At 34.9% G+C, this 203979-nt stretch overlaps 1 protein-coding gene and 1 long non-coding RNA gene across 2 annotated transcripts; one reads left to right on the plus strand and one right to left on the minus strand.

The window, feature by feature from the left end:
- Positions 1-33174: 33174 nt before the first annotated feature.
- On the minus strand, positions 33175-39810 carry LOC149788529 (uncharacterized). The gene is made up of 3 exons (XR_016424163.1): positions 39660-39810; positions 39126-39317; positions 33175-33963 (listed from the first exon to the last, which is right to left on the minus strand). It is a non-coding gene; the product is annotated as an uncharacterized LOC149788529 (long non-coding RNA).
- Positions 39811-39917: 107 nt separating this feature from the next.
- LOC149788530 (DDB1- and CUL4-associated factor 1-like) lies at positions 39918-200920 on the plus strand. Its single transcript, XM_089974544.1, has 37 exons — positions 39918-40281; positions 48911-48987; positions 49534-49607; positions 57595-57711; positions 58872-59009; positions 73213-74293; positions 74958-75094; positions 83777-83878; positions 92855-93013; positions 94806-94846; positions 102259-102397; positions 104498-104710; positions 105335-105504; positions 108051-108170; positions 114761-114863; positions 115616-115735; positions 116429-116500; positions 122018-122099; positions 129959-130096; positions 130630-130707; positions 133110-133234; positions 147862-148053; positions 150006-150202; positions 154705-154780; positions 161838-161899; positions 164227-164290; positions 164898-164969; positions 166586-166642; positions 168160-168242; positions 168644-168725; positions 172725-172958; positions 174156-174246; positions 174953-175054; positions 177874-177950; positions 178952-179038; positions 182305-182428; positions 196159-200920. Exons 1-37 carry the CDS (start codon positions 40181-40183, stop codon positions 196320-196322), a joined length of 5151 nt encoding a protein of 1716 aa, XP_089830670.1. The 5' UTR covers positions 39918-40180; the 3' UTR covers positions 196323-200920.
- The last annotated feature ends 3059 nt before the right edge of the window (positions 200921-203979 follow it).

Raw genomic sequence — 203979 nt, forward strand, 5'->3', positions numbered from 1 at the left:
TCCAAAATGTCTTTGAATTAATTCACAATAATCTTCAAGTGCTGGTTAGTCTAGACAGTCATATCACCACTTTTCAATTCCATTAAATAATTTAAATAAACTATTCCTCTCAAATTAAATTTAAACACAACATTAAAATACATCTTCAGACTGAAAATAAAATTAGCACAATAATAAAATTTGGACTTTCCTAATTAAATTTTAGAGGTTTTAGCTTGAATTTGTTAAACATCAGGATCATTCTAGAAGGTTATTTTTCATGAGGTAATGTTTTTGTTTTTAGACAATGCTTATTGTCACCTGAGCTGAAGTGAAGAACTATATAATCTTGTAATTGTGATGACTTGTTCATTCGTGCTTTAACATCTAGCACTTTTAAGTTTTATTATATGTTGTGACCAGCAGTTTTGGACTGGAATATTTTTAGTTCAAATTATTAAATTCAAGCGATTATTTTCTCTGGAAATACAAAAGTGCTCTGATAAAATTTTTGGATAGAGACGTTCACTGGAATTTATAATATATTCAAACATGGAACTATATGTGATTCAACAAAAGACTGCTGACACATCAACACCTCGATAACTACCATAGACACGTCATCGACTTCAGTTTTTTGGGTGGTTTTCTGGACTTTTACCGAATTTTATTCAGGACTTTAAGTTACTAGGACTTGTGTCTGTAATTCTTGGGCTATTTTTGGATTTAATTCGCAATACGATAAGTTTTTTTTCTAATTTTCACTTTGTATTATAGGGGAATAATTTAATTTATTAAATTTTACAAAACTTGGTGTCTTTCATTCTTTTCTGTTACTTATTTTAAGATCATATACTCGTAACAGTACATTATTAAGGCTGCAATCAATCTATTGATGGTATCACTATCTCAGAATAGAATCTATAATCATGAACAAAAAATTTATATATATATACAACAGTTATACACACACACAACACACACACTACAGAAGTCTTGAAGAAGTCTCGTTTCCAAGTGATACTTCTTTAGTACTTTTTTTGGGGTGGGGTCGGGTGGGGTGGGTTGGGGGGTAATCATACAGGTCTTTATCCTCTGAAAGAGTTACTTGCAATATGCAATTTTCTAGGAATCTAGGTAGAAGTCGTAGCATCGACATTCTTCGAAGTCGTGGGTAGTCGATAATATCTGACCTTTCTATTACTTTCACTGTGTAAAGGATGTAGATGTGTAGATGTTCTGAGTTTCACTCTACAAGGTATTTGTAAGTGCGTTCTCGTAGCTCACGATGAAACTACAAACACAACTGACATAAGGATCATATTGTCTTGAACCGACCAAACGAATGAGGTGACAGCGCGGAGAACATCTGACATGTTCCAGGTAAGCCGAGTCTTTATACTCCCATTCATGAAAAAAGTCAGACCACAACCGAAACATTGTACTTTATCTCATTCCCCCAAGTAGAGAACTGCGACTCTGCATAAAGGCTAGGGAGTAGGTACTTCTGGATATTTAGGCTTTTTTTCTTTTGAACGTTTGGAATCGACTCAGAAATCGAGGCAAAACTACTGGAATCGTGCGTTCTTTCTTTGTTGGTGCATTTCGATGAATTGATGGTGTTATGCTGACTGGTTTATGAGTGTACGGATGAGATCCACAGGAAGTTAGTTACTCGCGGTCCTGCAGCGTCCCTTTCTCTAGTAGAACAGTTAGGTACACGAACGGCAACACATTGCTGTAAACGAGCGGCAAGGTTGTGCTGAAACGCGTTTGCCGATGAGTACATCGTCACTCCGGTCGCAATGCACAGCATTGCACTCGAGTTCATTATCAAACTTGAAGTCTGTAGTGACTCTCTAACTCGGTTGCCGTGTTGAATTCGTCAGTATCGGTGAAAGTGTACTGGTCTCAAAACTCTGCAGGGGGTTCATAGCGTGTCCCTCATTAAGTTGTGTCGAATTTGTCAGTATCGGTGAAAGTGTACTGGCCTCAAAATTGAACTTGTATTTTATAATGTGTCTCTCACTCGGTTGGTGTGTCATATTATTCATCATCTTTTCTCAATCCGCATTTGCATTCATAATTAACTGTTGGTATTTGAACTTTCGCCTTTTTTCGTGCTGGTGCTCATCGTGTCCTTACGGTAAAGTACTATTATCTGGAAATTTCACTCGTTTCTGGTACACAATTCGATAGACTTTTCTGAAGGTCGAATGAGGATTTCATACTTTTGCAAAGCTAAACTTTTGCGTGGATCCAGTCTTTTCACGCAAAAGTCCTAATCTTGTTCGGCCTGTAAAGATTTGTTTTCTCAATACATCAGAGTTCACCACTTGACTCTCAGTCGTTTGACCCTGCATTTGGTATAACCTGTTCTATATCATTCTTGTTGGTCTCTGTATTGGTATAGGTCATTATCAAGGTCGGAAATAGCAAAACTGACGATAGTGTCTCCAGGGTGCCCGTCCGTCCATGCACATAAACGATCGTCTTCTAGTTTTGGGCAAAGAATATGAGGGCGGTATATATATCCAGCTGTCGGTGTCAAAGAAGAGGACTCGGTCTCCTAAAAGTTCTAGCATGGAACGCAATTTTAAACGGACATTGGCTGTCACGTATGCTGCAATGATATTTCCAAACTAGTCAGAATGTTCAAACTGTTGCTTCTTCATACTTGACAAAGATCAATTTTTCACTGATGATCTCAACGTTTCTTTTGAGTTTTCGTTTCTTACACACCAGTATCGATTTGGATTATTCAAGTATTCCGCCTTGGGTATTATCGGACGTTGCGCCAGTTTTCTTGACAAACAATTTAACATGACATTGGCAAACGATCGTCCTCTTTCATTCTTTTACAAGTGTTCCAAAGCAATGCCTTCTAAGGACTTGTACCGTTCTTTGAATTCATCTTTATTTTTTCAGGGTCTCACATGAAGACTGATGCCAACTAACATCTTAATTCAGTGTGAGAACTCAGTGACGTAGCCGGAAAAATGCCTTTGTTGAATTCATCATTCTTACGGTATTGTTCTGTGGAAGGAATGTGCGAAACTTCCTGTATGTTTAACTGTTAGTATGTACGACCCGGGAACGTATGGCTTAGCACTAAACAATCCTGACATCTCTCCGCATTGAACGAGCTGCTTCCGACTGGTAAATCCATGGTAACATTTCTTGCCATAGTAATATTTATTAAAAAAAATCAGTGTTGATAGCAAAGGCAGCCAGTAATCCCTGTAATGATACTCCTGAATGTATGTTCCATCTGGAAAATCGGCTTCACATAACGCTAGATGTCCTAGTTGCTCCAAGTGTCGATAAGCGCGGGGTCTCCGAAAGATTTTTTCACAGCCTAATCAAATCTTACAACAAGACCATTTGTAAGTAAATATTTTGCATTATGCAATATTACACAATATAATAGTGTATATTAGTAGTTTTCGATGATAAAAACTATCTAAATCATTGTTGAAATGTTGAAATAATAAAGAAATTTTAAAACAGCAGCTGCTAGATGATAAACGTAGGTAAAATTAAATTTCATGAATTTGTAGCCAAACCCTTTGCACAACCAGACACAGAAAGACACGAAAACTACAGGAAAATATAAACAAAGAACACATTCATCTGACAGATTAATTAGAAGAAAACACAAAACCTATTTCCGCACATTACCGCATGCTAGCCTACATTACAAGTAATAATGTAACAAACTATACAAGATACACTAGTTATTTCGCGAGCCTGAGTGTGACACGTGACGTTGTGTAAGACAATTTGCTAACAGTTCCTTACTCGTGTTTAAAAATGACTTCTGATAGAATTAGCAATTCAAAGTATTTTGGGTAATGTCAATATATGTCATCTAATTTTACGACTTTAGACCGATTCTAAAACAAGTAAACTACCTTAGCCATTGCGTTGCATCAAATTCACGGTTGCTTCAAAGAGAACCTTGTCACCGGCATCCAATCAGAACTAAAATAGTCAAATTTAGGGTCGGTTTCTCACACAACCAGACATTATTCTATTACATTCATTGTGAAAGAATCAGTGCAGTTTGGTCATTGGCGGGAGCAGATCATACGGAAGTTGGAGACGCTAGGCTGCCTGCTGAGTGTCGAAGTTGTGCGCTCGTTATAAGGACGGGAAGGGAGTTCGTTCTTGGAACTTTGGACGAGATTCGGAAGCAGTTGCTTTGATAAATTGTTCAGTAATTGTCGAATGATGAGATATAGTTTATTAAATTGTTATATCTTTCACCTAATTATTTTTTACATTTTATACACCTAGACCGTCGGCTGTGCTGACTGGGGGCTCGGAGCAATTTAACCTTTTAATTGTCCATCCTTCTCCGTGGTTAGCAATAATTCCGCAGAGGAGCACGTGACAAAGCGCAACCTCTGTTCCTTCGAATAAAGAGCGAGAAACTATTACGACTGGTGTTGCGGAATATTATATTAAACTTCATGATATTAAAAAATTACCAAAATTTAACTGGCCTTTTAAAAACACAAAGAGGAAAATATGTATGGCTTTACATTATGCAAAACAAAGTCTACAAGAACACAAATAACAATAGTGAACGAGGCTTAGGTAGACAAACACACACACACACACACACACACACACATATATATATATATATATATATATATATATATATATATATATATATATATATATATATATATATATATATATATAAAAGGATCAGAATAAAATATTATCATGATCCAGGAATAAAAATGCCCAGATCATGTTAACTAATATCCACTAATATTTTGGTGAACTTGAATATTGACGCACATTGATGTGTATCATGTTTAAAAAACAGTATTCTCGCGAAGGATTGGTTACAATCAGATGGATTTGATAACGAAATGATTTAATATTAGGAAAAAATTAGAAACAAAATCATTTACTATTTTTACAAAATTAAAAGAGTGAACTGGATATCTGCGTTTTGAAAGTCGAAAAAGTATTAAAGGTTTGTGGCAATATTAAACATTATCCATATCGCGGTGATTTAGTGAAAAAATACTTCAGTTTCCTTTAGCAAGCATAAAGGATCTGATTTTGTTTTAATTGACTGTGAGACTGTAGAAATAGGTAGCAAATTGTATAATATAAAAGTTAATTAACAACATCTGGATGCAAAACATTATTTGAAAATAATATATAATGATATATTATAGAGATGGTTTTTGAAGCAACGTTTTTCTTTGGTTTTGCAAATGCAACTTATAGAAAGAAAATTACAGTTGAATTTTCAGCCAGAATTGTTTTAGATATTATGAACAAGTATGAAAAGAGCATTGGTCGGTGTTACTTTCAGTCTCGGATATTTTCATTTTATGTTCCAGATTTCTTATATAGACTACCCAAAATTCCGTCCTAGCTTTGTAATTTCAGTTTACAATTTAGTCACGGTCATTTATGAGTTGATTCCTTTGAGTATGGTCATTTATCACATCAGTACAATATATGCCCATTTGCCGACATCGCCAACGTAACCTGTTTATAAATATTTAAAATATGCATGCAGCCAGCAGGTTGCATTCTGTCCTAGGTACATGCCTTCCTCTGTTTGGTATGTACAAGGCTGAGTGTCTGATAGTGATATTGAGTGAATGTCTGTCTAAAATTATGTATTAGTCCTCGTTTCCTTGCCCCCTAGTGTAGAGAATATTACTACACATCTGTTTGCAGGTGTGACTGCTTTTTACTTGACGTGCGTGCTGATCAGTAAGATATCATTTTGGTCGGTATACGTGATGTTATTAGGTAAGACTGTGTATTGTCGTTAGGCGTGGGTGCTGGTGATTAGGCATGGGTGATAGTCAGTAGCACTGTGTGCTGACCAGTAGGTTTGGGTATTGGTTAGTAAGTGTGGGTGCTGTTCAGTAGGTATGACTGTTAGGTAGCAGCAATGTGTGTTGGTAAGCAGGTTTGGGTGTTGCTAAGGAATTGTGGGTGCTGGTATTTAATACTGTGTTAGTAGGTGTGGGAACTGCTTAGCAAGAACTTGTGTTAGTAGGTGTGGGTGATGGTCAGCAGGTGCATCTACTGGTCGGTAAATATGAGTGCTGGTCAGTACGACCGTTAATTTGTCAGTAGGTGTTAGAGTTGGTCAGTTAGGATTGGTATTGATTATTCAAGCCAATGTCAAATTCCCTTTGACCCAGACAGTCACATACTTTTATAAAGCTATTTAAGATTTAATTCACATCACTGTAAGTTCTTTTTAAATTTTCGCTTTGCAGTCTAGGAAAATTAACTATTTGTTGATTTTTTACAAAACTTGTTCGTTTTCGCTCTTTTCTATTCCTTAATTTAAGACCATATAATCGTAAGAACTTTCAGTTGTAGTGTTGAGATAGACTTGTTTGTTAATGAAACCGTCTATCAAACTAATCTTGCTTTGCAAGAACAGCACCGATCATTTTACAAGGAAAAATCAGAAGAGTACCTGCACAGCCTATATTTTAAGTTTTCTTTTACAAACTTGTTTCATTTTCTATAAGTTTTTTGAAGATCTTATTCACTTTCATTTTAATATCTTCACTGACGTAATTTGTTGTTTTATCTGACCTGACTAGGATTTAAAAAAAAAAAAGAACAACAACAAAACAACAACAACAAAACAAACTCTCTTTTGTACATGTTAATAAAAAAAGGTAACTTTATGAATGATTTGATTTCCAGGAATCGCTTTACTTGGCATGCTATCGATACTGCTGAATATAGTGATATTTAATGTTAATAATATAGTGATATTTAATACTAAACGCTTTACAAGGCATGTCATCTTTGCTGTTGAACATAGTGAGTGTTATTGATCATCGCTTTACTTAGCATGCCAAAGTAAATGTTGAATATAGATATTTATCGTTAATATTCATAATGTTTTGACATTTTATTTCAAATCCATATTCTGCTTCAGTAACTACCACAATTCTACTAACACCAGCAATTCTACTAACACCAGCAAATGCTTTTGAAGAAATACGACGAAAACTATTTCTGCCTATGCGAGCTACAGAAACAACTATGCGAGCCGAAACTAGTTCCCTACCTGCCTCTATGCAATTAAAAATTTTGAAAGTTGCTGTTGAACGTAGTGATATTTGATGTTAATCGCTTTACTTGGCATGCCATAGTTGCTGTTGAACATAGTGATTATTGTTGTTGATAATCACTTTACTTAACTATGCGAGCTACAGAAACAGCTGAAACTAGTTCCCTACCTGCCTCTATACAATTCAAAATTTTGAATGTCATTTTTCATTTCTTTCTGACTCTTTAAATGTGTTCTGCATATGATGAAAAGCATTTCTAACACCAATTATGATGCTAATGTTAATTGGATAAAATCAAGCATACACAATATAAAAATTGTACGTTCTAGAAAAGACTTGTTAGATTTGTCTTTTTTTGTATGAATATCATAATTGTAATATTCCAGTGCACTATGTATAAGATCGTACAGTTGTGTTCCTGTTGCATCTAAGCTTCCAGTTTACTTAGACCCATTTTCCATTCAATAAACGAATTTCCCAGAAGAAGAAGAAAAAAAAAGAAGAAAAAACAAGGAGCTTTTAGTTTTATACAAAAGCTCTTGCATACCAATTTATGAGTGTCTTTTTAGAAAGGACGTTGTATCTCGGTACTGAAATAGCATTGGATTTAGATGATGTGCCTGGATGAGACCAGGGAACTGTACAGTTTATAAGGAATGGACGTTTGATCTCAGTCTATGTATGTGCTGCAAGGTTTCCAACTTTAAGACGATGAATCGCGACAACAAAACCCATGCAGTTGAAACTCCACCGTCAGATGTTTGATAGCGTGCGGTAATCATAATGATGCGCAGGTGTTGTATGAGTTACCATGGGACAAATGCGACATGTTCCCGTTTTACTTGTAGCATAGTTTAGTGAGTTTGTGCCATGTGGAGTTCTGTGTAGATAAAATGACCTAAAGCTTATCATCTTATTTTCTAAGCTTATTGTGCACTGCATAAAACGCTGTTTTTTGGATGGTTACTCAGCGTTGGAACACTATTTATTTATTCATTTGTTTATTGTTCGTTCGTTCATTCATTCATACAGTTATATATTTATATATTTATTTACATTTTTTTTTACCTCTCCGGTAGCCTAGTGGTTAGAACGTCTGCCTCGGATGAGGGAGGTCGCGGATTCGAACCCCGACCGAGTCATTCCAAAGACTTTTTAAAAATGGTACAAACAGCTGCCTCGCTTTGCGCTCAGCATTAAAAATTCAAGTGATTATTATTCTCTGGTAATACAAAAGTACTCTGAAAAATTCTTGGGATAGAGACATTCACTGGAATTGATAGTATATTCAAACCTGGAATTACATTTATGTCTTTGAAAGATGAATTTCCTCATCGAAAACCTAAAGACGTTTAAATCTACGTCAACCACATGAACGAGTCATCCACCAGGAATTCATTGGGTAGCCGTCTTCATTCCCATGAACACAGAGAAAAAATACTTTGGTTCTCATGAATTACCTCCTCTGGGAGAGGACTTCATCCACCTTACGAGAAGAAACGAGGTATCTATTTAATTTAATCATGTGAGATTACAATGATCCGATTCCATTGTGTGTCCACAATATTGTGCGTATTTTCTTCATCAACGCAATCTTGGATTTCACTTAGAACATTTAGTAGCTTGTTTGACCAAAAGTTATCTAGAAAAGATGATAAAACAGAAATGTCGTTTGTGAAAATTGTGGATATTTTCTTTAGCAAAGAAATGTAGTGTGCATCGATGGCAAGTTAGATAAATGGAAGTCTAGTTTGACTCCACATCGTTGTTAACCTTGTAAATATGTTCGTGTTTAATGCTTTTGATATTTGTAAATGAACTTGCTCTATTCTGTAGATTAGGAAAACTGAGGTTGTCTTGATCTTTTAATACCCTCCAAAAAATCATTTTTGAGCACGGCAAGAGTTGTGATGCCAACACTATAAATATGAGAAGCACGGACGTAAAAGAAAACATTATCAATGTAAAGATCGACAGAAAAAACGTGAAAGAGCATGCTCAAAAAGGATTTTGTTGGTATTATAAAATACAACACAATGCAACAAAAGACTGGATAGTATCCAGCACAGGGCGCTAAATATCTGCGCCGGTACCTCACTGAAGAACTACACATCTTAGTAGGTGAATAACAACTTGACGTAATAAGACAAGAGTTGCCCCTTAGATATGCGGCCAGAATATCGATACATGATAATACACACCCAATAGACTTATTAATCAGATATGCACCAAACCATTCAGCCAAAAAGTCTTACCGAGCACACTTGGAGGAAAAAAGAACACGGATTAGGAAGGATTCAAGCCGAACAGGCAAAGTACCCAGACCCAGCCCCCATGGAAATGTAAAATACCAACAATTAACATGGAGACCACTACTTACGGAAAAAAAAGATAAGAGCCTCTGGAAATCAGGTTTAAAAAATTATATCGGGAACAGACAGAAGATATCATACATACAAAAAAAAATGTAGACAGACAGATCGAAATCAACGGAAACCTAAGAAACCGCCGCTGCAGTGGTTGATTGATTAGTTGGATTGTACCACTGTTAATGGTCGCACAGCGACCTGATAATTGATCCTGGGGGAAGGAAAAAGAGCCCCATCCCCCAGGCGTTTGTGTGTACAAGTTACACTGGTAATTATAGCCTTCAGCAGCGGGTCTTTTAGGTTTCCAATGCGGTCGGATTGGAGGGCTGTTTCATGAGTGGAAATGGACCCACGAAATCATGATACTACAAAAAATTTCTGTTTACCAATCACTGTGGTGTCAACCAATGCAGTTGTAACGTCAGTCGCGATTGGTTGGTGACAATGACGTCACACTGGGACACCAATTTTAGGCGGGTGGAAATCGTTCCACATCTCCGCCCTTTGTACGAATGTCCGGACGTATGAAGTATAGGGGAGTTTCGGCATCAGACAACCCGCCAGTACTTAGCCAAATTATATCCAGTTGTTTGTAAATGGACCCTAACAACCAATATTGTGTGAGCCACCTGTGCAATTGAGTTAAATTCAAACGAGTCTGATAATGTTCCTAACTCCTAACAATTGAAATAGCACTAGTACATAGTATACATAGTGAGATGCCCTAACAATTTTGCTTTTCTAATTGTCTAAGCGACAAATAAAAGTTTAGTCACTGTTAGGTAATTGGGTTTAAATTTTGATGCAGGCAACCGAAACGATCAAGTCAGTTTTGTGTGGTTTTATCGAATTGGGAAACCAAGCCAAACTGGTCTCCTTAGATAAATGGCAATTTATAGCCCTAAGAAGGGATGTTATTTCTCTCCAGGCGGGAAGATGCCTTAGCTAACTACTTCCTCGCATATTGCTTCCGCTGTCCCTGTTTCCCTTCGCTTTCAGTGGTGATTCAGGATGAGGAAACGGTGCTGGAAGCTAGAATGAATAATCAACAGAATTAAAACTAGAGTTATATTACTAGTGGAAAGTTTTGGAAAATATCGCCCTAACACCACAATAAGATGTTTAAATTGCCCATTCTGCCCAATACCGGAAAGCCTTGAACACACTTTCAACAGTTGCCCCAGATATCAGATACCTAAGAGACAATTAGGATCTGACCTTACAATTTAAGTTTCAATCTACCAACCTTCGATTTTACTACCTATATCATATTATTTCCTTAAGGAATTGGTATGGTCCCTTAAATAAAAGTTAGTGATTTAATAACTAAGGATAATTTTATAGGCCCCCAAATAGTCCTAATATAAGGTGTTCCAAAGTCCAAGACCGTCAGGCACAGCGTCACAATACGGCAACTAAAATTAGTTAATAAATATTAGACCCACAAATTAATATATTATAAGGTGGTAAATCCCAACACATCAGATCCCCAGATTAGTATATATTAACCTGGTAAATCCCAATACCATCAGATCCCCAAATTAATATATAATATGGTAAAGCCCAATACATCAGATCCCTAAATTAATATATAATATGGTAAAGCCCAATACATCAGATCCCTAAATTAATGTATAATAAGTTGGTAAAGCCCAATACCATCAGATCCCCAAATTAATATATAATATGGTAAAGCCCAATACATCAGATCCCTAAATTAATATATAATATGGTAAAGCCCAACACATCAGATCCCCAGATTAGTATATAATAAGTTGGTAAAGCCCAATACCATCAGATCCCCAAATTAATATATAATATGGCAAAGCCCAATACATCAGATCCCGAAATTAATATATAATATGGTAAAGCCCAACACATCAGATCCCAAGATTAGTATATAATAACCTGGTAAAGCCCAATACATCAGATCCCCAAATTAATATATAATATGGTAAAGCCCAATACATCAGATCCCTAAATTAATGTATAATAAGTTGGTAAATCCCAATACCATCAGATCCCCAAATTAATATATAACATGGTAAAGCCCAATACATCAGATCCCCAAATTAATATATAATATGGTAAAGCCCAACACATCAGATCCCCAGATTAGTATATAATAAGCTGGTAAAGCCCAATACCATCAGATCCCCAAATTAATATATAATATGGTAAAGCCCAGTACATCAGATCCCTAAATTAATATATAATATGGTAAAGCCCAACACATCAGATCCCCAAATTAATATATAATATGGCAAAGCCCAATACATCAGATCCCTAAATTAATATATAATATGGTAAAGCCCAACACATCAGATCCCTAAATTAATGTATAATAAGTTGGTAAAGCCCAATACCATCAGATCCCCAAATTAATATATAATATGGTAAAACCCAATACCATCAGATCCCCAAATTAATATATAATATGGTAAAGCCCAACACATCAGATCCCCAAATTAATATATAATATGTTGTTGAGCCCAATACCATCAGATCCCCAAATTAATATATAATATGTTGTTGAGCCCAATACCATCAGATCCCCAAATTAATATATAATATGTTGTTGAGCCCAATACCATCAGATCCCCAAATTATTATATAATAAGGTGGTAAAGCCCAATACCATCAGATCCCCCACTCAAGTCAGCATTTTAAACCAGATTTAACTTAAATAACACAATTATAAACCCGAATGTTTGACACCAATCAAACGGCAAAAAATTAAACTTATTATGAGGTAGTTAAAACCCTAAACCATCAGTCTTAGCCACTTATACGGCAATGTTTGATCCAATTAAAACACATAACTAAAAGGAGCGTCTGATGTGGCTTTGGAGCCCAACACGGGAGTGGCAGTCATTGCTGCACTTGAAGGTTGAGTCTGGTGTAGGTTGGAGCTGCTTCTTCTTCCTCTGAGATCGCTTTTCATCAGCTAGCAAGCGTAGTTTGTCCTCGCCGGCTTTCAGACCAGTGATCAGAGCATGTCGCCAGCTGGACCAATCTAGAGCAAGGTCTTCCCAGGTGTTGACATCGATGCCAAGGACTATCATGTCGCACTTGCAGATATCCTTGAAGCGGAGATGTGGCTGTCCGATCGACATTTTGCCAGAAAAAAAGTTTCGAATAAAGAAGGTCTTTGGGGATCCGTCCGTCATCCATCTGACCTATATGGCTCAGCCATCTGATGAGACGTTGGCAGAGGAGTGTGACTATGCTGGGAATCTTGGCAGGTTCAACCACCTCGTTATTGTTACTCGGTCGCTCCAGGTGATCCCGAGTAAGCGTCAGAGGCATCATATGTGAAAGGCGCCCAGTCGTTTCTCTTGTGAGGCGTACAGAGGCCAGATTTGACTGGCGTTCAGGAGAGTGCTTAGCGCGCAGGTACGGTACATGGAAATCTTAGAGTTTAGTGTCAGCATTCTGTTGTTCCACACTCTCTGCAACAACCTGGAGAGAGTTGTTGATACTCTTCCCTTGCCAGAAGAACGTGTAGTTCTTTTCTCTGAGGGACGCGGAATCTGGTAGCCTGTCTCCTGTAGTGAGGCGATGTCGACCTGGAATCTCTCAAGTTCGTCGTTGATGACCGAACTCTTTCGAACATCGCTGATTGGCTGGAGGATATCTGAGAGCCCAGCCACCATGGTCCGGATATTCCTGGTACCTAACTTAAGGATTGTAGGTTTTCAGATTGGTTTTCTTTTGTTATTTCTTGGTGCAGAAGTTCCAGTCCGCATGTCGCTTACCTTAACCCCTACGCACCAAGCAAGCCAGGCGAACTCTGGCGGGACGGCATTTTATTGAATGGGGGCTGCCCAGCTTGAGGCGGGAGGTAGATGTCCAGTGAGACCTTTTGGTCTCTCTCACGGTCGGAAGAACCCCCCTGGTGTCTGACTCAACGCCAATCGAGGGGTGATTTATAACCGGTAAACTGCTGATTCCCATGAAGTTGATGTGTTCTCTCAAGGGTCAGGGTGATATGGAGAATCAGCTGTTGCTCATGCAGCTGATTCCCCGTCTCCACGCAGCTGATGGATGCAAGAGAAAGGATAAGCCGATACGGTAGCTCAACAGACACGAGAAGTGCCGGTTAGTTTATAAAATATACACCGATGTGTGCAGACAAAGATTTTTGCAGTTTTTACTGAATAGGCGATATCATCTCCTCAACCGCCAGTCAATATCATTGCAGGTGTGGGGCTGATTTATTGGTCTCATCTTTCCGCCTCATAGAGTCTAGGCGAACTGGTCACATTTTATAAATATGAGAGACATTTACCTTAGCGTGTCTGTTATCTACGGTATTAAACTAGCTTTTCTCCCGATGTGCGGCCCAATAATCGCACTGTTTGCGTTTGTGTTATTTCAGAATTAATATAAATGGTAGACTTACACTAGGTCTACTGTTGATACCAATACTGAGAATATTGATAATTGGATGTAATGCAGCATATAGAAGATAATCATGTGCACTATATAGAACACCCGTTAGCTGATATTTAAAGCACATTATTGTGCTGAATGAATTGTGTAAGGGAGATAAACCACTGTATACTGTACAATAGATGCTTCTGCAGTTGTGATCCTGTTGCATCTCAGACCCATGTGAAGAAGGATGTCAAAATGATAAAAGTAGCAGTATGCATACAATCTCAGTGAGTGCCCCATTGCATGATGGCATACATATAATTGATATGAAACTAAATACAAAAGGTTATAACATAGGTCATTTACACGTATAAATTGGTAGTCTCTAAACATGCACCACTGAAAGTGCATTGGGTAAAGTATGGAATCCAACCTAATCGGCTTACTACTGAAATCCTAGATGCCATGAAATATGGAGACCAATTCAAGGCTATATGAAACCATGCACATAATAAAGTATGGATAAATAAAATAACAAGTGTGATTAAAAAACATTTCTGTGCAAATAAATCAAATAAAGAGTTCAGTGAAACATTTCTCTTCAACTCAATCGAATCAAAAGTTCAGTGAAATAAAGATAATGCAACTTTTCTCAGCAGAGCTAGTGGCCTAAGAGTTCAGTGAAATGCAAATAATACAACATTTCAGTACAGTTAGATCAAGTAACTAAAGAGTCCATTGCAATGCAGATGATACAACAGTTCAGTATAGTTAGATCAAGTAACTAAAGAGTTCAGTGAAATGCAGATGATACAACAGTTCAGTACAGTTAGATCAAGTAACTAAAGAGTTCATTGCAATGCAGATGATACAACAGTTCAAGACATTTAGATCAAGTAACTAAAGAGTTCAGTGCAATGCAGATGATACAACAGTTCAGTATAGTTAGATCAAGTAACTTGTTGTTGTTGTTGTAGGGTTTAACGCCATTTTTCAGCACAAGATAGGCTATACATGGCGGCCAGTATTAATGGTGGAGGAAGAACCCGGAAAACCCCCGGAAAGAACCACCGACCCACGAGAAGCTACTGGCAAGCTTTCTCACATAACCACATTAGCCGAATCTGAGACTCGAACCGAGGAAGACAGAGGTGAGATGGCAGTGATCCGTAACGGTGAGCGCTTTAGACCACTCGGCCACTCGGGGCCCCAGATCAAGTAACTAAAGAGTTCATTGCAATGCAGATGATACAACAGTTCAGTACAGTTAGATCAAGTAACTAAAGAGTTCATTGCTGTTGTTGTTGTTGTTATAGGGTTTAACGCCATTTTTCAGCACAAGATAGGCTATACATGGCGGCCAGTATTAATGGTGGAGGAAGAACCCGGGAAAACCCCAGAAAGAACCACCGACCCACGAGAAGCTACCGGCAAACTTTCTCACATGTCCACACTGGCCGAGCCCGAGACTCGAACCCAGATGATACAACAGTTCAGTACAGTTAGATCAAGTAACTAACGAGTTCATTGCAATGCAGATGATACAACAGTTCAGTATAGTTAGATCAAGTAACTAAAGAGTTCATTGCAATGCAGATGATACAACAGTTCAGTACAGTTAGATCAAGTAACTCAAGAGTTCAGTGCAATGCAGATGATACAACAGTTCAGTACAGTTAGATCAAGTAACTAAAAAGTTCAGTGCAATGCAGATGATATAACAGTTCAGTACAGTTAGATCAAGTAATTAAAGAGTTCATTGCTGTTGTTGTTGTTGTTATAGGGTTTAACGCCATTTTTCAACACAAGATAAGCTATACATGGCGGCCAGTATTAATGGTGGAGGAAGAACCCGGGAAAACCCCAGAAAGAACCACCGACCCACGAGAAGCTACCGGCAAGCTTTCTCAAATATCCACACTGGCCGAGCCCGAGACTCGAACCCAGATGATACAACAGTTCAGTACAGTTAGATCAAGTAACTAAAGAGTTCATTGCAATGTAGATGATACAACAGTTCAGTATAGTTAGATCAAGTAACTAAAGAGTTCATTGCAATGCAGATGATACAACAGTTCAAGACATTTAGATCAAGTAACTAAAGAGTTCATTGCAATGCAGATGATACAACAGTTCAGTACAGTTAGATCAAGTAACTAAAGAGTTCAGTGCTGTTGTTGTTGTTGTTGTTATTGGGTTTAACGCCATTTTTCAGCACAAGATAGGCTATACATGGCGGCCAGTATTAATGGTGGAGGAAGAACCCGGGAAAACCCCAGAAAGAACCACCGACCCACGAGAAGCTACCGGCAAGCTTTCTCACATATCCACATTGGCCGAGCCCGAAACTCGAACCCAGATGATACAACAGTTCAGTACAGTTAATCAAGTAACTAATGAGTTCATTGCAATGCAGTTGATACAACAGTTCAGTATAGTTAGATCAAGTAACTAAAGAGTTCATTGCAATGCAGATGATACAACAGTTCAGTACATTTAGATCAAGTAACTCAAGAGTTCAGTGCAATGCAGATGATACAACAGTTCAGTACAGTTAGATCAAGTAACTCAAGAGTTCAGTGCAATGCAGATGATACAACAGTTCAGTACAGTTAGATCAAGTAACTAAAGAGTTCAGTGCAATGCAGATGATATAACAGTCCAGTACAGTTAGAACAATCAACAGAAGACTTCAGTTAAATGCAAATAATACAGCATTTCTCTACAATCAGATCAGTTAACTGATGTTTTCAGTTAAATGCAAATAATAAAGCATTTCTCTAAATCAGATCAGTTAACTGATGATTTCAGTTAAATGAAAATAATACAGCATTTCTCTACAATCAGATCAGTTAACTGATGATTTCAGTTAAATGAAAATAATACAGCATTTCTCTACAATCAGATTAATTAACTGATGATTTCAGTTAAATGCAAATAATACAACAGTTCTCTACAATCAGATCAGTTAACTGATGATTTCAGTTAAATGCAAATAATACAGCATTTCTCTACAATCAGATCAGTTAACTGATGATTTCAGTTAAATGCAAATAATACAGTATTTCTCTACAATCAGATCAGTTAACTGATGATTTCAGTTAAATGCAAATAATACAGTATTTCTCTACAATCAGATCAGTTAACTGATGATTTCAGTTAAATGCAAATAATAAAGCATTTCTCTACAATCAGATCAATTAACTGATGATTTCAGTTAAATGCAAATAATACAGTATATCTCTACAATCAGATCAGTTAACTGATGATTTCAGTTAAATGCAAATAATATAGTATTTCTCTACAATCAGATCAGTTAACTGATGATTTCAGTTAAATGCAAATAATACAGTATTTCTCTACAATCAGATCAGTTAACTGATGATTTCAGTTAAATGCAAATAATACAACAGTTCTCTACAATCAGATCAATTAACTGATGATTTCAGTTAAATGCAAATAATACAGTATTTCTCTACAATCAGATCAATTAACTGATGATTTCAGTTAAATGCAAATAATACAACAGTTCTCTACAATCAGATCAGTTAACTGATGATTTCAGTTAAATGCAAATAATAAAGCATTTCTCTACAATCAGATCAATTAACTGATGATTTCAGTTAAATGCAAATAATACAGTATTTATCTACAATCAGATCAGTTAACTGATGATTTCAGTTAAATGCAAATAATACAGTATTTATCTACAATCAGATCAATTAACTGATGATTTCAGTTAAATGCAAATAATACAGTATTTATCTACAATCAGATCAGTTAACTGATGATTTCAGTTAAATGCAAATAATACAACAGTTCTCTACAATCAGATCAGTTAACTGATGATTTCAGTTAAATGCAAATAATACAGTATTTATCTACAATCAGATCAGTTAACTGATGATTTCAGTTAAATGCAAATAATAAAGCATTTCTCTACAATCAGATCAATTAACTGATGATTTCAGTTAAATGCAAATAATACAGTATTTATCTACAATCAGATCAGTTAACTGATGATTTCAGTTAAATGCAAATAATACAGTATTTATCTACAATCAGATCAATTAACTGATGATTTCAGTTAAATGCAAATAATACAGTATTTATCTACAATCAGATCAGTTAACTGATGATTTCAGTTAAATGCAAATAATACAACAGTTCTCTACAATCAGATCAGTTAACTGATGATTTCAGTTAAATGCAAATAATACAGTATTTATCTACAATCAGATCAGTTAACTGATGATTTCAGTTAAATGCAAATAATAAAGCATTTCTCTACAATCAGATCAATTAACTGATGATTTCAGTTAAATGCAAATAATACAGTATTTATCTACAATCAGATCAGTTAACTGATGATTTCAGTTAAATGCAAATAATAAAGCATTTCTCTACAATCAGATCAATTAACTGATGATTTCAGTTAAATGCAAATAATACAGTATTTATCTACAATCAGATCAGTTAACTGATGATTTCAGTTAAATGCAAATAATAAAGCATTTCTCTACAATCAGATCAGTTAACTGATGATTTCAGTTAAATGCAAATAATACAGTATTTATCTACAATCAGATCAGTTAACTGATGATTTCAGTTAAATGCAAATAATAAAGCATTTCTCTACAATCAGATCAGTTAACTGATGATTTCAGTTAAATGCAAATAATACAACAGTTCTCTACAATCAGATCAATTAACTGATGATTTCAGTTAAATGCAAATAATACAACAGTTCTCTACAATCAGATCAATTAACTGATGATTTCAGTTAAATGCAAATAATACAACAGTTCTCTACAATCAGATCAATTAACTGATGATTTCAGTTAAATGCAAATAATACAGTATTTATCTACAATCAGATCAGTTAACTGATGATTTCAGTTAAATGCAAATAATAAAGCATTTCTCTACAATCAGATCAGTTAACTGATGATTTCAGTTAAATGCAAATAATACAGTATTTATCTACAATCAGATCAGTTAACTGATGATTTCAGTTAAATGCAAATAATACAACAGTTCTCTACAATCAGATCAATTAACTGATGATTTCAGTTAAATGCAAATAATACAACAGTTCTCTACAATCAGATCAGTTAACTGATGATTTCAGTTAAATGCAAATAATACAGTATTTATCTACAATCAGATCAGTTAACTGATGATTTCAGTTAAATGCAAATAATAAAGCATTTGTCTACAATCAGATCAGTTAACTGATGATTTCAGTTAAATGCAAATAATACAACAGTTCTCTACAATCAGATAAATTAACTGATGATTTCAGTTAAATGCAAATAATACAGTATTTCTCTACAATCAGATCAATTAACTGATGATTTCAGTTAAATGCAAATAATACAACAGTTCACTACAATCAGATCAGTTAACTGATGATTTCAGTTAAATGCAAATAATAAAGCATTTCTCTACAATCAGATCAATTAACTGATGATTTCAGTTAAATGCAAATAATACAGTATTTATCTACAATCAGATCAGTTAACTGATGATTTCAGTTAAATGCAAATAATACAGTATTTATCTACAATCAGATCAATTAACTGATGATTTCAGTTAAATGCAAATAATACAGTATTTATCTACAATCAGATCAGTTAACTGATGATTTCAGTTAAATGCAAATAATACAACAGTTCTCTACAATCAGATCAGTTAACTGATGATTTCAGTTAAATGCAAATAATACAGTATTTATCTACAATCAGATCAGTTAACTGATGATTTCAGTTAAATGCAAATAATAAAGCATTTCTCTACAATCAGATCAATTAACTGATGATTTCAGTTAAATGCAAATAATACAGTATTTATCTACAATCAGATCAGTTAACTGATGATTTCAGTTAAATGCAAATAATACAACAGTTCTCTACAATCAGATCAGTTAACTGATGATTTCAGTTAAATGCAAATAATACAGTATTTATCTACAATCAGATCAGTTAACTGATGATTTCAGTTAAATGCAAATAATAAAGCATTTGTCTACAATCAGATCAATTAACTGATGATTTCAGTTAAATGCAAATAATACAGTATTTATCTACAATCAGATCAGTTAACTGATGATTTCAGTTAAATGCAAATAATAAAGCATTTCTCTACAATCAGATCAATTAACTGATGATTTCAGTTAAATGCAAATAATACAGTATTTATCTACAATCAGATCAGTTAACTGATGATTTCAGTTAAATGCAAATAATAAAGCATTTCTCTACAATCAGATCAGTTAACTGATGATTTCAGTTAAATGCAAATAATACAGTATTTATCTACAATCAGATCAGTTAACTGATGATTTCAGTTAAATGCAAATAATAAAGCATTTCTCTACAATCAGATCAGTTAACTGATGATTTCAGTTAAATGCAAATAATACAACAGTTCTCTACAATCAGATCAGTTAACTGATGATTTCAGTTAAATGCAAATAATACAGTATTTATCTACAATCAGATCAGTTAACTGATGATTTCAGTTAAATGCAAATAATAAAGCATTTCTCTACAATCAGATCAGTTAACTGATGATTTCAGTTAAATGCAAATAATACAACAGTTCTCTACAATCAGATCAATTAACTGATGATTTCAGTTAAATGCAAATAATACAACAGTTCTCTACAATCAGATCAGTTAACTGATGATTTCAGTTAAATGCAAATAATACAACATTTCTCTACAATCAGATCAATTAAATGATGATTTCAGTTAAATGCAAATAATACAGTATTTCTCTACAATCAGATCAGTTAACTGATGATTTCAGTTAAATGCAAATAATAAAGCATTTCTCTACAATCAGATCAATTAACTGATGATTTCAGTTAAATGCAAATAATACAACATTTCTCTTCACAATCAATCAAATCAAAAGTTCAGGGAAATGCAGATAATGCAAAAATTCTCTGCAGATATAGTAAGTGAAGAGTTCAGTGAAATGCAAATAATACTACATTTCACTACAATGAGATCAATCAACTGAAGAGTTTGTGCAATGCAAATAATACAATATTTCACTACATTGAGATCAATCAACCGAAGTGTTCAGTGCAATGCAAATAATACTACATTTCTCTGTAGATCTAGCACTAATCATGTGAGAGTTATTTATATAATATATATATATATATATATATATATATATATATATATATATATATATATATATATATATATATATATATATATATATATATATATATATATATATATATGTATATATATTGGAGGATGTAAAATATGTTGTAATTACCGTTTTTTTTAAAAAAAAAGAAGGAATTAAACCATCATGACAAGCTGGTTCAATTTCTTGATTAAGAAAGTAAAAAAAAAACAAATGTGCGTGAAAAGATATGTTGCGAAATGAATTAGACAAGTCAGTCAAAAGTTGAAGGATATATCGTAAATTTTTGAAGATATTTACAAATTCAACATGGATCAGCCACATTAAAACTGAGTGGATGTTAATAGAGAGTGTCAACTTTACTTTTCCATGACTTTTTAAAAATACTTTTTGAACCCTCATATAATAAAGATTCTTTAGGTTTTTGCTTTTCTCCACTTTCTGCATATTATTATTATTATTATTATTATTATTATTATTATTATTATTTTACGATTGTCTTTCATATGTCTTATCATTTTCTGCACAAAGCTGTTCTCTTTTATAGGCTTTCCGCAAACTACAGCTGTTAGAACCTTGTCCGGTAATAAACTCTCCTTGAAATAAGCAAGCAGCTCGACTGCTTGGACTTTAGAAAAAGAACCTACCGCCTTTTTCCTCATTGGGTAGAAAGCACTCATTAGTTTATGGAGAGATGGCACGATTGGCGGCTGTAGTTTTGTTGGAATAAGAGTCGTTGCTTTGATCGTGGACTACTGTAGCTGGTGTAAAAGATGCGTTTAGATTTCACATTTTGAAAAAGATGCTCGAAGATCTGTACCAGACACTGTAGTTTCTGCACGCTATCTCACATTTGGCGTGCTTAGGAACAGACGAGTATGTAATTTCTGACATGAATTTCGCCATTTTATTGTTGTATGTCTTTTGAAACGGTCAGAAACATACGACGTCGAGTGATTGCAGGACATGACTAATTGCTATAGATATATGTGATGTGTGCCCGTCATACGACAGAAGCAGTGGCTGCAAAGGATCATGTCCATGTACAAAGCTAATGAAATGTTCCTCGAGATATTTCCTGAATACCTGACCATTGTACCATCCAGTCTCACTAATAAGTACCCGAATACCGGACCACTGGACCAATCAGTCTCACCTACAAGTACCTGAAACTCCAGTTGTTAACATTCAGTAATTCATTTCTCATTCGCTCTCCCATAAATACAACTTAATTCGGAATAGAATGTCTAAAGCTTTTCCAGCCGATATAACAGTTACATACCGCTCTGGTGGCCTAGTGGTTAGAGCATCCGCCTCTGATGTGGGAGGTCGCGGTTTCGATCCCCGGCCGAGTCATTCCAACGACTTATAAAATGATACTAACAGCTGCCTCGCTAGGCGCTCAGCATTAAGAGGTTATTGTTAGGACTGGTCGGCCTGGTGTCAGGATAATGTGACTGGGTGGGTCATCGTGCTACGTGTCTGCGGCATGATGCACCAGTGCTAAACATTACTATAAACTAAAACACTGCAGACATCGTAGCGATATGACGGAAAAATTGTTATGACTAGGTTAAAAATCAAAATCACCCACCCACGCACGCACGCGCGCGCGCGCACACACACACACACACACACACACACACACCAGTTACATTATAAGACATTCCATTGGTAATAAGTTGCGATACCACTGCAGTGATAGCTGATTATCCTTCTGACGAAGTCCAATGTCAAAGGCATAGTCAGTGGACAAAAGGCATAGTCAGTGGACAAATTACAAACGTCCGAACGGCTATAATCATAACCTACTTTCGCCAAAAGCAAAATGTGGTCTACAGGCCTGGCTTTCATTTCCAAGGAAAATAGTGGCCCTGGCATGTTGACATGTTGGAGTAAAGTTGTTTCTGGAACACTATGCAAACTTGCCACCTATTTAATTAGCATTTTCTTCTCTTTAACATCTATGTAAGCTTTTTTTTTAAAGCATATTCATAACAATGATATTGTCAATGTAGTTTTCCACCATTCTGAAAATCATGCAAACTGCGTGTAAAGCGTTTATGACAGGTTTAGAAAGTTTAATACTTTTTTTCTGTCTAAAATTATGTAAATGTTAATGTACCAAAATATAAATATTTATCTTTCAAAATTTTGTTGTATTGATTTCCATAAATTAGATTACGTATTCTTTTATTTATTCGAAACTGCAAACCTGGAAAGAAAGATAAAAAAAGAAAAATATTAAATTCAACATCGAAATTGGTAATTATTTCATAAATGGGCTTATATAGGGAAAACAGAATGCGAAGTAAGCGGAGCTAGGAAGTCGCCTAATATTATTCATTTGACGGACGACAACAGGCATGCTGCATCAAGGATTTAAATTCATTTTACATTATGAAAAATAAAGGTATTTTAAATGGGTATGACAGTGTTTTAGGAAGTTTGGGGTTTTTGGTCGTTGTTATCCATAATGTGTATTCTTACGGGATTCAGACGAACTCCATGCATTTTCTTTACTTGCATCAAAGCGGGAAACTATTGTTTATTCTGGACTTTATATACAAGTATAAGAGGTGCTCGCTATTAACAATACACCGGTTTACGGCGTTGTTTGTTTCCCGGTGGAACGTACCACGCTACTTTTTCATGGCACGTCAGCAAGGAATGAACGGAAACCCCCCGAGCAATACTGTTACGAGTTTAGTGATATTTACATCTTTTTATTTTTCATCACAAAATTATGTTGAAAATAATTGTTGTTGTTGTTGGGTTTCTTTTTTTTTTTTTTTACGGAACAGTTGCATTTGTCACATATTGAATATTATAAGCATAATTATATTTATGATCCTTTATTAACATGTTTGACACGTCATTTATGACAACATGATGGTGGCGAAATGGGTTGATGTAAAGGATGTTCGAGCCAAATCCAACTTTAAGAAAATTGGTATGTTTAACAAAAATGTAACTTTTTATTTATTCACTAGCGTCTGTTAATGTGCTAAATGCATATATCCCTTTCTTAAGAATGTGAATCATCCTAAGATTTTCAGGAGAGCAGTTATTTTTTTTTTTGTTTAGAATTTTACGTAATTTCCTATGTCACAAAGATATTTTCTCGCTTGCTGAGTAATTGTGTTTTATGTTTACTGAATCTTTTCTGGCCATCTCCGATAAATATCTCGCCCGGGTGTTGGCATCCCACTACAGTGTCAAAACATCCTGTTTTTTTTATCAACAAGCTCTCTCTCTAATGTCAGCATAATGTCCGTTCATGGGGTGGCACATACAGTGTAAGCTTAATCATGCCAGTTTAGTTTTAGTTTTTCGATTACAATTTATACAATAATTATCATACACATGAGGTATTGTCATTTAATGGGTGCTGTTATGTATTTCTATATTTTTTGTAACCCTTGGAACATAATTTTATTTAATTGTCGTAATTTTTATTCATTACGACAATTAAATAAAATCGTGTATGTTGTATAGAATATCTTTTGTTATAAATTGTACGTGACCTGGTTGTGTTAAGAATGCAAATTGCTTAAGATCTATAAATAGATGTTTACGTACGTGCTGACAATTAGTAATAATAATCGTAGTAATAAGACTTCAAATTGCGCCTAAGGCGTAATTTCTCAGTGACTGATGGGATATGGAAGTTTCGAGAATAATTCTATGGCTTTTCCATTGTTTGCACGAGGTCACGCGAATATGCTTTGTTCATCAAAATCAATAGGGTATGCTGTCAAATGGAGTCTATTGCGAAGTACAGTCAAAATATAATGTGTATATCAAGAGAAAATTAAGCATTAAATTTTATTCCGATTTTTGGAGTCATTCATACTTATTATGTTCCTGATGTAAGTCTGCAGGCGTATTTTACGTTGCACTTGGAAACTTTTTTAGAGGAAAAATATTTGCTTGCACTGTTCAGTGTAAATAGAAAGTGATCATTAATTGGACTATACTACTGTTCTGGAACTGTTATAAATTATTCGAAGTAGTTCTGGACAACGCCATATTGACGCATCACGGTTCTTGGAGGACCAGTACATTTCCGGTTTTGAAATTCATAAGGGACTTTTCATTCATTTAAGACTTTTATAAACCTTATAAGGACTAGATTGGATTCACTTCATAATACCGTAAGTTTCACTCACGCTTTTATTTATAACTTTGATAATTAAATTGTTTGTTAAGTTTTACAAAACTGGTTGGTTTTGCTTCTTTTCTGTTGCTTAGGTTTGTGACCATAGAGCCGTAATGGGGGGGGGGGGGGCTGCTATTTTTTTTTATACAAATTTCATCTCTTGATGATTAATATTTTTCAAATAACATAACGGATATAATATGGCATTACTTAACTACAAACCTGAAGCAAGGTGTTTTCTCAAATATCTGACAGACGGAAATTTCAAATAAAGTGTCCGGCCTACGTTCCCAGAACATACGATTCTTAGTCCATAATATATATGCGCCATACCGTGGTACGCATCGCGATATGTTCAGAAATACCGCGGTACAATATTTTTCGTGGTAAGTAATAAGTATATTACTTTTCTACCGTTAAGTTGCTATTTCACCGTCTCTCTTCACCCTTACTGGAAGGCTAACTAGCATTGCGCCTTCATTTTACGATACTCGCCACCTGCAGCACCTTCACCTAATTCACCTCTTCGACATAAGCAACCCATGTTTTGGACTTCCATAACTTAAATTCTAAATACTATAAATCACTTTAATTCACAGAGAGAGAGAGAGAGGCAATTATCTTTGAATCAACCTAGCACCTTCCACCACGAGAGTCGTTCACCTTTGTCGCCGATAATAATCTGGTTTTACACAAGTCTGGTGCTACATCTTTAAACCTTTATGTCTATGTAATTGTATGAAATTTCAATGATTTAATGTTAATCTGTTCTTGAACTTAATGTACTTATCACATAACTAATATTAGTGTTTGTTCTATACAGTCTTGTATTATTCTTTCTAACCAAAACCTAGATTGAATTGACCCAAAAATCTGGTAGCGCGGATGCGAAGTTACAATACCATTCCCGTGTTAAATCTATTGACAATTGTAACACGTGATTTCCCCATGTCTTGCCTACTGGGCTAGTATTAATCGCCCATTGTCTCCCAAGAGCCACGCAGACTAATCGAGCGTTGGCCTAGTGTTACTTGCAAAATAAGAACAACAGAAAGCATACCTATATACGTCTGGTTTTTGGGGCATCCTCTGGTCTTGGTGAGACAGGGTGTTTTTGACAAATAAAAATGTGATTAGTCAACTTCTGGTCATGGCGAGCTAGGTTTTTTCTTTTCTTCTTTATTATAGATGACTGCTTTTCGAACGCCTTTCAAAAACGATCAGAAGTAACATGTTGCTATCTAACACCGCTTGATTCGAGAAATTAAATTGTGCAGTTCGTTCTTGATGAGCTGGTAAAAAAAGCTTGGCTGCGTGTTTCAAAAGCTGTGTGAATTGAGGAATGTTTAGTTCATTGCAAACCCGTTGTTTGAGACAGAAGAACTCTGGGTTCGCCGGTGCGTCTCCTTTGTCTTTGTCAGTTGTTCCAGGACTTGTGAACCAGTGAAATCAAAGTGGTTAACGCACCTACTGAGAAGACAACTCTCTCTTTCATTTGTAATATATCGCCAAATGCCCTCATATGAAGACATCTGGATCGGGGTTCATCTGAGGACGTCTGGACCGGTGGTTTCTGCTGATTACAACAGACGGCTTGTATTTGATGTTCACTGTCACAGCAACCCCGGCCATAATGTCATTTTACTTGTCTGCCATTTTCACATCTACTATAGCTGTTTCACTAACAATTGATAACTAGCTTATTTCGTTATGTCAAATGGGAATCACTCTGATTCATTTGTGACATACCCAACAAATTGTTTCACTGAAGTCAAATCCTGAATCCATAATGTTTTACCACTGATAGTCTTTCTTTGGAGATACAGCGTATTAATTTGGGGTACCTCGGTACCCAACACTAGAAACATTTCAATTAGTAATTTCATCTCACCCAATCGCTGATCTGAGCACCATTTAAAGAACAGTTGTCAGGTAATTTGTAATGACAGACGTCTTGAACTCATGGAAACCTGTTTTATTCCTATGAATTAATCAAGTTAGGTTGTATTCTGTTGTAAATACAAATTGTACACTAACTCATTAATGTACGTGCCTGTCACTTGCGTGTGGAAATTGATGCTTTCCATATTCTCGCAATCAATTTGCCAATCGCCCACTTCATCCTGCGATTTTAATATCAAGTCATACTTTATCACTAAATCTCGGAGAGCTGTAATAAATTTCGACATGTTGCCTGCTTGGCAAAAGAAGAGGTTCTGGATTATCATCCAGTTCAACCTTCATCAATGTTACCTCAGGTGTAACACTATGATCATTTTGGGTAACACTAAACATTCTCAGTTTAACCTTCATCAATGTTATCTCAGGGGTAACACTAAGCATTCTCAGTTTAACCTTCATCAATGTTACCTCAGGGGTAACACTATGGGCATTTTCAGTACAAACATCATCAATGTTCCCTCAGGGGTAACACTGAACATTTTCAGGCTTATGTCTTATTAGTTCCTCTTGCAGCAATTCACATGGTAGTTGCCAACTTCACGTACACCTAGTTATTACAATACTCAAACCCCCTATGTCGAGTATACGACTTGTTGTTGTTTTTGTTGTTGAGTTTAACTATAGTGGCGTGCGCACAACTGTGCATGTGCCACTTTTTTTCTGACTGCACCGCAGCCTGCTAGTTGTTCCTGGGGAAGGGAATGGTGCCACCTCCCCCAGGCTTTTATGGATTCAAGGAACCCTGATAGTTTGGCCTCAATCGGTGGGTCCATAAAGGAATAACAACCATCGTTTCCTTACGTATAACAGCTGTTTTACAAATTACACCTACACCAGACACCATCTATTCTAAAGCTTGCCTTCAGTGCCGTTGACTCGTGTAATAAATTGCATCTGACTTCATAGGATACACAGTTTAAAGCCAATTATTGCCATTGTACTAGCATCGCCACTGCCATGAAAGAATACCATGTACATAGTACTCAATTGTTCTGTCAAATCGTGTTTCAAACGCCGGTTTCATCCCCTCCTGTTTAGATCCTAATTAAGAAACATAATTGCTTTGAATTACAAGCAGATTCATATTAGCTGATGAGCTGAACTTAATAATTCGTTAAACCCACTTTCTAACATGCGTTTGGCTGATTGACTGTCCTGCTGTAGGATCTTTTGGTACTGCATCTCGTCACTTAGGCAGTTACTATGGAGGCATAATTGTAAGTAATGCAAATATGTACATGAATCGTAACTTATATATATATATATATATATATATATATATATATATATATATATATATATAGAGAGAGAGAGAGAGAGAGAGAGAGAGAGAGAGAGAGAGAGGCATACTCGGCTGTCAGCTCTGTCCGTCAGTAGTGTACCTTGTTCCACAAGGTTCAAGCACCCTTTAGAATTGAGCACTATGTACAATCGCAAGGCGACTTGAATAGCTCATGCCGAAAGCAGCTGAAGATGCAAGCTCCTTATTACTTGAAGGTAAAGATGTTTACATATGTTGAATTCAACTAGCACTGGCCTTAGCAAACGCGGCGCATGATTTGGTTCATGTTTACGGATGCTCCTGGATTTACGCGCGCGACCCACTGTGAGCACTGCATTTGGGAATAAACTTTTAAACAAGTTTTATATGATATTGAATTAAAAAAATTCTTCCATCACCTCAAATTACTTTCTCTTGACAGATATATTTGTAAAAGATACTAACGCATTGGGCACGTGTGAGCGCTGATAATGCATTATCATTTGATCCTTCTGATAGCCAATTAATAATTACTCCAGAAAGATCATCTACTATACCTCGTAGTCGATATTTCCATCTTGCTACAGCCTCTGGATACTATATTTTGATCCGAAAATCGTATTTTTCTCTGTTTGTGGTCCACTTTTCGCCAGGTATAGGGGCTGTTAAACATAAACACATGATGTGGCTTATTTTCCTGATAATAACTTGACGCTGTGGCAACAAAACCTCAACGATTATTTGTAGCATCTGCGAGATGAGGAATGTGACTAACACTATTTTAGCTCGTTTTGTAATACCACGAACTGTAATCGATTTGGTAACACTATTCGCGTACTGTTTATTGGTGAGATCGGATGTAGAAACATGGCACATGCGTGGAAGTTATCTTATTATCGACCATATCGATTGCACCTGTTATCGTACCACCGGATGTTTTAAGATAATTGGCATCTGTAGAAGTAATTTACCGATTCTGTACTTATTTCAGCGTCCACGTACTGTTTATTTGTTAGATCAAATAGGGCGACTGGATTATAAGTAGTTGTTATTTTATTCGAGCCCACGTTTAACATTCCTGTCATCGTATCACCGGATTATGCTACTCATGATGTAATATTCATTGCTATCATATCGTCAAATTATTTGTATTTGTCAAATATGATACCGCTGCTGAAATTGCCGTACTTGTTATTTTATTAGATCCCATGTCCATATTCCCCACCGTAGCATCACCGGATTTTATTACAAAGTTATCATTGACAAACCTTACATTTGTTACGGAATCGTTATTGGTCCAAATTGTATTATCAAGTTGGGTATTAAATATTAATTTCCCAACCATATCTAACGCGCCATTCATCGTCCCACCAGATAATGACAACTTAGAATTATCTACCGAGCAAAGTTGTGCATAGCTTATCGCCTGTGAATTATATAAGTTGGGGGTATTCGGTCTCAAGATTTACAATTTGTGCGTGTGTGTGTTCATGTTGACATTATCAGTCATCTTTCCACCTGATGAAAATAACTTACCATTACTGACCATCCTATACTGGGCAAGATTTAATGCCAGCGAGTTATCTGGGTAGATTGGTGGGTATGTTGTTTCAAGGTCTAGCACTCGCTGACCTGACATACTTAAGTCACCTGTCAGTGTATCCCCAGATTTTAAAAACAATATAACTTGTTAAATCTACACCAGCCCTGGTGGTCGTAGCTGAAGCTGTTTTGTCTTTTGAGCTGTCAATTAACGAACCCAATTTTATGTAATTGTTCATTCTTATTTCTAACTGCAAGATAAAAATTCAGCTTTCACCGCCTGATGAAATTTAACCTTGATCGCGAGATAACATTTTGTGAATACCTGGTATAGAATGAGCATAATCAGCTTTGACATGGAGCGATTAATCAAACATCAGCATAACGACGACCTACTGTATTGCCATTATCTGATAGTAGGACGAACTGGATCGGACAAACCTAATGTTCTGATGAATTTATTACTTAACGACCTCTTCAGCTACGATCGAGTTTTTATCTATACAATTAATCCACATCAAGATAAATACGATCTGCTTAGCGACTATAACGAAAAGCTGAAAAATGAACTTGGCGTAGGTAGTGATATGATTATCATAAAACAACCCGAAGATCTAATTCCTATTGCCGAACTAGATTCTGACGAACATAAAATAATTGCCTTTGATGACATTCTGCTCAGCAATGGAGAAATGAACAAGAAAAAATAATGTTTCCGTGTCCAGCAAAAGAAAATGTAATATACCTTGCTCAAGAATTTAAAATATTGATCGATTCATCAGGTGAAATACTGGCTGCTTCATAATATTTGACGGACTAGACAATACCGACGCACAAAATCGCGATGACACTGACTGATCAATCCGGCTGGCAGCTAAATTTAAATGACGAAATTGTAACATATTATCTACACTTGAGGTCAATGAGCTCTTCTCACCAGAGTTAACTGATCACAATACATTTTATCGGACAGTTTTGTATTACAAAATGAAGCAGCGAAACTTTTATCACAGGAATGTCGTGGGCGGTTTCTTTGAAAGTATGTGCACTAAAATAATTGAAAATGTACCTGGAATTGCAACAAAATGTTTGCGTCTATCGCGTTAGACGCATCTAAAGCTTTTGCCATTGGAGCATCCTCTGCACCAGGTTCAGCCGTTGGACAGAAGATTGCTGATACAATGTTGTATGGACCTCCGAGTACAGCAGATATAAAACCAGCAATTTCTGAAATATCACCAACATCAGGAACTACAGCGGCGTAAAGTAAAATGACCAAAAACTGCTTTATCCGCCCGGTGAAGAGATTATTAGAAAGTTAGTGACTAAAACTAGACCTGCTCAACCAGAAAATGCGGAGTCATAAGTTTTGTCTAATAATAACAAATAAAAAAATGTCTGTCAAAATTACCTTGACCTGACCGAGGAAATACTAACAAACGACTCAACAAAAGATTTTGAGTATGTTGAATATTTCGATGAAAATTCAAACGAACATGAAAAACCAGGAATTTGAACTTGAAATACAAGAAACGAGGACATGTATCTGCTACCACACAAAGCCGTACTTGAAGTACGAGGAAATGTAAGAACAGCAGCTCGTGCAGTACTACCTGTTGGTAAACTTGTTACTATCGGTTGGAGTTTATTTAGAAGCGCTAGATATCAACAAGCTAATCAAACAGTAGAAGATATTTAAATGGACTTACCAATTGCAAGTACTATTCTTGTCATAGATTTGTTCAGTGATGATTACTCGAGATCTGTTGCAACAAATATGATGTGGTTAAAAGATACTGGAGCTGGAGATGTTTCATCTGAATTTAGCCCCAAAAAAATTTCATAAAATTTTCAGGTAGAGCTGCTGCTGATGCTGATCTAATTGTAGTGGGAAATTTTCTTATTAGTAATGTTGTAGATCTTGGAATTGTTGCACCAGCCGCAGATACAAATGTTGATGTTGTACGAACTTTGCCGACAACCGTGTGTACTATTCTTGGAATTCCTGCACAAGATGCGGCAGCTGCATCAACACAAATGATACCTTTCGTAAACAGAATAACACATACACGTATCAGAAATAGAGCGTACAACGAAGGTTTCGCTAAACGAAGAGCGTTTACAAATAATTCTTACCAGATCACAATGATGCTTCCGCTTAGCACAATATTCGGTTTTTTGCAGAGACTATAAGAAGGTATTTCGTGGTATCAAAAATATAGTTATACTTAACCGAGCTCATCAAAGCGATTGTTTGATGCGAGCTGGTTGTAATGATGCTCAGTTTGTAATTTCCCGAATAGTCTTGTGGATGCCACATGTGGTTCCGTCGATCGATAAATCATTAGAGCTTGAGACGATGCTAACTGCATTTACAAAAACATGCTTTTTATGCAACAGAAAGTGTCTCAAACCGCAATTCCAAATTCGATCAGTAACACATGGACAATAACTGCACCAAGTGGACAATTACCAAGGTATGTATTTATTGTTTCAACGACATAATAGACGCGGAAATCAACTTCAAAAAACAATGTTGTATTTGATAGTCCAGATGTCAGACGAATATTTATCAGAATAAGTTCTGAACAGTATCCAGAACGAGCAATCGAATGTAACTTTGCAGCTAATGCTGCAGCACTAGCTGACAGAGACGTATCTCGAGCCTATATGTACCTTATGGAAGCTATGCAAAACTATCAAAATGCTGAAAATGGATCTCAAATTTCAATCAAAGAGTTTAGAACAATTTATCCGATATTTCATTTTTCATTTTAATGTCAGTAAGCATGGCGAACGAGCTATCGGTTCAAATTCTGATACTGAAGTCACGTGGTCACTTGGACAGACTCCAGTTGCTCCAGACAATATGTATTATGCTTACGCGCTAATTGTATCTGATAGATTATTAACAATAGATTCTACCAAGGGCAGGTTGACCGTCCAAGTCCAAATGGGGTGGTGGTGTAACTTTACGAAACAAGCGTGCAGTGGGAATGTACTGATTTTTCTGTCTAGAATGACTACCAGGTCCTTTGCACTGGAAATGCTTTAATCCGAAAATCGTGCGGAATATGTTGATCCACCTAACAAGCGGTGTAATTAATGCATTACAAATTTTATTCAGCAGAAGTAAAATGCATACAGAATGAAATACATTATGCATGAAGTCAATTTATCGCTGGGACAAGTTTAAAAAAAAAACCTAGCACAAGCATTGTTAAAAGACAGTCTTGTTCGCTAAAGATAGATTTCGGAATCCCAGGCGTAAGATAGCAGAGCGACCGACTGACAGCAAAACTAATGCTGACACAGCAGCAAATCAACAAAATAGGACTGAATAAACCTTTTGTTTTAAATTTATCAGCAGCGCAAGTTACCGCAATGTCTAGATCGCAAGCGATCCGTGGTGGTTTTCTGGGACAAGCATTGGCTACTATTAAAAAAAAAAAAAACGTTTCCACCCAAATTACTCTGTACCCTGGGGATAGATACTACGAAGAAGGCTGTGTCGGGTGACGGTATCAATAACGGGTGATATTTTACATTATACAAAAACTTTTCCGCGATATAAACCTGCTGGTGTACTATACCTGGCTCATCTGCAAATGTATCATCTTGGACAGGAAATAAATGTTTCTAGGTCAAATTGGGGATGTTTTACATGCTGACTGTTAATAGTATTGGAATTTGTCGAATCATGATGCTCAGGTTGATCAGCTGTATCACGAAGAATATCGGCGTAAAATCTGACAGTCTTTTCGCAGACAAGAACTTTGTTTGAGACATCTAATACATAATTATTTTCTCTAATTTACTGTAACAAAATGCCAGACGAGAAAAGAAGAATAGTCAGAGCTAAAATCTTAAATATGAACTTCTTATTCGATGCTGTCAAGCTGTTCATAGGTAATCAAAAAAAAAATTTAAAAAAAAAAATAAGGAATGAAAAAAGAAAAAAAGAAAGAAGAAAATAGTTGAATTATCTGGCCGAAGACGATCCTTACTCTGCACTTCATGTGCTTCTGACAGATTCGGAGGTAACAGAACCTGAAAATTAAAATCAAATATTTTTTTCGATATGATAGAGACATTGTTTTAAAATGGGCTCACTATCGTTTGACAAGGGAGAATCAAAATGATATTCTGAAAATTGACATATAAATCACTTTAAGTTTGTATTAATTATTAACTATGGACACATTTATTACTCGACCTAATATTATAAATCTCATTCATCTGTAAGAAATATGTTTCGTGGCGATAATAACGTGATAGCTTGCTTTGAAGTAAAAAAAGAATAATTTGTTCTTGCTCAGCAGCGCAGAACTTGATCATATACTTCGACATGGAAAGATATTTATCGAATACGATAAAGAAACATTAAAACATATTTTTATTTTGATTGACAAATAGTGAGGTAGAAAATGTTTTAAATAGCAGATGATTCATAATGAAAGAATAATTTATCAAATGGCCCATGAAAAACTTCATAAACAAATCTGTGTGACTCATAATAATCCGATTAGTATTAGTATCTCTGATAATCACATTCAGATAACCCATACTATTTATATTACCAACAATTGTTTGGTGTTTAGTATTTCTGATAATACTTTTGTCAAAATCTTCGTATAAATGATAAATCTAATATGGCTGAAACTCAGCTTGTAATGACAAGTTGGCGATATTATTGTGGGTAACACTGCCATTAATATAGTAAACTCTCATTTCGTCTGGAATATCATCACCTCTAAACAAGGTGCAGAGAAATCGTATTAAGAACATCCCGGTATATTCGCTATTATCAGCGCCTTTCACTTTCATCTTAATATTCCAATTGCATTTTGTTTGTTTTTATGTTTATCACAACGACCAGTTCATTGCCAGCAAAAAGATTATATCTCTTGTGACACCATAAAATCTCTTGATGTCTAGCAAGATCGTTTACGATTATCGGCATCTGGTATACATTTTCCATAATATTATATTGTGTTTTCAAAATCTCTGAAAATTTTCACAAAACACTTAATTAAAGAAATATGAAACAGTAGGTATAGGAATCTTAAAACTAGCCGATATAGCGAAAAAAGTACGTTCTTCACAGAAAGATATCGACCTATAAAAATCTCTACCGCATTTGCTTATTTAGATAGCTGTTGGTTAGCTAATAATAAGCGTTTACTTACAAATTTGTCCAATGCAAACTTATATCATCTACTGCAGCCAACAATCAAATCCCAGCTTTCCACCCACAAGGGCTTGAAAATAATAGTGCAGTTTCATAACAAGCTTTCTATGCTAAATATATATCTGAAATCCCCACAGAAAGCCATTGATATATTAATCGATCAGACTCCTACGTCAGAGAAACCTAGGAATTTGCTTATCCTTATGTTACATCAAAAGCTGATCGAATCCTAACAGGGCCAGATTTAATATCGTTGTCAGATAATATATTTCAGGTGATATGGAAAATATAGATGAGTACACAACATCAGGGTCTGGCTGGACGTTAGAAGAAAAAAAAACGGAAATACTTTTCCACACTATGAAATATAGTCATGTCTGTCGAACTCCCGACGAAAAAAAATCAAAATGTTGCATTAATAAAAAAAATGATTACAATAAACGTTTCCAATGGGCCATATTGTCGGCGTTATTTCCTGCACAAGATCATCCTTATCGAGCATAAAATTATACTGGTTATATTAACAATCTAAACCTTAACAGGATTATCTTTGCGAATTCCAAATTCGAAAAAACAGAACAATCTCCTGTTACCTGGAGGCATTACTGTATTTGGGTCGATGACAAACAAAATATACATCCCAGATATATAAGCAATCTAGCATGTCAGAAGACAGTAAATTTACTATTTTATAAAGATCATGATGCTCTGATAAAGAATTGTAATGGGCTAGTCGGAGGTCAGTATAACAAGCATAAAGGAAAGAAATATTTCTGTGTCAGGTGTTTGCATGGCTGTATTTCCCAACATGTACTTTATCAACACCTCGAACGTTGCTCTAATGTTCAAAAAATCTCTATGCCTGGCGAAGATGAAAAAATATTACAATTTACAAATTACAGGCATAAGATGAAAGTACCTTTTATAGTATATTCAGATTTCGGATCCATTTTACTTCCAGTGCAAGGAGTAGAACATAATCCTATAAATCTTCGACAAGGAAATTACACCAACATATCCGTTGTGGCACTGCATATAAGATCGTTTGTGCTGTTGATAAATCTTTATCAAAACCAGTAAGGATTTACCATGGAAATGAACCAGCAGTCTGGTTGCTAAGAAACCTGATCGACGATATTGACCTCATCATGACGTTACTCGCTAAGACAACAAACAAATGAAAACACTAACACTAAAGCAAGAAGCTGCATTTTATACATCAGAAATATGTTATATTTGTGAGGGCGCGCTTTTGCCTCAAGATAAGGTAAAAGATCACTGTCATATTACTGGAGAATATCTTGGCCAAACACATGACAAATGTAACTTAAAATATACCACACTTGATTTCGTCCCGGTTGTATTTCATAATTTCAGAGGATATGACGTTCATATTACAGTTGAAATGTTCTGCAATAAAGATATAATGAACCGCCTGAAACATATAACAAGAAAATAAAGTGCTTCCCCAATAACACTGAAAAGTATGTCAGTGACACTAGACAAGTTGAGATGTATTGATAGTCTGTAGTTTATGGCAGCGTCGCTAGATGAGCTTGTGCGAGGCTGTAGCAAGTTTGATAATTTGACTGAACATTTCGGTGAAACTGCTGCCATTTTATTGACACGAAAATGAATTTTTCCCTACGAGTGTCTAGACAATTAGATCAGATTTGATGAAACATGTCTATCTGACAAAGATAAGTTTTATTCTAAGTTAAATGAGTCTGATGTATTCGACACCAATTATGCCTATTCTCTATCGATTTGGGAGATAGGAGATTATCATGACCTTTACTTGATCAATGACTTTCTGTTGCTTGCAGATATCTTTGAAAATTTCAGAGATGTCATCGCTGATAACTATGGACTCAACCCGGCGTGATGCTATTCGGCAGCCAGACTAAGTTGGGACGCATTACTGCAACAGAGTAAAATAAAACTGGAACTGCTAACAGACCCTGATATGTCCAACTTTTCAGAACGTGGAATCCGAGGTGGAATAAACGTCATAACAAAAAAAAATATGTCAGGGTTAATAATAAATATATACCCGACAATAATAGTACAGAACCATTAAGATTTATAGCCTATCTAGACCACAATAATTTGTATGGCTACGGTCTGTCGGAGTCTATGCCGGTCGGTCGGTTTAGGTGGATCACCAAAAACAGTTTTTTGTTGTTGTTGATGAAACTGATTAAACTATACCGGATGGTGTTAATTATTTCATAGAAGTTGATATCGACTATCCTGTTGAGCTGCACGAAGTGCATAATGACTGTCCATTCTGTAGAGTCGATACTGATCGACTAGTTTATTATCTGATACGCAGAGAAATTATTCGTGTAGTGCTAGCACTAGTGGTAAATCTGTTGTTAAAAAATTAGTTCCTAATCTGCTTAACAAACGGAGATACGTTTTACACTATAAAAATCGTAAGTTAGTATCTGATCATGGTCTCATACTAAGGAAAGTTCTTCGTGTGCTAAAATGTAATGAATCGCCGTGGATGAAAAGCTACATCGACTCAAGTACAGCACGACAGGCAGCTGCCAAAACAGAATTTAAAGAAAACGTTTTTAAGCTTATGAATAACAACGTATTTGGCAAGACTATAGAAAATATAAGAAAGCTAGTCAATACTGAGATAATTGAGATAGTCAATAACGTGGAATTTCGTAATAAACTTGCAGCATCTGACGAGTTTATCAGTATTAAAATATTTAATGAAAATCTAGTAGCCATTCAACGAAGAAATATGAATCTGAAGTTATATAAACCAGTTATGTCGGTATGGCAGTACCTGAGATATTAAAATGGCTAATGTACCAATTTTATTACGATTTTGTTACGGTTAAGTGGTCTGATGCAGAATTGTTATTTACAGACTCGCATTTGTACAAGATCAAATCTGTTGATATTTATAAAATCAATAGTTTTATGATAACCGAGAGATGTTTGATCTTTCAGATTATCCAAAAAACAGCAGATTTCGCTCAAATGTAATTGGAAAATTTATAGATGAGACAAACTTTGTTCCTATCGTGAACTTTATCGGATTGAGTAGTAAAATGTACTGTCTAAAACTAGCTGATAACAATGTTAAGAAACGAGCTAAGTGAATTAAAAGAAATGTGGTAGGTAAAGTAATAGGATTTGATAACTATACGGCTGCATTATATGGATTTTCTAGTTATGTTGAGATGATGGCAATATGATAAAGTAGTCATAAAATTAAACAGACGTTATCATTAAATCTGGTCTTTGCAATTTTGGCGATAAAAGATACTGTTCCGATGGAATTAATACATTTGCGTTGGGTTATAAAATGTCTGATAGTATTGATTTTAGCAAGGTGGATTTTCTAGACTGGTTATTACAGTAAATCTCTATCGATTTCATATAAATTTTGTGTGAGTATCAAAAATATCACCACAGGTGGCTTTGTAAATTAAGGATTTTTTGGAAGGGTAAAATCCCGGCGAGTTATTAATAGCGCATTAATAGCAGACAGACGTGTGATCTACAAATCTCAACGAGTTATTAAACTATGAGTGGCATTTTGTGTGAATGTTCGATATAGTAATTATGCGTGAATGTTAGGTATAGTAATTTTTTGTGAAATGTATATAAATCGCTTGCGATTCAAGTACAAACTACAGTAGTAGACTAAAATGAGCGTTTCTAAGCCAAACCCTATTTTGTAAGACGACTATGATGATTCAGTGATTGTAATAATGAAATCGACGCTGCTGCCTCAACAAGGTTGTTTTCGTATTTGTTTAGACTAATGGAGGGAGGGGCAATCATATTTTCGTCCTAATATCAAATAAGGTTTTGGTAGAGAAACCTCATTATAGACTACTACTACTACTACTTCTCTCTCTCTCTCTCTCTCTCTCTCTCTCAATGTGTATGTGTAAAATAAAATTACTGCTTAATGCGTTGTAAATTTATAATCTCGAAGTAGCAAGTCCGTCTATTTCTAGGAAATGTACCTGAAACATAATATACACACCCAAGAGCTCATTTGGTATGGCAGGCTCGTATTCCAGCGGGTCTCCGCGTTGATATGCAGCCAGTGGCGTACAAAGGGTTGATTGCACGGGGGTGGGGGTGGGGGTGACGATGATAGCCCAAAATGCTTTTGAAGCCGCAAGACATCTGGCGCCCGAGGCAACCGCCCCCTCTCCCACCGTCGTTAGTAGGCCTACATGTAAAAATATAAAACTGTATCATTATATCCATAAATATGTACAGATCTTATTCGATATTTATAATACGTATGACTTATGCTGAAATGCATGTACCTGTGTATAGAATATTGTTCATATGTGTATGTTTCCCAATATAGTTACACATAGCCATTTGTGTTAAATATGTACGAGTGTGTGACGATACCTGATTATGTGCATGGTCTTGTATTTTTTAAAATTATTTTTTTAACATAGCCAATTACAAAAACTGAGGGCCACATGGCAGATGGGTCCGTTATGACCAAATGTGTTTACCTCGTTAAAGAAAGCTTAAAAACAAAAACAAAAAAAAATACTTCTGTGTTCAATACGTCTTATCATGGAACATCATGGAACAATGTATCAACTTAGAACACGTCCCACACTGTGACGAATTCTCAAAAGTTACACGTAGCATTATTTAGTCACGAAAGTAACTTTTTTAGATGCGTCTGAAATATGTTTGATAACCCGTCACTGGTTTCAACTGGTTTGCGTCTCTCCTTTTGCAGCCCCACTTACATTTCGTTATTACGACGAACAATCCTTCTTAATGCATAAGAAAGATCATGGCGGCAAACGCTGAGAAAAGCAAAACATGTGACTGAAATTGTGATTATTTTGCAAAATATTTGTGAAGACAGGCACATTTGCCATAGGAAGATTCTCTAGTTTATGAATCTCTTGAAGACAAATTGGTTTTTAGGATGAAATTATACCCCAACCATCTGGATGTGACACAAAACTTCTCTTCTGTCAAGACTATGAGCTTAATTGTCCCGTAAATCAACTCTTTTAAGCTGATTGTAGTCCATTTCTGCTTAGCAAAGATATCAGTATGGCTGTGTCTGACGCAGTATCCGAATTGAACAGTGTCTTAGAGGCTTGGAGCAGAGAAAGCTCTACGGCTGGAATAGATCCTATTCCAAAACTCAAGAGGTATCCTAGACTTACTGGTTTAAACGCACTTCAGCACTTTTTAGAATCACACTCCTTTTATAGTGATACCTGATGACCTCTTGTCTGAAGTTTATGTATTAAATTACCCGTATTGACACACTTCACAAGACAAGTTCTTTCGATTTGGTAGAAATTTCTGAAAAAGGTCAGAAACCGAAATGTACACCGAAATACACCTGTTTTTTTTCCACAATAGATGTTAAGGCGAATAGATTGCGAAATAAATGAATAATTAAAGAAATTCAAATTAACTTGGATTTAATTGTTATATTGATACGAATTAATTACATTTTTCATATTTATAGCAAAATTTGTATACTAAGGTTACTTGGTCTTACTTAAATGGACAAGTGTTGAATGGCAAATTATAATATATGCAAGAATGGGATTAAGAGTGCGAACTTTAACAAGTTGGGATATGTGATAACAGACAAGCCAGGAAAGCATTTATTTTTTTAATTTAAAAAAATGTTCATTCTTTGGCAAAATGTAATACTTTAACTTAATTTCATACATTCATGATTACATTGATCTCGGTTAGAGTTCCTTGCTAAAAAAATATTGTCAGAGTTATTATATCAGACCTGTTCATCTGATTAAATCAACCACAAAATCTTGTTATTATACATTTGTCGATAAACAGTTTGTGAGAAACAAGAAAAATACATTCTTTGAAATATATCATATTTATATATTCAGTTTGTATAATAATAATAATAGTTAATAAAAATAATGATACAAATTCATATAATTTAATTTCATTGTTTTCAGTTCCACAAATAAAATATGCAGAAGTGTGACTGCATGTACATGTACCAGGATTTTATTGACAGCAATTATCTAATTTGTTTTCTCAATAATTATATGTTGAAATAAAGGAAGCAGTTTTCTTCTTCAAAATCTACAGTGAGAAAGTTATGTATTAATGATTATATGGATATATGCATCATCTTCAAGAATCTGGATCGTTTAATTTTAATTTTCATGTACAAATATAGCTAAATTTACTCCATTGATACCTTAAGGTGGAGACCAGCCCCCCCCCCCCCAAACACCCTGCACATGCCGCCCCATTGACCTCAGGCCTACCTTTTAGTATTGTGTTTTTTCCCAGTTTTTACCCATGCGTATCCCCATTGGGGAAGGTCCCACAAACCCCTCGTCCACTTTGGCAACTCATCAGCCAACTTTAAATATGATGGTAGGTCCTGGAGTATACACATACTAGAAGTCATTTAGGTATATTAGGCTGCAAATAACATTTTGTTTGAGGTCACATGCACTGCTTATTCGGCTACACATGGAAATGGACACAATAATAAAAGCTAAAGTTGTTCATTTGATGTACACTTACACAAAAGTACATCACTGGGTCTTTCTGCCTCTGAATTCTGTCATTGTAAATAGCAGTACATTTTCCCACAACTCTGCAGCGAGTCAAGTCTTTGAACGGGGCATCAAGCTATTGGGTCATGTTCTTCAGATGTACTCTTACAATGACATGTACATCTGGGGTTCTTTCAGCCACTGAATTTTCGCATTTTAAATATCAGCACAGCTAAAATGATCATTCGATCAACATATTTTCCCACTCAGCAGATGTTTGAAGCAGGACTGGCAAGCTCTTGAATTTGCCATCCTGCAAATGCATGTATACTAAGAACTCCTGTATAAGTGATCGTCTGCATACCATATCAAAAAATTGCATCCAAATACGTATGATTAAGCATTTCCAAAACCTCTTCTGGTTGGTAAATTGTTACGGTCGCCCCTAAGCTTGATGTAATTAAATTTATTCAAAAATCATGTAAGCTGTATGTATGTATATATCCGAGGTCTCGCTAGGATTTTAAAACTTGGTAAAAATGGGAGTCCCACCATCAAAAGTTGCAGTCCCTTCTTTCCTACAGGATGAACACAAACTTGAGTGCAATTGTTTTTAGATGGAGAGGTTTTCGTTATGTAATCACTCGCTTCATTACGATAGTCCATTGACAGGATTGCAAATTTATGGTTTATTTATTTGTCTACATTCTTGTAGTAATTTTAGGCAATGGTTAAATAGTATCTGATTTGCTGTTCTTTTCCCGTATTTTTGCAAATACTTGTCAAGTTGGAAAACAGCTTAGACCTTAAAGTGCATCTCGCGAATTCCACAACATAGCATTGTCCATATGTTTCTGACCTACATAATTTGCATTTTAAAGCTAAATCTTTAATAAAATAATACCTCGGGGCTGCTTTCAATGATTTGTATATTTTTTCTGAAAATATCTGCCCAATGATTTACGAAAACAGTCAATCTAATAAACTGGTACATCCCAGACTTGCAAAGTCTGCCATTATTTCCCATTAGGCCTACTGGTTCACTTACAGTTTCAAACTAATTTTATGATGAAATAGTGTACTTGAGGCAGTTAATATATATCCAGATGTTTGTATGTTTTATCATCAAAGGATATCATGCAGGAAATGGATAGTTGCTACCTTACTCTGAAAAAGGTTAATGGTCAGTCAGCTATCAAAACATGCTTGTGAATGGGCAAGCCTTATTCCAAGCACTAAGCTAGGCATCACACACATTCTTACACTTAGCTACTGTCCTGTCCGAACTATCAATTCTAGCAGCTTTCGCACTCTTCTGAATATCGTTAAAATCTTTGTAAGCCCTCCGTTTAACCCCAAAATACTTATCCAAATTTACGAATGGCATTTTGTCTAAGTCTCAACATGCCTTGATTCTGAGGTCACGTGCACTACTTATTCTGCTACATTCGGAAATGAACACACTGATGAAAGCTAAAGTTGTTTATTTGATGTACTTTTATAAATGACCGCATGTACATCTCTGGGTCTTTCTGACTCTGAATTCAATCACTGTAAAAATAAGTACATTTCCCCACCTGGTCGCCAGTCAAAGCCTTTGAACTAGCTGCCCAGCTATTGCATCATGTTCTTTTTGATGTCCTCTTATAATGGCAACATGTATGTACATCAAGGGGTCTTTCAGTCACTGAATTCTGTCATTGTAATTATCAGCACAGCTAATTAATCAACACAGTTTCCCACAAAGCAGGTGTCTGAAGCAGGACTGGCAAGTCTTTGAATTTTGCCGCACACCTATTACATGCGTATGGAGGACTCCCGCCTCGGTGATTTTCTGCGTCCCAGATAAAAAATTGGGGTCCAAATACGTGTAATTAAGCATTTCCGAGATCTCTGTATATGTATTGCACATGATACTTGTAACACATCTGGCTCATGGAAGGTGTCACAAGTTTCCACACTTATTTAATCCGAGATTGGGAAATATAGTCTGGTGAGTTCCTTCTTTGATCATGTCTCATTGTGTGTCAGTTTTCTAGGGGTTGTCAGTCCTAGACCAGAAATTTGTTCACATGGTATGTTTCTCTGAGTTTACATTATTACAGTTGTCATTAATCTTATACTGTTTTTAATTTTGTGTTTAAATTTTCTGGCAACTGTACACTTTTTATGTGTAATTTTGTTATTGTCCATCAAGCCTTAATGTTTGTGATTGGATTGGTCTTTAAACTTGTATGACTTTATGTTCTTACATTAAATAATAGAAAAAGTGAAAAGCAACAAGTTTTGTAAAATTCAAGGTATAATTTTTTTCCATAAAATATGATTGAAAAATTAAAAATCACTGACAGTATGGTAAATAAAATCCTAAGTAGTCCTAAAGTGCAATCACAAACCCAAAAAGTATTTGTAATCCAAATGAGTTTAGTGGTATTTCAGATGAAGTTCACTGTTGTGCTGACGTGCCAATAGTCTTAATTTATCACAATGATATATTTCAAAATGTCTTTAAATGAATTCACAGTACATGTAATTTCAATTAAGCTATAAAATTAGAGCCAAAGCACTCAGTAAATAATTGAAATAAATAAAATACGATCCTCTCAAATGAACACAGTAATATTACTCCTCTAAGACTGATGTTAATGCTAGAAATAGCTAATTTTCAGGTAAACATCTCATATTTAGAAAACAGAGAACACATAATATAGGTATACATAACACTTGGCATAATCCTTTTGCCAAGTTAGCCAAGAAAACCAACTCTCTCATGCTTTACAGGGAATATCCATCTCTTTAATAAACCAGCAACAAAGCTTAACACAAAATAAATATGACAGGTCATGGGTTGTTGTAATGACAGAAGGCAACGTTCGTTAATCAGAAAGGTTCACCATGAGGAGTTGGTTGTGTGGACTTGGATTATTTAATCACATAATGAATAGCTTTATCTTGAATTAGTGTGGCCTCTTTTCCCATAACAATCACCTATATTTCTACTACAGAATTCTGTGGAGGTAATTTGGGCATGAGGGACATTTTAATGATCAGCTTAGTGTTGCACCTAGAATCACAAGAGAAGGGGAAACTATCCCTCGCCCTCTAAATATTGGGTATGCATTTTAGAGGGAGAAGGGGAAAATAGATTTTACTTAATCCATTAGTAACTTAATTTATTATATTCTCATTTTTCTCTCAGTTAACTTTACATTGTCAGAATCGTTCAATATTACCCGATACTGAACTTGCATGCAAATACACATATTGCATTCATGTGCATAAAGGAACTACTTTCTATTGTAAACAAACAATGGATGCAGACATCATCACTTTTGATTTGTAAACAAATCATGTACACTCGTGTAGTAGGCACTTTACGTTGTGGTTGTTTAAATTTGCTTTTGAATGAGGTAAAGCAGATGTTTCATGGACTGCCACATATCAGCTGCTTTGGCACATTCCGCTTTAACATTTTTGATACAATGTTTCGGATTTAGGTTAGCTATACAACAGATGCAAGAAAGGGTCCTTACAAATGACATACAGGTGACAAGGCATATACTGTCTTGAGCTGGTGATAAGAGTGGCGAAAAAAATATACTTAGTTTTACATCCTGAATTTCCTCAAAATATCCTTTCTTAGTTCTGCAAATTCGAATTACATGAGCCATGTCATAGGTTCTCAATCTTGATTACACATTTTGAAATTGTACCATAATTTTGAATAAAAGTGCAATTACATCCTCCTTACTGCACTCAAAGTGAAATAAGCATTAAATTCCATAGCGTCTTTTTCATAATTGCAATTAAAAGACTTCAGATTTCCCCCACATTATGATTGTAAACATTCAATGACAGAAACAGAAACAAATTTGCAGATGTCAACACGTTTCTCCCTCGCTTCTTCAATCCAAGCTATTTCTTGGGGAATTGTCACATATAAATCCAGTCCATAATTACGAAATTTCATAGAATCGAAAAAAATACCAAAAGCTATTCATTGCAGATCAAATGGAAAGTTGTTGCAATGCACGTTCATTCATGATATGACTTCAAATTTCAATTTTAACTAGACGAGCCATTTTCTTTCGAAAGTTATGTTGAGCATGCGACTTAAGTTCAAATTTATCTGGGTGGAGTTATGTATGCAGTAATAATGTTGTTGTGTAATGATGAATCTGCACTTGTTTATTTAGTTTGGAATACGGCATACATTCAGTTACTTTGTTTCTTGTAGTGTATTTTGTTAATATAATTAAGCATTAGGTATTTAAAATCATGAGCATATAATAAAAAGGTTACTGCATTTGTATGGGAAGATACGAACTCGTTTTGTCGGATGGATATTCTGCACTTCCATCTTAACTTTGTCATCTGCACTGACTGCAAGTTAATGCAATAAAAGTAATGAAAGGCACTTTATAAGCATAAATGTCTGTTTCTTTTATGAACTTGATGAAATAAGTCTTTAAATTATTTGCTTGATTATAAACTTGCGGCATTGTATTGGATGAGAAACAATTACACTAAAGCGGTCATCTGTGTTTGCATTAAATGACAAAATGTATGTTATGGTTACTTAAGTTGATGTGATCTTTTCTGTATAGATAAAATCATTTTACTCAATTATTTTCACAAGGAAGGTCGTGATAAAAATTTAGAGACTTTTTTTTTACATGAAAGTGAATGGATAAAACGTTTAAGACTAAAAAAAATAATTATTCTCTGAAACAAACAATAATTATGATTGAAATATGGCTAAAATGAATGATATTAAAGTTTTGAATTACATATTTTTCAGTGATAATTAAAGACAGTGAAACCAAATAACCAAATTATCTTAAGTTAGGGGCTGTTTATTTAGTATGTTTGCATGAATACGGAGGGTGGTTAAAAGTGTGCATATGAGTAGGAGAGGGGCAGTAAGACCAGTTATTATGTACACACAACACAAGCTGCATTATAGTTACTGTGACTAAAATCTATGTGCCTTAGCGAATAATAAGCAACCTATGGTATTCACACACCTTCCCATTTATTTGTACCCCCTCCACACCAATTTATTTAAAGGAAAAGCATGAAGAATATGAAAAATGCATGAAATTTCATTCATCAGTTTATAATTTCTGACCAAATTGTTGCTAGGGGGTCCCTAATACTGTCAACTATTTGGTGTTTCAAATCAAATGGAAACTCGATATTTAAACAGGCATACAGACTATTCACTGTTCTCCAGAACAGTCTGCATCCAATATTTGCAGTGTCTAGTTTTAATATTTCTTTTTAAAACAATTCGAATAAATATATCTGTTGAAAGAGGTGCAAGTCCAGTTGTGTTGTTCAAATTATTGATTATAATCAATAACCAGTTGGTTGCATGAACCAGTTCGCTAATCAACTGGGAAACTCCATAATTGATTGCATGGTCAGTTCCCATAGTAAACCTATGCAAACACGGATATTAAAAATTCACTACCAATTGTCAATATTTTTGTTTAAGAATGTTATCAAGTCCAAATTATTACAGCTTAAATGGGCCCATTTCTTGCTGACAAGATGTCCAGCTATACTAAATAACCTCTCAATGGATACAGATGATGTCAGAATACTTAGGTACTTCTGAGCTAGTAAGCTAAGATGTGGGTAGAACTGGCAGTCTTGTTTCCATCACTGTAACATTGTGAAATTAGTATCAGATGGAGCAGTATCTATGTTATTGGCATTACAACACTTTAAAGTTTAAATTAGTTCAGCTCCTTCTCCGATTATTGTGTTTAGTGATCTCAACCCCCTTACTTTCATTGGCAAGATGAAGAACCAAAATCAGAGATTGTTATGGTGAAGTTTGTTGTTGCAGAATATTGACATCAGGCACATCAAGGGAAAGAGCAATTTATAGCAGACGCACTTTCACATATATAGAAATATATTATTTCATGTATACTTTGTATCATTCGTAAGATTTTGTTATGTTATTTGTTTAAAAATCACATGTATAATTGACCTATGTAAAAAGAAATCTTTATTATATAAATCTTTTTCTTTTATGGGGGTAGTTTTATGTATATTTAATTTAATTGTGCTTTATTTTTCTCAGAGTAAGAATTATAACTCAGGTCATACCTGAATTATGTGTCATTAAGTATGTGTCAATTGGTAAACAAACTTTTATTTTTTCCAGAAGAATGAACTTTTGACCCCCATCCAGAATCTGTTTTCTGCCTTATTTAGGTGTATAACAGATGTTCTGATACAAATTCTATCAGTTGTGCTTTAAAGTCTGACACATTAAGTTGTATTATGTTGTGACTTATTTGGGTTGAATTTTATTTTTCTTCAAATTATTGAATTCAAGTGATTGTTTTCTCTGGAAATACTGAAGTGCTCTGATATAATTCTTGGACAAAGATATTGACTGGAATTTATACGGAATTCAAAATAGGAATAGTATTTTCTGTGATTCAGTAAGAAACTGTTGACACATCAGTACAACGGTGACTATTACTGACGTCATTGCCTTCCGTCTTGAATTTGAACTGAGATTCAATTTAAAACTTTTAATTGATAGGACTTGTGTATTTTAATTCTTGGATCAATTTTAAATTTCATTCATAAAACCTTAAGTTCTTTTTTCTCATTTTTTCACTTTGTATTCTAGAGAAATAAATTATTTGTTAAATTTTACAAAGCTTGTTGTCTTCATTCTTTTCTGTTACATATTTTAAGAGCATAGATTTATAACAATTGTCATTTAATTTCTGTTTGGAGTTAACACTAATGTATCCTCATTTTCTCCATTATCATCAGACATGATAATGAGTGTAAATAGAGTTAAAATCCCTAATTAATTTTAGTATTATTTATTCAAAATTTTTCTCCATAAAAGCTGGTTCCATCTGTCATAGATTATGACAGGTACTACATAGTTGGCACTGAAAATCCATTACAAACAGGGCATACAAGTTCAGTCACTGACAATTTACGCCATTCATTTTTTTAAATAAGTTAATACTTGCAACTCACATTTTGTCCTTTTCAGTTTGTTTTGGGCTTTTTTTATTCCACTACCTCATTGCTTACTTAATGTGCAGTAATGACATATTTTAGGACATAGGCCTCAATGTGGCAGTGAAAGTTGAAATAATATATTCAAAGCCAGATGTATTTCCTCCATGAAAAAAATATACTGACACTCTGATAACAGAAGTTATTTCTTCTGTGGCAGTATCAGTGATAAATTTCCATACCTCAAAAATTTGTACAGAATATTTGTATTTTCCAGGTTGGCAGAAATAGTTGAGAGGGAGACTGAAGAATACTACAAAATGGATCCTGATCCATTTGATGATCGTCATCCAGGTCTGGATAAAGCTATATCAAATAAAAACCTGAGATTTAGTATGGCCTGTTTCATGCTTATCATTGTGATATAGGTTTTCTTAATCAAATATTTTAAAAGAAACAAACTTATTTTTTATAGCACATACTGATAATTTTGACAGTTGCTGAAGAGAGGCTTGGAAATGAAATAGGCTAGGTTTGTATTAATCAAATGGGTTTGTATGGCCCACATCAGTTAAATCTGCTCAATTTTTAGATTTGAGTCCGTTTATTTAGCAGTTATTGATATTGTTGCTGGGTTTGTTTGCAGTCTATTTCTTCCTCATCATTTTCTTCATCTTGATGCACATTTATTGTATTATTGTTAGATTTCCCTGTTACGTTTTTTTCAGTTGTGATCCTATTTTGATACATGCTCTTGAAGCTAAAGTAACAGACAAGAATGGTACATTTTTCTTCCTATTATGTATGTTCCAGTATAAAAAAATGTATCCCATTTTACAGCTGATTATTTAGACTTTTTTCAGTTTGTACTTGCTTGTAATTTTTGTTTGACTTTTTTAGGTCGGGCTAATCCAAATTGTACTCTTGGACACATTTTTAAGGCACTGTTCAAAAATGAAGACTTCATGAATAAGGTAATATCATGTAAATTGCAAGATTCGAATAATTTTTGTCCACGACATTGGTAGGTAGTGAATATTTGTTATGTATATTTAATTTGTATCGTGTGCTTAACTTCTGTGTGTGATTGTAAGTTGTTCCTTAGATAATGTAAACAGCTTGTTTAGGTAACTTTTGTCCATGATTGTAAGTTTGAAATAGAATGTTTAAATAGCATAGTGTTTGCCAAGTCTTGTTAACAAGTAGTTTGGAATTTTCCACTGGACAGATTCACATCTGGGTCAAGTGAAAATGTATATAAATAGGGATTTGATAAATCATTAATTCTTATTTTAGATCATTTTGTCATGTATAATTTGAGAGAAAATATTTATTTAAAATATTGAAATTACTAAAGTGCTTATTCACTTTGGATTATTTTGAACTCATTCGAAGACATTCTGCATTGCATCATTGTGTGCATGGACATTTAATGCTTTAGGAATTCATTTGGAACAGTCTGTATTTTTTTACTTGTGATAGAACATTTAGGATTATTTTGGATTTATTTCACAATTACTGTGTCTCATAAATTTTCTTTTTTTATTTTTAGGGAAATAAATTGCTTATTGATGTTACTTAAATTTTTGGTTTACTTTCTTTATGTTATATAATTTAAGACCTAGAGACATTACAATATAGGAACAGGATTTGTCTGCCAATCATTCTGTTCACTTTCCAGAGATAACTCAAAAAGATATCTTGATGAAACTTGGTACAGTAAACTTGTGTTAAGTGACCAACATGGTTGAAAGTAGTTTTGTTCTTTCGAGTTTGCCATTGTATCAATTTAGGCATTTCTTTGGCATGAATCTTCTTTCTTGTTTGGTTGTACACAACATATAGTAATAGAGAGTAAGAACAGAAAAAATAAAGATTATATGCTTATTATAACTAATTTCCTCAAATATTCTACAGTTTACTGACAAATACATGTATTCATGCAGCTTTTCATATGGACAAAAATGTTATAAATGCAGTATAAAATATTTAATTTTAAATAAAATGTAAACACCAGTGTCATTTATCCTCTTGTTTAATAAACTTAATATATTGATGAAATTGTCACAATAATTTGATAAATGCTTGGATAGTAAAACAGAAATAATTCAGTCAAACTGAAGTTAGTATTATTTGTGTGTAATTGAAAGCATGGCAGTGCAAGTATATAAAAAAATCAATATAATTATTTCACCCATTGCCCAGTGCTCCTCTCCCTCAATAACTGGCACACAAAAACATAGACTACGCTCTCAGTGAGGGTTTTAGTTAACTAGGAACTGTTGGTAAATGAAGTGTTACCAAGGGACCTCTGAAAAATGAAGTGGGGTGCCATCCTGACTAGACAGTTGGAGGATCATGGAAGGGGGATTACAGTGATGTTTAATGAATGAATACTTGTTTTATAATGTTGTAAATAATTGTCAATCAACACTTTTGCTAATGAAATTGTTGACCTTTTGGTATCAATTACCTGCATTTTTAAGATAACCTATCTTTAAAAGATCATAAAAGACATTACTTCAAGAGGTTTCAACTCATACATGTGTACCTGCAAAACACATTTCATGAAAGAAACAAAACATCACTGTTGAAACTAGATTTTTGAAAAATTGTTTTATTTGTGAAATACTGATGCAGTGATTTCATTGCAAGTGATCGTGAAACTTCTGCTTAACATTGAGCAAATCTCTGAGTGCTAATTCAGGAATTTTAAGTTCACTACAAACTTTTGAACTTGCTTATCCTTAATGAACCATATCTACCAAACAAATCTTTGAATTAAATTGGTCCTCCTTTTGTTTGGTTGCCTTGCTATCTTGAACACATTTATGAATGGCTAGGATAGTTTAAGGTGGTTTCATTATTGCTTATACAATAACAGTGTTTGTGTGGTCAATTGAAATGAATTGACCTGACACATGACCATGCGTGCTAGCTCTTCTGCTTGTAGGATTTGTATCCCTTCAACTTAATTTTTATTCCTTTTCCTTTAATTTGATGCAAAAGACATAATAATACAACGCTGGTCTGCTTTTAATTGAATGTAACAATACAGTAAATATGTCCACAAATCAGATCAAAACAGTCAGCAGTTAATTGGGTTGTCATAGAAACTTTGACATAGCTGTGATGGTAGATACACATCTTTCACATTTAAATACCAATGATGATTATACTAAAACTAAATGAAAAAATATGATTAAAGAAACAAATTTCACTAGACAAAACTTCCTTTTGCTATTTATTTCTTAAATTATTGGCATTAGTGAAATTTTCGCTGGGGCAAAAAAAGAATGTGTGTTTCGTGTTGCACTGGTTTTAAAATTAGGTAGGTGTGTGTGTGTGTGTGTGTGTATATATATATATATATATATATATATATATATATATATATATATACACACACACATACATACATACATACATACAGTAGTCCCTCTCTTGAATCCCCCCAGACCAGTGGCTACCCACTTCTTATGACCAGAATCCCTTGGCACTGACAAGTTTGTATTCAAAAGTATGCCTCAAGAACGGCTACCCCTCTAATGCGAATAGCGGCTAGCATATTAGTACAAAAATGTAAAATGTTCCCCCTCACGAGCGGCCATTTTTTTTTCTCCAAATGTATCCAATACCAAAAATTAATTAATATCATGACATAAAGTAAGTAATCAGATTATCTCTCATAGATTCATGTCTCCCATTGTCAAGTTTCCTTTACTGAAAGAAGTGTTGAATAAAGTACATGTAACAATAAGTTTAATATAATATCATTATTTATAAAAGCTTACATTTACAGGAAATGGGCGTAACAATGTTATGATAGAGTTTTGGGCTTCACACATCTGTCGAGTTCTTCTCTTTGATGATTACAACTGGACATAATTGCCCATATCATAACAGGGTCAGCATAAGCTAAAAATAGATTTTGTGCATTAACACACACACAGAAATTAACCTTGACCTTGAACAAAACACATGACAACACATTATCGCTTCCTTTACGAAGAAGGCATTTCATCCTCTCGACAAACGTTTCGTCTGCATAATTAAATCATGTACACTCTGCTACATCCAAATAAATCATTACCAAACATTAACATGTTATCATGAAAAGGGCCATCCATTTAGTATGTACACAAAAATCGTGCAAAGCTTGACCACTCCCCCTCACTGTACATATCATGCTTTGTTACACAAACACCCCACCTGCGTATGTACGCTTGACCCCCCCCCCGCCAAATTCTATAGAATGACCTATATTTAATCCACGCAGATACAGTCAAAGATTAATATTAACGTATTTAATAAAACAGTTCACCGACATTGAATGTCTGCTAGCATCAAATAAATAAACTGTGTAACTTTAAAATGTTTGTCTAGTGTCCACTATAATTTAAACACCGACTGAACCCAGTCAAACAGTTTATGCATTAGACAAATTATCAAGGTTTCACCCACCCACCCCACCCTTGTTTCCTATGTGTACATACATTATCAGTAGACCCTTCCCCTATACGCAAACATATGCATTTGGGTTAAACCCACCCCCACCCCCATGTATACATACTAAATGGATGGCCCCTAAACAGAGACTTATTATTTTAGAAGAAAGTTGGTTATTCTTCTCTACGACATCGGGTGGGGTGGGGAGGGGGGACTTGTCAAACAGTTTTATGTAGAAAAGACGCCAATAAAACATTTTTATGTTGAAAAGACTTGATTTAAAACGTAACCGATAATGAGGTTGTTTAGCAGCCATGGGAATATGAAGCAAATGGAAAAAGAATCATGTATGTACCAAGATTTAAATGATGTTTTTGAATGGTTTTGCAATGTACTTGACAAAAATACCTTCTTGCATATCACACTTATGCCAAGAATAAGAACTATTAATGTATATTTAGTTGAAATAAGTCTATTATTATAATGAGAAGAACCTTTTCATAATTAATGTGACTCTTAAATGAAGATATTAATTGCCTTGAAATATGCAGCTTTCTTGCTATGTACATATCATATCATACTCAAATTTTTTTAAGTACCCCTTGGGAGATGCCACCCATCTTATAAGACCACTTTCCCAGTGCAGAAAGGGTGGCCATATAAGATGGGGACCACTGTGTGTGTGTGTGTATATATATATATCTATATATATATCTATATATATATATATATATATATATATATATATATATATATATATATATATATATATATATATATATATATATCCTTACTAAATTATAGGGGGCCCTGAGTGGCCAAGTGGTCTAAAGCGCTGGCCGTTACGGATCACTGCCATCTCATCTTTGTCTGCGTGGGTTCGAGTCTTGGATTCAGCCAATGTTGGTATGTGAGAAAGCTTGCCAGTAGCTTCTCGTGGGTCGGTGGTTCTTTCCTGGGTTTTTCCGGGTTCTTCCTCCACCATTAATACTGGCCGCCACATATAGCCTATCGTGTGCTGAAAAATGGCGTGAAACCTTACAACAACAACAACTACTACTAAATTGAAATGCCAGTATCAAAATGACTTTTCCAGTTCCACCGCTTTTTGAATTAATTTTATATTCATGCAAAATAAAAAAACATAATGTGTGAAGTTTTCATTTTTATTTCATTACATATGAAGAGGACAAATATACTTTTCATATAATAGACAGGTAACTGAAATGTTGCAAGTATCATTCCACTAGTACAGCAAGTAGGTCTACCATGTGCCACCAGTGTTTTGTTAAAAATATCCCACTCTCTCACACAGACAAAAAGAACAGTTTATAAATTTGCTTGCTGTATTGTTTCCTGTTGTTCAGTGCATTATAAGTCTGGGACCATGAACGTATTTATTAACCAACTTTACTAGAAACTGCAAGTAGTCAACAGCATGGCTACAGCAACAAATAGGTCTGCCTCATTTATTAGATCATGCATATTGATGTTTAAAAATGGTTATTAAGTGTAACTCAGAGTGAATTATACCAATCCTGCCAAGTGGTCGTTTCATGGTAATAAATTTCCCATTCCATCATCTACGTTCATATAGACCCTGAGTTATAATCCACATGCAATCTTTCATTAATCAAATTGGAATGTAAAATAGTTACTCTTGACAGAGAATGTGTTAATCATATCCAGCAACAACAACTTTTGTCAATACATACCTAATCCTTGTCCACTTATAATTGAAAAAAATAAATAATGTAAATGCTGGTATCTACAGTAAATATCTAAACCTTATAATAAATTGGAATCTACAGTAAATTTCTAAGCTGCTATAAATGTTGGAATCTACAGTAAATTTATAAACCTAGTATAATATGTTGGAATCTACAGTAAATATCTAAACCTAATATCAAATGTTGGAATCTATAGTAAATTTCTAAGCCTAATATAAAATGTTGGAATGTACAGTAAACTTCTAAGCCTAATATAAAATGTTGGAATGTACAGTAAATTTCTAAACCTAATATAAAATACTGGAATCTACAGTAAATTTCAAAACCTAATATAAAATGTTGGAATGTACAGTACACATCTAAAACTAATATAAAATGTTGGAATCTACATAAATTTCTAAACTGCTATAAATGCTGGAATCTACAGTAAATATCTAAACCGAAATAAATGTTGGAATTTACAGTAAATTTCTAAACCTAATATAAAATGATGGAATCTACAGTGAATTTCTAAACCTAATATAAAATGATGGAACCTACAGTAAGCTTCTAAACCGCTATAGATGATGGAATCTTCAGTAAATATCTAAACCTAATATAAAATGTTGGAATCTGCAGTAAATTTCTAAACCTCTATAAATGTTGGAATCTACAATAAATATATAAATCTAATATAAAATGTTGGAATCTACAGTGAATATCTAAACCTCTATAAATGTATATTTAAGAATAAACTGATTGTCTCTTTAGAAATTACAAACAAATTGCATGCATTTTATATTTTCAATATTAAAACATTAAAATATTAATTTTTTTCCAATAAATTTTCTCTGTACATTATGTTTTTATATTGCTGTTTTTGATTTCTCAACTAAAATAAAACTAAATTTTAAAATAACTTTTTAAAATACCTGTACAAAGTAAAAGTATGCACCTTTAGTTTTTGCAGTTTGAAAAGATTTATTTATTCTTCCTGAAATTTGACTCAGTTTTTTTGTATATTTCACCTTTTTTGTCAATCATTCATCAGTTTTTTTCCTCCCCCAAGACCATAAAATAATTAAAAAAATATGTAATTAAACAGTGGCTGTCTTGTACGATAACAATGTCTTACAATTTCCAACAGTGAAGTTTATTAAATATTTCATATATAAATCAATATTTTTTTAGACCGCTCTGGTGGTCTAGTGGTTAGAACGTCCACCTTGGATGCAGGAGGTCGTGGGTTTGATTCCTGGCCGAGTCATACCAAAGACTTCCAAAAATGGTACTAACAGCTGCCTCGCTTGGCGCTCAGCATTAAGAGGTTAGTGTTAGGACTGGTCGGCCTGGCGTCAGGATAATGTGACTGGGTGTTTCATCATGCTTCATGTCTGTGGCATGATGCCCCAGTACTAGGCATCACTATAAACTGCCACACTGCAGACATCGTAGTGGTATGACTGAAAATTGTTAAAAGCTACGTTAAAAATCAATATCACACACACACACTCAGTATTATTTTATAAATTGAACTTTAGATGAACAAGAAATACGACTGAGATATGTCAACCCTGAATCGTTTTCAGGCTAGAAATGTAATTCACATTGTTGTGAACTGTTTATACTGGAAAATCTTGTATATCTTGTGTAAATGATGTGAAGTATGTAATACTTAAATTGAATAATTTATTATCAGAATCACAAGTTAAAGCTCAAGTTCATTCATTTTAAAGAAACGTACATTTATTTCATTTCATACTTGTGAATTAGTGAATATTTAATTAAAATATATTTCATTACTTTGTAATCTTGTTCACCCACCATATTTCAAATGCATTTACTGTCTTTTATGCTGCTTGGTTGTCAGTATTTTGCTTGCATTTTCTCAGCTACACCATTTTCTTCCAATGCTGTACATGTAAATTCAATACTTTTAACGCCAAAGTCAAGGGAAATATTGCCGACCGACATTTCATTTACTTCAAGTTCTTTTAATGATGGTGCCAAATCAGTTTTACAGATTCCCTTCATGGAATAGCATGTTTGTATATTGTGGTGGAACTCAGCAAAAATGTCTGTAATAACTTTATGATTTGGTATTGCAGTAATTAAAGCTATCCTATTCAAGTGCTGATATTTGTCAGATTTTAACGCCAGCGTAGTACTAGGTCAAGTATCCATGTTGCCAATCAGAAGACACAAATCATGGACACGCTTTAGAATGACCAAATAATATTTCAGGTGCTTAAAACTACAGGTAAAAACTGGCACATATCAAATATTGGCAATGTGAATTTTTTTATACTATGGGAGACAAAAGTTCTGGGATCAGCAATAAAAGCAGGGACAATCAGCTGACCAGAAACACATGGGGGGGGGGGCTGCTTGATCAAAATGTTATCAAAGATTGTTATTTATATTGAAAAAAATTATAATGAAAAGAGCAACATATAGGACTTGTTATAATTTAGAATTTTATAATGTTGATTCAACTTTCTGGACAATAACTGATGTTTTTGATGATTAAATTAGCAATATATTAATGTGTATGTTACCAATTTTTATTGCAATTTTCTTAAAATAGGGGTTCAGATTTGTTGTATTTTCTAGTTTAAAAAATGCCTGAGCTTGTATTATAATCAGATTTGCAAGTTATCAGAGGAGTGACATACCAGATTTACTAAGTTCATATAAGGTTATATAGTTTTATCACTTCCAGTGAAAGACCATCTTTCTTTGGTGATCTCTTTCACAGTACCATGTCTGTATTAATATTTAGAAAATATATAACTCATTGCAGCTTGTCAGTGAATATTTAATGAGCTCAAGAGAACAGCTGGAGTTGCAGATCACAGCTTGTCGTCTTTTGCTGGATGTTCTACCGGGATTGGAAACATCTGTCATTTTTCAAGACACTGTAAGTGTAACCTGACCACATGACTGTCTTTCATCTAGAAGGGCATATGCACTCATTTCCTTGATTATAACCTAGTGATTTTAAAGCAGACTGTATGTGTACCAAAGATGAATGTAATTTATGCAATCAATGAAATGAAAATTCTAAGCATGTCATTGTTAACTTAGCTCGTGTAAACCACAGATATGTTTTCAGAAGCTCTGTCTTCATTTTGGAACAAATGCAGATTCCCATTACATGCAGGAAGGATATCATTTTGAAGAAACAAGTGTCATCTGTCCTTATTTGACAAGAATCCATTACTTAAATTGCAATGGGGAATTTCATAAAGTGTCCCTTATTAATGATGACCATGTCAATTAAAAACTAGTGGAATGGTGAGCAATATGTCCATTTGAATACACTCCCACCCCTGCTGCCCCATCATACCCCATGATGTAGAGATACCCCTACTCATAATGCAGAGACACCCTTACCCCATGATGCAGAGACACCCTTACCCCACGATGTAGAGACACCCTTACCCCATGATGGAGAGACACCCTTACCCCCTGATGGAGAGACACCCTTACCCCATGATGCAGAGACACCCTTACCCCATGATGCAGAGACACCCTTACCCCATGATGCAGAGACACCCTTACCCATGATGGAGATGAATATGTAGTTTACAAAAAAAACATGTAACTTTTATTTTTAAAAATACGCAAGTACAATGATTAGTCAAAATGCATTTTTTTAGATGACTATAAAAAATATATTCTAACTCTCATAGCAGTCCACCAATAAATTAAAAGAGTTCGTCTGTATCCATATAAATCACATAATTAAAATCAGAATGCACATTTTTAATCCATTGTTTTGAAATCATTGAAACTTGAGTAACTCCTTTAAGTACACATTGATAAGCAAATTAAAGTATGGATATTTGCTTTTATGCATTGGGAAACATGACATTGCAAAGAGATTGGAGGCACAAACACCGTCATCAAAAAGGCATAAATGATTTAATCATTAATTAAAAATAATGTTGCTAAAAAAGATATTAGAAGCTGAAGTTGTCAAAACTACTGCATGCAAGCAGCCATATTCCAACAGAATTTAGTTTTCCAATGCGACCAAAGCAACATCCAAATCTGCATTTATCATCTCTCTTTTAGGAAGGGATTGTAACGCGACTCTTTCGATGGGCAGAGACAGCAGAGGATCCATTGAGATCTTATGCCACAGGACTTTTGGCAGGAGCCATGGAACTGCAGGATGTGGCCTCTAATTTTAAGGAGAACAATGCTACTCTAGTAAGTATAAGCAAATCTCTAGATTGGCTGTAGGATTTTCCAGTTAGTTGACAGTTTTATGTTAAAGATTTTGGCATGCTTAATTAGTGGGATAACTGAAAAGTGTTGAATTCATGAATTTTCCATTGCCCAGTTTTATTAAACACTAGCCTACACCAGCCTTAACCCATCATATTCTCTTGGATTTTATCTGAAATCCAACTTGTACTCAGCTGATTATCTCAGCAACTCAAAATCATTAAATTTGATGCGGAATTATTCATTATGCATATTGTTTTATTAGAAATTAAGTATCAAGTATCATAAATATAACTCTGAGAATCTGTTATACTTTTGTTTATCTTTGATAATCCATATCAAATTTTAAACTTATTTTGAAGAAATGTTCTGTTTGTTGCAAAAAAGGGATGTCAAATAAGTTTTGGTTTATGTGTCCAAAACCCTGTACTCCCAGATCTCAAGGGTCCTCCATAATTTTCAGAGAGTCTTGAACACCAGCCTTGTGTGTCTTTTTTATAGCTTCCATGGCCTTCATGACTGCCAGACAAGCTTTAAGCAGTTTCTTTTGAAAAATGACGGAACAGAATTTGATCATATTTGACAGAAAGCATCTGGATATGAAGATATTTCAGATTTTGTAAATATGGTTGCCACTACCGAAAATATAAATATTTCACCAAACTTTACACAAAGCACCATGGAATGATGACCCTTGAAATTTATATTATCAGCCATCAAATAGGGCTAGTGTTACTTAAATAAGAAAATATTTAAAACTGTTGAACAAAATTTGTCAAAATCAGATAAAAAATCCTAGTATAGATGACTTTAAAAAGAAATTGCTAAAAATGGACAACTTTGAAACAATAACTGCTAAACAGAATTTGGCAGTATTTGACAGAAAGCATGCTGGCATAAAGATCTTTTAAATTTATATGGATGAAGCCAATGCACAATCAGATTTGGTCAGTGGTTCTAAAAATAAAGCTTTTAAGCAGTTTCTCCAACTTGAACAATATTTTACCAAACTTGATGAAAAATATCCTGGCTTGATGACTTTTAAGGTCTGTACACCATCAGGTACGGCAGTTTTATTAAAAATAGAAGAAAAATAATGTCAAACAACTCGTCAAAAGCCACTGAATATAATTCGACCAATCTTGATATAAAGTAGCCTGGCATGAAGACCGTTCAAATTTATGAAAATGATACCAATCCATGATCATATATGGCTTCTGTTACTGAAAATAGCAAAATGTTTAAATGACTTTCTTCCCAAAACTGTTCATCTCAATTTTGCCAAACCTGACAGATTGTATTTTGGCCAAGAGATCATTCAGTTTTCTACTACTGATGATGATGCACCATCAGTTACTAAAAGAATTAAACCTTTAACCTTTTCAACACTGCATATCAGTAAAGTGGTCCTGGAACGGAAAACCCTGCTTAATACTGCAGACTGGTATTCCAGTCTCATTTTAATGATATATTCTCTGACTGGTCACTGTTGGAGGTTCACCGATAGTAAACGTTTATTTTCTTATATGATTAAGTTGCATTCTACTTGGATATAATTGGACTTTAAAGTGTGTTCTTAACAAGATAGGAGGATTTTTTATATCTGTAAATGTAAATCTTTAAAGTCACCTAAGTATGTCAGAATTGGCCAGTATGTTCCAAGCAGAGAATTATCACTGGATGAAGCCATGGTACCATCTAAAGGTTGATTTGTAATCAAACATAATATGAAATACAAACCTGTTGTATCTGGAATCAAGTAACAGAATTAAAGTGAGGCCAACAAGTTTAGTAAAGTCATCAAATAATTTGTTTCTTTAAGTTAAAAAGTGAAAATTAAGAGACACATATTATGAACAATACTGAATTAAATCCCACATAATCTTAATTCTCCTATCAGAAGTCCAAAAGTATATAATTCTGATAGTCTTGAATGTCTTGATGTTCCAGAATGATGCAATCCAGAATGTCTTTGAACAAGTTGTCAATAATCCCACAGTAGCATTTTATCCCAGTATGTCATTGAGTACTTTGTAATTCCAGTTAATAATTTAAATAATTCCTCTCAAATTATGTCTGAACACAACTGTAAATGATGAAACAGACTGATCATAAAACTGGAATAAATAAGTTGTGTGCCAAGTCCCCTTATATATATATGTGTGTGTGTATATATATATATATATATATATATATATATATATATATATATATATATATATATATATATGTGTATGTATGTATATACACACACACACATTCCCACTTCACCAGAGTCACAATAAAATGTTCTGTAAAACCAGTCATTTCCATGGAAAATTCCACTAACCATCAATCACAATCATAACAAAAGTCAGGTATACAAAAACTCTATAACCCTCAGTCACAGATGAATATCAAGCATGCAGAAGATATTAAATATACATAACACAACATATAGAATACTTTCGTGTTAAATACTTCAGTTGGTGCAAAAAGAAAATGTGCAAAATAGTTCATTGAAATCTACCTGTGTTGTTGTTTTTATGTCTTTTCAACCAGTCATACATTTCTGTGTTGCTGAATGTTTTTCTCCCCAGTACTGATACTATTTTGAGTATTTGTAGCTCCACTGGTCATAGACCAGGAGAGTTTATATGATGGTTTGTTGTCTGTCATCTATCTTGGAGGATTGCAATGAAACTTGTACACATGTATCACATTATCTACTTGGTTATAAGAGAAATGGTGCTGCTTGGACATCTAACATGGCCACCACAGTGGTCATCTTGAAAATCTTGTTATTGCTACTCCTCCTCAGTCAAGGTCATATTGACATAAGGTTTTCACCAAAAGACTTCTTATGATGTCTTGTTGGTCAGAGTTAAGAATGGTACCAGTAAGATGTCTACTCCTCCTGAATGTATGGTCATACCAACATGGGTTTTACTGAAATGCTTCTTATGAAGTCTAGTTTGTCCTAACTGGTTCCAGTCTGATATCCAATATGACTACCACAGTTGCCATCTTAAAAATATTGCTATTGCTACTCCTTCTGAATGAGAGGCAAAATTACCATAGGGTTCTCACCGTAGGTCTTCTTCTGATTTCTAGTTGGTCCTAAATGAAAATGGTGCCACCTAGACATGCAGTATGGGTGCCACAGTGGCCATCTTGAAACTCTTGTTTTCACTACACCTCCCAAATGAAAGTTGTAATAACATAAGTTTTCACCAAGACTTAATGTGATGTCTGATTGGTCCTAAATGAAAATGGTGCCAGCTAGACATGCAGTATGGGTGCCATGGTGGCCATCTTGAAACTCTTGTTTTCACTACACCTCCCAAATAAAGTTGTAATAACATAAGTTTTCACCAAGACTTCTTGTGATGTCTACATACATGCCAACCATTACGCTTTTGGCGTAATCATTACACTTTTTTTCACTAAATTACACCTTACGCGTAAACATATATGGAGTACGCTTTTTCAGTATATCCACCTTCCCAAAAAAATCAATTGTTTGTTTTCTCGTTTTTATTAACATCCCATTAATCCCACAGACAGTATTTTAGAAAAGATGGCTTCTACGTAACTACAATATAAGAGTACACAGTACGCTTGTCTGTGCACTTTCCTAACAGTATTATGTTCTGTTTCTAGCAGCTATCCTATTACCCAGAAACAGGCTGGTTCTACTTTCAACTTTCGACCTCGTATTATATTTATAGCAGCTGTATGGCTTAGTGAGGAGAGAACAGACTGGTTTTCTAATTTTTAAGCTTTACTCACAGATTCTTTTTTCTAATTTATATTTAGTACAGAACCAGTCTATAGGTATTGGGCGCTAAAAAGTATAATTTATGTTAGTGGATGCGTGTATGAGAGCAAAAATATCTCCTTTCAAATAATTTCACAGATGGTTAGAAAAAGGCCAAAAATAAACGAAACAAAAAACAACAGAATCCTCCAAAGATGAGGACACGAGGACAGCATCACGTGACGTCTATTGCAGGCCGTGTGGAAATAATTTTACTATTTGGCGTTGAATGTCTTCAGATGTATTCTAGTCGATGTTTGTTTTGGAGCACATATATTTTTTCAAAGAATTTCACAGGTGGATCAGAAAAAGACAAAAAAAAAATAATTCTTCAAAGATGAATACATGAATGGCATAATACAGCGTTCCATTCTCGGCCACAGGGGCTGTGTTGTTGCTTAAAATTGGCCTGTCATACATAGCTGTGAAGGTGTTTTATGATAATGTTAGAGATTATTACGCTACGTGATAACATACTCCATAAATTCCCATATGGAGATGTGCTTTTAAATGCTTCATTTGCTGATGTAAATGAGAGACAGTCAAAAAGCTTCAAAAGTGTTAGATTCTTTGTCAAGAGATATCCCTTTCTATTATCATTCTTGTCTACCTTGGATCATCTGGAAGGAGAATTCCTGAAGTATAAAGTTGGGATTCTACCTGACAATATACTTAATGCAGATAGAGTTGATGTGCAGTGGCACCTTATTTCCCAGCTAAAAGACACAATCACTTGAAGATATAAATTTCCTCTTCTTTGTCAGGTTATGAAAGGAATATTGGTTCTTTACCATTCTAATGCTGACGGTGAGAGATTGTTCAGTATTGTTAACAAAAATAAAAGTGAATTCAGATCCAGGCTCAGTAACCCAGTACTTTGTGCTCTACTGGTGTGCAAAACATTCATGGTCTCAGCCGGTACAAAGTGTTTTAAAATGCAACATGAAAATATGTTGTTTTTTAAAGCTAAAAGTGCTACATACGAAAACTTGAATCAGTAAAGGATGTTAAAAGACGAGAGGGCAAATAAATCATTGTTTATTAAATTGTTAGCATGTTATATGTGGATTCCTCTTTTTCTGCTTGGATTCCTGTTTTTGTCCACTTGGATTACACTTTTTCCTTGTCAGGGGTTGGCATGTATGTGTCTAGTTGGTCCTAAATGAAATGGTGTCATTCAGACATCCAGTACAGCCACCACAATGACCATCTTGAAAATCATATTACTTCTGAATTGATAGTCATATCAGCATGGGGTCTTCTTGTGCTGTTTAGTTTGTCCTATTGGAAAATGGTGCCAATCTGATACCAATATGACTACTACAGTGGTCATCTTGGAAATCTTATTTGCTATTCCTTCTAAATGTCATATTGACATGAGGTTTTCAACAAAAGATTTCCTACAGTGTCCTAAATAAAAAAGTGATATTCAGTATAGCCACTACATTAGCCATCTTTAAAATCTAGTTATTAGTTCCAAATTGGATGGTCATATCAACATGGGGTTTTCACTTAAAGACTTCTTATGATGTTTAGTTGGTCCCAACTGAAAATGATGCCAATCATTTATCCAGTGTGGCTACTACAGTGACCATCTTGAAATCTTAGCTGCTCATTCTGAATGAAAAGTAATAATACCTTAAGGTTTTCAGTAGTGGTCTTTTTCCTAAGTCTCATTGTTCCTAAATGAAAATGGTACTATATCCACATTTACTATCAGTGCCACACTGGCCATCTTGAAAACCTTGTTATCTCTAGTTCTCCTGAATGGATGGTTATATCAACATAGGATATTTACTAAATGACTTCTTATATTGTTTGGTTCTATTGAAATCAAAATGGTGCTGATCTAACTACCAAATTGGCAGCTACATCAGGCAAGACTGAAAACAAACTTTGGGATGGTGCCTTGGATAAAATTAAATCCTAAAAATCAGTTGAAGTCATGATTTCAGAAACCATAAGTGTGAAATGACAAAAGGCTCAAGAAGTATACATTACAAAGAAAAGGCTATGAGTGAATTTAAGGTTTTGCTATCTTGGAAGGTGAAGCTTTATTGCTTTCCAGACCACATCATTCCATTATGTAACAAACATAATCTAGTCCTGAAACAGGAGGAACATATGATCCACCGCTTGAATTACTGAAGCACTTGCTGGTTAGGATCATGATGGCAACAGAAATTTCACAAGCCAAGACTCTTAATAGCATTGATTATCATGACTGTAAGAAATGAAAGTCAGAAACTAGAAAATACTTGGCTGAAAAGTAAGCTGTATGAAAGTAGCCTTCATGAATTCTGTAAAGATGCTAGGAGATATTATATACATGTTTGTGATTACATAATTAAGAGTCTACTTTGAATAATGAACAATTACAGTTGCTAATGTGTCCAAATGATTTATTAATGATTCCAGCAGTGTGATGTAAATTCCTAAGAGATTTGCTTGTATGGAACCCTAAAGAACCAACTGGCAAGAGAACTTGGAGGCACAGTTTTTGAAATACCAATTGAAAGAATTGTATCCTGATATCTTAAACTCTGAAATAGTTGAAAAGCAATGAGATCTGATCAGTAAATTCAAGAATGCCTATGGCCAGTTGAAATATGAATTGTTGTCCAGCATCTGGAAGGCAGTGCTTGTTATTCCACACTCAGATGCAGACTGAGTGGGTATTCTTATTCTACTCAAAATCTAGTTCATATATGTCAGTTGATACCCTAGAAACAATGCTAGTGATGAAAGTGGAAGGAGAATGCTTCAAAATGGAGTTAGACCAGAAGTTTCTCAGAAAGTGAAAAAGTGCCTTGTACTAGTCATAACAATAACTACATAGTAAGAGTTGTTAAAACTGTAATTGTTGCCAGTACTTGGTATATTTTGCACCTTACTGACTTATTCTAATTTACTGAAAACTATTGACTGCCTTACTGAGAATGTCATTTTAGGGTTGGCAGGTCTGCTTTTGATCTCAGGATGAAGACCTTCATAAAACAACCTACAAATAGGGTCTTTGTTACTTGTCGTACAGGGCTATGTCAAGTTCGTACGAGGTTGTGCTATGGTTGCTTCGATAACAAATCAGTAGTAGCATACTTTCTGGTATCAGGAAGGTACACATACTCCTCTTTGCGTTCAAGTATGGAACCCCCTTTAATTGGCAGCTTCAGAGGACAGATCACCATAGTCCAGGCAAAAGTCAGCATGTGCAGATGGGGCTATGTGGTCGCTAAGGAGCAGTCTCACCACCAGATATTAGCACAAAAAAATTGTTTCATCTGGGAGGGAGAGTATTAGTGTACATGTTTGCCATGAGACTGAACAACAAATTCCCTTTTTGTCTCTGCAGATTGTTTGTTCACTTAAACGTTCCCATCTTTCAAATAATTTTCTTCAGATTTTTCACCAAACAGGATTTCCACATCCTGGCTTATCCTGATTGCTCTCTCTCTCTCTCTCTCTCTCTCTCTCTCTCTCTCTCTCTCTCTCCCCACCCCCCAGCCAATTAGTCATGGTTCAGCAACCTATTCCACCAGTTGGTAAAAGAGCCCAGTAGAGGAGGCACCCATTGTTGCAGCACTCTCTTACACAACAACCTGCAGATTATCTACCTTCACACACAGCTCATCTCAAATGATCAATATGCCAAGACCTTTATTACAACCAGGGTTGCCTCTTTGATAAATTTGAAGCATTTTTACTTATGGTCATCCTGCTGTTCAACTAGCAGATGACCTTTGCATCCTGCTGTTCAGCTAGCAGATGGCCTGGAGTTTTCAAAATGTTTGATAACTCAGGTTGTGATATTTTGTCAACTTCAGAAACCTGAGGAAATATTGATCAGTGCTTTCAATGTCTCCATGTAGGAAATGTATCTGATAAGGCAGATATAGATTACATTGTCAGAATTCTGCTATATCAGACATGGCAGTTTGATGGAGAATATTTGTGACCATTGACCTTGACGTAGCTTACAAGCATACATTTTTTATATAGATTTATTGTGATTGAAGTCAAAGAAAGAATGATTTTTTTCAGAATATTTTACAAAGATTTATTTTATTCTTTCAAAATCAATTTATTTGTAAAATGTTTTGATGGCATACAGTGTCTGAATTTATTTACATTGTTTGATTTACACATGACTCTGTAGTGTTTATTAGAAAAATTAGAAATAAACACAACTGAGCCGAATCAAATAGTTACATTTTAATCAGTGCCAAAGCTCATTACATTTACCAGCTAATGCAATTTCAAACTGTCAAACCATAGTTTAACTCATTCTGCCCCAATCCCATCTGTAGGCTTGATCCAGTTTCTGCATTCAATGGCTGATCTCGCCAGTAGTCGTGGTTTGTTTCCTGCATTCAGTGGACGATCCCGTCTGCAGTTGTGATGAATGTGTGTTAGATGCTACGTCTCTGATTGGTTACAAATGTGTTTTTTCCAAGAACTAAACAACTATTAAACCAATCAGAAATGATTTTACTTTCAATTGTGAAAATTTGAATTGTTCAGAAGCCAAGGGTTACTGTTCACGTGTTCTGTTCATGAAAATTGTAAATGATGGTGGATGTAAGAGTGATTTTTGATGAGTGCAAAAATGAGGAGTTCCTTGGGTTTGATCTGGAAAATATTGAGCAAGCTGAGGAAAGATATGTTCAGCAGTTGGATATTTTGCAAGATTTAGATTCGGACATAGAAGTTTCTGAGATTAAATCGTCAGAAGATGAGGATGCTTATAGCAATAATGAGTTCTTGCGGATAAACGATGCACATAATTTTATAAATAGTGTGTAAATAAGTTGTGAAAGACTTGGACAAATAGAAGGAAAAAATTACATCACTGTGTAAACAAATTCATTTGGAATAATTGGTGAAAATTTTGTGGATTTTAATTGGATATAAGAAGAGAAATTAAGGTAAGAGTGAATGCATGTGCACGATGTTTTAAAAAATTTCGAACAGGTAAAATCTCCGGGGCACAAGCAGCTAGACACAGCGTAGCGCTTTTGGGGCATAGCAGCAGAGATACTGATAACAGTGCTGGGGCTGAATGAGTTAAAACAGTAATTTAAAATCATGAAATAATGACTGGATAAAACAATGTGCCTGCTCAGATACATACTGTAGGACTAGACTGTTATTTAAATGAACTACTTCTGCAAATCAGATTATTATCTCAGATAAAATTGTCAGGGGTTATTTTCTAAATTCAGTTTTTTTCTGAGCAACTTCACCAGTTTCAGGTATCACTGTGAAGAGAAATGAACTCTAATGAGATACGATAAATCATTTGTTATGTGTAGGTTCAAGCCCTAGGCAAAATATACACAGACTAATTTCCAGTTGTATATTTCACACTATATTCATTGCAGCGTATGTTCTAAAACTGATGATTCAGGTGGAAACTCCAACCTTCCGAACAAAAAAAAGCTATGAATTTTCTGAACATCATCTGGATTTACTGAAGAAATAAATGCAGGGCTTGAAAATATGATGTGAAATTCAATTGATTTTTCAGAAGTCTTTTAGAATTAGCATGAATCCCACAATCATCCCTCCAAGAATATAGATCATGGCATAGAATAAGTGTGATCCTGCTATAGCATGTGCCATTATAACACAAATTCAGATATAACATGGTTGTGGTTTGGCTCCCGAAATTTCATTTGTGTATATTTTTCTTGTACACGAAGAAAAGAAAAAATCATTCTTAAAAATACGAAACAAATTGTAAAAAGTTTATTATCATTTTGGGGAGGAGATCACATATGAATAATACAAGACGATCGTGGCATAGCTCCTGAAATTGTATGTGTTTTTTTTATCATACAGGATAAAGTAGTTTTTTATTCTTAAAAGTATGGAAAATAACGTAAAAAAGTATATTCTGGGATTGCAAAAGGGCTTCGCCAATGTTGCAGACTTGGATTTTTTCCTTATTGGCGGCAAAATATACCATATGGCTAAATTATTTTATTGGCTACATTGTTGGCTGTTTAAACTTGTATATACAACCATTGGTTTGGAGTGGAGAAATTCAGAGACCCCATGAAAAGAAGCCTCAAGCTGGATATAAAATGCACTGAAATTTATCTACTGTTATATCATAATCTATTTATCTTGACATCTAGCATGAGTACTGTATGATGTGAGATATCCGCCTTTTATGTTGTGAACATTTCTGGTGACGGAAATCAACTGGATGAGGCATTATCTCGTAATCTATCTTTTGTCGGAATTTTGGCCACTTGCTACTAATTAATACATTTACATAGACATTTGTATGTGGATGGTAAGTAAAATTCCTCTTCTTTTCACTCAGAATTAATCCTTCAGAACACTCACATTTTCTTTAATAATCCCTGTCATCAGACCAGAACACATGCGTCTCTATATTGTCCATTGACCCTTTGTTAAATTTCTGATGCATGCGTGGAAGGCAGCATCACGCTGCTACCACAAATGTAATATAAAAAAAATGAAAACATCTTACTTATTAGTTTATTCAATAGGCAGGGAGGAACAGTGGCTACAAAAGACAAACGACAGCAAATTATTTTTTTAAAATGTACCCAGATACAATAGTTGCTGAAATTTCAAAGGAAACATTACCTTTGAAGCACCAATTGTTATGAAAACGTACTCAGCAAATGGAAAAAAATTCAGTCTCAGTCATGCAATACAATTATTTGATGTTGCTGCCACACTAAGAAATTGGCATTTGTTTGGTTCTCAAAAGCTGTCCTTTAACGGTGATTTCAATAACGCATACACCCTTCATCAAAGAAAACCCACTACAATCTTCAATAAAAACAAAGAACTTTTCTTCAGATGTCAATACCAAACTTAAATAAAAGTAATGGAATCTGATGGATTTTTGCATTTTTAAATGTAAATGGAACACTTTAACTGTGCTGTGAAAGTTTACTTTTTGCAGAGAACAAGTTTATGCTTACGAGTGCTACCAACGGCAGCTTAAAACACAAACTAACTCTTACCGACTTGGGATGTACTGAAAAGTAAATGTGCTTCTTCATTCATTGCGTGATTGTGCTGTTTTTCCATGAATTCAGATTATAATGACCTGTGGCAAAATTATTGAATATTTAAATCTGTGTGTGCATATTTTCGATGGAATCACTTGTATTTTGAATTCAATGTGTATGACAAGATTCTTGGGTACGGTGTTGATACTCTATTCATGCTATATAATAGACATGTATATATAAACAGTATTCACGTATATGTACCAATTCGTGGTTCTCTAAATAAAGTAATATTATATATGCCTTCTCTGTTTTCACTACATGTGTATTTCTCATTTAATATGCATCAATTTAAGATGGTAACTGTGCCGATATGCACGTTTTACTGCCCTCATTTATTACCTACCCCCCCCCCCCCAATGTTTTGGGGTACATGCATCATTATCTTCATCTAACTAACCTGGTTGCTTATAACATGCTTTGGTCTATAACACTGTCGGGTTCTATAGCTCCCAACTACCATGTTATAGTGGGGTCACACTGTACTTAGATTATTTGATTTGCAGGAGCATTTGATCACACAGAGTAGTCAGACAGAAATCTGATACTGAGCTGTTGTATTCTGTCTTCAAACAGCTGATGCTCTTAACGTTGAGAACTGGTCCTTTTTGAAATTATATTCTGAATGCCTTCTTCTTGGTTTAAGTCCAATCAGATGAATCATTTCCAGTACATGCAGACAGATTGATACCCATGGTGATACTTTTAAAATGTCAGATGAAGCATTTTGCAGAAGCATGTCATTGATCAATGCATTGGACAATAGATTCCCCTAGAAATTCTCATAAGCAGTGATGATTCAGTGTAATCAATGTATGGTCAGACCTGTCAAATGCATTTACCCTTGAGAAAACCCCAAACTGGCATTTGTACACTGGTGATCTGTGTATGCAGGTTCACCATTCAGACTTGTATTATGAACACTTCGAGTACCATGCACTGATTATCCTATTCTTCTTTCTCCTCCTTCTTCTTCTTCTTACATTATAAACCGATTAAGTGGTGTTTCAGCAAAATCTTAAAATCCATATATGTTGTTCTATCCCAAACTAATACTTATGTTCCAGGATCACTGTATTCTACTGAATTTAATCCATCTTATACATTAAATTAACACTGACTTTTAAAACAATCACTGTGTATACCAAGACAAAGCAATAATTTTACTACTGACAGCTTATATATGTGATTTTGAAACAGAGGACTGACTCTTTGGGTTATCTTGTATTATCAGGCTTGGAAGCAATAACTGGATCAACCACTTGCTGAACTCAGTGAAAGAAAAGACAGCTTATTTGTGGGGCCTGTGATGAATAGGGAATTAAAAGTCTTTTGTGTCTGTTATTAATACTTCATGAAGAGAAACACAGCCTGTCCTTAATGACAAGTTTTTTTCCTTTTAAATATTAAATGGACCTGACCAAATAAAGGATATAACTCTTCAAAGATGAACTTTTTTCCTATCAGGTAGATTTAATCCACAATCAAATTGATGCAAATGTCAAAACATGCCTGTTGCACTAGCACAAAGCCATCTCCCATTTCTGCTGCAAAAACATGATTGTCTTTCCCACTATCAAACAAAAATATTGCTTTGACCCTCTTCTCTAATGATAAAAAGTGCTCCATTTTTTAATTTGACATGTTCACTACCTTTGAGTTACATTGTCACTGAGTGAGTACAATGAGATAAAGAATATTGCTGATGCATCAACTCAAATGATCAACCTTACCTAAGCAGTTCTTCTTCATGAAGCAAATGTTTAGTTTGCATGTATAAAGTGGTCACCGTCATTGACTCCTATAGGCAATGAGAGACATTATCTCATTATAAAACATCTGGTTTTTGGCTGAAGAAAGTAGGAGACTAGTATATAAATGTTGTGTTTATGTAGAACATTTGTCCAGGGGAAAATTAGAATGGCTGTTGAGACCAAGCAACCATTATAAAAAGTAACCATTTGGACAGGTTTGACTGTAATCAGTCTTTATGTATCTGAAAAGGGTGTGCATACTCACTACATGTATGAATGTTTTTGTCAGAACTTGCTGATTTTGAAATGTGTGTAAAATACATGCAGTCTATTGGTAGCTGTTTTAATTGGCACAGCTCAAAAACCTTTCATCATATTCTAATGCAATTTGGTATGAACATTATCTCATAGACCTAGATAGGCCTTTTATAGATTTAGTTATGCCAGCTCCATTTTTAATGGAATTATGGCCCTTGAAAAACAACTTTTTTCACTTATACCACTTGTCCACTAGGGATCACTTTGTCACATGGTATGTTGCTTAAAATCATCATAGGTATAAAAAAAAACCAGTTTACAGATTCTGGTGCAGCTCATTAACCAAGACAAGTCATTTGTGTGTTTAGTTTTGTCTGCTCAGTTTTGGATTTTATGGCCATTGACAAGACATTTTGTAACATGGGATGTTGCAGTAACTGGTGTAACTTGGGAACTATTAAATACATTTCATAGACATACATATGCCTTTTATGGACTCTGTCTATTCTACTCCATTTTGGACAGCATTATTTCCCTTGTCGAACTTATTCTTGTCTTTTTGTGCAAGCTTGTGACATTGTTTGCAGTCAGCATTAACTATTCAACCTATTCTAATGGAATTTGATATGAACATCATCTCTTATACCTACAGGTGGATTTTGTCTTCTTTGCCATTTTGGAGAGATTTGTGGCCCTTGTCAATCAATTTCACATCCTTACTTGAGCTCTTGCTTGTAAGAAGCTCAGTTCAATAACTGTGTGGCATATTCTAATGCATTTTGATGTGTACATTGTTTCATAGACCCATGTCACATTTACCTCATTTTTAAGAAAGGTATGGCCAATGTCAGTCATAATCACATCTCTCTCTTTACATCAAGAAATGATGTCGCTTACAAGGGGCCTTATATGATTGGGACCACTGTATTTATTGTGATAGCATATGTTCTCTTTAAGAAGATTCGTAAGTTATTGAAAGTTGAAAGATTGCTAATTCTTCTTTTTGTGAATGGAGAGATTGAATATTTATCATTGATAAGATAAAAAATAAAAAGTAAATTGTTTGCTGGACTCTCATATTCTGCAGTAATAATTGAATACTACTTCACAACTGCAATTTTTAAAAAAATCATCTTATATTTTCAGCTAATAGTTGCAACCAGCCAGAATAGATGACTTTGATGTTGATAATTGTAAATAATTGTCTTGAATAATTCTTGATATCTTGAATTGTCAAAATTCAATGTTAAAAAAGATTCCCCTGATTTTGCAGTGTTTTTGAAATGTTTACTCTGTACCCTTCATCATTTTTATTGCAGGTTCCAGTCATGCTGAAAAGATTACACGAACTTCAAGCACAGACGGAAATTGAGAATGAAGAAAAACAAAAAGCAAAGAAAGGAGCTGCAAATAAGGAGGAACAAGAGGAAGAAGATGATGATAAAAGATATTTTTCTATGTTCAGTCGACCCACACAGTGGCTTTTTACATCTCCAAAAGTGAATGCTGCTCTAGAAGACAAGGGGGGCAATAAACAGGAGGTAGAAAATACTGACCCTCAAATGTTTGAACAGCAGCAAAAGTCATTGATTCAAACGAAGGAACATACATCAAAAGGAGATTTAAGTTCAGATGTGGTACAGCCTAAGGAGACCCAATCAAAAGAAAGTGTATCAGATTGTCCAGTAAAAGACTCCACATCAAGTACCACTACTGTTTCTGATCAAAAGGTCAGCAAAGATATTGTGGGACCAGGGAAATCGGTTTCCTTCATTTGCAGCACCAGTACAATCAAGACGGACTCTTGGGCTGGAAGTTCAATTACTCCAGACTCAAACACTACATTTAGCAGCATATGTACCCTGACATCAGAATCGGTTGGTTCCAGTGCTGTTGTGTCAGAATCTGGAACCACAGCCTCTGATTTCCAGGAATTAGAATCTGTCTCTAGTCGTGCTCTTTTAGATAAGGGATCCTCTGCAACCAGCCAGGCAGAGTCTCAGAAAACAAATTCAGATACAAGTGTAGTTGTTAAATCTGGAGAGAATTCTGAAACTGATCAAACATGTTCACCCCAAAAAGATGAAAAGATTAAAGATGACATGCCACAAACAACTATGCCAGATATTGCACAAGATGCTACAGGTAGTTCAACAAGTCCTGATAAAAGTTCAATTTCAGTGGTGATTAAAGAGAAAATAGTTGAAAATGGCAAACATGATGGTTCTGATGTGAAAGTAGTTTTTGAAAACAAAGAAATGTCGCCTTGCACCTCCAAACCCGAAGGCAGTAATACTACACTCAAGGCAATGAAAAGGCGGTTGTCTCCAGGTTTCAGTAGTGAAGACCTCTTCAGCTTGAAAAAGCCAAAAAAGCCAGGTCACAATGACAGTTTCCTTAGTGAGTATGACCATATAGTAAGTAGGGATGATCACCTTATTAGTTGGAACAAATTGTAGCTCATTTAAAAAAATTAGAATGAGCTCTTCAGTATTGAAAGTTATCTCAGTATGAAGATTAAAGTGTGTGTAAGATCCTAAGTACATTGAAGCTATCTCAGTATGAAGATTAAAGTGTGTAAGACCCTAAGTACATTGAAGTTATCTCCGTATGAAGATTAACGTGTGTGTAAGACCCTAAGTACATTGAAGCTATCTCAGTATGAAGAATAAAGTGTGTGTAAGACCCTAAGTACATTGAAGTTATCTCCGTATGAAGATTAAAGTGTGTGTAAGACCCTAAGTACATTGAAGTTATTTCCGTATGAAGATTAAAGTGTGTGTAAGACCCTAAGTACATTGAAGTTATCTCCATATGAAGATTAAAGTGTGTGTAAGACCCCAAGTACATTGAAGTTATCTCCATATGAAGATTAAAGTGTTTGCAAGACCCTAAGTACATTGAAGCTATCTCAGTATGAAGATTAAAGTGTGTGTGTAAGACCCTAAGTGCATCGAAGCTATCTCAGTATGATGATTAAAGTGTAAGACCCTAAGTACATTGAAGCTATCTCATTTGATGTAGGTCCGAGGAACAAAACTAATAAAGGTTATGCTTGTTTCAGGTAGTGATTACAGTAACAGTTCCTGGAATAAGTTGCAACCATATGTGATAGGATCATACAGTTTGGATCCCCTGACCACTACAATGAAACAGAGGCTCATTTTGCAGTACCTCTGCCCCATGGGTGAATACCAAGAGGTTAGTTGTACCAAAAGGAAAAGTTTATCTTTTTGTTTGTACCTAATGTACCAATGTTTGATTCTATGCCTTTGTGTGACCTTCAATCATGTAAAGAAAACAAAATTGTTGGTAACCAATAAAGTTTCATTATAGATCTCACAAATATTGCTGCTTAAAAATTAAGTCACATGTAGGTATCTTTATAATGTCAAGACTATATATCTAAAATTTGTAAGATTGATATAGAGAACATTTGATGTACCATACATACTTATAAGTCTATTTGACTTTAAGTCAGCCCCCCCACCCTTTTTTTTTTAAGGCTTGAAAAAGTCAATGTCTCATTGACTCTCCTAAAAGTCGGAGTGTATTTTGCAAGTCAGATCCTTTTGAAAGGGTGACTTGTCATCATCGAGTCGGGGTCGCACATTGGTAAAATGAACAAACTCTGCTTGATAGATCGGTTGATAGATATGAAAAATAACAACAGAACCAATGTAAAGTGCAATTGTATTATTGAGTGAAATGTGTCGAGATTAATTGACAACTTAGAATTTGTTCTAATTAAATTCATTAAAATCCATTATACTTGACATTTTAAATCCATTATATGATAAATCCATGAATTCAGTCATAGGTCACATATCAGAATGATCCAATTCACACAATATGCCATAATGTGTTAATTTCACACATCTTACAAAATAAACAGTGAAAGTAAGACCATGTTTTTTTATTCATAGTATCCAATAAATGTCACTATCTAACGTCATCTGATACAAAGGCCAAGAATTCATCCTCATTGTCAGATAAAATTCTGAAATCCTTCAGTGTTGTTTTGTCATTGTAAATTGTTGTGGTCTAGTCATCATACATGTCGTCTGACTCCATTTCATAGACTAGGCGGGTGCTTGGGTTCTTTAAGTAACAGTTTAATCATAGAGTCTGTGAAATCTATTAAAGGCTGCAACTAAATAAGTCATTTTTGCAGCAAGATCACAATGAATACAAATAACCACCCACTGTTACTGGGCACTGAGCAAGTATCAAACTTGCACCTTGATCAAAGGGTTGTCACATGGGAAAATAAAGAGAGTGTTGTGTTCACAAGCTAAGAGGGATTAAGGTCAAACATTCACTGGAAGATGTAGAGCTCTGCTTTGGCACTGAGCAAGTACATATACTGTTTTGATAGAATTATTGCCCTTGTTACATCAGTTTGAAATCTGCACTACAGCTGATTCTTGTAATCATACTTCATATTCTGATGTAATTTTGTCTGGTCATTATTTCATAAATCTAGAATGGTATTTTATGAGTTATGTCTAACTCCATTTAAGTGTACATTATTTCATAGATCTAGGTGTGTATTTTTTTATGGGTTTATCTAACTCCTGTTAGATACAGTGGTGGTTTTTGTCAATCATAATCATATCTTTACATGGGAATGTTGCTTGTGACTGACATAGCATAAAGTTATTCAACATATTCTAGTGCAATCTCGTAAATTTCCATACAATTTGCATAAAATATTTTCTTGTAGACTTTGAGATGCATTCTTTGTTTCAGTTACTGTTTCAAACAGAGTTATGACCCTTCTTAATCAGCTCCATTTTGGACAGTGTTATTGTCCCTGTTGAACACCTTCTTATTTTTGTTTGATATTACTTGTAACCAGAAGAACTTTGGAACAAATCTATTTTCATGCAATTTTGTAAGAATGTTACCTCTTAGACCTAGATGTGCATTCTTTGGAGTTTGTCTTGTCGTTTCTGAACAGAGGTATAACTCATTTTGATCAGCTTCATATTGTACATGGGGTGTTACCATTAATTAGCATAGCTCAAGTATCATTTAACATGTTATGATGGAATATACCCTAGACTTAGAAGTGCCATTCTGGGGGTTTGTCTCCTTTATATTTTTGAAGTTATGGACCTTGTCAATCAAGTTTATGTCTCCAGATGCAATGTTACATTGTAATCAGCATAGTTTAAGAACTACAGGGCTAGAATTTAACAAAAATTTCTTTGTAGCCAGAAGGACTAGTATATTGAGAAATTTACTAGTCCTGCCAAATCTTTACTAGTCCTGTTCACAAAACAGTGTCACACAGCTTTCATGTACATTTACTGATTCAGTTTTAAAGTTCGAACAACCCGCAATAAAACTGGATGTTTTCTGTGTGTTTGTTTTTGCGAATTGCATACACCAGTTACACCACAACGATCCTTTCCTCGTCATAATTCAGCCATTCCCTGTCTTTTGTCCATTTCTTCTGAAACTTTCCACTTCACTTTTCCCTATCATAAGAACTATTCCTCATCATTCTCATTCAACTTTTGCTTTTTTCTGGTGGCTGAACACCTATCAAATGCCACATTTTGCCTGACTTATAAGGAGGGAATTGTGCCTTGTTTTGAAATACGAGATGTTATAGTATAGCTGACGTGAATTATTTAAAGCAAGAAAAGGAATGGCACAGTGTCCTTTATATAAGAAAGTCAGAGCAAGAAACACATTTCAAAGCATGTGTCTTTTCCCCCTCCCACAATTAAATGGCTTCTCCCTAACAAAGACTTAACTTCAGTGAATGACTTAACTTCAGTGAATGTTCTGCATGATCAAAGCAGTGGCTGTTGTAAACACTGTTATAAAATATTAGCATCAGAAGATAGTGTTAGTTTCAGCTTGGAAAAGGTGTGTTCCCATCAAATGAAGCCATCTGACACTTGGTGCGTTGTAACAGCTCCAATTACGGTATCATAAGTCGTAAGTTTGGTAATTGTTCCTAATTAACCGAACCTCAGTGTATTGTTGAAATTAATAATAAGGTGGAAAATTTTCAAATCTTAGATGCCCATGCTCGAAGATTTTAATTCCCAACAAATGTACGGCATTCTGCTTGGATAACTCCACGTGTATTCAATTATTTGTTCATTCTTGTAAGGGAAAAATATAAAAACTATTCTTATTATCATAGAAAAAGTAGTTGCATGGAAAGGATGTGTCAACAACGTAATCATAATAAATTGATCTTATTGTTATAATTATTTTGATGGAAATGTAAAATATGTAGTTTCCTGTTTGTGACTGTTAGAATGTTTGGGTAGCGAGTAAAAAAAAGAACCTTAAACAAAAAAAACTTGCAAACTAATTTCTTTGAATAGTTTTTGCCGTGTTCTTTTGTGTGGTATACCGCTTTGTAGTTTGTTATTGGGGTAGAGTGAATAAAGTGTGATACCATGTCATTTTTTCATTTAATTCATTATCAGATTAATTAGGATCAATTACCAAACTTCCATTGTTAATAACGGGACCATAATTTACGCTGTTATGTGAAATGCACAAAATCAGATGGATTCTTGTTATAGAAACGCACCTTTCCAAGGCAGAAATTGACTTCATCTTCTCATGCTAATATTTTATGACTGTGTTTACAATGGCCACTGGTTTCATTCTACAGAACATCTGCTAAGTCAAGTCTTTATTAGGGAATAGTGTAAACAAATGCTGACTATTGATAACTGAAACTTGCTAGCCTATCAGACTATTAACATTATGAAAGTTTCTAGTCCAACAGGAAATCTGGTAACCTCGAGCTAGCAGACTACCGCTAATTTTGAGCCCTGAACTAATGTACATTTTCTGATGCAATTTGATGTGAACATTGTTTCATAGACCTTGATGTGCTTTTATTTTGGTTTTGTTTAGTTTATTTTGGTCAGAATTGTAACTTACTTGTCACTGCCTTTTCATAAAACAAGGGGGACAGAGTTGCTGCATTTCAGTCTGTCCATCCATCTATGATACTTTTATTTCTGCCTTATGAATTTAATCCCATTGTAGATAGGAATCAAATTTGGCTTACATGTAAGTTGTCATCAAACGGTTTTTAAGGACTTTAGTTACCCAGTCTTCACGGGACCATCACAGATCATTAGATCAGTATTTCAAGTTTTCCATCACTTTCCTTTCCACCATTTAAGATTCAAACCAGTTGAAATTAAGAAATGAAACCCCCTGTTAGATACTACATTCATTGCTGTGAATGACCATTACATCAGATCACATGGTCGCTGTTTATGCTCTGGTTGAAATTTGCTATTTAAAGTAACTGGGTCATATTCTCCACTCTCCAAAACTGAGGTCACGGATTTCGTTCAGTAGTTACTCAAGTTTTCACAATTAGAATCACAACTATGAAAGTTTCAGTAACTTAGGTAAAGGCTCTAATATTTATGTAGGCAGCAATTAGTTTTTATCAAATTCAGATTACTTAGTGATGTAGATGCAGACAAAGAACTTGTAAATTTCGAGTATGGCAGTCACGGTTGGTCACGCGGCTTCACTGACTTGACAGTGAACGAATTCTCTCAAGATTTTAAAGCACATAAAAATTATTCTGTGAAAAATAATTTCACAGCTATAACAATCAGTCTTTACTCTTATATTTTTCCATACATAATTGATGTGTACCAAAGATGTAAAATGGTTAAAATTGCTGCTAAACATAACATACACTGCACTGCTTAACAGTGTGTATGGAGTCGAATAGGTAACCAGTGCTCCATTTCTAGCACACTGCACTGAGTAACTTTGCTACATGTGTATCGAAGAGTTAAAAAGCCATACACTCTTTTTAGAGTCTGTGTAAGAGACTTTGACAACGAAAATGGCAAAGTTAGAGTGCTATTCTTTCATTACCAGAATTAACAGTAGATTCCAGTGGAGAAAACATTTTTTTATTTGCTTGATAATGCTTTGAATAAATATGACTGTGGGAGATTGTTCAGTATTGTTAACATAAATAAAACTGAATTCAGATCCAGGCTCAGTAACCCAGCACTTAGTGCTCTGCTAGTGTGCAAAACATTCATAGTCACAGCTGGTACAAAGTGTTTTGAAATGCAGTACAAGAATCTATTGCTTTTTAAAGCTCAAAGTGTTGTATACAAAAACTTAAAGCAGTAATTTATGTTAAAAGTCCAGAGGGATAAATAAATCATTTTGTACATATGCTCATTGAATTTTTATCATGTTATATGTGGATTACTCTTTTTCTACTTGGATTACTCTTTTTGTCCACTTGGATTACACTTTTTCCTCACCAGGGGTTGGCATGTATGTATATGGTCCAGTCTTCAAGGTCGAGGTCACCAGTGTTAATGGTGTCAGTATCATTTACCCATCCACCACTTTTGAGCTGTTTTAGGATGAATGAATTTAATTTGGTACATTTGAATACTGTCAGTAGATGATCTATTGCAGTGCTGTCCAGCCCGCAGGCCTGCAGGCAATTTTAAATGACCTGCTGGAGCTCAAGCAGCTATATAGTCGTTGCTTTTCAGTTTTTTGCTGTGGCCCATGGTGTAAAATAGGTTGGACAGCATCGATCTATTGCATTCAGTTTAGAGGGGTCCTGTATTCAATGTCAAGATCACAGGTACATGTGTATCTTGGATGCTGTATATTTTAACTGCTGTTTGAGTTTCTTGGATAAACATTGGGTCACTTATGTTTCTCTAATTTGATGTCATCTCATGTATCTTTACGGTCAAGGTTACAGATTAATTTGTTTCCCTTAATTGCAGTTGTACACTAATGCAATGAGACAGAGACATGAAACATTTTTTTTTTATGTTTGCCCAGTAACTGTACAGCTCTGTCACAAAGATCACCTACAGATTATTCATTGTATACTTTTAGTGATCTTGCCAACGAAGCCAGAGATAAAAGTTCACTTTTTTGTTGTTGTTTTCTTAGCTCAGCTGGCATGAGGCCAAGTGAGCTTGAGTCCATTGTCCATTTTGAGTAACAATTGCCATTTTGGGGTTTTGACTCCTTTGTATATTGGATAGAGTTATGGCCCTTGTATTGAACATTTTCCAAAAATAATCCCAGCTGCTTTTGACCAAATCAGGCATACGTGACTTCCTGCATGAAGAGCTTGCAGATTTGTAGAAATCATGCCAATATGGCTATAAGATATGGCTATTGTTACTTAAAAGCTTTAAATACTAAACAAAAAATGCTGAGCAAAATTTGACCAGACTTGAAAAAAATCATCCCGATGTGAAGATCTTTAAAAGATGTACAAATGATGTCAATATGCCATCAAATATGATCACAGCTGGAAAAAACTATAAATAACTTGTTAAAAATGTGTTAAACAGAATTTGGCCAAATGTAACAGAAAGCATCCAGGCATTACTAAATAGAAAAATTACTATAATTGTCATGATCACCTGTGGTAACATTTGGCCAGGGCTATAGAAAATTAGTTTTACGGTTATGCAGAGTTCTCTTGATTGTGGAAAAATTGTTAAAATAGGTTTTAACAAATAATTTTACGAAACAGAAATCATAAATTTCAATGAAACATGTAATTAATAATAAATTATTTTGTCATAAGGACTAAATTATTTGAGGCTGAAGAATAAATCTAACAAGTAACCCAAAGTACAGGAAATAAATTATAGATAGCATTAGAATGGAAAGCTGTGAGGTGTAATCAGTTGATTTTGCAGTAAGTAATGTGTCTTTTGGCAGAAAACCTTGCTTTCATTGCCAAACAAGGCCCAACTAAAGATGCTAAATGTATTAAAGTTGTATTGCCTTATTAAAAGGTCTAAATATAATTTTGCTTTTGTGTTTAGCTATACTGGTCAATCTCCAAAACAGCTTATGAGATGGCCTGCTTGTTGATAATCTGTCATCCATATATCTGTCTTTTAGCACAAGTTTTTAATTACTACTCCTAAAATACTTCAAGGATTGCCATGAAATTTGCACTCGCATTTATCCTATAGTCTAGTTAGTCCTAATTGAAAATTGTGCTGCTGTGACATCCATCTTGAAAATCTTATTATTGCTACACCTCCATAATGGATGGTCATAGCCATGGAAGTTTAGCTAAAAGAAAACTTCTTATGATGTCTAGTAGCTACTAAATTAAAAGGTGGCAGTATGACATTCAGTATGGCCACCAGAACTGCCATCTTGAAAATCTTTTTATATTGCTACCCCACCTGACTGATCAGATCAGCATAGGGTTTACCTAAAAGACTTAGGATGTCTAGTTGATCTTAAATGAAAAGAGTGCTTATCTTAAAAATATTGTTTTTTGCACAATCTAGATGGAAAGTCATGTCAGCATTAGTTTTCACAAGAAGACTTACGGAGTCTGGCTGGTACTAAATGAAAATGGTATTGATCTGACATCCACCATGTAAGCTATCATGAAAATTTTGTTACTGCTTTCCTAAGAGGAAAAGAAAATGTATGGTTCTGGTTACCCAACCCAGTCTATTTTAATGGCCAACACCGTACAACTTTTTATCAAATAGGAGTTTTTAAAAATTGGTACACACAGTGCACATTTTTTCATCCCTGAACCATTATTTTTTTTGCAGACAAGAAGACTGTTTGGTTTCTAACAATTTTTGGAGAACAATAATAAAATATCTATGTTGTTCAGCTGAGAAAGAATGTCTGTCCACCAGATAGCTTGAAAAATATATTCATGCTCAGATTTTGTGGTACAAAACAAGTACTAATATTGATCATTATACGAGTTGGAAAAAAATATCCAGAGGTAAAAGAAAATCTCAGCCACCATGCAAACATTAAATGATGCTGGAGGTTATGGGTTCAATCCCCTGCTGAGTCATACCAAAGACTTACATCATATGTTTTTGTCAACTGCTTTAAATTTGGTTGCTAGACATGCCAGGCAGGTGAGCAATCTCAAGTCCACATCTTGTTGATAGAATGCTATGATACTCAGTACAGATTAGGGTCCCCTTGCCATTATTGTAAGAGTTTTACTCTTTGCCTCGCAGTTCAAACACTGTTAGGAAGATAAACTATTTTATATAAACCGGTAAATGTAATAATGTTCAGGTTCCGTAAAAGGTATATCAACTAAAAGATAAAGGTAAAAATAAAAGATTTAAATTGAATGATCGCTTCAAAGAGTTGTGAGGGTTCAGTTGGTAGAGTGTCAGACTCAGAATCCACAAGTCTCGGGTTAGGCCAATTACTTTGGTGTCCTTGGGGAAAGGCACTTAGCTGGATCAGAAGGACATGTAGGTGCTGAAAGTGCTGCAAAAATCAACCAAGATTACATCATAAAGATTCTTAATTGAGTTAACATACCCTACAAATTCTCTAACACAGGGTGGAAATTTATGCTGTCTGTGGACACTGGCAGGGTATGTACTCTGGTTATGATTCATAATTTGGGAGGTATTTTTTAAATGGAGATGATACTCTACACTCGTCTCCTTAATGGGCATAGTGATGGAATGTGGAAGAGGTGCGAGTGTATTTACAGAATCAAATTGCTTACCATTCCTTTACTGTAACACTGTTCATCAGGGTCTCGTGATTATGCTATGTTCAAGTCATCAGTGATGATACAAGGAATCATTTTGAAAAGTACTGAGAACTTCAGGTGGAGAGCTGTTAGATAACTGTATGACATTATCAAAATTAATCGCATGCACAAAATGCATTCAGTTTCAGAAGTGTGGTATGATGGGTCAGTATATTATAGGTTTGGTTTAATGTTTTATGGCATGGTAACATATGAAGTTATTGTACTGAGCCAAGCTGAGTGAAGTACCTTGCCCAGTAGACACTGCAAATGTTGTAAAGTTTCTTCCCCAAAGTGAGTTTATCTTTCTTCCATTGCAGCTGATAAGTGCAGCCTTTGAACACAGAGCATTAGATCTTCTCTTTTTCTACATTAACCTGAAAAAGAATAACGATGTTCGGCTTGCTTTTGAAGCATTGAAGGTAAGGCATATAATTATTGGAATAGCAAGATTTTACAAGTGTCATAGCTATACAAACAGGAAAGGCTTACCTGTTTTGCATTTTGATATGTAATAGAAAATAATATGCTGCTATTCATGTAATCATTCCATTGTTGCCAAATTGTTTTGTCAGATACACCCATGTTTTTCAAGAGATGATGAGGTACAGTATATGTGCCAGAAGTGGTAAATATGTACTTATCCTACAACCTAGTTGCAGTTTGTACGTTTATGGAAACGTTTCCAAAACTTACACCAGTAATTTACCTAAAATGTCCCTTTTTAAGGGTCAAACTAGACTTGAAATTTAGGGAGAAGTGACATTCCTTTTGGACAGAGTAGGGAGAAATGAGAGTTGAGCAGGGAAAAGTGGGAGCAAAGCAAGAAATGCAATGTGCATTTGTGGGTGGGATTGTTTTTTTTGTCAGTTAATTGATACTCAGTTGAAACAACAGCATGGGTCACCATGCTTTGTTTTGCACCTGAAGCTGCATTCAGATACCTTGTCAATTGCCGCTTTAGTTTAGTAACAATATGGATTGCAGACTGATATTGTCAACACATGTCTGGGAACTATCACAAAATGTTTTGTGACTAGCATCTGATGAATACATTTTCATAATTGAGTAGGTGTGGTCATAAATTGATCCAGGTTTTCTAATTGCTGTTCTGAACACAAAGTTGATGTATCGCTATGTGGTTGTTAATTTTTGGGTCCAAGTGCAAGCTTTTGTAGCCCATTTGTGGTATTAATACCCACTACAGCCAGAACTTTATTTGTAAACTCAAACGGTTAAAAATGGCTAAAGCAACCTGTTCTTAGGAGCATCAATATCATCTAAGTATTTTACTATCAAAAGGGGTTTTAAAAAATCATTATATATAATGCCTCATTTATGCATAAGATAAATCGCTATAAATTACCTCTCTTATGATTAAAAACCAAAAATCACTACATATTACCTCATTTATGATGAAGAAATAAATCATAAGTCATTTGATGGCTGCAAAGGAGTAAGGGCCTATCTTGTGTTTAATGTGGTCGATTTTTTTAATTTGTGTTGACTGGATCAATAATGCTGGATCCAACAATTCCAAAAAATAAATCACCTGAAGCAGAGATATTCTTTGATTTTCTTCACTAAAAAAGTCCTTGGAATATCTGCTGTCATTAGTATACATTTTGGTGTTGTAATTGATATTTTTGCCCCAGTCCATACACAAATTTCATTTATCTTTATCTTTTCATTAAATCTTAGGATTTATAGTATATATTGCCAGCAAAGTAGTGCTTCATGTTTTATTCAACCAGTGTTCAAGTGAGTATTACTAAATCATTGTCCCAGTCAGTGTGCATCAGTGTTTGGGCCCATTTGGGTAAATGTGGCCATAGAAAGGGCTGAGGTTTGCGTAGTTGTGGCGATAAAAATGGCTGCTTAGGACACTTGACCTGTCTGCTTGTTGTGCACATCATATGCAGACAGATGTAATTTTTCTGCCTTTGGTCATATGTGAAATGAGAATTAGCAGAAAGTTACTGTGCCTCTAGGGAAGGAAATGACTCGTGTTGCCTCCTCATCTTTACTGAAGATCACCTTCATTCCAGTGAGGGGTAAGGGAAGTATCTGGCTTTTTCCAGAGTATGGAAATTTCCATTCCTGCAAAGGCAATGTCTTTCTTTGGATATACAGTTGAGACTTTCACACTAATATCTAAAACAAATCATCCAAAAAAATCAACAGAATACATGCAAATCAAGTAGTAGAATTGTAAGTCCTAACTTTGATTACTGGCATCCCAGTTCATTTAGAATCTTGAGATTTCAGTGCACATCCCCACAAATGAGAAAATGTTGCACTGATTATCAAGTACAGTTAATGAATTTGGTTTCCCTTCAATAGAGCAATTACTGTATTAATTTTCCTCCTTTGCAAAAGGCAACATAAACCAGTATTAGTTTAAAGTTGCACATATGTGCATTGCTATTGATTGTTTAGGTTTGCACAGCAAAAACAATAAATTCCCATAAAAGTGAAAATCTAGTGATGAACTCCTCACATTAACCCCCCCCCCATTTAATTTCCCTCGTTGTTAGAGTAGACCATGAAGACTGTGATCACTTTTGTGAAGCAAGTTGTCAGCTCCTTTGATGGAGGGATTCTCAGCACATCTGTTTTTAAGGATGTCACGTTCACCTGGAAGAAAGTCCAGCCTTCCCTATGCAAGATAATTGTGGTCTTTTTGATCTTGAAAACTTTACTGCCATAGGGAGATGGCAAAGGTTTTGCAAGAGCATAAAAAATAAAACTTTTAAGAGACAGCCATACTTACTGCAGAAACACTTTGGAGTGCTAACCCCATTAGTGTGGTCACAAGATTTGAGAGTTAATCATCACCAGTCCATGGTCCTGACTAAAACGGGTGAAGAAACTACTACATCTGGAAGGGTTAATGGTTCTTCCTTCCAACCATCAGACCCACTTTAAAGCTTTTACACAAGGTAATCAAAAGAGCCAAGGGAGGCAGTCTGTGATCCTTCTCCCTTCTGTAAAGAGGAAGACAGGCTGTCTTAAGGAGTTACATCTGTCCTTTTTAGTCCACCTTTTTCTGATGTCCCAGTAGGTGTGAGACTGGCCCTATTTTTACAGACTTGGTTCGACCTCAGGAATGATGCTTGTATCCTTTCAATAATTACATTTGGTTCGCCAGTCCCAGCTTATTCCTCAGGGAAGAGGTGTATGTCCTTCAAGGAAGAGCACAGTAGAGAGGGTGACAAACATCCAGATTCTTATGTTGGCATGAATCATCTTAATGCTAAGACAATTTAACAGTTCATCCTATGTTGGCATGAATCTTCCAAAAGCTGGGACAGTTCATCCTTTGCTGGCATGAATCTTCCTAAAGCTGGGACAGTTCATCCTATGCTGGAATGAATCTTCGTAAAGCTGGGACAGTTCATCCTATGCTGGCATGAATCTTCCTAAAGCTGGGACAGTTCATCCTATGTTGGCATGAATCTTCCTAAAGCTGGGACAGTTCATCCTATGCTGGCATGAATCTTCCTAAAGCTGGGACAGTTCATTCTATGTTGACATGAATCTTCCTAAAGCTAGGACAGTTCATCCTATGCTGGCATGAATCACCTTAATGCTAAGACAATTTAACAGTTCTTCCTATGTTGGCATGAATCTTCCTAAAGCTGAGATGGTTCATCCTATGTTAGCATGAAACTTCCCAAAACAGAGATGGTTTGTCCTATGTTAGCATGAATCTTCCTAAAGCTGGGACAGTTCATCCTAAAATATGCTTACTCCTCCCATTTACCTTGGTCATGGTCGCCATAAGACATCTGCATTCAAGATTAGGTAAGTTTTTTCTTTCTTGCTTTCTTATATTTTTAAAACTTTTAATTTCTTGTCTTCATACTTGGCATGAATCGTTTTGAAATGAAGTTGATTCATTCTATGAATTCTCTTTCACCCTTATAACATTTGGCATCAATGTCACATACATAGAACATTTATGTGAATGTTTTTGGTTAAAGTTTTTTCATTTGCTTACATTTCCTAAACTCTTGTATGGATTTTCTGTTGACTTAGTAGGAATCATAATAAAGCACAAATTATTTATTGTTCACTGGCAACATGCTGACTGGCATTTTTTACCTTAAAGTCAAGATCCAAATCATAGAAAAGTTTGGGATTGGTTAAAAAAATATCAGCTTGTATTATTTAAACCCCTCAATGTATTTTGTTCATACTTTCGATAAATCATTCTGAAGCTAAGACAATTAACTGTGACATGCTTGCTCAGCCATTTGACCTTGGGGTCAAGCTCACATCTTTTATTGCAATGCTTTGATTGGTGAATATTGAACTGTGTAGTATTATTTCTCTGCTGATTGTTAACATTGCTCGATGGGATGGTGAGCGATGTTAACAGATTGACATTCGTTATATGTAGCAGGCTGTAATGGCCCCTGTCCCTGTTCAGCATCGGTTTGTGTGCATGTAGATTGATTCCTTTGAGTGTGTGCTCCACATGCAAGTCAATGCCTTCTTATTAATTTATTCTTGCACATACAACTGTATACTCTACTTTTAAAATGTTTGCCATTTACTTCATTAGTTCAGAAATAAGTCTTTTAGAGGAATTACCATACAGGTTTTAATACAAAAATTTAACAGGACATGGACAAACTCATTGGCTGTCACTGGAGGTTTATCTTGTGTAAATTGCATGGAATTATAGTGTTGTCCCAAGTCCTTGCACCAGTTCACCCACAGGAAGCACGTTGTTGGTATTCTCAGACTAGTTAATCCCTGTTGTTGATTGTTCTTTCTGTATGGACAACAATTTGTGTTAAATGCATACAAAATATAAGCTATATCTATAAATATTGTCAGTATTCATTCAACGAATGGGAAGAACTTGGGGCTACATGGCCCTGTTAAATAAAGAAAAAATGGGGTAATTGAGTAAAAAAAACAGGGTCTCTCAAATACACTTACTGTTTCTTGCTTATTGAAGAAATTCAAAACTGATCAGTATCCCTGGCACTTATCGAATGGATTTATTATTATCTGCAATATGTAGACAATTTTCCAGCATTCCATGCTGTGGTTTGTGGGTTTAATGCCATTTTTCAATACACGATAGGTTATACATGATGATTTGGTCGAATATGAGCCTGGTAAAATCCTGGGAAGAACTGCTAAACCATGGGAAGCTCCTGGCAAGTTTTTTCACATACCCACTTTGGCCTAGCCAAGACATGAATCCATATTGACAGAAGTAAGATGTCAGTGATCTGTAAAGGTGGAGCAGTAGGCCACTTGTTTACCCATGGTCCTTAATTACATGCTTGAAATCAGTCACCCATGGTCCCTAATTACATGCTTGGAATCCGTCACCCATGGTCCCTCATTACATGCTTGGAATCCATCACCCATGGTCCCTCATTACATGCTTGGAATCCATCACCCATGGTCCCTCATTACATGCTTGGAATCAGTCATTTTGCAATCAAAATTCTGCTTGGGTTTCCACAATTTCCTTGAGTACTAAAATGTCTTTGTCACCTCTTCAAGACATAGTTACTTTAGTTGACAAGGAAATTGTAACTAACTGAGTTGTAGTGTGACTCTACAACTGTTTTCAACTATATAATGGTGGAAAAATTAATATTTATTGCAGAAATTATTAAATGGATGACCCAAGTGCTTGAGGTTAATTATCAGCTTCCCCTGTCCCAATCTTTCGATACTGGGATTTAAATTTCTCATATTCAAGTAATCATTTCTGTCTAGAATTTATTTGAGGCATTAAATACACTACTTTGGAAATAAATACAGCACTAGTTTTGTTGAAGATTTCTTCTTCTCCGTGCATGGTCTATCCAACATTTGCACAGGATTGGTTCCCAGACTAATCAAAATCAGTAAAACATTTCTGACAATCTCTTTGGCAATGATTCACTGTATTCAGTAAGCATTGGATGTGCTTGATTCAATCTTAAGTCGGCCTTAGGGATCTTTTTTATGTTTATGGGTGTCATAGAGGAATTTTTAGTGTACTAACGATGACGAATAGGAGTCATTGGTGCATGGGCACATCCTAGAATGAACTCTGCAGTGAATTCGTAATTACATTCTCCTAAAATAAACTTAACACACCTGTACTGTACTTAGATCACATTTGCATTTTTATGGACAAAATACACCAGTCCCTCAATAACTCGTGCCCTGATAACTCACAAACCTACTGATAATGCAAAGGTCAGTTGTGGATCCAATTTTTTAAAATAGAAAGTAGCAGTAATTTGACCTCAATTTGTTGAACATAAAGAAAATCATAATCGAAATTGGTAAATGAAACCTTGATATATCACTCTTTTATCATCGAAAATTGTTGATTTGACCTGGAAATTTGAATCAACATTATGAAATTATTAACTTTTAATAAGAAGTCATGTATTTTGTTAAAAATTTCTTTCAAAACAACATTCTTGGTACACCGTAAATAACAGTATTCAATGAAATTTTGATCAATGAATATGGCACTAACGCCTACTTGAGGCAGCACTATAATAAATAAGTACCATTTAAACAAGCTTTTTTATCAAGTGAAAAGCTTGTTTTAGTTATATCTTTTAGTTCGGTTTAAGTGTAATGATCCTAAATACAATATGCCCTGTTGTATTAAAACATGAAATATGTCATTCTACCATAACATCTATGACCTCGAGCGTTTCTGTGAGAATCTAAGTGCTGACGATTTTGTAATTAATTTGTAATTATTGAATTGACACTCAGAGATTACATCCTGAAAAGAAGTTTCAGTATTACTTGCTGTGTCACGTAATTAGTGTTTCGTTTTTTATTTTAAAAAAAAATAAAACTGATCTTGTTTCAGTGAGAATTTGAATCAGTAAGTAGTCTGGTTTCCTGCGTTGAATTCAACTATAGTAGAGAGCAAAGCAGAGAGCATACATATCAGCGAACCAGGCTACTCAACAACAACATAAAGCAATGATGTAATACACAATGTTTTCATGTACACGTGATTGTTGTTGACACCAGTTGGGGGGCCCTGAGTGGCTGAGTGGTCTAAAGCGCTCTCCATTACAGATCACTGCAATCTCACCTCTGTCTGCGTGGGTTCGAGTTTCAGATTCGTCCAATGTGGGTAATGTGAGAAAGCTTGCCAGTAGCTTCTCGAGGGTCGGTGGTTCTTTCCCAGGATTTCCCGGGTTCATTCTCCACCATTAATACTGGCCGCCATGTATAGCCTATCATGTGCTGAAAAATGGTATTAAACCCTACAACAACAACAACAACGACACCAGTTGGAATAATGTTGATGATCTCATTGGTTTGGCATCTTGTAAATAAAGGTCATTTTTACAATAAAACAAATAACTTGGTTTGAAAAGGTGTTTTATTGACCGTTATTCCCAACATGACTTTAAAACAATTATTCAGCCATTAAACAGATCAATTTGCTCCCCCTTCATGGTTTTCTTTATGTCTAGCAGTGATGGCATCAGTAATGTTTCTGACTCCCGCTGTGCGCAAGTTATTGAGGGAGAGGTGTATTATATCATATCTCAAAAGGAAAAGCATCTTCTAGGATCTTTTTTGAGCTCTAGTGGTCAAATACTAAGAGAGCTTGTGCACTGTTCTGTTATCAGTTGTTTGTTAACATTACTTTGCCTTAACAACTGGGAGAATTGCCATGAAGCTTTACGCTTTACACAGAGTTGTTCCAGGATCTAGTAGGTCCAAAATAAAAATGGCGCCACTCATAGATCCAATATGGTCACCTCAGCAGCCATATTGAAAATCTTCTTATCACTACTCTTTATGAATGGATAGACATATTGGCATAGGCTTTTCACTGAATGCAATATGTGCCATTATTATATGCTCATTTTTTTCTGTTAACTGTGCATTGTCAGAATCTTGCAATATTTTACGATATTGAACTCGTGTGCACAATTCATATTGCATTCATAAAGGAACTACTTTCTATTTTAAATAAACCATGGACGCAGATGCCAGCACTTTTGATTTGTAAACAAATTATGTAGACTCACATAGTAGGCCCTTTACGTTTTGTTGATTTAATTTGTTTCTGAATGAACCAGAGCAGATCTTTTGTGGACTGCCACATACCAGCTGCTTTGCTACGTTCTGTGTTAACTTTTTTGATACATTGTTTCGGATTTAGTTGGCTGATAGATGCCAGATTTTTATAAAATTGCTGGCTACCTACAAATAACATGCAAGTGATAATGCATGAACTGTCTCGTTTAGCTGGTAATAAGAATGGCAAGGAATATGCTTACAGTTTTACATCCTGAATTTCCTCAAAATGTACTTAGTTCTGCAAATCTGAATTACATGAGCCATGTCATGGGTTCTCAAGCTTGATTACACATTTTGAAATTGTACTGTAATTTCGACTATATTTCAAGTGCAATTATATCCTCCTTACTGCACTCAAAATGAAATAAACTTTATATTCCATAGCCTCTTCTTGATAATTGAAATTGAATGACTTCATATTTTGCACACACTATGTTATCAAACATTCAATGGCAGAACAGAAACGCACTCGCAGATGTCAGCACACTGATCCATTGCTGCTGAAATCCGATGTAGAATTAGCACTTAAATCCAGTCCATAATCACGAAATTTTGTAGAAATGACAAAAATACCAAAATCTGTTCATTCCAGATCAAATGGAAAAATTGTTGCAATGCGCATTCATTACCAATATGACTCCAAATTTCAATTTTAAGTAGACTAAAATGCCGTTTTCTTTTGAAAGTTATGTCTAGCGCACACCCAAGTTCAGATTTATCTGGGTGGAGTTATGTGCGCATTAATAATGTTGTTGTTGTGTAATGATGAATCTGCGCTTGTGTATTTAGTTTGGAATATGGCATACATTCATTTACTTTGCTTTGTATAGTGTATTTTTGTTTACATAATTAAACCTTAGGTAGAATAAGAAAATGAGCATATAATAAAAAGGTTACTGCATTTCTATGGGAAAATCGTTTTGTTGGATGGATATACTGGACTCCCAAGGTTGTGTAACAAAAAAACTCATTCATATTTTCCCATACGGATGCAGTAACCTATAAATCTGATATCAAACAGGGTGGTCATCTTGAACATCTTATTACTACTCCCCCCAGCAAGGCTTTCATAGAGTTTTCTCGTCTTCAGTGCATAGTCAGTTCAAGATTTTACCATAATACTTATAATATTAATTGGAAAACAGAACTATAGACATTTAAATGAGATTTATTAGGTGGTGACCCACTGTTTAAAGTGTCTTCACTTGGGTCCCAGCAGTAATTTAGTAGACAACGAATAAATTGTTTTAGCAGTGTGTGAACATATTAATGGATTTTCTAACACATTGCTTGATATTGTCTTACAGTATCTTGCAATTCTGCTATGCCACAAGAAGTTTGCCATTGAATTCCTCAATCTTGGGGGTGTTCAGAAGCTATTGGATGTGTATCGCCCTTCCATCTCAGCAACAGGGGTCTCAATGTGTCTCTACTATCTGTCCTACTTTGAAGATGCCATGGAAAGGGTAAGGACTTATACTGACATTGTCTGTGTGGCTAGATTACAGAGAAGGTACTGTAACATCATCGGATCAGAAACCAGAAGACCAGAATTACAAAGTGGAAACAATTTATGAAAAAATAACTTAAGATTGAACATGTTTATGTCAGAACTCTAATTCCAGAAGTAAAAAGCATCCTAAATTGAATGGAATTATTATTATTAGATTTACTGGAAATGAATTCTTTTACAGTAGCATTATTTCTCAGTATAAATTCATTGTTCTCATAATTTTCTTGGGCAGTGTAGTGGGAGATAGCAGCTTTATAGATAATATTCAGTAATGATAAAACAATCAGATTTTATAGCATATCATATTAATAAACTAAGAATTACTTTGATATAATTGAGTTTGGAATTTTGTGTGATTAACACATTAACCCCTGAAGGTGTTTGCTGTTTTCATCTGAAATTCGAGTAGGAAACACATTTTGAAAGCTATTTCTGAATAAATCCTAAAACACCAACTTCCAGGTGATCTTCCAATAACATACTGCGTAGCTGTGTTAGAAACATCGTTTTTCATTGGCTATTTGGCTCCTGCATGAGCAGAAGGATAAAAATAAGTTGGAGTTTTGGGGTTTTTTTTGCTTAACAGACCCATTATTTTCATATCGAGGCCACTCTTTATTCCAAATGCCCATCTTATCCTACTTTTTGCAAAGGTTCATCTGTCTGATTGCAGTTCATACAAGTCTGCCTTAGATCTGAGACCAAAAAGTCTAAAATCCGAACACAAAATCAGATTCCAACCATGGGCAAATTTTGGGTCGAAAAAATTCAGGTCCAAAAAATGAGGTTTTTTCCTCTTTATTTAATCTGAACACAAAATCAGATTCCAGCCATGGGCAAATTTTGGGTAGAAAAAATTCAGGTCCAAAAAATGAGGTTTTTCCCTCTTTATTTTGTAGTGCAACTTGAAATTCCAGATTTTTTGTTATCATTGTAGAGCTACATCTGTCTGCCTTTCTTTAATACCACCCACTTTAGTGTATCATACACGACCTTGACACTACAGTTCTTGGCAGTAGGCTACTACCTTCTGCCACGTAAACTAGTCACCAGGGGTTAATGTGTTAAGCAAAATAAATCACTGCTTAGTCAATAATATTTATTGATTTGCTTATGATTCTGGGCTGAAATTCTGTCTTGAGCTAATTAAGATGTTCATACTTTGACTTTTGAACAGCTATACCTGGGTAGTTGTGTCTCACTAAGACTACGTCTGATGCCTTGCAGGTCCTACCAGATTAGTGCAGATGTGTTGTCCAATATGGCCACAATGACAGCTGTCTAGAAAATCTCGTTATTGCTTCTATTCCTAAACAGAAATTCAAACTGTCATTGGGTTATCACCAGAAGATTTCTTGTGATGTCCTAGATGATAATGGTACTGCTTTTACTTCCAGTTAGATCACCACAGCAACCTGCTTAAAATCTTGTTATTACTATTCCTATTCCTCCCAAATGGATGGTCATATCACTATGGTGTTTCTACTAAGAGATTTCTTACGGTGTCTAGTTGGTCGTACATGAAAATGGCACCAGTTTGACCTCCAATATGGCCACCATGGCAGTCATCTTGAAATTCTTTTTATTGGGTTTGTTAAATGTATGGTGATGATTAGTTTAAATCCATTATATTTTAAAAGTGCACATAATAATTAAAATATGTTTGTTCATTAGGTTTAATTATTAAAGTTTTATATGAAGATGTTTGATAGTAGGACTTAATGTAACAAATTACTTCATTGTAGGTTTGTCTTCTCCCAGACCATGTTCTCTCTGTTCTAGTCAAGTAAGTACATCCTTGTTTTGTGTTCTTGATACTCATCCAATGAATGTTGCGGAGTATTATGGAGGTTTTAATAGATTTTAACAAAACTGTGTATGTGTATTCCTATCAGTCATAAGAAGAATATTAGAGCACTTGATATACATTGTATTTACATATAATATATTAAGTGACTAATAAAACACAAAGAAATGTTTGAATACATTCAACTTATGCAAAGCCATTTAACTGGAAGCAGCAAGCCCAAACTTGTTTGTGTGGGCCATCCCCACCCCCATGCCAGAGTGGTGATCTAAAAGACTCCCCATTACAGATCACTGACATCTCTCTCCTGTCTGCATGTGTTCAAGTCTTTACTCTGCCTGCATGGGTAGTAGATATTGTCATTAGCTTCCAGTGGATAAATAGTTTTCACCAGTTTTCCAATATTCTTTCTCACAAATTTTTACTAACTACCATGTATAGCATGTGCTGAAAATGGCATTAAACCTAAAACCACAAACCAGAATTCTTTGTATATTGCTGATGCCATAAGCACAGTCCATGTTTTATGATAGCACAACAGGTCGGTATAAACTATGCTATTGGGATAAACTCCAGATGTTCCATGCATATACAGAACAGTAGTGCTTGATCGCTGTGGGAACACTCAATCAGATAGGGCCAGATAATCAAACATAACTAGAATTAGTCTTAGTCACCAAGCTGTTTGTATTCTCCTTAGCATGATTAACATCTTTGGAGCCATTGATTAAAGTCACTGTTACTGAAGCTGATTTTGTCATTGCAACAATTTATGAAAACTTCATTCTGCTTTTAAATTGTCTGTATTTTATTAACTGTACATAACAGATACACAAATCTGTATGAAAAATAATTGTTGATGCCTAAACTTTATTACAGACATCAGGTCACATATGTAACTTTGTCATATTTACATCTGTTTTTGCAAATGCATGTAAATATACATATTACCTGTGTCTTTCATATGTATTTCTGTTGTGGTTTTTTTTATGGAAAATAGGTTAGATGTGTGTAAAACAATTACTCCCATTCTTTTGTGGCCCAACCATATACAGTCAAACCCAGTTATCTTGATTATGTCGGGTATGTAAAAAAAAATGACATAACTTGGTCCCAAGATATCAGGGTCTAGTTGACAAATGTACTGCAGAACAATACTTAGGCATCAGAAGCACCAAAACATAGGAGTTTTGTTTCTAAAAGCAAATGGCATTTCTAATGCAAAATAAATATAATAATTCAGTTATAGCAGGTTGCAGAAAAAAACATATTGGCGGTCTTTTAAATAAGATTAAGTAACAAATCACATTTTTACAACACTTAAGTTACTGTAAGAATGTCAGTAGTTAAAAGTTCTTTTTAGGTAACTGTGAATAACTTCATTACTTTGTTAGCCTCAGCAAGGCAGTTGTTTTCCCATGATGACCAAAATCTAGGCCAATTTAAGTACATGTACATGTAGGACTGTATTGTGTTTTTTAAAAAAATGTATTTCTTTTGTTAATGTTGACTTTAGCTACTAGCAAAATGTAACTGACCAAAACTGTGCATGAAAATTGATCGCTTTTGTTGATCATCAAAAGTTCTTTTACACTGGTATGCTGGTTTATACTGACACAATTTGCCTGTTCCGAGAAAACAAAATGAGGCTGCTGGTATTCATGTACCAACAAACTGTAAAACGTGTTTGAAGTCTTTTAAGTTAACTGTCTCAACATCAAATTCTGTAAGAAGCCGACTTTTCTATTCTTACAGTTTTAGTCCCATATCCCCAGACCTGCCAACTGTTACAATTTTGCCATAAGTCTTAAGAAAAGTACAAATAAATACAGAAAATTGATCATTGCAGAAAACTGGATAATTGGTTCATCTGTGTTATATTAGGATCCGGATTTCATCTTAGAATTAGTGAAATTAGTCAGCGAACCAGACTAACTTTACAGCAGCACCCAAGACACTTTAAACTGTATCCTGTTTGCTCATGTGAAGCGTCTGCATGATCAGACTGTTGATTATAGAATTTTTTTAAAATGGCATCAAGAAAGCAGTGCATTTTTAAGACGAAAGGGGAAGAAAAGCTTCTAGAAAAGTGTTAAGAATCAACACAGAAGAATAAAAAGGAGTATTCAGATTCTTGTGAATTAAAGCTGGAAAGGGCAAAGTTACATTTCTGGGACATCAAATGCTATTTTGAGTATGTCTTGTCATGGAAGATATGATTGCTGTCGTTTTTTGAAATGGAAATGAATTTTCAAGAAAAATGTAAAGTTGAGAGATAGCAACAAGCCATTGAGCTGCATAGAGTTTGGAACTAGAATTTGTGCAACTGTACTAATCGCCAATAAAGTCTGCATGTACTTTACACACTTTTCAGTTTATCATATTGTTTATTGTCGATTCATCAAACTTTCACTTATGTTTTCCAGCTTTACAATAGCAATTATTGATATTTTGTTACACCTTACTGAAAATTGGTCAATCTTACGGAACAAAATCAACTGCGTTACTGAGATGGACTCGTCACGGTTGGCAGATCTGTATCCTTCCCGACTTTAATCAGTGACCGTCGGCAACAACGTACCACCAGAAGAAGTGGCAGTGTATTACTTTGATGGATTGCAAGGCTTTAATATTCAATTCAAGATAAAATAATACAAATGAATGCAATCTGCTTTCCGTTTCATAGACATTACTCTTACGAGTCACTTTCTGCTTAGTTCCGTTTGCGCTGAAGAATCTGTAATCATGGCACAGCGATAGACAATTTTTAAAAAATAACTGCACGCTTTGATTCATTTAAGCATGTGCTTTTATTTACTCTTGTTAAAAACAAATTAATAACCATGTCTTTTGTTGGGGGTGGGATAGATAGCAGCTGGGTTGGGAATTTTACCAGTTTCTATTTATAGATGATGGTAACTTACAATGTAAGTCACGTGATCTAGTCATGCTGAATTTGAAGGCTTGCACTCACTCCAGGTATGGAAATACTTTAACTATTTACTTTGAACTCTGAAAGAAAGTTGTTAATTGTGTATGGATTAAGTTGGTGACTGACTGTGATGATATTGGAATGCAATTACACTCAAGTTTGTTACAAAAAGCATTATGAAATTTATCCTATATGTAATTCAGTCAATTTTTTATGTTAGAATCATTAAATGTAGCTAAAAGTACCAAATTCGTTTTAAATATATCTTGTTAAATTAATTAGGTATTTTTTCAGCTACATTTAATGATGATGGCCATGTCATACCAAAGACATACAAAAATGGTACTAACAGCTGCCTCACTTGGCGCTCAGCATTAAAAGGCTAGTGTTAAGACTGGTCGGCCTGATGTCAGGATAATGTGACTGGGTGGGACATCATGCTACATGTCTGCGGCATGATGTCCCAGTGCTAGACGTCACTATAAACTGTCACACTTTAGACATCGTAGCGATATGACTGAAAAATTGTTAAAGCTATGTTAAAAATCTAAAACCGCACACAAACACACACACACACACACACAATATAATTTTCTCTACTCTGCGCAAGTGATAAACCATGTATTGATGAGATTTGTTGATTAGCATTTGTACCGGTAAAATTTGGTCTTGTAGTGACTTTTTCCATCCTTGCAGTACAAGGTACTGGTAGTAGTGGAATTGCCAGATCAGTTGTTGTAAAAGTTTTGTTAGACGGGAATTAAAAGTTTCATTTAGTCGAATTAAGCGGGTCCACTTCAGACCGACACTTATGCCCAACATAACAGGGTTATCAACTTAACGGGGGTCAAGATTAAGCAGGGAAAAATTAGCAAAACAAAGAAGGATGTTGTTTTAGGATCACACCAAAACACTCAACATACACAGGTTCTTGAGATAACCAAGGTCGCAATAAGTGGGTGTGACTATATCTGTTACAACATTTTATCCTTGTGAAGAAAATCACAGGTGTACAATAGGTGACAGTTAATGAGCTTTCAGTCAAGGAACACTACAAGTGAGTTACACCCCCTAATGTCTGAAATAAATGTTCACAAAGTTTTGCAGTTTTCTTGTTATTTAATGTAGTATATATCTGTCATCTTGTGTCTACTTGTAAGTTTACAAAGGCAGTCAGCTATCAAGTTCATTACCAGTTTAGGTGTTTCTTGCTTAGAATATTACGAAAAATAAATCCAACTTTTCCTTTGGCTAAAGTATGACATACTTGGCTGTCCAGTAAAATTCGAATAAAATCAATGCATCAAACTGACAGCCAAAACCAGTACCAACAAAAAAAAAGTTTTAATTCAGCAGATTCGATCTGATTCCATTTTTTTTCATGTGCCCCATTTATTCTCTACCTTACATAAAGATTCATTTCATCTATGATCTATAGGCTTGATTCTCCATTTATACATTAGTTTTGGTCCTTCTAGGGTGTAAATCTGACTTGTAATTATCGTTTTCAAACTCACCCACAGGCATTTGCAGTACAGTTTTCAGGCTCTAATAATCTCATGTACTTCAAGCTTTCAAAATCAACACCATGATCACTATCATCAGTATTTGCCAAATGAAATTGTCACCTGGAGATGAATGATGTTCAGAATTGAGTTTTCTTGGTTGTGTCTATTGTAAACATGCATTCATAATACATGATTGATAAATTTAGGGTTAAATTATGAGAGAATGCTTGTTCCTGGTCGCATTGTATCACTCGATATATAGTTTCACAACTATTCATGTTAAGCTGATGTACCAAGATGTGTAAACAGTTGTTTACTTGAAAAAATGACTTACGGGGTGACAATCAGTATGAGACCTCTACTGGTGGTGCAGCTTAAGTTGTGACTTGCACTTTAAGGGTTAAGTTCTAGTCGGCAGATTTCAAGAAATTGTTGTATAGATGTTACTTTCTACAAAAGGGAGAAGCATATTTGAAGTTACATTACAGTAGCTTAAAGGTCTAGGTCACTTTGAGAATATTTTTACTGGAACAAGTCTGTGCACATCTTTTCATGCACGCTCATAATATGTATTTTTTGCAGTGGTGGAATATCAGTATACTTATATCTTTATGATACATTTTATCCTTTACATTTTATCAATAGAATGGAACATTTAATCAAGAAAAAACACCTGAGATATCAATTATCTGTATTCATTTTATAAAAAGTCAGTAGTATAGAAATATTTTCAAACAAATTTCCCACAATTTTTTGAGGGGAGACAATCTAACATGTATTGATAAACCCACTCCATGACTTCCTCATTAAATAATTTCTTTTTACAAATATGCAAAATAACAGACGTTTACTTGAAAGAAATATATTGCAATAACCTGATATTTTAATACTTTGAGGTGATGATTTTGAAATTTGTGGATGGTGAAAAGAAGAGTACCATTTAACAGAGTTCGTGCTAGGATATTTGAGTTCATGAATTACAAATTTGTTGCATGAATTCGTGTGCTTGGAAAGGAGTGTTGCAGGAGAAATTAGTTCCAAGTTGCACATATTAAAATGTGCTCTACATAATGTACAGTTTTTTATAACTATTAATCCTTAAAGTGCTAATCACATCATTATTTGTACCACAAGTAGAGGTCTGATAGTGTTTGTCTCGACATTGCTTTTTTCATGTAGGAAACTGCTGACACATCTGGGTTCATTGGTTCGACATGAATGGCTGTTAAACTAAATTTTATGGGAATATTTGATCCTGGAACAAGCATTCTGTCATAGTTTGTACTTTGCATCAAGGTAATTTTACACCTTGTTTAAAATTAGGGCTGCTTAGAAAAGCCAAAATGGCTGGATTTCATTATGGTTTATCTTCAGATGATAATTATGATTTTGTTTGGCAAATACTGGCTGATGATGATGATTTTGTTTGGCAAATACTGGCTGATGATTTTGTTTGGCAAATACTGGCTGATGATGATGATTTTGTTTGGCAGATATTGGCTGAAGATGATGATTTTGTTTGGCAGATATTGGCTGACGATAATAATTTTGTTTGGCAAATACTGGCTGATGATGATTTTGTTTGGCAAATACTGGCTGATGATGATGATTTTGTTTGGCAAATACTGGCTGATGATGATGATTTTGTTTGGCAAATGCTGGCTGATGATGATTTTGTTTGGTAAATACTGGCTGATGATGATTTTGTTTGGCAAATACTGGATGATGATGATGATTTTGTTTGGCAAATACTGGCTGATAATGATGATTTTGTTTGGCAGATACTGGCTGATGATGATTTTGTTTGGCAAATACTGGCTGATGATTTTGTTTGGTAAATAGTGGCTTATGATGATGATTTTGTTTGGCAAATACTGGCTGATGATGATGATTTTATTTGGCAAATACTGGCTGATGATTTTGTTTGGCAAATACTGGCTGATGATGATGATTTTGTTTGGCAAATACTGGCTGATGATGATTTTGTTTGGCAAATACTGGCTGATGATGATTTTGTTTGGCAAATACTGGCTGATGATGATTTTGTTTGGCAAATACTGGCTGATGATGATGATTTTGTTTGGCAGATATTGGCTGATGATGATTTTGTTTGGCAGATATTGGCTGATGATTTTGTTTGGCAAATACTGGCTGATGATGATTTTGTTTGGCAAATACTGGCTGATGATGATTTTGTTTGGCAAATACTGGCTGATGATGATGATTTTGTTTGGCAAATACTGGCTGATGATGATTTTGTTTGGCAAATACTGGCTGATGATGATTTTGTTTGGCAAATACTGGCTGATGATGATGATTTTGTTTGGCAAATACTGGCTGATGTTGATGATTTTGTTTGGCAAATACTGGCTGATGATGATTTTATTTGGCAAATACTGGCTTATGATGATGTTTTTTTAACGTTCTGAAGTGTATTAGATTATTGTAGCTTGGAAAGTGTTACTGATAATAAGTGATTTTGAATAATGATGTTGATGTACATGCTGAGTTGGCAAAAACAGATGGCATGCAAGTCAACCTTTGCATTTCAAAATAAAATGTAGAAAAGGCATAATACCAAGACTAATTAAATTACAAGTAATTTAAAAGTTGTACTGTTTTCATTTTTTCTCAAAACAATTCAGTTGTGAGAGATTTTGTGCTACAAAGCTATATAGCCCTCTAAGGCTTGAGATAAATTAATAAACAAGATTCTAAAAAGAAACTGAAGTGCCAGTCACTTCAAGAAACTTGTGTTTCAGTTAGTGGTGGTCACAATGCTATGTTATTATCAAATAAACAGTGTAGTCATAACATAGATTAACTTTCATCAAGCTGAAGCATAAATTGAAATTCTTTTCTTCCTTATCTGTTGAAATAACATGTGCAACACACTGCAGTTAAAATAATTCTTGCATTAACACAGCTGATATATTTGTTTATAATTTCAGTTATGTCCTCTGGTTGCTGGAGTGTTCCCATGATTCCAGTCGATGTCACGCTGCAATGTTCTTTGCTAATGCCTTTCCTTTCAAAGTGATTCTTGATCTCTTTGATAAGAATGACGGATTAAGGAGACTATTTAATGTGGTGGGTATTGGTCCAAGACATTTTTAAACTGTATACTTGTTACTTGTGTAATTAGTGGCATTTGATTGATCACTGAAACTTGTTACATAATAATGTCACAGACTTGTTTACCCCTATGGTTGCACCATATTTTGTACAGATGGAGCCCAAAAAATATTACAGATTGTTTAGGCAAGACTATGGAAACAGCTGAATCAGCAAATAAATTATGTCTTAACGTTTTGTTCCAATTTTTTTCTTTTCATTCAAAAATATTATTTGATCAGTGTCAAAGAAGTGCTTATTCAGTGATTTCTGCACAAAGTGGTAAACCATCTGCAGGAATCCAAGGGAGCATTTGGCAGTTGTTTTTTAATATTGGCGAACCTGTGTCACTTGAAAAGAAAATTGAAAGAAGTCAAAAGTCCTGTGCTAGCCAGAAGTTTCTGAAGATTTATACAGATATTTGGCCATTTATAAGAAAGTCTAACAAGGAATTCATTATGTTCACTGTGGTGTGTGTGAGTTGAATTTTCTGCCACATGTGGTGGTGGAAGTGATTTAAAAAGACATTGAGTGCAAATCCCGTAAATGATTGGGTCAAAATAAAAGAAACAAATGTCCTCATTCTTTAAATCGTAGTGTCTGACATTGAGGAAATGCATATTATTGATGCTGAAATGATGATAAGTCAGTTTTTGGCTAAGTTTAACTTGTCATTGAAAACAGCTGATTCATTAAACTGGGATTCACAGCAGGGAAGATAAACTATTTAAGACTGGTTAGAAATCATAGAGTGATACTGGTTTTAGGAAAAGTTTTTCTTTCCTTAATTCAAGGTATTATTATTAAACAAGGTATTATTATTATGCAAGGTATTATTATAATGCAGACCGCTCTGGTGGCCTAGTGGTTAGAACGTCCACCTCGGATGCGGGAGGTTGTGGGTTTGAACCCCGGCTGAGTAATACCAAAGACTTACAAAAATGATACTAACAGCTGCCTTGCTTGGCGCTCAGCATGAAGATGTTAGTGTTAGGACTGGTCATCCTGGTGTCAGGTGTGACTGGGTGGGACATCATGCTACATGTCTGCGGCATGATGCCCCAGTGCTAGACATCACTATAAACTGCCACACTGCAGACATCATAGCAATATGACGGAAAAAATTGTTAAAGCTATGTTAAAAATCCAAATCACACACTCTTTCCTCGATACCATCCCCCCCACCCCCCTCCCCACCCCCAATAATTATATATGTTTTCTTTGTCCTGTTTTCACCAAAATACTTCTTGTCCAGTTGGTCCTAAATGAAAATGGTGTCACTCTGACATTGAATATGGCCACCATAGAAGCCATCTTGAAAATCTTGTTTTTGCTACCTTCGTCTTTTGGGGGGTTAGTGAACTTGCTTAACTCTCTATAGCCAGCATTTTATTTCTGCCTCACTGGTCTATGACCAATAGTTGCCTGGTCTGTATAAACCATGTAGTGGTCCAGCATTTAAAGATTTATGCAAATATTTACCATAGAACGTAAGGAACAGGAAATATTTATAAAATTAGTGCAAACTAAAAATTCAGACATCTACATTCTTTATTGCTCATCAACCGTTTCCCTTTTTCAATTATCTTCTCAATTGCAGTTTGTTCCAGAACAAAGAGAATTATGTTTTCTTTTATATTATTTGTGCAAGATATCATTTAGAAACTCCAGTTCTACAATATCCAAAATTGGAGCCAAGTACATACTCCTAATTTGATAAGTATGATGGAAACAGTGACAGATTTTCAATGGAAACTATAATCATAACGTAGATTATATTTATTTATATGTAATGAGGAAGTTAACCTTGTGTCATCTTAATATTTGATTTTGTAGAATACCACTGTTTTTGCCAGATTTACTCTTGAACAGATATTTTACATTTAAAATATATATGGACATTATTAATGCTTTGAGAAACTACTTGATTTTCCAAAATATTTGCATATGAATAAAGTAAAATTTATATTTGTACCTCTTTTAACAGGGAACTCCTTTAGGCAAAGATTTTATTACTTATTAAAATATATCTATCATTGAATAGTTAATGATAAATACTCTCGCATATGTTGGTAGATAAGCACCCTGCCTATCCTCAGTGTTGAAAATGGAAATCACTCGGAGCTGACAGAAGACCAGATATTCACAATGAGGCAGCTAGCACGACATACCTGCTCTGCACTTAAAAAATACTTTGAGGTTCACTTGGTTATCAAGGCTGATGAGATACGACGGTCACACCTGAGAAATGAGGGAGGATCTCCAATACATGAAACACCTGCTTACAAAGTAAGATTTTATAAAGCTATACAGGTTAATCCATTTTAAATGGTACCTATTACCTGTCAGAATTTTATGTACATCGCTTTGATTACAGTCATTCAGTTTTTGGATAGTCAGTTTTTAAGTAAACATTAAGATCGTAACAGTGCTGCAAAATAACGTTACCAAGGAAATCAAAACTATAATTCCTGTTGTTTTTGGGAAGATGTTATGGTACAGTGAAAAATAATATTTCCATTGAGGAGGAAAGAAGTACATAATAAAACCTGATGTGATAGGATTATAAATATTGGGGTTGGGCGGCAAAGGGTAAATTTCTTTAAAAAGTTCTATTAAAAGGCACAATACACATTTCTTTATGCACAAGGCTTGCCAGGTTTTCTGTCTAATTAAAATGATTTACTGCATCTATGCTTATGTGTGTTTTGGTTGAAGAAAAAAGTCTGTCTTTGGACATAAGGGTCAGGGTCAAGAGACAGGTGAAAGGTTATACAGAGTGTATGGCAGATGTATCATACACCCTTCTTTGATACCCATAAAAACATTATAAAATTGACTTTGTTTTTAGTCAATGCAAGTAACCCCTTCTTTGATACCTATAAAAACATGATAAAATTGTCTTTGTTTTAGCCAATGCAGTTAACCCCAGAGGTCATTCAGGAAAACATAGAACTGATGATGGAAGTTTTGCCACTGAGGCTTCACTGGCAGCCAGAGGCTACATTCCACAAATTGGGTGGCATTCCTCTGCTTGTGCAATTGATTGCTATGACAGCAGAATGGAATAATTACACTGGAAGGTAATATCTGGTTTGTTTATCAGAGTTCCTTTATTAAAAATAATGAAATCCAATGCTATGTTCTAAATCCTTCTCCATCATGTTTTCTCTCTCTCTGCCCTTCCCTTTACCCCTCCCTCCCCCTTCACCTGCTATGCCTTTCCCTTTACCCCATTTCTTTGGTTACAAACGATTGAGGAGGTAGATATAAATTCTGGATTAGTTAGCTTTTCTTCAGACTAATAGATAATAAAAATGAACATGGTACAGTAAAATTACTTGCAGCTCATAAACTATTTTCTAACATAAAAAACTTTGAAGAGTCTGACCCCAGTGAGTGTACACGAAGCAACCTCAAGTCCCTGGAGGGACCGAAACTGGAGGGAAAAGGTTACCACATTAATATTTGGGAATAAAAATGAACAGATAACATAACAGATAACACCATTATATATAATTATTGAGAGGCCAGGTTGCAATTGCGGTTAAAAAAACAACTGCAACAGGCAGTTTTTGTTGGTGTTTGGCACTTGTCTGACCACATCATCATCATTGAAGAAGATGAGCTAGCTGTGCTTGTTTTGCACATAACATAGGGACAAACGAGCTGCACAAGGAATTGCATCAACTGACAGTACTTCACTCTAAGGGATGATGTGTACACATCAAACGAACAGTATGTTTTTTTCAGCATGGAAAAGAAAGCTAAACAATAGCCATGGGTAAGTATTGCATGATTAAAATTAGTTTTACCCACCCACCCCCCCAACCAAAAAAATAAAACTACATATCTCTTGGTTTGAACAAGTTTTACTTTGGGAAGTACACCAGAAAAAATATTGATGGGCATTTCATTCTTGGCACATATGGCAAAAAACAAATCGACATGTCATTTCTGTTTGTACCATGTCTGTTGAAATAGGAGATCATGTGTCACATTTTCAACATGCTGTTTTGAACATTCCAATTAATTATTTGACCCATTCTTTTCAGTTTCATTTTAGGCATGACATGGATTGATTGATAGACAATAATAAGCACATGCTTGTTTTTTGCACAGTTGATTTGTTTTGATAAAGCGTTACCACCCGTACTGTGTCAGGGCTTGTGGGGTTTTTTTTAGTCACCAGCCCTGGGTCTGTCTAAAATTTGTTTCTTTGAGTACTGCTATGTCTCTTTCATGTTTTGTAAATTTAATGAATGAAATTATTGTTCTGTTTTAACCAGTTTTATTTGTCAGTGACCATCTCAAAGTCAGCTACATTAATAGTATAATTTCTTAGGATTTGCAGTGCCAAATAGAAACCTGTTTTGGTTTGCAGAATGGAAATGTTTTATCTTCAGAACAGAATTTTATTCATTTCATCATGATGATAAATTATGACATTTATAAGCATACATTCATCAGCTTTACCAGTATTGTAAAACTGATGCATTGAAGATTATAATGTCGACCTTTTTCTCCTTGACCTTAACTCTTTACTGGTGTGAGCAAAGCTACATTAGATGTACAAGATCTGTCACATAGAATTTAATATTTAGGGTATGATGTTTTAACAAACAAAAAAAACAAATTCAAATTATTTGAACAGATTGCTTTATTTATAAAAAGTTAGGATTTTTGAGAAATAACAAAGCTTCAATTTATGCTGGAAAAATAATGTTTTTCCTCAATAACTGTCTTTGTACTGTTTGACATTTTATGTAGTTCAGATATTTGAAGGTTTTACTGAGTTCCAAGCAGTGCTGGCACGAGGCAATACTGTATCCTGTGCGAAACAAACATTGCCTCCTCCTTAAAAATAAGAAAGCTCACAGAAAATTTATGTAAGCTATGACCAAACAAATGATTTTCATATGAAGTTAAAACCACAATTTTTGTTTCATTTTTAGCTTTTTTAAAATGATTTTTTTGCCCCATTTTCTTTGATTTGGTGCCCCACTGAAAATAGATCCTTGTGCAAGCGCATTGCTCGCACATAGCTTGTGCCCGTCCTGATAACAAATCTAAACAGTTTTTTAATTTAGCTTTGAATAACATGAAGTGAATTGGTTATTTTTATTCACACAGTTTGTGGTTTTTAACTTTGTAGTACTCTATATAACCTTAATATATCAATACATATTATCAAATTAGAAAATTGATCAGAAGGACTGGGAAGAAGACCTGGTAAATAGGAAGAAAGTAAAAAGATCAAATAAAGAGTGATTCATTTTATTAGGGGTTGTGCCGCAAAAATGATGAAAGAAAATCCTTTTTGAAGTATAGCAGTAACTCCCAGTCTTTTGCTTGTGGGTATTAGGTTGTAGCATATGGCCATATTTTTAGGATACTGCATTTTTTTATGGCAGGGGTATGTATATAATGTGTATAGCGCATTGCAGGGAGAAATGGAGGACATGTTCGTGTGAATGCAAGCTGATGATTAAATTAAATGGAAGATGATCCTGCAGTTGTCTTAGGTATCCATGAATGAAATTTAATTTTCCAACATTTGCATTTATGTTCTGCTTTGTTCTAAGATGTAAAATTCATACATCATTACAAACACGACATTCTTTTTCAGGCCTGAAACAATCAAGAATGCCTTAGATGTTTTGAATGTGTGCTGTGCCACATCTAAATCTCAGCTGACTCTACTCCAGTCAATTCCACTTCCAGATGATGTGACCACACCTATTATCAGGTATGATAGATTCGTTGTTTGTATCCTTTTAAACACCAGTAGTGGATTTAGAGGGGGGTGAGGGGTAAATTTAGAGCAAGGGGTTTATTGGAGTATGCTAATAATAAGTATTAATATGAGAGGGATTTGTTCAGTGTTGTAAAAAATATAATTATCTTAAACGTTATTGATAAAGAGATTGATTATCATTTTGACTTTCTTCACAGGGTAAGCTATCTTCATTATGTGAGATCATTTTGAAACCAGTTCATTTTGTTGTTTTAAAGACATGTAAATATTTGTAATATTTTATAAATGTGACTGCCCTAATTATTCTGATCACAGAAGGTGAAACATAAGTAGTCATATTGTGTACAAATTCTCCATGCCTGTTTTTTCTGTATGTCACAACCCTATTTCTCCATTACATACATTACCTGATCAAATAACTTTCTTTGCTAGATCCAAATCCAGCCCTCCCAGAATGATGAAAAACATATTTCTGTCTTTATATTATATAGCCAAAGAAAAGCAGGTCTTACAGGTTAACTCCTCTTTATCTTCTATATGGCTACCATTAAGTTTAAACCAGTTTTTACTTGGCTGTCATGTGATTAAATGTCCTTCTGACAGTTAATTCTAGTACAGTAAGTGAAAATATTTTTATTTATGCTTTCAACCTTTTTTAATTTATTCATATTTTCGCAATTATTGTACTGTCTGTTATTGTTATGTGATTTTGATCAGTAATCAGTTTCACCAAAAAAATTGTTGGCTGCTGTATTAATTATTACACGTCAAAGTCATTTCAATATTGTGTTTACATTATTTTACATCATTTGATCTATCCGCCCATCCATCTGTCTGTCTTGGAATCACATTTGATGAATAACTCTAATGGCCTTGTTGTTTATATATTGATGATTAGAAATGACCTTCATGTATTGTAATCCGGCAGGGGATATTGTAATTCGACTAATACTTTACAGATGGATGTTCTATACTGACCATACCACATCAGCTGGCCAGACCTCAAAGCAGATATTGTCCTTGATATGCAGTTTTAACTATTAGTCTACTGATTCAACCATACAAATGAGCTATGTATGATTTCATTGGTCAGGAGTCTATTTTCTTCAAATGTCAAACCAACCATCCAGACAGACCAATTAGCCAGCTGGCCATACCGACCACACCACACCAGCCAACAGGACCACAAGGCCTATATTGATTTTTGGTATGCGTTCTGACTGGTCCACTTAACAAATGAGCTTGGGGGCCCCGAGTGGCCGAGTGGTCTAAAGTGCTTTCCATTACAGATTACTGCCATCTCACCTCTGTCTGTGTGGGTTCGAGTCTCGATTCGGCTAATGTGGGTATGTGAGAAAGCTTGCCAGTAGGTTCTCATGGGTCGGTGGTTCTTTCCGGGGTTTTCCCGGGTTCTTCCTCCACCATTAATACTGGCCGCCATGTATAGCCTATCATGTGCTGATAAATGACATTAAACCCTACAACAACAACAACAACAAATGAGTTTGTACATTTACATTGGACATGTCTGTGTTATCAGCAGGCCAACTAATCAACCTGATAAACCATTCATACTGACATTACTTATACAGCCATCTGATCCCATCCCAGATATGCCAGACCAGCATACCATAATGCAGCCAGTACTGATGGTATAACTAATGGGCAAAATAATGATGCATGCCAATGATATCTGATCCCATGCCAGCTATGCCAGACCAGCATACCATTTTGCAATCAGTACTGATGGTATATCTAATGGGCAAAATGATGATGCATGCCAATGATATCTGATCCCATCCCAGCTATGCCAGACCAGCATACCATAATGCAGTCAGTACTGATGGTATAACTAATGGGCAAAATAATGATGCATACCAGTGATATCTGATCCCATCCCAGCTATGCCAGACCAGCATACCATAATGCAGTCAGTACTGATGGTAAATCTAATGGGCAAAATGATGATGCATGCCAATGATATCTGATCCCAGACCAGCTATGCCAGACCAGCATACCATAATGCAATCAGTACTGATGGTATATCTAATGGGCAAAATAATGATGCATGCCAATGATATCTGATCCCAGACCAGCTATGCCAGACCAGCATACCATAATGCAATCAGTATTGATGGTATATCTAACGGGCAAAATGATGATACTTAATTTCCCACTGATGAAGATGATGCAGTGGAAATGTTGCAACATGCAGAAATGACAATGGAAAGGACAGAATATAGTTAATGAAAGCGATATAGAAAATCTGTAGGAATTTGACCCCATTAGAATACCATCATTCACCTTCAATCAATTCTGCCCAAGATCAGTGCCAAGGTAGAGATAGGCAATGAGGACAGCAGTTCTTTATTCAGAATCTTGCTACAGTTGTTCAGGATTAAATTAATTACCATGCATCTCTTGGATCATTTGCAGTCAGAAGTTTCCTTATGGCAAGTCAGTTGCAATCAACTGCCCAAAATGTAAAAAGTCGCATTTAGAGATTTTCTCCATACATTCCTTGTCTGCATGTGGATAAAATGCATGGACAAGAGTTTAATGCCAAATCAATGTTAGTCAGGAATAATGTGCCAACTTTCATGCAGTTGACATTGTGCATCTGACAATTTGTTTTTGTTTTGCAGAGAAAGCCACTAAAGATCATTGCAGTTTTTATATACCCTCTTTCCTTTTGATTCTGTTAGAGCATTGATTTGAGAAAGTGAGGAAGCAAGAAGCACAAGAGTGCCCTTTAACTATCGGTGGAATCCCATATTTATGCATGACCCTGTTAGAAAAGATAATAGAGAAGGAAAGGTGCCAGACTACCTTTCAGTTGGATTTGGACTCATAAAGCAGTCTCATTAAGTGTGTTACGGCATAGTAGATAGTATGAAAACTGCACAAACACTGCTTGTACTGTAGAACATTAGAACATTTCAGGTTACAGAGTCCAATGGCAATCAAGATCTGCAATAAAGATGCTACTAATGTATGATCAGTCATGATATGTTCATCATGTACTTCCATATAACAATTTGTATGGCTTTAATCTTAGACCTTGGGACTTCATGAGGAGCTCAAGGTGTTCACTGCAGCGATAGTGATATTCCTGCACGACACACCACAAAATCCATTGGTATGTTTGGTTTTGTTTCTGGTTAACGATATGGACAACCTTGCTTCCAACATTGTCAATGTAGAGGAGTTGGACCTTGTCTGTTCTCAATATTTTGGTCCATCTAGGTGTCATTCTTCCATATGCATCAAAAGAATTGTTCATGTTTTGGAGATGGCATCAACCAAGATATTGAAATGGGACCTTCAATAAGATATTATATCAAGTTATATCCCAGTTAAGGATGTCCTCCACAGAGAAGGTGGGCATTCCTGGACAGCACACTACAAAGACGTTACATTGCACACTCACAGTTCAGGGGGGATAATCAATGTAGAGAGGTTGGACCTTATCCCTTCTCAACATTTTGGTCCTCTAGATATGGAACTCTTGATACATATTTACTGGAGCATTTTTCTCCCAAACACATCGAAAATATAACTTATGCATTGGAGAAAGCATCAAACAAGACATTGTTTAGGTGAAGAAGTTTCTGAAAGTTCCTTGGCCTTCTAAATGCATGAATGATGTCGGTTTACTACTCAGACATTATTTTTCTCCATTTTAAATCGGAATTCCGCTTTTCTTCTGATTTGAATCAGATTTTTCTTGATATAGTCCGTTTTTTATATCATCTCTGATCCGGTTTTTAAAAGAACAGTCTGTCTGGTCCCATTCTGCAACGACCCTTGTAAATTATTTGTTACATATATTAGCACACAACTCTCTTCAAGAATATTCTGATTGGTCAAAGGTTTAAATTCATCCAGTGAATCTTTGTGTAATAGAATCTGATACAATGGAAAGAAGAAACATGCTTGCAAAATATGGCATCCCAAGTTGTTGAGAGAGACCATGACACAAAAAGTTTAGATAAAGGTTTATAAAGGAGTATGGGAATGGTTGGAGCAAAAAGTTGAAGGAAATTTAGTGGTCTGTTTATAAGACAACTGAACACTAGAGGACTGGCATTTTATAACCTCTGAAAGAAAGATCTTAATTAAGGTAATCATGGTTGGAGGAGTTTGGAACAGCACCTACAAAAGAAGCTGCATGCGGAAAAATTGAAGCTCAGAAGGCATCTGGAAAAAGTGCAATTAACTACTATAAGAAGAAAGATTTCTTGCATGAGAGAACAGATGTAGCCCTCAGTCAGAATACATGCACTGCATGTTGCCAATACAAGCACCAGCTTGAAAGGAAAAAGGCTCTCACTGAGAAGGAAAAGAAACTATTGCACATTGAGCAAAAAAAGTCACTGGTGACCAAAAGAAAGCCTAAAGAAATCTTTGCCAAAGCCGCAAAAAGAGCTCAACTGGCATATCAACAGGTTGTGTCCATTGGAAGAAAAAGACTAGTGAATGTATGGGATTATTTGTATATAGTTGATGTACTTGGGTGTTTATTTTACAGATTTGTTATGAAAAGAGAGAAATATAATATATTCGTTGCAAAAATTTACAATTATTGTGACTTAATTATGATGTGAACACTGACATGCACATGAAATAACTTCAGCATCAGTAATATTGGAAAACAAATTCATGTGACTGTAAATATTGTGAAATTATTGAAGTTAAGTTATACATTTTTGATATAAAGTTTATTAGTTTTTTCAAATGATTATTTTGGTTTATTTTATAAGTTGCACTAGGAGCAGATTTTTTATGAGTGTAAAATGCTTTTTTGGTAGGGGGCCTTTGGCCCCTGGGCCACCTGGATTGGGGGCACTGCCGCTTGAGACCCCATTGGGGGAGAGACCCCAACCCAACCCCACTTACAATTTTTTCAGCTTTTTTATGGATGACCAAAATTATGTCCACTTATCTTAGTGGCAGAGGCAGACTGCTTTGATATCACATCCTGTATCAATATTTGTGACTTCATCTTTTGCAATAGTTTCATTATTAGCTTGTATTTGTTTATCATCATCAAACTGTGTACAGAGGTCATCAGTTGAAGATAAAGATCCCAAAGACTGATTAAGGATTATGATTCCAGCAGAAATATTGTCCTTATCACAATTATAGATTGTAAATGTGAGGGCAAACTGTACTTGGTTTGGCTTGATTGGTGTTTTATGGCACAGCAACACAAATAGGTTATTTGCTATCAAGGCAGTCAGAGAAAAGGGTGCCTTGCCCAAGGACATGTCACAGTAGCTGCAGGAAGGATTCAAACAAGCAACTGCATATTAAACACTGAGCTTGCATAACTCCTTTCTCAATTAAAATATAAAATATTGTAATCTGTATCAGTCTACTGATAAGTTTTCTATTAGATCTGCTTTTAACCAGAAGAGCTTGTGAGATGCCCTGTTGTCCATTGTCCCACTTCATGTTGTTGTTTTGGGGTTAATGCCATTTTTCACTGCACTGTAGTCTATACATGGCTGCCAGTATAAATGGTGGAGGAAGAACCTGGCAAAATTCTGGTAAGAACCATTGACCCACAAGAAGCTACTCGCTTTCTCACACACCCACATTAATTGAGCCTGAGACTCGAACTTGTGCAGACAGAGGTAGGATAGCAGTGTTTGGTAAAAGGGAGCATTTTCGACCACTAGGCCCTTATTGACACTGGATTAGCACCAGAAGACTTCTTATGATGTTTGGTTGGTTCTAAATGAAAATAGTGTGAAACAAATCCAGTATGGTCATCATGGCAGCTATTTTCAAAATCTTGTTATTGATAGTCTTTGTAAATGTAAAATCATATCGACACGGAATTTTGACCAGAAGACCAATTATGATATCTAACTGATACAGAATGAAAATGGTGCTGATCTGAGCTCAGTATGGTCCCCATAACAGATGTCTTGAAAATCTTTTTGTTGCATGGAAATTAGTATCAATATGAGGTTTCCACCAAAAGACTTCACATGGTGTCTTGTTGGTCCTGAATGACAATGATGCCAATCTGACATAAAATTGAAAATCTTGTAATGGCTACTACTCCAGAATTGGTGGTTATATAAGGTTTTACCAAAAGGCTTCTTATGATATTTATTTGGTCTTAAATGAAAATGAATCACTACGGATATCTAGTATGCCTGCCACAATGAAGATATTGAAAATCTTGTTACTAATTCTCCTGAATAGATGGCCAAATTGTCATGGGGTTTTCACATATTAAATGGTGTGCCCAGAATGAAAATGCAGCCAGTTGTGCATCTAATATGACTGTCACCATGGCCTATTTGAAAATCTTGTTGCATAAGAATATTAGAGATTTCTCAGCACTTGGCAGTTTAAAGAGGGCATGGTCTTATTTTTAGTTATTGAAAATTAGTTTTGATGGACAGTAGAGCATCAGTCCCATCAGGGAACTCTTTTTGTATATTACCTTTATATTTATCTAGTGCTGACTTCAAGATAAGTTGTTCAATCAGTTTTGAACATTATTCATAATGTCAGTGTAATAGCAGAGATTTATGCCTATTAGTACATTTTTAAATTTTAAGTGTTCCAATTGGAGTGGCTGAGGGAGACATAATTGCAGACCCTGAGGTTCAGAAATCTGCCATCAACATCATTATCAACTGCGTTTGTGGGCCTTTGGAGAGGGTAGGTGGAGCTTATGAATGGGTGAAACCATTCCTTCTTTAATGATGTACAGCTTCAATTGCCATACCTCCTCATTTACAGATTTAACAATTACTGCTGTTTGCTCTGAAAGTTATACATAAATACATGTCAGTTTAAATTTATCATTGAACAAAATTTGATTTTTCTGTTTATTTCAAATAAAGTTCCTTACAGTGTCTTACATGATTGAATCTCTTTAGTTTAATATTTAAGGATAGGATTACAAATGATTGCATATGTTTTCATAGTTTGATTATACTTCAGTTTGGAAAGATATTACTTTGCAGTACCATTGTTGTTGACTCTTTTTTTGAAGTAGATTTGTATGATATAGTAGAATCTTGAAAACTTGAACGCTTAAGGAACCTAGCAAATCAGTATTGAGAGATGCATTGTTCATGTGATCAGAACTTATCAATTTAATGTTCAGTCTGAAAACTAGTTGTTGGTGAATCAGGTGTTCAGGTCATCAAGATTCTACCATATTTATTATAACTAGTCTGAAACAAATAATGGCTTGAAAAACAGCCATTGTTACGATGTAATGTACCTTAATGTCAAAACCAACCAAATATAAATAGTAAAATAAACCCCACACAACACCAACAAAATGACATTTCTGCTGCAAGTCAGTAGAAGTGATAAACAATTCTCCAGTTTACAAATATTGGCTTATTTGGTTATTCTTACAAGTTCATGCATATCATTGACATATAATATTAACATTTCAGTTTGGGGGAGGTGTTGGCCGATACATGGGCCAGGGTTCCAAGAAGAAAGTCAACCTGAAAGTGGGAGAAGATGTTCTCAGTAAGATGTGGAATGGCGTCAGAACTAACAATGGAATTATGGTAGGTTGCGTCCCCAGATTACATTAAATGTACATCCAGGAGTGAGGATTGTATCTAATGAAAAGGCATCCTATGCATGACTTATTTTCTTATTCATCCTTGGGGTAATATTTGAAATGCTCCATCTTTGCAAATATTGTTTGTTTTCATGTCACTATTTCTAATTATAAGGGTATTCACTGTTATCTGTTTCATTCATTACTCAGTGCTTGTAGTTTAGTTTATTTGGATGGTATTCATTTTAAAGTATATTACTCACAGCAGAGTGAAGCATCCATTAGTGTTGTTTACTGTGGGTGTTAGTAGTAAGTATAATTGCATCCATGCAAGTCTGAAGAATATTTTTATTATACTTTGTGCTTTGTATAAACATATTTGTTTTGGATTTTATTTGTATTTGCCAGTTTGATAAGCCAAATCTAATATCAGCCAGTTCTAATTTCCAATTGATATTTCCTAGGTTATCCACCAGTGTACAAAGGGTAATAAGCAGATAACTTGTAAAGGCATCATTGTCAGTATTTTTCCACTTGATTGAGCCATGATTTTGATTTAATTGTTCAGCACCAAGTAGGGTCCTATATTCAGTTAGCTGTAGGTGTTTCTTTTGAGCATTTTAACATTACCATTCTTGACACCATTTGAAAATGACTAGAATCTGAAAATCAGTTTTCATTTTTCTTTTTATTACAGGTACTATTAAAACTTTTAACTGCAAAGACACCAATTACAGATGCCGATTCAATCAGGGCTTTAGCGTGTAAGGTATGTAACAGCTATATGTCAACAAAGATACATTTTAAATGTGCTTATATTAGTATTATTGTACAACAAAGAAGGTATAATCCAACTTAAAGGTTGTATTATTTTATTCTAAGCACAGTATTTGATGTAGATTTTTGTGCATGCAAAAATAAATATATTTTTCAAAATAAAATCTAAAAGATAAATTATTATTTTAGGGAAGAGATCATGCATGAAAAAATGATGGACCCAACATTGAGGACTCCAAAATATCTACATCATTGTCAATATTAAAATTCATGTACATCGGACAGCATCATTCACTAGTACATTTTGTTGTTTTAATTTGTGTTTTTATGTGTTAATGGAATAGGTAAGTTAGAAAACATGTAACTATGACATAAATATCACATCTTTATTCTTACACCCCATAGTCCAAATAAAACATGCCCCATTATGAGAGGGACAGAGATTTTAGCCCTTCATGCCATTGTGCTCAGTGTTATTTGCTTTAAATGTACCGTTTAGCTGAGGCTTTCCTTCACAGAGAAAAATAAATACAAATTATGTGCCATACTCCGTCACTTTCTAAGATATTTAACATATATTTAAATATTCACAAAATCTATATCCATTTATACTCCATTCAGTTTTAATCCAAAGAATAACTTAGCTATGTTGTTTTCTCTGCAAGTATTTCACCTTCACTTTATTGTAACAGGGGCAATCTTCACAAAACTTACATTTAGGAAGGGGGGAGGGGAGGAGGGAGGTTGGCAACTGACAAAACTGTTTTCTTTGGCATAGTTGGGGTGCTGCTAAAAGAACATTGCCCTCGAGCACCTTGAACCCTCATGCCACCAGTGTCTCTGTTACTGAACAGGGTTTGCATGGTCAATGAAAGTCATTGGCAGATGAACACCTCAATTCAAGGCCTTGAAAATCATTGATTTTTCACCAATGTCATTGAAAGTGATCAAATTTTAGTGATTTTGCTTAAAAAGTAGAAAGTGATTGAAAATTTTACTTTTGAGTTATGTATTTTATGTTTAGTGACAATTGGAAGTATGGTTTGATTTTCTGTCACATGCCAGCAATGTCACTATTATTGTAATCCACATGAAGTGCTCAGATATCATGCATAATGCCCCATTGACATGATGTCATTAACACTTTGACTTCACCAAGTTTGTCACAGTGGGTCCTGGACAAGACCTTCTGTCATAGATTGAACCATGCATTGAGGAAGTTTTTCAAATGAATGTTTAAAATACAGGCTACCTAGACAAACCAACAGAGATGAATCCCAGCATGGATGATTTAGTTAGCAGATAGGCCTACTGGCTGATGATAGTGATGGCAATTTATTTTAAAGCTATGAATTATATCAGATTATTGGAGCTAGAAAAGTGTTAAAAGTGAGAATTTTAGCTGATGCAGCTTGACTAAACTTGAGTTTTGAATTGAGTGGGTCATGTATGTAATTAGAACCAAAACTGGCAGCATTCAGAAAGCTCAAAAATACTGCAAATGTATGTCAACTTTTTTACCAATCTCAGTACAAGGACACATTCCCCAATGAGTTACTCAAGACTAGCTTTTAGCATGCAAACAGCAGATGGAGGCCTATTATCAGTTGGAGTCTCCTCAAAACATTCAAGATGGGGAAGGCGATGTCATTCCGCCTCCCCATCAGACGGGGCAAGCATGCCGTTAATCTCAATCTGCCAGATGTATACTTTCATGTCCCTCTTTACTGCTAGTTTTCATGTTTACCACCACACCATTATCAACTCACAATTCTTCACATTGACCCTCATCAACTCCTGGGCCTTAAGTCACACTAGGGACTCTGCCATCTTCCCATTCCAGACATCATCATCTACATCAACAGCAGCGTACCTCGGCAGCATCTTAAAGAAATACATGGTATGTTATATCCTACTCCAAGGCAGAATGATTTCCACTCTCTGTTAAGTCATCCAGGCCTTTTCACGATCTGGGAAATTCAGATCTCTGTACATCCCAGAATTTCGTCCATTTGGGCATGGACTTCTTAACCAACCAGAATCTGGCACATCCCTTGCATTTGTGCTCCCAGAATTGCCAAACTCGTCGAGTCCATTTCCATCAAGAATTGGATTTCATCGGGAGAGTCCTTGCATCTCCTTGGCTATTATATGGCAGCAGATTTGACCCCGCTCAGCCATCTCATTATGCAGTCCTTGCCAGCTCATTGGCACCCTGTTTTGCATCCTCTTAATCAAGCAGTCATGATCACACCTGAAATTCGATCATTCCCACATCAGTGGGGCAATCCAGGTGGGCTGACCATTGGAATCCCTCTGAAGAACCCCAAGCGGAAATACCATAAAGTACCGCTGCTGATATACATGGTGGGAGTAATATTAATGACACCTGGGTAATGGCCTCTATGCATCTAGACAGAAAGGTTATCATTACCTTTCATTTCTGTAAAGATTGATCCTGGGCAGTGTGATGCTTAGTAATCTGGGAGGGGCTGTGTGCCTGTGGCCCCTCCACCCCACGGTGCCACAATTACGGTTTCAGAATGGCAAGATGACTGCGATAGCCCCGCTTTGAGGGCACAAACCCTGTATTACCCCAAGCGGAAATACCATAAAGTACCGCTGCTGATATACATGGTGGGAGTAATATTAATGACATCTGGGTAATGGCCTCTATGCATCAATATCCTAGAAAGAAAGGTTATCATTACCTTTCATTTCTGTAAAGATTGATCCTGGGCAGTGTGATGCTCAGTAATCTGGGAGGGGCTGTGGCCCCCCCCCCCCCCATGGTGCCATAATTACGGTTTCAGAATGGCAAGATGACTGCGATAGCCCCGCTTTGAGGGCACAAACCCTGTATTAACTGATCTATTTTTCCCAATGATAATACACCCAGGAAGATTCCGGCCAACCTGAATTGACCACCCTTTTCTTATGCATGCCCAGCTTTTACCAGTACAGCCTTGCAAGTCAGACAATTCATACCTTCATTTGTGGAGAGAATCTCGAGAGTAACTCTCTATATCTCCCATCTGTGTGCCTCTGTCCCTCAACTGGCCAACTATCTCTGGCTTTGTTCTTGGAGGAGAAACAGCTGGACCCCAATCATTACCAAAAGCTACTGCCCTATGATATTGGACAAATTTTGGCATCATGGCAACATGTTTGTGTGGGATAAAGACCTATCAGATCTTTTAGACAATATTGGCCTCTTTGACCAATATCCCTCATTTGCCTCCAAAGTTAACCAAATTTCATTTATAACATGGCTAGATTTGAACCCCTTCACACTTCTTGCCTACACATTGCTAAAGTCACTATTCATACAGACCATGTTTACTGATAACTTAGCTTCAGCGTTCAGGGTAAGAGGGCTGCATCCCCCTTTATGTGCACACAAATTCTCTTCAGTTCAGATCTGATGGTTCAGTGGTTCTCAAGATATCAGGATTCATAGCTCAGAATAGATTACCATCTGTTTGTAGCCAACCAGTGATCCTGCTTACTTTCTTCCATAGCCAGGTCAAGAACAGCAGCCATGCAAGATTTTGTTTGTGCCCTCGGGGATCAGGGATCTTGGACACATTCTGACATCATGAGAGATGTGACATTGGCTCTGATAAAGATATCTCAGATCTGTTAGACAGTTTGATCTCATAACTTTCTTTCCAAAATGGAATTTGTCTTGGGTTTTAACTTGGCTTAACTCAATCAAGTTTGAACCTCTCACTCATGCTTCACTAAAGCTCCTATCACACAAGATGTGCTTCCTGATAGCATTAGCTTTCACATGTAGGATCAGTGAGCAACATACCATTTCAGTCAGCCCAAACTATTTTCTGTTCAGTTCAGATCGTTCAATAGTTTTCCTTACACAACCAGGCCTAGTTGCCAAGAATCAGTTACCATTCGTAGGTAACTGATGAGTCATCATTAGTCCTCTCTTTTCGATAGACAAGTCTAGAGAGGCAGCCATGCAAGATCCTGTCTGCACTCTCAAGTGCTACTTGAGACGCACAGAGACAAGTCGTGGCCTTAGCAGTGTCTCTTTTCTCATGCTGCTTACTGCTACAAATATTTTAGCAATCTCTGTGAGACAGACAACAGGATATGCTTTACACCCTTTATTCCTGGCTGAAAGGGGTCATATGCTTGCTGTACTCTCACATCTCACCATGTCAAAGTAGCTTCATGTCATGCCCTCAAGCACTACTTGAGACACAGAAACAAATCATGACATGCGCAAATATCGCTTCCTCTCTGTCAAGGTTGGAAAATAATGCATCAACCCTCAAAGCCTTGCTTTGTGGTTGAAGTGAGTTATATGTTCAGCATACTCCGAGATATCTCAAGATCGAAGTCACCTCATGTGGATTATAGCTCACAAGATTAGAGCCATTTCTGTGAGCCTTGCTTTTGAATGCAGTGTTTTGATCTGAGACATTATAGAAGTTGTTGGCTAGCATGCAGAGTCAACCTTCTCGAGTCTTTACCTCAGAGATCCAACTATACCAATCAACACAGCCCATTAGCTTCGCTGGATTCGCCAGTGAAAATATTGGTAGGTGAAAAGATCTTAACTTAATCTTCTCAACCGTGTGTGTGTGTATATGTGTGTGTGTGTGTGTGTATATATATATATATATATACACACACACACACACACACACACGAGTCCCACATCAAGGGATCTTGGGCTGTCTTGCTTCGGTCATTAGGAGAACGGGTTATCTTTCATATGGGTTATCCAGCAACTAATCTCCAGAAGGATACCCAAGGTAGAGGCCAGATGCTCAGCATCTCCGCCTCCTATTACTTACTCTCCTTTCTTAATGTGATGGGGGAATGTATTCGAAGGAGAAAGCAAATTTTTAAAGTAAATTATATTTCTCAGAGAATACTTACCCAATCACATTACTTAAAAACCCTCCCAACCACACCGCCATGTGGACATCTGCAGCTCAGATAAAAACTTGCGACAACTGGTGGTATCAAGGGGAGGTAGTGGGCAATAGTTACTGCCCTTGTCTAAACATATACTTTTCATCTTTTAATGAGGCTGGATTCATGAGGTAGCAGGCTAATATTCCTAACTTAATGTGATTGGGTAAGTATTCTTGCATAAACATAATTTACTTTAAAAGTTTGCTTTAAATTTCCACATTTTATATTTTCAGAGACAATTCCCACTTCAAGGATGTACCACTAATAACAGAACACTTTTATAATCTTATGCAAGGCTATTTTCACTGGCAAAATATTTCTAGAGGTGTTTGCAATTTCATCCAATGCAAATGTTAAAAACGAATTTCATATACGTGACTCAGGATTTCCAACCCTTGGCCAGAAATTCTTTCAGGGGTCAACAAAGACAGAGATTATTGTTAGCAATGTATATAGGCTTCTGTGGGGAAGCAAGGCTGTTCTAAATGATGCATGTTCATGTTAGTAGAAGGAAAGAGGTAAATGTATAGCTTTGTCAAATTATTTTTTATATTTATTTTAGGCATTGGTGGGACTGGCCAGATCTGACACTGTCAGACAGATTATCAGCAAGCTGCCTCTTTTCACCAATGGGCAGATACAAAGTAAGTTGTACAAAGTTGAGTCGGACATCATTTTTAATTCAGAAACTTATGATGTATATTTACTGAGATATTTTGTGACCTGGTAGAACTGTCAAAATGAGTTCAGTGCAAATAGGTGTGACAAATGAGTGATATAGAGCTTTTGGAAGATATATATATATATATATAACAATGAGTTTTGATTAGATAAAAAACGACACTACTTGTTAATGTTGTAGCATTTAAGAGCAGAATAGTGAGTGAGTGGCTCATTTTGCACTTTTAATGGAAATAAGTTTTGTATCATACATTTATTTTCATTGTGGACTTTTTTTAAAAGACCTTGATAGATTGCCAGCTTTCTGTGTTGTTGTTTAAGAGAGTTATAGCCATTGATTTTCAAAACCATTCATATTTTATTCCACAAAACTCACTTGATTATTGAATTTCAACCGAAATTATTATGGGTGGCTTGTTACTGTGACCATGGCTGAGTTCATTTGTAATCATTCAGCATCATCATTTAGTGGAATAATTACCCAAATGGACCCACTTTCATTTCTGCGCAGATCTTTTATTTATGACTGCTTGATATTGAAACTACTTAGGCTAAGTTTGATTGTCAAGATTATACATTGATCTTTAGCATAATTACATCCACTGATTAATTAACACATTCACTTTTATTTCTGTGCTTTAACTCAATGAAATCTAATTAGATTACAACCTGATTTTTTTGTGTCTTGGTGAAAATGAGTTTAATTACTTCTCCTGATTGTCAGACCCATGCACTTTCATTTCTGTACAATGACTCCCAGGGCCCCGAGTGGCCAAGTGGTCTAAAGCCCTCTGCGTTACGGATCACTGTCGTCTCACCTCTGTCAGCGTGGGTTCGAGTCTCGGACTCGGCCAATGTGGGTATGTGAGAAAGCTTGCCAGTAGCTTCTCGTGGGTCGATGGTTCTTTCCGGGTTCTTCCTCCACCATTAATACTGGCCGCCATGTATAAGAATAAGAATTCTTTATTTCAGACCACAAAGTCCATACCGCTAAACTAAAATATAATTATAAAGTAAAAACAGTGTAAACATAAAAGAATATATATATCATACATACAGGTATACAGATACATTTAAAACAGTTAATTGTGCCATGCATTGTTAAGAATGAAATTAAATGGCACATTTAAAGAGTAATTTGTTCCATCTGCTAATAATATGAGAAGTTAAATGAATGTCTTAGTTCCAAAGAGATTTCAATATACAGTTCTTACTATTAGATATTCTTGTCATCATTGAGAAAACATACTTTCTCATTACTTCATGAAAACTGAATACATTATGATTTACAAACATGTTGGAGGCACTGTTCCACCTAGGAAGACCTAATAAAAAACGAAGACTATTATTATAACCAGTAACTAGTTTTCATTTCATACATTCACTAAAGTTTGTCCACAGAGGAGCACAATACATAGTGCAGCAATAAGATTTGAATAATCTAATCTAATTATCATGTGCGGAAAAATGGCGTTAAACCCTACAACAACAACAATGACTCCCTTAATGGATTTTAAACATTTAGTAGGCAGCTTGGTGACAAGGTTGATGATGAGTGAAGTGCAGATGTATTAATGAGGTTATCTTGCATCAGATTGGATATGTTTGTTATGAATTGTGACCTAATTGTGATATAACTTTGAATATAGGTGAGTATCTTAAAGCTCTGGCATGATTTTGATAACATATTAATATATATTAATAAGGCAATCTTTCATTTGATTGGCTGAGCTGGTCAACACTTGTATCTGATTGGCTAAGCTTATTACCACTCTGTAGACTAAATTCCACTTGGATTTTTCTCCACTTTGTGTTATGAATCTACTACTTAAAATAAGCAACAGAAAAAAGTGAAACAAGCAATTTAGTAAAATCAACAAGTTAATTCTCGAAGTTGCAAAGTGAAAATTTAAGAAACACTAACAGTATTGTGAATTAAATAAAAAATAATCCTAACTGTCCAAAATGATAGATTATTCCAGTAGTTCTGAATGTCCTGATGTGCCACAGTGATATAATCCAGAATGTCTTTGAATGAACACACAATAATTGAATTTAGTATTTTCAGTAAATCCAAGTAGTGAAGGAGCAATTTAGTAATAACAATGAATACTGAAATAATTCCTCATGAACACTTTAGTAATTCCAATGAATTATTTTGAGAACAAAATTACAAATTATTCCAGAGACTGATCATCAAAGGAGCAATAAATAGTTGTTATAGATACACAATAGAATGTTCTGGAATTAACTAGATGTGAGTTATTTCTAATTGGAAACTTCCATCAGCTTATTTCCTGGATATTATGAACTCGAAAATCTAGATTAACATCTTATTTACAACTTAAACTCGTAGACAGATGGTAAAATGTTATCCACAGATTAACATTAGCCCAAGTACAATCTATACTTATGGACAAAAATTAAGCTCACATTATAGGTATTCATAACATTTATTAAATAAGTTTGTATTATCAATGTCAGTGACAGCTTCTATAATAAGTTTGTGGTTTTGATTTTTAACGTAGCTTTAACAATGTTTCAGTCACATCGCAACAATGTCTGCATTGTGACAGTTTATAGTGATGTCTAGCACTGGGGCATCATGCCACAGGCATGTGGAACGATGTCCCACCCAGTCACATTATCCTGACACCAGGCTGACCAGTCCTGACACTAACTTCTTAATGCTGAGCGCCAAGCAAGGTAGCTGTTAGTACCATTTTTGTAAGTCTTTGTTATGACTCGGCCAAGGATCGAACCCACAACCTCCTGCATCTGATGCAGACGCTCCAACAACTAGGCCACTGGATCTATAAGTGAAATCTGTTCATATTGGCAAGATGTTTTCCACCTAATTGGCTGGACTTGTTACCTCTATAGATGTAGAGGCTACATTTCTCATCCAGTTTATTTGAAGCTTGTAAATGGGTTTATATCATAATGATCTCAGTTGACTTAATGCAGCTATGCATGCTAGTCTTTTTAAGGAAATTTTATGAGAATAAGTGAAATAAGTAAAATCAACATGATATCAAGTTTGCATGTGCGTAAGTTTTCCACATAGAGACAGATTTCTTTATTTTGGAAATTATCCCAGTGTGTGTATGTGTGTGTAGACATTATAAGCAAAATGCTAATAGTATATTTCTGTTATTTCAACAAATATTGTCAAGAATGCTGTAATACATTTTTTTAGTCAATTGCAAACTACAGACAGTATTAACACGAGCTTTTATTTTACTTAGATTCCAGCTATTCTCCAATCTGGCCATGATGCTATTTTGTTTCCTCAGTAGCCATCAAACACATTAATGAACAGTGACAGTGCATGTATGATATATCTATATATACATAAACCATTAAATTGAGCATAGCTGGTGGAAAAAGATATTGTCAGAAAATCTTTCAAGGATTGGTGCAAACAAATTGAATACCTTTGCATATAGGTAAAGTCATTGGGTCAAAAAATCACAGGTAATTATTCTCAGAAAGTGATATAAGCAGGTTCAACATTTCTAAAGCCCTTGAAATTTGTTGTAAGGGGTAGGGAGACCAAGACAACAAGTGGGACCTCAGTGATGATCCCTGACCTTAGGTTTTAGTACATTGTAAGCAATTTCTTACACTTCACCCATGAGTTTTGGATTTTGTTTACATAATTTGTATTCGTACAGTACCACTTAAGTCTTCAGAGTGAAATGATGAACTATCAGCTGTAACTTTTTGTCATCTTTTATCATTAATTCCCCTCAATTAATGTCTGCCCTCAATGTCAATGACAGTCAAATCACTAGTGCTTGGTGTCCTAAAATTTGAAATGATCGCCAAAATTTTTAGGTACGTTACTTAAGTTTGCTAGGTTCATGGATTACTGTTGTTAATGTTGCTTAGGTACATTTTCAGTATGCAGCATAATCTTTTTAGCAGAGTTATTGACCCTGTTTGTCAATTTCACCTTTCTGCATAATGCTGTTGGATTTCAGCTGAATCTGGTTTGCAACTCTATATTCATGACACCCCATGGTTTTGTTTAGTTTTTCATTATTTGAACTGCATCGTCACTTTCTGAGAATAATTACCTGTAATTTTTTGACCCACTGACTTTACCAGACAATAATTATCCATATTATCCTTGGATTTAGCCTGGGGAATAATTAATTATCAGCTTTACATGTCATCATTTAGTAGTGTTTAAGCAACAGAATATTGACCCTCAATTTGTATACAGCTTTATTTTGAACATACCTTACTGGAGTTTGATTGCCAGTGTTTTGCATCATCATTGGCATCTTCCTTGACAGATATTCCTTAACTCATTTACTATATTATCATCATGACTTATACTCTTTCCTCCAGAAAAACTACAATCCCAAGCTTGTTAAAAAAAATGAGGGTCATCACACCCATGAATTTAATTGTTTTAATTGCACCAAACATAGGCAGACTGATTTTTCTGGTTTTGTCAGTCATGCATGCAGGTCTTTTGGTCCTGTCTCTCTCATTGACATAACATTCAGCCATTCAGTTTATACAAAATAACTTTATTTTCATCAGTATGACTTATTTATTCATCAGCCAACTTCAAGAATACATTCTTATGCAGGGAACTAAGTCATATCTATAAGAAAGATCTTATGCATGAGTTTTGTTTATTCATTGTCATAAGCAATGCACACAACTTTCCCTTCCAAAGTAAATGTGCTATTTAATGGAGTTGCTGTCATGAATTATTGTCTGAATAAGCATGAACTATTTCATTCAATCCTCTCTTGCTCCCAATAAAATGAAATTTCTTTTGTGTTTTATTTCCATTGGCATTTATTGTGAATGCTGTGCAATACAGTTCCAGGTTAACATGCAGAGCTTTTTTCGAGCTTGAAATTACAGTTTCTTAACATTATCATTAAGGGTGTAATGATATACTGATTTACCAGTAAATCATGATTCAAACTGCCCAAAATGGTATATAGCGATGCGAGTATAGTAAGACCGGTATACCGTGTTTTTTTTCTTCACCAACATTAGCCCATCGGAAACTAGCATTGAGCACACTAATGTCTTTTGTTAGGCTTAACATAGTTACCAAAATGGAGACATCTGTGTATGAGCTAGTGAAGAACCCAAGAGCAAAGAGTCCTCTTTGGAATAATTTTTCATTAAAATGGGAGCTTAGCACTAATACAATTGACAAAACTGTTGCTTTGTGTAATATGTTCGAAACTTGAATCAAGCACGCAGGCAGTACGACAAACCTCTCGACTCATTTACGGCGTCACCATCCATCAGTACTTTCCATAAGTACTGTGCTACAGAGTGACACAACCTCTAACGCAACAGCCGAAGGTTCCATTAAAAGTGTATGTATTGGTTTCAGATCGACAACCAAAGATTGCTGATATGCTAGGTGCACAGACTAAATACAGATCTTCAGCACCAAGGTCCACAGCTGTCACTTGTGCCATTGCTAGTTTGATCGTTCATGATTTGCGGCCATACAGTGTTGTATCAAACAAAGGAATTTTAAACATGGCATCAGTGCTTGATCCATATGTTGTGCCATCTTGACAGGTCTTCTCTGAGAAAATTATCCCAGATATGTATTTACAAGTCAAGGAAGACGTAAAAGCATGCTTGCACTTAGCATCTAAAGTTGCATTAACAACTGACAGTTGGACTTCCAGAGAAACGGAATCATATGTTACAGTAACTGCATGTTTTGTTTCTCTTGATTGGAAACTTCAGTTATGTGCTATAAACACTGACTCTACCTGAGAGGTGCAAATATTGCTGAAGTTCTGTTGTCAGCTGTTAATGAATGGTGAATTCCATCCAATCCTCCACCAGTAACTGACAGTGCTTCAAACATGGCTGTCGCAGCATCAGAAGCAGGATGTAACCCACATATTGGTTGCTATGCACACACTTTAAATTTATCTGCCCAGGAAGGCCAGAAAATCAATGACGTTAGCAGACTTCTTGGCAGGATCAGAAGATGGTTTCATTTTCTTCTTCATTTTTTATTAAATGCAAGGAAATTGCTCATTATTTCAGTATGAAATAAGCCAAATCAACATTCAAGTCATGCTATCAATGACTAATATGTATTAATATGTATCACAATACAGACATGCTATATTGCAATATATTGCAATACATTTTTTCCTGGCAAAACTCACCCCTACTTAACATGCCAATTTTTGAAATTCTGCATCCAGTACTTTCTGTGTACAGCTCATCTAGCCAAGTGAGCTTATGGTATGCCCAGCATCTGTCTTGCATCTGTCAAGAATTGCTGTTTTCAACTTCATATAAAAAAAAGGTAAAAATAGTGCCCATCTGCCATCTTGAAAGTCATGTAGTTAAAAATCTTCTTGAACACGCTCAAATTGATGTGGGATTTTCCCACATTATATTTCTTATGATGTCCAATTGGTCTTAAATGAAAATGGTGCCAGTTTTTTATGTCCAGTATTGCCACCACAGCCATCATCTTGAAATTCGTTATTGCTAAGTCCTCCTGAATTAAAAAGTCATCTAACATAAAATATATTTTGTGCTTGGTTATTTTAAAATAATTTATTAGCTACAGAAACTAGCTGCCTGATGTGTGATTGGTTGCAGGTTTTGGTGTTATCCACAATGGAGGTGTTCAACAAGATTTTCAAGCACAAGGCTTTGCCATGTGTTATGCATATCTATATTTTTGTAACTCCTGGTACATGATTTTATTTAATTTTCCTAATATGTTTTCATGGTTGTAAACTGTATTGAATATCTTTTGTTACAGATCGACCTGGCTCTGTTTAAGAACGTGTATTACATAGAATCTATAATTAGATGTTTGCATATATGTTGACAGTTATTAATAATACTCTTAATAATAAGACTTAAAAATGGCACCTAGTTTCTCAGTGACTGATGGGATATCGATGTTTCAAGAATAATTCTTTAGCTTCCGATTGGTTGCACAAGGACAATTGAATATGCTTAATTCAAAACAAAATCAATAGTATATGCTGTCACATGGGGTCTGTTTTTAAGTACATTTGCAATATAGGAGAAGATTAAGCATTTGGATTCATTCCAATTTTTGGAGTCATTCGCACTTATTGTTTTCTGTTGTAAGTCTGCAGACGTGTTTGATGTTGTACTTAGATATTATTTGAGAGGAAAAACATTTGCTTGGACAGTTCAGTGGAAATAGAACATGCTCATTATTTAGACTATAATATTATTCTGGAATTGTTATAAATTATTCAGAGGAATTCTGGACAATGCCAACTTGACAACATCACAGTTCTTGGAGGACCAGTACATTTCCAGTATTGAGATTGATAAGGAACTTTTCATTTGTTTAGGACTTTCATAGACCTTTATAAGGATTAGTTTGGATTCACTTCATAACACTAATCACCTCTCACATTTTTCATTTATGACTTTTGATAATTAAATTGTTGAGTCGTAACACATGAACAGTTTTCTCTATGGTTGAAATAGCCTTTTAATATGAGATTGTTCCTCTTGAAGTAAGCAGTATATTTTAAGGAAATTGTTTTTTATTAAACCAGAGTAAGTGACTTCCTGAGTAGTGAAGTTTGGTTCTCCCAAGTTTTAAACTTTGCCTCTTATCAAGGCAATATTTAGTGATAAGGATGCTTTTCCCCACTTTCTAAAAAATGCTAATTGTGTCTCTTGTTTTATTATTATTTGTGTCCTAAACTTAAAGGACATGAAAAAATGATTTTAGAAACAAATGTGTCTAAAAACACTGTCCACAAACAAACAAATATGATAATCTGATGTTATCTTTTCATGTCAGTACTAATGAAAGAGCCAGTTCTCCAAGACAAGCGACAGGAGCATGTCAAGTTTTGTAAATATGCCAGTGAACTCATGGAAAAAGTTTCAGGGAAACAAGGATACAATGATGCCTCACTGGAGGAAATAAGGAGGGCAAGTTTTAAACATTCATTTAAAAAATATCAGTCATTGTCATTTTAAAAGTATTAATCATATTCATTATAAAAGTATTAGTAATTTTCATTATAAAAGTATCAGTCATTGTCATTTTTAAACTTATAATCTTTTTCATTATAAAAGTATTAGTCATTTTCATTATAAAAATATAGGTCATTTTCATTTTAAAAGTATTAATCATTTTCATTATAAAAGTATTAGTCATTTTCATTATTAAAGTATTATTAGTCATTTTCATTTTAAAAGTATTAATCATTTTCATTTTAAAAGTATTACTCATTTTCATTTAAATCTTGATTTTGTATGAGAATGGAACCAAAGGAAGCCTAATGTTATAACACAGGATAATATTAACACCAGTCAGTAGTTTTAATGTTTATTTAGAGTTTTGTTATGTAAGAACTTGAGTTTTAAAATTATTAATTTTGTTCCATTTATTCAAAACATTATTTCCTTGTTTCAGTGAAATACAAGTCTTGTGAAAAACTCTACCCATTATTAAATTTCAGGCAGACATTGTAGCCCAGACAAAAATTTTCTATCAAGAGAAGGAGCTACTTCAGTTGATCTATAATCATTTACTGAGCAAAGGTATGCAAGTGTAAAATTCTGTCATTTTTCAACTCTCAGATTTTTGTATATTTCTCTAATTATAGGTTTTGAGCTGGAACTAATTATGCCTTGCATTATAGTTACCATATTACAAAATGTGTTTTCTTATGATTCCATATCTTGCAGTGGGACTGTCTTGAGTTGCTTCTGTCCATCCATCCTTCCACATACCACTATTTCTATCTCTCCAAACATCCGTCTTGGAAATGTTGTAATAAGACTGTAAGAACCACACAACCTAGACAAATGAAATTTGAAATGCATATTTGTATCAGATATGGGATGGAATCCTTTTTAAGGGTTTCATGTACCAGTGCTTTGGGTTTCTTTTAGTTGGAATACCAGTAATATGAGTATGGGTACTTTTTAGTAAGTACTTATGAGTACAAATGTGGTACTTTTAAGTAAAATTGATTACTTTGATATAGCTACTACATAGAATTAGGATCCTGACACTACTGTCAGAGAGAGAGAAAAAAATCACATGTTTCAGTGCATACCAGATTTCCTGATTCTTGCCAGAACATGATAATTATTTATACCTCTGCTGCTTGTAGTGGATCGTCATGATTGAGTCTGTTGTACCCATATACATCTGTCCACCCATGCAGAACAACTTGTCTTCATGTTTGCTCAAAAGCCAGTCAACATAAATAAAAGTAGGCACAAATATTTGTAGGCAAAATCAGATGACCTGATTAGATTTTCAAATCATTATGGCAGTTTTAAAGTTTCTTCTCATTTTGTAACTGTTGAACCTGACTCATTTTATATTCAGGATGAGGTGCTCACCTGGAGCCAGAAGGTATGATTCTTCAGGGACTGTGGTCTCGGGAAGAAGGAATCCTTCATATCTATAACCTAAGAATCCTAATAATGTTTGTTGCCCAAAAGGAGTGTTCTGACCTCATTAGCATCATTGTTTTGTGAGTGCCTTGGATAACACTCAGTTGTAGTGTACCTCAGGCACATGCTTCTCTTTGCATGGAAGTCTGGAACCTCCTCCAAGATCACTCGCAGAATATACCATTGGAAAAATGAAACTTCTGGTGATTAGCTCTTCGTTTAATATGTGCGCATGTGTACCTTGTGCAGTGAATAAGCTTTGTTTTGCCATCTCTCTGATATGAGACTGCCTGGGTGGTGGACTTCTTCACCCAGAAGTCAGATCGTTACCATATTGCACCTTTCCACTGTATAATTCCACAGGGTTTTCACCAAGTCAGGATCTCCATGTCTTGGCTCAGCTTGACAGCCCAGTCATGGTTATAGGATCAACACACCTTTTTGGCAGAGGAGTCTAGGAGATTATAGTAGAGGAAAGACCTGTTGTAACAGCGCAGGGAATCTCTCCTACACAGCATTCCACATAAATCCCCACTTTCATGCTTGGCTCATTTCAAACAGTAGATCTGCCAAGACCAGTTTTTGAGCAAGGTTACTTACTGCATCTATTAGGCAAGGAATCAATCTACTTCCTAGTCATGGTAGAGGGTAGAGGATTTTCTGTAATGGATGGTGCAATAGGAAATGCATATATCTGATTTGTCCCCCACCCCATTATTAATTCTATTTGCTTTGTTTTGGAAAGAAGATAATGGAGTCTTTATACAATAGATTGTAAGGTAATTTAATTAATATAGTAGAAATATGCTGCCCATGACAAATTATTAAATGTGTTGAGTAGACCCCCACCTTTATTGTGAAAATTGTTGACCACCTGTATCTAAACCCTTTTATGGGTCACAGAGTGAAGCTACCTTCAAGAACCAATAAGACTCTTCTCCTACTGTCCTTAGTAAAATCCATGCCATGCCTGTGGCAAAGGATTGTTTACAATTCAACGGCAACTATGATTTGGTTCTCTTCTGAGTTTCTGACTGAGAATCAGTTTCCCGCAATAGTGCCTGTTCCTGTTGAGATACCCAGTCTCCGCTGTATTTATGCTGGGATGATTATGATGGGCTACTTTACCCAGGTAGGGTATTATGGTTTGTTTGTCTTCTTCTAAAAGAAGGAAATGTTCAAGTTGTCCTCTTCTCCTTCTCAGGACTTTCTTCTATGTTATTTTGGAAGCCACCATATTTGGATTGACCTCACTGTGAAGAGAGTTTTATCAATCCCTCACTGAGAGGGACCATCTCTTTCATGAAAATATAAGCCCATGGTTTTGGAGCTGTTTCTGCATCTTGGGTCAACTAGAATCACTTCCTTTTAGACGAAAACTCTGCTATCAGTAAATTACATGTTATTGAGCATAAAATGCATCAGCTGACTCAATTCACCATTTGTTGCTTTAGTAGCGGTGCAGATACAGTGAATAAATTACAGAATGTTTTGTGAGTTTGAAATATAATGTACTGAGAGTTTCTTGTTTGCAGGTTGTGCTCAGGCAGCATCTGTTCTACAGCAGGAAGCCCACCTACCTCGTTCCTCAACTCCTCCTCCTATACTGCCAGCTGGTGGTCATGCCCTGTTTAACTCACCAATTGCCACTCCCAAAACTGTAAGTTAACAACAGAATGGTTATTTGTGGTTTGGTGGATTTTAATTGTAGTTGTAAGATTTTGTTTATGGGATCTGAAATGAGTGCTTTTAACTAGTCAGAAGATTTTGAATAATGGATCTTATATGAGGGCATTTAACTGTAGTCACAAGATTTTGTATATGGGATCGTAAATAAGTGCTTTCAACTGTAGTTATAAGATTTTGTATATATGATCATAAATGAGTGCTTTAACTGTAGTTATATTGTTGTTGTTGCAGGGTTTAATGCCATTTTCAGCACACGATAGGCTATATATGGCGGCCAGTATTATTAGTGGAGGAAGAAACCGGGAAAGCCCCGGAAAGAACCACCGACCCACGAGAAGCTACTGGCAAGCTTTCTCACATACCCACAATAGCCGAATCCGAGACTTGAACCCACGCAGACAGAGGTGAGATGGCAGTGATCCGTAATGGAGAGCGCTTTAGACCACTCAGCCACTCGGGGGCCCAACTGTAGTTATAAAATTTTATATATGGGATCTTAAATGAGTGCTTTTAACCATAGTTATAAAATTTTGTATATGGGATTTTAAATGAGTGCTTTTAACTGTAGTTATAAGATTTTGTATATGGGATCATAAATAAGTGCTTTTAACTCTAGCTATGAGATTTTGTTATATGGGATCTTAAATGAGTACTTTTAACTGTAGTTGTAAGATTTTGTTTATGGGATCTTAAATGAGTGCTTTTAACTGTAGTTATAAGATTTTGTATATGGGATCATAAATAAGTGCTTTTAACTCTAGCTATAAGATTTTGTGTATGGGATCTTAAATGAGTGCTTTTAACTCTAGCTATAAGATTTTGTATATGGGATCTTAAATGAGTGCTTTTAACTGTTGTTATAAGATTTTGTATGTAGGATCTTACACAAGTGCTTATCTTAGATAAAAACTCAGATTATTAGATGAGTTTAAAATAAGAATGTTTTATTTCCGACTGCATAGTCTGCACATGTAATTAAAATATAAATATAAAATAAAAGTATCTTAAACATAAAAGATGATAGATATCTTATGTACAAAGATAGATCTACATGTACAGAATGTATCCAGCATTGTTAAGAATGAAATTATATAAGACATTTAACAACACTTGTTCTTTCAATCTATAATACAAGAATTTATATGAATGTCACGGTTCTAGAGTTTTCAAGATACAATTGTCTCTTTAAGATGTTCTTGTCATAATTGAAAAAATATACATCCTCATTACTTCTTCAAAGCTGTATAGATTATTGTTTACAAACATCTTAGAGGCACTATTCCATTTTACAAGACTTAATACAAAATGAAAACCCTCATTATAACCAATAACTTGTTTTCTTTCATATATTCACTGAAGTTTGAATACATTGCAGCAATAAAATTTGAATAATCTAATTTTCATAGAGACCAATTTATAAATTTACATTAGAGCATGTTTGTTTTGAGTACACAGAAATCTGTAATGTAACATCATATCTTCATATTTAGAGCAATTGGATTTTAAAATATGACCCAAATGTGTATAACTGTTGACATATGTAAGAGTATTGCCTGTTGGAATTTAAATTATGACCCAAATGTGTATAACTGTTGACATATGTAAGAGTATGGCCAATTGGATTTTAAAATATGACCCAAATGTGTATAACTGTTGACATATGTAAGAGTATTGCCTGTTGGAATTTAAATTATGACCCAAATGTGTATAACTGTTGACATATGTAAGAGTATGGCCAATTGGATTTTAAAATATGACCCAAATGTGTATAACTGTTGACATATGTAAGAGTATGGCCAATTGGATTTTAAAATATGACCCAAATGTGTATAACTGTTGACATATGTAAGAGTATGGCCAATTGGATTTTAAAATATGACCCAAATGTGTATAACTGTTGACATATGTAAGAGTATGGCCAATTGGATTTTAAAATATGACCCAAATGTGTATAACTGTTGACATATGTAAGAGTATGGCCAATTGGATTTTAAAATATGACCCAAATGTGTATAACTGTTGACATATGTAAGAGTATGGCCAATTGGATTTTAAAATATGACCCAAATGTGTATAACTGTTGACATATGTAAGAGTATGGCCAATTGGATTTTAAAATATGACCCAAATGTGTATAACTGTTGACATATGTAAGAGTATGGCCAATTGGATTTTAAAATATGACCCAAACGTGTATAACTGTTGACATATGTAAGAGTATGGCCAATTGGATTTTAAAATATGACCCAAATGTGTATAACTGTTGACATATGTAAGAGCAGGGCCAATTGGATTTTAAAATATGACCCAAATGTGTATAACTGTTGACATATGTAAGAGCAGGGCCAATTGGATTTTAAAATATGACCCAAATGTGTATAACTGTTGACATATGTAAGAGCAGGGCCAATTGGATTTTAAAATATGACCCAAATGTGTATAACTGTTGACATATGTAAGAGCAGGGCCAATTGGATTTTAAAATATGACCCAAATGTGTATAACTGTTAACATATGTAAGAGTATGGCCAATTGGATTTTAAAATATGACCCAAATGTGTGTAACTGTTGACATATGTAAGAGTATGGCCAATTGGATTTTAAAATATGACCCATATGTGTATAACTGTTGACATATGTAAGAGTATGGCCATTAACGTGTACATAAGAGAAGAGATGGTAAGCTGAAGTAAGTTGATGGAAAGACCATGCATACCGATTTTGTGTAGCATAGATGATACTGTAATAACCTGCATGTTTAGAGTACAATATGCATGCATGTAAACAGTAAACACTATTCATACAATATACATGCATGTAAACAGTAAACATTTTTCATACAAGCCTAATGCTGTCTGTATTATTGGCAGATTTGTAAATTGAGTTATCATTAATATTTTCTATGATTCTGTAATTTGTTTACCTCATCAGATTGTTATTAGCTGGTATATCTACATGTTTTTAGTAGTGAAAATCAGGAAGAATCAATGCCACTGGCTGGTTTCCTTGATAATTTGATTAATGACTGTTTAGTCAACCATTCCAGACTGTACAATACATGCTCAATGTATTTATAGCATAGCCCTCATTTAGTTTTTGTATGTCATTGTATTTAAGTTTTGATTTTCTCTTCTTTATTTTGCTTCGTACAAACTTGTGCTTACTTCCCTTGTCATGCGGACTACATCTGTAATATTGTAAGAGTGCATAACTTACTACAGCTTTCGAACCATTGCTATGAGCAACAGGGTAAACATGGTATGTGCTGCAAAATACCAACTGATTTTATGGGGGGGGGGGGCAATACAGTCGTAAGGTAATGATGTGTAATGTATTGAAGTGGTAATTTCTTTATATAATCATTGTGGAAATCGATTAAATGTACTGTTGCCATATCAACTCATATTCGTTGGAATATTCTAACAAAACTTTGTGGGTTTTGTTGATTCTATGGGTTTTGCTGGATCTGTGGGTTTTGTGATTTCAGTTGGTTGTGGGTTTTTGGGGTTTCGTTAGAAGTGTTTAAGGCATTGTGGACAGTCAGCTCACCAGCTCTTAAACTAGTCACATCACAGTTATTGTGAGTTTTATTTATTTATTTTTGTTTCATTTAGTTTATTTATTTTTTCTGTATAGAGTTATGTAACTTTAGACAATATTTTGGACAGTAATTTTTTAAAGTTTATTAAAGCACAAAGCAATATTTATTTAAGGGACTTTTTAAGTTCCTTTCTATCTTCTAACTTAATTAAATTCTGTTCATTTCTAATTTATTTAAAAGCAAACTTGATATTGTAATATCATTTGTTATAAGAGATTGTCATATAAAGAATCAAACTTCAAGACAATATTCTGGCTTTGAATACAAACAATGAGACTGTCACACCAATGTTGTATTATCTAGACCTATCTCAGCTGTTACAGTATCATTCTCAAATGCGTATTGTTCACATATCTTTAATAATGTCCATAAACTTGTGATAGAAGGAATTTTAAATGACATATCATCTGGCAAACTAAAATTGTTCAGAAATTACTTGTTTGGTGTCAAATATAACCCCACATGACACTGACCCAGTTTATGATTTAAATTGTGGGTATATATTTAATAACAATGGGGAAAGAACACCATAACATGGAATGAGCTGGATTCTACACTTCCCAAACACACATAGTTTGCCGTACCAGTTAACTAATGTATGAACTATGTAGACAGGTATTTGAATATCAAGCAGCTTCTTAAAAGTGTCCAATGATTGACATTATCAAAGCCTTACTGGCATAAGAAAAACATGCAAACATAATAGTCGACAGTTTCCATAAAGGCAGTGGGGCATAAGTCTGTTGAATGTTGTTTTTTAAAACCAACCTGATTATCAGAGAGTGTGGTTTCACACCACTGTATAATAATAATTGTCATAAGAGCTATAGGTCTATAATTATTTTTGAATATCATGTTAACAATTTTACTTTTCATTAGCAGGATAATTGTAACCATAGTGAAATCATGGGGAACAAAGCTATTTACAAATGTTCAGTTAAATAAAATCATGAAAGGAACATTAAATCTAATATTGAAAATTTTAAATGCTCTGCATTAAAAAAATCTGACCCTGGACATTTGCTGTCTTTGGCACATTGGATCTCAGAAAATGTGATTAGTTCCGTACAATTTGAAGGGGCCTTGAATGCTGATAGAGCTATACCCCTGATTTAGATTTGTTAACATTATTGAGGAAGACTTCATGTTTTCATAGGATTGTACTAGTTATATTTGTGAAGTGATTTTGAAAACTATTTGGATCCCTTGGTAATTTCAGCTATGCATTATGTGAGATCATGACAGTATTTGTGAAGTCATTAAGTGTTGTGTGTTACATATAGAAAAGTATTATATGGGTATACAGTCATGTAATAACATTGATTGAGAGACTAAAAATATGATTTTAAGCAACTTTGTTCAGTGTAATCAAGTTAAATAAACAAAACAGAATTGAAGCATTATGTAAGGCTTCGCCATGACTACAAATCCAATTTAGACAAATTCCAAACATTGCTCTTGATTTTATTTCCTTTTGTAGTATAGTGCTTAGATGATTTTATGACCTGAGGTTTTTTCCTCATTTAGGTCTGTTCTCCCTGTGTTAAAAACGTAGGCCATAAAAAAACATTTCAGTAAAAGACAATGATATTTAATAATTCTTGCACTTCTGTTTTCTTGCATGTGAGAGAGGTCAGTCTCTAGTGCTATAGTTATGACATTTTATTAGCTGTAATATATTACCTGCTATTGCAGTGCTTTATCTTTTCCTGGTACTAGTCTCTAATCAAATATTATTCCCCTAAAGCTGTCAAAATTTTAGGAAACTTTTGCAAGGTACCCATTGATCTTAATGATCGGTTACCTGGGTACCCGATCAAAGGGAAATTATATTAAATGTGAACCAAAACTGCTTTGTTGTAGATTCATCATGCCAAACTCCTAGAGAGGTATAAGCATACTTATTATTAATATAGCTGTCTTAAAAGAATCTATGTATTACATGCCATAATTGCAGAAAACCCTATGAAAATGCACATTTCTTTTTGTTACTTACCCAGATCTGAAGTTAAAATTTTCTTGAGTAAATCCATGTGGATTAGTAGTTAGTAAGAGAGTATAGACACTAAACAAACTGACAAATTATTTATGCATAACACTCACTTTAAGTAGTCTACATGTGTAACTTTCGCTGAAGATCTGCTCTGTTGTGCTGAACCCTGCCTGTCCTCAGCAATGATCTTTTCAGCCTTTGGTTTTAGTCTGTTCAGCAGTATCCTTAACATGACATTGCTTGGATGGCTTATAAGACTGATTGTAGGGTGGTTTGGACACTGTTGCAAGTTGCCTTTCTTGGGGAGGGTGATGAACAGTGATTGGGTCCATGGCGATTGCCATACTCCTGTTTGCCAGATCTTGTTGCAGATGTTTATGAGGGCACTAACCATTGCTTCTCCCCCAGCTTGGATTAGTTCTGCTGGGATGTTGTCCACTCCTGCTGACTTAACACTTTTTCAGTGATCTCACTGCAGCTTCTACTTCTTCGCGTATGATAGGGTGGTTGTCATTGTTAGTTGCTGGAGGGATGTTCAGTACCACTGGATTTATTGTGGCTCGGTGGTTGTAAAGTTCTGCCAGTACTGTCTCTCTTTTCAAAATATCTTTTTCTTCTGTGAGGAAGTTGAAGCTTTGTAAGGCATGCAATTCTATCTGCATAAGAGCTAGTGGTCATGGTTCTTGGATTTATATTGACCACTCAAGCACTATTATAAATATTTTTGTGTAAGTATTATCCTAGTCATTCATATATGTAATGAAGATAGGAAATCAACCAAACAAAAGGAGTACCCAGTGAATTCACAGCTTTCTTTGATATAAAAGGTGTTCATTATGGAGAAGCTAGTTGCAAAGTTGGTAATGAACTTAAAATTCCTGAATTGGCACTTGGAGATTTGCTCATGGATGAGCAGAAGTTTTTGCATTGAAATCTTAGTATCAATATTTCACTTAAAAATCAGTTTTTAAAAAATCAAGTTTCCGTGGTGATGTTTTTTTCTCAAAAAAACACAAATATATCTGCTTTTTCCGCAAAAGGAATCCTGTTTTGTTGTTCAGAAGCAGTGACATAATACACAAATGTTTTGCATGTACACAATAAGGCACACAATTGTAAAATGAGTATTAACCATTAAACAGTGATGTAACCTACCCATCCCCTCAAGTTTTCTAGAGGTCCAGCCTGGTAGGCAACCACTTTTTCATTTTTCAGAGGTTCCTCTGTAACTATTTGGACCTCTTTTTATGCAAGCTGTCGAGGGAAAGGTGTATGCAGAAAACATTATATGCATTTAATACACTTGTTATTGCTCTTTTGGAATCCATTGAAGTTATGTCACACCATACTGGGAGGCCCTCTTATGGCTGAGTCAGACCCCCTTTTGTTTCAGATTCAATGAGTACCCAGATTTATGAAATCCCAGATGCAACCATGTAAAAGGCACAATATTTATATTTTCTGCAGAGAGAGGAGAGATACAGCTTTGTAGATATCTAAGGTTTTGTTAGGTTGCAGCAAAAGTCCTTCCCAGGCCACTCCTCTAAAAATAGGTGTGCTGTTTTGAGGAATAATCCTTTCAGGACACACGGTACTAATTATATGGAAGAACTGTGAACCAGTCTAGAAATGGGTGAAGAAATAATAGAGTATTTACAAGTTTGGTGGTCCATAATTGGTTAATAATGAAAATTAAAATTTTAGGAAAAATATCTTTTGAGAGCTTATCCTATATTTAATGTAAAAAAGATATTGACAAATTTCTACTGATGCAATTTTAGCATTTTTACAGGCTTGACTCAGGAGTACTCAATACTGAAAGTAGCACCTGATTCATTTGGTGCAGAATCAATAACGTGTTTCATGCACATGTATGTAAACAAATTGCCGCGGGTCATATGGTGTTCTCCACACATAAGCTTGCACCAAGGTTAGATGTGCACGAAAAATTATAGGTGTCATTATCAGCACCCATAAATTTTAAGTTATTGAATTTTGAATATGATAGTGTTTCCATATGTTTACCATTGGAGTGGAATTAGTACCGCGAGTCCTATGTGCGACCTATACCATAATAGGAGTTTGTTGTTTCCATGGTTACCACGTGCATACAGGGTATCAATTTGGTGGTTTTTACATATGACAATCATAATGGAGTCTTTTTATCATGGTTTACATGTGATTTTGGAGAAAAATTCTATACAAAAGACAGATGGGGATGGTTTTATACACTGGAGAGTGGAAGTAGATAGCGTAGGCCATAGGGAAAAGAGCATAGTATGGCCTGATGGCAGAATTTCATATGATGGTACCCATAGATTGGCCTATATGGTTAAATACCATTTAACACATGCAACAATTCCCCAAAAGGGGGTGGGGGTGGGGGAGATTTTATATGTAAGCCACTTATGTCACAATCACTTATGTATCAGTACTGATCATTTAACTTTAGAGACACACTGAGCAGATCAAAGCAGAGAACATTGTAAAAATAAGGACTGTGCACAAAACTGCACATGCTGCATTGCCTCAACCTGTAAATTGAATTATTATATGTCGAGTCACATTGAATATCAATTATACCGGTCTTATTTCTTATCCTAGAATTAAGCTCCTTGACACCTATTCTATGTTCAGCATGTTTCTCATATTGGTACATTACATTTTTGGGCAAACAGTATTGGAACTTTTCTGCATTCCTTTTGTTGAGGGAGCAGGGAGGGATATTTTCACTTAAAATAATAGTTTTCAACCCTTCATTCCCAATATAAGTCTGCAAAAGTCCTATCTGTATTGCATTCTTTACACAGGCAGTTTTTCTTCCCCAACCTCTCTTCATACAGTTGAAACATTCTTGATGTATAACTGCATGGTGAACATACTGCTCTCTCCCACCAAACCAGATCTCTTTTTTCTTCATGTACCAAGTCCCATGATAGAAAACCTTTATACTCAGGGTGTTGCAACTTGTGGTCTCAGAACACATTATTCCAAATCTCAGCATTTGATTACTGCGTGCACTAAGCGATATGTGTTTTGTTCACCATATATGTTGTGAATAAATGAAAACAAGCTTCATGTCAGAAATATGGTTTCATATTTGAAACAAAAGCTATTTATAAAACCTACATTGCTCTGTTCTTACCATCAAGTAATAGTAAGGAATCATTTAGCTGTAAATTAGAGCTTGCTATTTGGTTTGCCAAATCAAGGTGTATTACCTCCCCTTTGACTGTAATTGAGTGATTGCAATGTTTGCTTTGTTTCTCTTTTGTTCAATAATGTATGCATTTTTTCAGCTTTATATTAAAAAGTAAGTAATTTAACACTGGTTATAGTGGAAAGTAGCCACAGTAATGATTTTGAGACTTTTTCTTAACTTTTTATGAGCTTTGGGTAAATGTAGGTATACATTTATGTATTAGACAACTTCAGTATGCAATTCAATTCTATTACTTAAATTTAACAAGTAGTGTATTCAATGACAATTTTTATCAGTGTCTGCATATTGCATAGAGACATGAACTTGTCTTGGCATAGCAAAGTTTTTCACACATTTCTCCACCTACAGCATACTTAATAGCTTGAGTCATAACAGTTTGTGCATACACTTTCTATCTCCAACATCAATGTCAGCATTATAGGAACTTTGGATAGCTTTTTCAAATTTGTCTCTTGATGTCCTTATGTAACATACCTCATGTTGATGTGTTATTTGGGTTGATACACATTAATTCCCCCCCCCCCCCCCTTGTTGTGGGGAACATTACCAGGCTTGAAGAAATTACTCTGTCTATTCTTTGCTTATTCACCCTTCCCCATAGTTTTATACTAAAAAGTAGCACTATGTTATTTAATTATTCAGTATAATAAAGCTTATGGAACTCTTCCTTGGCTTTTATACCTTTTCTTAACATTTCGGGGTCATGAATCACATGTGATGATAGTTTAAATAAGTTTGGAATATCAGCATCTCTTGATGCTTCATGGGTGTGTGTATTTGTTTTAGTCACAAAAGGGCAATGGCCTCTTATCATTTTGACCTGTCATGTGGCACACTTATTTGTTTTGTTTGATTGATGTGAATAGGGATGCACTGTATCTTATTTCTGTGAGAGTCAGCAAGAAAAGAAATGCAATTTTGAACTTTAAAACATTTAAAACTTGTCTTATAGCCAGTGAGAGATGAAAATACAATGCGTCATGTAATTTGATACCCTGTGATGTCATACTTGCTGATGTCAGCATGCTTGTGTTTCTTTTGTATAGCATGCATGCCATAGAAAGATAACATGAAGATACAAGGTCAGAAAACAGTTATTTTAATAACAAGAATAAACCATTAATATGTACAATACAACACAGCAACATGTAATGTGGATGCAATTTAACTATAGATATTGGTATCACATAAAATGCTATTGCACTATTATCCATGCACAAGCATGGCCAATTCTTTCTTACAATTATGCTCTAATATCAAGGAGTAAAATACAACTTTTTCAAAAAAAATTAAATCTGGTTATAGGACACACGGTACTAATTATACGGAAGAACTGTGAACCAGTCTAGAAATGGGTGAAGAAATAATAGAGTATTTACAGGTTTGGTGGTCCATAATTGGTTAATAATGAAAATTAAAATTTTAGGAAAAATATCTTTTGAGAGCTTATCCTATATGTAATGTAAAAAAAATATTGACAAATTTCTACTGATGCAATTTTAGCATTTTTACAGGCTTGACTCAGGAGTACTCAATACTGAAAGTAGCACCTGATTCATTTAGTGCAGAATCAATAACGTGTTTCATGCACATGTATGTAAACAAATTGCCGCGGGTCATATGGTGTTCTCCACACATAAGCTTGCACCAAGGTTAGATGTGCATGAAAAATTATAGGTGTCATTATCAGCACCCATAAATTTTAAGTTATTGAATTTTGAATATGATAGTGTTTCCATATGTTTACCATTGGAGTGGAATTAGTACCGTGAGTCCTTCAGTGGTTTCTAAGAATCAAGGAAATCAGTCCCTGGCTGCAGTCCCAGGGTTATGTAAAAAAAAACTCTTCTGGAAGATCCACATATCCACTTAAGTGATTTAAATTGGGAAAATGTCAGAATTGGAATAATTCTCAGTTTAAAACTCCTTTCCGCCGGTCATGCTTATATTGAGGTGGCAGGAGAAGCTACAGAAAGAAGTCTGTAGACCCCTCGCCCTTCCCTAAGGCAGAAGTCAGTGGCGACTTTTCTTTGATCTTTCCGCTCTGAATGGATTCCTTCTTGAAGAGCTGTCCTAGATGGAGACAGCCACCACAGGAATACCATCAGGCTGAATGATTGGGTGATTTTTATGGGATCTTCAGGATGCTTATCTTAATATTCTTATCTTCCAAGCCAACAGAAAATTTTGTATAGACAAGGAGCTGTTTCAATTTTCGGCTCTTCCTTTTGGCACAGGTTTTGCTCTCAGAGCTTACTCATGGTGAAAGGTGTATTAGAGAATTATTTAAAATCCTGTGGGATTCTGAACCTTTCAGTACTTTGACAACTGGTTGGTCTTTGGCTCATCCTAATTTTCGCCCTGATCTCCTTGATCTGTTGGTGGATAATCTCAGGGAATTATGGCTGGATCTAAGGCCCTTCATGCACAGCACTTCACCTTCATGCCAGGATAATGTCAAATTGTACATCCGCCAGTTTTTTTTTAGCAAGATTTCAAAAGCATTGGTCAGGCTAGAAAAATACTGATATCCAAGGATATCCATGTGTTGAATGGAGATTTTTCTAGAACTAGAAATGTGTTGATCCTATCTGCTGTGCTCTGGTTGCAGATTTTCTACATTTTCTTTTTGAAGAAAAACATTGCTTTTAAGGGCTGTAAAGCAGCCCTATTCAACACTAAAGTACTCTTTCGGTTCCAGTTTTAGGGTTAAACTTGATTTGGTCAAATACTTTGAGCACCATAGACCAGCCTCATGTGTGTTCTCTAGTTGCTATGTAAACCTCCTTATGAATCTTTGAGTGAAGCTTCCTTTTTCAAGACTTTTACCTTTATAACAGTATCTGTCCTCTCCCTAGCATTGGCTAGCAGAGATTCATGTTTTGTCAGTCCAAAAAGGTTGTTTATGTTTTGGTGGCAATTATGATTTGGTCTCTCTTTGCCAGTTAGAGTTTCTGGCCTACAGTGAGGTACCTTTTGGTAGCTTCTTTTCTGTTTAAAATCTCCATCCTTAGATCTGTTCTTGTGATTGACAATATCACCTGCTTTGCCCAGTTCAAGCTTTATGTTTCTAGAGAGGAAAAAAGGGGTCACAGTCATCGTTTTCTCCTTTTAAACGACTTATGATATTTTGGTATTCCCCATCTAGATGTAGATTATTCAGACTATTAAAACACCATATCAGTCTCTCACTGAGAGAGATATCTTTCATGTAAATCAAAAACATGAGGTAGGGGCTGTTGCTCTGTATTGCTATCTCAAAACCACATATATGTCCATGAATCGTTGCACTCTATATCTTAAGCCAGATATGTGCAACTTCCTCCAGGACATGGGCTGGATAGCAATTTTTACATGGACCTGCAAGCCACACTATAGGGCAGATGATATCAGGTGGTGTACATTTCCCTTCTTGCTCCCCCTTCTGATATCCTTCAGTCTCAGTCCAAGTCAAGGAAGGAAGATATTCCAGTTGTCAGAAGTATATCAATGTATTGAGCTTTGATCATGTTTTTCTTCTTGACCCTCAATTTCTAATTGAAGGAGGGAAAAATGTCCTTGGGCTGGGGACTAGGGCTAGGAAAAGATATAGCATTGTATTAACGAAAGGTAAGTATTACATGGTTAAAATAATATTGACACCCTCACCCACCCCAAAAAATACATTTGCATGCTTTGAATTTTCAGCATAATTATTTAACGGTTGTAAGTTTGTCATCACAAATATTTGAGAGAGAAATGGAAATTGACGTGATTTTCAGTAAAAGACTGCTTATGATGCATACTTGGTCCTAAATAAAAATAATGCTAATGTGACATCCAGTATACCCAGTACATTAGCTTATTTGAAAATCTTGTCATTGCTGAGGAATATCAGAGGTTCAAGACTCAGCAGTTGAAAGAAAGCAATGGTGTTGTCTTGAATTCCTTGATATTCTTTTGCCCAGTGGTGTCCATTCCTTTGAGGGACTCCTGTTATTGCCTTTGACAGTATCTTCACATGAGGTAGTGCATGTAAGAACATATGTATTTATAGGTTACTGCATTTGTATGGGGAAAATAGGAACGAGTTTTCGGAATGAATACTGCACAAACTTGTGAGTGCAGTATATCCTTCTGACAAAACGAGTTCGTATTTTCCCATACAAATGCAGTAACCTTTTTATTATATGCTCATTTTTTTATTCTACCTTAGGTTTAATTATATAAACAAAATACACAAGAAACAACGTAAATGAGTGAATGCCGTATTCCAAACTAAATGCACAAGTGCAGATTTGACATTACAAAATGACATCTTTATTAATGTGCACATAACTCCGCCCAGATAAATTTGAACTTAGTCGCGCGCTCGACATAACTTTCGAAAGAAAATGGCGTGTCTAGTTAAAATTGAAATTTGCAGTCATATTGTGAATGAATGCACATTGCAACGACTTTTCCATTTGATCTGGAGTGAATATATTTTGGTATTTTGTTTCAATTCGACGAAGGTTTGTGATTTTGGACTGGATTCATCTGTGCAAATTATACATGAAGTACATCGGATTGAAGTGGCACGGGAGAAGTGTGTTTATGTCTGCAAACGTGTTTCTGTTTCTGTCATTGAATGTTTGAAATCATAACGTGGGAAAATATGAAGTCTTTCAATTGCAATTTTCAAAAAGACGCTATGGAATTTAATGTGTATTTCATTTTGAGTGCAGTAAGGAGGATGCAGTTGCACTTATCATCAAAATTATAGCACACTTTCAAAATGTGTAATCCAGATTGAAAATGTGTAATCCAGATGGCTCATGTAATTCGGATTTGCAGAATTAAGAAAAAACATTTTGAGAAAATTCAGGATGTAAAACTGTAAGTATATTTTATTTTGCCATTCTTATCACCAGATAAAGAATACAGTATATTCCTTGTCACTTGTATGTTATTTGTGAGGACATAATCATCTAATAATAATCATCAGCCTAAATCTGTAACATTGTATCAACACGGAATGTGCCAAAACAGCTGGGTTTTTTTTTTTTGTTGCAGTCCGTGAAACATGTTTTAGTTCATTCAGAAACAAATTTAAATAACCACAACGTAAAGAGCCTCTTATGCAAGTGTATATGATTTGTTTACAAATCAGAAGTGCTGGTGTCTGCGTCATTGTTTGTTTACAATAGAAAGTAGTTCCTTTATTCACGTGAATGCTATATGTGTATTGTCACGCACGTTCAGTATCGGGGAATACTGAACTATTCCAACAATGTAAAGTTAACGGGGAAAAAAATGAGCATGTAATAAGAAACCTATACACATAAACATAATTGGATGCCAGTTTGTATATGACTCGCCTTTAACGTAGGTGTGCTTGATACAGATTTTATCACTACAAGTCTAGTTTTAATGGACTTGTTGCCTTTCTTGCAGAAGAATTACATCTCCATGACAGCAGATCTTTGTAATCAATATAGCATAGGAACTATACCAAAAATTCTGATGCTGTTTGGTGTTACACATTAGCTATTATGAAAATCTTGATATTACTGAAGAATATCGCAGATGGTTTCAAAGCTCCAGACGTGGATGCGACTTTAAAAGAGTTATAGCCCCTGAATGACCATTTTCTCCTTTGTTATTTTTTTTGCATATTTTTTTATACATTTAGGCCACTATTCACGCAAATCATAGAGAGTGATGCCATTTGCAGTGCACACATATAACTAGCTTTATATTGCTGTTGTTGAAGAAATGCTGCAAGTTAAATAATCTTGAATGTTTTTGTTATTGTCCTAGTCTCGGAGTCATATTGTATCGCCAGGCCATAGCTGCATATCTGCAAGTTCAACCAATCAAGCCAGCACTTCTGTCAGTTGTCACCATGCTAGCAAAGATGTCACACCAACCCCAGGGACTCCAGGGCCAATCAAGTTCAGCTTCACTAAACATGGCCATACACATCCGTCTCCTACTGTTAATAATGCAAAGGTAAGTTAAATATGTGAACTATTGTACATTATGTGTTTATAAAATTTCAGATAAACTCCATGCCTTATATTTGCAGTTATTGTATTCTGTATTACACACATTTCAGATACCTATTTTTCTTGTTTTCAATAGGGGGTGTATGTTTATAGTAAATTAATTTTTTTCTTCTCAGATTTATTTAATGAGAGGATCACATCGCTAAAGCAGACTAGACACATCACATTCACACCTTGTTAAATGTTGTTACAACAATTCATGCCTTGTTACATCACATTGTAACTATAATATCTAGTTCCCTGATTGATGAAAGAAGTAATGCTTACAAAAATTGTGCATCTATTCTGTCATGGTCATTTTCATGCTATGCAAAATGCTGTATCATAGTGGAACAAATCAGATATCTCAGAATGTAAATGTTCAGTATTTAATTTTTGATATAATAAATTTTACCTTTATTACTTTCTTATATTTATAGCTGAATTAAAATAGATATCTTAAAAATGTAATTAGTGTTACTATTCCATTTCAGGCAATTTTAGATGCAATAATTTTTATGACTTCATATTTTTGTTATAACTCTAGGGTATTAAATCATGTAACAAGAAAGAGCAAAGCCAGCAAGTTTTGTAAAATTCAAACAGTATATTTATTTCTCAAAGTACAAAGTGAACGAATTAAAAAAAACACATTATGGTGAATGAATTCCTAAAATCCTAAATGTTCAATCAATTCCAATAATTCTTAGTAATTTGAGTAAGTTCCAAAAGTATTCTGAATGATATCCCTACTGTAGTGATACGTCATCTGTACTTACATAACTGCTGATATAATGCCAAAATATCTTTAAACAAATTCATGGTAATTTCAATGCTATTATTTATCCAGATGTCTTTGAATGTTTCACAGTAATTCCATACAGCTATTATATATCCAAATAGTCTTTAAATGAATGTTAGCTCACTGCAATTTCAATGAATGCTTATATTAAATAAATGAATCAGTCTTGCAATAACTCTTCCAAGACCAATATTACTACTAAGAATGTCTAACTTTGTATAATAATTAACTTATAGAATGATAACACAGTAGCAATATTGCAATACAAGACTAGGAATAATCTTGTCATTTTGAAATAATCTATCAGTAAACAGATCAGCTGTTATAATTCTGGCTAATTGCAAATAAGGTCAGGCTGGCATTTTTCCAGAGCTCCTGTCTTTGTTTGATCGCATGATATTTACTTGCACTAATAGTTAACTTGATCATGGAACTTTTGAATGAATCATTTATGTATTTGATACATGATTCATCTCACAATACAAACATAGAATTTTAGCATTAAATTTGTCATTAACTAAATTACCTGTATAAAAACTATTATGAATATAATACACACAATATAGATATACATAATTGTTGTTTATGGTAATAAGTAACAAACGAATAAGTTTGTGTATCAAATTCACAATTAGATGCTTCTAATAAACTGCAGGAGTGCACATTGGACCTATTTATTCCCATCCCCACAGGTGAAGTTGGCATTAACATTTTCTCACAGACATTTGCCTTCTATGGGTTTAGTCTTTTGTTTGGACAGAATTGTGATCTTTTTTTTATCACTTTCAGTGTGGGAATTTGTTAGACTCTGTTCATGTTTTTTTTTAATGGTATACAAATTTGCAAATGTACAAACTGACATTATTTCTTTGAAATAATTTCATATTTTTTCTGGCATGCATATGTTCAGCCCTATATTCATTTTAGTTACTGATCAGAAATTCAAGAATTTTTGAAAATATTAAGTTGTTTTAACACGAAACGTTGACTTTGTTTTGCTGAAATTGATACAGAAATAATTTTCTAATAATTATTAGTTTTCAATATAGGTTAATATAATTAAGTTCACTGAATGAAGAAATTGAACTTTACTGTGAAAAATGTATTGTTTCCAGGCACTTGTTCCAAAAAGTAGATATATCAAGGAGAGAGATCAGCATGGATTAAACAGTCCTGCTCTGCGAGGCAAAGGGACAGTAATGAAAGTATCCACTGAAATGACTCTGGATAAAATTGTCACTGAATATTTACGCAAACAGCATGGACTGTGCAGAAATCCTGTTGCAACTTGCCCAGTCATGTCTCTTTTTAAGTGAGTATATTATTTCTATCTTTAAAACTTACATACAAGGAGTTTGCTATTTCTTCTTTGAAAACCTTTTTTTAAAAAGGTTATGTAGATTTCTTTGAAAACTTAATGATGATTTTTGTTGTTGTTGTGGAGTTTAATGCCATTTTTCAGCACATGATAGGCTATGCATGGCGGCCAGTATTAATGGTGGAGGAAGAACCCGGAAAACCCCCAGGAAGAACCACCGACCCATGAGAAGCTACTGGCAAACTTTCTCACATACCCACATTGGCCGAATCCTAGGCTCGAACCCACACAGACAGGTGAGATGGCAGTGATCCATAACAGAGAGCACTTTAGACCACTCAGCCACTCGGGATGATTTTTGTATTATTTATTACAATTCTATGGTCTTAAAAAAGACTGATAAGCGACCCGCTTTCTAAAATTCAACAAATAATTTATTTAACTTGAATACAACATGAAGAAAAGAGAACTTATGGTATTGTGAATTAAATCCCAAATAATCTTAGAATTACAGACACAAGTCCTAACAATTGAAGTTCTGAATAAATTTTAGTGGAAATGGCCGTGTGGTTAGAGCATCTACCTTGGATGTGGTAGGTGGTGGGTTCGATCCCCGGCCAAGTCATACCAAAGACTTTAAAAAATGGTACTAACAGCTGCCTCGCTTGGTGCTCAGCATTAAAAGGTTAGTGTTAGGACTGGTTGACCTGTTAGCAGGATAATGTGACTGGGTGGGACATCATGCTACATGTCTGTGGCATGATGCCCCAGTGCTAGACATCACTGTAAACTGTCACAGTACAGACATCGTAGCAATATGACTGAAAAATTGTTAAAGCTACGTTAAAAATTCAGATCACACACACCAATGCTGAAGGTGTTGATGTGCCTGTGGTGGCTTGTAAAATGTTGATGTACCAACAGACTTTTGTTGGATCACAATAATACAATCCAAGAATTAAATTCTTATTTGAAATTTCAATATTAATTCAAGTCTCAATTTCCAAGAATGTTAATCTGGAAGAGCACTTTGTACTTCTAGAGAAGAATTACTTGAATTAAATAATTTGAAGAAATAAGTTGTAGTAAATAACAGGTAGACCCAGCATTTCATGGGGAATTTCCAATGTTCAAGACTCTGATTGAGATAAACATGTTTACTACAAAACCAAAATCAATAATTCAGGTCAAATAGAAAACAAACTTGGTTTTGTCAAGTCCAACATACTGTGTCACATAGTATATACTGAAATAAAAAAGTTAAATAAACAAAACTAACAAACCATGTAAATTAAAAAACATAAGACATTTAATTAGAGGAATCCCATTATATTCAGCATATTAGATTACTTACAGGACATGCTGAATTTTGATGAACCAGCTAAGCGTTTGTATCCAAAATTTTGAAAATTCAAAAACTAAACATTTTGCAAGTAATATTTAAGACTGATACTTTGGTTTTTATGAAGTACCAATTTAATGTGGAACTGATATACTGTTGTGGTTTTCTGGAGTACAGATTTTCATGGCTGGTTCAAACCATGAGTTTTAAGGACCAAATGAAAAATGAGCCATATGTGATGCAGAAAATCGCACTCATCGTTGTCATTCTGATGCATTGAAAGCATTTTTTAAAAAAAACTATTAATTCAGTTCATAAAGCATTCTGTATTATTCCAGTGCACATCAAGTGGAACCAACAGTTGCTGATGATACTATGTGTGTATATATATATATATATATATATATATATATATATATATATATATATATATATATATATATATATATATATATATATATATAATCAATAACTAATGATTCCACTCAGTTCCTAAAATCCTATGTCAAGTACAAATAAAGATTTAAACTGTAAATAATCCTGAAGCTGCAGGCTTACGTAAGTCCAGCTTTCTCAAAGCCAAGGGCAATTAAATCTGATCTTAGACATTTTTTCATGAGCTGTGATTATCCATTTAACCTGAATCACTTCACTGTTGTGCTTTATAGTCCACTGATAAGTGTATTGATCTTCATCAATGGTGTGTTCTTTTCTGCTTATGATCTCCACATAAAAATTCATGGAAATGTGATTATGTTGTTTGTTAGAGCTCTGAAAATTTTAGTTGATCTTAATGATTAGTTACCCAGGTAGGTCAAAAGAAAATTGTATTAAATGAGTACAAACCTGAACTGCTTTCTTGTACATTGATGCTGGGATTAATTGCATGCAAAAGTGTATTAATTATTTTTTCAAAATATACAAGTATTTGCAAGTCAGATCCTTCTGAAGGAGTGACTTGTTGTCAGTGGATCAGAGTTGCATTTTTGAAAAATAAACAAGCCCAACTCGATGGATGGATAGATAGATGGGAAGGCAGGACGATAGGAAAATTAACAACAAAACTGTGTCAAATATATTTTGTATTATTTAGTGGAATATGTCATAAATAAATTGGCAACTTATTTGTTAATCCAGTAAGATCCACAGTGCTTGACATCCAATTATATAATAAATCCATGAATTCAATTATAGGTCAAACATCAATATTAATATAGTTCTGAATAATCTGATTCACAACATCCTGTAATATGTTAATTCCACATGTTTTTTCATTCACAGTATCCTATAAATGTCAATACCTAATGCCATCTGGTACAAAGTCCAAGAATTCATTCTTTTTTTCTGATATCCTTTATCATTGTTTATTTAATCATTGTGGTACAGTCATCATAAATATCATCTGACTCCCTTTCTTTGGACTTGCTGTCACATGCAGGTGCTTTTGTAGAGACTTATCTTGGTCTCTGTAAGTAACACTTTGATATACAGTTTGTGAAATCTAATAAAGGTTGCAATTGAACACGTGTCCATTGCATGGCAAGATCAGATAACCACCCTCTGTTACTTGCCACTGAGCAAGTATCACTCACGGCTCAATCGAAGGGTTGTCACGTGGCAAAATGACCTTAGAGATTAAGGTCAGACATTTACTAGATGAGGCAGAAACTCATCTTGGCACTGAACAAGTACATGTAATAAATTTGTGGCTTGATCAAAAGAATTTTAAGCTTGGAAAGAAAGCAAGTGCTTCCTTTACAAGTCAAGGATTTATGGGATCACTTGCACAGGCAGAAAACATGTATATTGTAAATGGGTACCTGATTTATTACTCGTTTTTTTATATCAATTCGGCGAATACCCATTGACAGCTTTAGTTATTTGTAGAGTTTGTTTTCTGCCAAGTTTAGTGGTTAGAGTTTTCTCTGTGCGGTTAGGTACAAGTACTGGAGTAGTTAGTTTGGAGTTTGTGTTTGCTTGAGGTAAGTACAACAGATAAAGGACTTCTTACATCGGCACTTGCCTTTACTTGAGGTAGGTACAAATAAAGGATTTGTACATTGGAGTTTGTACATGCAGTAGGTGTAAATAAAGGAGTGGTTACATTGGATTTTTTCTGTACATGAGGTAGGCACAAATAGACTAGTGATTAAGTTTCTTTCATTTTAGCTATCATTGATGCACTTTACACATCAAAGCTTCATTGGTCACATGTTTAAGTTCACTATGGAATGAAAATATTAATCACGTAACTTAGTTTTACTCCATTTAAACTATGGTATTAATACAGAGATTGTCAGAACATATTGATGTTGCAACTTTATAGAGAGTGTTTTAAGTATGAGATCATAGAGATGTATGTGAGCAACTGCTTGGCTTGATGTTGTTAGCTCCATCAGCTCCATTTGGTGTTGAACAGATAGAAGAAAATAGGGTGTATTGGATTAATCTTCACAGAGCTTTGATTCATACATATACAAGCAGTAGTATCATTTTAACCATTCAAGGAAGCACCCCATATTGTTGGCATTGTTTTGTTCTTTTATATTGATTATTTCTAGAGGTTAATCCAAGAAATTATTCTAATAAATATTTTAATTTTTTTTTAAAAATCTGCAATTACCCACAAGAATATCTTTTTTCACAACACCACAAAAATTGATACTCATAAAAAGAAATGCAATCACAGAATAAGTTTTGATTTTATTTTGATTCTTGCACACATATTATGGAACCTACATCCATTACAAGGTAGTAAAGTTTAAAAACAAATAATGTCACACTTTATGTCTTGATGCAAGGTGCCTGAAGTGGGATTTTCAGTCATGGCATTGAGTGTTGAAGGATATGCCACCATGACCAGGTAAGATAATTTTGCACCCTGCAAAAGACAGGTGATAACATCTTAAGTTAAGAAATTTGTAATACCTTTTAGAGACTTACAGGCACAAATATTAAAGCCAAGATACTTCAGTGGATTGTGATTTTGTTAATAAATATTTTTTTTTGTGTAAACTTATTAGTTTTTGTCTGAACCAAATATTCTCCAAATACATGCCAAATATGAGTCAGTACCATTTGAAGAGTTTTTCCTGAGAAACATAATCTTATCCTCTACTATTCAGATCATATCTTTCATTCTTCCTTCCTTCAGGCCTCATCAGTGTCCAGAACCTCGTGGGAGAAGCCATGCCCCTGTTAGTTTACCATCCAGACTTCAGAGAAGAATGGTAAGTGAAATTTATCATTTTTGCAAGATGTTGACTGCGTGGCTTGTAAATACAAGCTCTATACTAGAATGCATATTTGTAGGATTCATGCTAACTTCCAAAAATGATCACGCCAAAAAAATCAACAGATTGTGCAAAAATCAGTTTGTTCAAACCATAGCTTTATTTTATCAGCTTCCCCCCCCCCCCTTTTCATTAGGGGAGGGGATATTTTCCCCTAAAAAAAATTAATATGCAAGTGCTCAATGTGATGATTTTCTAGAATCTTCTTTCGTTAAAAATAATTTGGGATAATATGGGTTTAACATATGTCAAACATATCTTTTTTATTGCATCATTTCAATTTAAAGAAGTACACCTAAAGCAAAACCCACCCACATAATTCAGTATATATAATATTAATGAAAGTGGCCAAATGGTAATGGTCAGCAAGTTTATATATAGTAATACTTGTCTGTCCACCCATCTACCCATCTGACCTTCTGTTACCAAACAATTTCAGCAAAAGACTTTATTATGTCTGATTGCTCCTAAATGAAAATGATGCTGATCTGACATCTCATGTAGCCATGGCAATCTTGAAAATCACTACTCTTAATGGATGGATAGTCTAGTTGACATGGGGTTTTACCAGAAGATCTCTTGTTGTGTATGGTTGGTTCTAAATGATGGTAATCTTATATCCAAGATGGCCATCATTGTTGCCATCTAGAAAAACAATATTATCACTGCTCCTCCAGAATGGATGGTTATACTGACATGGGGTTTGCAACAGGAGACATCTTGTGATTTCTAGCTGGTTCTGTGTAATAAATGATCATGGTGTTACATCCAGTATGGCTGCCATTATTGCCATCTTGAAAATCGTATCAATACATCTGATTGAAATGGGATCCAAAAAAAGGATCTTAACATCCACATTATGGCAGCCATCTTCAATGAATGGCCATACTGACATTGAATATTACCAAAAGTCTATCTGTAGTGCCTAGCTGGTTCTGAATGGTGTGTTTTTGTGTGATTTGGATTTTGAACATAGCTTTAACAATTGTTCAGTCTTATCACTATGATGTCTGCAGTGTGGAAGTTTATAGTGAAACACTGGGGTATATTATCCTGACACCAGGCCGACCAGTCCTAACACTAACCTCCTAATGCTGAGTGCCTAGCAAGGCAGCTGTTAGTACCATTTTTATAACTCTCAAGTATGACTTGGCTGGGGTTCAAACCTATGACCTCCCACATTCAAGGCGGACACTCTAACCACTAGGCCACTGGAGCGGTTTGGTTCTGAATAGTGCCATTCTGATATCCAATATGAACACCATGGTGGCCATATTAAAAAATATTGTTATTGATACTTCTTCATAGTCACTTGTCTGATAGACATGTGCTTTTCACTAAAGACTTTAAGGCTTTGTGTAATTCCAAAATGAAAATGGTACCTATCTGACAGCCAACAGGCCACCACATTAGCCATCATAAAAATCCTCTTCTCATATGGAACAGTATTGATCATATCGAAATGGAATTTTCATCATTTTGTGATGTCCTTAATCCTACATGAAAATGGTGCTGATCTTCCTCCCAATATAGCCCCAGTGGTGGCCATCTTGAAAATTGCTACTCCACCTGGATTGGTTGTCATATTCTGATGTTACGTGTTTAGGCTCTAATAACCAGTAACAAAAGAAAGAGTGAAAGCAACAAGCTTTGAAAAAATAGAACAATTAATTTATTTCCCTGGAAAAACACAAAAAATTAAAACATAAGAACTTATGGTTTTAAGAATCAGATCCAAAAATAAGCCAAGAATAATCCACAAATTAAATTTTAGAAGTCCTAGTAATGAAATGTTGATAAATTCAAGTTCAAGTCCTGACAAAAAAACCAAAATGGAAGACGTTGACATATACTGTAGTCATTATAGAGCTGGTGTGTACAGTCCTTTGTGAACCACAGAAAATAATATTCCGGTGTTTGAATTCGGAATAAAATTTGAATAAATGTCTTTGTCCAAGAATTCTGTATGAGCACTCAGATATTTCCGGGAAAAAAAACTAATCTTTTAGAATCTAATTAGTTTTAATAAAAATTAAAATGTTATCTCCAAACTGGTCACAAACAAACACTTTCCAGTGCAAAGCCCAAACTGAGAAAAATCTTTATAAACAAACGTTATACAGTAACTTGAGATGCAAAACAGATTCCTGGATGAGGGTCACGTGATCACATTCTAGAATGATTTAGAAAGTATCCCCAAGTCTAATGGCACATAGTCCAGTACAGCCTCAATTTCACCATTATCATTCACACATTAAAAATGAATTAAAAGTTGTTTACTTGACCCTCAATCAAGGCCAGGAACTAGATCAGAAATAGAAATGTTTCTATTATTAGGTATTTATGAAAAGATTCAGGTCAAACTGAATTGTCTGGAAAATATCAAATTCCTAGTAAACAAAATTACATTACATTGACATGTAATGAAATTAAAAATAAAAAAGTATAAAACTTACAACCAGACAATTAAATTAAATCAAATATTCAGAATAATATTGACATAGGGTCTTCACCAGAAGATACTTGTGCTTTCTAGTCGGACATGTTTGTAAAAAATTCCAATCTGGCTACCATGGTGGCTATCTTGAAAATCTTTTTATCACTACTCTGAATGGATGGTCATCTTGATGTGTGATTTTCACCAAAAGGCATTTCATGATGTCTACAGTCTTGCACCTAGCATTCTCTGTGCAAGAAACAGTCCCCATGACCCACAATTAAGGGGACACACAATTTCAAAGGAACAAAGAACAATAATGCAAGATATCTTGAATTTTATAATAAAAGCTCAAAATGTACATGTACTAACATGGCACCTTTGTGGTTTTCTTGAAAATTGTTAATGATGTTCATCTGGCCTCTGACATGGCACCATTGTGGTGTCTTGTAAACTGTAAATGGTGTTCATCTGGCCTCTGATGTGGCACCATTGTGGTTGTCTAGAAAACTAAATGGTGTTCATCTGGCCTCTAACATGGTACCATTGTGGTTGTCTTGAAAACTGTAAATGGTGTTCATCTCGCCTCTAACATGGTACCATTGTGGTTGTCTAGAAAACTGTAAGTGGTGTTCATCTGGCCTCTAACATGGCACGATTGAAAATGTCTTGAAAATCTTGCTAATCCCCTGGCGTGAATGGCGATATTGACATGCAGTTTTCACTAAAACACTTATTGTAATACTTAATTGCTTTGGAATGAAAAGGTTACAGGTCTGACTATCAACATATCTGAATGAAAAAGGAACAGGTCTTGATTATCAACATATTGGAATGAAAGGTTACAGGTCTATCAACGTATCTGCACTTTTTTGGAAGAGTTTTGAAAATTTAACTGACCATGGGTCAAATCAGAGGTTATTGTATGTATAAATGTTATATATAAATTCTAAAATTTCTTGAATTTTTAGCTCTACTGGTCATAGTCCAGAAGAGATTTTGGGATGGGATGTCATCAGTCCATCTATCAGCACATGTATTATCACTTGTCCTAAACTGTTTGGAGAATTGCCATGAAATTTACACACACATTCAACCCATGGTCTAGTTGGTCCTAAATGAAAATGGTACCAAACTGATATACATCATAATGACATCATGTCAGCCAATTTGAAAATCTTGTTATCACTACTCCTTCTGAATGGAAAGTCATAATAACATTAAGTTGTCACCAGAAGACTTCTTAGGAACTCACCAGAAGACTTCTTAGGATGTCTAGTTGTCCAAAAGAGTGTCCATCTGATGTTTGATTTGGCTGATAACAGTGGCCATCTTGAAAATATTGTTATCACTAGTCCTCCATAGCCACCAAGTGTCCCGTTTGTTTTCCATAATCACCCTGTATTTTTTACCGGAATACGACTGTACATTTTTCTTGTTAAAATCCTTTTTTTTTAATAAAAAAATAAAAAATTGCCCCACAGTTGTCAGTTTATAATGGATACCTGGTTCCATTCTGAAAGTAAATGTATCGCATGGATATAGGGATATCGAGTTCTACAATATGATTTGTTCATTTGAAATTGAGGCTACCATGCCAGTATTTAACCTCCATATTGGATTGGACAAAGAGTTGCTGCTGTTGCTGTATCTCATCTTCTTCATATTCAACTTTCATTTATGTCGAAAAGGAAAGCAGAATGTTCAGAATTTTCTCCAGCAAAGAAAAAAAAACAGAACTGGAAGGACAACTGTCATCCTGTTTAGATTTGTGAAACCATCAGGTAGAGGAGAAAACCTTGTGTTTTGCAAATTGTGTAATTGTAATTTCGCTGTTGGGCATGGAGGTGCCAATGAAATAAAACAGCATGAAAAAGCTAATAAGCGTCAGCTTGCTGCTTCATCATCAACAGCTCAACCTGATGTTTATATATGCCAGAGATAACTTTGATGTAATTTGATCGAAGTTTAGTTTACTTATTTTCTTTAAGAAATGAACCTACATCAGTTACTAGTGTTGCTGGCAATGTTTTTTTGCACACTTTTTCCATACAATAAAATCACAAATTATTACTTGTGTGCTTGAAGGAAAACAGTTCTGTATAAAAAAAATTGACCAGAATTCAGATCATCTATGAAAGATGGTACGTTGGAATCGATATTGATTGAAAAAGCAAGATGTGGAAAAAGCTCCTATAAACAGCCTGTGACTGAGTGTGTGTTGCATTCTTGCACCTTCTGAATTGGTACCCGAATGGAACAGGAAGCAGAAGGTGCAAGAGTGCAACATGTGCCTCTTGGACATTAAATAAGTAAGTTACTTTACTGATGGTTGTAGATGTTGTAAATAGTTACATATGCAGTGAAGTTTTAAAAATAAGCATTTGTGACACAAGCAGTCAGTATTTTTGTACGGGTGGTGGTGGGGGGGGTGGCAGCTGTGATCCTCCTAAATGGTGTCTAGTTGGTCTTAAATGATAAAAGTAGTGATTGCACATCCAGTATGAATGTCACAGCAGCGATGCTGAAATTTTTTTATGACTAATTTCTGAATGGATGGTCATATCAGTTTTATTTTAAGCAAATGACTTCTTGTAATGTCTAGTTGGTCCTAAATGACAATGGTGTTGCTTAGACATCCAATATCTTGGAAATCTTATCACTATTCCTGAATGAATCGTCATATCAGCATAGGGTTTTCACAGAAAAACTTTTTTATGATGCCTAGTCAATCATAAGTGAAAATTGTGCCAATCTGACTTCCCATATGACTGCCAAGATAGCCAACTAACATTTAATTAATAGGTCAGATTTTATTAAACATTCACAATCAAATGATAACTGCATTGTATGGAAGAATGACTTAACTTTTCAAGTAAACTATCTGTTTGCATATTTCATATATATTGGAAGACCTATTTTACATATTTCCTTTGATAGATCATTACTTGGAATAAAAAGAAAAAACATTAATGAAGAAAATACATGTACATTATTAGCATAACTATGTAGACTTCTATTAATAACCAGGATAAAAATTATATGTAACATTGTCATAAAAACTCCTTTCTGAAATATATTCTTACATTGAAACATTTATAAATTAAATATTAAAAAATAAATGTAACTATGTAGACTTTTGTACATAAATACTTTATCTCCAATGTTTAAATTATGCAAACTATATTGAATCCTGGTCCATACTTCAGAAGAAAAAGGTCTTTTTGGACCTTAATTGTTATTTTTTTTACCTTTTCACTTTCCCTTTGATAATCAAGATTTTTAAAATCATTGTAAAGGTTCAAAGTAGACTAAACAGAAACGTCATATAATTTGAAGGATGAATTAAAAGACTACATGTTCTTTGATGACATAGTGAATGTAACTGTTGAGATTTTCCGTTTTTCAAATAAAAAAAATTTTAAAAATGGCAGCCATATATCATGATTAAGAAACGCATAAAATTATAAAATGAATTAAGGTGCGTGTTTGTGATTTTGGATTTTTAACGAAGCTTTAAAAAAAAATTGGTCATATCACTACAATGTCTGCAGTGTGGCAGTTTATAGTGATCTCTAGCACTGGGACATCATGCTGCAGACATGTAGCATCATGTCCAACCCAGTCACATTATCCTGACACCAGGCCAACCAGTCCTAACTCTAATTAATTAAGGAAAGTACATGTAGTTTAATCATGTTAATAAAGACATACATGTCCTGCTTTTTTAGATAAAGATGAAAAATCAACATCAGAAATACAGATTAACTAAATATTATCCAAATATTAAAAATTGATGTATCAAAGAAAGTCCATTCCTGAATTAAGCCATTCATATGTGGAATTTCTGCAATATTGTATTCACTGATTTTAAACTGATCGGCTGACATCATGTCTGGTAAGGGATTCATACCTATGCCTAGTGTCACTTATTTATAAGCATCTTTATAGATCTGTGTCACACTGCAGACATCATAGCGATATGACTGAAAAATTGTTAAAGCTATGTTAAAAATCTAAATCACACACACACACACATACAGATCTGTGTCATTTATAAGAATGTTGACAGATCTCTTTTACTTATTTATAAGCCTTTTTACAGATCTCTGTCATTTATAAGCATATTAACACATCAGTGGCACTCATTTATTAGCATCTTTACAAATCTGTCACTCATTTATAAGCATCTTTACAGATCTGTCACTTATTTATAAGCATCTTTACAAATCTGTGTCTCATTGATAAGCATCTTAACAAATCTGTCACTTATTTATAAGCTTCCTTACAGATCTATGTCACTCATTGATAAACATCTTTACAAATCTGTGTCACTTATTTATAAGCATCTTTAGAGATTGGTGTCACTCATTGATAAGCATCTTTACAAATCTGTGCCACTTATTTATAAGGCTCTTTACAGACCTGTGTCACTTATTTATAAGCATCTTTACAGATTGGTGTCACTCATTGATAAGTATCTTTACAAATCTGTGTCACTTATTTATAAGCATCTTTACAGATTTCTTAATATTTATTATTGTGCTTTTTATTCAGATCTTCCCAAAGTTTGGTGGGATGGATGGTGCTCAGGCAAACAGAAAGTTTGTTTTCAGCCGGTAAGGTTACATGAATGGGATGACCATTATGGATTTTGTGTCATTTTTATGCATTTTAAGTAAAACTATTCTGCATTTCAAATTAAATAAATGAAATTTTAAAAATCCTGGGGGGTGGCTAGAACATTGAATAATAGGTTTTATTTGGACAGGGTAAAAAACACTTAAGCGCTGATATGATTGACAGGGAAATAGAATACATTTTCATGTTGTTAAAGACGACATACACTGAACAACAGATTTAGACTGTTAATAGGCAAAAAATAACAGAATTAATGAAGGATGAAAGCTTAAAACTATTATTGATATTGTCTTATTAAGATAAACATTGAATTTGTTCAAAGCTTTTGGGTGAATGGATACACTATTTATTCTTGTTTGGATTTTAATTGTTATTCACTGTTTTCATGGTATGTATAGGCCCATAGGAAACTCCAGTATAATTAAAGTAGTTTCTTGTATTTAATGAACATGTTATCCATTCTGTATGGGCTATCTAGGTTTGTATAAATCTGACATTAGGATTCAAGATAAGCAGGCTTCTAGGGTTGGCATCTCTGCATTTGAGTATCCAAATTAAAATTACAGTACTGTCATAGGAAAAGTTCTTTACATGTATGGTGTTTCTTAGTTGAGGCCATATTTGTGTAATTTGTCTGGGTGAGACTTAGGTTTCACTTTTTTTGCAACAACATTGATACAACTTTATTATATGCCTGAAGACTGTACACTGATATCCCAGCATTCTAGATGTATTGCCTGCATCAGCAACACATGTACTATTGATGTCATCCATATAATTTTAACCATATACAGAAAAACTCGTATAAATGATTCTATTAATCATTATTCAATGTAAATTTGCATAATTTCCCAATGTGAGGTGTTATTGGCTGTTTATCTGTTCAGAGGCCATGTGAGTGTATAGTATGGTGCTGAATCCATTGTATGTGGTGTGTTGTGGGTTGTATGACTTTATGCATTTCAATGAGTTCCACAGCTGGTGCAAGGCAATATGGTGCTCTGTGTGAAAAAGACATCCATCCACCCCACCCCTCATTAAAATATTTGCTGATAAGAAAGCTTGTGAGAAAATGGTTAAGTTATGACCAGATATAAAGATTTTCATTTGAAGAAAACACAATGGTTTTGTTTCATGTTAACTTTATTGTCTGATTCTTTTTCCCCATTTTCTTCTCCAGTTTTGTGCTTTTCTGAAAACAGTTCCTTATGCAAGCACAGGTTGCATTGGCCCTTACGAGTACCATACACTTACAACAAAAGAAGGTCACTGTGACTTATATTTCACCTTGGTTATTAATGGAAGGCTCTATCTACTTTAAATGTTTTATGATAAGGGACAGTTCTTTATCTTTACATTCTGTTAACCCCTAAACATGCCATTCTCCTGACCTCAGCGTCAGTAGTATAACTTAGCAAGATTTGTTGGATTTCAGCCAAATCTGTAATGCTGCTTAATATTGAGGAGGCCTTCAATGAGTTTGATTTCCAGTGTTCCACACTATAGGAGTTATGCCTCTTGATTGCCCATCTTCATGGCTTTGGTTTCCTCAGTGTTACGTATCAAGAGTTTGTTAGACTTTGACCAAATTTGGTATGGTGCTTTATATTATTTAGAACATGCATGAATTTGATTGTCAGCATTCAGGTGTAATGCCTCTTATTGACCATTATTCTGACTTTGGTTTCTGCTGCATAACTTTACCATGGTTGTTGAATTTAAAGCAAATTTTGTATGGGGCTTTATGTAAATGGAATGTTCAGTTAGTTGATTTCTAGATTCCATGACATTGTTGTCAAGAATTATATCTCCTGATGATTGCCTGTCATCTTACAGCATTATTTTGCCACGGTTTTTTGGGTTTGGACAAACTTTGGCATGCAGTTGTCTACTTAGAAGACCTTGAATGAGTCCCTTGATTGATTGTCCATCTTCAGTTTCTGCAGCAAAACATAACTAATTAATACTGGATTTCAACCAGATTTGTCTTGCTCCTATGTATTTGTAGGAACTAGAGTGGCCTGGATTTGCATTATTCCATGATTTCATCTAGAGAAATTATATTCACTGATCGTCCATTCTCAGAACTTAGATTACCAACACAAGTTTTTCTGTTTAAGGTCCTTCCAAGCAATCTGTAGTGAGCAGGTTCCTTTGTGATGTTTCCAACACAGATAACTCCAGATGACATTTAAATAATTTATTGAGTGGTCTGCAGAGTTCCAAATGTATAATTTTAGAGCTTTTATTACTCCATGCATCTAGAAATTAATACAAAAATAACACTGATCATAAATACTTGCAGATTCAAACCACTCAGGACATTCAAAGATGGAGATGATGATGGGTTTTCATGTTGTTCATTTTCAGTAAGTAATTGTTCTTCCTTATTTTGTTATTGTAACAAAGTCATTCATGTACATATACTTATAAGTTATTTGACTGTTTGTAAATATTTTGCCTGAGGTCATGTGGTATAGAACACTCTAAGCTTAGGCATTCTATGCAGTGCAGTATTGGGGGCCCAGTATTCCTCCATACTGAGTCAATAACCAATATACTTTAAAACAATCATGGTAATTGTTATGCAGAGTTTTATGAATTCACAGGTTAATGACAGAAGGTATCATGAACATTTTATTGGATGTTTTATATTTGTTCATTTTATGAATGAAACTGCCATACTGATGTTACTGTATTTTATGTTTACTCATGAGGTACCAAGTTTTGACTTACAAACCTTGAATTTAGATCAAATGAAGTATGTAATGATACACTCAGAAATAGGCAATTATTGTTGCTATATGGAGGCATGTATCTACCTTATGTGACACACATTCAGTGGAAATTCTTAAATACATTTACATAAATCAGACCTTAGCTAAACAAATTTGATGAAATATTGATAGTACAAATCTGATTGCAAATTGTGCAAAAATCCTTACCTTCAATTTTCTTTTTTTTTTTCATTTCTAGGCATGTGAAAGTTATCTCCTGTTAGGAACCTTTATTGGGGACATCAAGTTAATAGACCTTCAAACTGGAGAGGTAAGTCGCGCAATCATAAGAATATTAACCTTAAAAAATGTTAAAATATCTGTCTTGCAGAGTAGACACAAGGTAAACCACTGCCTTAAGTCTTCAATCTTTAAATGGAAAAATTGTCAGTCAGCATTTTCAGTATATATGTCACAGCAAGCTTATTTGACTAGCTTTTTTGTATTTATATATAGGTGGTCTGAATAGATTTTCAGGCAGTTGGAGCAATTCTTCACTTTATTTTATTGTACAAATGTTGAACCTTTTTGGAATGAAATCTTTGTGACAAAAACCTTGTTAGCACACTTAAGCAGAAGCCACGAGGTAGCATTAAAAATTGAGTAGGTCCATTAAAGCAATTTTTTCTATTCTTTGAACATTGTGAAATGTTAAGACATTGGTCCATAATGAAGGCATAAATGTTTTGTAAACACATAGTTATAGTTGTATACTGTGATGGGGAACAAACACATAGTTGTATACAGTAATGGGGAACAAACACATACTTGTATACTGTGATGGGGAACAAACACATAGTTGTATTCAGTAATGGGGAACAAACACATAGTTGTATACAGTAATGGGGAACAAACACATAGTTGTATACAGTAATGGGGAACAAACACATAGTTGTATACAGTAATGGGGAACAAACACATAGTTGTATATGGTGATGGGGAACAAACACATAGTTGTATATGGTGATGGGAAACAAACATATAGTTGTATACTGTGATGGGGAACAAACACAGTTGTATACAGTAATGGGGAACAAACACATAGTTGTATACAGTAATGGGAAACAAACACAGTTGTATACAGTAATGGGAACAAGCACATAGTTGTATATGGTGATGGGTAAACAAACACATAGTTGTATACAGTAGTGGGGAACAAGCACATAGTTGTATACAGTGATGGGGAACAATCACATAGTTGTATACTGTGATGGGGAACAAACACAGTTTTATACTGTGCTGGGGAACAAACACATAGTTGTATACTGTGCTGGGGAACAATCACATAGTTGTATACTGTGATGGGGAACAAAATCTTTGCTGATACTCCTAATATTTGGACAAGAACATTTTTATTACTGCAGGTTGATTAATTAACTTTCATGGAAGAGAGTTATTCACCATATAATGGGTTGTACTTGTTGATCTGAAATGGTATGCATTTTTCTTTCATTTAAATTTTTTTCCCTCTGATTTAATGTCATGAAGAAGGTTGAAATTTACCCTGTGTTTGTGTGTGTGTGTGATTTTATACTTACTATTATCCAATTTTGTGGAATGCTTGTAAATTCTTTTTCATTGACTATTGACAATAGGCAACAAATTACCCTAGATAGTACACTTGTAAAAACCTTAATTTTTCAATTGATTGGGGGGATATAAAGAAAGATTACATACACCTAGGTACATTGCTTAGATGACAAAGATATAAGTTGATGAACATTATTATCTGTAAATTATCCTATTTTCTTGGAGTAGTGTATCAGTATAGCCACACTAAAATTAAAAACTAAGTAGGGTCAGAGATTCAGAACATTTAGCAAATGCTTTCTTTACATTCTGTTAATTAGTTCAAAGTTTCTGACATTGTTGAATTTGTTTCTACAGGAGCAGGGTAATTATACTTGCCACAACTCTCCAATATCAAGAATAGAACCATCAAAGGTGAGAAATAAAATATTCTTAGATCTAACTTGTGACATTATAGTAATATTCTTTGGACCTGGACCAGCCATAACGAAGATTTCTTGGCCAAAAGATTCCCAAAATAAGTTTAGATATTTTATTATTATTCACTGTCTTCCAGCTGTCTCTTCTTAAATCCCCATAATTATCTTAAGATATAGTGGAACCTGTTTACAGTTCGACAGATGTCTCCCTAATCTCTTTAGCTATCATTGGCTATAGAAGAACATGTGTACAGATCGACAGATGTCTCCCTACTCTCTTTAGCTATCATTGGCTATAGAAGAACCTGTGTACAGATTGACAGATGTCTCCATAATCTCTTTAGCTATCATAGGCTATAGAAGAATCTGTGTACAGATCGACAGATGTCTCCCTAATCTCTTTAGCTATCATAGGCTATAGAAGAACCTGTGTACAGATCGACAGATGTCTCCCTAATCTCTTCAGCTATCATAGGCTATAGAAGAACCTGTGTACAGATCAACAGCTGTCTCCCTAATCTCTTTAGCTATCATAGGCTATAGAAGAACCTGTGTAGATATTGCTCTTGTACCTTTGTTAGTGCCCATTTTTCAGCCTTTTGTTTAAAGAACAATCTGGGCTTAATATATTTGTCCAAACCACTCCGGTGGCCTAGTGGTTAGAGCATCCGCCTCAGATGCGGGAGGTCGTGGGTTCGATCCCCGGCCAAGTCATACCAGAGACTTAAAAAAATGGTACTAACAGCTGCCTTGCTTTTCGTTCAGCATTAAGAGGTTAGTGTTAGGACTGGTTGGCCGGGTGTCAGGATAATGTGACTGGGTGGGACATCATGCTACATGTCTGCGGCATGATGCCCCAGTACTAGACATCACTATAAACTGCCACATTGCAGACATCGTAGCAATATGACTGAAAAAGGTTTAAAGCTACGTTAAAAATCAAAATCACATCACAACACATATATTTGTGCAATTACCCAATATATTTGCATCAGCAGAAATCGTGTATGTTTTGTGCATGCGTGTGTGTGTGTGTGTGTCTGAGAGCATGCTGCACAATGTCCAGCTCTCAAATCCTAAATAGACGATTATAAGATAGTCTGAATCATTGTCAGATGATCTTGATTCAGATGCAATAATTAAGGATAGTTTGATGTCATATATTGTAATAGATAACAATTAAAATCCAGGTGAAAAACACATTGAAGCCTTGTTTCATACGCAGTTTAACATTCACATTTAGTTGGGATTACATTATTGGGATGGGATAGCTAAGAGCGAGAGTTTTGTAGTTACTGTCAGACTTGATGGTGTGTAAGCTTATATGAAATTCTTTTGTACAGTGGGGCTAAACTGCACTTTACTTGCCATTTTTGTTTGATTTGATATTCCATTTCTAAAGGGCAGGTTTTAGGGAAAAGCACGGCCCACAGTTTAGAAAGATACAATGAAATGAATTCATTTATTTTTTAAAGCTCGAAATAATGAGCCATACTGTTGTGTATTCTGCAGAATGGCAGCCTTTTACTGACGTCAACAATGTGGGGAACATTGCATGGCTCATCACTCTGGTCCTGGGAGAACATGGAAAATAAGTAGTTGTACAATTTATTTATTTATTTATTTATTTATTTATTTATTTATTTATTTATTTATTTATGTTATAATCCAATCTTTAGTATGCACATTATTATTCCAAACTGTGACATTCAGAATTTCTTGTGTTAATAGACAGCCATTGATAAGTGGCTACCAGATACAAAATGCCAAACAGATACATGCCATTTTCAGTGATATTCCTGCAAATTGTAATATTCCTATTTTGCTTAGAAACAGCAGAAAGGATAATACCAAATAAATGACAAGTTAAACTGAATTAATTTAATGCCTGCATAATATCTTTTTATAGTTAATAGGCAGAATCAAAGCTAATTGGACTTGGCATATTTGTCTTTGATTGTCAAATATTATATAGTCAAAATTATTTTTCCCCCAGGTTTAACTTTGAGGATTTCTATGTGGAGTTCAGTAAACTTGTTCAGGACAGAATAGTGGGGACCAAGGATGAAACCGCTCATGTAAGTTTTAATGTTCTTTTTCCCCCTGAGCAAAGGTGCAGGGGGATATGGCAACAGCAATTGTTATGTATATTTCATTTATATTGTGTGTTGGCTTTTCACCATGATTATATGTTATGTTTAGCTATATTGTTTGATTGACCATATAAAGTCTGACCAGACTAGTGACATTTATTTTGTAAACAACATAATACATAGCTAATATTTCTCAATGATTATAAATTAAATATTCAGATCAATATTAATGAATGTAAGCTAAACAGGTTTACTTGTATCAGAATTTAGGAAACTAGTTTTTCTCTTGGAAATTACTGTTCTTGACAACTTAAAATGCATGATATTTGACATTGCTGCATCAGTCTTGAATCAACCTTATTTTCCTTAAAATGCATGTTTTTGAGCTTGGCAATAACAGTACTTGATATTTTGTTACACCTTACTGAAAACTGGTCCAACTTACAGAACAAAATAAATTGCCTGAGAAGGTCTTCTTAAGGTTGACATGTCTGATATCATTTTATACATCAATACTCCTTACACATTGCCTCATTCCAGACTTTTTTTTAATCAGTTTCATAGTTGTGTTATATGTAATGAAATGCACCTAGCTCCCAATTAGGTCATGGTCACCGGATGTTTCCTGAGACCTCTCTCCACCATGTAGATATTTGAAGAGTAATGTTGGGGTGGATAATTAGAGCATATCAGAATTGAAAACATGGACTTTGCTGAAACCATGTGGTAGCAGCATATAATTTATATTTTGTTACAGCAACTAGGAAATGATTAACATTACATGATCATAATTTTGAAATCTGAGGAGAGGTCAACTTACTTTTCTGAGAAGTCCCGAGTGGCTAATCAAGGTAATTACTTTTGCATGAAATCTGCTCTTATGGTCATACTGGCTGTCATTCCAGGGTTTCTCAAAACCTATGAATTGCACCCAGCAAGATCTTGGTTCTGGAGGTGAACAGTGATAATAGCTTCTGAAGCAGATGTTAAGAACAATTATTCTAACAAAAAATATAATCTGGTTTCTCTCAGTTTATCAGTGTATCCTCCAGGGGAGTAAAATTAGGGTTTTAAAAAAGCCTTGGTGTCAGAACTGGGGGTCAAATAAAAAATGGGGGGGGTGTCAAAAAGGAGACAAATTTTCATCTGACCCGTACTTTTTCAGCTTGAAATAGGATATTGCAACTTGTACACCATACACCTCTCCCTCAATAACTTGTGCACAATGGGGTCCACAAACATAGACTGCACTATAAGCGAGGTGCGAGTTACCGAAGGACCTACAAAAAAATCACTGACATCTAGAAAACCGTGGATGGGGGGAGCAGCATTAGGGAACTGAACTGTTTATTGACTGAATCCTCGTTTTACATTCACGAGGTGCTAGGAAAGAAAATGTAATTTGATATTTCATAGTGTTGATTAAAATTTCCAGGTCCTATCTACCGTTTTTGACAATAAAACGAGCAGTGCATCGAAGTTTCCAATACCAATTTTGATTGTGATTTTCTTCAAGATCAACAAATAGGGATCAATTTTTGGGGCATTTCTGGTTTAAAAAATGGGATCCATGCCTGACCCCTGCAAAATAAGCGGGTTCGCGAGTTATCAGGGTGCAAGTTATTGAGGGAGTGGCGTAATATCTTTCGCTATAAACATATAAACCAACATGCACAATTAACAAACAAATGCATTGTCCATTTAAAGAATAATTTTATTAGTTCATTTTTCTTTTAAAGTTGTACATCTTTTTGTAGCAATATTATAGACGAACACATTACATATAAGCCAGTACAAAAAGCCTAATAAATCTTTTTAAACAAATGGCAGGTAATTTACTGCCTCTCATAAAATGTGTACTATCATCGGTTTCATTGTACTTCGTCCTAGAACACATTTATCCAAAAATCAAAGAAACTACTGATTCATCTTCTTTCTAATAAGTTACACTTGAACTTATAAGATATTTCTTTTATTGCAGCAAAGTTAAAAACCAACAAAATCCGCAATGACCCCCTGACTTTGTAATCCAAATAACGCATCTTCTCTGCAGGTGTACTGATTTCTTTGTTGTGAAAGAATGTCTTGGGTGATAATGTGTTCACCAGATAACTTGTGGTGAACAAGGGCAAATTGTTTAAATTTCTTAAACCCTGTAACACATTTTGAGGGGCCTCGAGTGGTCTAAAGTGCTCACTGTTACAGATCACTGCCATCTCACCTCTGTCTGGGTGAGTTCTAGTCTCAGGCTCGGCTAACGTGGGTACATGAGAAAGCCTGCCAGTAGCCTCTTGTGGGTCATTGGTTCTTCCTGGGGTTTTTCATGGTTCTTCCTCCACCAATTATACTGGCCGCCATGTATAGCCTATTTTATGCTGAAAAATGGCGTTAAACCCTACAACAACAACAACAACAACAAACCTTGTCACGAAAGGATTATTCACTTTTGCAGTCTTTGCAATCACATGATCAGAAGTCACACTGGTAATTGTAATGGATGTGCCATATTCCAGTCAAGGGAATTATTTTCTTCATTTTCTTTAAAGTTAGATCCACAGTTACTCTTTTGTGTTCTGCTTCTTTCATTTTCTTCACTAATGATTCTTAGTGCACGCTGTTTTAATCTCGAGATCACTTTCTGGTGCAACAAGCATTGAGGTCAGATATCTGGATGACATCTTGCTGATCTCGATGGAAATTGCATGAGAGCTCATGAGATATGGGGAAGTTACTCCATCATTATATTGCCTATGGTAGTCTGGTTCGTAGTTTCGTATGCTCACTGCATTGCACTCTGCTACATGAATAGCAGACTGCAATGCTGATAGCATACAAATCAGGGAACCAGTCAGTGCCCATGTTCGATGTATACATAATGCCATCCCTCATCCAAAGCATTGGATATTAAATAAATTGTCATCGCATTATGCGAATCCTTTGCGTTAAAAAAATGCATTGCAACAAAACGTGTGCTTCATTTTTGTCCAGCGTGCGTCCCTGATGCATAAACATGTGTAAAGGGAAACACTACAATATATTACAGTACTTACATTGATATAGAAAACAAATATTCATTTTTGTTTGTTTGTTTTTATGTCAGGTTTATGTCAGACATGTTATGTAATCATTCGGCACATTAGAGTTTCAAGTGACGTTAATGTGGGGTTTCTAGTTTGATTTGATTTGGATTTTTAAAATAGTTTTTGTAGTTCTAATGAGAATATGCAAGATGCATTATGATTTTGATGATTTCTAGAAAATTGCCATGTTCTTAACTTGGCAATAACTTTCACATCCATTTATATCCGACCGTCCAACTAGCTGTAGTATTTGTGAGTAAAGGTAGCACGTGATTTGATCCAATTTATTAGTTACGTCCAGTCAAGCAGGATGGATCTGAGGTGTGGGGTATCTTTCCTTTGGAAACATTCTTCATTTTATTTTGCATCAAATTAGAATGTTATACATATGATATTCATATGTCTATACATATGACTTAGAATTCCTGCCATAGTTCTTTCATTTTTCAACTTGAGTCACTGATTAAAGAGTACTAGGTAGGATGGGTGGCAGGTTGTCATTTAGGTCCTAAGGATGTATTGTTTATAGAGGATCCCACATGAGTATTCATTACATAGAAAGGTTATGACATGAGTTGCTATTTCACATCTTGAGCTGTTTGTAACAAGTGGCTTTTGATGTTACTTTTAAAAAGTTTACAATTGTTACGATTAATAAACTTAAACCGCATACACTGTATATCCTTCAGTGACCTTTGCTGTCTGATTATGGTAGGTATGTTATGTAGCCAACACTTCGATCATAATTAATGGGATATCATTCTTACTTTTTCCTAAGTTGTAGATATAATGCATGCTTATTGACTATGCTGGTTGTTGTATAATAGTTATGTTAATAACATGATGTGTTGATGATAATAATCATTATTGTTATGTGATGACATCATTATTATCTGTGTTATAGGTCTATGATGTAGCAACTGGGCAGGAGCTGTTAAAGTTATATGATGCAGACAAGGCCAACAATTACAAGGCCAACCGAGCCTGCTTCAATCCCACGGATGAACTGGTGCTAAATGATGGTGTCCTGTGGGACATCAGATCTGGCAAATCTATCCATAAGTTTGACAAGTTTAATTCCTATATCAGTGGTGTATTCCATCCCACAGGGCTGGAGATAATCATCAACTCCGAAGTTGTATCCTTTGGACTTTGAGACCTAATTTTGGCTCAAGACATTATTTTCTTACATGATCTTTAAGTCATAATAAACTTTGTTTTGTATTAGAACTTTGTAGCTGATACACTTTTTGGTTTAAAAGTCAGACTTTCAATAATGTAATTGACTAGTTTTTGGTGTTATACTAATTTTTAGCTCTACTGAATTACATAATAGGAAATCAGTCTTCTACACAAATAAATATTGAGAAAGCATTCACAAGATACTCCCTTCTTGGAGATTTCTAGGGAAATCAGTGTTCATCAGTGTGAATACTTATCATTAATTATTATAAATGCCATGTACAGACTGTCCAAATGGTTTGTATGAAGAGATTTCCTTTGTCACATCTTTGATTTGTGATAGTGAGTTTTCCAGGCTGATCAAATAGTTACACATTTTGTAAATGATTCTTTAACCTGTACAACATTGTTCACAGCATCATCTTTTCTGCTTATACAAAAATTCTATTGATTTTAGGGTCCAACATGTGAAAGTCATGGTCACTGTGTCTTAAGTAAAGTTATGGTAGAGTTCTATTGATCATGTGGTCAAAAGATCAAGGGTCAGGGTCATTGTGACTCTGAAAAAGATGGGGTTTTGCACAGTAACTTTCGTTCTAGAGTAAGTACCCTGATCAGACTTTGTGGAAGTGGCAACAGCTCATGTGATAGAGCATAGGACTCAATATCTGAGTCGACTGTGGAAGAACATGTGTAAAGTTTCATCACAATCTTTTATGTAGTTTAGCAGGAATAACAATAACAAACTTAACTTAATGGTTGAACAGATGATGGACAACAGGTTATCTTATAAGCTTTTCTGGTCTGATGTACCAGTGGAGCTAAATAAAAATTATTTTTACTTATGTAAATTTGTTAAGTTTATAGTCCATAATTAAAACAGAGGATTTGAGCAACCTTTAAATTCCATTTTTTTTTTTTTAAAAGTATCGAAAAGAAATATTAAACCAAACTTCAGCACACCTGTACCATCATTTTTCACATTGCTGATGAAATTATTTTGAGTGAAACCCCAAAACTCTGAAGTAGGTATCAGACATGTTCATATAAATGTGCTATTACAATTTTGAAAACAGAAAAAAATATTGCCACTGTAATAAATATTGTAACCTAAATTTTATGCAGAATTTGTTTAACCTTGACCACAACCCAGTGGGATGTACGCTCCTTTCGTCTTCTTCACACTGTCCCAGCACTAGACCAGAGCCAGTTGCGATTCAGTGATCTAGGAGATGTAATTTATGGTGAGATCATCTAAGAGAGATTTGTTTAATACAATTAAATTTGGGGGAAGTTTTCTTAGTTAAGGATATTTGCAACATTTTTTGCAAGGTATTAATCAACATTAGATATTACAAACATTATTTAAGATTTTATGCATAAACCAGGATAAATTAGCAAACAGGCTGATGTAATGTGTTTAAGGTAGTCTGCTGGTTATACTTTTACCCAGAATCTCAAAAGTTTTTCAAGTTAGCAGCTTTAAAATATGTATACAGTTTTAAGCTTGTATCAATTTCATGTATAAATCTTCATAAAATGTACTTATCATTAATAAAATTCAGCTGTCATTAATAAAATCATGTTGCATTTGCAATAGAATGAAGAAGTAAAAAGAAACAAAAGCAAAGAGTGGGGGTCTAAAATGTTACATGATTTGGCAGGGTAGGTAACTTAAGGGCATTATCACAGATATCAGATTAAGGAGGGATCCAACGTTTATTATTGAAATAGGTGGTTGGCAGTTCAGCAGCCTTTTATTTTACTTGAAAAATGTATGGTATCCTCTTTTGGAATTTAATGAATGGTCGTGATACGACAGAATGCTTTCTGACCATTCTGTAGTCATTTTTTATAATGTATCCTTAATGGAATTTCACCTGACCCTTCTGTAGTCATTTTTTTATAATGTATCCTTAAAGGAATTTCACATATTTATTCATTTTCCAGCAACACACATTGATGAGGAGAATGATATTGATGAAGAAAGGTTCCGCAGTCCATATGGTTCAACCTTCCGTACATTTGATGGGACAAATTACTCTTCAATAGGTAATATAAGGTGGAAAAGTAAAGAAATCTGTTACTTAATACTCTTTAGAACGAGGCCTAGGATTCCCAAGTTATAGAGAAACTGGGAGGAAAAATTCATGAGAAAGAATTGGTTTGTTACAGACCAGGTAAAGCTATTGAATTTTACAAATATTGATCAAAAGTCAGGGGAAATGGCACTTTTCAACCAAAATAAAATGCATAATTGAGTCAAAACTGAACAAATCGAGAGTTTAATTTATCAAAGTCTTACTAGAGTTTGTGGAGGTTGCAGCTAGTTAGAATACAGTTTCTGTATTTGGGTACCTGCCCTAAAATGTTTGCTTAGTCTGTCAAAGTGTCAGGCAATAGGTTTTTTTACCTCTTAGTCCACAACACACTGATATCCCTTTTTTATGCAGAAGATATGAGGACCCATCTTGTGTCACAGTCTGTCAGTGTGGATGCAGCGTGTGATCATAATAAGTGTGATAAAAATTAGCTTTTTACTCGGAGAACATGGTGCTAAGCATTATCATCATTAGTAACCCCAAATTGCCTTTTTGATGAATTTCGCTCTCAGATCTTACTAAATGCTGCTGTGATGATTCCATTAATAACTGTTTTGCCATCCCTCAGATCTATAAAATTGGGAATATGTATTGCAAAATAAGTGTTTTGGAGAACTTTTAACAGTCTGATGGTTTCTAACCTTTTATCACTCAAGTTTTTGTTGCAGCCAAACGTAATATAAAGTTAGACTGCATTGTAACAATTTTGTTTGTTACTTGCAGGTATTAATGGAATAAAAGTGCCCTGTGATCATATGGTACTGTTAGTTTCACAACAAATTCAAGTTGTATTCTGTTTTAAAGGATTGAAATCATTGCAGCATATTTACCAAGCAGACACAAGTCAAAAACTAGAATAATGAACACTATTAAAAACGATATTTCCTTTGCAGTCCAAAAAGCATGAAATAGAATGTCATTTTAAAAAAAGATATGGTTTATTAGAGTTAGATTGTCCAAAGAGTTGTTTAGGATTTCAATTGTCCAAAGAATTGTTTAGGATTTCATTCTAATGTGCAGAGTTGTTTAGGATTTCAGTTGTCCAAAGAGTTGTTTAGGATTTCACTTTATTGTCCAATGAGTTTTTTAGGATTTCACTCTAGACCACATGACTAATGATATCTTGGCAAACAAATCTCAGGCTGTGTTGAATTTAAGTAATTAAAGCACAAAATATGTTTATCTTCACCATTATGCATCGTCAGCTTTCAAAGCAGCTATTCAAAAACAAATCTGTTTTTAAGGAAAAGACACATCTGTCACTATGAAAATTGTCAGCTTTTTGACGATGCATATATGTTAGAGAATCCAGATATGTATAGGGTTCATGCTAGGGGGTGAGTAGGTCAAAATAGTTGTTGTTGTTCTAGGGTTTAATGCCATTTTTCAGCAGAAGATAGACTATACATGGCGGCCAGCATAACTGGTGGAGGAAGAACCCTGGAAAACCCAGGGAAGAACCACTGACCTACAAGAAGCTACTGGCAGGCTTTCCCATGTACCCATGCTAGCCGGTCGAAATAGTTGCCTTAGAGTCTGTCATTTAACCTTAATAAAGGACTTACTTCACCTGGTATTGGTTTCAAATCATTTCCCTACCCCTATTGTTTCATAACAGTGCATTAATAATCAATGTAAAATGTCAACATTATGTAAAAAAATTCCTTTCAGAGAGGAAGGTGGAAAAGTAGAAAAAGATGTTTCATATTCTGTTGCCAATTATGGTACTAATTAGATAATCATAAATGCGAGAAATTACATTGTTTTTGATGTAATTCATGTCAGTACTTCACACATGATCCATAAAAAGCAAGTGAAAAGTTGATTTTTTTTAAAATAGCCCTATCTAAAGCAGATCAGGACTTGCTGGATGTCAATTACTAATGAGATTAATCATTGCATCCAATATTTTGTCATGCAGATGTATGAAAAGAGGCTGTCTGTTATGGAAACAATTCCCCCATTTTCAACTGTAACCTATTTTATAGGTTGCCACATTTTGTTATACAATAACTGTAATGAGACAATACAGGAAAAGTATTTTATAAACTTCTAATATTATTTCATCAGTGTTTAATCATTTGACATGAAAATACACAGAATAGTAGATTCCTGTGACTATTTTGAACTTAGTACACCTGCTTCTTTTTTCACCAACTTTACCCTATTCTGGTACGTCAGAAGTCTCCCAGATATTGGAGTCCAGTTGGGACCCTGCATTGTTATGACTAAACACACCTTAGAAAACAATGTCCAGCTGAATGGAATGGGGTAAAAGTTCTGGTTAGCAAGATTTCCTATAGTTTGGTAGGGACATTAAAAGAAATAAACATTCTGGGACTGCAAGTCAGTCCTAATTAATATAGCAGAATCATCACTGTCTCTACATCGTGTTCCTTAAGGCTTTGGAGCTCAGCCTTTTCTAACCAGGGGCCCCAGCAGAACCATCAGCCCATTTTTTAAAACTCTCCAGTTCGTCTTTCATAAGATGAGATGGGTTGAGAGACCACCATTTGGTCCATCAGTCCCAGCTGGAATTCCTAGGGTAGGAAGTGTACCCTTTTCTAAGAATTGGCTTAGTAGAGAGGGCAGCATGCTTACAGTTACATGACCTTGATATAATGCCATTTATTATTTGTAAAGGGAGTAATGTTTTGGTACAAGCTTGGTGGGGATTAATGGATTATTGGCATTTGCATTCACCTTTTTGTACTCTCTGTCATGCCATAGCCAACTGTCTAAAACTAGAGTTCTTCTCTTTTTTTTTAGCAACAATTGATGTCAAGTCACGCAATATTTCAGACCTTTGCACTGACAGATCGGACTGTTACCTAGCAATAGTTGAGGTAGGTTTTCTTCTTTTTCAGCAGGATACATTTAGCTTGTTTGTTCAATTTCTTAGCCAGAAAACCTTCAGTGTGATGTATATTATAGTACATATGGAAATGCTATTATTTAAATTTTTGCATATTTTAGATTTAGCAATTTGGGTTATTTTGTAATTTTCCAATTACTTTATTCCATTTTCTTCAGTGTAAACTTTCAAGATTTGTTAACAGCTGGCAAAACAGCGAGAAGTAGGACATTAAGTTTCCAAATGCATGTTACATCATAATGATTTTACCACCCGTGTAGAAGATGAAGAAAAAATAGAAACCTTTTTACTGTTTTGACTGAACTTAGAATGTGCTTTTATTTAGATTATATTAGGTGAACAGTTGACTTTAGGTTCTGTCATATGATTATGTTCACTTAAGATTATATCATGTGAACAGGTTTACTTTATGTTCTGGAAACAGGTTGACTTTAGATGCTATCATGTGAACAGGTTGACTTTAGGTTCTGGAATTGAGACAAAATAAGACTAATGGTATGCAAGACTTGAAGATGCTTTGAGGGTTAAATGTATCTTCATGCAGCAAATTCGTCATTGTTTTTTTGTTTTCTAAATTGATATCAGTACCATCTACATTTGGTTATAAGTCACATAATGCACTTGCTGATTAGGGTCTATATTTGTTCTGTTGGTTATTCTTAACAAAGTGCAGAAACCCAGAGCTGCTGGTACATTAAGCAATTTCAAATCTAAGTCAGTGCAGTTTGCAAGTAGACAGGTCTTATAAGTGAGTACATATCGGAACATAAAGAAGAATGAAGGTTTGATGCATACTTGTGTATATTTTTAGAGAACAGGTACCAGGTTCAGGAGGCAGATGTTACCACAATTTTTGTAAACTTAATTTGACTTATTTTATGCATACTTTGCTCTGGCTTGTGTTTAGAGATAATACACTTTATAATTTATATTTAACAAATTATACAATGTGAACTTTTCCTTGTATTTCAGAATCAGCATTTCATAGAGACTGGTGCAGAGGAGAATATCTGTCGTATTTATGAGCTGGGAAAACTAAAGGACAAAGATGACGATCAGGTAAACATATTTGCTATCAAAACATTTTGTCGGACAAGCAGTGGCATGTTTAGAAATTTATTAAAGACCAAGGAAGGTGTGTAGCACTTGGTTAGTATAGGATCAGAGGAGGTGTGGAGTACTTATTCAATGTAGGACTAAGGAAAGAGTAACCACATGGTCAGTATAAGACCAGGGAAGGAGTAGAGCAATTATTCACTATAGGACAAAGAGATGAGTGAACCACTTGGTCAGTATAGGACCAAGGGAGGAGTTAACCAATTGGTCAGTATAGAACTAGAGGAGGAATGGAGCATTTGGTCAGTATAGGACATAATTCACAACAATAGGGCAGGATAGTCGGGACTCTGTACTAAATATTCTCTGTTTTGCTGATGAAATAATATATCAACTAAAATTGTAATATGGAGTAAAATAATGTTGAAAATGTACTGAGTTACTGCAAAATGATATTTTACTAATTTGTCTTACATAAAATAAAATAAATACTATTATTTGGTGAGGGTAACTTGGTATAATATACTATACTCCCCTGATGTCCTCAGGATGAACAAACTGCAGTAAGTACATGAGGGACAAAAAGTAAAGCATGCTTAGATACATTAAGTATAAAAGCACAAAGTGTACATGAAATGCATTAGCAGAATAAATTAAAGTGTACGTATTTTGTACGTATTTTAGTATTTACAATGAAAACTTCCTTTTGAGATTAGAGTTGCATGCATTTGTGTTTTGAACACATGTAGGTTTGTTTCTTGTCTGGTTGCTTTGGAGAGTTCATTCCATTAAAGAGCATCAGAGTAGCAAATGATTTCTTTTAAATATTTGTTTTTGGAAATGGTGTATTGCAATGATCGTTTGTAATTGATATCACTTTAGGTCCTGAGTACTGTTTTTCTGACTTAAAATGAAAATACCATTCAGATATTTTGGGCACAGTTCAATCTTTACTTTGGACATTAATATGGATTTTAGGTAGGCAGTCTGTTTTCAGATATCAGCCACTTCAATTTGGAGAATAGATTTTAGATGGTGAATAAAATGGTAAATTTAGGATAATTCTTGCTCTTTTTTGAAGTTAGTGGATTGTTTCAATTTCCCCAAATTGTGCAGCAGTAGTCCAGAAGAGGAAGAAAATGTTTTGTAAAATAATTTGCCATAATTGAGTGATAAATAACATTTTATCTTCTGTGAAAGGTAAATTCTGGAGGTTCCTTCAGAAGAAATGTCTTTCACATGCTTACAGCTGTCTAGATTCTTATCAACAAGGACTCCCATAAGATTTTATGTGTCAATCTTTTAATTTCCTTATTGGTAATATAAAGCTCAAGATTTGGATTTCTGTTTGCTGATAATTTTTGCTCAGTTCCATTCAACATTGCCTTGTATTTTGTGGGTTTGATCAACATGTTCAGTGAGCATCAGTATCCAACTTGATTTAAATCTTCACCCAGATTTATACATACAAGGGCAAGTCATTTATAAACAATATGAATAATACAGGCCCCAAATAGATCTCTGTGGAACTCTTTTGTTGATGATGTGATATGTGAAAACATTTGTACTTTTCAAGTTTCTATGCAAGTATATTATGGTCACCTAAGTCATAGGCCTTCTTGCAGTCAAGGTATACAGTTTCAACCAATTCTCCATTGTCCATTGCATGCAACCGTACACCAATGAATGTTGTTAGGTCAGACTGACTGGAGTGGTTTCATCTAAATCCATGTTAGGATGGGTAAATTAAATGGTATTTAGACAGGAAAAACCATAGAGGTGTTTGGAAACATCTTTCAAACTGTTTGGATATGGTTGGCAAAACAGATATTGGTCTGTAATTATCTGAATTTGATTGTGAACCCTATTTATAGACAGGCATAACCTTGGCTGCCTTCATTTGGGATAGGAAGATTTCATCAATAATGCTTTGATTAGTTATGTAGATAGAGATGGACCAATAATATCAGCACATAATTTTATTATGAATGGACCTATTTTGTCCAGTCCAGCCAATTTCTTAGAATTTAACTTTTTCAGTTCACTTACATTATCTGAATATGACATGAATTGGATAGTGAATTGTACTTTTTCAAGAATTTTAGACTTAATACAATTGGAATTCAGGTTATATTGTTGAAGTGCTCATTCAGTCTGTTAACAATATCAAGCATGTCATCAGTTATTGTTCCATCAGTTATTAGTTGATTTGGGATCTTACTTCTTTTTGAAGTAAAATCATTCAGAATTTTGCAAATAGCATTTGAATTTTATGCCTTTTCAATAAATAGTTTTGAACATTTTCATTTAGCAGACTAAACAATGACAGTACATCTGTTATGCCAGAGTTTGTAGTTGTGCCTATCCTTGATTTTATGAAAATAGTCTCTATTCTGTCTGGTTTCATTTATTTCTGTTGACAGCAATGTGGGGTTTTGATGGTGTTTCATTCTTTTTGTTTTCTAAAGGAGTATGTCAGTCTAAAACACAGTTCATATTAGAGTACCAGGTTTCAAGTGGGGTCTTCTATTTTTTTACTTCCAAAAGAAGAAGGAGTTTGCTGACTCAGATAAAAAGTTATCAATATTGAATTTTTTTAAGCATCTCTAGAAGATAATCTTAAGCTTTGCATTACATATATCCCTACTATTTACTAAATTACATGTAATACAAATTGGATAATGGTCATTTACTGTGAAATAAGGGTCCTGTATTTCAATGATGTTCTCTAATCTGTTAGTATAAACATGATCAATTGATGTACTTGATTCGTGTAGGTGAGGTAACCCAAAAGATTCAACCCTGCTTAGCCATTTTTCGTTCTTACAACCTAAGTGTAGAAATCCCTTACCTGAAGTTCTGTTTTATCATACTGAACAACTATTGTCTATTTTTTACTTTGAATTGTGTATTTTTTTCTTGTTCTTTACTAGAAACAAAGGAAAATAGGTGATTAGAATGCTTTGCCTATATTCCTTTGAGCTATGGCACTGGATCAGTTTAATGTCCACATTTATAATTAGATTTCAGCAGAACTGGTCTTGAATTTTCATCTTGAAAAGAGGATGCATGCATTCTGTACCTGGAATGGAACCTTGAAATGGAAATTTTGATGAAGTCAACAGTCTTACTTTCTAAAGGGAAAAAAAGGATCTCAGTAAAATTATTGTCTCCAACCCTGGACTTTGCAGACAGATATGGTCAGCTTTTATTCGGTATGTTGTGTGATATGCTAAAAAAAACAATTTCTTTCTTCTTCTTTTCATCAGGCTGATGAGGAAGAGGAAGAAATGGAGGAAGAAGATGATGATGATGATGAAGATGAAGATGATGATATTATTCAGATTGATGATGGAGAAATTGAGAATCTAGCAGAGGACATGGAAAATGAAAGTAAGGGATGATCTAATAGTAACAAACACTTAAATTGCTAAGTATTTAAGGATTTATATTTTATTTCCTCCAAGATAATTCTGTATAGCATATATTCCAAATTGTAAACAAAATTTAAAATATCTACAAAACTTTAAAACCCAACTCCACTTCTTAAAAAATTTCAAATTTGGCCCCAGCCACTGGACTCATCATAGGAAATAAACGGTATGTCTTGTGAAACATCTGTTCAAACTTTTGAGGACCAAATGTATTGCAAGCATTGGTGGTAAAACCATCCAGTGAATTTCATTTATTGAAATTGTAAGCACAAGGATTAAAAGGTATGAATTTTATTAGCATGAGTAGTTTTTGTCAAAACCAGCTTGAAGTACATCGGAAAAAATTATTTCCACCTAACAGCTGCAGACATTTTTGCTTGAAAAGCAGCTTCCTCTAAAATATGACAAAAGTTATAAATCTGCCGATCCTTGTTACATTGAATTACTATTGTACTATCCTTGGCATTGGTGTAGGCTTTCACACATATTACAGTATGCTCATATGTACTGTATCACTGTAACTCAACTAGGCAGTGGTTTGGAGGGAGTTTCATAGCATGTACCATGTGGGGAGAGGGCTTTACTTTGTAATACATCTGCATTTTTTGTACATTTTTGCTGATGTTTTGGCATTTGATATGTGACCCATTGAGGTATATTTGTGCAGTAGACACATTCACATAACCTAGAATTAGGAAACTTAGTGACGCATTGGATCTCGATAGACTTGGTGAGGAAATGCATCTTGATGAGATTTGGTGAGGCAGTGCATCTTGATGAGATTTGGTGAGGTAGTGCATCTTGAGAAGACTTGTTGAGGCAATATATTGTAATGACCTGCATTTATGGAGTGAGGTATGTATGCGTGTATATGGTAAACACTATTCATACAAGCCGCCCAATTCGGTCTAGATTTTTTGAAATTATAAATAAGTGCATTAGCAGTGAATTGCTCAAATGAGTTGACATTACTATTTTCTAGGATCCTTTGTTTTGTTTACTTGTCGATTAATAGTTAATTGGTATAGTCTACAGGTTTTTTGTGATATCGAAATAAGGGTGTATAATGCTGGCGGCTGGCATCCTTGATAATTCGATTAATGACTATTTCTAGTTGACCGCTTAAGACTGTACAGTACATACTCAATGTATTTATAGTCCCTGATGTTTCATTTGTATACATCATCGCATTTAAGTTTGTTTTTCCTCTTCTTTATTTTTTTGGTACATATACATGTTGTCTACCCTGTTATGTGGTCTACCTCAATAATATTGTAAAAGTGCTTAACACGGTTTCCAAACCATTGCTGTGGGCGACAGCATAACACGGTATGTGCCACGAAATACAAAACTGATTTTTTCTTCTTTTTATACTTAGGGCAATTCAGTCGCTATGTAACAATGTGTAAAATATCCAGCTGGTAATTTCTATAAATAATCATTGTGAAAATTGACTAAATATATACATGCAGTACTGGCACATGCTGGCTTGAATATTCCAACAAAAATTGTGGGTTTTGCTAGAACTGTGGGTTTTGTGGGCTTTGTTGGTTGTGGGTTTTGTCAGGAGTATATAAGGCTTTGTGGGCTGTTTGAGACAGTTCAGTCAGCTAGCAGCCATCAAACTTGGTACATCACAGTTATTGTGACTTTTATTTTTTTATTTTTTTTATTTTGTTTAGTTTATTAGAGAATTATGTAACTTCAGGCAATATTTTGGACAGTAAATATTTTTATAAAGTTTATTCAAGTACAAATCAATTTTTATTTAAGTTAATTTTTTATATTTTTAATTCCTTTCTCTCTTCCAAATTATACACATTCTAGTCATTTCTAATTTATTTTAAAAGCAAAATAGATATTGTTTTATCATTTGTTATTTGAAATTCAGTTATATGGTCAAGTGAGTGTTGTCCTCACAGACCAATACTTTTATTTACTTTTTTATTCATTTTCTTTATTTAATTAGTTTTATGAAGCTAAAGACATCCAGAGAAGTTTCTCTACATTACAAATATATAATTCCTTTTTCTTAAATTATAGGTCCAACAAAATTCTTAGGGAAATTAAATGTCTAAGTCATTGTGAGTGTTTTCCTCACTGACTTGACATTCTAAATTCAATTCAACAATACTTGATTATTCTAGCAATCTAAAAAACATAAGTTATGTTTCTATTTTATAATTTACTAGTTGTCTAAGTCATTGTGAGTGCTTTCCTCACCGATTTACTTCCATCTATACCAGTTCACTTCAAATAAGTAGTATGCTATAATTGAAGTGTAAAGTTAAGCAAGTGTTTTCCTTGCAGATTTTTACATTTCACAATTACAATCGAGTCATAGTTTCTCATCTGTAGTAAACTTTATTGCAACTAAATCCACATAGGGTAACTCTAATATAATTTTCACTATTCAGAAGAAATAATATAATGAACTAATAGTATAGTGCTAATGTGTACCCTTGCCTTGCATGAAATTATCATATACCATACTGTACCTCCAAACATTGATAGTATTTTGACTTAGTACAAAAACAACAAGACTGTCATGGTTATGAACTGACTTTATTCATTGTTTATTAATAAATGAATCATCTTGTGTTATGGTTGAAAAGAAATCATGATGAGACTTGGCAAGGCAATGCATCTTGATACGATTTGATGAGGCAATGCATCTTGATACGATTTGGTGAGGCAATGCATCTTGATAAGACTTGGTGAGGAAATGCATCTTGATACGATTTGATGAGGCAATGCATCTTGATACGATTTGGTGAGGCAATGCATCTTGATAAGACTTGGTGAGGCAAAGCATCTTAATGAGACTTGGTGAGGCAATGCATCTTGATAAGACTTGGTGAGGCAATGCATCTTAATGAGACTTGGTGAGGCAATGCATCTTGATAAGACTTGGTGAGGCAATGCATCTTGATACGATTTGATGAGGCAATGCATCTTGATAAGACTTGGTGAGGCAATGCATCTTGATAAGACTTGGTGAGGCAATGCATCTTGATATGATTTGGTGAGGAAATGCATGTTGATACGATTTGATGAGGCAATGCATCTTGATAAGACTTGGTGAGGCAATGCATCTTAATGAGACTTGGTGAGGCAATGCATCTTGATAAGACTTGGTGAGGCAATGCATCTTGATGGGTACTACACTCTTATCACTAAAGTAGGTCACTGACCTACATTTCATGCTAAACTGACTTTGCTTAAATTTTTGTTCCAAGTATATTTTTGAAGCACTGTTCATGCTAGAATGATCAGACTAGATGATTGTATGTGTCTCATTTAGTACCACACATGGGCTACAAAGGAAAGCCACTGTGACCAAGATTTCACATTTTACTTGCCTAGTTCTTTTATTTTTAATTTAGCTCATGACCACATTAGTGTGAGGTTTCTTTGCATCCTATATACATACTGTTAGATGTGGAATTATGAAACTTGTGAAGGGTATTCATCTTAAATACTACACTCTCATCATAAAATATATTACTGTGACCCATATTTAATACTTCCCTTACGTTGGTTAAATTCGGTTAAGTATATTTCTCAAGCACTGTTCCAGTTAGAATTGTCATCTGTATTATTGTATGTGTTTCTGATAGTGCCACACCCATATAACAAAAGAAGATCACCGTGACCTACATTTCACATTTAACTTTGCTTATGCTGAGATTTTGTGTTTAGCACATGATCGCATAGGTGATTGCATTCTGCGTACATATTAACCCATCCATAATCATGAATCGTGAGGGGATACATCTTGATGAGCACTACACCCTCTTTTTAAAAGTTGGTAAATATGGCAAATATTGTATGCGTCAGTTGTGTGCATTTTGTGTGTGAAGTTTGTTTTGTAAGTTAGAATCCTGAAATTGATGATAGTATGGATGTCTTATACATTGTATTTGGAGAAATACAACCGATAGTAATAATAAAACAATCCAGAAACTTCAAAAAAGAGGAGCAAAACTTATCCTAAATTTACCAATTGATACACCATCCAGAAATTTATTCTTGAAATTGAAATAGCAGAAATATGAATACAGCTTAGTCGACCAGAAGTCCATATTAATGTTCAAAGTAAAAAATGAAATTTGTCCACAATATAAATTTTGAAAAACAGTACCAAAGACCTAAACTGAGATCATTTATAAAGGATCATTACAAAACACAATCTCCAAAAACAAATACTTTTAAAAATCATTTGCTTATTCCAGTTTTATTCTGTGGAATGAACGTCCCAAAGGAGTTAGATCAGACAGAAAACTGAATGTGTTCAAATCCAAACCATACGCTACTATCTTGAAAGCCAGTGTTCTTTGTAAATATTGAAATATATGCTTTCCATTTTGTTCTATAATACATTTCATATACACTTTGTATTTTTATACTTAATGCATTTCATATACACATTGTTTTTATACTTAATGCATTTTATATACACATTGTGTTTTTATACTTAATGCATTTCATAGACACTGTGTTTTTATGCTTAATGCATTTCATAGACACTTTGTGTTTTTATACTTAATGCATTTCATAGACACTGTTTTTATATTTAATGCATTTCATATACACATTGTGTTTTTATGCCTAATGCATTTCATATACACAGTGTGTTTTTATACTTAATGCATTTCATATACACATTGTGTTTTTATACTTAATGCATTTCATAGACACTTTGTGTTTTTATACTTAATGCATTTCATAGACACTGTGTTTTTATACTTAATGCATTTCATAGACACTTTGTGTTTTTGTACCCAATGCATTTCATATAAAGGATGTATTTGGCATTTATGATACAGCCTTACTGTGGTTTAAGTCCTACTTGGTCAACAGGACACAAATTGTATCTGCAAATGGAATACACTCCAGCCCAGTTGATCTATGTTGTGGTGTTCCACAGGGGTCTGTTCTTGGACCTGTTCTCTTCATTCTGTACACTCAGTTGCTCTCCAGTGTCATAGATCATCATCCAGTGTCTCACTAGTTGTACACTGATGACACCCAAATATACAACTCTAGCCACCCAACTGAAGTTGATGCTACCATCCAAGGTGTAGAGAGGTGCATTTCTGATGTGAAATCATGGATGACATGTAACAAGCTGCAGATGAATGATGATAAAACTGAGGCCATTCTGATCACAACACAAAGACTTTCTCATTCACATCCTTTACCTCAAACAATAAATATCAGCAACACCAACGTTAAATTCACACAATCAGTATGAAACCTAGGTGTTACTCTGGACAGTACTCTCACATTGCACCAACATGTCATGAACATATGCAAGGCTGCATATCTTGAGCTGAGACGCATCAGCTCAATTCGCAAATATCTTTCAGTTGATGCCACTAAAACACTTGTGTGTTCATTAGTACTTTCTAGACTGGACTATTGTAACTCAGTTCTGTCTGGTTCATCTCAATATCTGCTCAGAAACTTCAAAAAGTTCAAAACACAGCAGCTCAGTTCATACTTAGAGTACCACGATCAGAGCACACGTCCCCGCTGCTCAGTACCCTACACTGGCTATCCATTCGATCCAGAATCAAACACAAAATTTGTTCTCTGTGCTACGTTTCACTGTCAGACTCTAGTCCAGCATACCTATCCAACCTCACCCATGTGTACACACCAGCAAGATACTTACGCTCCTCTTCTGACAATCGTATACTCATTATTCCAAGTATAAAAATAAAGTCATATGGACAGTGTTCTTTTGCATACCAGGGCCCAGTAACGTGGAATGAATTGCCCACTGAATTTAAACACAAAGACACAGTGATCACATTCAAGAGGGCTCTCAAAACTCACTTATTTTGACTGCAAGAACAAACTTAAAGACCTAATAATGTTTCCTACCTTAAATATTCTCAGCATGTTTTTTTCTTTCTGTTTTCTGAGTTCATGGTGTTTGTTTTTGTAATCATATCATTATGTTTTTTATCTTACAGGTGTTGTCTAATGTTGTAAAGTGCTTAGAGCTTCTAAAGATTAGGCGCTGTACAAAGTCCTCATTATTATTATTATTATTATATATACACATTGTGTTTTTATACTTAATGTATTTCATATACACATTGTGTTTTTATACTTAATGCATTTCATATACACATTGTGTTTTTATACTTAATGCATTTCATATACACATTGTGTTTTTATACTTAATGCATTTCATAGACACTTAGTGTTTTTATACCTAATGCATTTCATATACACATTGTGTTTTTGTACTTAATGCATTTCATATACACATTGTGTTTTTATACTTAATGTATTTCATATACACATTGTGTTTTTATACTTAATGCATTTCATATACACATTGTGTTTTTATACTTAATGCATTTCATAGACACTTTGTGTTTTTATACCTAATGCATTTCATATACACATTGTGTTTTTGTACTTAATGCATTTCATGTACACATTGTGTTTTTATACTTAATGCATTTCATATACACATTGTGTTTTTATACTTAATGCATTTCATAGACACTTAGTGTTTTTATACCTAATGCATTTCATATACACATTGTGTTTTTGTACTTAATGCATTTCATATACACATTGTGTTTTTATACTTAATGCATTTCATATACACATTGTGTTTTTATACTTAATGCATTTCATAGACGCTTTGTGTTTTTATACCTAATGCATTTCATATACACATTGTGTTTTTGTACTTAATGCATTTCATAGACACTTTGTGTTTTTATACCTAATGCATTTCATATACACATTGTGTTTTTGTACCTAATGCATTTCATATACACATTGTGTTTTTATACTTAATGCATTTCATATACACATTGTGTTTTTATACTTAATGCATTTCATAGACACTTTGTGTTTTTATACCTAATGCATTTCATATACACATGGTGTTTTTGTACTTAATGCATTTCATATACACATTGTGTTTTTATACTTAATGCATTTCATAGACACTTTGTGTTTTTATACCTAATGCATTTCATAGACAGTTTGTGTTTTTATACTTAATGCATTTCATAGATACTGTGTTTTTATATTTAATGCATTTCATATACACATTGTGTTTTTATACTTAATGCATTTCATAGACACTGTGTTTTTATAATTAATGCATTTCATATACACATTGTGTTTTTATACTTAATGCATTTCATAAAATATATGTATTTGGCACAAAAATTATTTTCTAATACATCATTTAATATGATCAGTTATTCAGAAGCTAAAACTAACATTTAACAGAAATCAGAACTTGCCGTACCTTGTTATTAATTGGCTGGTATCTTCAGTACTGTAAGTGTAGTTTGGTCTTGTTTTCACATACTGCACTTCATCATCAAATCAAGACCATTGATCAAATACAGGGTAAAATGTCATCCTCTTACAATCATGTAAAAGTGATGTGCAGCGTGTGAGCAATCTTTTAAAATTTATCTAGCACTACTTTAACCAAATATTTGAAAAGTTCTCCAGCTTCTCAGGAATGGGATATGAAAATATCTCTGGATTCTCAGGAATGGGATTGCAATGATGGCTGTTATTAAAAATTGTGATATTCCTCCGAAATCATGCAAAATGGTCAATTTACTTTCTCAGCAACTTATATAAATCTTTATTTTTTTTGCATTTGTGGTGGATGGACATGAAGTGATTAATTTCAGACACATAAACACCCAGCAGACTTGCCAACCCTTACGATTTGCCATAAGTCTTACGAAAATGACCTGTAAAACACAGACTTCCTGGAATAAAAGCAACAACTGTGGCAATATGATTGTTGCATTTAAATCCTGATAATTGGCTCATTTGTGTTTTACTTGGATCTGAGTTTCATATTAGATTTAGTGGACTTCAGGAACCAGAATAACATTACAGTATTACCTCAGATGCTTTAAACTGTGTAATTTTTATGCAAAGCATCTGCTTAATCAAACTGTTGATTTGTAAAAAATGTTAATGCATCCAACAAGTGATGCATGTTAAAGACAAAGGGAAAATAAGCCTTTAAAAAGTGTTACAAATCAGTAAAGGAGACCAAAAAGGTATTCAGGTTCTTGTGAGTAAAAGGATGGACACAATTACATTTATTGGACATCATGTGATGATTTGAATATGTCTCATGGCTGGAGATATGATTGGAAGTAACAAATCAACTGCCTTACTGAGGCAGTCTTATTAAAGTTGATAGGTCTGCACCCAATTTCACATTTGTGGTTGAAGGACATGCAGTGATTAATTGCAGACATATGGACTCCCAGTTTCTTTAGAAAATACTTTTTGTTTTTCACACAGGTTCTTGTATTCCATGTAGCAATTCATTTTTTTGACTGTTGACTGTACTAACCAATAGATAGCCCACTTTTTGAAAGGTCATGGAAGACACTAATAGCTATCCAGGCTGATCCATTTGTATGACTTTGACCTGAATCCTTTGATTGTGAGTTCAGCACACTAACGACTGAATCTTCAGCCTCCATTAGTTGCTTAATGTAACATGCAGGAGTATGCATTGGGCCTTTTGTACACAGGATTCTACCACTTAGAGACTCCTGGAGGATGCATAGAGCCTGTTGTGCCACAATTAGTCTTCAGCCTTCATTAGTTGCTTATGTGACATGCAGGAGGATGTGTTGGATCCATTCTACCACTTAGAGACTCCTGGAGGATGCATAGGGCCTGTTGTGCCACACCGAGTCTTCAGCCTTCATTAGTTGCTTAATGTGACATGCAGGAGGATGTGTTGGATCCATTCTACCACTTAGAGTCCCCTGGAGGATGCATTGGGCCTGTTGTGCCACACCAAGTCTTCAGCCTTCATTAGTTGCCTGATGTGACATGCAGAAGGATTCATTGCTGTTTTACCACAGATTCTTCAGCCTCCATTAGTTGCTTAATGTAACATGCAGGAGTATGCATTGTGCCTGTTGTACCACACTGAATCTTCAGCCTCCATTAGTTGCCTGTATGACATGCAGGAGGATGTGATGGATCCTTTCTACCACTTAGAGACTCCTGGGGGATGCATTGGGCCTGTTGTGTCACACTGAGTCTTCAGCCTATATTAGTTGCCTAATATGACATAGTGCAGATTGGATTGGTCCTGTTCTACCACCCAGAGGAAAACCTAAATGAAACAATGTGATGGCACAAGTTTTTCACATGCTGCATGCATACTGTACAACAGAGAATCACACTAGTATTACATGGCAATTTTCAACAGGCAGAACACAGTATCTTCTTCCACCCTGAATCCCACAGGACATACATGGGAGTCTGTTTCCAGAATGGCCAACACCTCAGGTCAGCTTGACAAAATTCTGAAGATAAGCCACCAAGGTGACCAGTCTCAACTACAGTGGAGGGATTTTCAAGAAATCAACAAAAAAGATGGCTTCAATGACTCTAAGACACAAGTCACTAGGAAGCAGTTCTGCAGAATCTACAACCGTAGAAAACAATAGTTCTCCGAAATGAAAGTGGACAAGAGGCACTGAGGGCAATCATTTTGGCCAGCATTTCTCTCCTCATGAAAACATCACCATACTGCCCCTATCACAGATCCCTTGATGGTGGGAACTCCAGTTTTGTGCTGCAAAATTGACAAGATTTGCCAATAAGTGGTTTATGAATACCATTTTATGTGCACTTCCTTTATCCAGGGTACCCTCAGCTACAAACAGAGCACTCTTTGCCCTGTGTTCAACTCTATCACTTCTTTCATGCCCCTTGGTTAAAGATGAAGACACCATGATGTTTTCTAAATGTGATCCAATAAGGGAGACTGCAATCGATGTGGACTTGAAAGATGCATATTTTCACATTCCCATTCACATGGCTTCCAAGAATTTCCTGCAATTTGCCTACAAAGACACTGTTTACCAGTTCGGGTCATTCCCATTTGGACTCTGCGTCAGCCTGAGGGGTTTCAATTGATTTATGAACTGGGAAATGGCCCATGTCTGGACCACCCCAATGGCGGCAACATCAACTACCTGAACTTGTTACTTTCCTTCTCAACATTTCCTTATCAGAAGAGAGAAATCCAACCTTATACCATCTCAATATTTTGTTTATCTAGGTATGGAGCTCAGCACTCAAGTAAACAGTATATGTCTCCACAGGAATAAGCATTGAAAATCTGTACAGTGGTGGCCTCCTTGCTTATATGTGACATTCTATCCACCCTAGAATTCTTTTACCTGTTGGGTTTGTTAAGTGTGGCAGTGGACCTCTTAGTCATAGGTCACCTACTTATGCATTCATTACAGATGATTCTGTTGTACAAATGTAGGCCAATACATTACCCATTGGACCAACTTATCACAATCTACACAAAGATGGGGCAACCTTATGTGGCTTACTTCAGGTATACCTCTGCAGTACAACCACCAGAAATTACAATCTGTATAGATGCAAGCACAGATGGCTGGATAGCACACCATTAGCCCCCTCTAGATCATCATTTACAGATGAACATTCTCAATATGCAAGCCATTTCAAAAGATTTCATTGGTGGAAGGAGGATCTGCATAGGAAGGGAGTTCTCAATCTGTCCGAAAACTCCACTGTTGTGACTTATCTCAAAAGGCAAGATGGAAGTCGTTGTTGTGGGGTTTAACGCCATTTTTCAGCACACGATAGGCTATACATGGCGGCCAGTATTAATGGTGGAGGAAAAACCCGAAGAAACCCCGGAAAAAAACACCGACCCATGAGAAGCTACTGGCAAGCTTTCTCACATACCAACATTGGCCGAATCCAAGACTCGAACCCACGCAGACAGAGGTGAGATGGCAGTGATCCGTAACAGAGAGCGCTTTAGACCACTCAGGGCCCCAAGATGGAAGTCAACATGCCTTTACTCTGTTTTGCTTTGGATTTCCAAAAGTGGCATCTTAATTAAATTTAAAGTTTGTCATATTCCAGGCCAACTAAATTTATTAGCTGTCCTGGAAGAATCAACTAATACAAATGGAATGGTGTCTTCATCCCTTCATTTTTACTCAAATTATAAATATGTGTCCGATGGAATTGAAAAATGGTAAACCTATTTGCCACAAAGTGGAATGCCAGACTCCCAAACTTTGTCTCACCAGTCCTGATCTGGAAGCCTGAACAGTCGATACTCTTTTTGTAGATTGGAAATGGCCTGGATTCATACACCTATCCTCCAACACCTCTGATTCCAGAGGTGATATAGAAAGCATGATTAATGACTCAGATGGAAAAAATTGTGGATCTTTGACCTCGTCAATCTTGCAACAGAAATCTCCAAGAATATAGAGATAGTCCCTCATCTGCTTTTGCAACAATAACAGCAGGTTCTTCATCCCAACCCATAGTTGCTGAACCTGCATGTCAGGATCTTATTAAATATGCCCTCAGGAATAAACAGTTCTCACAACCAGTGGTATAGAACTAGAAATTGCACATCTGAGATGGTCCTCCACTTTAAAAGCATACGAAAGCAAATGGAAAATGTTTCCTAGAACACATACCACTAAATACCTCGAATAGCTAGCTTCCTACTACGGTTCTTATTCATAATGAAAGGCTGCTGTTCCAGGATCACTGACACCCTGTATCATTGTGGAAGATATCAGACAAAACAAAGATCTTTCCAGTCATTCGATCCAATTTTGATTACACGTGCAAAAAACGTTGGCTCTTTGCCCAAAGTGGAATCTATAATGGACACTGACCTGGCTGGACAAGATGCCATTTGAACCACTTTCATGAGCCTCATTGATTCACCTCTCATAGGGCCATGAGTGGCCAAGTGGTCTAAAGCACTGTCCGTTACGGATCACTGCCATCTCACCTCTGTCTGCGTGGGTTCGAGTCTTGGATTTGGCTAATGTGGGTATGTGAGAAAGCTTGCCAGTAGCTTCTCGTGGGTCGGTGGTTCTTTCTGGGGTTTTCGTGGGTTCTTCCTCCACCATTAATACTAGCCGCCATGTATAACCTATCGTGTGCTGAAAAATGGCATTAAACCCCACAACAACAGCAACAACAATCACCTCTCATATACCAAGATGCTGCCAGGGAGCACGATTGCAAAAAAAAGCACTCACCATTTGATATATCTGTAATTAAGGTCTTTCAAATGTGTTACTAAAATCAGATAATCCCTAAAATGTTTTTTTTCTTGTAAACCATTGAATAAAATATAATTTTATTTCATAGAAAACATTCTGACATGGAATTCTTTCAAATCTCTTCATTTGGTGCTGATACACAATCATATAAAGTAATCATTTCTAAAATTGGAGAAAAAGCATTTAAATAACATCTCAAGAATTGCTGAACAAATTTTGTCCAAATTTAACAGAAAGCTTCCAGACAGGAAGTGCTTTCAAATTGTTTACAAATGATGCAGTCCACCATCGAGTATGGCTGTCATTACTAAAAGTAGACAAAAACTGGAAAATGAAGGCTTTTATCTTCATAAAATGCACAGTCAGATATGGCCGCCATTACAACAAAAGGGAAAATGCTTTAAACAGTTTATTTTCATAAAATACTCAGACCTAAAAGCATTTCTGATGCTTGTCAATAATAGCATCTAAGTAAAACAGTCTCTTAAAATTTTCAATTACGTGTTTAAAGAAGATTTTATTTTAAGAAAGACATTTATGGTAAAAGCTAAAAAGATTTTGTTTTAAGAAATTCATTCTGGTAAAAACTATTTTCAAATTTATAAATTTTTTGGGAGAGAATTATGGCTAAATGCATTGCAACATTTGTACTTCTTGAATATTTTAAAGCGAAGTTTTACAATTGCTAGTATTGATATTAAACCTGCCTGGAATGTATGTTCTTTATGTTAACACTCGTGTTGTGCATTATTTGAAGGCATTTCATATACATATATTACCAGAAATAATAATTACGTGTTTTTTTTAAAATATTTTTACTTTTTAATTTGAAAAATTATAATCACCCAATATGCTTTCTGTCTGAAACATATCCATATTTATTTAACAAGGAGTAAAGAAACCCATAACCATACAAAAATTGGAAATTTTGGTTGTTGGTCCAGGCTGATCAGATGGTGGGACTCAAACCTGCAACTTTCTGGTCACATGTCTAATGCTTTAACCACTGTGTCCCAATGAATTCCAAGTTATTACTCCAGAAACAGTGTCTCAGATGGTAAGGAAAGACTAGAGAATCCATGATGACCACAGCTTAATTCGTTGTAATGCCATGTAAGTGTGTGTACTTTAAGGCTGGGGATATGAACAGTTTCTAAGTCATGAATTGGTGACCAAATCCCCAGGGACTGAAAGAGATCTCCATGTCAATGCTGGCTGTATAAATGGCTTGTCCTTTTTATGCGAAAAAGGTGAACCTACAATTATGGTCTTTAAAAGACAGAGTAGCAACCATATATTTCAAATTCTTCTTTCCCCTCTATAGGTTGAATATGTGTATGAATTTAAATTCACAAGATGACATATCTAAACTAACCTGGCAGGCAATATCAGGCACACTCAGGATTCCTATTATTATTTTTGTTTAAATGCTTTGGTTTCAATAATTTGGTATTATAACATCCAATTATAAGACAGGGGGTAAAAAGACCAGCATTATTGCACATTTCACCATTCACTGTGATATTACTTCTATTATTATGAAATATATATCATCTTTCAGTCAATGCAGAGGGTGAAAATGGAGATGAAGAAGAAGAGGAGGAGGAGGAGGAAGAAGAAGATGATGATGATGATGTAGAAGCCATTTCTCTTTCAGATGATGATGATGATGATTCAGAACCTGGATCAGAGAGTGATGAAGATATTCTCTTTGAACTGGTGTAATGATTTTAAAGAATTTTTTTCCAAGCCGAGTTTAAAGTCTTGTTATATTTCAGGGATATTTTACATTTGGATCATATAAACTCTGATTTCTGAATGGTTTAAAAAGACATTACATGGACTGACATTTGTTAGGAATTCTTTCTTTCAGTGAATAAATAATGAAAGTTTTTTTTTTGCTGCATTTTTTGATGATCATTAGTAAGAATAACGTGAATTCCAAGGGGAATCAATTGCTTTTTTGTTGTTGAGCCTGTCTGTTCAGATGTTCAACATAGCAACCACTTTAGTGTCCATGTTTATATATGTACATCCATTCACAGTCTAGATTAACCTCAGGGTTAAATGTTTTCACTTTTATTTCAGTATGATTTTATCACACATTTAATATTTAGGGGACTAGAACTTTAGCATGCACTTATTTGTATGTTATCATTCTGATCATCCCATGGGGTGATAATTTCATCCTAGTTCACAAGTCATCCTGTGGGGTTAGGATTTTCATCCTGGTTCATGAGTCATCCTTTGGGGAAAGCATTTTCATCCTGGTTCATGAGTCATCCCATGGGGTTAGGATTTTCATCCTGGTTCATGAGTCATCCTTTGGGGTAAGCATTTTCATCCTGGTTCATGAGTCATCCCATGGGGTTAGGATTTTCATCCTGGTTCATGAGTCATCCTTTGGGGTAAGCATTTTCATCCTGGTTCATGAGTCATCTAATGGGGTGAGGATTTTCATCCTGGTTCATGAGTCATCCTTTGGAGTGAGGATTTTCATGCTGGTTCAATAGTCATCTTATGGAGTGAGGAATTTCATCCTGGTTCACAAGTTACCCCAGGGGGTGAGGACTTTTCCCTTTCTTACAGTGATAGCACATTAACTTGAGATTAACCTTGATGTTCAAGTTGATTGCTTGGCAGATTTTTTAGTAATATGATAGTTTCTCAAATGCAGTGGATTACAGAGGCATGTTTCTTAGCACGTTGATATATCTTGAAGTGTCCAATGCCAGATCTTGGATACGGGAGGTTGTGGGTTCGATCCCTGGCTGAGTCATACCAAAGACTTACAAAAAATGGTACTAACAGCTGCCTCGCTTGGCGCTCAGCATCAAGAGGTTAGTGTTAGGACTGGTCGGCCTGGTGTCAGGATAATGTGACTGGGTGGGACATCATGCTATATGTCTGCGGCATGATGCCCCAGTGCTAGACATCACTATAAACTGTCACACTGAAGACATCATAGCGATATGACTGAAAACATTTTAAAGCTACGTTAAAAATCCAAATTACACACATCACACACCAATGCCAGATTTATCTAAATGAGTGACCAACAGTTTACACTTCCCTGAATTTGTTACATTTTCATTTACCTAAAATATACTGTTGGTTAGAAGTCATGCTACATACATGTAAGGTAAAATGCCAGATAGTCAAAAGTAGGTGGGTTTGACCTAGATTTCATGCTTTAGTCACTTAAGTTTTGCATTTTGGTCAGTTTTGAGATCTTGTTAGCCAAAAGGTCATGATGTGTTAATTTGTTTTGTCACTGACCTATATTGACTGCTTCTTTGACTTCTGTCAGTTTTTGAAAGAAGTCCACTATTAGTCAAAGTATCATGCATCTTGGTGCTAACATACACATGGGTGAGTTTCATACCATTCTACCAAATGTAGGTCACTGTGAGCTATTGTTAGGCACATCTTGGTGGAAGCTCAATATAGCTGTCACATTGGCATCCATGTGTGCTTACAGCTGTGCAAATAATCAAGAACTGAAATTGAATCATCACAGGACTGCACCATAATTTATTTATCATAGTAGTCTAAAAAAGAGTTGAATTAATCCCCCTTCTGTGATATCATGCCATCTTATCACAATGAAAGGGACTTAAATGTGTATGTTTCATGTTTCAGAATTATTCATAAGGATATTAATAAAACATTTATCCAAAACGAATTCTGTATTTTTATATGCAGTAAAAACGGTTGTCGTCTTCGTACATAATTTATACAGAATTGAGGAGAACAAGCAATTTTCTTAGGTTACTTTAATTGTCAGCAACAGATAAAATAATAGAAATTGGGATGTAAATTATTTCAGTTAATGATAAAAATATAGAAATATAATGCTTTATTGTCTCTTTGAATTTTATTTTCTTGGAGTTAGTAGGTCTTTGACCAGCGATATTGAATTGCATTCACAAAGCCTATCAAAAGATTTATCAAGGAGACAGTCTATTTTATGTCCTGGTTAATTGGTCTCAGCAAAGGGCCTATTCAGCATGGGAATTTTTTTCAATTTATAGTTTTTATGAATTAAACTTATATAGAAAAGCTTTATATCCTTTACCAAAGTTCATTACACAGCATGTCCGATGATTTTTAGACTGAAAATGGAGCAGCCTTTATGCATCATGAACACCATATGACAATTGAGTCAGGTTCAGTGCTGCTGAGATGGGGCTAACATGACAATCACCAGAAGGGCCAGTTGCAAGTGATAGATACTATGGTAAAAAAAATTGTTTAAAAAATCTCCATTGTTCAGGAAAATTATGCAAATTTGTGTCAGATTTTTTCCTCCGCAAATATCTCATCTCATTGCTTACATATTACAGGTGTAATTTAAAAAGATGATTGCTATCAATTAGTGTGTATTATCCTTTAGCCCATATTTCCCTTTAATGGAACCAGTTTGTAAATTTTATTGTTTAAAATAGCAAAATATGACATGCTTGAAGACGTATTTACAATTCAGATGAAACCTTATTATGGCATAATATGTATTACTCATTGCCATGGTGTTAAAGCATGTGGGTGGATAGCTTTCCAATGCTTTTTGCAGAGTATCTATTACGTGTTAAATTATCTTTGAACTTGTCAGTTAAATAAGTTATAAGGTTCTTAATTAAAAAAGTGAGGCAGCATTAATGAATGTTGAATGTACAGGTTGTTTCAAATGTTTGATCAATGTTTAGTTTGACAATCATAGTTGCTGTAAAGTCATTTGTCATAGACAAGAAAAGTTTATGGGATGGCGTGTTGTCTATCATCCACTTATTATCAGCTCGAGTATATTATCACCACTCCTTGTAAACTAGTTCAAGGATAGCCATGAAACTTTATGCACATCCATCCCAGGGTCTCGTTGGTCTTAGAAATTGTGTCTGAAACATCATTATGGCCACTGCAGCTGCCATCTTGAAAGTCTTGTTACCACTACTTCTAAATGAATGTTCACATCTGCATGGAGGTTTCATGGAAAGACTTAATGCAAGACCGGGATGGTTCAAAAGGAAATGGTGCAAGTTTGCCATATTATCCATTACAGCAGCCATCTTAAAATTGTAATTGCTATTCATCCTGAATAGAAAGACCAATTGACATGATGTATGTTTGGTCCTAAATGAATCTATCTGCCACCCAACAAATTTATTAGGATATAAAGAAATAAGTTCCATCCATCTCTCCATTAACTATCCCCTCCATCCATGACTTTCATTTATGAAGCATAACTAAATGTTTGAGGTATGTTTATGAATGAAACTTGGTACACTTGTGAGACTAATGGCATAAAGTGCCGTTTACCAGCAGATATTTTTCATTGTCAATAGTTTTGGCATTGGCATAGAAATACCTTGCCAATGTTTGATGTTGCCATGAAAGCAAGTTTCAAAGTTTCCAAAACATGGCTGTTACTACATTGTGGGGTTGGGATGTACATGACTTGATGTTCTTATTGTAGTAATTGCTAATACTGCCATCAGATTAACCAGTAACTAATGCTGCATGGGATTTTGGTGCTAAATGATTTTTCACAAGAGATATTGGTCATGTATAATACGTAGAAAGTCCATAGCTTTTACATACTTGACCAATGATTATTTTTTTATGGTAAACTTTTAAAATTGTACATTTTTCTCTTGCTGTTAAGTAAATAGTATGATCCCGTTCCCACTATTACTATAGATCGCAATGACTGGGTCAGTGAATGTTGTTTTAAATTTATTCTGTCTGTTTAGTAATGTTAGTTTTTTTGTGTGACCCCATAATTTTTGATGGATAAAGCTGTGATTGTTAGTTTTAATATTTGATATTTTTCTCTATTCATATGAACTGTCAATCTAGTATCATTTTAATTGAATCCATATGAGAGCAAATGGAATAGCTTAGAAGACTTGAAGAGCCTAGGATTTTAAAGTACTGTAGGAGCCAGCTAATTGTCACATTTATGTGCAGGGTGACCACACAAATTAATCCTTAGGTTTATCTGCAGTTAAGGAATTTACATCAACATTTAAAGGAAATCTTGGAGAAAAATAATTTAAAAAGTTGAAACTTTTCTTTAGGTATCTATCATTTTTACATTACACTGAAACCCTGCTATAACATGCTATATTGTAACAAATTTGGATATAACACGATTGTGCCAGGATTCCCAAATTTTTACAATCTCATCACCAAGTTATCGCAACTGATTTTTGAATTACTTCAAAGTTTTATTGCCATAGTAAATGAGAGTTTGATTTGCTATTCAGGTGAAATAATTCTTGAAGAAAAAGATTTGTCTTAAAAAAATAAAGATGTGAAAAGTTTCTGTTTTTGTGTGTTTTAGATACATCAGGAGTCTGACAGTGTTTTTATTTTTGAAAGATGTCATTTCTTAAAAATCTTGAGAATTATTTGTTTAATTTGTATTGAAGTATCAACAGTATCACAAATTGTTATTCAATCCAGGACAAACAATAAACCACCAATGCCTGCTCAGTCAACTGACATAGACACCTGTGCATTAGACCATGCCATTGTTGAAATGGGTTTGTCATTGGAATAGCTAAATTAATTTACCTAACTAATAAGTAACTGCATATTAATCGTACAGTGAAGTGTTGTTGAAATTACACAGAAGTGCTTTAGTAAAAATCCTTCACGAACATGTACCATGGCCATATTGTCAGCCAATTGCCACATGATAAATCATGCAACATCTATATCATCAACCAGTTCTTTAGGAATGAATAAACTCATCTCAGTGTCCATCTACTAATTCGATATATTTTGAATACCATGGACAATTCATTGTTGTTGATCATTACCACATGTACCCTCACTCCCTCCCAACCCCACTCTTCATCTTCTGAACGTCGGTACCATAAATATAAACATATGTCCACATTATGTCTGTTGTGAAAGTTGAGTCCTGAATATGTGACTGCCCATATGCCTCAGTTCTAACACTAGCCTTTTTATTTCCTTAAAGGGGACCAACATGCAAAACTGAAATTTGTGCAAACTTCATATATAATTTGCTATATGTATAAGGTTCATTTTCTGAAAATTTGTACCTTTTATTCTTACTTGTTACGAAAAAATTTATGAAAAACCAATCATTTCTCCTGATCCACCTTGAAAAGAACAACTTGCTTCCCTCCCCCTGTAAAAATGGTGTGACGTCATTTGAGGCACTGTGTACACACTGTCATTGTGAATAATGAATTACAATATAGCAAAATATAGCAAACACGAGACTTAGGAGATTATTGACAAAGACCACCAAACAAGCAAGAGAAGGATGAACAACTATAGATCACACTAGGGATATAAATACCCTATCAAAAATTTAAAATTTTGAAAAATTTTGATCAAAATTCTGTTATAAAATATACAAACACACATATCCTTGGGGGATACACAAACATATAACAGCACTTTTTATAAAAAAAAATTGAATGGGGGTGCCATCTGTCTGTTCCCCCACCCCACCCCACCCAAAAATTATGGAAAAGTCACCTTGGGAGAACTCATCCCAAGTGTTAGGAAATGTTGCCCCATGGTGGTCAGAGAAGTCACCCCACTGCACCTGGAGAAGTCATCCCAAGGATCATATATAATAATTTTCAGATGGCGCCACTTGGTTGTTAAGGCTTTATTTATTGTTGTTTTTCTCCAACTTAATAACTTGTTAAAACTCCCCTTCTGTATTTAAAAAAAAATAAGTGGTATCTTTTGCTCTGCTCTTCAAATCATTAAATGCATTTTAATTGGAACAATAGAGTGAGTGTAAGCATGATGTGACATCTGCAGTTTTATACATGAAAGGGCTCCAACCTAATAACTAAAGTCATCCTGAGACGACTTTATGGCATGGATCTCTAGAACCCAAAATCGACTGAATTCTTGCTGACCATCAATAATGAAAAAGGGTTATGGTATCATCTCTCTAACAGAACAATATAATCTGATTTTTCATTGAGATTTGCTAACCATTGACGAATGATACTTGAACTCGATAAAAACCATCATTGATGCCTACTCAAGAAATCCGGTCGCTTTTGAGTTCAACATCATGGCTAATGCACAGAATTCAGACAGTTTCTGTAAACTCATATGTACTATGCCCATCATTTAGTTTATTTCTTTTTTGTCAGTGTTCGTAATTTTATTTTTTCTCAATAAAACTATTTAAAGTTGAACGAGAAGTTTAAAATAATATTTCACTACTAAATTGCCGATACACAATAAACATGATTATGTCATTTTATTATATATAACAATACCATGATCATGCGTACTAATGGGATTTTGTTACTTTAAATGCATATTTGAACTGCTCAGCGTACTTGTGACATAATAAGAAGATCATCTTTAAAAACAAATTTAAATGTCACATTTAAATCCTGGACTAAACTGAATAATATTTCACATGGTCCGAAACGGCTTGGAAGTTTGGTCGAATCAGTCAGCGATTGGTACTGAATCAGCCTGGTCAAAGTTTGAAAGCAATTACCACATTAATGAATAATGGTAGTATAATAGATTTATCACTCGAGAAAGTTGACAGTAACATTTGTTTAAAAATTTGTATCGTGGTGTTCCGGTGTGTGTAGTTACAAGAAATCTAACGCATTTATACACAGACTTTCAATTATAAGTGATTTATTTTTCTATTATCGACATTACACAAACAAGATGAATGCAGAATGGGAAGGAGGGGTTTATTATACAACGAGTGGAAAACAGTCCTGAACGTAAGTGTGGAAGAAAAATGCATATTCATCCGATGCAGTTACATACAAAATTAAATGTGCATAATAAATTGATGTTCGAAACATTGAATGAAAAAGCGTAAACATTTCTTTAATGTTATTTAATTTGGTGATAATTTCTTTTCAAAGATGGAGAGAAAAAAAAGAGTAAAATAATTGAAAATTGTTCCAGAACTGTTATTATTCACACAATTTAGAGCTGCGCATTGAACCATCTTGTTTCTACTTGACACTTCGCTGCACAAATTGAATACAACTCTTATACGTTAATTTTCTCAAATGACGTCACATCCTGTTTGTATGGAAGGGAGCTAACAAATTCGGGGCAGGTTCTTTCCGTTTGATCTCGGAATACAGGACAATATTTTGAATGAAATGTTTGTGCAAATACAATAGATGCAAAGAAAATATAGTCGGGATAGATTATGTACACAAACTACTAAATATCCTTCTATTTACAATAAAATTATGCAGGTCGGGGTTTTTGTCCCCTTTAAAGTCAGAAATGCACGCGTCATCTTGAAATCATTGATATGCATGGGCTAATTGTCATTGTATTGCTAGACTGTATGATATGCATGAGCTAATTGTCATTGTGTTGCTAGACT

Source organism: Sinohyriopsis cumingii, chromosome 11, assembly GCF_028554795.1.
Source record: "Sinohyriopsis cumingii isolate HCF-2022 chromosome 11, ASM2855479v2, whole genome shotgun sequence".
NCBI lineage: Eukaryota > Metazoa > Mollusca > Bivalvia > Unionida > Unionidae > Sinohyriopsis > Sinohyriopsis cumingii.

Bases quoted from the DNA above. Each gene is read 5' to 3' on its own strand.
- LOC149788530 (XM_089974544.1), top strand. From the start codon at position 40,181: ATGGCTGTGTCTGACGCAGTATCCGAATTGAACAGTGTCTTAGAGGCT. The intron at 40,282-48,910 runs GTATCCTAGACT...TGTATTTTCCAG, and splicing joins CCTATTCCAAAACTCAAGAG to GTTGGCAGAAATAGTTGAGA. The intron at 102,398-104,497 runs GTGGGTATTGGT...ATATGTTGGTAG, and splicing joins TAAGGAGACTATTTAATGTG to ATAAGCACCCTGCCTATCCT.